Source organism: Cyprinodon tularosa, unplaced genomic scaffold (assembly GCF_016077235.1).
Source record: "Cyprinodon tularosa strain WSP-4 unplaced genomic scaffold, ASM1607723v1 ctg60, whole genome shotgun sequence".
Lineage (NCBI taxonomy): Eukaryota > Metazoa > Chordata > Actinopteri > Cyprinodontiformes > Cyprinodontidae > Cyprinodon > Cyprinodon tularosa.
The window spans coordinates 95,348-383,705 of NW_024039341.1; the positions used below are offsets into that span (position 1 = coordinate 95,348).

General features: G+C 37.2%; 17 protein-coding genes, 1 long non-coding RNA gene and 1 other non-coding gene across 23 annotated transcripts; 14 read left to right on the forward strand and 5 right to left on the reverse strand.

The window, feature by feature from the left end:
- Window positions 1-13,892: 13,892 nt before the first annotated feature.
- On the forward strand, window positions 13,893-22,788 carry LOC119797858 (endoribonuclease ZC3H12A). 2 transcript variants are annotated; one of them, XM_038307088.1, is made up of 6 exons: window positions 13,893-13,991; window positions 15,560-16,000; window positions 17,134-17,273; window positions 19,236-19,470; window positions 19,603-19,709; window positions 21,412-22,787. In XM_038307088.1, the coding sequence occupies exons 2-6, from the start codon at window positions 15,624-15,626 to the stop codon at window positions 22,410-22,412; spliced, it is 1,860 nt and encodes a 619-aa protein (XP_038163016.1). In that variant the 5' UTR covers window positions 13,893-13,991; window positions 15,560-15,623; the 3' UTR covers window positions 22,413-22,787. The 2 variants fall into 2 exon arrangements, with proteins under 2 accessions (XP_038163016.1, XP_038163017.1); XM_038307089.1 differs by having other exon boundaries at window positions 13,907-13,991; window positions 15,564-16,000; window positions 21,412-22,788.
- Window positions 22,789-27,242: 4,454 nt separating this feature from the next.
- On the reverse strand, window positions 27,243-34,550 carry LOC119797860. 2 transcript variants are annotated; one of them, XM_038307094.1, is made up of 9 exons: window positions 34,457-34,550; window positions 34,345-34,361; window positions 34,117-34,223; window positions 33,945-34,029; window positions 33,530-33,714; window positions 33,372-33,456; window positions 31,706-31,841; window positions 28,183-28,422; window positions 27,243-27,647 (listed from the first exon to the last, which is right to left on the reverse strand). In XM_038307094.1, exons 3-9 carry the CDS (start codon window positions 34,189-34,191, stop codon window positions 27,590-27,592), a joined length of 864 nt encoding a protein of 287 aa, XP_038163022.1. In that variant the 5' UTR covers window positions 34,192-34,223; window positions 34,345-34,361; window positions 34,457-34,550; the 3' UTR covers window positions 27,243-27,589. The 2 variants fall into 2 exon arrangements, with proteins under 2 accessions (XP_038163022.1, XP_038163021.1); XM_038307093.1 differs by having other exon boundaries at window positions 34,117-34,218; window positions 34,345-34,515.
- Window positions 34,551-42,915: 8,365 nt separating this feature from the next.
- On the forward strand, window positions 42,916-50,676 carry LOC119797903 (flocculation protein FLO11). 2 transcript variants are annotated; one of them, XM_038307163.1, is made up of 9 exons: window positions 42,916-43,075; window positions 44,474-44,543; window positions 46,021-46,317; window positions 48,179-48,225; window positions 48,320-48,415; window positions 48,541-48,697; window positions 48,852-48,910; window positions 49,094-49,195; window positions 50,227-50,676. In XM_038307163.1, the coding sequence occupies exons 1-9, from the start codon at window positions 43,058-43,060 to the stop codon at window positions 50,473-50,475; spliced, it is 1,095 nt and encodes a 364-aa protein (XP_038163091.1). In that variant the 5' UTR covers window positions 42,916-43,057; the 3' UTR covers window positions 50,476-50,676. The 2 variants fall into 2 exon arrangements, with proteins under 2 accessions (XP_038163091.1, XP_038163089.1); XM_038307161.1 differs by having other exon boundaries at window positions 42,918-43,075; window positions 46,021-46,578.
- Window positions 50,677-60,869: 10,193 nt separating this feature from the next.
- LOC119797879 lies at window positions 60,870-61,370 on the forward strand. The gene is made up of 4 exons (XR_005282635.1): window positions 60,870-60,979; window positions 61,067-61,108; window positions 61,187-61,261; window positions 61,333-61,370. It is a non-coding gene; the product is annotated as an uncharacterized LOC119797879 (long non-coding RNA).
- Window positions 61,371-61,551: 181 nt separating this feature from the next.
- On the forward strand, window positions 61,552-63,764 carry LOC119797885. The gene is made up of 7 exons (XM_038307140.1): window positions 61,552-61,631; window positions 61,722-61,827; window positions 61,896-62,004; window positions 62,461-62,531; window positions 62,619-62,688; window positions 63,369-63,475; window positions 63,582-63,764. The coding sequence occupies exons 1-7, from the start codon at window positions 61,552-61,554 to the stop codon at window positions 63,762-63,764; spliced, it is 726 nt and encodes a 241-aa protein (XP_038163068.1).
- inpp5b (inositol polyphosphate-5-phosphatase B) lies at window positions 63,496-84,594 on the forward strand. The gene is made up of 23 exons (XM_038307133.1): window positions 63,496-63,911; window positions 64,420-64,499; window positions 64,632-64,729; window positions 66,419-66,448; window positions 66,560-66,670; window positions 67,086-67,229; window positions 72,736-72,826; window positions 73,733-73,894; window positions 78,073-78,174; window positions 78,425-78,539; window positions 79,103-79,219; window positions 79,706-79,893; window positions 80,083-80,194; window positions 80,295-80,404; window positions 80,925-81,060; window positions 81,796-81,906; window positions 82,034-82,199; window positions 82,317-82,552; window positions 82,655-82,762; window positions 83,337-83,421; window positions 83,678-83,805; window positions 83,878-83,989; window positions 84,232-84,594. Exons 1-23 carry the CDS (start codon window positions 63,855-63,857, stop codon window positions 84,327-84,329), a joined length of 2,697 nt encoding a protein of 898 aa, XP_038163061.1. The 5' UTR covers window positions 63,496-63,854; the 3' UTR covers window positions 84,330-84,594.
- A 1,369-nt stretch (window positions 84,595-85,963) lies between these two features.
- On the forward strand, window positions 85,964-105,959 carry mtf1 (metal-regulatory transcription factor 1). The gene is made up of 11 exons (XM_038307108.1): window positions 85,964-86,072; window positions 90,587-91,106; window positions 95,836-96,074; window positions 98,268-98,399; window positions 98,616-98,689; window positions 100,091-100,224; window positions 100,811-100,888; window positions 102,205-102,307; window positions 102,390-103,000; window positions 103,217-103,286; window positions 103,714-105,959. The coding sequence occupies exons 2-11, from the start codon at window positions 90,651-90,653 to the stop codon at window positions 104,184-104,186; spliced, it is 2,370 nt and encodes a 789-aa protein (XP_038163036.1). The 5' UTR covers window positions 85,964-86,072; window positions 90,587-90,650; the 3' UTR covers window positions 104,187-105,959.
- A 4,747-nt stretch (window positions 105,960-110,706) lies between these two features.
- On the forward strand, window positions 110,707-118,473 carry yrdc (yrdC N(6)-threonylcarbamoyltransferase domain containing). The gene is made up of 7 exons (XM_038307141.1): window positions 110,707-110,742; window positions 111,280-111,481; window positions 114,447-114,642; window positions 114,765-114,879; window positions 114,970-115,089; window positions 115,169-115,299; window positions 117,739-118,473. Exons 1-7 carry the CDS (start codon window positions 110,707-110,709, stop codon window positions 117,806-117,808), a joined length of 870 nt encoding a protein of 289 aa, XP_038163069.1. The 3' UTR covers window positions 117,809-118,473.
- A 4,875-nt stretch (window positions 118,474-123,348) lies between these two features.
- LOC119797865 (glycoprotein endo-alpha-1,2-mannosidase-like protein) lies at window positions 123,349-136,120 on the reverse strand. Its single transcript, XM_038307102.1, has 4 exons — window positions 135,237-136,120; window positions 133,105-133,214; window positions 124,763-124,839; window positions 123,349-124,233 (listed from the first exon to the last, which is right to left on the reverse strand). Exons 1-4 carry the CDS (start codon window positions 135,748-135,750, stop codon window positions 123,597-123,599), a joined length of 1,338 nt encoding a protein of 445 aa, XP_038163030.1. The 5' UTR covers window positions 135,751-136,120; the 3' UTR covers window positions 123,349-123,596.
- A 5,499-nt stretch (window positions 136,121-141,619) lies between these two features.
- On the forward strand, window positions 141,620-158,444 carry si:ch1073-284b18.2 (protein lin-28 homolog A). Of its 2 annotated transcripts, none has more exons than XM_038307151.1 (4): window positions 141,620-141,774; window positions 142,614-142,786; window positions 150,621-150,805; window positions 156,774-158,444. In XM_038307151.1, exons 1-4 carry the CDS (start codon window positions 141,765-141,767, stop codon window positions 156,991-156,993), a joined length of 588 nt encoding a protein of 195 aa, XP_038163079.1. In that variant the 5' UTR covers window positions 141,620-141,764; the 3' UTR covers window positions 156,994-158,444. The 2 variants fall into 2 exon arrangements, with proteins under 2 accessions (XP_038163079.1, XP_038163077.1); XM_038307149.1 differs by lacking the exon at window positions 141,620-141,774 and adding an exon at window positions 142,044-142,202.
- A 6,618-nt stretch (window positions 158,445-165,062) lies between these two features.
- On the forward strand, window positions 165,063-169,476 carry mecr (mitochondrial trans-2-enoyl-CoA reductase). The gene is made up of 10 exons (XM_038307104.1): window positions 165,063-165,372; window positions 166,574-166,671; window positions 166,787-166,918; window positions 167,009-167,152; window positions 167,274-167,376; window positions 167,555-167,657; window positions 167,747-167,820; window positions 167,927-167,987; window positions 168,992-169,064; window positions 169,170-169,476. Exons 1-10 carry the CDS (start codon window positions 165,098-165,100, stop codon window positions 169,331-169,333), a joined length of 1,227 nt encoding a protein of 408 aa, XP_038163032.1. The 5' UTR covers window positions 165,063-165,097; the 3' UTR covers window positions 169,334-169,476.
- A 191-nt stretch (window positions 169,477-169,667) lies between these two features.
- On the reverse strand, window positions 169,668-174,516 carry smpdl3b (sphingomyelin phosphodiesterase acid like 3B). The gene is made up of 8 exons (XM_038307103.1): window positions 174,178-174,516; window positions 173,860-174,073; window positions 173,109-173,206; window positions 172,842-172,985; window positions 172,589-172,758; window positions 171,094-171,274; window positions 170,887-171,020; window positions 169,668-170,748 (listed from the first exon to the last, which is right to left on the reverse strand). The coding sequence occupies exons 1-8, from the start codon at window positions 174,236-174,238 to the stop codon at window positions 170,386-170,388; spliced, it is 1,365 nt and encodes a 454-aa protein (XP_038163031.1). The 5' UTR covers window positions 174,239-174,516; the 3' UTR covers window positions 169,668-170,385.
- A 1,487-nt stretch (window positions 174,517-176,003) lies between these two features.
- rpa2 (replication protein A2) lies at window positions 176,004-182,797 on the forward strand. Its single transcript, XM_038307105.1, has 9 exons — window positions 176,004-176,162; window positions 176,358-176,452; window positions 176,717-176,818; window positions 176,963-177,076; window positions 177,909-177,983; window positions 178,182-178,298; window positions 181,399-181,536; window positions 181,719-181,813; window positions 182,337-182,797. The coding sequence occupies exons 1-9, from the start codon at window positions 176,150-176,152 to the stop codon at window positions 182,422-182,424; spliced, it is 837 nt and encodes a 278-aa protein (XP_038163033.1). The 5' UTR covers window positions 176,004-176,149; the 3' UTR covers window positions 182,425-182,797.
- A 2,280-nt stretch (window positions 182,798-185,077) lies between these two features.
- On the reverse strand, window positions 185,078-191,052 carry themis2 (thymocyte selection associated family member 2). Its single transcript, XM_038307107.1, has 6 exons — window positions 190,936-191,052; window positions 190,472-190,612; window positions 189,959-190,384; window positions 187,056-188,269; window positions 186,775-186,892; window positions 185,078-185,730 (listed from the first exon to the last, which is right to left on the reverse strand). The coding sequence occupies exons 1-6, from the start codon at window positions 191,036-191,038 to the stop codon at window positions 185,618-185,620; spliced, it is 2,115 nt and encodes a 704-aa protein (XP_038163035.1). The 5' UTR covers window positions 191,039-191,052; the 3' UTR covers window positions 185,078-185,617.
- A 2,143-nt stretch (window positions 191,053-193,195) lies between these two features.
- Window positions 193,196-200,838, forward strand: ppp1r8b (protein phosphatase 1, regulatory subunit 8b). Its single transcript, XM_038307160.1, has 7 exons — window positions 193,196-193,281; window positions 193,658-193,718; window positions 194,003-194,156; window positions 197,781-197,998; window positions 198,767-198,911; window positions 200,213-200,277; window positions 200,409-200,838. Exons 1-7 carry the CDS (start codon window positions 193,232-193,234, stop codon window positions 200,763-200,765), a joined length of 1,050 nt encoding a protein of 349 aa, XP_038163088.1. The 5' UTR covers window positions 193,196-193,231; the 3' UTR covers window positions 200,766-200,838.
- LOC119797907 lies at window positions 193,771-193,925 on the forward strand. The gene has a single exon (XR_005282638.1).
- Window positions 200,839-206,327: 5,489 nt separating the features above from the next.
- LOC119797906 (cytochrome P450 4B1) lies at window positions 206,328-218,079 on the reverse strand. Its single transcript, XM_038307165.1, has 12 exons — window positions 217,819-218,079; window positions 217,004-217,148; window positions 216,877-216,921; window positions 216,670-216,797; window positions 213,206-213,330; window positions 212,950-213,104; window positions 212,743-212,849; window positions 209,716-209,906; window positions 209,453-209,586; window positions 208,842-208,906; window positions 207,416-207,498; window positions 206,328-207,098 (listed from the first exon to the last, which is right to left on the reverse strand). The coding sequence occupies exons 1-12, from the start codon at window positions 218,008-218,010 to the stop codon at window positions 206,921-206,923; spliced, it is 1,548 nt and encodes a 515-aa protein (XP_038163093.1). The 5' UTR covers window positions 218,011-218,079; the 3' UTR covers window positions 206,328-206,920.
- An 8,779-nt stretch (window positions 218,080-226,858) lies between these two features.
- On the forward strand, window positions 226,859-230,116 carry med18 (mediator of RNA polymerase II transcription, subunit 18 homolog (yeast)). The gene is made up of 3 exons (XM_038307086.1): window positions 226,859-227,205; window positions 227,428-227,513; window positions 228,982-230,116. The coding sequence occupies exons 2-3, from the start codon at window positions 227,441-227,443 to the stop codon at window positions 229,536-229,538; spliced, it is 630 nt and encodes a 209-aa protein (XP_038163014.1). The 5' UTR covers window positions 226,859-227,205; window positions 227,428-227,440; the 3' UTR covers window positions 229,539-230,116.
- Window positions 230,117-238,204: 8,088 nt separating this feature from the next.
- On the forward strand, window positions 238,205-276,228 carry LOC119797880 (forkhead box protein O4-like). Its single transcript, XM_038307134.1, has 4 exons — window positions 238,205-238,529; window positions 238,648-238,734; window positions 238,844-239,738; window positions 272,468-276,228. Exons 3-4 carry the CDS (start codon window positions 239,250-239,252, stop codon window positions 274,136-274,138), a joined length of 2,160 nt encoding a protein of 719 aa, XP_038163062.1. The 5' UTR covers window positions 238,205-238,529; window positions 238,648-238,734; window positions 238,844-239,249; the 3' UTR covers window positions 274,139-276,228.
- Window positions 276,229-288,358: the final 12,130 nt, after the last annotated feature.

Sequence of the window (288,358 nt, forward strand, 5' to 3'; positions counted from 1 at the left end):
AATTTATGTGAGGCAAATCAGCAGACATACAGTTTTTCAGTCATTTTTAACAACCAAAATAATGACAAAATCTTCTATAGAAATTTGTAGAACATTGAATTATCTATTTTTCTCTTTGGAATTAATAAATTATTTGGTTTTTAAAATAAAAAATAAGATTACCACAAAAGATTCTATAAGTTGTGTTGTGTAAAGTATGACCAAGGATCAGAAGTTAGTGTTGGAAGGGCATAAAAAAACATAATGAATAAGAGTGGAGCACTTACAAGAAGGCACAGTGAAACACTAATGATACAGACAGTGTCAGAGGCACAACAATAAAGAATGCGATTGAAGCATCCAGTTTAAGGCAATTGAGTAAATTAGTTTGTTTACTGAGAAGAATACATTGTAGGCAGATGTGTTGCAATCAGATATGTGTTGCAATCAGACCAAGAAAATATATAGAACACAAATTAAATCAACAGATGATCTAAGAAAAAGAAGATCAAACAACAAAAAACACAAGGCTTTTCTTTTAAACTAATACAGAAAGAACAGATAGAACAAATAGCCAACCACATAGACACTGGTATGGGCAGGGTGGAATAGCCAAGTAACCTGACATATGATTTTTTTTGGACCGTGGAAGAAAGCAAAAGCACCCCCAAAAAAAAAATGCAGCGAGAAAACATTAAGATTCTATGAAGAAAAGTTTCTAACCATACTTGAACCTTGGGCCCTCTTTTTTGTAAGGCATCAATTAAAAAAAAAAAACCTGCACCATTCCATCTTTGTGTCAGCCACTTCACTGTCCCCACCAAGAGTGAAATGCTTACCCAATAGTAAATCCTGGATTACCAGTGAACTGAAGGAACTGCTAAACTAAAACAAAGGGACAGTTTGAAAGGGATACACGGTATTAATGAGGAGTATACAGAGGCAACTGTAGGTCAAGAAAAGAGAACGCTAGGAAGAAAACAGGAAGAAGCTATAAAGCAACCTCTAACAGAACTATATCAGATATATGTGCTGAGGGATGAAAGAGATCACAGGCTTCAAGCAGAAAATGAATAAGACAGATGGAAGTTTGGACAGAACCAAATAATTGAACATCTTCGATATTCAATTGTGGATATAAAAGTCCAGTGGATATAAAACTTGGTTTCCAAGATTTGAAGATGTTTCGCCACCTCTCCAGGAAGCTTTCTCAATTTAAATGTCTGGATCCGCAGAGAGTTTGAGACTTATATTGCTTGGAAACATGCAAATGGTAACCGATGAGTGGGTCGTTTGGTTCCAACGAAACGTCTTCAAATCTTGGAAACCAAGTCCAGTGGATATTTTTTGAACTTTTAGGGAATGATTATCACCTGGATGACTTAGAATCTTCATCAGCATCTTCTTCGATAGCTTTATTTCAGGAACAAGCTCAGCATCCATCTCTTCTGCCCACAAATGGACATACCCGCCCTTCTTTGACCTGAAGCTTCTCTGTCACACCTCAAATGTTTCATGTTCGAACTCTGCCGTAGACCCTGCTGCTTCTATGCATTTGTTCTAAACCAAATCAGGATATGGATCTTCTTCCTCCACCTTTCACCTGTCTGTCTCTTAAAGTTAAGTAACATCTGGAGTGACTGAATGGCAGTAAGTCACCAGGTCTAGGTGGTGTCATCCCCCAAATCTGAAAGCCTGTGTAGAACACTTCTTTTGGATTCTACTGCACCTCTTTAAACTTAGCCTGTCTCAGGGGATGGATCTAGTGTTGTGAAGGACCTCTGAACTTGTTGCAGTGCCAAAGAAAACTCAGTCAACAGTCATCAGTGATCATAGACCTATTACCCCGACATCCCACACCAAGAAGGTCCAAGAAAGACTACAGTTGGTTCACCAGAAAGCAGCAGTCAGGACCTCTTTTCTGTAATTTACACAAGGCAGATATCACTGTTAGAATCATGTTCTTTGATTTATCCATTGCATTTAATTGAGCTTGACTTACTTTGTCAGAGACTCCAGAAGACCCAGGTGGAAATATGAGCAATTGGCTGGATCAAAGACTTCTCAACACACAGATCACAGTTTCTTAGACTAAATAGTCAATTCTCTGATCAAGAAGTCAGTAGCACAGTAGCACCACAGGGGATGGTATTCTCGCCATTCTTTTTTACTACGTACACCTGAGTTCCAGTACAAGGCAGTGTCCTGTCATCTCAGATAATCAGAAATACTTGGATGAATCTGCAGTTGTTGAGTGCATCAGAGATGGACAAGAAACCGACTAAAGGCAGCTGGTGAACGGCTTTGTGGCATTGTGTGGAAACGATAATTTTGACGTCATTTACGGCCAAAAGATGTATACATTTGGTTGAAAAGTGAAAGGTAAAAAGCCATGATTTTCAGATCATTAAAAACCCAGTTTAGAACGTCTCTCCAACATCTATTATTGGAATTAAGTGGGACAAAATCAGACCGACCAAACATAGCCCAATTTTCAACAACTATCTGAAAATTACGGCTGAACCTCATCCTTTCTTTTAATTGCCCAACACCATGTGTGACCTAATCTGGTTCCTAAAACCTTCTTCTGAAAAGTACTTGACACGTTCCCACACTAGTCCTAATGAAAAAACACATTACTTCAGCCCTTGTGTGTCCCCTCTTCTTGGAATTTTCTTGGAAACCTATCTTCTCGTCAGTCAAGAAGATCCCAAGGGGATGCGTTTAATGCAATACTGTACGTGTGATGTATAGTGACAATAAAAAAAAAATACAAAATGCTGGACCTACAATTCCAACCTTTGGACATCTGAAAGACCACTGCTTAATCCACTGTCTGAAAATAGAAAGAGTATGGCACCAAGTCACTCATGACTGCCCACTTAAAAGTACCATTAGTGAGATATATGTAGCTCAGGTTGGATTTGATCCTCTATTTGCTGTGCAAAGCCCAAATCTGACCTTCATTGCTAAAGAAAGGCCATTGCTTGAACAAAACTTGTTGCCCAAGTCATGTAGGGGAGGAAGGTTTGCTGGTCAGATAAGAACAAAACTAAGCTATCCTAATCTTGCTTGCAAATTGGATCTTGCGGAATTATGAGAACACAAACACACAAGAATCCATCCTTTACCACTCCAGCTTAAATTTTTCAGAGTTTGATCAAAAATTGGTTGGCCATTCCTGATGCAGTATTAAAGGTGGGACATACAGTATAGCTGTGACAAAAGCAAGAGCTGCTGAGCCAACGGCCAAAGCAAAATAAACATGGCAGTGCAGAAGGATGCTCACAGCTGCGAAAATGACATCTGTTTGTTAGAAATAATTATTTCATCTTTGAAAGAGGAACAGCAAGAATGTAGACAACTAAGTTACTGTGGTTTCTAACGGAGTTTAATGTTATTTAATTTGTTACCATGACTAAACAAAATCTAAGTTTTTGCCCTTATCTGCCCGAATAGATTCATGCGACAATGCTACATAGGATCAATCCAGCTTGCCAGGTTAAAGTGATCTGGCCTACATGCTAAAACATATGTGTGAAAATATCATCCCTACTGTGAAGTGTAATAGTGGGACCAACATGTTGGATTTGTTCATTCCACAACAGTTTCTCCCCCACTGCCATTAGACTGCTGAATGTTTTGTAGAATGGGTTATTGTATTGTATTTCATTATTATATTTTATCATTATATATATATATATATATACATATATACATATATATATTTTATTGTTAGAACTGTAAATTTACTGTCATTTTTACTATTTTTCAAGGCTGCACTTTTAAAAGATGAAATTGTCCAATGAGCTGTTTCCAAACGAAATGTATTTTTGTTTTACACTTGTGTAAACAAAATGACAAAATCTGTCTATAGTCTAAAAGTCTAAAGTCTCAGAATTGACAGGGAAGCTGGTCAATGTTGAAGGAAAATGAATGGAGCTATATAGAGGACGACCGTGGAAGAGAACATGTCAGCTAAAGAAGCTGCAAAAGATTTAAGATGGGGAATTCACCTTCACCAGGACAAGGACAATAAAACACACAGCCAGAGCTAAGGAGGAACTACTGACCATTATATTAGAAATATAAAGCATTCTTATATGTTTAAATAACCCAGCGAAACTCAACAGCACAGAAATATATGACACTTTTCATCTGCTTGAACTGAGCTTGAGCTAGTTTGCAAATAAAAATGGGCAGGAAAAAAATCCCTTGCTCGATGGTAGCCACATAACAAAAGGCAAACAGCCGTAGCTGTAATGAAAAATCGCTCTACAACATATTTTTCCAGAAGTGATGAATAAAGTATCAGTTCTTGTGAAATATTTGGAAGGGTATGTATCCTTCCCTTCTAACAAGAGGCATTGTTGGAAACCCTCATGAGAAGGACAACACAGCTTCCACGTCTTTTTGTGGCTCTGCAGAAATGTCTGAAAAAATTACCATAATGTGTTTTTGCCTGCTTCAGAGTCTCGTTTAGAATTTGGAAGATCTGTATCATGTAAAATCAGGCTACTGGTTGCATCATTACTTCTTTAAAAGGGTTATAAACCTACTCCATTCTTTTTTATTTGTTATCAAGATAAACAAAACCAAATAATGAATTATATGCTTGACAGCTCTACCTCCTCTGCCTGCAGTCTCAGATGGTTCTTCCTTTTAGAATATGATGCAGTGCTCAACCAAAATACAGATTAGGGCTGTTTGTGACATTTCAACCTGCTTCACTGATTTAGATTTTGTTTTTTTTGAGCAAATATTTAGTCATCCTCTATGTGAAGCACAGGTAGCTATAATTTAATACATTTTCATTTAATAAAAAAAGGTTAAAATACCAGAAACCAGGTCAAGTTCCATAACACTATATAAATTATATTTTGGTCTGGTTCAATCTGTGAGGGAATTTTTTCTTTAATAGCCGCTACAAAAGCCTCAATAAGTCCTGCAGATTGTGCAGAGGTAAACACAGAGAACACCCCAATGCCGGAGAGCTGCACTCACAAAGCTCAGCACTATCTCCAGCATTCAGCATATCCACCAATCCAAATCAAGTTAATATTACCAGTACCACAATTCTGAGCATTGTCAGCAAGAACAGGAGCCCCGAGGTGAATAAACATCAAAGCAATCACTCAGAGAATGAAAGAATAGAGTAGCTGTCACACCATGTAACTGCGTTACCATTTTTATTCAGCACAAAGAGAAAATTCTCATAAATAAAACCCTTACATGCTCCGTTGCTGTTTATTTTGCCTCTGCAACAGTGATAAAGCAAACATCATGATGCAGTGTGTTGTCTCTTCTCCCACAGGCCACAGCCTATTTGATTGATAAAGACTGGTTGGAGTCAAAAGCTGGGAATGGAGAAACAACAGAACTGCATACCCGACAAGGCTCTAAGCAAATAGGCATCGGGTTAATCCATCTTCAGCAGCAACAGTGGCACACTGTGGAAGAGTGCGAGACCGTTACGATTTTCTATTTTGATGCAGTTATTCTTCAGCGTTGCTCAATAGCAAAGATTTTGATTCACCGCAACATGAGTGGAGCACTTCAGCAGAAACTCAAGTTTTTTTTTCTTCTACATCCCAGCAGAGAGTGCATTAATCATCGCAGTCTCACCCTCCTAAGTGAAGACAGAGAGCAACAGCTGGGGGAGAGGAGCTCGACTTTAAGCAGTACAGACTGCAGGAGGTTCAGCCATCACTTCTTGTTGTGGATTCTGACATCAATAGTAATGAATACCTTGGAGCGTTGCCTGACTGCCTGAGCATGAATTGCTAGAACACTGGAAAGGTTTTTTTTTTGTTTGTGCATCTTTGTGTGCTGGAGTCCTGCACCTTTGTTTGCCTGTGTGTCTACATGCATCAGTGCATGCACATGTATTTTGGGGAGGGCAGGTATGAGTAATACTCAGAGAATCACACAGGAGTAAATGGCCTTGAATGACAAGAACAATTAATCAGAACTTTTGCCGGTGCTCCTGGATGAGGTTTCATGCTGAGGTTACACCTGCACAGCCCCAAGTTGCTCTGGAATCCAGAACACATATCCAAAATAATCTTTAAATGATCTATAGTTGCCTGTGGCTCATTTATCTCAAAGGGTAAAAAGGGACTTTGCATTACTTTTAGGGTTTGGCTATAAAACGCATATTTTCATTAGGGAAACCTGCTTACAATCCCTCCCTTGAGCATTTTAGGTTTATTTTGGATTTTCTGACAACACGGATTAAAATAGAAACATGCCTTAACTGATTTATACCACAAGGAGGCAGAATAAGCAAACTGCAAATGTTATAGTTTACAGCTGAGACTCACACATGAAGATGTGACCACCTTTTGATTGATAGAATCTGTCATCTGGCCAAATAAGAGAGAGAATATTAGTGCACATAAATGATTTTAGCAATTGCAAGATTCATAATAAAAAATCAAATAATCAAAAATGTTCAGGTATTACCACAAGTTATCCATAGAATTTGATCTAATATTCTTTAAACCATTCCAAATGTTAGACATAACCCTGCTGAAAGGTAAACCAGAATACCAGTAGCAAGTTTTTAATATCATTCTCTCCATCTTCCCATCAATGATTTCCAACTTCTGGACTTTAAGAATGATTTAAGGAAATAATCCTTAAATCATGATGCTACTGCCGTTGTAGGGTTATAGTGTTAGTTTTCTGATACACACTGTTTTGAAAATCCCTTCTCTTTACATGCCGTGCACTTTGCTTAAAGATAAACAGCATTAAGGACTTTTTATGGCTTTCTTTCATTAATATCCTTTTGTATTAGTGGCTTAAATGTGGAAATAGAAACTTTCAAAGTTATTATATATTAAGTTATTATTTTATAATCTAATTATAAAACAACTCTGTCCCTGACCACTCTGACAAATTTCTTGGTCCTTTGTTGTGTTATTTGCACTAGTGCTGAAACAATTAATCAGATTAGTTGTGATTAATCAATTATTGAAATAATTGTCAGCAAATTTAGTAAACAATTAATCGAACTGTAGTATAGAGACTCTAAAATGTGCCTTTAGGTGACAGAGCAACCCACCTTGAGCAGCAATTAGTTATACCAAAATTTTAAACAAAAATATTTAAATATTTTGCATTTAGGAAAAGAAATCTTTTTAGACGGTCAATATGCTCTATCAGAAGTCCTCAAGAGGAAAAGCTTTATTTTCACTTGGTTTAATTTTGTTAAAATTCTTCTATAAGGAACAGTTTGCTACCCAATTATTAATCGATTCATCTAGAAAAAATAATCAACAGATTAATCGATTTGCAAAATAATCGTTAGTTGCAGCCTTAATTTGCACTCTGATGTTCAACAAACATCTGAGGTGTTCACATAACAACTGTACTTCTGACATTGCACTCCAAACTCGAGGAGCAATAATAATAGGATTTTACTTGATTTCTTTTAAGGGTCTCAAGATTAAATTGGGTAACTACAAAAACATAACAAACCTATTAGCTTTTTACCTTTAATGAAGAAAAATACGAAAGCAAAATACTGTATATCCTCTCACATTTATTTTACATGCATGTATTACTTCTCAAGAGATAAATATCCCCAAAGACTTAATCCTCTTTGAATGCAGCTATTTAGAGCCACAGTTCTAGTTATCTGTGGTTTATAATACACCTTTCTGCTTATTGAGTTATTTTATTTTCGTTACTTTGTTTTTCATACTGCTATGATAAGAGCCAGCAGTATAAAACATACCTAAATTAACTTAATAAACCTTTTTTGTTAAGTCTATCATACTGAATTGGCAGAATTGAATGATAATCTAAGTCAGTAATTAATCTCTGACCAACTGCGTGGTTAAGTCATGTCTGGAATTTGAATAAAAAAATTTAATTATTTCTGAGTTTCTATCCTCATCTTATCAGGTGTCCATGAAGTATTTTCTACACTATAACTGTCTGCTTTCATGCCACCCAGGGATTTAGTTGTCACTAATCAAAGCAAATCTAATTAATCACAGAGTCAAAACCTTTCCTTCTCACTTCCATTGCTCTTTTTTCTAATTTACCTTCAGAACTGTAGTTACTAAGTCAGAAGAAAAGCCTTGCTTTTTCTGCACTTACACAGAGTTGCAGGAGGTCTTTGCTTGCAGTTCTATGTAGGAAAGTAATATGCTGTCTTTGGTAATAAATGAGTAAGATGAATGTGGGGGATATGTTCATTTGAAAGCCCTTGTCACTGAGAGTTTGTCGTCCGGCAGCACAAAGGGTATAACCGTCCTGCCTGATTTACTTTAAATTCCAACTGCGGCTAAATTGAAAAGCGTGACTCACTCTGACACTATTGGTGCAAGATGGATTACTTTAGTTAAAGGCTGCCTTTCTTTACTTAAGATCTTTTTAAGAAATCATACAAAAATTTATTTTTATGACAGATGGCTGACCTGGGCAGGAGTTAAAAAGAAAAGCAAAGGGACTCCAGCACCGACGAACTACAAAGCAGCTTCTTTATATCACCATGGCGCTATCCCAGCCGCATCCAAAAAGCTCTCAGCAGCACAATGGGCCTGGCTGAATATTTGATCAACTGTCTCAGGTTTAACAAGCCTTGCCAAACAACACCTGCCTGGGAGGAAAAGATATGCATTTGAGCAGGGCACTGCTTCCCCAAAGATGTTAAGGAAAAGTGTTTAATGTTCACAAAGCCCAGTCTGTGCTGAGCTCATCCAATTTTAGCCTCTTGGATTCTGAGCAAGGTTCAAGATTTGCATTTCTGGACAATAGTTTGATGAAAGCCAATAATGCCTTCCAATGTAATCTGGACATAAATTACAAAACAATGCACTCAACCAAATGTCGCTGTGATCTAAGCAGTCCTTTTAGAGATTGAATTGAATAAATGGCAAATAGGTTTCCTTCCCATCAAATGTCACATAGCAGATGTTTCTTCATACTATAATGCTTTTGGAGGATTTCCCACATGTAAAGTCACATGCAATAAATTTCTTCTAAAGAGAGTATTTATGCCTTCTTTTCTTATGCTTTTGGCTGGATAATTTTGTTAATACATTTAAGGTTAGGATGAACCTTTTTATCAATGTCTCTCAGTGGTTATGATTAGGTTAAGCCTAAGCAGAGTTTAAGTCGATGTTGTTTTTCCTTTATAGGTGATGGAAACCCGTCTGTCTAAATGTGCGTTTGTGTAAGCTCCAATTCGTAGTTGCTGTCTGCAGCTCATTGCCCCGTGGTAATATCAGACCCTGCAGACACCTGGGACCAGCGGTTTGAGGCCCCAGGGAAAGCAACAGCCTGGCAACTGGCCCTGATTACTTTCTCCACTCTCCGGAACTCAACTCAGTGTGTGCAATTAACCAGCTCCACGGCCTGTGAGTTCAACTCGACCATGCCATTAAATCTGCACACAATGGGTGGTTTACAGAACATACACACACTCATTTGATGAGCAGAGAACTTCACGATTTATCTAGCAGCCTTTGATATTCTTAGCTGCAAGCACAGCAAGCCAGAGTGGTTTATTATTTTAAAAGTGACAGCATATAGATTGTAGAGCAATTCCATGAAGCAAGGCTGACATCTAGTGCCCGTTTCATGCAATAAATGATTAAAAGGGTAATTTATTATAGAAAATAGAATAGAAAAACTTTACTGCATCAGCAATACGTTGGTGCATTTTTCACATCACTATTAATATCTGTACAACAGTCACTTTAACTTCTACAACATTTATCATGTCATTTGTATACATCATAGTGGCATTTTTTTTCTTCCCATTCCTTTCAATAAATTAAAAATGCTTTTGAAAATACATCAATTTCTCTCATAAAACTTTACATAGCATTAGCTTATGTCATGTGAGTCAAAATTAATTATACCCTAAATACTCATTCCATTTAAAACTAATAGTCATTGTGGGACAATAAAGGGATTTCATTGCTTGAGTCTTTAGATACAAAATGTTAAAATTGTTGGCAGAATGACAGGGGTCTGACTGGAGACCATCTGAACAAACATGTCAGTGTTTAAAGTAATAGTGAGTTTTCACCACTAACACAGTGGTGGTATATCTTCCTCCCTGCTCACTGCTCCTAAGACCCTTAAAGGTGTTCTTCTCCTCTCTGAGGTGGACAGCCCACGATCTGCATTTAAATACCCAAAATGGCCCTGCTAGGGGCCATAGATGCAGCATCTGATGACATCATAGCACATTCCTTGATGCCAGAGGTGGGCAGTAACTAGTTATACTTAAACAGTTTTGAAAATTAGCTCTTTAAGTAGTAATTGGTCCGTTCTGTACCTCTTACTTTTACTTGAGTAAAGTTCATGTAAAGTATTCAATTCAATTAAATTTTCTGGCTACCTCGTCCACTCAGAGGGATTAAGCTATTCAAGGATCAGCGGAATATGCAGAAAAAAGTCAATATTAGTGGAAGTTCTTTACCCTGCTCTAGTCATAATTTTGGTGTTAAAAAAAACATAAATTAGAAAAAGTATTTCTTCTATAGTAACTTATTTTGTAATTATGTCATTTGTTTGTATTTGTTTGTATTTTTGTCTTTAAAATACAAGATACTGCACAATGAGTCAGTCTGACTGCATCATTTAGTACTCTGTAATTACATAGCTTTCTTACCATATAGTTTTTGACTCTTATTGAGTAATTTCTTGGATGACTACCTTTTATTTTACTTAAGTAAACAAAATGTTGAAATACTGCTACTCTAACTCGAGTACAATTTTTGGATGCTCTATCCACCTCTACTCCTACTATTGCCACAGTGCGATAAATTATATTCTATGTTATGAAAATAAAACCAGATGTCAGAAAGGAACATCTGGATGTGACTTACAGCACTATGTACTGTATGTTGTAAGTTAATCTCTAATATGTATTGCAATATTGTTTACAGTTGTATACAGCCTTACCGAAGGTAGTTACATTTTATCTTGAACATTTACACACATTGTTTGAAAATGTGCCTTATATTCTGATAACTCTACACACAATTAAATAAACACATGCAATCAATCCTTCTGCAAAATCCAACTTTACTTTCAACACAATCAGATTGTTATTTTGTTTCCAAATGAGAAACACAAACCTTCAAATGAATAAACTTTTTGAAGAACCATTTACAGTTTTCTCAGTTTTTTTAAAACACACAAAAACTGGTACTTGAGGCACAATGACTAGAATATGTAGGTGTTATGAACTATCCTATTGAACGAATTGAGCTTAACACAACAATAACCCATGCTATTCTCTTTAGATACAGTTCTAAAACATAATTTTCTCAAAAAGCTTCAGACATTTTCCATGCATTAAGTGCAATTATAATGTGCAAGATGTCATGTGTTCACAAGGAGCAACTTTTTTTTGCAACTTTTCACATCGCTCATAATATTAGTAAACAACTTCCACAGATTTCTGCAGTTTGAACAGAAAAGGGCCACATGTCAGACCTTCTGTTTTCGTTTTATGTGTTTCACCATGTTTAACCTTGGGTAACTATGATTACATTATGATTACATATCAAAGACTTTACAGTTTATAAGATATTCTGTGTAGTTTTCTCCAAGTTAAGGATAACAACATAATGTAAATTTTTTTACAACACATTTATGTTCAATCAGCAGCAAGCATAGCAGTGAAGAAAAAAATGTCCATTTATTATTGCCTTTTACACTGAGCTCATCAGTGTTTTATTTGTTTCTATAAATGTTTATTCATTTGATGGCTTATGTGAGACATTTGCAAGCACAGTTTTATTTAGAATTATTTGATTTCGCAGGACAACTGATGGGTTTTGAAGACTGTGGGGTTTTTTATTGTGTGTAGAGTTTTAAGAACATGAGGAATATTTTCTGAGAACGGGTTTGAAAATTAGAGAAAAACTCAATGTAAAACACTATGATGAATAAAAAATCACAACTTATGACCTTTGTTTCTCTTCTGTGTTACACTTCCTGATATATACATAAGTATATATTATATTTCCCTGCAAAAAATATACATCCAACCATCACTAACACAGTGTTACTCATAAAATAGAAGTTTTGTGGCAGCCTAGAGGTTAGGGCATAGAGCTTGGAATCTAGAGGTTCTTATTTTGAGCCCCACTCCCAGGATTGCCACTCTGGGTCCCTGAGCAAGACCCTTAAATTGCATAATGACAGCCTACTGCTTCCCAAGGGGACACACTAAAACTATGCTGTATCTTTTCATGCGTTCCAATGTTTGCCTCCATTGCACAAAAACAGAAACTTTCACCCTTGGCCCCTTTTCTGTTCAAGCTCTGATGCTAACTGTAAAAACATTGTAAAACACAATCATGAGGACAGATTTTATTGAAAGTTTCATATGTAAGGAAACCTATTTGAATGCATCGAGTCACCGACTTGGAGGATTTGCTCCATCAGGGGAAAATCATGCAAGTTTATTGTCTTCATGGAATACGAAATAAATATTATTTAATATGATAAATCTAAACCATTTAGCAAAAGATAAATGTTAAAAGGGGCAATATCTTTATATTTAAAGCTTTTATACTTCCCGTTCTTCTTAGAAATATTTGTATTCTTATCCTAAAATACTTTGTATAATGACTCATTTTATTCTTAACTCTGCCTTTGGGTTTTTTTTTTTTGTCTTTTCGTCTCTCGATCACTAGGTGGTACAATTTATCCATTTAAGACATTATTTAACAGGACAGACACTTTTATTTCACAAGTTGAGATAACTTTTACAAAATGTTGCTCAGAAATATTAGGTGGATTCATTCGATTTAATTTGGTCAATTCACAACATAAAATCATTTTAAAATTAAGTGCAGTAAATCAAGCAAATTGGGTTTTATCTGCCTACCCCTTTAAAAGATTTAGCAGTCTAATAAAGAAAGATTATCTGTCTGTGGACAAAGATATACATTTACATGTAGATTTACATGTAAATACATACACTGATTGTTTAGATACTTAATAGGTATAATAACTAACACCAATGGCGTAACGACACAACAATAGGCAAGTGAGCAACATTATCTGAGTGGTCCCCATATGAAGTACAACACCCACTCTTGATTACCCATAATTCCAAGTCATGTTATTAAAAAAAAATACTCAAATATATCCTTCTTTGAAGATATTTATTGCGGTTTGAAACATATTATATGAGTGTATTTTTCACCAACTGTCTAATAAACCATAGTAAATAAAAGTACCACTGTCTGCTTTGCTATTGGTGTCATCCTGTTGAAGTCTTGCATGTGTTGGCGTATAAATAGGGACCGATATATATAAGTAATTTCAGGTGGAATTAAGATGCATTTTTCGCACCATTACATTGCATAGGGAGCCTATTGGGTGTCAGTAACAGGGCCCCGAAGAGGTCGGGGGCCCCTAAGCAACTGCAGTCTCTGCTTACCAATAGTTACGCCATTGACTAACACTGTTCAATAGTTTAACATGTTCAGGCTCCACCGAAGCACAAAAAAGCATATGACTTGAAGTCATCAATTCATTCCATATTTTCACACCAAAAACTGAAAAACATCTAGATTTTATGTTTCTACCTTTAGATTTTTAGATTTCATTTATCATAATGATTTAGCAAATGTTCCAGTTAAAACTCTGATTTTTTATTTATTTATTAATTTTTTTTATTCATGCATGTAGCCAACTTAACTTGCAGAAGCAGAGTTCATTTCTGTTTCCCTGTTTATCAACAGGAAAAAACGTAAAAATCCAGGAAAATAAACCTGGAAAAATAAACTTCCCAGACTAAACATTCCAGTGTAACTGATACATAGGAACAAGGGTTTTTTTCTTCCTTTCTTATATGCAAATATCTACTTCCTGACTCAGCGTGCCTTAACTTCGAAGTGAAGGTGGGGAGGGAGGTGGGCGGAGCCATACACAGTGTCAAACTTGACTATACTCCAACACACACAGCAGGATCCAGGTAAAATTCCTAAATGGAGCACGAAGACACAAAACAAACAGGACAGGTAAGGAACTGTTTTCCTATTCTCTATGATCATTAAGCTGTAGCCTCTGTCTAGTATATGCTGAAAACCTCCTTATGTTGCTTTGTCGTCACCTGTGTTTTGCAAAGTCACACACCCAATGTGACCCTTTGAAAGGAGAGCTTTGTTACACAAAATCTAAAAAGCATATTTAGTGCTAAATATTGACTTTTCCTTCTAACATGTTAGATTTTCATGTTGATGTTCCCATTTTGTCAAAGGGGCATTGTAACTGAATAGCCTGCTGCTTGGTGAATGAGCAAAACTATCCTGTTTATCAAATCAGAAGGCAAATATTAACACGTGTAACAGAAAATGAACTTATGTTTACATTCAGGACCAGCTCGCCTTTGTACACTTATCCATTTTTCAAAGTTGCTAAAATCTCTAAACATATATTTTTTTATTCAATTAAACCATCCAGATGTTATAGAAAATAGCAAAATATTTTCTTTAAACTGTAAGAACTCCAAGGTTTATTTTGCTAAATCTATTACTGAAAATTTACTTAACAGGATTGGTTTAGAATTTGACAAAACATTCTGACTTTTCACCTTGAAATGTGGGTTTAAGCAGCTGTTATCTAACAATAGCCCATCAAGAGGCATGTTAAAAAAATATACTTTTATTTACTAAAAAAACTATTAAGTGAAGGCTAGCAGGCATTTAAACCTATTTCAGTTAAAATATTTTTCATTCTTATTAAGTATAAAAACTAGAAATGCACAATATAAGGATAATATGGTGATTCTAGTGCTGGAACTATAGGCTATTGGTTGCAAATATTTAACATTTTCTGAATATATTTCTTCTTTTCCATTATCAAATCAGCCTCCCTTTTCTCAGGCAGCTTTTAAATTGCAGCCAGTAGATAATACTAATCAAGAATATGCATCAAGGGCAGGTACGATCCATTCAGGTGGTTGAATATATCATAATGTAAAATCTCAGTGCAATACAATGGAGATTATATATAATCTGTTGTGTTTTAGAAATTGAAAACTGAAAGACCAATGCTGTCTGAAGCAAACACATATTATCTTTATTGTCAGTTTATACTTGAAATAAATCTGATTAGTTATGTTTCACAATGGCTGCAATAAATGTTGAGACTTAATGTCAACCTTCCTCTTAACTAAAGATACTGGATCAAGATTTTATCCTAATGCCTGTTTTAAGAAACCCATCTTCTGGCATTATGAACCCTAATTTGCATAACAGAAATAAAACACATTATATATTTAAATTTCATGTTTCAATCTAATGGATTTATTAATTATAAATAGGTTTATTGTTGTGATTTTACCTAAAATGAATGGTTAGCAGTTTATCATTTGAGAAGTATTTTGTGACCTCAGAATTTTTATTTTTTTATTTTGCTTTAGGGGTTTTTTGGAGTGGGAGAGGGTTATTATTACAAGGTATCCTGGAGTTTCATTGAACAATTAAATCTAAATCATTCCAGAGTATCTGACAGTATTTACTTCATTGTGTTAATTTTAAGGCTCAGAGTTGATTATTAACCAACAGATGGTGTTCTATCTTTTCAGTCAGTTAAAGAATATCACACTGAAGGAGCTGTAATTCATCTTGTATCCTGCTAAAACGGGCCCCATGGAGTTCAGGATGGACCAGCTGCTCCCCGGTGAATTTTTCGACTCAGATCTCCAGGAACAAGAAAATGAGGAACTCCAGCTTAGAGTGGACTTCTTCAGGAAACTGGGGTATTCCACAGCAGAGGTGAAAGCTGCTTTGAGAAAGCTGGGCCTAAGTACAGACACCAATGCAGTGCTTGGGGAGCTCGTAAGAAACAGAACCACCAAGACATCACCCTGTGCTTCAGACAATGATGAGACGCATCCCAAAGACCCCCTGCTGCCTCGAAGCTGGGACACTGGGACCTACAAAATCCCACCACAACTCAGTGACAAAAAGACTGAAGATTCAGAGCTGAGGCCGATTGTTATTGATGGCAGCAATGTTGCCCTGAGGTAATATAAATGATATTATCTTAGAGTAAATCTTCACAAGTGGTTTTATTAGGTGCATCTTGCCAGTCTGCGGTTACAACAACTTAATAAATTTTTGGTGGCTCAGAATCAACAAGCTGTCAGAAACATTCCTTAGAAATTTTGGTTCAAACTGACACCAAAGCATCACGTAGTTGCTGAAAATTTTTCAACCTGTTCTAACAAATTAAAAAGTCTCTTAATTAGGCAGAGTTATTTCATTACAGTAGATTCCTTTTTTTAGATTCAAGATACTAGTTTTAGATTGTCGGAGCTTTGTGACAGTGTGAGTTACCTGCTGGAGGTCAAATGATGGGTACACAATGGTCAAAAGGAGATAAACATGGTCAGTAATACTTGGATAGGCTGTGGCATTTATACAATGTTCAGTTTATGCTAAGGTGCCTAAAGATTGGGGAAAAATTAACTGTACACATTCAGCAAGGTGTTTTCGTTCACGTAGCTGTCCCTTTTTTTCCTAAAAAAAAATCCAAAACAATTCTTTAGTCAACAAAAAGATTTCTGAATGAAAATCCTACAAGATCCAAAGTTTCTGGAATACTCAGATAGATGTCTCTGGCATTAGTCAATTTAATCCCCTATTTATTTCTTTATGATGATAAGTTTGAACTTTAAAATACCTATATAAAGTGTTCGGTGAATTTAGACCATTTGCTAAAATCCTAATTAATCATAAGCATGATGCTTTAATGTCATTTGTAGTGTCTTTTGTAATAACTGTGAAACCATCCTTGCAAGAAATCCATTTAGATATTTTGCAGGTAGAGTACAAAAAAAAAGCACCCAGCTCTGAGCTAATTACATAGATTTGCAGAGTTTTAAGTTACTTGACTCTAAATGTGAGTTAAACTGCCTGAGCTTGTTTTGCCAACAAGCCACAGCTATAACATGCAAATTCAGGAGCCTCACCCTTCTACAGATTTGAAGCACAAATGTAGCACACAATTTCCTTCAGTGGCGTCATTTAAAGGCATGTAGTGCTGGAACAGATACACTAAACCTTAACTACTTCCTTTAAGATTTTTTCCACTGAAATTCCTTTAACTGATGCCCCCTTCCCACACAAACCCTCTCTGTTTTTTTTTCTTTTACAGTCATGGAAACAAGGAAGTGTTCTCATGTCGGGGCATAGAGTTGGCAGTGGATTTCTTCCTGGACAGAGGACATGATAATATTACTGTGTTTGTTCCCTCTTGGCGCAAAGAGCTGCCCCGAGCTGAGGCCCCTATAACAGGTGAGAAGCTGGTTTCTGTAAGAGGAACCAGATTAAACATTTTCTAACAAATAAAAGTTTTTAAATGAGCCAAAAGTCTAGTTTCTGCAGCCCATGTTAGTCGGTGTAGCTGGATTAAACAAAAAAAGATATTACATATTTCTACAGCATATCCTATAACCTAAATGTAAGATTGGTGTATGGATAACATTCATCTTTCTACTGAAATAAAAATAAAAAGATATTTAAAAGATTTATATTTAAAAAAAAAAATAAAAGTGCATTTCTTTTCTTTTAATAAAACAATAAATTTGAACTTTAGCCGTGGCAGTAACAACTCAACATCTTTAAACAAGAGTTTTTTTTTTTGCTTGCTGGGATCATGTGAGATATGCTGTAAGACAAAGAAAAGGTCAGGGCATTGTCTTCCCTCTTTGGTTTTGATTTCAAGTTTTATTCAAGACAAGAAGAGAACAGCGAGTAGGTGCTTCATAAAGTAAAAAAGAAATGAGAAGCAAACGGTAGCTGTTATTAAACACGGTTCTTTCTATCTAACTGTTTAACTATGGCTTTCACCACAGTGTGTTTCTTTACTGTGGCTGTGGACATTGCATAATTCTTTATCAGTGAGTCAGTGATTCATGTTTACATCATCTTTGAGTTATTTTGGAGAGAAAAAATAGACACAGCTTAGTATAGATAAAACAGAAAATAGGATTTGATGATAAGAACAGGTTTGGTTACTTGTAAGGAATGATTTTAAAATACATAGTGTTACACATTCATATACAACTTTAAATCTCTTAATAGTGCCTCATTAAACTCTTTGGGTCTCATTATATAACAGATTGATTTTATATCACTGAGTTCCATAAAGCTGAACCAGCCTTTTAATGTTATTGCTTCTTCTTAAGGCTCTCGTGTTTTCACTATCTGTTAATCCTTGGGTGGAGTAACCAAAGGTTTATTTCAGAGTGTGCATAAGGAAGTAAAAATAAGGCCTCAACCACCACTTGGAAAGTCCCATCAGGAACCTTTGTATGTTTTTTTTTTTTTTTCCGTTTTGTTTTTTTCCCACACCTACTGTAGTTTGTTTGCATAGTACCAACAACCATCCACTGCAATAAGTCAAATGAAAACAATCACTCAGGACAACAAAAGCACCTGTATGAAAAATATGCTCCTGACTAAACATCAATGGTTTAGTTTCTTTGTTTGTTTCTTATGAACATGGGTCATTTCAGATTCTGTATCTGTATTACTTTTTAATTTGCCTACCTTACATGTCAAGAAGTAAGATGTATTATAAAAGTCATAGCGGCTCTATTTTGTTCTGTTTATTTAATAGTGACTATAATATGTCATATTTCATTTGATTTCTATAAATCACGGCATCTTTGTGAAGTGCTTACTGCATTTTCTTAAGGCTATATCTATATCTTTTGTTGTATCCTATTTAAGGTATAGAACATAATGTGGGCTATTATATTATATTAACTAGTAATATGTGTTGCAGCATTTAATTTACTTAAGTTCTACTTTTCTGAACATTTTGAAGACAGTTTACCCTTAATCACAAATTTTTTAAGGTTCATTTGTCATAACTAAAGTACGCTTTTAAATGCATTACAGCAAACAGTATTATTCTATACATGCAGTGCGGGTTTTTAAAGCATTCTTTACAGCAAACTTCAATAAATCAAAAACAGAATTTAGTCGAAAAGTTAGAATATAATACAATCAAAGCATGGTCAAAATGATGCTCTATTGCTCTACATTTTCTGCTTCTCAAGAAACTGGTCAACTGTCCATCTAAGAGTAGGACTTAATCTTCTTAATGCTTGCAAAAATCGTTTATAGTTTGTTTCCAACTTACAAAAAGACTTTCAGCCCAAATATTTGCTTCATATTTGGATCTGTATCTATAAATTATAACATTTATTTATCTACTTTTGGCTGACTTGTTTCCGTTGCTCATTTCAGATCAACACATCCTGCTAGAGCTTGAAAAACAGAAAATACTGGCCTTCACCCCGTCACGCCGCGTTGGTGGCAAGCGAGTGGTTTGTTACGATGACCGCTTCATTGTCAAATTGGCGTATGAGTCAGATGGAGTGATTGTGTCCAACGACATCTACCGTGATCTTCAAGGAGAAAAACCTGAGTGGAAGAAATGCATTGAGGAGAGGCTCCTCATGTACTCATTTGTGAATGATAAGTAAGGAGAACATGCTGCATCTTGTTTCCAGTAATACTGTTAAATGAGCTGCTGCTTTTGTTAGACCACCTGAGTTAGTAGAGTTGATGAAGAACCTGCAACTTTCTGATTTTTATTTTTCTCTTTTTTTAGGTTCATGCCTCCAGATGATCCTTTGGGTCGACATGGACCTAACCTGGACAACTTTCTTAGAAAAAAGCCCCTGCCTGTGGAGCAAAAGAAAGTACCCTGTCCTTATGGTAAGGGATGTTTAGTACACAGAGATTAGAAATTTAAGACATAAGGTTATTCTGTCGTGAATTGGTTGATTCACACATTTATTTATAATTAGATCACAGCCCAGTAATGAGGTATTACTGAGCTAAATTTAGGGAGTGCACTGATGCAGAAAAAAACTCATTCAGATTTGTTTTTTGGGCTGTTTGGGTCGATGAAATCACAAAAAGGTGCAGCTGAGTTGATTAGCTGGCATTAGAACACAACATTATGGTAGACAAAACCATTTCTGACAGATTTTAATGCAGATTCAGAATAACAGCCTCTTGCATTAAATTTGTAATGGCTTACTCTATGTGTTTGGGTACCTAAGCAATGTTGGACATTGCCATGGAAGCCAGAGGTTATGGTGACAGTTGTCCTGCGTGTACAGCATGTATATAAGGCGTGGCTTTCAGCTCCTTCTGGAGGGGAGGGGGATTGAGTGCTTGGAAATAAAAGGTAAAAGTTTTCAAAACCTTCCCTTCCTCTGCTGGTTTAAGAAAAATAACAGACTACAGCTTTGAATAAGTTTCTAGTAACTGGTACTGTTTGTACTGTTTGCACTCAGTGCTTATACCTGTGCTAACCTGTACAACTTCTGTACTTTTGATGGCTGCGTAATGAAATGTCTTTGTTTCCTTTGATGTTGCCGGGAATCTTTACTGTAATATCCTACAGTTCTGCAGGGAATTCAGTCATGTCCTGATAACTGCTTTATTTAAAAGTACAGATTGGTCTATGCAGTTTACCCATTTATAGCTTAAAGGTATTGTGGAGGATCTTTTTAATACAACCGCCTCTGCAATAAAAAAAAATATGCATGTGTAAGAGCATGCATGAGCATGCACGACCTGTTTAAAATGTGTTGTTCTCATAGCTCATACAAGCTTACTGTGTGCACATACAGTGGGGACTATATAGTGGATTTTATAGCAAAATCAGTTAACCGACTGTTTGGACAGATGATCACTACTTTTTGCTCCGTTGGTCACGTAACTCCTTTTCCATGCCATGCCTGTGCCATCCTTGGTATTAGATGTTGCTGTAGGGTAGCAACGGCCTATGGCAACAGATGGCTTTTGTGACAGCAAATCCCATAGTGCTTTGTGAGGAGAACTCTCTGCGCAAAGCATTCTAGGATATATCTGCCTCTTCTAAGGGCTTTTTTTTTCAATCTCATATACTTTGTAGACACTTTTTCTCTTACAACCCTTGGCCATTTTCAAAGAACCGTAGTGAGAAAGGTGAGCTTCAATGACGGTCTGAAACCATAGCTCACTACAGATATATGCCTAAAGGTCTACAAGCACACAAGAAAACAGCTAACGGAAGGAGCACATATGACTAATGATTGACAATTTGGAGGACCACTTATTTAGATGATCCACCCAGAAATAAAAGATTGTCCTCTATACTTTTAATTAGTTGGACCCAGTTCAACAAAACACAAGTACATTTTTCAAGGAATATTTTAGAAACCATAAATAAAACACAAAAATGGAAAGAAATTTTCAAATTAACATATTTATTAAGCATATTTATTTCTACTGCAAGTAAGATTGATTTCACAAGTTTCCAGCTTGTAGCTTTAACTACAACTTTATTTGGTTCTGCAGATAGAACTTTCTTGCACAGACATATGTTGTCAATGAAATAATTAGGTTATATATTTATATCTTTCAGATAAAAAGTGCACTTATGGCATCAAGTGTAAGTACTTCCATCCTGAGCGGGCAAATCACTCCTACCTGTCCCTGGCTGATGAACTTAGAGAGAAAGCTCAGATTTCTTCTGGAAAAGAGGAGAGAAAGGCAAGATCCTCAGTCAACTATCTTCAAACTGACCCTGAGCCTTCTCATCCTAGACAAACCTATCAAAAGATTCAGGATCAAAAGAGTTCCTCTGTTTCTGATCACATTATTGAAAACAAACCACTGCATTGGGAAGACTTAAGAAAAAGCCCCAACCAAATGCTGTCTTCAGTAAATGGGGGGAAGTGTCAGAAAGAATATCTTGGGCTGCACTTCATGCCAAATCATTATCATCCAAATATATCTCAGGAATATTTAGATTCTGGGTTTGGCTCCTTTGAGAGCCATTACTCTGACATGCATCCATCCCTCAGCTGTAACCACACATTTGGACCTCAGCATCAGAGCCCATTTGTGGCATCCCAGCATGCCTCACTTCATGTGGAAAAGAAAAGCTATCACTGTGGCGGATGTTGTTCCCATCCTCAACACCAGAGCAACATTGACTGCAGTCAGCCTCTCTACAACACTTACCATCCAAATATGTTCCAACACTGTGTACATCAGCAAAGGAGTCTGCCCGCTCATTTCCATAACAGTGGAGCACCCTCCCTCCATCATAATTACTGGTCAGATCCCTTTCTGTGTGCCCCCCAAGCCAGAGCATCATGCCCCATCCCGTCTTTGTCCTATCCTTCATGTTGCCATAACGCCTGCTCTTCCTACAAGAATCCTCAATACCAAACCTGGGGCCAACAACAACCACCACCTTCTGCTGCATTCAGTCAACAGAGATCAGAGATGCGCAAGAAGCTGCATGCCATCTTCAACCCTCTTCAAGTGGATCAGGTCATGGAGATGTTTCCACACCTGATGGATGCAGAAAAGCTGGCTGCAGAGATCCTGAACATGAAAGCACAGGGGATTATCTGATGGGTTCTCTTCAACCTGAAATCTCAAGAATAATTGGGATAATCTCATTAAGAACCTAAAATCTTAATAGTGTATAGAACCACATTAATATTGTTTTTATAACAGCAGTTCAGATCATGAGTGTCAATTCTTGCTATTAATGCATATTTCTAACCGGGCTCATTTAAGTGTGTGAAGACAGAAAAGGTTAACTGATTACTGTCATTGTTTTTTGTTTTTTTTCGAGAAACAGTATTTCTCCAGAAAAAGCAAATTATACAAGGCCCAACTACACCATTGTGGAGTGCTAAAATTAGGATTATATATAAGGTTCAATGTAAGTTATTGCATTCACATCTGATGAATGTTATTGATAAATTGTACTGTAATGTTTAGGTAAATAAAAAAAATAAAAACAGCTTAGGAGGACCAGTCATGATGCAAGAACTACAACACTAGAGCTACCATCAAATTCATCGGCTTAATAATGGACTATTTCACTGCATTTAAACATATTTACTATATATCAAATTATGAGTTTTCTAGACCAATATTATTCAATTGAGCAGATCTTCAGTGCTTAAAACCTTTTACTTTGTTTTACTCTGTTTGTGTAAATATTAAGACTTACTCTCTCTCTCTCTTTCTTTTTATATATATATATATATATATATATATATATATATGTATGTGTATGTATATATATATATATATATATATATATGTATGTATATATATATATATATATATGTGTGTGTGTATATATATATATATATATATATATATATATATATATATATATATATATATATATATATATATATATATATATATATATATAGTTGTCTTTGGTATTGTATCTCCAAACTTCTGTTTGAGAGGTCATTGTTTTAGTTAAATATGATGGTCTTATTTAAGGTTTAACTTTTTAAATTGTACTTATATTACAAACACAGGATGGATCAGTCACAGTTTTTGTCAGGCAATTCACTGGCAAGCTATTACAACAATTTGCAGTGCTCCCTACTATGGCAGTGAAATGTGCCCAAATTGTTTAGAAACATTAGCTAGTGCATAGTTATGTGTACAACATTTCTGTTCAGTGTAACCCTGCCATTCATATTTGGGATAAAATGTGCCTCTAGATATACTGTACTGCATTACAGGACTTTTGACAGTTGATGCATATTGTGTCCAATGCTATTTTAGGTTATCAAACTGCATGTTTTTATTCTTCTGGTTTCATTTTTGTTCTCTGGATCAGTCTGCTCATTCAGTATTATCTTTGATCTAACCATACTTCTAATCTGACAAGGAAACTGAACTAAGATAACTAATAAAAGCACTACATCCAAATTAGAGGAATGTACAAAGTGTGTCCTCTCCCTTTTACTGTAAATGTTTGTTTCCATGAAACATGCTGGTAAAAGTAAATTATATAAGAGTTTAAGTTACTTTTTAATGAAAATGGAAATAGAAATTGGAAATGAGTTCTCTTTAGCACAAATCTGAGTTATGATTGTTACTGTTGTGGAGAAAACCTGGTAGAGGACAGCCCTCTACAGATCTGACTTTTCAGCTTTCTCCAAGCTCCTTGTCCCTTTCAGGACTTACTTTAAGCTACAACAGTCTTGTACCCCTTGCAGTATAACTATTATTTTTCAAAGTATGAATTCTTTAATCACCTTAAAGTATTATGCTCTCAGTTTGTCTGGAATATGTGAAACTATATCTTGTCATTTTATAATATAAATGTTAAAATTTGTATGGTTTTCAAATAAACCAAGATTGGTTTTCTTTTAATACAGTTTAAAGTATTAAACTCTGAAAGTGTGTCTTGTCCTTTTTTTCTGCCAAATTCCTTGAATATTGTGAATGTGAAACCATTTCAGTCTGAAATCAGTGCTATTGCCATTTTATCCACAAGCTGGTTCTCATTTTTATCATACTCTTGATCTTGTTTAAAGAAAAAGGCAAAAAAAACAAAAGCATACTTTTATAAATTGCCTGGCTAGAATAATGTATTGAACCATTTGATGTTCAAAGTTTGCATCTGATTGGCTGATCAGACCAAACTGATGCCTATTTTTAATCGATTTTGTTCGTATACTGCACTGCGACAGACTGCCTGTCCAGGCATTGTGTACCCTGCCTCTCACCCATACACTGCCACAGATAGGCAACGGCCCCACCGCAACCCTGACAGAATAAGCAGGAGAAGACGGATGGATTTCACTATCACACAGTATATTTACACACTTAGTTGGTAACATAGATGGTCAAATGCTAAATATTTATTTCTTGAAAGTTAACACACATGATGGTACACTTGTATTATCATCATTGAGTCCATTCTCTCCGCCTTCATCACTACCTGATTTGCTGATGCCACCATCAGGAACAAGCGCAGGGTGCAGTATATGATTTGCCCTGTAGACACCGAAGCTGGCTGCAGTCTTTCTTCTCTTCAGAAACTGTACGGTTCCAGGACCCTGAGGCAAGTATGTAAGATTATAGCTTAACCCTCCCACCCTGGACACAGGGACTTTCAGATTATGTTCAGCCATCAGGACCAAAACCTCCCGACGCAAATCAGTTCAAACTGGCACCATTTGGCTAAATACATTTTAATAGTAGATAGAAAAGCATTTAAATCCTTCTAACTCAACATAATTTGAACATGAGCTAGCATGTCTACCATGCTAGAAGAGATTTAAAGGAATAGATTGGATTATTTTTTTATCTGTTAAAATCTTACCAAATTTCCTCTCAGCTTTAGGAAACAGATACTAGCTTTGTTCAGAACAGGGTGTCTCTGTTATCTTGAAGCAACTCCAAACTGGGAAAAAAAATCTGTATTGCTTCATGCAAATTCTGTTTCATGCAAATTTTAACTCTGAGAAATGAACATGTTATCCAATGAGAGTAAGTCTGACGTACAAGGGTTCAATGACGAAGTCTGGTGCTATGACCAAGTACGATAAACAGGTTTTCTTTGACATCAATATTAATAATATTGCATTTGCTAAATATATGTTGGTCTAACAGTAAAATCTTGGTATTAAAACCAAAATTTGATACCCTTCTTTTAGAGTTGTGGCTTTTTGCAGCAACCCTTTGATCTTCTACCATAGTGTTCCTCAATGCTTCCTGCCCAACATATAAGCAAGATACCCTAAATGCACAGATTGAATCTCTCCCCCATAGCACTAGTGTTGAAATAGTAGCCCACTTAAGCAAAACTAAACAATAAATGCTGTGTGCATTATACAAGTATCAATATTTTTATGTATGTGTCCATTTCTTTTTTTTTTCCTGTCGTATTCTGCATTATTGCAACAGAACTGGAATCTGAGTGCCATGCTCTGCCCAACACTTTTGCTTTGCCAAGGGAGGCTTGTTAGGATGAACCTGCCCCCCCATCCCACCCCCCTTGATCATCCAATTGCAACTGGATTATTATTCATTCAAGATTTATTATTATTAAAGAACTAGTCATGCCAAACATGACTGGTTGACAGGGGAAGAGAAAGAAAAAAGATAGGAAAGAAAGTAAAGAAAAAATTAAAATCAACTGCTGTATCTGTAGAACACAAAATGTCTACAAACCCAAGGGAAAACCTGTAGAAGCAACTGCAAACAGACACTAGGAAGAGTCACATGCAACCAAAAAAAAAAAAAAAAACATGCATTTCTGAAAACTTTGAGCCTGTGTTTAACATGGAGTATGCAAAGCATGAGGTAATAATTGGACCATTTAAATGCCTTTGTCTTAGAGTGATCAGTTTGTGCGTTCCTTGTTGCTCTTTATTAATGTAGATTTATTTTTATTTTAACTGCGATAGGCATTGCGTTTTTTTGTTTTTTTTTTATTCCAGAATCACTTACTGACTGCTTAATTAGGGTACAACATAAATGTAAACAGTTAATATTTATTTATTTATTTTGTCATTTTGAACAGTATTTTAATAGTGTGACTTTTTAAAGACATTTAGTTGGGTTTAGAATGCCTTTTAATAACACAACAATATCATGTAATTGAATACTGATATTTTCAAGCTTCCTGCCTACTTTTCAACAGTGAGCTGCTGGTGTGCTCCCCTGGAGACACATACCACCAGGATGAGTTTGTTCTCTGGAGGAAACCCTGTGTTTATTTGACCGAAATTCCTTATTATCACGTCAATCTGACAAGTTATCAGGCTGATCTTATCATCGAAACTGACAGAGCAACAAAGCTAAAAGTCCTTTAAATGATTTGCTGTATTCAAATGATTCTGTCTATGGTACTCTGAGAAATGCTTCAATATGCAAATACCTTTGGTACAAATCCTTTGGTACAACCTGTTCTCTTGAACAATTACTTCCTTTGTGGTAATTTCGTTGCATATTCTGAGGCCCTTTTCTGTTACAATTTTTCACTTCTGACAGCGTCATATCTGTTTTGGCTATTTCAGAGATTTGAAATATGCACATCTCCCGGAGGGTTCCACAGTGGGGTGTGTATATTTCCAGTGTAAAATCTTACTGGTGTAACAGCACTGCCCGGAGGTGAATAATGTACTCATATCATTTTAATACAAGTTCATTGGCAACAATGAAGTTTTAATGTCATAGTCACAATGGTTCATGAAGAGAGAATAATGTACCTACGTATTTGATTAATAAATGGTAACCTGTCAGCTTGTCACAGTTTTCCAGCATCAACTGACAATGAAGCTTCATTTCTCTTTGTTTTCATACAAAATACAGTAATTAAAAAAAAAAAAATAAGCTTGGTTTAATACATTTAAAGTTGCTTCATAGTTAAACATAAAGAGATTAATGTGTGTAGAAAAAAAAACAGAACAGTTACTTTGTGAATGGTAACTTTATTTTTTATTTCAACCTTAACATATTGCCTTAAAATCATATACCTCTAAAGAACTTTTGCTTTACACAATTATTTCATTTCTCCTGGTCCTGATTTTGCAGCAGGAAGGTTCTAGGTTTGATTCCTGGCCCGGGGTCTTTCTGCATGGAGTTTGCATGTTCTCCCTGTGCTTGCGTGGGTTCTCTTCTGGTATTCCGGCTTCCTCCCACAGTCCAAAAACATCATGGTTAGGTGAATTGGCTGAACTTTATATGACATTTACTACCATGTCTGCATAACCGGGTTATGACTAATGTCTAATGCTGACGCTGATAGTGACATTCTTTCATTCCCAGGCCATCAGCAGCTTGTGGAATGGTACAAAGGCACCATGTCCTGGTTTGCTGCCAAGAAATGGAAATAAAATTTAGATTCTGGACAGGATGTTTACATAAAAGAAAAAATCCATGCAGGTCATATATAGGCTACACCTTCACAGTTTTTTTTATTATTTCAACAAATATCTTTTTTCAAATCAGACAAGAATATGAATCATCTTTTTACTCATGTGATCTGAAGCATGTAAGCATCCTTAAAAATTTGGTGTGGGAAGTTAGTTGCTTTATTTTTTGTGGTTTTACTTAAGTCATATTTCTATTCAAAGATCTACAGGTATGTGAATAAATCATATACAACGAATTAACAACTTAAGATGAATTAAACAGAGACACATTTATCTAAAAGGTGGTCATTTACTTAGAAAGTTGTGGCATAGTATAAATAGACTATATGAGAAACCTCTAAGGAAAATAAGATTTTAAGGGCCAAATTTATATTCTTAAATAAAAGAATAAAAGAATAGAATAAAAAAGAAAAGAATAAAATTGTAGAAAATCCATAAGGTGGTTAATGTTTTGGAGGCAAATTAAAATGAGTTACCATTCAAAGTAGGCCTGTCCATTGTGACTGCCATCACACAGTGATGCATCGTGACTCTGCAGCTCCACACCAAGGTGGAACCCTGCTTCCCCCTGCAGGTGCCCCAAGAAACGAATAGTTCCTGTGCTTATCCGGCCAGATGGCAGCATGATCCTAACCCGGTGACCCAGCTGCAAGTCCATGGGCGAGTGTGGGACAAAAACTCTATGAGGGCCGTGAGACGATTTCCAGGATCGCACACTTCAGAAAGAAAGAAACAAGTTAGCACTACAGCCATGATAGAGGGGTTCTTTTTTTATTTGTTTCCTTTTTTTTCTAAGTTATAGTTTGATTAATTCATGATTTCCTTCTTCTTCTTTTTTTTTTCTTTTTTTGGTTAAGAAAAACAGGGCTTAGAAAAGGCTACTGCATTGACTGTAAAGAAATGTTTGGAAACTTTGTTAAGGGAAATAGTTTTTCTATGTTGTATCTACAATTTGTTTGCCGGAAAAAAACAGCAGTTGCTTTTGTTGTCTTAGGACAAAATCTAAAAAGCACATGTTAAATTTAAGTTCTAAAACTTAAAACAATCACTTAGGCAATATGTAAATTCTATTGTTTTATTACAGCAAGTAAAGTAACATCTTCCTAGAATCAGATTGGATATATTTGTATTGTTTATGACAAAGATTCAACAAGGGGACATAAACATTTATCTGATATTTTGATCTAGATGCTAGAATTGCTGCCCATTTGTCAGCTAGACATCAAGGTTCCCTAACTCCCTTTCCACCTCATCCCAAAGATGCTCTGTTGGGCTGAGGTCTGCTGGGTGTTGATCTCATTAGAATCCTGTATATTATTTTCATGTGAAGAAAACTGTGATAGATTATTTGAGCATTTTGGAAAGATGATAAGGAATTAAATGGGTATGTTGTGGTGAAAAGGAATGGACATGCTTTAAAACAATATTAAGGCCTACTAAGGTGTTTCAACACTTCTCAGCTAGTATTAGGTGAAAATTAATCAAGTAAAAAAAAGTTTTGAATTAACAAACTTTGGTGAAATTGCTGCCATGTGATTGTGAGAGTCCCTTTTTTTCTGCTTCCAGGCAATTTAAGAAGTGTACCTAAGGTCCATTTTTGACAAGGGCATAACCTTTTAAAGGTTTAGAGAAAATATACATGGTTAACTGGTGTTAATTGAACTAAAATCATTCATTAATAGAAGAAGTCCTGATACCATTAGTTTACTTTAAAAATATAACCCAAAATGGATGTGATGTAGATTAATTCAAACATGCCAACATAAGTTGTTAAAGTTCATGGATTTCTGTTTTTACCACAAACATCTTAGAAGGTTGGTGGTAACTATGCATGAGTCCAAGTTCCGTTCTCATTTATTGGCAAGTGCAAATACTTTATTAGCACAGTTACTGGTATATTTTAAATGCATGGCAGCCATATTGGATTTTTGGCTCTAGGTTGTAGACAAAAAATGTCCATGAGCCATTTGCACAAACCCATTCAAGCCTTTTCTCTGTTTTATGAAAGGACCGATGGGAGAAAGCTTCTCTCTGGGGAATCCCTGAATAACCAAGTGAAGTAGACGCAGGTCAACATCTATGACTTGTTTGAGGGCAAGCCAGCTTTGCAGGAGAGTGTTTTGCAGGGATTATGTGTGGCTTGGTCAACCAGCAAGCACCAACATTGCATAAGTAAGAAGAAGACTTAGAAATAATTTCCAACAAGAAAGCTGAGAAGGTAAGATATCGATTTTAAATGTGAAGCATCTGCTTGGCCAAAAGCAGGGTTGCTTCACCGTGTGAATATTACTTATGCAGATTTGGTTATTGCTGCATACTGCCTTAGGGAGCTCAGAGGCTGCTCATCAGATTTTATTATGAGAATGTTTTGTGAAATATTTTGTGTCTTTTTGTGTCATTTTCAGTCTTTGAAGTGAATCTTTCTGTTTATTAACCCAACTTCAAACTTGGTTATTAGCACAAAATAAAAATGTAAAGCACAATTTAATCACATCCTTTAGCAAAATATTATGTTTAAATGGATAAGAGCCTAAGGTATTGCCCCAGGGAAAAAACACACACAAGAAAAAAAAACTAGAAAAACTGGAAAAAATAAGTAGGCCTATATATTATATATGTTTTTTTTTTTTTTTTTTTTTTTTATGCCTTTCAATAGCTACATTCAACCATTTCTGATATCTAGTACTTGTATCATATTGCCGCCATTTGGGCAAAGTGAGATGATGCAATTTGAATTGGAGCAAATGCAACCTTGGGGTTTTGGGACAATAAAAAGATAAAATTTGCCAATAGATGTATTTACCTACCTTAAATTGCTTGGATATTATGTGGGAAAATATAAATAATTCAAAGATGTCTTTTCTCGTTGATGGTTGAATAACTCAGTAGTAGAGTTAAAAAATTGTCACAGCTTTCTTCCACCATTGCATCTACAGTAATAGGTAAACAGTCACAGTTGGGGTTCTAAACTTTTATATTCAGAGATGTATAAAAATAGTACTGGATTTTAAAAAGCATTTCCTATCATTTGTTCATTACTTTTATTGCAGTTGTTTTCTTAATCAAATCACAAGTCTTTCTTCTTTCAAAAATATTCCCATAATTAATTTTTAGACAATTTACATTAATCAATGTGCGTTTTCTGGCTTTTTATACCAACAGGTTTATTTGATGGAGGGCTTTTTTTATTTCTGTTTAGGTAAATTTAGTTATTTCTGAAATAGTTGTTTGGTTTGGTTGTTGTTAACTAGTCTCTTTTTGTGTGTATTTGGTTGATTCATTTATTGTCAAAATTGTCTGTTTAAATTCTCTTTTATTCATTCACACAAATAAGGGGAAATGAATGAATGAATGAATGAATGAATGAATGAATGAATGAATGAATGAATTAATTAATTAATTTTCATTTAGACCTTTACACTGATAAGAGTGAATGAATAAATAACAGTGCCTTGTTAAAAAAACAAACCATGAGGATTATTTTCCTCATTAGTAAAAAAAAAAAAGAAAAGAAAAGAAAAAGTTATTACATATGTGATTTATGAAGCGGCCTCACTGTATTCACAAAGAATATTAGGTAAGACTAAATCACCTGAAAATTTTACATAGCCATTATATATTTCCAGACCTGAATTGTAGGTCTTCTTGCTGAAACTGTTTATTCATCCTTTCCTCATAATTTTTTTCTGACATTCAATGTACTGATTTTTGGCACTACTTGAGAAATTTTCTCACACTAAAACTTGCAAAATATATCTGTTCTTTTTTTTTTTTTTATGTTTACATGCATTTTTAGGCAGTGGAAAGAATCAATGGGGGAACCTGAAAATGCTTGTATTTTACTTCTTTATTCATTATACAAACTTCTTATAAATTTAAGTAATGCTATTCTAAATAGAGGAAAATAAATTAAATTAACTTAATATTTGCAACACATGCAGTTTGATTACTAAGGTTTTTTTTTACTTACATGCTGACCTACCCATTTAATGACTGTACCTTGAGGCTGAAGATAAAGAGGAAGGAGATCTTGAGCTCAGTGCAGTTGATAAGGATTCCTGGCTCCCTGACGAACTGCATAAGTGGCTTTCGCTTCTTGATGACACTTTGGATCTTTTACGTTGAGAAAAACCACCTGTTCATCAGATACAGCTGTGGATATCTTTGCCAAATAATATTTGTCTCAGTTGTACAGTACCTTGCTTATTTATTTGCCCCCCTTTAACTTTTTGACCTTGAGGAACATTACAAGCTTTAAACTTAACAATATAAAATTACATTCTTTTTGTTAAGAATCAACAAGTGGGATACAGTCATGAAGTCGAGGAAAATTTATTAGATATTTTAAACTTTAACAATTAAAAAAGTTGAAAAATTGATCTATATTATTCAGCCCTCTTGAGTTAATACTTTGTAGCGCCACCTTTTTGCACAGAATACAGCTGCAAGTCACATTTCAGTCTCACATTGAGAGACTGAAATGTTTGCCCATTTTTCCAGAAAAACAGCTTAAGCTCAGTGAGGTTGGATGGAGAAGGCTTAAGAACAGCAATTTTCAGTTCTTTCCCCACATTCTCTTTTGGATTCAGGTGTGAAAAATTACTTGACCATTCTAACATTAGTGCTGATCCATTCCATTGAAGATTTTGCTTTATGTTTTGGATCATTGTCTTGTTGGAAGATAAATCTTCCTCCAAGTCTCAGGTCTTTCAGACTTAAAAAGGTTTTCTTCCACAATGGTCCTGTATTTGTCTCCATCCATCTTCCCATTAATTTTAACAATCTTCCTTGTCTTTGCTTAAGAAAAGTAGGCCCAAACCAGGATGCTGCCACCACCATGTTTGACAGTTGGGATGATGTGTTCATTGTGATGAGCTGTGTTGCTTTTATGCCAAAAATAACATTTTGCGTTGTTACCAAAATGTTTGATTTTGGTTTCATCCTACCAGACCACCATCTTCCACATGTTTGTTTCTCCCAGGTGGCTAGTGGCAAACTTTAAACAAGATTTTGGGGGACATCATTAGGAAATGGCTTCCTTCCATAAATGCCTGATTTATGCAGGAAAAAACTGGTTGTTGTCCTATGGGCAGTCTCCTACTTCAGCTGTAGATCTCTTCAGTTCATCCAGAGTGATCATTGGTCTCTTGGCTGCATCTCTGATCAGTCTTCTGCTTTTTTTATTGTTTAAAGCTTGGGAAATATTTTTGTACCCAAATCCAGCTTTAAACTTCTCCACAATTGTATCTCAGGCCTGCCTGGTGTGTTCCTTGTTCTTCATTATGCTCTCTGCTCTTTAAACAGACCTAAGAGACTATCACAGAGCAGGTGCATTTGTACAGCGACTTCATTACACGCAGATAGATTCTATTTATCATTATCAACTCATTTAGGTCAACATTTGATCATTAAGTGTTCCTCAGGGAGTCTGGACAGAGTTTGCTGCACTGAAAGTAAAAGGGCCCAACAACTTTGCATGCCACCCTCTTTAATTTTTTTTATTGTTAAAAAAGTTTCAAATATATGATAGTGTACCATCTGTTCTTGATTCTTCACATAAATTTTTAGTTTTATGTTTGAAGCCTGAAATGTGGCAAAAGGTCAAAACGTTCAAGGGGGCCGAATGTTTTCTCAAGGCTCTGTATATATGATTGCTCTGATATACTTGACTGCTCATCCAGATTGTCCCCGTAGTCTCTCTGCTCCTCATAAGTTCCCACCTTTAGCAGTATATCAGCCTCAGAGAAAACCTGGGTGAAACAAGGTTAATCTGAGTCATCGCCACACACTCAACAGGAACAGCAAACATTTTAGCTAGCGCACCTGATTACGCAGCTCTTCATGTTGTCTTTGCAGCTCTGAAAATCTCTTCTCCCAGGACGCTCTCTCACAGGCGATCTTGGTTTTAATCGAAAGGATATCTCTCTCAGTTTTGGTCACTCGTTTGTGGAGCGCGTTAACGCGGTCCGGGCTCCCTGGGATGGCAGCTGTCACTTTGCTTCCACAAGCTGTTACATGACATTAAATAATATCACATAGTAGTTCTATTTGCCTGAAATACATATGAGTTTTACAGATTAAAGGTGATTTTTTTAGCAAAATAAAAACTTTTAAGTTTATTTTTAAAGTTTATTTTAGAACCCCATTTGGGCTTTAAACCTTGTTTAGCATTTTAAAATATATAACATTAACATTTGTACTTCTAAGTTAGTCAAAAGTGTTTGGTTTCTATTCTTACCGACATGTCTTGTCACCTGTCTGCTTTTCTCCTCTGTGATGCACTTTTGTCTTGGTAGGAATTTGATTGCATTGTAAGGACATATCTGCATAATAAATGAATACCACTCATTACACAGGAGTCCTAACAAGCTATACTCAAGTGAATTAAAAAACATGAACATCAGACTCACCCACAGAAACCTGCAGGTGCAGAGGATCCCCTTGTATGTCCATGTAAATAATGTCTGTAGGATGTATGCTGTCATTGTTTAACATGGTCCTCTCAAGTCATGCTATTCTAATAAAACAAGGAACAAAACAACTATTTGTACTTGTTGTTTATACCATAACGATAACTAGAAACTGTTGATTTTATGATACTCACAAATTTACATTTTCTAAATGTGTGTAATACTGACCTTTTCCAGAGTCTTCTCTGTAAGAAAACAGTCCAGAGTGAATTAACAGGTAAATACCCCCTTTTTTGATCAGTTCTGTTGAATGTTAATGTGATCCATAAGGCTCGCTAACCTGTTGCTATGCACCCGGTTTGCGTGAGCAGCACTTGACGACTGCTGGGTAGGTAAATCTTGCCTAATCTTCTTAGCAATTATACAGTCCGGTTGCAGCCTGGCTTCTTAATTTGGTCTGCTGAGCCTTGTGTATATAAACAATGAAAAGAAACCATGCAGTGCAACTAGAGTCTGTGTCCATCTGCTTTGTCTGGTCTTGGAAATATAGAGCATCGAGCTGTAGATGCAAAACTTGTTTTGTTTCTTTTTTTACAGCCTGAAAATGTTAATGATCTAATACAGTATAAATAATGACACTGCATTGATTACAAGTTGATCTGTCCAGAATGTCATATTGTGAAAAATTATTGTTTATTTAGCTTGATTTAAATGAGATTTTTTATAAACATTTACAATACATATATATTTCCATAGCTTTGAAAAAAAAACTAGAAAAACTACATGTTTGAAAATGATTGAAAAGAAGTTTGCAATTTTCTATACTCCCACTTCTTTACACATCCAGTCAATTTTTGTTGTAAAGCAATATAGATAGAAAACCCATATATATAAATGTATTGAAATATGAACTAACATGGATATACATATTCACTGTTACATATCAGCATATATATTTTCATGATATCACTATTAAGAAGAATATTTTTATGCATTTTTTTTTTATATATTCATTGTTCCAAAAAGTCAATCCACAGCTTGATACACAACGGCTTGCACATGCTGCTGTAAGCCTATCAGCCCTGCGCATGCCTTCGCCATGACCAATCATCATCTAAGACTCTGCTTTAAATGACTGTGTTCAGCCAGCAGTTTTCTGCTCTATCGAGCTGCAACCCTCCTCCACCATTTTCACTATTTTCATCTGGCTCCTCTTCTCCTGCAGCCTCCGTTCCACTACCATTGTCAGTCCCCTGGTGGGATATCTAATATCCTAATTCAGCTGCTTTATCATAACATGTTAATTATGTAATCTTATGGCTTCCACTGAGGCCTGAGTGCAAAGCTAATATTTCTCATTTTAATAAAACTCTCTAATTGTTGCTTGTGTTCTGTGTGAGTCTTCCCAGGTTGAATTGGTAGTAGGTCGAGTTAGGCCAGTAGATTATCTGTCATTTTCTTTCTAACCCAATCCTGAAGTTTGTTTAACGGTAAAGAAATTATTAGTAATTTTCAATCCAGCTAATAACTCATACTTCCAGAAATTTTGTTTGTGTATTTTTGATTATTAGTTTGACATTAGGTTCTGTTTTATGCCTTTCAAAAAGTATGATCTTTGTTGTTCTGATAATTTATTTCTGTCAAACAATGGATTTATTTTTCTCATCTTTATTTTAATGAGTTCCTACATTTTATAGAAAATTATATGAAAGCAAAAAAAATTGGTGTCAACAAACAACAAAAATGTGGTTTTGATACTTTATAGATATTATTGATGTAAATTATTTATCATAAATGATTTCATCCCTAATATTGAACTCTGTGATCCACAATGATTTGTATCTATTTGTTTCCTCGAGCTGTTTTCTGTTCATGAAGTACCAATTAAGCCAGCTCAACCCAAGCACTCTTCCATCATATTTTTCAACTTTTACCAAAAACTATTTGTATCAAAAAGGAAAAAAATGCCTTTTTAATAAGAAGAACACAAAAAGTGCTATTCTATTATTATCTATGCAATCTGTTATTTTTTCTATTGGTGCAAGAGAAGTTACGCTGTTTAAGCTGAATCCATATTGACTCCAGGTAACTAAATAATGTATTTCAATAAATTTGTCAAACTGTCAGTTAATACTTCTTCCAGTATTTTTGCATAATGAGAAAAATAAAGAAATGGACCTGTTATTTGTAAAAAAGTCTGCAGTTTCAAAAAGTGCAACCATATAGTAAATTTCTATTTTGTATTGATTGATTGAATGAATGATAGACTGATAGAATGGTTGATTGATTGACTTTATTATTCTTACAGTGTAGAAATTTATTTGATACATCAGCTCAAACAGTCAAAGAAGAAGAATGTCAAAGAAGAGGAATGTGCCAAAGGAAGAAAAGGTGCATGGGATATATATACAGTGCGTCCACATATGACAGCTTTTTTTTTTTTTTTTTGAGGAGCTGGACATTTGCCTCAGTATGAGGTATGCTCCTTTTGACAGTAGCACGATCAGAATTAATTTTACTTGGCTTTGTTGTTGCTGAACATATAATGCACATATAATTTCAAAGACAAACTATTGGTTAAAAAAAATACAGAAAAAACGAAATAGCTGTGTTTAATACTCAATAACTAAAAAAAAGGAGGGTGTAGATCAGAGAGGGTATTACAATTTTCTTTGTTAGTAATTTCTATATGGGGATATAATAACGTTTTTCATTTCTGTTTTGTTTAGTTACCAAGCATCACGTATATAACTAGTATGGTTTATCAAGATATTATTATAATATTTTTAAGTTCTGTATCTACTTTCAATTTCAGAATCACAGATACTCTGTGCAATAACCTCTTCCTCTATTTGACACCCAGTGCAATACATATAAATATACATATAAATATCCATCTATATAAATACCTATGTAAACACTAGTTAATCTAACAAGCTAAATTATTACATGCTAACATTTTTTATATGTCTGTACATTTGCCTCAAATTTGAAAATTTAAGGTGACAACATTAGAACAGAATTGAAAACTTTTTTTTTTTTTTGGGGGGGGGGGGGGGGGGGGTTTAGGGTTGCACTGGTTTGAATAAAACCTAATCAGAGTGTTCTGTACACATATATCTAACAAATTCTAGGCACTCTCAACAAACTCAATACCTTTGTTGTTTTGTTTTATATTTTTTTCTGAATAATATCTTGTTTTATTTCTTTTTTTTTTTTTTTTTTAGAAAAGTCCTTAAATGACCTTTCCACAATATTTAAATGATTTAAGTCACCTTTGGTACACAACCAATTAATCTCAGAAATAGCTTATTCCTAATTTAGAATTTTTGACCAGTGATCCTTATAACATATATTTGTTTACATTTCTTCAATTTACTGTGGAAACTTTGGTTGGGTCATTGATGAATGTCTGTTTATGTTTGAATCGATGTGTCACAGGGCTCATTCTTTGCAAATATAAAAGATGACCTTTTTTCCTGTCTTTAGACAACAAAGGTTCCCTTTGGTTTCAGACCAAAAGCCCTGCATTCAGTGTAATGTGAGCCTAATGGCTACGTATGCATGGTTAAATACTGAGCATGAATAGGTGTAGGATTTATGAAATTTAAGCTTTCATTGATGGACAAAGAAAAGCACTCACCTTATGCATGCAAAAGCGTGCTGTCCTCATGTATGCATACAATCAAGCACAAATTATGACCAAACAAGCAAACACCAACACCTGTTCATGGCTTTGCAATATGACAATATGGGCAAAGCTTATCACAGGTACTGCGGCTGTGAGTGTGACTGCATAGCTTCTGGCAATCACATGATGATGTGAAATAATTACTGGTAGTATGTTCAGAGAAATTCCTTATAGCTCTCCTCGATTACTTTATATGTGCATAATGATTAATAATTTTTTATGATGATTGATTTTCTTTAAAAACATTTTAAAAAAAGACTGTGTGTACAACAATAATAAGAATAGCTCAGGAACTGCCTCGGAGCGATACACAAAAATATCATGTGCGTTTGGCATGAAAGGAAGTTAATCACTGTAGCGTTGATAACAGTAAAACCAAACGTATTTAAGGTGAATTTCACTGTTGAATTAACAAGTAAAGAGTTTAAAGTTAAAAACATCTTTATTAAGTACTTGATCTCGCACAATCAAACCATTCCTCTTGTGTTTGTCATAGACTGCAGGAAACATAGAAGAACTATAGGAGTTTAGAAATCTGGCAGCTTTGCAATGGGTTTAGACCTCTGGATTTAGTGAAGGTAATTCTCTCGAGTTCTATCACATCATACATATTGGGGAAGCAAGTGTTAAATTGTACATCTGTGTAGGTTCCCAGTCATCAAGGTCATGGTCAAACTTGAAAAGTTGAGTCTAGGGAACTGGAAGTGAAGTTTTCTAGAAGATGTTTTGCCTCTATATTGTATTAATTTCTACAGTATATTAATCTCAGTGCTCCCCACCACTAGTTAGAGCTTAAGAAGCCTCTTGGATGAGAGGCAAAATATCTTCTAGAAAACTTCACGTCCAGTTGCCTAAACTGAACTAAAGTGGCACGGATGTTCGACTGTCAGAAGGCCTAGTGTTTCAGTTGGTATTTTAAAAAGGTTGAATCTACTGGAATTTGAAAACACATTTTTCCCCATTGTGAAATTATAATCTCTGAGAAAGTTAATTCAAAGGGTCACAGTAATGTGGGGGGAAAAAAGGTATTTTTGATGTCAGAGGTCATGATCTTTGACATCTGCAGAGAAGGAGAGATGATGGCATGATTAGCTTCAATAATTACTAGTTAAAATACCATCTCTAAGCACACATGCAACCTTTAATCAGATGAACAAAAGCAACATGTCACAGCAGGTGTTCCTGCCTTCAGCAAATAACAAGACGGTGAGATGACAGCTGCTACTAGCTTCCATTAAATCAGACAAAAGCAGATTGGAAAAAACGGTGACTGGTTCAGATGGGGGTTTAAACTCCAACATTCAGATGTTTGATTTAGGAATAGAATGAAACAACAGATCCATGCTAACATTTGTTCCAGAACATGACCATCCCTTCATAACCGCAATTAGCACATCCTCTAATGCAGTGTTTCCAAACCATTTTTGACTTGTGTACATTGATGATTGTCCTAACATGAAACATGAAACATACAATAACTGATTATAAAAGAAAAACTGTTTAACTCAAACTTTCCATCTAAAATAAAAAAAAAACAGAAATATGTTCCCTGGAAGTTATTTGGAATTGAAATGAATACAAAATAAAATCATGTTTTAAGCCTGTATTTATAAAATTGGAGCTCCTCAGTTACTCCCTTAAAATCACATTTAAACTTGATAAATTGGGAACAAAATACAGAACAAAAATTATACACAGACTGACTTAATTAGTTTTACTTTGTTTTCATCAAAACACCTGAACTGCTTTAATGAGCTCCAAGCTGTAAAAAAACAGCTGATTCCAGGCTGTTCTATACATCCAGTCTGTTCCTCTGCTTGGTTCGGATGTGTGTCACAGCTGAAGGTGAACTCAAACTTATAGGAAAACTTACTTTTTGGTTCATAAAAGTTTGTTTAATTTTTCAATTGGGTCCTTGGAAAGCAAAACAGATCATAGCCCTATTCTATTTTACTACCTAAAAAGTAAAATATTTTCATGTACCCCCAGCAAAGCACTTGCGTACCTTTAGGGGTATGCATACCACCATTTCAGAATCACTGCTCTAGTACCCCTAACCAGTAAGAGAGTGCATAGGTTACCAGATCATAACCCAACAGAACAACTTTGTGAAGTTATAGAAATTAGAGATTTGACAAAACTTTTTAGGATGACATGTACAAGTCTATAAACCAGATCTTTTAGGACAGGCATCCCCAAACTCGGTCCTCTAGGCCCGCTGTCCTGCAGGTTTTAGAGGTTTCCCTGCTTTAGCACAGCCGATTATAATGATTGCAGTTGAGCAAAAGCCGGTTAATCAGCTTTCAATTAAAATCAGCTGTGCTGGAGCAAGGAAGCCTCTAAAACCTGCAGGACAGCGGCCCTCGAGGACCGAGTTTGGGGATGCCTGTTTTAGGTAATCTCAAAGGATGTAACCTTCACATTACTCTGTATCTTTCCAGGTGGATGACAAGGACAGGCCAAATAACGTCTTTTAAATGCTCTTCTTACAGCAGTCCTGAAATGCATTACAATTAAATGGAAGCAATTAGAGTTGCCTTCTTACACATCATGGGTCCAAATAATAAAGGAATTACACCAAATTGAAAAGATAGCATACTTATTAAGACTTCAAAAATCCTCTTTTAGCCAACCCTGGGACTCAGTGGAAGATCTACTCAGATAAACAAATTCTTCATCTTAGGCTTTTGGATTATGATAGTTATACCTCCCACCCAAGGAGGCCTCTTGTGTTGGTTTATGTGGTGATGCTGAGACCACAATTATGATGCTGAAATCGTAAAATGTCCCATTGAGATGTTAAAAATAAGGTATAATCTCACATTGTTAAAACTGATAGTTATTGCTGTTGTATAGTTGTATAATTGCTTTGATTCAAAAATCAATAAATATGTAAGATCTGGAAAAAAGAAAGGAGAGATTTATATCATGTGTGCAGCACACAAATCTGCTGCAGTTGTAATCATATTAATATGGAGCAAAATTGTAGGCTAGAGCTGTTAAAGTATTGCTCAAACACAAACAATGAATGCAGTTCTAAAGAGTAAAAGGTGCAAGCAAAAAACTATGTAAAAAAACATTGTGAACCGGAAAAAGATGCAAACGTTTTTGGCATTTGCTTAATTATATTTAGTTACTTTAACACAACTGGTTCATGTCAGCAGGGTAGGACATAAGTAAGTAAATATGATTAAATGAATGCCAAAAGTGGTTGCTTTATTTTCTTCAGTGTGTATACTGTTAAAGTGTTTATGTCAAACTTTAAAACAGATCCCTGCCACACCCAACTGTTGTTCCGAGTTTTTCCAGCTTTATTACAACTGATAATAAGTGGTCCACTGTAAAAAAGGTTTTATTTTTCCTGGGCTTTTTTGTACCTTACAAGCATAATAAACAAGTTCTTTTAGAGGTCTTTGTTAGTCCAACACTTCTGAGCAAGTTAACACAATGCTCCCTGGTTTCCTTTATTGTAAACAGCTCTGTATTAATGCAGGAACTAAAACTCTTAAGAGGCAATTTGAATGTTTTGTGGGTAACATAAACAGCTGTTTTTCTCTAATATTTCCAGGAAGCTTGTAAAAACCCCTGGATAAACATAATCAGAGATAATTAAATGTTAATACTTCCCTGTTCTCTAGATAAAGAAGAGAATAAAAAAACTTCTCAAGCAGAGTCTTTGTTAATTTAGTTAAGTAGTGCTGCTTTATTTCAATTTAACTCTTTAGATAAGTGCAGCTCCTAATGATCCAACTGCATTGTTAAAAATATTTTGAAGAAATGCCTGACTAAAGAGGATTTTTGTAATGTTATTTTGTGCACCTAGTTCATAATTTACTGCAAAAATGTTTTATAGCCTGAAATGTTTGTATAGAAAATACCGTAGCCTAAATGGCATTCATGTGATGCTTCTATTATATCATAGCACATAAAGTTTAATAAATTCTTTTTAGGTTTATTTTAATTGGACAGTTTTAAATCTTAAGTTTCACAAATATACCAATGCACAAATGATCCCATAATTCCACTTTTTATGAAAGGGAAAATCCTACACTGTCAAAAATCAGACAATCATTAAGTTTCTGCTGTTATAAAACAAGTTTGGCCATATAAATGTTGCTTTATTACTATTTTTAGACTGTTACGTTAGCACCTTCTTGGCTGAAATTAGACCTGTATGGGTTCAAGATAAATCACAAATTAAAAAAACATTTTCTCTCAGTTCTAGATTTTCAAATTCAATTAAATATTTTTGTATGATCATTAAAATTTGCAAAACTCCTGTTAAAAGAACTCCTGAAACCCTCAAATTGATTTTACACTTCTTACAAGGACTGCATATTTTTTATATGTGTGTTACAGAAGCCTAAAAATAAAACTATGATTAGAATTCAGACCAAGTTCCAAAATTAAATTAAAATTTCTGGAATAATTCGTCAACCCTTTGCTCTTTTTATGGAATAACTTCTCTATCGTGTATCGCAAAGTTTTGATGAAAGGAGGAAGCACTTCTGTCATCTGAACCAGACAAGTTCTTCTAGTGTTGTGCCCAAGAATTCTATGTTCTTTAGGCCACAAAGAGGTATTTGTTGTGAACAGGGGCTTTATGGTTCACAGGGAGAGAGGGGTCTAATTTCACATTGTGTTCGACAGAAACCAGTAGACTCCCTATACAATCACGCCGCAGGGCTCTGAAATCTCACCTGAACTCTCATGGACTTGCAAAGACCTAATCCACTGAGTTATTTTTGTAAAACTTTAATTGCTAGCTACAGGGCGTCAGAGTACGGTAATCATAGCAACCTAACACTGTAAACGACTGTTATGCTATCTTCTTTTATGATGCCTTTTCTTGAAAAAGTAGTTGGAAATTTTGATGAGAGATAGAGAGCAATTCCTGCTTTGTAAAGGGTTTTCTTTTTGCATCTGCTCTAAAGAAGTGTTTAAATGAGGCATTTAAAGTCAGCTCTAATATTAACCAGATTAGGGTCATAATCTGAACTATAGTTAAAAGAAAATTATCTATATTTTTAAGTACTTTGGAAATCCCCCCCTACCAGTGCTCATTGCAGCATCATCTTAAGACCCTCCCAGCAAGAGCTGCAGGCTTCCAGTCCCCTCCTCTGACATGGTGCAGGTGAGAGTTTCCACTTGTTACGCTATTCAAATGGGCGGAGGAGGAGGTAACTGAGAGAAACAGGGCACTCCAGAGAGAGAAAGCTCATTTTCTTCGACTTATGTTGAGATAAAAGCATGATTTTTAAACCACAGGTAAGTGGATTTTATTCATTGTTGTCTATAGAATGTTAAAGTATATTTTGTTCTAGTTAAATAATGATGGTTAGGCCAAAAGAAAACAACAAAGTGAATTTCGGGAAAGTGGCGAGATCATGTAACAGGAAAAAGGATGATTTGGCAAGCATCTGTTATTTATCTATATTTTTGTAAACGGTTCAGAAATAACATGATTAATATGTGTAAATACCTTTGTACCAATCATGTTTCTTTACCTGTGAAATATCTTATACAAGCTTCTGCTTCACAGATGTGTGAGATGTGTTTAAAACTAGCTTTCAAAACTAGCTGATGTCAATGATGAGATTTCCAAAGTTATAAAATGTAAAAAGGTTCAAGTGTCAGAGTTGGGTCTTGTTCATTTTACTCTGAGTTAAGCAACTGTAGACTCACTGATGTTGTAACTTTCACCACAATAAAATTTGACTTTCTTGTATAATTTTCTAAGCAAATGTTACATCAACATTTTAGAGATATATTAACTTCTTACTTTATTTTTTAAATTTAATTAAGTGTGCCAAGAATTTTAAATATATTATCAATTTTTGTTGTAAAATGACGAGTTTCACAACAGTTTAAGACATTTAAACTTGAACTTCCTTTCAAACACAATGTTTTGGGATTCCTTGTTGAGGTGGAAGCTGAAGTGACCAATGTTGTCATCGGTTTCCAGGGTGTAGCACCCACAGGAGCTCAAGCTGGGATCCAGGGGAGAAAGGAACAAAACAAGCCATATAGAAGCAGTCCTATAGGGATTGATCAAGGAACAAACACATTTTAATTGCGCTCAATGATAAACCAAACCAAACTGAGACACTTAAGGTATAATTGCATGACCCAATGCTGCACTAATTTTTGCAGAAGTTTCTTAATGGAGGGGGCAGACGTGCAATTAACAACATAGAAGACGTACAATGGTTTGAACATGTATTGTTTTCAGATTTTTTTTAAAAGATCATCATCAATATACTTCATTTTAACCCTAATCTTATAAAATATTAGTGAGGTGAATTATTTAAAGATCATGTTTAGAAATTTATTATGCTAACAATTATGAGATTGTTTACTTCAGAATAAAAAGAGGATTGTTAACAGAGACGGTTGCACATCAAAAGAACAGACCAGGTGGCTTACAATGAATGAGAAGGGCTGTTATTCAGAAAGATTTACAATCGGTAAACAGTCTGGATTGAAGCCACACTCTCACCTGTCACACAAACCTTTTGTCATCACCTTATTGCGCTGATTATTGTTTAGATAATTCCACTGACAGACATTCTCATTTGTCATGTGACTTTCGTTGACATTTTAACAGCAATAACTAATGACTGGTTTTACTATAGAAGTTCAATTTGATATATATATGTTTTATAGGTTGGGCCCAGAGCTGTCTCTTCTTCATCCAGTCGCATTATGTCTCCAGTCTGTTTTATGAAGGACACAGGTATGAGTCTATTCCTGTTTATGTGAGACCTTCGGTAAATATGCTCCATTCTTCCGTCTAAAATCACTCATTCATGTCCAATGCATTTGTTTGTAAATTCAATCCATAGGTTTTCTGAATACTTAAAAAGTACAGAAAGGTATTCCTATTGCCTTCTCCTAAAAAGGGAGAGAAAGTCTAAGAAATTTAAATAAATTCCTTAAAGAATCAGAGAGGGGGAAGGAAGTAAATTGGTTGATTTAATTATGGGTAAAAGAAAAAGTGAGATGACACGGGTAAATAAATATTGTACCATAGCCTGAAAAATATCTCACATCATGATGCCCCTAACTCCCTACTGTACGGATGATGTGACATTTTTAAAGTACCATGCAGCTCCACTTCTCCTTAAAACATTTCATTTGACCATGTTACATTCACCTATCATCTCTTTTCATTTCCACGCAGTAAAACTTACATTCATCATACTTCTTACTAAGTTTTATTCACGTTTGCATGATGGCTAGTGCATTTGGCCGCATAGCGTATCTTGTCCTCATGGAAAAACCGTTCCTGCAACTGTTTAATCTGGATCAATCTGAAATTTTTAATATCATCATAATCATGACAAGTAAATAGAAAGAAATATACTTTATGACGCCTACCTACTAAAAATATCTCATGGTCAAGGAGTCACGATGAAAATAAAAAAACGGCTTTTCAGACCTATATGCCATACTCATTCTGTTAACATTAAGAGCTTTATTATATATCATTTTAGACATAATTTAGTGTGATTTTATCTACTAAAGTAAAAAAAAAACCTGCATATGTTTGTTTCACCAGCATTTTACTGTAGAAAAATGGGGACATAAACAGGTAATCCTTTCCAAGTTATTACTGCATTATTTATCAGATTAATATCAATTATTAAAACTCATCCAACAGGGAGTATAAATATGAGTACCTTTGTTAAATGTAACTTATAAAATTGTCCATAAGATATTTTAGAAAAAGGCCAAATGGGAAACTTAAACCAGAGGTCAGAAAAATACCCGACAAATAGATATTCTACATGTCAGCAGCTGCTTAAATATTAAACTCTGATGAAGAGGAGGGCTATTATTACACCTAAAGCCTTTTTAGAAGTGCATGAAAGCTTTTTATTAGCATTTAATAAAGTCAATGGTAATCACTTGTTAAGAATTGTAAAACAATTTATTTTTACCACATTGGTGTGCTCAGACCCTTAAGGCTTACTTCAACAGTGGGGAGGCAACTAGTACACCTTTGGATCGTAAAAGCTTTGCAAAAAGTTTAATATAAAATTTCATTAAACCTTGGGTATCCATTGTTGTAGGAAACATGCTATTTTTTTTACATAAAAACTACTGGCTGAGCTAGTTTCAATCTTCTTTTGACCCTAACACACTTTCCCAACTTTGTTTTTCTCTTCCACAATGTTTTTTTTTTTTTTTTTTTTTTTTTTTTTGTGCAGGTATTTTATGCCTGTTCCTATCAGGACTCCTGCTGCTTCCAGCATTTGTGTCTGGGGTCACAACAGAAATGAGCACCACTTCTTCTGCCACTGATTCAGTCACAGTGTCAGAAGCCTCTACCACCACTATGCTCCAAGTTTCAACCATGGAACAAACCACAACCGAAGCAAATCCCCAAATCTCTTCTTCCACTGTGTCCAAAACAGCAAAAGACACCTCCACCCAGTCCAGTACTATGGTTTCTGGCAGTTCAACAGTCAACCCTACTCAGAGCATCATGTCCATCACTTATGGAGGTACTGCAACGTCCACTGCAGCCCCGTCTCCCACAACTACCTTAAGCTCTAAAGGCCAAACATCAGTCAGCACTCTCTCTGCCTCACCCACCCTGGCTTCATCCAGCACCCACTCTGCCTCACCCACCTTGGCTCCATCCAGCACTCACTCTGCCTCACCCACCTCCGGAGGCTCCTCACCATTCAGCACCCACTCCCCTCCAACCACCTCCGGAGGCTCAGCATTGCACAGCACCCTCTCTGTCTCAAGCACCTTACAAGGCACAGTATCCACCTGCTCCCAAATGCAGAGGTTTTGTAGGCTAGGCTAAATACAGGTAGACAAGCAGGGCACCAACCTTCCTCATCTTATAAGTAAACTCATATTAAGTTCATTAGCCCACTTTCTTTTTAACAGTAAACAATTTCCAAGTAGAACTTTGCATAATTTTAACCATAATCTTTTTGTAAAAAGAAAAGACGTCAGAGGAAGCACGACAGCTGTAAGAAGGCCTCAAAAGGTCCACAGTATGTCATATGATTGTCAGTCAGTTGTTTGGCAAGGCTGTTACAAAATAGAGCAAGACTTTGCGCAGGAAACTCACCGTGAACCCACTTTATAAGATTCCAAAAGGCCTAAATATTTTACCACATAGAACATAGCATTGGAGCAACAGTATAAGGTTTTATTATTAAACATCAGGTATGAGAGTTAAGCTTGACAGTCTGTATCGGTGTTCGAAAGTCTTTTTTAACAGTAAGGCAAAGATGGTCCTTAGCTGTTGTCCAATGTTGCAAGAATATTAGCATATAAATAGATAGTGTGGTTGCATTTAATGAAAAAAATAATATACTAAAGAAGCCTCACAACTTTTAATATGTTTATATGTCCTCTTGGACAGTATAAAAAGGTATTCTAACTATATAACAGAGTGACTAGCTGTAAGCTGCTGATGATGCTAAAACAGAGTTTGACATTAATCAACTTTTTATTATATTTGGTGGAATTTTCAATGCTTTTTTTTCTTAGCAGTAGAACCACCTTAGTATTAGGCAGAAGAAAATATGAGCTACACACACTTGGATTAAGTTTCCTGCACTGATTCTAGATTCATTACAACACTGACTATAATCTATGACAACGTTTCTCTGGAAAGGTTGAAAACAGAAATATTGGACTCCTAGTCTTCCCAAAATTATAATCAATATCTTAAGTTTTCTTGTTCTTTTGCATAAAGTTTATCCTTTCATGAGAGGGATGCATTGTTACACTTTTGCAGTCTCAATGATACCTCCTAAAGCAGGTAACATTGCAATGAGTGGCCACACCCACTTCAAACCTTTGTCTAACAATTGTGTGGGCATGTCAGTGGACAAAACATGGCCTGGAAAGAGTGTCAAGAAAAAAAATCAAGATAATGTCTAGTTAATCTGGAGTATTTAGTGGCCTTTTACCCAAGACTCAGAATTTATATGTGTGGTTAGTAATGCTAACGATGCAACTACGACAGTAGTTTTAGTGACTGGCAACACATATGCATGGTGGGACTTTAGCTTGGCTCTTAAATTAAATATGTAATAGCCACTAACTGGAAGACATATAGACCCAACGAGTTTAAAAGTTTAGTTTTTAAAGATAAATCAGAATTAGCTGAAATGTTTGCTACACCTCAAAGCTTTTCAAACTCTATGTTGGTTATCAGCCACAGATTTCTGATGAAAGCATTTCTTCTTGGAACTGGAAAAACTAGAAAAAAATTACATTTCCTGCCAATTCTCTTTAGGATTTGTTAAAGAGGATAAAATTGCGGGATTTGGGGGGGAATCTTAATAGTATGTTTCCAAATGTCTTCCCAAATATGACATAATTTCTCTGTTTTAGACGGAATGACTGCAAAAAACTCCACATCAAATTCTTCAATGGATATGGCAAGTCAATCTTCTAAAAAAATAACAATGTCACCTGTTTTTGTTTGTTCCTTTTTTATCCTAATCATGTGCCCCTCATTGTATTCTAACACAGATATATTGCCCTTCCTTCTCCTGCAACTACTCCGACTGCTACTCCATGTACAACAGTCAGAATGCCTCTGCTTGTGCTTCTGGAGAATCATGTCAGGTAACGAACCAAATGAGGCCCTATATACTTCTTTGTAAAAAAAAAAAAAAAAAAAAAAAAAAAAAAAAAGAGAATGAAAAGATAATGAAAAACAATCATATTTGTATAATTTTTCACTGGATCAGCTGTTGAGATCAATGGACATTTGGTACAATGTGAGCTGCAGTGCTTCTTGTGCTGAAAGTTGCAGCAACACCACTCAGACCACCTGTGCTGTGAACTGCTGTAACTCCACTGGCTGCCTTAGTGGCAATTTTGCATCCATGATGATGACAACCACAGGTAAAAAAACAGAAGATGCATTCACATAATTTACATTATCTTACTTGTATTTATTGTAAGGCATTTTTGTTTCTGTTCTGTTACCATGTTATATTGTATGTATTATATGATGTTACCATCTTATATTGTGTATGCTTATCTTGCATGATTTCAGTGGCTGCAACCACCACAACAGCCTCCCCGACAACAACAACCTCAACAACCGCAAACAATGTAAAGACCAAGACCTCCATTTGGAAATGTCATTAGCGTTTTTTGTTTTGTTTTTTTTGTCCCTAATTATTTATATATGTTAGGCTATTATCTGTGTTATGGGGTGAAGTTCAAAAAAGGTTCCATGACTTAAATTTTCTTGCATTTTCATTCTTTTTCTTGTTTTTTTTTTGTTTTTTTCAGGGTAACAAATGTCAGAAGGGTATGTGTAATGGTGAAAATTGTTACCAAATTTTCAAAAATGGAATGCCTGAAACCTGTTCCTCCATGGAGCCACACTGTGAGGTATGACGTATGAAGGTTTTTTTTTTTTGATAGCTGGGTTTTTTGGCCATTCAGTTGACTATGCGAATGCATTAAACTTTAACTTTAATGGTTGCTGCAATGCTTAAGCAGTAAAATATGCAGATAAAATAAGACCTGTTATACATCTTTAATTGGATTGCCGATAAGGTGGAAGTTATTAAGAAATTGTCACGTGATGACTGACGAAAGTGCTGCCTTCAATTGCACTGCCGTTTAAGTAAAACATTATTATATTATATATTACACTATTACAATAAAGCGATAAGAATAGTTTACAAAGTAGGATTTAAAGATCACACAAAAGTATTAATTTTATATTCTCATACTTTGATATTTCTTAATATGGTTAACTATGAAACTACAAAGATAATATTAATCAAGATAAAAAAATTAAACTGAAAAAGATCATTTAAGACATTTTCATATTTAAAATGATAGTAAGTAAAATGATATGCAGCATATAGTATGTGTGTGTGTCTAGCTGTGGAGTGCCTGTGGAATTAAAAGACTATAGACATAAAGCATAATGCTTAAACTTAAATATATTTGAAAAAAGGTATAAAAACATACTTTTGAGTACCGTATTTATAGAGGAGGGCAGGGAAAGACTATGTACTTGTATGTGTATAGTTGCATGTGTTTTTGTGGATGTATCTATGGTTCGTCTACACTGTTTTCACATATATAAAATTAATTTAATATATGTCACAAAACAAAAAAAGGACTAAGGGTATAAAGCCCATTTTGAAACTTGCATCTAATTGATTTGAATATGTTATGCATGATTACAATTTATGTAATATGTTTAATATACTATTATTTTGTTTGTTGAAAATAAATGTTATTAATGCATTCTTACATACTGTAAATTGCCAGTGTATCCAGACTTAAAGTATGCAGCACTTCAACCGTAACAAATTATTTACAAATAAATCTGATAAAACAATTATTTATATACAACAAATATATCCTTGTTTTAATTCAATTTCTTTTAAATTGTCTTTCCTCAGTTGAAAAAGAAGTACTCTGGCTCCGATGTTGTTTGGGAAGCAGGGTGCAGCAATTGCACTGTTCATACTGCCTGTAGGGGATCTTCAACCACCTCATGTCACCTGGAGTGCTGCACTGCCACCACCACCTCCTGCCTGATGCTGAACGGCACGCTGAATGTCCCTTCTTTCGCCACTAGAGGTCCCCATCTTCACATAGAGTTAATTACTTCCTTGCTATCTCTGCTTGCTCTCAGTCTGCTTCTCTGAGTTAAGGAGCATACCTGCAGTCATCAGTGTCTGTATATGTATCTTGATGGGAGTTAATCTGTTATTATAGAAGTACAAACTTATGAAAAGCATCAGCTGATTGCTATGCTCTGTCTCTCCTTTCCATTTCACAATTATTTCTGTTTAAAGACGATCAACAGGGCTTTAAAATCACATTTTATTAAAGAGCATTAAACAAGAGAAAAAAAGTCATCAACTGAGTCCTTACATATGTTCACGTTTTAATATTATTTATATGAATATGAAGTGTATGTTAAACAAAAATGTAAGTAAATGATGAATATTTTAGAGAAGATCTTGATTCATTTGCACTGCCTCACATCAGCTGTGAATGGGAGAAATCGGAGCCTAAAACAGCTCCGGCACAGATCATTTATCATATAAAAAGTAATTTTTTGAAATGATGAAGCTTTAACCTTATTTGCACTTTAAACAATTCCAAATGTTAAGCTGTTACAGGAAGTTGTGAAGGCTGGTTGCAGCATTTTTTTCTTTTTCTTTTAGATGTAACTTTCTGAAAGTGTGCAATTCAATATGTAGCTACTTGCATTTTAGTTTTCTTGAATGCTGACTTGTGGGGTCTACTAAGTTAATATTTCATTTTCAAAGGGTGATATATAAATTCTAAATGAAATCAGAAATGTACATTTATTATAGCTTTGTATACAATATGAAGTGCAAAAACTGTGCTTTAAGTTGAATAAATCTAATCTTTATCTGTGAGAAGTCTAAATCTTCACATTTTTATGACCATTTTATTGACATGTTTAAGAGCTTTGTGCTGATTATATTTCGTATTTTCTAAATGTTTACTAATCTATTAGTAAATGATTGCCACCAAAGGGAGGTATAATGCTTTGCTGTGGCCCAGCTTTGGTGACACAAAAAAGTTAAAATCCACAAAGGCCACAGATGCACCATGGACTAATTTTACGCAGGCAAAAGAAAATGTTCCAAGTAACCTCCTTTAGTTTTTTCAGTTTTTTTTTTCCTCAGGCAAGCAAACAAAAAAGACAAACTTTCCTCCATGTTCCTCTTGCGCTGGTAAAAAAAAACAAAACCATAAGCCCACCCAGATGCCTGCTGGTCCTACCATTGACTGCCTATTTATAAAAAATAATTCACCTAAATTAATCATAACAAACCATAAACAAAGGAACACGACTAAATAACCAAAAAACATAATCTCATAACAGATATCAAACAATAAAGTAAAATAAACTTAGCTAGATTATGCACAAAAACAAAAAATATTTTTAATTATTAACAAAAGAAAATGGCTCCTACATGTTCATTTATACTGAACTTAATGAAATTCCTTACTGTATCTCAATATACACATTCATAAAGACTATTGCTTCCTCACTAACTGCTACGTACCTGAACAGTTAGTGAAGCAGTCACACTCAGTATTAGGATTCTTACTCAAGTATAATAGCTGGACTCTCCAAATCATCTAAGCTGTAACATCCCTGAAAATATCTTCAAAGTTTATTTTGGATCATAGAAGGTATAATTATAAATGATGAAGCACAACATTTGTCATAACTGCTGACCTCTTTGACCCACAATGAATCATGTAAAATATAGGGATGTTGGATGTTTTCAGGGGAGATATATGACTTAGACAACTTTCATTGTCATTTTGTATACACTGAGTGTAAACAAAACGAAATTTCATTTTGTACAGCTCTCATGACATTTCCATTTCTTAAAGAGCAGCAGTGGTCAAATGTAAACAATGTGGGAGAAAAAAACGATGGAAAAAACGTTCAGAGGGAGTTCAGAGCATTGAATATATATGGTGCAAAAATGCAGTGTTTAGATTTGGTGTTGTCAGCGTGATGCAGAATGTCACATGATTTAGAGTTTTCTCAACAGTTCAGCGGTCCGATGGCGGTGGAGAAGAAGCTGTTTCGGACTCTGCTGGACCTGCATATGTTTCATTAAGCTCAAATATCTGCTTGGATGGTCAATATTTCAAGGACTGGAGAAAAAAAAGAGCTCCACTGTTATCCCTAAGACCTACACAGTTTTTTCTTTAGGCCTTTATAACTTTTTATACGAAATCTGAGACCCGAGAATTTTATAAAATGTACGCCTTATATAAGAGCAATTTTAGAATGAGAATTTTTTTATACATTCTTTAACTTTCGAACGGTTGGCTTACCTAGACTTAGACTTAGGCAAGCTTTAGTGTCATTATATACACACAGAGTGTATACAAAACCAAAAGTTGATGTTTACAACTTTAAACAGTGCATGAGCATCTCAGAACAGTGAAATTAACATTTCAATTTGTAAAGTGCAGCAGTGATCAGAATGTAAACAGTGTAGAAGTATATTATCCATCCATCCATCCATCCATCCATCCATCCATCCATCCATCCATCCATCCATCCATCCATCCATCCATCCATCTTCATCAGTCTATGGGCAAAAGGTACACCTTGGAAAGGTCCCCTGCAAACTATTTTCCTCAAATATAGTAGGAAAATAGTTTATATTTTTTATAGTCTCAAATGTAATAATAAATATTTAGGAAAATACTGAATTATGCAAAATATACTATGTATACGTTTTCAAAAACATCTGACAATTTGATTTATGCTTGGCATCAAAGCTGATATTTTAAAGAAGAAAAAATGGTTTGTTGTTGATGTATCTCAACATCTACGAACTTAACTGAAGTACAGTACACTCCTTTCAATTACTATTTGTAATTTACCGTATTTTCACGACCATAAGGCGCACCATACTAAAAGGCGCAGTCTCAGTTATGTGTGCCATTTTTGTATTTAACACACACATAAGGCGCACCGGACTATAGGGCGCGTTTTTTATATACAGGTACATGTCCTCTACTACCTTTAAATAGCTCTACTGCGTATTTAAAAATACAGCGGGCTCAAAACTGAGTATGACTGTGCTTTATTCATGTATTTATTACAAAGTATTAATCAAACCTGCGAGCTGGCCATGAGACAGACACATCGCAGTTGACACAGCGCTGTGATTACTCCTAAATTAACTTAAAATCCTGAAACCTGCCGACGGAATATGTTCGCTTTTATTGCCGGTATCCTGGTGCCTGCAGTTTAAATTATTTAGATGAAAAACACCTGCCAGCCGCCGCAGTGAGGCTGCTGTTGAACGGATTTCTACTGTCGGCGCACCGCTGGTATGTGGGGGTCTGAGCGCCTCCGACAGAAATAGATAATCAGGTGGCCTTTCTCACTTAAAAACATATTAAAACTACTTTATTCCCACTGATCACAGCAAATATAGCTGCAAGATTTAGATTATTTAGATGAAAAAACACCTGCCAGCCGCCGCGGTGAAGAGGAGGAGACCCGGCCCAGAGGCTGCTGTTGAATTAAGTTTTCAGGTAGAAAAATAGAGCGGGGGCAAAACTGAGTATGATTGTGCTTTATTCATGTATTTATTACAAAGTATTCATCAAACCCATCATCCTCTGTTTCTGAATTAAACAGCTGCGCTAAATCAGACATGCCAATTTCCCCTTCTTCGCTGTCAGAGTCACTTTCCGTGCAGCGCGGCTCCTCAGAAATAATGCCTGCTTTTGCGAAAGCTTGAACAACAGAGCCAGCAGACACGTTAGTCCAAGCATCAACAATCCATCCTCAAACGGTGGCGTAACTTGCCCGGCGCTGCCTTCCACTTATCCTGAAACTGTGGTCTCCGTCTGTCATCCATCGCTCCCACACCGCTCGCAGCCTTACTTTGAACGGCCGCTTCACACTGATGTCGAGCGGTTGAAGTTCCTTTGTCAGACCCCCGGGATAACAGCAAGCACAGCGTTCATTTGATTCACCTTTTTTTTTTCACATCGGCTGTGAGATGGGCACGCAGCGATGGTGATGCGTGGAAAAAAGCACCTGGTCTCCTCACATACACCTGCCTTTCATCATCTCCTCATCCATCCAGCCTTTTTCATTTAATATCATATGTCATCAGAGCGCTGTCTGTCTCGCTGTCAGCTCCCAGATCAGCTTCTCTGATTGGTTGATGCGGCGCGTCCAGCAGCAAAACTTTAATTTTTCCATCTCGAGCAGCAGCGCGTTGGCGGTGCGTCAGATACTTAAACGCTCCCGAGGCGCTGCGCCTGCTGTTCAAAACGCGCTGCGGGACCTTTTGCTGCACCTATACGCGCGTCAACCATTGACTTTGCATGTAAACTCGCTGCTTCTGCTGCACCTGCTGGGTCCGGTTCACACCGATGTCGAGCGGTTGAACAGCGAGCACAGCGTTAATTTGTTTCCCCATGTTTTTCACATCAGCTGTGAGATGGGCACGCATGGAGTTACATATTAACAGCGATGGTGATGAGTGGAAAAAAAACACCTGGTCTCCTTACATTCAGCCACTCTTTCATCATCTCCTCAATGAGGTGGTCTCAAAAGTCGCAGTTACAACACACATAGGGCGCACCGCACCAAAGAGCGCACCGCACATTTTGAGGGGAAAAAAAGACGTTTAAGGCCGCCTTATAGTCGTGAAAATACGGTACTCTGTATATGGAGGGTGTTAGCATAACAATATTAAATAAAATAATAATAAAAAAAAACTTGAACTTTATTGATCTCACATTTGAGAAATTTACCTCTGCATTTAACCCATCCCCTTCGGGAGCAGTGGGCTGCCATCATGGAGCGCCTGGGGAGCAATCAGGGGTTAAGCGTCTTGCTCAGAGACACAGAGTGGCAGTCTGTGGGAGTGGGTTTTGAACTAACTCCCACAGAACTGTTTTTTTTTTTTATAATTGAACTTCATTGATCTCACATTGCAGAATATTATTTATATACAATCAGTAAACAGGACTTAAGTCACAATCATAAGAATTTAAAAAGTGTAAAATATATATTTCTGTGTAATAAACCCATATATACATGAGCTTTCCTTTTTAAAGAATACAGTACTAAACAAACACATTTTTGATATTCTTAATACTTTTAAGAGCCAATGTCAATAAAAAACTAATAAAATATAATAATAGTTAATAACTATTAATATAGTTATTATCATTGTTAGTAGTAGTAGTAGCAAAAGTCGCAAATATCCTGTTGGGTGAGTTAGTTCCTTAATTAGAGAGCGACAGTTACGAATGTTCTATTTTTCAATGTCCTTCCCCTATATGTTGAAATCAGATTTTCCACATGAACATTTCTTCAGTTCCACATCACAACTAAAACAGTTTTGTTTGAGTTATGGACAGAGGCAAAGCCAGAAATTTTTTATAAGGGAGGCCAGGCAACAACCAATTGATAGGCACCAGAACCTCAGGGTCAATCTACAGCAGGAAAGTTAATGGGCACAACATCCATATTTTCTAAATAAAGACTAACTATACCGGTACTTTTCTACAACCTTTGCTGACAAACAGACACATAAATATTTAAACATGTGTGCTTTCTAGATAAAAGATATAGTGGATACAATTCTGAGATTGCATGTTCTCCCTGAGCATTCGTGGGTTCTCTCCGGGTACTCCGGCATCCTCCCGCAGTCCAAAAACATGACTGTTAGGTTAATTGGCTTCTCTAAATTCTCCTTAGTTGTGAGTGTGTGTGTGTGAATGGTTGTTTGTCCTGTTTTCTCTCTGTGTTGCCCTCCAATGGACTGACGACCTGTCCAAGGCGTACCCTGCCTCTCACCCATTGACAGCTGGAGATAGGCACCAGCAACCCCCGCGACCCCACTTGAGAGTAAGCGTGTTAGAAAATGGATGGATGGATACAATTCTTTGAGGTTTGAGTTTTGGGCCAACATCTTTTCCATCGTCATTACTTACTCAATAATCATTCTGCATAAAATGTATATTTACAAGTACTAATATCTACATAAATTGATTATTTAATACATTTTTATAAAAAATAGCTATTTATCAATAATTAGACTGAAGACTCTTAGATGACTTGCAGAGACATAATTTTCTCTTTACCTCACATAACATAAAATCTAGTTTTGAAAGAAAGCATGAACTCTGCACTTATCATCTATAATGTTAGTGTATTTTTGTGCAGAATTAACCACAGTGGTTTGTTCTCAAGTAATTGTTATTATATGAAAAAATGTAATTGTTTTAAATATTCCACTTGAGATTATTACTGTTGCCACCATCTGTGTTAGAGGGGAAAAAATGGTAGGGGTGATTGACCAAGGGCGGTGTTCTATCAGATAGCCATACATGTCAGAATAGCATACATATGGTAAGAGCGCATGCGCACGCATGCGCATTCTGCAGGAGGTCCGCGATATTGAGAGGAGTCGTCAGCTTGTCATACGCGAGAAGAGACACAATAAAAAGTAAGTAAATAAATTAAATTTAATGCTGCTGCAGCTGCTGCAGCTGCTGCAGCAGCTGCTGCAGCTGCAGTAAACTACAAAACACGCCCTGTTTAAATTCACGTCCCCCAGTTCCTTAATATTTTTGGGTTGGATAACATGTCTGCTAACTTGGATAGCATGTCGTGTATGTGATATGTTAACCTGAAAAGCCTTCATGTTCAGGAGTAAGACAGGGAAGTATACTGTCCTCTCACCTTTTTAACATCTACATAGATGAACTTAATGTTGGCATCCACCGTTACCAACATTAAATGAATCAGACGTATGAAAATGCAATTTTTACCCACACTGAAACTGGGGCAAAACCAGTGTTTCACTTTTGAAACAAATCCTTATCTTCATTAATGTATATGAAAAGCGTTCATGTTAATTTTGTTTTTATATGTGCTTTACATTTACACATATTTAGTTTATGCAAATTGAGGTTGTTTTTGGAACATGAAGGCTTTTCAGGTTAACAGATCACATACACGAGTACAGCCACCTGGGTTATGTATTAGTCACTGTCAGTGTGACTTTTGCCTCAATTAATAAAAGACAGGAGATGTTCTTGAGTCACTTGAAGTCCCTGTGTTCACCAGGCGTTGCCAGGAAGGACATGGCATCCACCAGTGTTGTCAATAAAAAATTGGGATCTCTCAATTGCATTTAAACTCGCTGTTGTGTTTTCTGCAGTATTTCAAGAATTGCATTGTTGGATGCACATGCATAAATATGTTGATTACAAGGTTTTTTTGTATTAAATCGGAATAAGAAAGGATGGATATGAAGAAGCTTTCACTACAAACTTTTTGTTATTTATCTTAATTTTGTATTTCTTGTCCTAAGAGCTGATATTTCACAGAAATGTCATATTATTGCAGCACCAGTTGGCGTGTTTAGTAGCAGGAGTAGGTGTGTTTTGTTGTGTACGCAGCTGCAGCAGGGTATTATTATATATTTGAACAATTTGCAGTGTCTAATGAATTGTCTTGTTTAAATGCTTGTTGATGCAATTTACATGTTTTCTTGTGTCATTTATAGCAAACATGGAGTGCAAATGGAATTTCTGAAGGCTCCTACCCATTGACACTCAGCAGAGGGCAGAGGCAAACTTTAAGAAAGTATGCCGAAAAATTTACCATCCATGGTAGGGTTTTTATATCTTAAATAAACATAACATCTTTAACTACAATATTGACATAATATGGTCATTGTTTTAATACAGCTGGTGACCTATTCTACGGAGCCTTACCTGAAAGAAGGGCCATACGGTCCAAAGAAGAGGCCTGGAACCTCTTCAAGGAGTTTCATGCATCCCCCATGGGAGGACACACTGGCATTGTCAAAACACGCATTGCCATGTGTTCCCGATTCTATTGGCCTGGTATGACAGCAGACATTGAGAAATGGGTATGTAACAACATAGTTAGCTAAATCTTTATGGTCCAAAATGTCGTAAAACCTATAAACTGTAATGTTGTAAAGGTGTCTCAATGTGACCGGTGCCAAAGAGTTGGACCTCCCCTCCAAGTTGTCAGAGAACTTCAGTGCATAAAGGTAACCATCCACAGCAATTCATGAAGTTTACCACCTCTAGGACATTGTTGCTGATAACATTGTTGTCATCCCCAACAGGTGTCAGGGGTGTGGGAGCTGATCGGAATTGATCTGACAGGTCCCATGCCCCTGACATCTTGTGGCAATCAGTATATCCTGACAGCTGCAGATTACTTCTCTAAATGGGTGGAGGCTTTCCCTCTCAAGACTAAGACCGCTGAGGAAGTCTGCCAAAAATTATGTTCTATATTTTACCGGCACGGCTGTCCTCAGCGTATTCTCACTGACCAGGGGCGAGAATTTGTGAACACAGTAAGCCACATTTAATACTACATATATTTTTGTGAAGCCTCTGTATATGTAAAAGGTTATAATAATGTGCTTCGTTGTTGTTTTAGATGAACAGTAGACTCTGTAATCTACTTTCAATTCAAAGAAACATAACTGCCGCCTATCATCCTCAAACCAACGGCTTGGATGAAAAGACAAATGACAACATTAAGCGGTAAGAAAGTTATTAGAAAACTTACATGTTTTTTTGTTTTGTGTTATATCTCTTAATAGTTTCTTTTCATTGCAACATCTTTCTGTAGACTTGTATCAATATACAGCTTCTTATAGCTATGATATACCATAAAAAATGCAACACATAAGCAACTTTTACAAATTGGAGTATGTTCTTAGAACATGTATGAAACTGTTCTTCTAGGGCACTGAGAAAACTAGTCAACGACAAGCAAGATGACTGGGACATGTTCCTTGAGGCCACTTTGTTTTCCTTAAGGTCGAAAACCCACACCACCACGAAATACTCGCCATTTTTTCTGATGTATGGCAGAGAGGCTAGGTTTCCTTCTGAAGTTCCTGTTGACATGCCGGTACGATTCTGTTACATTACATGGGTTTGTACTGTTTTTGCATAGAAATCCGAGTTAAAATTTCAGTACTTCCTCAAAAACATACCTGCATTAGCCAACACAAACACTACAGTCTTCCAGATTAGTAGGAATGAGTAATCTGAAAATAACAGGTGAGACTGAGTTTCTTTTAATTTCAGTTTTTTAACTTAACACAATTTTTATAACTACAGAGGCATTGGTGATTTTGGCTGGTAATTGCACTGTGTACCCGGATAATACTTAATTCCTCCTCTACATCAGACATTCTGAACTTTCTTAATACAAAGTTTGATGTCTTGTTAGTTATATTTTGAATGTAAATGTGTTTGTGTTTTTACAATACAGTTGTCTTCTGTAGTCCTACCAGAGGACTACAGCCAAATTATTAAAGACAGAGACAGCAGACAGCGGGACACAAAGATCCAGGTGGAAGAGAATGTCGAACTGGCTCAAAAAAAAATGAAAAAAGCTTTTGCAAACCGGGCACAAAAAAAATTCAAAAATTTCAAGTTCACAGAAGGGGAGGAAGTTCTTCTATTCAACATAAGAAAAAGGGGTAGGAAAGGTGCCAGGATGGAGGCAGACTACTCTGGACCTTATTTTATCCATAAAGTGATAGGGAGCACTGTGATGTTGAAAACAATGGCCGGAAAAGTCCTCAAGACAAAGCATAGCATGAGTCGTCTGAAGCCATATAACAGAGGCAATGAGGGACAAAATGCAGGTGAGGGTTTCATCTCAGGTGAGAAGTTGAATGAAAGGGAGACAGTGATTAGGTACGCAGGCAAAGCAGAAACCCCACTGCAGACAAAGACAGACGGTCAGGTCCATGGCAAGGTCATCCAGTGCTTTTCCCTGTTGTCTCCCTCTCGTCCTCAATCTCCCCCTGCCAAGTTCTCTCGGTTGTCTCCCCCTAACCCTCCAGTGAAGTCTCCCCCTCCAGTGACCTCTCCCTCTCCCCCTCCAGTGAAGTCTCCCCCTCCAGTGACCTCTCCCTCTCCCCCTCCAGTGAAGTCTCCCCCTCCAGTGACCTCTCCCTCTCCCCCTCCAGTGAAGTCTCCCCCTCCAGTGAAGTCTCCCCCTCCAGTGACCTCTCCCCCTCCAGTGAAGTCTCCCCCTCCAGTGACCTCTCCCTCTCCCCCTCCAGTGACCTCTCCCCCTCCAGTGAAGTCTCCCCCTCCAGTGACCTCTCCCCCTCCAGTGAAGTCTCCCCCTCCAGTGACCTCTCCCTCTCCCCCTCCAGTGAAGTCTCCCCCTCCAGTGACCTCTCCCTCTCCCCCTCCAGTGACCTCTCCCTCTAACCCTACCAAGTTGTCTCAGTTGTTTCCCTCAGCTCATTCTATGATGTGTCAGAGTCCTATTCAGCAGCAAGGTGCAGTAGTCACAAAGTTTTCTAGTTTTCTGTTCTGGCCTGTTGGTCATGGGTTCTGATCGGTAGATCAATTTTTGCATGTTGGTTCAATGACCTGTTCCTGGTCTTGTCTGCAAAACTTCCTCTGAAGTTGTGTTGCTTTTTTCAGATGTATAAGTTTTTAAAAGAGCAATTTCTGTTTTTGTTGCAGTAGTAACTTTGGTCTTTGAAAGACTCAGGGCAAGTTGAAGCCCTTGTTGGCCCATATAAATTGTATGACACATCTTTTAGAACACTCTGTGGACATGGCTGGCTGTCAGATGAAGTAAGACTCCATGTTCTGGGAAGTTTATATTTTCACAAGGCAGTCCATCCAGAAATTTATGTTTTTTTTTTTTTTTTTGTCAAACAGGTTATAGATGCATATTTGTATGTGACACTTCAGAAGACCAAGGTACAACATGTTTTAAGGTTAAATTTAATCCACTCTTTGTAGTTTCACATATTTCTTTGAAATTATATTACATTTCAGATACCTGTATACAGAATGGATGCAGTAATTGCATCTTCTGTATTTCATCTTGGGCAATATCGGGCTGTTCAAAAGGTAATTATTCACTTTTAAATCATCTTAAGAGAATGAATGCAAATTAATCTTATTATTTGCAATTTCAAAAGATGGTTTTACCTGAAGACTCCATTTGGATGTGCCCTGAAAATGTGGGAGGTCACTGGCTTTTGGTGGTATGTAAAATTTATTTATTTAACTTTATTTACACATGATTATGTCTATGTGTCACAATCGGATGTTCCCTGGGCAGCATGGGAGGGTGACAGAGGTTGTCTGTCTGTCTGTCTGTCTTATCTATCTTCCAAACATTCCAACAGATTGTCGTGATGAATCACCAAGAGCTAGTAGTTATAGACCATATGGGGAACGAAACAATGTATGACAGAAAGCTTCTCCGTAACTGGAGGTGATCTGATTCATGTCTTTATCATGCATTCATTATGTATTTTGTTATTGTTACAATGTCCTATAATTAAATATTTCTGCAAATGCACAGAAACTTCCTAAAAGCAAAAGGTGCTGGCCGGAGAAGCTGGAGTGTCCGCCATATGCCGCATATGCTGCAGAAGGACTCCAGCAGTTGTGGGGTCTTGGTTTTGAAGGTACAAAGAACAGATGGAATGTTTTGAAATCCATGGAATTATTACATTAAAAGGCATAATTTTTTCAGTTTGCAGAAACATATGTTCAAATGGGAGGGCTGCAGGCAGTGCAAACAGGACCCAAAGACATATCCCAAGCCAGACTGCACATCGCTACCACACTGTATCAACATCGAGGTGAAAGAACAATTACAAAGAAGTCTGGTTTTCCAGTTTGCTGGCTGAATGTTCAGAGATTTATAGCTTTGGACAGCTATGATTCTAAGAATTTTTTGGTCAGAACACATGAAATTTTATTAATGTTGGGTATTAAGAACCAGTTCCACTGTTCTGGGAACTGTGGAAGTCTGTGTGAAACCTGTTGATCTGTTTTGTTAATATTCTAACAATCAAAAACACAAGATGGCTTAGGAGCATATCAACGAATTTTTCATTCCAAACGGAACAAATTTTCCCTTAGGCTAACCGGAACAGTCCAAAGCATTAAAAAAATCCAAAGATATATGACATACTAAATTGCAGTATTTTCTGTTATGTACTAGTATAACATGATGGCTTGTCAACAGAATATAAAGAGGTAGTACTTGACTATTTTTGGTAAAGTACACTCTAAATGCCTTTATTTGTTCCCAGACAAGGTGGAAGAGTACTGTGTGGAATGCAATATGCTTCACTGTAATGCTTCAGAGAACATCATTGACATGGTAAACAACTAAACTGTACAACTTAACGCTTCAAACACATTACACTTACTTACTCATAACTGTTTTCTTTTTCTGTCCACTTCACAGATACAGTGTGACTGCTGCTCAAGGTGGACACACAAAGAATGTGCCACAGACATGGGTGACATGTTCATATGTAAAAAGTGTAACTTAAATTAAACAGTTTTACCCCACCAGGGACAGTGTGGATTATTAAAAATACAGAAGTAAAATGTTCTACATTAAATATAGTACATCATACAACTGATGTCATTGGTATTAATCAGGAAGTCATACAGTGGCTAATAAAGTGTTATTACATTAGCAGCTTTATGACGATCTAACACCGTTTTAATAAAGATGATTAAATATAAAATATGGTGAAATTGCCGTTGTTCTGTCAGATAGCCATACGCTGTCAGGATAGCACACATGCAGTCAGTACGCATGCCCGCGCATGCGCATTAAGAAGTCCGACCGTCAGTGGAGTTGTCAGTTCAGCATACGCAACAAGTTATGACGAAAATAAGTCATTAAATTGTTTATAATATGACATAATATGATAACTACATAAATATACATGCGTTGTCATGGTTTCAAAGTGTATTTAAAGCAGGTCTGGCTGCAGCTGCAGTCAATTACAACACAGGCCCGTGTAAAACTCATGAACCTACTTAACCGCTAAGTCAGGATGCCATATAACTGTTAATAACAAAGTGTATGATGATCTACGTCATGATTCTATGTTGCTGATTAAATAAAATCATATGGTAATGACAACGTATACATGTCTGAGCTAAGCGTATGACTATCTGACAACGTATGCTGATCTGACAGATATAGCCATCAGTTTGTCATACGCGTATGACGATCTGACAACGCATGGCTATCTGACAGAACAGCGGCCATGGTCAACCCTGGCCCCCCATCTAGCTCCGCCCCTAGTTATAGAGAGTTTTCTTTCCATTGGGTTCACTGCCTAACTTGAAGGTTAATCCAAACCAGTCTGAGCCTAAACCCTTCCTCTCTCTCCGATTGTGCTGATGACAGCCTAGATGTGACGTCAAGGCTGATCCTGAAGAGTGCGTGGCAGTCTGTGGGCGCGCGCCCTCGGGGTTTCGGGCTGAACCAGCAGAGGAAAATATCTGGACGATAAAGAAGTTTAAGATGTCTGTCCGCGCTGGCCTGCTGGGCCGTGTCTCTTTCTGCAAGCTGCTCAGAAAGGAGGAATAACCGGGTCACTGGGAGCTGTTACTCCTCCGCAGATTCTCGGTGGAGGAAAAAAAAAAAAACGTTCTACCGAAGTTCTGCCGGTTCTTCACCATGGACCAGTCCGTCGCAATTCAGGAAACTTTGGCGAAAGAAGAAAACTGCATTGTAGTATCCTTTGAACGGCGCGTGGCTTCTATTCAATCCAAGGATCGCGTGCTTTAAACTCACTAACTGGACCGACAGATTGCGGTGACACGACCGAGGCTGAGGCCTGTAGGATTTGGATTTGTCTCTGGTGAAATTATATTGTATCTTAGTCAGTTGGTTTGCGACTTCGAAAAGGGGTCAGTTTCAGTAGTTCGCACAGTTTGCAGAAGAAAAACGTGTTTGGTCAGCTCAAAACAGATTCCCCAAAATAGCACAGGCCTGTAGTTACACATGTCATCCACAAGATGGCATCTTTGCATCATTAGCTCATACTGTTGTTGTTGGGAGTAGTGAGAAGGAGTTGTTAGACATGAAGCAATTGACACAATAAAATTTAAATGAAGGATGTTGTTCTTACCATGCAGATTTCAAATATTTAAATATAGTTTTTTTCTTTCCTGCCAGAATGTTTTTTTTTTATAAACATAGTAAAATAAAAAAATTAGTTTCCTTAACTAAACTTGATCATGCTGCACAATGTGAAATCCTGCTTGAAGATTTTTCAGAAAGCAGATTGCTGGGACTGGTAGAGTGCTCCAAAGAGCATGCGTAAGTTTAAAAAAAATTAATTGGGCTTTTTGTTGTATTGTTCAGTGAACAAATAAAAGGGGTCGTTTTGCCAGAATCCAACACTAAAATGCACAGTTTTTTCTTCTAAATATCTTAAAAAATGTTTTGCAGCATCTTCATTTACAGCCATCGTAGAATGGCCATAACAGCTGACGATGTGTCACTTGAAGACATTGTACCCATCTCCCTGGACTTTGCTGTTGTTGAAGGTAAATTCCTTATACACAAAATAGTTATAAAAACTATTTGTATACCGGTATATATTTATATAATATGCAGTAGTACATTTGTGAATGTGTAGAGCCAAGGGTTGCTGTGTAGCTGAGAGGTGAACTTCCACCCTAGTGTTAAGTGTCTTGCAGCCTCTAACTTTTTTTTTTTTTATATGGGTTGCCCTGTATTTTTACATCAACCTGCCTGCCCCTCTTGAGGAAAAGCATCCTAACAGCATTCGAATTGATGTGCATTTCATTTCTTTCCCCAAAGGATTTTGCATATATTCAAAAGGATTCAGATTTGGTCATGTGAAAAACACACCTTCTCCCACCTGTTTGCTTTCTCCTCTTTATGGCTTCTTCTTGCCACTGTTCTATAAAGTGCATCACTAATGGATACCCGGTGACAATCAGGGGGTTTTCCCACCTGAGATGTTGATCTTTGAAGCTCCTGCATAGCCTGGCCAGTAAAGAGCTGAATTTCAAAGGCAGGACTAACAGGGTGTCAGTGTCATCAGGTTAGAAGCACTTGGATAACTACGGATCTGGATAGAAAACTCCAAGCAACCCACTCTATTTTTATAATTTTGTTGTCCATGAAACATGTCATGGCAATAATAGAAAATACATCCTTTTTAAGAAGAACTTGACACTAAAGCTCTGTTGTCGAGGTTTTAAAGTTAGATTAATCTCCCTTAGCACATCAAACGGGCATCATTAAAACATTGCTTCATTGTGGGTACCATCAACAGAAAAGTAGAAAGGTGCAGAGAGTGATGCATTCCACGTCCTGCACTTTGATTGGTCCAGATATCTGGCTGGAGTCAACGGTGGTCCACTCTGGTTAACCTTTGCCTGGCAAGGTCATCATAGACATCTTACTTCCTCTCTGTTCAATGCTCTTCCTGCCCTGTCGGCCATCATTGTCAAGGCGGTTGCTTAAACATCACTCAGTGAGAGTTTGGAAACTTGGAATGTGGTTTTATATCCCACGCCTACATTAGAATAGATGTAGTGTGAACTTCATTCCTGATCTATTAAATCTGTTTGCATATAACAATGTAGACATAGATGTTCTCTATGTATAAAGGTTACCTCTCTTAAAAAATTGGCTGCACCAGACTTTTTTAGGAATATTATACTAGGTATATGGGGCTCTGGATGCCTTTATGTCGGTCCTGGGCTCTGCGGGGCCAGTCTGGGTCCACTCACACCTGCTATTGAGCATATTCTCATTCAGAAGCAGCCTTGTAAACCCATTATACACGAACATACTATGCAAATATACCACAAGCATTTGGGTAAGGGTGTCCACAGATAAACACTAACACTCTAATATTATGCTGCAACTAAAGGTATATAGCTATGAAAGACATTGTATAATTATCAAATGTTTTGGTTCATATTTACATGTATTGACCGGGTGTCTATGGGATGCTTGCTCTTTTTGTGGCTAGTATGAAGTTATTTTTTTGTTGTTATTTTGTTCATTGTTTTCTTTCCCTCTCTAAGGGACCTAGTATTTCTAAAATTTCAAGAGGTTTAGGATACTTCTGCTAAACAAAATGTATCTTACTTGTACTTTTAATGGTTTTATTGGAGGTTTTAAAGCTGTAAAACAAAGACGGCACATTTACGTCCTTTAAGCACCCTGACATATCTCTTATGCTGCTTCCTTCATAGTTTCTTCAGCCGAACAGCTTGTGGTTGTGGGTGAGTTGCCCTAGTTTATTTGAAACCTCAGACATATCAGACACGACAGATCTAGCATGGAAGACATTTTGCAATATTCTTCTCTCTGCTGTCCTCTGTATCTGATTGTAGGCGCCGACACCAGAGTGAGAATGAGCTACAAGGATGAAGAGCTAGAGCTCACGCTTCCTTTTGGGTCCCAATCGCGCCTCTTCCTCTGTGAAGTCAACAAGGCGTGGAGCGGTAGGTCGAACTACGATTACACAATTGTCTGCATTTAAAAAAAAAAAAAAACTTTATAGGCTTTGAAACATTTTAGGTAGCAAAAAAATAATTGAATCCTATAATGTTTTTGATAGGGAAATAGCACAGATACTATGTGCTATGTGACAAAAACATACTATGAACAATGATGTTGGAATTAGGCAGGCCTTTATTTGAAAGGGATTCTCTGTTTGCAGGGATGTGTCACATTCAGCATAAGCTCCTTACTTTAACAGTGGAAGCATCACATGAACAATACATGAGAGAGAGTTTGCTGCACTCATAGTAGGGCTGCAAATGCCTTCCTGGGAAAGATATCAGCATGTAAGGAGCATTTTGTATTTTTTTTTTCCTAATATATATTTATCCTTTTGCCACCTCCTGTTTTTCTTAGATGTTTGCAGGTCCCCCGCACAGGTTCCCAAGTTTGAGTGGATCAACAAGTACAAGAAGGCTATCAAAAGCCAGGAATCTGTGAAGCAAGTCATTGCACCCCTGGAGGAGTTTTCCAATAAAGTCAACCAGCACCAGGAAATGGGTTTGTCATCTCCATTCTATTTGTTAAGAGCAGAAGGTTGTGAAAATCTTCAAACTCCTGACTCATCTCTTAGCTTAAATGCAGATAGGAATGACACACAAGTTTCTGTTTCTTTGGCTTTCAGCTTTGTGCTTTGAAGGCTAGGATAATAGAAACTGTTGATATCAAAAATACCACTTCCTTTGTATGAAGCTGCTTTGACCTTCATGAGGTTTTGTACATGGTCACGTTGCAGGTGAAGAGACACAGACATATTAAGCAACAACCACTAAGGGAGACACATTTATTGGCAGCCCTGGTTTAAAAAAAAAAAAAGCTTGGACATAACCTGGAGTCTTTTAATATTGTATGATTATTCATACTTTGAGCTAAAACAAAAAAAAAATGCTTCTGATTTTGTAAATAATTGTTTTATTTTATTTATCTTTTTGTCCAATTTGTAGATTTTAGCTTCACATATAGTTGGCATACAGTCCCAGTTAAAAGTAGGGTAGCACATTGTAAGAAAGCCTTATGAATGGATAAATTTGGAAATTCCATTATTATTATTATCATCCCATTAAGTGCCATTTAATGTTTCAGTTGTAATATGAGACTACTTTCTTCTTTCCTCTCTGTGCTTCCAATGCTATGTGATATTTAGCATTTTCCACAATGCTATTTATATCCAGTTTGAGGATGTGCAGCCATGCGACATCCAGCTGGCTAAATATTATGTTAGCATGTAAAATGCAACTTTATAGCATGAAACAACTACTTACTTAAAATGTCTTGCATGTTTACTTTTGTATTGGTTGGGTGTAAAAAGCTTTTTCGAGCATTGCCTTGATACAGATTGGTATTTTTACCCCCTCATGACCATCCTGGTCAGAGAGCATGGAGAAAGAGATAAATACGGGTCCCTGTTGACCTTGTGGCCAGTTTTTAAACTAAAGGTGCGTCTATTTACACATTACAGAAACAGATAAACATCTTTTAGTAACTACTAGTTCTAGACTCTGATCATATTATAAATGTGTTATATAATAAACATGCTCGACTCAAAGTATCTAAAGTATTGCGTGAGATAATGAGTCTGCAATAAGATAGGGTTTTGAACCTTTTTATTTAGGGCTAAGAATGATTCATTTTTAGTGCATCAGTTCAGGTGACCCATGAGAAGGGTTTCAGTGAAACATAATCAAATGCCTTATTTAGACACTGTTGCATGTTAAGTTTTTTATTTAAACAGAGAAGCTTGCAGCTATCTGTGTGCAGAGCTTGATTGATTGCAGATATGCATACATGGGCGTTTGCATGCAGCGCTTGACCCACATGCAAAACAAAATCGAATTGAAAAAAACACTCAGAGGCAGACCTGTGCAGAAAAAAAAAACATTTGTGGCCAAATCATCTACTTTATGCTTTTTATTTCCTTGATTTCTTGTAGTATTCAAATTTGAATACCTCATTTGTAATTATTGACGCAAAGCCCTCCACAGTTTACTTTTTGCAGCTTGTTCGGTATGCTGCTTTTTTTTTTTTTAGCAGGGAAATGTTAAACCCCTCCTCCTCCTGTTACCACAGCCATAGCATGGGCAGGTCTGAAACACAATGTACGTTGATCAGCTACACAGAATGTGTGGGATCGTCACAAGGACATGTCTGGGATGACGAGAGACTCTGGTATGAAAATGAAATCCGTAGTATTGTTAATTGATTCTGAGGAGGGGAGACAAAACGCATGAGAGCTCCCAGGCAGCTGAGATTGGCTAAAGCTAATGCTAAAGCTAGCAAACAGTCATTTAGAAAAGCTAAGTTTAGACTGTTGGGGCTTTGCAAGATACATTTTGCGGAACTTTGCCGCTTGTTTTACATCATTTTATTCTTATTGCGCCAATGTTTTCCAACTTTACAATTTTGTTTTATTTATGTATTTTTTTTTTTTTTTTACTAATATTTCGTAAACGTAAACACGTAGCAATATGCTAGCGGTATCGCCTGTTGCACCTGTTCTGGCTGATGTTGCTAAACGTGTTTTAGTGATTAATATTCACGTCCTTTCACACATTTGAATAGCTTTAGCTTCTTTTATTATTTCCTGTCTTTTTTTGGTTTCTGTCCAGCCCTCTTTTATCTCCTTCCTCCTCTCCCCCGCTCACCTTAAAGCTGTTACCTGTAAACTTTGTTCAGATCAGAGCGAATCTATGTTGGAAAGATATGTTTTGATCAGCTTTTTTTGTTGTTGTTTCTTTTTTAGCTGTAGCCGATTAAAAAGAACCAGGTTGTTTCATTATAGGTTCTTTATTTTTGTAGGTAAAGCGTGGATGAGGGGGGAAGTTGTGTAATTTTGAACTTTGAGCACTTGTTGGGACAAAAGGCCGTTAATGTTTTAATACGGAAGAGAATGAGAGCTGTACGGAAGAGGATTAGGGCCACTGACAAAATAAAAAAACTAAGTTAAATGATTTTTGATTATTATTTCAGTTTAATATGGGGGGAAAAGTCACAATTCTAACCTTACTCTCAGAATTCGGACTTTTTTTTATCATAATTCTGACTTTAATATCATAATTTGGACTTTAATCTTAGAATTCTTAATCTCAGAATTCTGAGACAAAAGACAGAATTCTGGGACAAAAGACAGAATTCTGACATTAATCTCAGAATTCTGACTTTAGTCTCAGATTTCTGACTTTAGTCTCAGAATTCTGTCTCAGAATTCTGAAATTAATCTCAGAATTCTGTCTTTAATTTTAGAATTCTTAATCTCAGAATTCTGACATTAATCACAGAGTTCTGTCTTTTGTCTCAGAAGTCTGTGTCTTGTCTCAGAATTCTGACTTTAAGCTCAGAATTTTGGATCTTACTGAAGGAAGAGATGTGGGAGCACTCTAGCCTGATTAAATCAGACTAAATGTGAGATTAAATGTGTAATTTAGTCTGGCCCTGATTAATGAGACATCAGAAGATTGTTGATGAGAACAATACTTTCTTTTTCAAACCATGTCTGTGCCTATTGGCCAACGCTCTGACCAATGAGCACAACGGACTGTGACATAGAAAGCACAACAGAAAGCTGGTGGGGGATTGTCAACAAACAGCCTGTCGGTAAAACGGCGTATTACATCCTTCTTAAAAATGAATGTGCGTAGAGCCTCTTCCTGCTCACGTTTCAACAAAAACGAAAATAAAGTCTTATCCTTCGAAAACTGATTTCAAAGCTGAGTCAAATGAGAACTGTTCAATAGTTGTTGTCATCTTCCTTGTGCTTTCTCCAGCATTGCGCAGCTTTGCGGTCTCGCCCTCAAAATCCCGCCCACTTTGCATCCAGAAATTTAAAACATATCTCTACGTTGTTATTGGCCAGCCAGTTCTAGGGCCTGGGGCCTAGACTAAAGTCAGAACTCTGAGATTAAGAATTCTGAGATTAAAGACAGAATTCCGAGATTAATGTCAGAATTCTGATTTTTTTTTTGCCATATTATACTGAAATAGAATTTAAGAATCAGGTAACTTTTATATTTTTTCAGTGGCCCTAATCCTCTTCTGTAGAGCTGATCATACGGCCTGACATTTCGATGACAGATCGAACCGCTGATAAGGCTACATGATAAAACTGTAAATTTGCACTTTCTTTCAGATATCAAACATGGCTCATCATCTTTAGACATCCCCCCTCCCGAACTGCCAAAGATTTTTTGAGATTGTAAAATAATCTTCATCAACTGGGATTGTTGCGGAGCAGTATAACTTTAACATGCAGAAAGCTGTTGATATAACGGATTATTGCGATCATAAACTCCTCATTGGACATGTAAAACTGTTAAGCCTTACTTACAGTTGTGACACAATTTATAAGCGTTTGCTTCATTTTTTTTTTCTTGCCAGGCAACAAAGCTGTTGTGTATTCCTAGTGATTCATTTAGTAGCTGTTGTTAAAGCTGCATATTAGCTAGTATAGAGCAGCCACAGGTTACATTTCAAGTAGCAATAATTAAAGCTATACTTTAATGTTATTATTAAAGTTATTTGATTCATTTGGGCTCATTGGTAATAAAGTAGTGTCCCTTCACATCCTCTTGCTGCACACTGCCTGTCAGCTAACTTATTTTGTAGAGCTACTTATTCTCCTCACTATTTAAAAAGATGAATTTGGTTATTGCTAAAAGCTCACTATGTGACATACCAGATAAGTCTCTCAACTAAATTATATCTAACTGTGACTTTAAAAACGGTTGAAGTTAGTCGGGATATCCGTTCAGTTAGAGTGTGGGGTCAGCTAACACGCTCTAATAATGATACTATTACAGTGGTAGTATATGATCCTTTTGCTTCTATCCAATGAGTCATGGTTTTTCATGACTAGAAATATTTTTGTACCTATATTATCATCCCTGTTACAATTAAAGAAGAAGTTTAGTGGCATTGTTGTAGCCTGCTGAGCCACAGTGCACAGCAACTGGTGGAGCAAATCCATTACTCCCATTTTCAGGGATTCATACAATTGATTTGCAGGCCTACAATTACAAAAAATACTTAGTGAAAATATTCATCCTGAATTATTATTTTTTGCTTGTTTATTATTATTAATGATACTGCTAATAAAGGTGTATAAACGAATATTTTAGAATGTTTCAAAGTGTTGTATTTTTGTTTTTTGTTGATTTTTCGTAGTGGTCGTGGCTCTTGAGTTTTTTTGTTAAAGACACATGTCTGCACTGAGAATGCAGATATTAGTGAGACATTTATTGTGTTACAACACAATTGCCCAATAAAATTATTGCAATTAGTCAATTTTCTTTATAAACTGCAAAGTAACTGTAAAAAATTAAACCAGGATTTGATAATTGCTTTTTTTTTCTTCACTTATTAGGTGATCAAATCTGTGCAATTTGGAGTCAATAAGAACTTCATGCCCCACTGCCAACTAATGCTGTTAGAAGGAGCTACTTCCAGCTATATTATCCTTTATCTCAACAATATGAATAAATGCCATTCTCAGAATAAACATTTCATATGAGCATAGTTGAGATTTTACTCATCAGATATTTTTAATTAGATTAAAAATGTTTGTAAAAATTTGTTTCTAGAGTTTTTACTCTTTATTTTTTTTAACACAAATCACTTTTTTTTTTTGTCCTTCAGGTATATTATGTGTTGCTGCTGGTATAATGCATTCCTAATGTATCCTGCTGATGACATTTAGTTTAATTTCCTCCTCAAAGTGCTTGGCTTTCCCTCTCTGTCTTCTGTGCCAAGCTGCAGGAGACAGGGCCCATGCTGTCTCATACTTCACACTCAGCCATTAAATCCAGCTACTTAGGATGCAGTAACCGTAACTGACTGCAAAACATAGTCTGGGCCATCAGCTAAGCCTAGACTTAACGATTCACATGATTATTTTCCGGATTACAATCTCGGTCGTTTTATTTTTGAGATCTTGCAGCTGAAACACAATCTTTCCAAACAGTAGCAGGTGAAAATACTAACATTTAATTTTGTCTTTTCTCTTCTTGACTCACAGAGAAAGTGTCGGACAAAAAGGGATCTTTAGAAAAGGTGAAGACTTCTAACAGTGTCACACAAAAGCCCAAAGGGAATTCCAGCCAAGAGAAGTAAGATTTTTTTTTTTTTTTTTTTTTCACTATCTTCTACTATTAGTTTATTATAAAATCCTGGTTAAAGTTTTATGAAATGTCCCTCCTGTAATAAACTAAACAATAAATATATTTCAGTAATTAGAATAATACTAGGATTGTTTAATTAAGTAATTCAATTTGATAAGGAAGACATGACTTATGTTACTTAATTCTACCTAATTTTCTGGTTTCCTTAATCTAAGCTAATCCTGAAAACATAATAATGTTGATTGCAATCTGGTCGTAAAAACAGAAAAGGGAAAACAGTAAAGTAGTTTCTGCTGTGTGTCATGTTTTAAACAACAGGAGGAACCTTTTCTGAACTGCTGCACAGGTGTGCCGCAGTCCTTTATTTAAAGCCCAAACAGTTCATCCTCACAGTGCTGCATTAAATTGATCAAAGGGCAGCCATGACTGTAGAGCTCCTCAGCAGCCCTTTGTCTGCAGCTTTACTTAATCTAGTTTAGCTTTGAGTTTTTGTTTATTTTTTTATTGCTTATAAGTTTGTCAGCTCCTGTAAAACAATATTTTTTGTGCTCTTTAATAAAACGTATATCGGAGTTTAGAATAATGCTTCGTTCTTTGCTGCCAAAGCTGGGAGTTTTATATTGGAGCATGAAATGTAGTGTTTGTTAACAGTAAATTCCTGGAAGACTACATAGTCCTGCAGTGCATTTCATTTCCTCCCATCAGCTTAATTTAATATTACTGCATATTTAGAACAACTAAATGGCTTTTGAAGCCAGACAATGGGATGTGGTTACTAAGAATAGAAACCCTTTAAATGCAATTGAGCCTTTTCTATACAGAATAACCATTAATCAGTGTAAGAAACACTTCTGTCTTGTCTCTAACTGTTTGCTTGTACATTGTGTGATGCAGCCAGAGTCGAGAGGAACGGGATGACCTGGTTCGCTCGTCCAGCCATACTACATCAAACAAAGCTCAGATTCTGGCCATGCCGCAGTTCGGGCTGCGCGACAATCTTATCAAGTGTGAGCTGCTGAAAAATGAAGACCTGTACACTTATCTGGAGAATTTCAGGTATGATATTTACTGATTTTAATCATATCCTACCATTTTTTTCCCCAGTCAAAAGGATTATGAAATGTATTACTTAGATAAATTCAAACATTTATTTGATTTCCTAACTCCTATATATCTACATTTATTTTCTAACTTAAAAATAATCATTTTGAGGGCCTTATTGTCTGGGAGAAATTGTCCTGTGTCAAGAAAGATCTGGTCTGCTTTAATTCCATAAGGACATGTTGGATTATTTTGGCTTGATATCCTGTTGTGGGGTGGGGGGGTGTCGAACCCCAGAGCAAGTAACATTCCATAAACATCCTAGAATATTCTCTCTTCATTATGAGGGTTGCAATGAGCAGCTATGCTTTTATCTGCACCAGAACCGTTCATGGGTCCGATTTTTCAAACCTGTAAAAACCTGCACATGTAAAACTCAGAGCCGAGACAAGAACCGTTTTACGGACGACTATCCTTATTTAAAATCCCGCCTGGATCTGTGCTTAATACAGCACAACCAGACCTGTGATCACATTGTACACATCACTTCACCCATCACTTTTATGAAGCTTTTTAGTCCAAAAAAAGCTTCATTTTTTAAGGCTTTGGTGTAGTACTGTCTTAACAACAGAGGCCCAGTCTCTTTGCATGATGCTCACATGCGCACAGCGCTCCCAGATGACCGGTGGTAAACGAGCTGAATGCCCAAGGGCCTTTTTTTCTCTCACAAAGGCAAATACACACTCCCAATTGCATAAACACTACACATCAATCAAAAAAGCCTCTTTTGAAACAACTGTTTGATTTTACATTGAATTAACCAAAGACCAAACTATTTCAGGAGCATTTAATGCAGGCTGCAAAAATACATCAGAGCTCAAAATAATGTTTTCCAACTATGTTGTTTACTCACTGACATGTAGGCCCGATCTTAGGTTTGCTGTGCAGAACAAGAATAGTGTCCTTAGCCACCAGTGGCGTTGAGATGCTTTCTCCTTTTCTCAATGACAAACCCATAAGATGAAAAGTCTCTATTGCTAGCTGTGCTTAATGCCAGGATGATAAACAAATGATCAGTTATCAGTGGGGGCATCAGGAGCTTTCAGTGAAGGCTGCCTGATTGCATGCTTTAAAGAAAACTCATATCCGATAAACATTATTATTAATTTGTATAGTTAATAAATAGTAAATTACATTCAATAACTTTTATTCAGGTCATAACTGTTTTAACCCTTTATTTGCACAAACATCAAATCCCACTGAGGAATGTATGCATCTGTAGAGGCTGGGCAATTATTCCCATCTGACTGCTAAATGTTCGAAGTGATGTCACCTTGTGTATAAGGGGATTCACTTTAGCGTAGCTGGAGAGAACATCAAAACTGCTGTATTCATCGTTTATTGTATTGATTTTTTTTTTTTAGCGTTTTGCTGTGTTTCTAAGTTTATAAAATTCCTTGCCAATTTTGAAATCTTGCTGCGTGTGAACCACCCTTTAGGCTCAAGTTGATGTGGTGAATTAGGATATTTTTACACTTCAGTGAAATCGAAAACAAGCCCAGCTTGTGTAGTGTGTCGCTTCAACATATAGAAGAGTTATAAAAGAATGAGTCAGCATCAGTGGGTTTTTAAAGCTGGGTACCAAGTAGAACAAGGCTTTCATACAAAATCCTAGCTGTTGTGTTGCTGTTCCATTGCTCAGTGTGCAGCACCGGCTCTGCTTCAATAAAAAGAATTAGGAACTTCTTTCCTGTGCATAATAATTATTTTTTAAAACTCTGCACATAGATTTATAATCTAGCCATTCTGCCACCTTATGGTAGGACTGTGTAACTGTACAATGTGGAACACTGACAATGAGCCTGTTGACAGCTTTAGGACAATTTGAAGTGAATTATATAATAAATAGGACTATTATAAATAGCCAGGTAAGGCTATCTATATCAACTTAAACATCACCAAAAAAAGTTTTTCTAAAATTAAATATTGAAACTCATCCTCAATATATCCAGAGCACCTTTATTTATATATTTTGTTCTCTTAATATTGACAGTAGAAAAATCTTAGAAAAGCCTAAGAAAACTGAACTAATAGAGAAGAGAAACGGAAAAGGTTTGTTTGTTGTTTTTTTTTGTTTTGTTTTTTTTTTAATGCAGAAGTGTTATGTTTTGGTCATATTGTGGTGTCCACAATCATGGGGAAGACTGCTGACCTGGCAGTCGTCCAGAACACAGTCGAGACTGTGAAGGAGGAAAAGTCACAAAAGTGAAACGCTTTTTCTGGCTGTTTGGACTCCTGGATACTGTGGAACAAGGGTGTTAGAAAAAGTTGCATTAGGTCAGGAATGGCAGCTGAAGGGCTACAAAATCAGTGATGATTGGCCAGCTTGGTCATCTGTTCAGTTAGTGCAGCAAATTACCAGCAAATCTTGGAGCACTTTGCATTATTTTCTGCTGTCAAAGTTTATGCCTACTTCAATTTGCCCTTTGAATTTGGCTACTGCCAACACTCTAGAAATGAAAATAAAGCTAGTTTCACACTGGATGGACAGCAAACTGGCCTGATATAAAGTCTGATGGGGTCGAGCTGACAGGCGTTTTTATAGAGGTCTCCTTAACATCTTAGCAGAACCACAGACTGAGGGTCTACATGACTGGCCTCATTAATGCAGTAAATAATAGAAAATTACCCCCATATACTGTATGTGTAGTACAGCACATCGAAAGAGGTTTCAGTTAGCTTCCTTTTTTAGATGAACATCTTTTTCTCACTTTTCTCATACAAAATATTCAAGTTTGTCTTTAGGAAAAAAATGGGGGATAATTAGATTCTAGCTATTAACTAAAGAGAAACCAAACAGAAATGAATGCTTGAAATATATCACTCTGTGGCCGAAAGATTGGTTTAATTTCATTCATTAGTTTCTAAATGAAATCAACTTTTTATTGATATCCTGGTGTATAACGAATCACCTTTATATCTGATGGATTTTAGCTCTGAAACGTTTACATCTCTGTCCGTTATTTATGCTGTATGGATTGAAAGCTGTCTTGTTCAGGACAGTTTAATAATAGTCAGAAAAGTTAACGAAAGATATCAGCATTTTGAAAATCAGCTCTAAATTAATTTCAATACACTTTAAAAGCTCATTCTACCAAAAAAGATAAGCATTTAGACATCTAAATGTATGATATTGTGTGATTTAAATTTAGTAAACATGCTAATTAGTGTGAACAGTTCCTGTTTTTAGTAGATTAAGTATTTAACTCTTGAAGTCTAATCCTTGGGAGCAATTATTATGTAATTTTACTTTCAGCAGTTCTGCAGTATATGTGCTGAAAAAACCCACCTGGCAGAAACTCATTTTAGTAAAAACATAAAGTTATCTTTGTAAGTTCAGGATACAGAGGGTTGGAATGGCACTAAACAGGGTCTATGTTCCATTCTAAACAAAATGCTGATGAAAACAATTACTGTGTGAAGGTCAAACGGGATTATTGAATGGAAGGAAACCTTTTTTTTTTCCTGACCTGTAGAGCAAATCTCTGAGGGGATCTAAATGGAAAGAGCGTTTCTCCGTGTGTCACAATGGAAGTGTCCTTCATGGGCAATCTCAAAACCCAGTGGGGATGTCAGTAGATGGTGTTGTTTCCTCAATGTATAACCTGACAGCTCGTCCAGTGTGAGGGGTTTCTGTTTTTCTTCTATTTTGAAGTTTCAGGTTGCACAGATGTTTTTATTTTGAGGTTTAACACTTTTGCTGTGTCGGATGTTGAAGAACATGTACGCTGACCTGAAAAACACTCTAAAGTTGTCGCAGGGTTGTTCCAAAACCTGCTTTTTTAAACATCTGATAATATTAGCTTGTATGTGGTTTATAAAAGGAGCTGTTAATAGTGACATCAGAAAAAAAATTTTTTATTGGTTTAACATAAATACATTAAGATGTTCCTTTCATACATCCTATTGCTTCATAGAACTAGGAGGAAAGTTTTCCCATTGTTTCCCTCTGCACTGCAAACATTCTGGTTAATAGAATCTAAATTCATTTAATGGTTATTATTTCACCATTTTGGTTCCCAAACTTGGCTCCAACGACAAATTTTTTTCATGTTAGATATTTAAACTATTCATCAGGTGGATGAGACTAGATAGTAGTTCTTATTCTGCCCTGTTTTCCTGTTTGGTTTCAGCTTTTTTCTCGGCACCTACAATGTGAACGGACAGACGCCGAAGGAAAGCCTCCGTCCATGGCTGAGCTGCACTCTCAAACCTCCTGACATTTACTGTTTGGGGTAGGTCTTTCATGCTGCTCAATAGGATCTGTGTTAATCCCATTATGAAGACAGATGTTACCTGCCTAATCCTTTGACAGATACTATTGAGCCTGTTTAAGAAAAGACCCCACTCTCACACATGCTGACATTTGTTCCTACTGATTCTTGCCCACAATCTGTTTATCTGCTCTGTTGTGAAGGTGTGAAAACTTTTGTTGAACAGAACATCATTTTTCTTTTTATTAACCCTGTAGTTTCTGTTCTGTAGTTTCCAGGAACTGGATCTCAGTAAAGAGGCCTTTTTCTTTAATGACACCCCCAAAGAGCTGGAGTGGACAAAGGCTGTGTCTGACGCTTTGCATGCAGAAGCCCAGTACGCCTTGGTGAGTAGGTTTCTCTTTTCATGCCATGAATAATGAGCTGTCTTTATCTACTGAGAAGGTTTAGCTGTTTAAATGTCAGAGCCAGTTTTGGTTCTGACAATTGTGTGTGGGGATGTGGAGTTGGCAGAGCTGAGACATAAGTTTAGATATTTTCGTTATTCTCTTTGCCCGTTTCCTCTTTCTCAGAGTGCTGACTCTGTCTCGTTAGCTTCCTCATTTGTTTGCGGCGCTTCTTTATTCATCTTCACAATTTACAGGACGTGCTTTAGAGCTAAGGAGACATCATAATGAGGTGTCATTTCTCCTTCCACACTTGTCTTATCTGCTGCTGACACAGTAAACTAGAAAACACATCTATTTGTTGTTGCCGATTTATGTTGGGCTTATTTAGACAACTATTAGGCTATGTGCTTCTGTTTCTTTTTATTCTCACTGCTTCGTATTTAATGTTCTATTCTGCCCATCATTTTCTTGAAATGAGAAGCTGATAAGACTAAATGTGTTAGTAATTTTAAGTTTTTCTCTGCTCATCTGTATTCGGTCAACATGTCCCTCTGCTTCAGGTGAAGTTGGTTCGTCTCGTTGGCATCATGCTGATCTTCTATGTGAAGAAGGAGCACGCAGAGTTCATCTCTGATGTGGAGACGGATTATGTGGGCACAGGCATAATGGGAAGGATGGTAAGGAAGAGCTTTGCATTGCCCTGTTTGTTTAAAAGGCTTGTAATATCATGGTCTATATTGCAGGTAATTCAAATTGAGTAAAACAGTTTGGTCATTAAAACCAGCTTCCTCTTGCTCTTTTACGCTGTTAAAACTTTTTGCTAATTTATTTTTTTCTAGGTTAAAACTAGCTGCCCCAATCATATGTTTGTTTTCCGGTCTTATATTTGGTCATTCTTACTAGAAATGCTCCAGTCCAGGTTTTTGGGATCCAGTCCACATAAGCAAATTTTAGATAATGTTTTTTCCTGACTTTTTTCAAAAGTGCTGTTTAATCTTAGTGGACTGAACGTGTTTTCTTTTTTTTTCTTTTTTTTCAAAAGCTGAAAGCCATTCTGACATTTTTTTTTTTTTTTTTTAGATGGTTCTTCTGTATAAAGCACTTTGAATTGTCTTTGCACTGAAATGTGTTACATAAATAAACTTGCCTTTTGTTCTTTGCAGGGAAATAAAGGGGCGGTGGCAATCCGTTTTCGCTTCCACAACTCTGACATCTGCGTTGTCAACTCCCACCTCGCTGCACACGTCGAAGAATACGAGAGGCGTAATCAGGACTTCAAGGACATTTGCAGTCGTCTCCAGTTTCGGCAGCTCGATCCTACGCAGCCGCCGCTCACCATCATGAAGCACGAGTGTGTGACTCCTTAGACATACTCTGTTGTTATGCTTAAGACAAATCTTATGATTAAGACAAATGTAGATTTAAAATTTTTTTGCATGTCATTTTGTTATTTATGTGCATCAAACTGATCACTGTTAAAAAAGGATGTATTGTATTGTGAGTGTAAATAAGTTATGTTTGTGACTTCTTCCTTGATCAGTGTTGTTTTATGGATTGGTGACCTCAACTACAGAATCAGTGATCTGGACGTGGACAAAGTGAAAGATCTGATCACCAAGAATGATTTTGAGACGCTTCACTCATACGACCAGGTGATTATCATCCTTATGATAAGTCTTTTTTCTAAATGGACTGCATCTTGAAATGTGTGTTTCTGAGCGGTGACATTTATCTCCTCCATATGATCCTCAGCTTAAGAGGCAGATCGATGAGGAAGCCGTGTTTGTTGGGTTTGAGGAAGGAGAAATTGATTTCCAGCCCACCTACAAATATGACACGGGCTCTGATAAATGGGATACAAGGTATTTCTAATTACTTATAGAAGCATTTATTTTCTCTCTCTTAAGAGTGTTGGTTTGCAGAGCATAGTGTCAAACTTTAAGGACTTGCAGAGACTAGTAAAACACAAAGAACATTTCAGTTTATCCTGAAACATGCCTCCCTTGGATGAGATTATTTCAATCTTCTGAATTATTTATTCATCAGAGGCATTCTGAGTCCTCTTTGCTTACTCAGGATCTCCCCTCAGTTTTATTGGAATATTATTAAAAAACGATCCACAAGAAGCTTGTTAAATGTACACAGTGTTGTTACTTTAGGGCTTTGGATGCTTTAAAGGGATCCATGTTGCTCTTTCTCTGGGGAATATGCCTTGAAGTTGCTTTAACATCATGTTAAATTTTGGTTTCTGCTCACAAATTCCTTCAGCCATTCATTGCTGGATTAATATGTTTTTTACAGATGAGTTCTAAAACTGAATTCCTGCTTTGTGTGTTTTTATTCCAAATAATACTTGGATTTAATGTATTTCTCTGTGTTCAGTGAAAAATGTCGCATCCCTGCATGGTGTGACCGTATCTTGTGGAAAGGGAAGAACATCCAGCAGGAACATTACCAGAGCCATATGGCAGTAAGGACCAGTGACCACAAGCCTGTCAGCTCCTTGTTCATCATCGGGGTAAATGCTTCAGTCTTCAGCTACCTTCATGTTTAATTCATTTTCTAGGTTCACCTTAATAATTAACATGAATGTTACATTGGTCAAAATCTGTACTTATGTAAAACTGCACTATCTCCCCATTTCTCTGTCAGTGCAGTATCTCCAAAGAGCATACTGTATGTATTCATTTCTAGAGCTTTACTTTTAGTCACATTCATTGATATAGGTTTGGATATTTTCATCCTTGTTTCCTAAGCGGAGAAATATGAAAGAGGAGAAAAAAGCTTTCTGATTATCCTGCTGTTCACACTAATAAAGCCTTAGAAAATAAAAAAAATTGTCCAGTTCCAGCAGCAGTCCAGTCATTTCTAAAACCATTTTTCTGACTCTGATTGACAACAGTGTGGTGGGAGTTCAGTCCTTTTGTGTTGGATATAAAGTGAGCCGCGGGTGCCTCAGATAATTCTATTAAAAATGTTAAGACCATTTATTTGGCAGCAAAAGCGTTTTGTTTAAACAAGATTTTTTTTCTCAATTATCTACGGTATGTTGTAATGCAGTTGCAACAATTATGATTTCATTATAGAAAGATCCATATAAGAAATTTGGCTTTTCAAAGTACACATAGGTTGGAAAAACACTTAGATGTACTGAGGTTTCTTTTTTCTTTTGATAAAATTAAATTTGCAATTTAAAACCTCTATCCCTGGTTTGATTGTTTTGCCTCTAATTCGCTTTGTCTTGTATCTACAGATCAAGAGAGTAAATGGTGAAGCCTACAAGAAGACTTTTGAAGAGATAGTACGCAATATAGACAAAATGGAGAATGAATGTATTCCATCTTTAAGCTTGTCCAAGAGAGAGGTAAGGCTGTTCCTATTTATACAGCTCTTCAATTAGATATTCCTTCATAGTGTTGTTTGACCATACCTTGTAGAAACTAGCTAAGGATTTAATATTTTATTTTTTGTTTGTGTTTTTTCCCATTCAGTTCCACTTTAAGGATGTGAAGTACATGCAACACCAGGCAGAGGCCTTGAGTCTTTTCAATGATGGGCAGGTCCCGTGTCAGTTTGAGTTTATCCAGAAGCCGAATGAGTCCACATACTCTAAGCCCTGGCTCACAGCCAACCCGTCCAAAGGCTTCATTCCTCAGGGTGAGACACATGAACGTTGGAAAGATCATTTCATCCCAGTAGTTATAACCATTACATCATCCCTTTTACGTTATGACCTGTGTTGCTAAACTCTTAAACTTGTTTTTTTTTTTTAAGGTGGTTCCATGGTCATTGAGCTGGAGGTTTTTGTAAATCGCTCCACAGCACCAGATCTAAACTGTGGTAAGCAGGAGATTGAAGATATTCTGGTACTACACCTAGAGCGAGGCAAAGACTATTTCATCTCCGTCACTGGAAACTATTTGCCAAGCTGCTTCGGTACTTCGATCTATTCGCTATGTCACATGAGGGAACCTGTTCAAGACATGCCCATACAGACCCTTCTTAAGCTGGTTAGCACCCTCTTCAAATACTTGCTCATTTGTTGCAATCTTCTTTTTTAAGCATTTAACAAATATACATCGTTTATTTTATTTATTTTTTTTGACCATCAGGCTGAAATGTCTCCAAATGATGATTCATCCACCGCTGAGAAGCCTCTTGACATTCCGAAAGAACTTTGGATGATGGTGGATCATTTATTCCGCAATGCTGTCAATCAGGTGGGATTTCGTTGATTGGAAATTCAAAATCTCTGTTTACATGGACACTAAATTATAAGATCCGATCGTGACATATGTATACGCGTACCAAGCATTCGATCAGATTAATCATTTAAGCATGCGTGGATGGTCCACATGGGCAGGGGAGGTTATTTTACTCCAAAGATCCAAATGGGTGTTTAAATGGAGGCCAGTGGGAATGGTTATCAGCAAAACCACCTCTCTCCTACAAAATGAAATTTATTTCTGATTGGATTAGAATCCTCAGTTTATGTTTATATGAAACACTTTTGATCTGTTCAGGCCTATAAACGTAGCCCGTCTCTGTGTCTTTGCTTCAGGAGTTCTTTGTTCCGGTAATGAAGTGCATTAGTTCAGCAATGCAGTTAAGATATTTTTTGCATGTATGTTTTTTTTAGTTACATTCTACTACCGGTGGAAATGGAAACCAAAGTAAAATTTGAAATTTGCTGCTGTGCGCACAAACTTGACCAACACAGTGGACCCTGATTCAGCATTGCATCATTTATATGTATATACTTCAGTAAATAAATATTTGTGTTTCCATTTACAGGAAGATTTATTTCAGCAACCTGGACTTCGAACTGAATTTGAGGAAATAAGAGATTGTCTGGATTCAGGGATGCCAGACTCGCTTCGTATCCTTAAAAAAAATAGAAAAAAAACAAACAAAATCCTGATAGATTTGAGGAGGCTGTGGTGTAGTCTATAAATTTAAATTCCTCATATCTTTATTTGGCTTAATCATAACATTTAAAACTGTTTTAATCTATTTGGGGTGCATGGAGCTCACTGTCATCACATGTCATCACTGCTGCTCAGAATTGTTCTACTATAACAAGTTTACGGTATATAATGCAACAAAAAAGCTTCCTTGACTCTGGTGTCCTGCAGCGGGTAGCAACCATTCAGTGGCAGAAGCCCTTCTTCTCTTCTTAGATGCCCTACCAGAGCCTGTGATTCCCTTCTCTTTTTATCAACAGTGCCTTGAATGCTGCTCTAGTGGGGCCCAGTGTGAGAAAGTAAGCAAAACATAGCAATCTGTTCTATGATCTGTCAATATTTTCTTTTAATTGTTTTTCCTTCCTATTCAGATTGTTTCCATGCTACCTCAGTGCCATAAAAATGTGTTCAGCTATTTAGCTGCCTTCCTTCGTGAGCTCCTGAAAAATTCTGCAAGCAATGGATTAGATATTTCTATTTTGGGTAAGTAAAATAACTAATAATAGCTTAATTCTTGCCTCACCATGTTGTCGAATACATCTCATTCAAAGGGAAGACTACCAAACCATGAAACCAAATTTGGTCTAGGATTCTGTTCATAACAATCTTTGCTTTTAATAAAAAGTCAATTTCATTTTAAAACATACTGAGACTGCAAAAACATCTTTAATTTTTAGCAGGAATAATTTTATGCATTTTGAATAATTAATTCTCTTTCTGCACAGTCACCATTTTCGCCTCCTTGCTCCTGAAGTCGCCTAAGAAGCAGGACTTAGCAGAAAAGACGAAACCCCAGGAGTTCTTTCAGCATTTCCTGAACTAACATTCCTTCTCTACACAAAATTAATCTATTTTGCTGAAGTGGAACACTAAAAAAAGTCCAGTATTTGAAATTAACTGTAATGATTTATTTTCCAACATTTGTGTATAGAAAAATAGTGTATTTACATTAAAGAGGCTATGATATTAATTTCAAACAATTTTGTGATCCAATTATCATGATTATTGTAGATGTTTTAAATGTATATTTTATTTAAAGAATGTGTATTTTAATGTTTTTATATATATATAAAAGTGTTTAAAAAATGTCTCTTTTTCTTCATTTTATATTTTAATTGAATAATCAGAAAATGCATTGGGGTATTTTTCTTTTATTTGGATAAATATGATTTATGTAAAAGTCCATCCATCCATTTTCTGTCATGCTTATCCCAGTGGGGTTGCGAGGGATGCTGGTGCCTATCTCCAGCTTATGTAAAAATGATCTTTATCATTAGATGAGGCAGGAACATGTACAAGTATTGATATGTATACAAACTTTTGTGTGCATGTGTGAATATATCCATTTTTATTGTATATGTTTTTCTGACATTCACTTTGTCCAAATGGAATACATATATTTTTTCAAATATTTTGAGTTTCGGTTTGAGGTTGCTGTTAAAAAAAAATAATAATTTAAGCAAATATTTTTTAGTGGGGGGGGGGGCAAAAGGCATTTAATGTAAAAAAAAAAAAAAAATAGGATGGAAAGTTTTTGGGAATGGCACTGATGTACCATTAAATATAAAGAAAATGTACATGATTCATTTTGCAATCAGTACAAATGACTAGCATAACTAAACACTAATAACGATGCATTACAATAATAGAAACCAGAATCAGAAATACTTTAATAATCCCAGAGGGAAATTACTTTTGTTACATGCTCAAGTTACAGTATTATGTATATCTATATATACACACACACATCCAACTACACAAGATAAAAATAAAAAAGATAAAAATATATACACATATAGCTCTTCTATATATCTATATATGTATGCATATATATGCAATGTATGTAAAGCTAAATCCAAGTAAAGTGATAATCCAAGTAAAGTGATACGTGGCATGCAAAAATAGTGCATAGATGTCAATTACAGAGGGGAGGTGTCTGAATCACTTGAGGGCGTTATAGAAACGTTGCAGAAACAATATACATACAAGGGAGTTTTTCCTCTCCACTGTCGCTACAAGCATGCTTAGTGTGAGGGATTGCATCAGAATCAATGAGTCATGCAATCAACTGGTTTTCCTTAGATTGAAAACTTTGACTTAATTTCACTGTAAAGTGCCTTGAGATGAAATGTGCTGTGGATTGGCGCTATATAAATAAACTACTGAATTGAACATAAAAGAGAAGATTAAGTATGTTGTGTTTCCTTATAGTTGGTAGCCATAGTCTAAATGCTGACTATCTGACAGTGAAGTACTACTGCCATCTGGGCAAGTAAGAAAAAATAACAGTAAAGATGTCCTGATTTAGTCAAATCGTTTTTTTTGTTTTTTTGTTTTTATAGAGTTTAGTTGTGTATTTAGTTTTGTCATATATGTCAGAAGGGTTGTATGGCTTATTTTATCCTGCTTTTTGCGAATACTTTTATGTTCCATTTAAATGTTTAGTTTCCCATAATTCATCACAAATGGCCGATCGGTGACGTCGTTTGGCATCCCCCTGTTGGGAGGAGATTGGAAGAATTGCTCACCATCCTGAGCTTAGGGATAGGAGTCACGTTTGAGAAAGGTAAATGTATATATTTTTTGTCAGTTCATTGCACCCTGTTAACTTTGTCAATGGTATGTCATATTGTTGATTTCCATAGGATTAAACACGTTATCCCTGTGGTACAGTTGGTACGTGATGTAAACTGTCGACATTAGCAGTGCTAGCTGACACTTTAGCCTAGCCGTTAGCTAAAGAGTTCCTAGCACATCTATGCCTGATGTAAAATATGTAGTTGACACAGCTTGCGCAATGCTAACAAACTAGCATGCATTTGAACACTTTGAACTCACAAGTTATCGAGAAAAAAAATCATCTATTTTTCCTGTAGTGTAGGTGTTAATCGCTATAATTGTATACGCGGTTAATGTGGTTATAAAGCGGAATAATGTTGTAAATAAATTGAGATATCGATCTTGGCTAACTAACGGTGTTTGGCTAGCAACCTTGGTTTGATGACATTTGGACAACTCCACGAAAATGCTTTGTCAGACAAAACTTTGCTACATACAAAGTTGTGTTTATGAAATTCGCAAATATGTGTGTTTAAGTGATTTTTCGCGTCTTTTTTAAGTTTCTAAAATAGAAAAGTTGTTTCTGGTGGTCAAAAGACGTTGGCATCTCATCGAAGGTTAAAAAATAATAGCAGTTAGTGAATGCTAATAGTGGCTGTAGCGGTACAAAAATCAATCAGATCATTTTAAGTTCAACCCCTCTTCGTATTGTTACACAACTGGCTTTAGAAATTTCTAGACTTTTAGTTGCTCCAGTCAGGGTTTCCTCCAGAAAAGAACCTTAGCCTCAGTGCGTGACATTAAAAGCTACCAGCTTTACGTTGCCCTTAATATATCTCCTTCCTTACAAGATTCTTCATTTTTTTTTCAACAAATTGTATTACTAGACACGTAGTTACTCAGCTTTCTGATAAGTTTATTATAAATTGAGAGTGAAAAGGCTTCCTATGAAAGCGAAAATAAGTACCCCCTGCTTGAATCAGCTGTTCATCCACATTCTTGTAAAGCTGAGATTAATCTCTCTATCAATAAACAGCCCTGATTGATTTCTTAGCCCTGGTCTTTACCTTGCAAAACTATCTGAAAATGAGTAAATATTTCTTAAAATAAGTGTTGGCCCTTAATCTTAGGTAAATAAAATGAAATGAATTAGTATGTTTGCCCTTTAAGTAAGACTGTTATCAAAAAGATGATGTACTTGAAATAAGAGAATGCAGATTTTGAATGTAGACTGTCATTCATTTGGGGAAGTGTCTCAATTATTTGCTTGATTCCAGGAAATAATACATTTATTTTAAGAAAAATTGACTTGGATTTCATTTTTTTCAGTGTACGATTCAGTGTCCTGCATGTTCTTTTATTTCTTATCTTTGTTAATGATGATCACGATGGTGATAATCAAAAATAATATGTACTCTAGGAAAATATTCTTTCATTCATTACTTTTTAAAAAGTATGAATTCTTCTACATTGTCTATAAACCTAAATGTATATTTGAATAACATCATACTAATCTTCAAGCCTGGTTATTCTAAAATAAACAAAACCAAAAAATATTTTGGAGAGCCTCTTCCAAATTTGGACTTAATTGAACTCAACTTCTCTTGCATGATTTTTTTTTTTTCTTTCTATTTTTTGGTCAATATGCCCCAAAAATCCTCTTTGTGTGGCTTAATGAAACCAACTCTTCAAAGATCAGTAGCCAAATTTAAGTTATCTTTTTAGTTGGATTGGTTATTATTTAATGAAGTCATAATTTCAGTGTTACTTTTTACATTTAATTATATTAATCTAATATGAAAACTATAAGATGATTGGAAAGATTTAAGTGTGCGGAAAAATGAAGATGAGAGCAGAAGAAATCGGGAAGGATGCAAAAATGTTTTCACAGGGTGATTGATTCTATCCGCAGGTGCATACCTTCTGTTTTTAAAATTTAGTTACTTTTTGATCATTGAAAAGGCTTTAAATCTCCCCAAAGCAACTTTTATCTCCACACTGATAAAAAAATATATTTTAGCCATCTTTCAGGCCACTGCATGAAATCAATAACGATTAAAAGCATGGACGCCTAATTAATGAGTTCAGACTTAATGCTGTAAAACGTCTGCCAGTTTAGATTGCTCATAAGCCACAGATTTAATATTGCCAGCTGACAATATAGATTTCTGTGCTTGCTGAGATGTTAAGACCGTAATAGCACAATTTGTTGCAGTACTGACACTTGATTACTGTGTTTTTGTTTTCTATGTACTGTTTTTAGTTCAAGAAACACTGAAAATTATATTTAGGGCATACTTCAGTATGTCTGTTTTTAACATCAAGCACACTTTTAATAATAGATTTTAATAATAATAGATTTTATTTGTAACGCACCTTATATTTCAAAGAAATCTCAAAGTGCTACAGAGATTAAAAGAAGAAGAAAAAAAATATAGATAAAAAAATAATAATAGTAATAATAAAAAAAATAAAGAATAAATTGTAGGGCTTACAATAATACATCTTACACCGAGTGCTATCAAAAACTAGCAATTGAAACTAACAATTAAAACTACAATTTAATCTCAAAGTGCTACAGAGATTAAAAAAAAAAAAAAAAAAAAAAAGATAAAAATAATAATAATAGTAATAATAAAAATAAAGAATAAATTGTAGGGCTTACAGTAATACATCTTGCACCAAGTGGTACCAAAACTAACAATTGAAACTAACAATTAAAACTACAATTTAAAACAAAACTTACAGTTCTAAAAAGGCCTGTTTAAAAAGGTGAGTCTTAAGACCTTTTTTAAAGGCCTCCACACCTTGTGGGGCTCTCAGGGACTCTGGAAGGGCATTCCAGAGCCGTGGAGCTACTGCCTGAAAAGCCCTATCCCCCATAGTGGCAAGTTTGGTCTCAGGTTGATGCAGGCAGTAAAAGGAGGTGGAGGAACTTTTAAGTTGACATCAGTTCTATCTATAAACTTAGACTGTACCTTGAGAGGTTGACTTTGCAAAAACACAAAGGTAGGGATAGTCACTCTTCCAAAAAAGCCTTCCTGAAAAAAGAAGCCTGGCCCTCATTTTAGAATTGGTTGGCCGATGATTTATTACATGATTTTGAAGTTAGATTCATGTCAGATGATTCTATTTCAACAAGCCTTTTCATAACATCACATAGGGCTGGACAATTTAGCAAAAAAATCAAAATTGTTGCAGGACTTTACTCAGGGTTTCCTCGGGTCATTAAAAACCATTAAAAGTCATTACATTATTTTTTAAATTAAAGGCCTGAATTGGCATTGGAATTCATTAAATGTGATTATTGTGGCATTTGAAATGCTTTATTTAAAAAAAAAAAAAAATTATAAAAACTATTTCGTCAGATATATCGTGATATATTTGTGGGGAACGTAATACCATATGTTCGGGAAAAGATGCTTGAAGCTTGGAAAATGACTAGAAAACGAGGAATTCGGGACATGGCTGCAGCGTGTCTACGGTAAAGATGGAGAAGGATTTTGCCGTGTTATACGTGAGTCATAAGTACTTGATGGCATTAAAATTATTGCTAAGAGCATTAAAAGGCATTAAATTAGAGTTACTCATTCCTGTATAAACCCTTTTACTGTAACTTTTGTATAAAAAAGTGCATACTTGTACTCGTACACGTGAATCTGCGTGCTTGCTCCGATTCTTTCTTCCCTTTTGTGTAACTGCAAACCCAGTTTTCGTGAATTCCTGCCACCTAAAGAGGTGGAGTGAAAAGTTAAGTTATGACTGTTGTTGGATATAATATGACCAAAAATAAGCATCTCTGCGATTTGCAAATTTTGTTCAATTGTGGTTGTATTGTAAAAGCAATTAATTGACCAGGATTGTGTGTGTGTATTTAAAAATGGTTCTAAAAAAACTAAATTGTTTGGCAATTGATGCTCTTATAATGAGATGTTTGAAATTTTGAAAAAAAAACAAAAAAACATTTGTATTTGTTTTTAAATGCATAAAATATCGAGATTTAATGTTGCATTTTCATCGTAAGAATGACTGCCTTGTAATCAACCTGTAATTTTCTCTCATACATTCCTCAACATAAAATGTAGAATATGATCAAACAAAAAAATCTTCAGCTTGGGTTTATTTCTATATCAGTTTTAATTTTTCTTATTTGGGCTAATTCAGCATATGCTTATTGATCAAATGTTGGTATATAGCTGTTTAAAAACATTGACAAACTGACTGGCTGATTTGAAGAGTTTCACTCCTTAATCACTCCTAATCACTGAGTGTGATTACATTATGATTATTATTATTATTAGTTCTCGAAATTGCAACTCACAATAGCAAATTATTGGCTACTTTTGAGCAGATAAATAAGTCAAGTAGCATAGTCACCATTCCAGCAACTCCAATTGCCATCTGTAGACTAATAAATTTGATTTAGTGCACTATTTACCTTTACAAAGACTTCCATTGTCGCTAAGCAAATTATAATCACCTAGAAGTGAGGCCAAATGTAATCTAGGTCTTATTTTTCAGGTAACACATTGAACTTTGCCAGCGTTTGGTCCTTCTGGCAAAGGAAGGGAAGGCATCTGGGACCATGAGTGAGAATGGCCCTCGAACAGAGGTGCCAATGTACTTTGAGGTGGAGGTGGATCACCTGGGGCGGGAAGATGAAGAGGAGGAAGACAAGGTCCACGATGACGAACTGATCGCGGACCCTTCGTCCTCATCTGGTCGTGTGTACGACCGCACCACAGTGCTCATTGAGCGAGACCCCATCCGACTGGATGAGGAAGGCGAAGAGGAGGGCCATTGTGGTGGCGACGAAGATGGAGTCACCTTTTTAACTGAAGGGGAGGGGGATGCAGATGAGGAAGGATCTCTGGCCTTCATGGCTGACCCTGATGGGATGTCGCAGGGCTACGTGCATCACACGATTTCTCCCAATCAGATCCAGTTCACTATAAATCCAGGCTCCACCCCAATGCCACGCAACATAGAGGGCGCTACGCTCACCTTGCACTCCGAGTGCCCAGAGACCAAGCAGAGGGAGGTAAGCCCTGACAGATGTGTTTACTATAGTGTGAAGGAAGTATCACTATGGTTTCTGTGTGATACGTGTTTGTTGAGATAGAGCCTGTCATCGATTGTTAGTGGTACACTTTCTGCTAAAGTAACAGCTTTGCCTTATTCAGCAATTACAGCTAATTGGTCAACTAGAGAGCATTATAGATTTTTCTGACAGTTTTAATTCTCTTCCAAATGAGAACTGAAGGAGGAAAAAAAGCATATTGTATAGCAGTGTCTCCCACTTGTACCCTAGCAGGTGGTCTGAGTATGTAGGAGAAGGCTCTTTTTTCAGCTCCTGGGTTTTTTAATGATTTCACAAAAGAAGAGTTTGAAACAAACAGGAAAACAGAAACTAACCTGGTTGCTCATTTACCCTGTAAATCTCCCCACGGTTTTGGCTCAGATCTCAAAGGAAATGACTCAGGCATAAAAACATTATATAAGCCTAATTAACAAACTACAAGCTGCATAGCTGGTAGTGGGAATACTCTAACAATAGCCTAAGCAAATGCACTCACTGTACTCATCCTCTCAGGTATTTATTAAAAAAGGAAAAAAAATTTAAATCCCTTAATTGTCACAAAATGGGGAAATTCATTCTCTGCATTTAACCCATCCCCTTGGGGAGCAGTGGGCTGCCACCGTGGGGTGCCTGGGGAGCAATCAGGGGTTAAGGGTTTTGCTCAGGAGCCCAGAGTGCAGGCTGTGGCGATCCAACCAGGCCCTTTCAACCTTCCTAGAGCACAAGCACACTGCTCTAAACCACTAGGCAACTCTCTAGATCCATCTCAGTGACCCTGATATCTTGCAGACACGCCACGTGCTGCCGAAGTTCTCGCGAGTCCAAGAATAGGCTTCCCCTTGCGCTTTGGCAGGAAACTGCTGTGCATCCCTAGAAATTCCAGACAGACAGTGCAGAAGCATATCACCAAAACTGGGTCGCGACCAGACCCAAGCGATGTTTGATGTGTGCGGTTGCAGAAGTATAATTTGCCCTTTAGTCCACATAGGAGATGCACACAATCTAGATCTGGGTTGGATTTCAAATTAAATCAAAGAATTAATTTGTTATACCATATATTTGGTTGAGCTGTGATCTACAGTTACATAAAACATAAAATACATTTTATGTAATAAGGAACCATAGACTAACATGGCTGAATCAGCATCCTGGTTCTCCAAATACGATTCGGTTATGATTCCAGTATCTATTAGTCAAGCCTGTTTTCCACTTAATGCTGACACAAACTGTGATGAACCCTTATGTTATTGTTTAACTTCTTTTTAAAATTACTTTGCCTGTTTTTAATTTAACAAAGAAAGACGAGTGATGGTATTTGGTGGACAACAGAGGAGCACTGTTTGGACCTGGGGTCTCTTGGTCTTTCTTAACTGCCAAACCATTTTAGATTCCACTAGTAAGATCTTTTATTCGCTTAGATGTCTTTAATCGCCTTGCCCTGCTTTACATTTCAGAGCCTTATGTGCCGCCTTGTTCTCTAAGGTCAGCTGACCTTTTGCTTAAGCTCAGGGAGTGGGGGGGGGGGGGTTCTAAACTCTGCTACTCTATAAAAGGCAGGTGGATTTCTCCCTGGTCAATTTTTAAGCTTTTTTTTTTTTTTTTTTTAACAAATATATTTCTTTCCGGCTTTTAACTCTTAGCAGGGATCTGATTTTATGTTATTACGATATTTTATGTTAGCCCCATCTTAATGTATTTTCTCTACTGATATTATCTATACTTGGCTTTTATCTGTGCAGCACTTTGCCCTTAAAGTGCTTTGATAATTCAGTTGGATTTATAGAGATAATCTGTCCCCCAAACTGTGTAGAGTCTGTTTTGTATTTCACTATGCAGTAATTTGTAGCGGTGTTCCTTTTGAAGGTTTTAAACTTTCCTATTTCAACCACAAATCTAAACATGTTAATTAGAGAGGGGACTTAATAAAGAGGGGAAAGTAATAAAGAAAATATAAAGGGAAAGAATACATCACTTTTAAATGTTACTACAAATAGAAATTTGAAAACTGTATATAAATTTGTATTCAACAGTATTTACTCTGAGAACCTCACATTTAGCCTGAAACAATGAATCATGATTAAATGATTATTGAAATAATTGTCAAGTAATCGATTGCCTCGTTAACTGGAGTATAGAGATTGTAAAACATGTCTTTAGCTGCCAGAGCAACCCAAAATTATATAAAAAAAAATAAATATTTTGCATTTAAGATATAAAAAACATTTTCGTCTGTCAATAGGCTCTATCCAGAACTCCTCGTGTGGACAAGTTTTAGTTTCAACTGGTTTAATTTCGTAAAAGTCTTCTGTAAGGAACCCTTGGTGATCCGATTATTAATAGAAAAAATAATCAACAGATTAATTAGTTTGCAAATAATCGCAACTTGGAACATCACTTAACTAGTGGGGGATTTTCTACCTGTAATTTATTTAATCTTAAAATGAATACAACTATCCTGTGACAGCTTTATAGATTTTTTTAGAGCACACAAATAAAAAAAAAACAGCATAGCAAAAAGCAAGGAACACGACAGGAAGATCAGGGAGTTTGAAGCAGGTATAAGTCAGACAATATCTCACATTTAGGAAGGTTTCAGAAAACATTTCAGTCCATCATCTATAATAAAGAGTAGAGAGGAAATCTACAAATAAAGGCTACTACCTAACTTTACTGAGAGCATTTATCAGAGGAGAAGCTCTGAATATACACAGCTTAGGTGGGAGGTTGTTGATAGTTTTGTTAAATATACTTTTAACTCTTAAATACAATGTTGACAGGACTTTTCTAGAACCCATTTAGGAGCCAAGAAAGTCCATTGCCTTGCATTAATTCTCTTGTGTATGTTTTGTAAAACTTGCTTTGTTTTTTTAAGAGGTGCTTAAGTCAGCTCTATAAGCCTTAGTCAGGTTCCAATACTTTATTTGCATAGATATTTGCTTAACAAATACGAGTCCTATATTACTTAGAGCTAACATTGGCAACAACACGCTTACTAATGCTACACATTAATAATTGCAATTTGGTTGTGTTTTTATACATAAATAATTGACATGCTACCATCTGTTGTGTGTGGAATAGTACACCTCAGGATTGATAAGAAAAACATTATCGGTTTAAACTTTAGATGATTAAACTTTATGACTTCAGAACTGACAGAGGGTTTACTTTCTTATGGCAGTGTGTATGGTGTATGTTTGATGTGCTGTAGCAGTGAGGATACGGGCCACCTTAGGATGTAGGTTTTCTTTCTGCACATTAAACATTCAGCAACCTGACTAGCCCTGCTTCCATGGTAATTAGGCTGTAGTTATGTTTTAGTTCTTGGAAAATTCTAAGAGAAAATGCTGTCTAAGTAGGGTTGGGAATTGAAAAGATTTTCACGATTCCGATTCCCTTTTCGATTCTATGAAATGATTCGATTCTTTATCGATTCTTTTTTCGATTCCAATTTGGGGGAAAAAGGAGAACAAACAGTTTGATTATCAGCATCAACTTTGTTTACTTAACTATTGCACAATCTTACAAACTCAACAAGATCAAGATGTCCACAGGAAATGTGAAACTGGAGTAACATCTGTGTTTAAATGAAAAATAAATATACAAGAACAAACTTAATAACCAACAATGTCTAATAACAAATGATGGGATAATAACCTATTTTAAATAACAAAAAATACTAATTATAAAAGAGTAGTAGGGAAAATTAACAGTTATTTTGCAGAAAGATGAGCATATCTGCTTTTTCTGGAAGGATACAGGATCTTTCAGGGCTTAAGGTGTCTCCAGCCGTGGAGAACACCCTCTCAGATGGGGTGGAGGAAGCCTGCACACAGAGGTAGTTTTCAGCCAGTCAGATAGCAAGGGCAGCGTATCTTGCTTGTTCCACCACCACAGTGTGGCGCTATCCCTGCAGGGGATGGAGGGCAAGCTTTTATAGAGCTGGATTTCCTGATCTACCCTCTGGGCTAAGGAAAGACGGGGCTTTGATTCACAAAGTGACCGCAGCTCGTTGTCTTCCTCCTCGAATAGTTCTTCCAACTTGCGTAACTTGCGTAACTTGCGTAACTTACGTAACTTACGTAAAAAACGTGACGTAAGTCGTGCTCCCCAGAGCCGGCGCTCTAGGCTCTGGTGCTGCGGGAATCGAAAAAAGAATCGTTCAGTGAGCTGCCAAACGATGCCATGGAATCGGAAAATACGGAACCGGTTCTTAACAGGAACCGGTTTTCGATTCCCATCCCTATGTCTAAGGTAGAGTTTCTACTGGCTTTGTTAAAACAAGGGTTTGGTTGGGTTTTTTCCCTGAAAGGTGAATGGAGCGTTATTGTTTTTGCTGCCCTGGGGTGGTTGTTTGAAACCACCACACTGCAGTGGGCATTGTGCTGTAAAACAATATTGAATGGAGAGCATTAGAGGTTACTCATCGTTGCTGTCATTTCTGCTCAACCACTTTAAAAACTGACATGTGGCTGAATCATTTAGTTCATGTCCCCTCTGAAAGGTCACACTGTCACAGATTGTCACTTCATTTATCATGGTCTGTTATTTTTGAGCTGAATCAACAAACTATTTACTAATTTAAGTTTTTTTTTTTTTGTAAAGCAAATAGTAGTAATCAACCATTTATGAGGATATTATTTCATTAGACCTGATTATTGTTGTTCCTATTTTTTTTCGTCCCATTCATCAGGTAAAACGCTATCAGTGCACTTTTGAAGGCTGCACTCGGACCTACAGCACTGCGGGAAACTTGCGGACACACCAGAAAACGCACCGAGGCGAGTACACGTTTGTGTGCAATCAGCAGGGATGCGGAAAGGCCTTCCTCACCTCCTACAGTCTCAAAATCCATGTCCGTGTTCACACAAAAGAGAAGCCTTTTGAGTGCGACGTGCAGGGCTGTGAAAAGGCCTTTAACACGCTATACAGGTGAGCTTACACACAGCCGGACCGTGCCAGGTTTACACTTTATGTTGCAGTTGATACAGTGCTGGCACACGTTCCCGTCTCATTCAGTCGCAAACTCCATCACATTAAAGCCCAAAGCAGGTGGCTGTAATGATGACATTATGGTGTAAATCATTCATTTGGTCTGCTCTACAAAAGATGTTTGTTTCTAGATAAATAAATATTTATTTGACATCCACAATCTAATAAATATCCTCATTAGTTATCTGATCTTCAGTGCCTTTTATACCTGTTGGAACTTTTTCATTTTTTACCATGTAACAATGAGCAACTTTATTAGATTTTATTTAGGGATCCACCGATTTCAGGTCTCTGGCAGATGACCAATTTTTTAAAAGCCTGTCATGCCGGATACAAATTATTATTATTATTATTATTACTATTTTTTCTTTTTTTCAGTAGTCAGTTATTAGATCACAAGACACCTTTAACATTTCTATCGTATTTTGCTGAGAGACATTAATCAGTATCTGTGAAACAATAGAAGCTTCTGAAATAATTATTCTCAAAATATACATCAAAGTTTGGAGCATTGTCAGTGAGGTATTTTCATACCTTTGCTGAAGTAGATATGATCAATGGAAAACATCTAAATATTGACCAATTAGTCAGTGCTTTCATTTTTTAAACAGATTATAGAATAAGCATTAAACATCTTATTGTCCACGGTTTAATTTCTCATCTGAAAATGGACTCGGAGTTAGCAGACTACATTTATCTGAACTGAAAATATTTAGTATGGATTCAGTTTTCAGTTCCTACTTGTGTAAAGCTTGTCTTATAATTATGAGCCTTCTTAATATTCATTATTTTGTGTTTTTGTCTTTCACTGTTGCTGATACGTTGCAGATTTCCCCAACTAGTAGTACAACTAGAAGTTGAATGTTCTAACAAAAGTCTATAGTCGTTTCAGAAAGTAAAGGTCATAACAAATATTCATTGCACAATGAACCATGTCCTTGTTTTTAGCCGTTTGGATAATAAAACAAAACAAAATTCTGTTTGTCTGTAACAATTAAAATGATACATGTTCATTTTAATGCTTTCGATGCTGAGTTGTGCCTCCTTTAAGCGTGTAGTCTCTGTACGAGGTGGCATGGAGGCGTTGAGCCTGTGGTTCTGCTGAGCTGTAATGGAAGTTGAGGCCAGTTTGCCTGCCAACCAGGCTCTGTGACACTGTGGTCATTGAACCAGCTCTCAGCAGAGTGGCCAGGTGCCAAGTCCTGTTGTAAAATGAAATCAGCAGAAGAAAGCATGAACACCTGAGTAACACTTTAGCTTCTCAGACATTCCTGGCTCTGGTTTAGAAGTGACTCGAGGGTCTAATGCTACTTTTGAGGTCCATTTGTCTCTGGGTTGTGGATTGTAATCTGTGTACTCCAGCCTCTGTTACCTCATTGTGAAACTTCCCAAAATCTTTGAATGAATTTAGTTTCCCAATCCTCCTTAGGCCATGATGATCATTGTTCTCTGCCACCTTATCTGCTTGAAGATATTATTCTGTGAAACCTTGGATTTTTCTTTTCTGTGGTGGATGTTAATGATTATATTATTGGACGTTTGGCAAGTCAACAATCTGCCAAATAATTGTGTTGGAAAATATTTCTTAATTGTCAAATTACATAAACTAAATTCAGTGTCTGTATAATAATCCAAATAACTAGAAACAAATGCGTAGAATATCTCTGATGAATCTAGGTAATTGAGTTCTTAAAATGAGTGAATAACTTTTGGATTCAATTCTAGTTTTTGAACCAATTTTTCAAAAACATGTTACCCGTTTAAGTTTTGTTTTGCACATCACAGCCTTTTTGCTTCTTTAGCTAATCTAATAGTCAGTCTTTCTGTCAATGTGGCTTCAGCTTCTTTGTGTCACAAGATTTTACCTGAGAAATCCATTCAATGCAACATAGATGGATTCTCTGACTTCTCTACCTTTTTTACCCTGCCCACTTTTTGTCACTGAGATGCTGTATTAGTGTTGTCAGTGGGTTTGGACATTGCTCTGTTGAGTTTTCCTCTGTGCCAAATTTAAACATTAAGATTTAAATGCTTCATAGATATTTGAAATGAACTGAACTGTATAAGATTATGTGTTTCAGTCTCTTGAGCTCTCCTATTATGGGTTAGAAACCAACTTGTCTGTTTTTGCAGGCTGAAGGCACATCAGAGACTTCACACAGGCAAGACATTCAACTGTGAATCGGAGGGATGCACCAAGTACTTTACCACACTGAGTGATCTGAGGAAGCACATCCGCACTCACACTGGGGAAAAGCCATTTCGGTAAAAATTTCCATCAAAACCAAACTTTTTTATTTCTTTTCTGTGTAAAATTTAAAAAACAAAACCTTTTAATTTTTAAAGGCAGCGGAAATGTAATTTGCTTTAGGATGTAATGTTTTTTTATGTTTACACGTGGTCAGCGTGGTCTGGGCTTTATTATAGATGATCAATAGTTCATCGTGAGGTGTCGGGTCAATTCTATGCTATTGTTTACAGTTGTGATCACGATGGATGTGGGAAAGCCTTTGCTGCGAGTCATCATCTAAAAACACACGTACGGACCCACACAGGTATGTATTTGCCTTGTTAGTGATACCTTTACAATTGTTTGAACGTAGTAATGTGACAGTCTAAGAAATACATAACCTTACAAAAATCCTCCTATCCTTTCATCTTTCCCACATTTGTCTAAGTAAACATTGATGCTAACAATAAAATCTAGTGCTGCCAGATAGCAACGGTTAGGTGAACACAGTCTGTGTGAGTGATTTGATTGCATTATAAACACAGCTTGTTGGCTGAGGCCTGGATTTTGAATATGGATGAACTTTGGACAAGTGAGTTTAGAGCAGGTTGAAGTAGTTAAACAATACATATCTTCCAAAAAAGTAAAAAAAAAAAAAAAAAAAAAAAAACAACAAATGGCCTTTGTTTTCTAAGTTTGAAGATGTTTCGCTTCCCATCCCTGAGAATCCTCACCTGCATACAAAATAATAGATAAAGCTTTTTGGAACTTTTTCAAGCCAAAACTGCTGACCCATATAGACATTACAACCCTCCAAAACTCACCGGCTCGGTGGAGACTGTGTTGTAATGAATGGTTGAAAACTAAATCTTATTTGGTAGCATTATGGTCTTGGAATCCTTTTAAATTAGCAGAGAAAAGGAATCCATTAATATCCAGATAATATTAAAATGTCAAAACATCAGAAATCTTGGTGCTGTTTAGCTATGACATCAGGGTTCAGGATAACTTTACGCCACTGGAAATCTCCCACTCAGTCCACGTTTAAGGAGTGGATACAGGTTCTAAGTTCAATGGCCAGCTATGAATGGGTCACCTATAGGGTGGCTGGGAGGGAAGACATATTCAATGAGGTGTGGCGCCCATTCCTAGCTCAGTTGCTGAACATATAAGGATGTCTCCCTCTACTTACATTTAATTAGATACAGGAACAGGATTGCTATAATAGGCTTTCTAGGGTGTTTTAGTGTTGTCTTGTTTTGTGATTTATGTTATATGTTGTAGGTCTGGCTTGCTATTGACATTGTTGCTGGACTGCTTTTTCTTTTTTTTTAATACTCTTATTATTTGTTATTATTATTATCGCCTTGTTTTATGGTTATTTGTGTAGAGAAGACAAAAAACTGGACAGTTGCTAAGTGCACACAGGATGTTTTTCTGATTCATGTTACTGTAACAAGATAATGGTTGCTCTTCTGTATCTGTCTGCCAAAAAAAAAAAAAAGAAATCAGTTAACAGGAATAAATGGAGATAAAAGAAAAATGGTTAGAAACCTGAGGGGTTTCTAAAAGCAATGATCCTGATCAAATGTTAACCCAGAGCTCCGGTTGACTAGTTAGTTGAAATGTATGGAAGTTTAAAGCCTTTTTCAAGGCTCTGCTGGGTCTTTACTAACTACTGAACACATAATCAGACTGTCTGTGTTTCACATTCACTTCTTTTTAGGGGAGAAGCCATTTAACTGTCCTAGTGATGGCTGTGAGAAGACGTTTAGCAGCCAGTACAGTTTGAAAAGTCACATCCGGGGCCACGACAAAGGACGGCCCTTCACCGTCACCATCACCCACCCACACTCTGAAGTGAGTCATTGCACAGCAGCCTCTTGGAATATGAAACATCTATTAGCAGTTTGTTGCTGTCTTGGTTTAAAAGTGTGGGCTGTGTTTAAGAAAATGGACTCTGAACATGGTTATTTCTATGTGCACTACTACAGACAACATATGAATCAGGGACTGAATGTAAAATTCATTCAGTCCCTGAAAGCAGTGAATCTTTAAATCCTGTATCTTCTCAGTCACTTACCCTTATTCAAATTCAGATTGATAGTATTTTCTTGTGGTAATTAATATAGAATAGGTCAGTGTAAAGCCCTCATAGCTGGTTCCAGAACGTGGAGAAAAGAGCTAACATAACATTTGTGCCTCTTTCTAAAAGCACAGAAAGAAAATAAACTAGTCAGAGCATAGGTGGATTTTAAAAACAAAATAAAGGAACAAGATGAAGTATGCAACAACTTAAAAATACTTCTGTATTCAACTTTTGTATGACACTGATAGTGTTTCCTGGGTGAAACCCAGTTTTTATGTTTAACAGTAGAGGTACTAGTTTGGAAATATTTTCTTTTGTTTTTCTTCCCACTGATCCATTCCTGTTTCATAATTTCAGGATGCAAATCACTCGCTGTGCCTCAGTGACTTGAGTCTCATCTCTACAGACTCGGAGCTACGAGAGAACATCAATAATGTAAGTTTTGCTCTTGCCTATGTTTTTGTTGAATGTGGTTTAGATTAGATTAGATGATTAAGAAATTAATTTAGTGTGTAGACGGTTATTCTAGTAACCAGTGACAGGATGTAGCTGGAACAGAAACAGGTCAGTGCATGAGCCTTTTTCATCTTCAATGGGTGACTTTCCTGTGATATGGTGTGTGTATAACTATATAGTTATGTTTGTTGTACTGGGTGGATCGTTGTCGCGATCACAGAAGTAATGGTTCCATGTGATTGGTGACCTTTCCTGGATATTTTTAGAGTTTGTTATTACTGGTTTTCATATTTCATTATTGGGATTTTTGAACACTGATATTCAGGCTTTGGAGTGTTTCTGATAAATTGGAACATATGCGAGGTCCTCATTTAAAACAATGCCAGTAGGAAGGAAACTGTAAAAAGGCAGGTACTGCGTGAAGAGAATGATGAGGGAGAAATAATCACCTAACTAAATGAGCTTTTCTTCTACTGTATCAGCTTTTAGCTTCAAATAATTAACAAGTATTTAATCAATTACATGTTTAAAAACATGATGGGATGCGTAATGAATTAATGTGTGTTCTTATGTTTTAAGATATACCTACATTAAATTCTTCAGTTTTCTCTATACAGATGGAGTGTACTAAAAAAGTGTAACTGATATTAATGAGTTTTTGTCCAGAAGAATAAGACTAAAAATAGAATGGCTGCAAAAAACACTCCTCATATTTAGGGGGTGCTATTCAGTTCAGTTAATTTATATAGACCAATTCACAAAACATGGCATCTCAAGGCACAGTACAGAGATAATCCAATCAAAACTTTTAGACAGATTGGTTAAAAATGTTCAAAAGAAAACCAGCAGTACTTAAACACATCTAATAGCCTGGAGTCTTTTTATTTATTTACTTAAATTAGCTTAATAAATATAGTCCTGTCAATATAAGATTTCCTTTAATTTCCAGTGAGAAAAAAATCAAAAAAATCTTGAATATTACATAAAACCAGAAGCAGGCTGATCAGTGCTATTTCCAAGCATATAATAGAAAGAAGAAAAACTTGGAGAAATTCTTAGTTAATTATGAGAAGTTAAAGTTTTCACAGTCAATAAAGATCAAGGTTCAGTTGATAATTTGTGTTGCAATCAGAATATTCTGAGTTTTGTCAGCAGGAATAAGAGTTGATTGAATTTGTCTGTAATAGATTTTACTCACAAAAACACCTAATTACCAATTTGTTGAGATGCACCAGCGTGTTATCTGTAATCAGTGCTGTTGAGTCATGTTAGCTGTTTTTTTCTTACATTTACAGGCTCAAAACTCGGACCTTAACAATGCGACTCCCATAAAAATATTTGAACTCATGTTCCAGAGTCCTGAAAACAGCATCAGCCAAGATGATCCCCATTCCATCAGTAAGGCCTTTGAAATAAAAATCCTGTACTTAAAGTGTGACAAATAAGTAATGAAAGTTTGTGATTCTTCTTTTCCTCCCAGGTGAAACCTTCTGTATAGAAACCTCTGCCCAACCAGGAGGGACTGATGTCTCACCTGTAATCTCCTTTTCTATCAATCCTACCTCCTCATCATCCAACAATGTTGCTGTCGTGGAGGCCTCTTCCCAACGCATTCAAAGCCCATCCTCTCAGACACACACTCCTGCTCCTGTCACTGTTGGTGTCAGCGCAACACAAAACCCCTCTTTCATCCAACTAAGTGGAGCTCAGCCGATTCCAGATGTGCCTCAGGCTTCTGTCCAAGCATCGAACCAACACTATGTGGCGCTGCCTCCCACATTCCTGCAGTCAGAAAGCGCTACTCAGACTTCTCCTCCACCGCAGCCCATCTCTGCTCACCCTCCAGCTCTGACGTCCACAGCTCCAGCTTCTACAGCCACAGCAGCTGATGGTCTGCCAGCTGCGGCTCAACCTGTGCCTTTGGCCGGCTGTGATGTCACCAACACTGCTCCCGGTCAGGCTGCAGCTCCTGCCACCATCACCATAGCATCAACACCCAACATGCTGCAGCCTGGCCTTGTCATGTCGGACCAGAACCTTCAGTGGATCCTCAGCAGCGCTGCCAACAGCCAGCAGAACCCTGAGCAAGCAGTAAGTAGAGGGAAATACCCAGGGCGTTTTTAATGTTATCATTGAGGATTAGCTCCAAGACGGGAGAGATGCTAGCTAGGCTTCTGTTACAATTTTCACCCCTGAGATTTTTTTTATTTCTAAATCATAATTATTTGCCTTCTGCTTTTTTTGTTTTCTTTATGGTTTTACAAATCAAATTTGTTGTCAAATCCCTGATTTGATGTTTATTCACAGTCTCATCAAGGAGCTCCAAAGGTGGAAAAGGTTTTCTTTACTACAGCCATACCAGTTGGGGGAAATGCTGGTAAGCTATTTTATGTTCTGTTTTTAGGCTACAGTCATCTGCCAAAATTTATGAGATTAAATGAAGAACATATATTTTTTGCATTTCAACAGAAAATTACACTGATGTAGTTTTGGTGGGCTTTTTACAATTCTAATGTTTTATGAGCTAGTAACATTAAAATGGATTGACATGAATTACCTTGATGCAAATCAGAAATAATGGTTTTGATTTTATTTTTAATAACCATAATGGATAAATATTCCAAATATACTCTTAATATATCGAAGTTCCAAATGGTTGGTGATTGACAAAGAACAAGTATCAGAGCATCATAATCAAGCTTAAGCCAGTTATCTTATTAGCTTTATGTCTCCTTTACTGTCAGCATCAAATGCCTATTCATATCAGCATCCGGAAGTCTGAGTTTAAGCCATTTCTTTTCCAGGTAACTCTGTCCAGCAAATCGGCCTCAGCCTGCCCGTCATCATCATCAAACAGGAAGAGTCCTGCCAGTGCCAGTGTGCCTGCAGAGACTCTGTGAAAGAAAAGACTGCAAAGAGTGCCTCCTCCAACATCTCAGCTTCCTCACAGCAGCAAACTGCAGAGCCCACTCCCCAGCTGTCATCTGAGCCTTCACTCCATTCAACCACTTCATCTTCCTCGTGCTGCCTCCCCAAGTCTTCCTCCAAGGTGGGTGAGCCGAGGCCAGAGGCCCCCTCTTCTTCCTCCGCTGCTGCAGCTCAGAGTTTCCCCCCTGTTGTGGGCAACACTGCCACCAACCCACCCCCACCTGATGGGTTGGCCAATATGGACGTCTCAGACTTCCTGTCCATGCAGAGCCCTGAGACTGCCGCCAACTTCGAAGCTCTGCTGCTGGTTGCGGAAGATTTTAATATAACCACTGACAACGGCCATTGAGTCAGGCACATCATTTTCCTATTCCACTCGCAGCTGAGAGGCCTCATCTATCAACCTGTATAGTTTGTGCATGCTAAACCCTCTGTCTGTGCAGTGCATTCTGTACTGTGTGGCATATAAGCAAATGTTTCTGATTTATTCTCAATGCAGTAAGTTGTTAGTTTGCTTAGAGATTTAGCAGCCTTTAGGCTAATTCATTCTGATAGGCAGTTGATCCTTTGTGGAAAACAATAGTTGTATATATTATATTTATCTATTAAAAAGATGATGGAATAACTGTTGTCAAAGCACTGAAAATGTAAATGGCTCAGGTTATAACTGAGCGGTAAGGAAAAATGATCTGTATATCTTGGTACTGTACCTTAGGTCCTATCAGACGCTTCAAACTAGTATGCAACTGACCAGAATGCACTGTATATTGGAGGAATTTGCTCTTTTTTTGATTTAAAGCATCATTTAGCTTGTATGAAGTGGTTCCCTTAGAATGTAGTGTTGAAAAACGTATGTAATCAGGATACTAATTAAGAGAAGAACCTATAATCATCTCTGCCTGTTTTTTAATGGCATTAAGTCAGTTGCCTCCAACTTTAACTTAACTTGTGTATTTTAATTTATTTAAATGATTTTGTTTACTGAAAAGAACTTAAAAGTAATCTAGTAATTTATTTCAATCAGGTCTGCTTTCAAGTTTAGCTTATTTTGTCAGTGATATACTGAATGAGTTCTAGTTTAACGTACGGTGAAGCAAACCATCGCCTGCAAGATACGACCACACCTAAACTACTGTCACCATCCCATGTTTTTAGGGTTGTTACCCTCTCAGGGATGCATGAAGTCAAAACTGATCCTGGTCCCCCCCCCCCCAGTTCATTAGACATATTTCCTTTCACCAAAAGGCTCACACCTGCAGTAGCCCTATGTTTTGCTGCACTATTCCCTGTTTTTTGCACAATTTTCAGAATAATTTCACAGCTTGTTGGCTGAGAGGCGACACCACTAGAAACGTTTTGTATACAACTGCTGTAAAGTAGCAATTAAACCTGGTGTCTGGAGACATTTTAAATAGAGTACATTTTAGTGTAATCTTTGAAAACCTCATAGAATTCAGGATTTGTATTTTTGTATAGAATTCTGAGCTAAGAGTTTGAAGCTAATGTATCCTGCATCTTTCCACCCCAGTCACATGTAGTTTTTGTTTTTTGCTGTTTATTTGAAATGTTCTGGGCTTCTGTATAGACACCCTTTGTATCAAAATATGTAACTATACCCTGTTAATAAGAATATAATTGAACAGTATTGTTTCACATGGGACACAATGCAATGACAGCTTAGTTCATCTCCTGCAGGTTTTTGTATGGAAGCTCCTTGGCCTTACAAACCATTCTGTAAGCCTCTTTGCCTTGACCATTTCTCCTTTAGATGCCAAAATGTTCAGTTCACCTCTGATCTTCCTGAGCAGATTATTTTGGCCAAAAAGTTCAGGTTTACTCAGATTTTTATTAAACATTTGTTTAGTTGAACAGACATGGAAAAAAAAAGTAATGAACTGTTATATGATGGATCAGCAAACTGTTCATATGTCAAAATTAGCAAATCAGACCTTCAGTCTTTGAGAAGCAGAATTTTCAGATGAGTCCTGAGTCATTCAACTCTGTGCTGGTCTCCTTTAGAAAAACTGTAGTGCTGAAGAAATTGAAAGCCACCACCTCTTTAAAAGGAAACATTATTGATGCTTTAGGGTTAAGAATTTTTTTTTTTCAAAATCCCAATCCTTGAAAAGCATCAATTACCCTTTTTTTTTTTTTTTTTTTGCCATTTTTAGGCTCATCTCTTGACCCAACTGTTTTGGTTTTCAGAACACCTAAAAATGTAAGGAATGCAGATCAAGCTAAGCTGTTAAGGCTAGAGACGGTAAGAAAAGCAATAGGTTCTCTTTTCTTAAATCTCTTTGGGACTTTAAGAATAGCACATTTTTGCCTTCAACCCAGTTTGTCCCTATATAGAAACAAATAGGTTAAAGGTTTTATTTCCTTTTCCATAAAACCTGAAATTAAAGTCTTTGCATCACTTTAAGTGTCACCTTAGGGTGTTGAACAGTGGGCTGCCGCTGTGCGACAGGGGAGCAGTGTGGAAACCTAACTAATGGTTTGTTTGAGCAAACAAAGGTTCAGCTCTTTCAAAGCAATAAACAAATGAGTGGCTTACAATTTACAAATTGTACTGCAATGTTTAAAGACTCCTCACATGTGCTTGACACTCCCAGCTTATAAAACTAAGAATCTAAAAAAAAAAAATAGAAGCGAGCCAAGCACCCAGTCAGTTCATTAGCATATGTACTGTTAATGTACAGTACTAAGCTATGGAATTTAAGGTGGCATTTAGAGTTTAAAAACTGACTTAAGACCTTTTTTAAACAGTTATCTGCAGGCTTATGCTCAAAGAGAAAAAAACTAACCTTGAATCTGGACTTGAAAGACTTAAGGAACTGTGCCCACAACTAATTTAAATTCTGTTTTAAGAATTTCAAAACTTCCTCATTTAAAAATGTGTTTTTGACTTGCTCCTTTTCCCACATCCAATTATTTTTCAGCATTCATCTTGAAAATATTTAAATTTCTTGCTGAGTTTACATGGTTTCAAAGTCCAAGTTTGTCTACCTGAAAGTGAAAGATGGTGACATTGACCTAGAAGCAGGAAGATGCACATGTGTTTGTACCCCCCCCCCCCCTCCCCTAGAGCAGTTAACATAGAAAACCATAACTTCTAAAGGAATGTGGTCCACCCAAAGAGTGATCTATTAATGTGTATTTTTCAGAGAATGTATAATGTGAAATTGTTTGCTTTTGCTTGTTTCTTACAAATTGATAAATACCTATGAACCAAGAGCAATATAGTAATAAAACCTTATTCATGTCAGACATATTCAGTTTGTTTGCTTCCATATTAACAGGATTGACAGCTTTTTATTCAGTTTGATTTCATAACTTTTTGGGGAGTGTGTCTTCTGTTTCTTTCTGTGGCTTCAAGTTTAGATTCTGAAGAGATTTTCTCTGCAAAAAGAGACTTGATTAGATAGCATACAAGGCAGGAATGCAAAAATAGTAAAGTACTCACCTCTAAGACTTTATTTAAAGCCTTCAAGTCATCCAGAACAGCTGTGCACACAGCCATGCTCTCTGACAGGGTGGCTAGCCTGACATCAATTTTCTCTCTGTCCTGAAGAGTCAAATTACAGTTAAAATAGTCCCATTAACTCCATTCAACGTGAAAATGTCAGATAACAGCTTTAAATTTAGTCAAAAAAACAAAATTAAGAGACTTAAAATCAGCTTTATCCTTTGGGATTACTCCTTCAATGAAATTCTGGCTCCAGTAGCTTATATAGAGTACAAAGGGCAGAGTTAAAGCAAGATTCCCATTTTGGAACGTTTAGTCTTGGTTTTACATACACCACCATGGGGAAGGCTTCAAATCAGTGCAGAAGGTAAAGATGTTGCAGAAAGAACAGTTTAATGGATCGTCAATCAAAGCAGGTTCAAGAAACGTATTGCTGCTATAGTGGACAAAAGTGATTCCCAGAATCCACAAAGCGAAGTTTGAGGAGAGCATGCGTGAATATATAAGAATTATGCTCCAATTTATAATTACCAATCCATCATTACTATATTCTAATTTGACAGACAGGATCTTCAACAATTTTTTACCTGTTTGGTGAGATTGCAATTATAGATCTTATTTTGAAGGTGACGGACGGAGAAGACGGACGTGGACGGAGAGTTGCGCAGGGGCGGAGCTTGATGGGGGGCCAGGGGTGGACATGGCCACCCTTAGCCAATCATTGGCCACCCCTCTAATACAGATGGTGGCAGCAGTAATACTCTCAAGTGGAATATTCAAAACATTTTATTTTTTGTGGTTAATTATGCACATCAGCATAATAACATTAAAGATAAGTATAGAATTCATGCTCTTCTCAGAACTAGATTTTGTGTCATTTGGAGTAAAGAGAAAATTATGCATCTCTGCAAGTCATCTAGGAGTCTTCAATGAAATAATTTTAATAAAAACTTATCAAATAATCAATGTAGATATTAGAGCTACTAAATATATTTATGCGGAATGTTTATTGATACTAGTAGGTAAATAATGACAATGGAAAAGATTTACACCCTAGAACTCAAAACGAAGTTTTATCCACTATACCTTTTATCTAGAAATTACAGATGTTTAAATATGTGTCTATTTGTTAGCAAAGGCTGTAGGGAAGTATAGTTAGTCTTTATTTAGAAAGTATGGATCTTTTGCTTGTTAATTTTCCTGTTGGAACAGTGTAAATTGACCCTGAGGTTCTGGTGCCTATCCACTTTCGGCCAGCCCTCAGTGTACATTGGTTATGTTCTGGCTACGCCTCTGGACATGCGGAAGAGTAGCAAAGGATGTGGAACAGCTCTTATTACCATTACAGACAAGTCCTCCACACGACGTGCGTCAGCAGAGCGGAGCGTTGACGGAATATGAGGGTGAGAGTCAGTCAGCAGCGCACAATGCATCTTAACGACTGAGCTCAACTGTAAAGTTTTCAGATGGTGAAGAATTGAGTCATGTAATATGTTGGTCAACTCAATTGTCAAACCCAAAATCGACACTTTTTTTTACCAACACTTTTTTCCTGCCTTAGACCGAAATGCTTAGTAAGAGATGCCAATTTCATTTTAAAAGTGGGACACAGCCAGGGGCGGAGCTAGATGGGGGGCCAGGGATGGTGGGGTCACAAATGGTGGCAACAGTACTACTCTCAAGTTGAAAATTCAAAGCATTTTAATTTTTCATATGTTAACAATTACTTAACACTAGTTAATTATGCACATCAATATACTAACATTAAAAATGATAAGTACAGAGTTCAAGCAGAAATTGATTTTGTGTTTTATGGGGTAAAGAGAAAATGATGTCTCTGCCAGTCATCTAGGAGTCTTCAGTAAAATCCTAGATAAATAACTATTTTAATAAAAACTTATAAAAAAAATAAATTTATGTAGATATTAGTACTTGTAAATATCTATTTTATGCAGAATAATTACGGTACTGATAAAAGTAGGTAAGTAATGACAATGGAAAAGATGTTCACCCGAAACTCAAACCTGAAAGAATTTTTCCACTATAACTTTTATTTTGAAAGCACGGATGTTTGAATATATCTGTCTATTTGTTAGCAAAGGCTGTGGATAAGTATAATTTGTCTTTATTTAGAAAATATGGATGTTTTGCTTATGAATTTTCCTGTTGGAACAGTGTAGAATGACCGTTAGGTTTTGGTGCCTATCTACTTTCGGCCAGCCCTCAGTTTACATTGGTTATTGCCTGGCCACCGTTATGAAAAATGTCTGGCTACGCCTCTGGACACTGCCAAAAGTACAAAAAACAAAACAAAAAAACTAACAACTATGACGTCACGTTGCTGGCTACCAAACTCTGATCCCCACAGAGGACTGCGCACAAACTCCAGTTCTCAAGGGTCTGTTTTCTGAATATTTTAGTTATCTCCCTGTTCAAATTTCTGCAGGAAGGAATGCAAGACAGCAGATGTGCTACAGGCTGCCATTATAGGAACCTAGGTTTCCTTAATACTGCAGTAAAGCTGAAACTCATGTAAATGAGACAACCAGTGTATAGAGTGTACAGCACAAGGATAAGCTTTTACATATGAATACCTTTCTGTATCATCTTTCTATAGGGGCATGTAGTGCTGTTAAATATTGCAACTATGTTAATATGTATCTGATTGTTCCATCTATTCAAGCACCATGATTTTCCCTCTTCTTAAGCATTATTAGGTGCAGGCAAAGAGAGAAGCAAAACAGTTTGACCAAGCAGCTATTATAGTATTAAAGTATAGTATTAAAGTCAAAATTCTCAGAATTTTTTTTTTTTTTTTTTTTTTTTTTTTTAAGATTAACAGAAATAAACCAACAAAAAGAAAAAAAAGTGCAATTTTTTAAAACCAAATCACCTAACTTGTATTCACCAGTAAATAATTCAACTGCACCTATAGTCCAGACACATTTGTTTGGACAGATTTGTAAATAATCAGTTAATGTAGAAGCCAACCTGTTGCAACAACACCAGGGCCTCAGCAGTGGCCGTTGCTTTGACCTCTAATCCTTCTGTTAAAGAGAAAACACATAAAATGAAGAATTATTTAAGCTAATAAATGTGTGTTTTAATTTTTAGTGGGAGGAAAAGAATGTTTTTTACCTGTTTCTGAGGCCATGTTTACTGAGATACCTCCTTGTTTTCAGTGTTTTAAAGCTAGTCCCTTGGTATATATCAAAGCTGTTCAAGGTGTTTCACATTTTCCTAATTGCTGCTAAGGATATTTTTGATAATGATAATTCTTTGTTCATTTTTTTCATCAGTTGTATATATGTTCAATGTTTAAATATTACTGCTTCAATCATTAATATGTATTCATTTAAGTGTAGTCATATTTAAGTAATTTTGGATCCGATAATGAATCACGATGCTTTGGCCCTTTAAAGAGATCTTGGGTCGATCAGTGGGTGGAGCTTACACTGCTACTGTTTGATGTGATTGGTCTACAATCTAATTATGCATCTGACATTATTTTGTGGTTTCTATCAACTGCAAATAATTCAGTATATGTTTTTAAAAAAGCTAAATAATTACTTGTTTTTATTAACTAAAAATAAATTTTCCAATTTAAGTTATCCTTATTTAATTGTTTGCTTCGTAATATTTTATATATCATATTTATCATATCATATTTATATGTATATCATATATATCATATTTTAAAATCAGATACATCAAGCTGTTTACTTATTTCCAGGGAAAATTATCACATATATCCAGAGAATTAAATATATATGTTTACATAGTTTATTTAAATTGTATTTCCTGTAAGATAAAAAAAAAAAAAAGAAAGAAATCAGAGAGGTAGTTTTACTAACCATCGTTCGTATTTCGTTGTTTTTGGCCTAAATCGGCACTTATACCTTTAAAGCGTCATCAGTTATCGGCGCAACCCGGAAGTGTTCTCTCAATGCGTCAGGCAACAACATGCTTCTGATAGGGGGGAAATCACTCCCGTGTTTCAGCTGAGTTTGATTTTATGAGTTTGTTTGGGTTTGTCGCTGGGTTGATCAAATTCAGAGGATCTCATAGTTCAGCTCGTCTTCTCGGAACCGACATGTGTAAAGAACCAAAGACCAGACTTTTCCGTTTGTCGCCGCCAAACTCCAACGGGGCTTCGGTTCATCAGGAGACCCAGACAGGTACCGGTCACAGCATGTAAACCAGAATCAGTCCTGGTCGGTGTATGGACACAGGTAGCTGTGGGTGCGCTTCCTAAAACACACTGTAGCTCTTTAGAAGTTAAACACTCATTTCTCTTATAATGACCAGTGTTTTCAATCATGCATAGAAATTATACCAAGAGATGAACTGTAGTGTAGATCATTAGTGTTTCTGTAGACACCCGATGTCTCCATACTTTTTCATTTTCAAACCGATATTGCAGCTTTGGTGCAATATCATACAGTTGTATTACTTATTTATAGTGTGGAATGATAGAAAATGTTTGAACAATTGATATTTCTCCAAAAGAGAACAATAGTGAACAGGTATGAGAACAACAAACCCATCTCTAATTGCCAAAGAGATACAAGATACATAAACTTTAAATAAAAGCAGATGGATGCAGTGTTTTTTTGCAGATACTCACTTTTTGGCTGATTTTCGATATCAGTCTCAGTTCTGTGCATCCCTAGTGTTTAGACTTATGTGCACTTCTCGTTAAAAAAAAAAAAAAAAAACTGCTCCACATAATATGCACTTGGTTGGATATCTGATCCAGCTAATTAGTCAACATAAGAGCTGATATCCGTTCCAGGTATTGGATCGGTGCAGCTCTGCTCACTACCATCAGTACAAATAGGATGGATCCTTGCTTTTATGTTGTCCTGACTCCAGATTTGGTGCTTACCATTTGAATCTTGCTGCTAAGATTCACATTCATTATTTGGTTTAAACATTTTCCAACATGCGGTTGGATAGTTTTGCTCTATGTTTAAACAAGTAGTGGCCCCAACTGTAGATTGTTGCTGCTTTGACCTTTCTTCATTTGCTTCGACATCTTGTGTAGAGATGGTATTCTGCATGCTTTGGTTGATCATGTCAAACCAGGAGGCCCCCTGACCTCTGTTATTATCAAGGCCTTTGTCGGCTTAATAACAAGTACATTCAGTACCTGCTTAAAGGGGGTTATTTTCAAAAGGTACTTCTGATAAAACACTTCAATGGAACACACAAATTCCAAGAAACATTTCATCTTAAAAGGATACGAAATGCTGTTGTTAATCACATTACAGGGGTTTCTACATTGAGTTGTAGATGTTAATGGCTGTAGGCATGAAGGATCTCCTGTAGCAGTTTCTTACAGCAATTTTGGAGAAGCATCTGACTGAAGACTATTGTTTCTCAACAGTCAGAGGAAGAGATGGGGGATCTGGAGTTATTGCGTCATCTCTATAGCCCCATTTACACTACCCTCTTAAAAACGATCCGTGACAAGCTTGGCTCCTTATGATACTTTACACACCACGCTAGCACGGTTCCTCGTCTCCTAGTGATGATCTTCAGTACTACTGCTCTCTAGAGGTAAACAAGCAAATCAACATGGCGGCACCCGTAACATTCAGGAAGTTTGGTTATAATTGTGATATTTCGTTGTTCGCCGAGAGTCAGGCGAAGAAGACAGCCTTTGCTGAATTTTCTTGACAGATTTGGCTTTTGGGAAGTGGATACGACAAACAATAGTCTAATCAGGACTTACAGATGCAGGAAACAATGACAGACGTTGAGGTTCATCACACTGCTAAGCAGAATCATCACTGGAAATCATGTGGCACGGTCGGGAAGCTAGTATTTTTATGAATGTCTGAAATTACATCATTACAGAGGCTGACTGCAAGGAGATGACGCGGTCTGCTTGTGCACTCTTTGTTATTTAAGAACCGAGCCAGAACTGAACTGCGCAGAGCACTACTGATTAACTAGTACCAGTTTAGCACGGTTCGGTTGCGTCAGGCGCAGTCCAGTTCGGTTTTGCGTGGCATTTACACTCAACATTTATCTCGGTTACTGTGCTCGGGTCGATCTCTGCACTGTTTCAAAAAGGTAGTGTAATTGGGGTTTATGTCATGTATTTATTCCACCCAGCCCCTGAAAGCAGGTGAGCCTAATCTGCACAGTGAATTAACCTTTGCATATTGAACTACCCTGGTTCAGTGGCTGGGCAGATCAAATACAAAACTTAAAGAATACTTGCTGACTTCAGATCCCCCATCTCTGATGGGATGTCCTCAGTAATGTCCATAATGACCTTCATTTTATGAAGAATTCTCCATACGCTCTTCCAGAACAGAGCCTTCTTTATCAGCCAGTTAGATGTGTCTCCACAGCAGACCTGTGGTAGATAAGCACCATTTTGCTGCAAAAACCTGAGCTTCCAGTCTCCTCTGTCTTTTCTTGTAGACGGCTTCACAGTTGCATCTCAAACAAAAAGCAGAGTAGAGCTCAGCTCTTACTTAGAAATATCTATCATTTAAAAATGTTACTTTCTTGGTGATAAGGAAACCTAAATAATTGAAGTTTTAATTCGAGATGCACCGATCCAGTCTGATACCGATACATGGTCTAAGCGTTTTGGCCGATATCTGACACAATGCGATACTACTGTTGAATGAAATACCCGTATACCTTTTGATGTTAGTAAAGGCACCAGTCTTGACATAAAGTTTTTTGTACAAAAAAGGTAAGAAATGAAAATAGACAAAAACAGTCACTGCTGTGATTGCACTGCGTGAAGTGATCAGCATTGCAATCATGAAATTGAATTCAACAGATCACTGTTACTGTATTGCTGTGTATGATATTATGATATAAAAGAATTAAAATGACTGGATCAGAAAGGCTCGGGATATTTCATCCGCTATCTGATCCATCTACTGGAGCTGATATCCGATCAGAGTATGTCAATATATTGAGTAATTTCTTATTACATTCTATAAAACATTGTTGGGGTGTATTCATCTGTTGTTGTTTTTTTATGGTCATTCGATCATACAGAAAGAACATAAAAAATTCACCTGCAAAAGCCCCACATTTGCAACCTTTTCACCAGAACTATACATCCTATTAATTTTGCGTGTTTTCAATATTTTTTCCCTCAATCCTCAGATAATTCGGAAATCCTGAGCTGCACAGTGAAGGCTTTAAAGGATGGTCACGTTGTCGCCGTGCCCACAGACACCATTTACGGCCTGGCATGCTTGGCCCAAAACTCTGAGGCTGTCAAAAAAATCTATGAAATCAAAGAAAGGAACGGACAGAAGCCGCTGGCGATTTGTGTGGGAGAAATTCAGGAGATCTATCAGTGAGTGTGCTTTCATTAGACTTTGTTGCTTTGTGTTCTGCTTTTTTACAGATGAAGTCACTCTGTGATCAGTTCAGTCTTTAAATTTGTAGAGAATCCTGAATGTCTCGTTTCCTGAGCAGGTACTGTAAGGTGAAGGTGAAAGAGGAGCTTCTGAGGGATCTGCTGCCTGGCCCCGTCACTCTGGTGTTGGAAAGGTCTGAAGAGCTGAACAGAAACCTCAATCCTTTCACATCAGTACGTTTCCTTCTTTAATTGGACAATTTCAACCAAATCAAAAGTCCTGTCTCTTTATAGGCAGTCAGCTGTTTTTATTTTTTCCTGTAGCTCGTAGGCGTTCGTATCCCTGATCATCCCTTTATGAGGAGCCTTTGCCAGATGTGTGAGGAACCTTTGGCTCTGACCAGCGCCAACATCAGCTCCCAGACAAGCACACTGGTGGTACAGGTAAGTCTCAGAACCAAAGTGGGGATCTAAACACAGTGTAATGTTTGCTAAGCAGAATGTGTGTGTTTCCCTGATAAAGGAGTTTGAGGAGCTCTGGTCTAAGCTAGCTGTGGTGGTGGACGGAGGACCAATAAGAGACCAGAGCCGGCAGGGGTCAACAGTGGTCGACCTGTCAGTGCTTGGTAAATACCGGGTCATCAGACCGGGCTGGTAAGTTTCAATCAGGTGCTGATGTTTGGTGGGATTTTCATACAGGGATGCATCTAAAGGCGTGACTTTTCTTGTAATCCTTCTTAAATGTTGCAGACGGACAGATGTGTTATCAGATTTATTAGCCTACCCACTTTAGCCTCCTTTTACCAAGAAGGCAGCTCTCTCCATGAATGTTAACCTCCTCTAATCCCCATCACAGCCCCTAAGCGTAACCTAGAATATCTGTGGTGGGCTTGAAGAGACAACCTCTACTAGACGTCTGCAACATTTACAGTCCGAAGAGCCGTTTTTGACCTCAGTCCAGCTTATAAAACTTGTTATGAGCCGCAAACATCAATGGCCTTTTCAAAAAGAAGTAAAAAATCCATTATATTTAAAAAATATCTTCCACAAGAGATTAGTCCTTTGTTAAATTACCACTGTCTGAATTCAATAAATATATTTTCAGTAGGTAGCTGAAATTTGTGAAAAAAATGTCCCCCCCTTAAAAATATCTAAAATATATATTTCTGTTATGCTTAAATTCAATTTATTTTGGAAATTCAATACAATAATTCAATGCAAAAAGTGCTAAACCCAGCATTTGTTATGTTAACTATATAAGCGAATTGTTATTGCCCAGTGTCTAAAGAGGCACAGGTTGCAGATGCCTGATTTAAACTGAATAAAGCACTTGATCAGGCAGTCTGGGGTCCTGAGATCCACTTTAGAAATTCAACTAAACAATAACTATTACATTTAACATGCTTAAAGAAAAAAAAACAGCTTCACTTAAAAATAAACAAAACTGGAAACTATACTTATTGATGATCAAACCTAAGTTAAACTGATTTTGAAGAAATTAGGGATGCACGATATTGGGATTTTGGCCGATATCAGATATGCCGATATTTTAAAACTCATGTAGCCAATAACCGATACCGATACCGATGTTAAAGCTGGACAAAAATAAGTAGTCATTGAAAATAGCAGTTTTGTTATCCATTTCTGACACTTAATAATATACTCAAATATATAAAAATAATATACTCAAATATATTTTCATATGCTGATATAAAATAGATTTTAAAAAACGCTGTATCGATCTATTTTACTTTCAAAATCTCGTGAAATTTCATCGTTCTGTTACAAACTCTCGTGAGATTTTGCAAATTCTTGTGAGATTTTGTTAGTAAAATAGATCAATACCGCATCAATATATCAACATATAAAAATATGGCAAAATTTCGTGAATTTTCGGGGGATTTCGTAGCAAAACGATGACATATAGCAACATTTCATTAGTAAAAGAGATTGATATGGTGTTTTTAAATGGCAATATATCAGCATATGAACATATTGTGATATTTTAATGTATCAATATTTTGTCTTTAGAAATTTTTAAGTCTGTAAAAAAGAAGTTTTTGAGGAAGAAGAAGAAGTAATATTTTTAATTTTTTTTTTTAGACTTTAGAAACTCAGAAGCTGATCAAATATCGGGTAAATATCGGTGGGGTGGCCGATGTCCGATATTCAGTTTTAAGGCCGATACAGGCCGATACCGATAGGGGGCCGATTGTATCGTGCATCCCTAGAAGAAATGTTTGTATACTAAGCCAATAGTTTGGGTCATGAACTTTAGTACCATTTTGTGGGTGAAATGCTGAAATGTTTTGGAACCTCTGGAATAAAGAGCCTCTATATACTGGAACTTTAGGAAATGTTTTAGGGGAAGGTTAGCTGCTTTCCTGCTGCCAAAAGTTTAGGGATTCTAATAATTCTGCCACTGGATATGATGTATTTTTTATTGTTTTTTTTAGTAAATTCTTCAAATTAAAGGTTGATATTTTCAGTTTCATTCGTGCGAGAACTTACTACTGCTATATTTGACTGTACTGGGATGGTTATAAATGTCCACAGGGCTGCTAATTATAGAATAACCAGGAATTGTGTTATTCTAGGTAATGACTATTTTGAATGTTTAGAAAATTTACTTCTGAGGGCATGAGCAAAGCTTCAGAATTGTAAAACAAATGTTTTAAGCAAAAAAAAACTTTTTTTTTTAAAAGTGTTTATTTTTATACAATAATAAGACTTTGCAGTGGAACTTATTCTACTTTTTTATAAGCATCCACCTGCTGTGGATCACTATTATATGCTCCTTAAAATAAACAGGCTCTGATTCTGATTATCTCAATAAACGTTAAAAAGAAATATTATAATCGGCAGTTTTGCATTAATTTTGTCATATGAACCCAGCCTCAATTTTCGACAGGCTTCCAAAAAAAAGCCTGCCAGCTGGGATTAAATACCACAGAGTCAGCTCGTCACATTGCGTTTGTTTTTGCCTCCCTGACTGAGCTCCAGCCCCGTCCCCCTTCTACCCCAAACCTCCAATGTTCCTTCTGAAATAGACTCGGTGTGTTAAACCAGAAATGACCCTAATTCTGTTTTCAGTGCCCTTTCTGCAACGGTTGACGTGTTGAAGCACAAATATGGACTGTCAGACTACTCGGGGGAGGAATGACCTTTAAACCCCACGCACTCCAAACGCACACTAAGACGCACGGTCAGCTCTAACCCAGAGATATTCAGGAAGGCAAGAAGGGAAGAACTGGACATTCCCGTGGAAAAACATACTAAAGACAGAAACACAGAAGGAAAAGTGCTGTCAGAATCTTCTCATACTTCTGTTTCTTTGTGAGGTAACTTTTATATTATTTTGCTGTAATTTTATTCAAGGGATTGATCAGAGGTTCAGGCTGTTTTTGTTCAGTCAATTCAGACATAGCATAAACAAGCCGAGTTTGTAATATTTTGTTTTTAAAGCTCTTTGTGTTTATAATGTGCCTGAATTATCCTTTATAACAATGCAAAGGGTTAAACTTTAATAAACTGTATTTTGTTACCTAGCATCAGTTATTTTCTTTATACTGTAAAGTTTGAGACTTCTGCTGCATCTCATTATTTGAATTAGAAATAAAAGGTCCTAATATAAATAAATATATATACATATCCATCTGCATTCTTGCATTTTCAATAAGAGCTGTTTTTTTTTCTCCTTTATCTTAAATCTGTGATCTATCTCTGCTTAATGTACTATAATAAATTTTATTTTTACATTTACGTTTTGTATTAAAGACGTTCTGAGGCTTTCTCACTCTCAATAAAAAAACAAAACAAAAAAAAAAACACAGCTGGTAATAAGGTGTGGATTTCCACTGCAGGTTTTCACAAAATACAATGTTTTATTTAGGCCTCCTTCCATTGAAATTCCAAGAATCAAACCAAATAACATTCAGCAGATTTCAATATTGATTATGTATATACACTGCTCAAGCAAAAGTATAAAGGGAACATGTAAACAGGACAATATAACTTAATTTAAATCAAACTTATGGGAAATCAAACTGTCCATTTAAAAAGTAATCAATTTCACAGGCTGTCGTGAAAATGGAATAGACAACAGGTGGAAATTATTGGCGATTGGCAAAGCACACTAAATAAAGGAGGGGTTCTGCAGATGGGGACCACAGACCACCAGTCAGTACCTATGCTTCCTGGCTGACTTTTTTTCGTCACTTTTGAATGTTGATGGTGCTTTGACACTTGTGGTAGTATGAGACTGACTCTACAACCCACAAGTAGTAGTGCTGCTCCTCTGGGATGGTACATCATTGTCAGTTTAGTGTCCAGAGGGTGGAGGCGCTACCAGGAGACTGGCCAGTACACCAGCAGATATGGAGGAGGCAGTAGGAGGGCAACATCCTAGCAGCATGACCTCTACCTCCACCTATGTGCAAGGAGGAGCACTGCCAGAGCCCTGCAAAATGTCCAGCAGGCCACAAATGTTTCTGCACAAACTGTTAGAAACGGACTCCATGAGGATGTATGAGGGCCTGACATCCACAGATGAGGATTGTGCTCACAGCCATTACTGTGCAGGAGACTTGGCATTTGCTGCAGAACACCATGATTGGCAAAGTTGCCACTGGTGCCCTGTGCTCTTCACAGATAATAGTTTCATACTGAGTAAATGTGACGCTGGCGACACCGTGGAGAGCTATCTGCTGCCTGCAACATCCTTCAACGTGACCAGTTTGGTTCAGTAATGGTGTGAGGTGGCATTTCTTTAGAGGGCCACACAGCCCTCCATGTGCTCACCAGAGATAGCATGACATCCAATAGGTACAGAGATGAGATCCACAGACCCCTTGTGAAACCATACACTGGTGTGGTTGGCCTTGGGTTCCTCCTGATGCAGGAAAATACTAGACCTCATGTGACTGGAGTGTGTCAGCTGTTGCTGCAAGATGAAGTAATTGCAGCTACGGACTGGACCGCCCGTCCCCCAGACCTGAATACGATTGAGTACATCTGGGACAACATGTCTTGATCCATCCACCAACCTCATGTTCTACCACAGACTGTCTAGTAGTTGGCAGATGCTTTTTTTTCAGGTCTAGGAGGAGATCTAAGACCTGGAATCATCCGGTGCATGCCCAGATTTTGTATACATAGAAGAATGTGGAGGCCACACACAATACTGACCCTCATTTATCCCTGCTCTAAGGACATTACAATAAAGTAGAATCGGTCTTTAGAGTGTTTCCAATTTAATTTTGCATCTGACCGAAATCCAGGCATCCATTGGTTAATACATTTGATTTCTATTGATGATTGTTGTGTGATTTTGTTGTCAGCACATTCAACTTTGTACAGAGCAAAGTATTCAATAAGAATATTTCGTTCATTCGGATCTGGGATGCGTTATTTGAGTGTTCCCTTTATTTTTTTGCAAAAGGTTCAAAGCTTTTGTTTCTGGGCCAAAAGCTTGATTCTGATGCTCGCTGCCATAACAGAATCTGGCAGGAATGGTGAGACTGCAGCAAATGGGGACAAAGACAACACCCAGCTTCAGAACATTTTAACTGTTATACACAAGTTCATATTACAGTTTGCAGCCAATCCCAATCCTTCTCTGCATTGATCATTGGTCAAATTAAATGCAGACGTATTCTGCTTAATGCACTTTAAATGTGTTCTTCCAGCAGATCAAGGTAGATCACATACATGATACCTTTCCGTGCTGCTTTTCTCTGACTGCTGAATAATATGGTTTATTTGATAACTGTTCCCACCAGATGTTAGTGATACCGATGCTCCTCTGCAGGTGCATCATGTTGGGCCAAACTAGTAGGAGAGGGATCATTATTTAAGCCTTTCTGTATATAGATTATATAGATGGGAGAAGACTAACACATCAATCTAGCCTTATTTTTTTAATGATGAAAATTTTTATTGAAATTGTTGGGTAGTAAATTCTAACCAAATGAATGTTTACATTATTTATTTGGGATAATAACTAAAAGGCACTGTAGTAGCTGTTTTCAGGAAACGGCTCAGAAATCCAGTAAAGGACTGAAAAGGAAAAACCTGAGAGTCCTTCTCTAGCCCAGCGGTCCCCAACCTTTTTTGCACCACGGACCGCTATATGTCAGACAATATTTTCACGGACAGGCCGGGGGGTTGGGGGGGATAAAATGATACGACTGGCATTAAATCAAATACAAACAGCATAAAAATAAAACAACATCTAGGCTTAATCGGAGAAAATGAGAGAAGAAGTGTGCTCCTGATGTCCAGTCTGCTCTGTAGCTTTGTTTTGGTCGTAACCGCAGAAAATTCGACTTCACAAAGATGGGATGTTATAAATGAGTCTTGAACTGAATTAACCTGTGTCAAGAGGCACAGATTCACCGACTGATGTAATTGGGAGAGAATACCGCAATTTTTTATATTTTTCAAAATAAAACATTACTCAGACTCTGATCATTGTTAAATTATATGATCATCGATAAATTATATATATATATATATATATATATATATATATATATATATATATATATATACATACATACATATATACATACTTTTTTCTGTGCGGCCCGGTACCAGTCCGTGGCCCGGTGGTTGGGGACCGCTGCTCTAGCTGATCATCTGCTTTCCTGAACCATGATACAAATACTGGTGATCCTGTAGGCCACCATGATAATGTTGTTAATGGTGAAATGGAACAATTTAACTGTGATGTGGAGAAACACTAGATTTTCTAAAAGATGAGTTTTTCAGCAAAACATTTTTAAGGAACTCCAAGGTGTCCCTAAAGTAAGCAGCCAATGGACATAAAGATCCACATAAACAGTAAATACTGTAGGAATTGCTTATTCCTATTGTAACACATGTTCATCATACAAAATATAAACCATCATTTCCTACAGTTCAGAAGGTATTTGTCAGGTATAATTTTTTTTTCTGTACTAATAAAATTTAAACAACTTAAAACTAGAAGACTTATCCCAGCATCACCTGGATTCAATCACCTCAGCATGTGGTTCTGCTCCAGTCAATCCCTGTCAGATCCTCATTTCTCTTCAGCCAACCGTACTATAAGGAACTGCTTAAAGTTCTCCATTCACCAAAGGTCTGATCTTCAGCTGGGCTTCAGCTCTCCTCCATCATGCTCTCAGTCTCCTTCTGGTTTCCTTCTCTGGCCTGTACTCCACCACCAGTGTCTACATTCCGGAAGAAGACATATCTAAACCTAATCTCACAATGATCATGCAAGATCATCGTTCATAGCTTCCATGTCTTCCACTTTTCCACTTTTCCTGTGCGCGAGTCTCTCCAAGCTGAATTGTATGTGCAACCAAAAACAAAGTCAGATTGGATTTGATTTGAAAGGAGAGTCTCATTAAAGGTTCATTGGAGGTACCCTGTCACGTCCAGGAAGGTTCTGGGAGTTTTTTAACCGAACAGTTTATTTTCATTTATATATTTTTACCAGCTTAATAACCTGGAAAGGTTTATATATATATATATATATATATATATATATATGTATATATATATATATATATATATATATATATATATATATATATATATATATATATATATATATATATATATATATATATATAATATAAAGAAATGAGTTGTAGCTGTGTAGAGGGATTTTTTTAATCATTGAACTGCATCGTAACATGGAGTTCACGTTTACCTCATTGTAATTGAGATCTAGTTCATATTTTCTTTTTCTATTTTTTTAGGCTAGAAAAATATATTTATGTTCTCTGTAGTAAAAATGGGACATGAATAATTTCTTTAAACACGCTGTATTTTGACAAATTTAATGAATTGATTAACCTCTTACTTTTTTTTAACCATCAGTTTGAGATGAAGTGAAATATTGTTCACGAAATCATATATTGCGTCTTAAATTCTTGTTTCAAAGGAGTTCATATTCTTTGTGAAAATCTAAACTTTTTCTGTATTTTCTTGAAAAGAAATAGTGGAGGATGTTCTTTTTCCAGCTGGATCATCAAAATTAGTGGTTCCTCTAATTGTCAATCATTCTGGTGATATGTTTACGTAAGGTCATCCTACGTGCTCGTCCCCATTTTCACTTACCAGTGGTGAGTCTGACATAGTGGAAAAATAGCCAATCTACTTTTGGAAAGTAAGCTTGTATGAGCGACGCAAACAGCAACTTTTAAACAGAGTGTGCACAAGGAGAAATGGGCTCATGCACACTCTTACACACATTTAATAGAATTTCCCTCTCAGGAGCAGGTACAGGGTTGTGCATGTGTAATTCTTTTTTTAAGTGGAGAGGGAAGATCTTTTCAAACATTCACGAAAATCTTCCACTATACCTTTAAGTGGTAATCTGGTTTAACTTTCTACTCTGGCTGGCCCTATATGTACTATGTTTGGGAAAGTAGACGTTATCTACTAGCATCAGCTGAGCAACCTTGGATGAGGCTTCATAGTCAGGTTGGTACCAGGAAACAAACATATGTGTAGATTTCAGGCTATATGTATAATTTTGATCCTGTGTGAAATAACATAACCTAAGCTCAATCTAAACATGTCCCTGATTCTTGTATTCAATCAGTTTAAATCTTTTGTAGGTGTATTTTGTTCTCTGTATTTTATAATAGAAATTATTAAAATCTGATCATGCAAAAAAAAAGGAAATAATTTCTTTCTCGGCTTTTTAACACACCTGTATTGTCATTGATGAAGGGAAAAATGCCATGGCTATCGATAATTGAATGGATCTTTTTCTTGTAAATAAACTTGAAATCTTGGGTTTGAGAACAGGCAGGAGAACAAATCAGGTCCATGTAGTATGTCAGAGTGTTAGGCCATTTAGCAATAAAATATGCTCTGTTTTAGTCACTAGAAGGAGCATTTGCTGTCATTTTGAAAACACTACTAGTGAAAGCTGTTTGAAATAAGTTGGCTTACATCAGCCACTGCTGCTTCTCTTTATTGAACTGCTCAGCCCAGCGGCGGGTCAGTTCCAGATAGTGTTCCGGTCCATGTGGCTGATAGTCTAAGTACACACGGGTCACAGTTCTCTTAGGCATGGCCCTCTCTATCTGCGTCCCTTCATGCCATTCGTTAAAAGACGTGATGGTGACCATCTCCGGCCTCACGCTGAGCGCTGCCTGCAGGGCCGTCTCGTAGTAACGGCCATTTACCCTGTTGCGAGTGTTGTGATTGTTCCAAGGTCGAATGCTGGTGTCGATGTAACCAGGTCCAACGCTGGGGATGAAAAGAAGGTTGTTTCCGTCGCAGAAGGCCTTGATGGCCTTCCAGTTTTGGTGAGAGGAGCCAAAGGAGAAGCCGTTGGAAGCGAAGTAAGTGTACATGCCGTCGAAGCCGCCCGCGAGAATGTCATGCTTGTGCCGCTCCTCAACGATCAAAGCAATGAAAATAGAGTCATAGGCAGAGCCACGAACACTGTGGGAGCCTGTGGGAGTCAAAAATTCAGACCAGGACTCCGCTGGAGTCAGATAGGAGTCATAAATGTAGAAGAGCGGAAGGCTCTTCCCAGTGCTGGAGGTGAATCTGTAGAAAGCCCCATGGTCCCCATACCTTTAGAAACAAATAGGAGAAAAACAGAAACACTAAGTACTGAACTTATATATTATATTATATTAAATATCTGGCCTTTTTCAATTCTTTATTTTCCCAATTATTGTATAAATATAACCTTAAGCTCAGAATTAATAACAGTTTAATAACTAACCATGTACTGATTATTTCTGTGCAAAGGATTCATGCGCAAATATGTTTTCTCATGGTATGCAATATCTTCAGTACAGCATGCAGATTTTTTTACATCTAATATTTATAAGCATTTGCTTTCAGTTTGGGGCTTTTAAGTGTTTACTTATCGAGAACATTCCTTCATACCTTCTTTGATGCTAAAAGATTGAAAGGAAAAACTGCTTCCACATCAAAGTCCCATCTATAAGTCATGAATCTGGTCTTATATAATCTAAAAATGCAACCTAAAAGTCTTTCTGTGTTTTGGCCTCAGTTCCCTTAGTCATGCATGCAAACCTGATGGGTTTCTGTTTGAGTTGCATCAGAAAAGAGGAACATCCAGACGAGCGCCTACCTGTCGATGATGTACTTGATGTTGTCATGCACAGTCTGGTCATTTCTCCCTCTGTAGGGCTGGATGTGAAATGCAACCTGGGAAAAAAAAAACCCAAAACATAATGAAAGATGTGGTTTCTTAACTTTAACGCATGTCAAGGTATAAAGTATTGGATCTGTTCTTTTTTATTAAAGCCCTAATGTATTGTTCCTCCCTGAGGTCAGGCTTCTATATGGACCATAAATAACTCAAGAAAAGCTGCATTTTGTTGCTGTTAATCAGAGTAATTATTTGATCACTGCTGATTTTTTCAATTTTGTCACAGTAGGCCTCAGAATAAGACGCATCTGTTTTACCAGACAATAATCATAAAAAGAAAAAAAAAGCTAATGAACATCTTGTTATATTTAAAGGAGAAGTTCACTTTTTAACACTTTAAGCCCATTTTCTGTAGTGTCCAGGATGAAATCGAATGATCGACACCAAAGTTTTGACAATTGGTCCTGTCTCTGCTTTTTGGCTCATTTAGAATCACCCCCTGGCTGCTTTAGAATGGCTTCCATAGAGCATGTACGATAATGTCCTTAAAACAACCTTAAACGTTCTTTTTTTAAAATATGCTACTCACCGGGTCGTCAGCGCTGTTCAATGACGTTCCAAAAAAAGTTTCGTGAAGAAAAACCGTTCCTGTAGTGTTTTATTTAGCATTTTGTAAATCCCATTGAGTTCTGTTGGAATAGTCAATATTCCCCTGCCACCGGAAACGGAAATGGGGCCTGTTTACACAGTTGTAGTCTTTTCGCTTCACTCTGTGTACTCCGACGTCGAGGTGCTAACGTCTCTGTTAAACACTTTAAAAAACTCTGAAAATGGAATACGAAAGGTGGATTCTTGATTCTCGACGTCGGAGTACACAGAGTGAAGCGAAAAGACTACAACTGTGTAAACAGGCCCCATTTCCGTTTCCGGTGGCAGCGGAAAATTGACTATTCCAACAGAACTCAATGGGATTTACAAAATGCAAAATAAAACACTACAGGGACGTTTTTTCTTCACGAAACTTTTTTTGGAACTTCATTGAACAGCGCTGACGACCCGGTGAGTAGCATATTTTAAAAAAAGAACGTTTAAGGTTGTTTTAAGGACATTATCGGACATGCTCTATGCTAGCCATTCTAAAGCAGCCAGGGGTGGATTCTAAATGAGCCAAAAAGCAGAGACAGGACCAATTGTCAAAACTTTGGTGTTGATCATTTGATTTCATCCTGGACACTACAGAAAATGGGCTTAAAGTGTTAAAAAGTGAACTTCTCCTTTAAAATACTGTTATTTTCATCTAAGACTTTGTTTTGGGAGGGGGAGCAGTTGCAATTTTACAGGAGACCTGAGTGGTTTGCACATAAAAGTTGCTTAAAATAAATATTTTAAAGGAAAGATAGAAAATTCACAGTCGATGATGCATAATTTAATGTAAAACAAGACTTTAAAATCAGTGAAAACCCGCAGAGAACAATGTAAGAAAAAAACAGATTTATTTTGAAGTGAAAAAAAAGTTGCTAAGGTTATTTATTTAGCAAAGCTTTAAGTTCCAGGGGTCATATGGTACATCATTCATTTATAACATATGTCATCTTGGCTGGATTTTGTTGCACTTTATTGTTATTTGACACGGAAGGAGCAAGTTTTACAGATACAGAGCTCAGCAGGAAACTCCTATCAACATGTATTAGCTTCAAGTTGCTGCTTAATGCGTACGAAGCAGATTCATACAGTTCCTGGCAAAATAACCTTTCACACAAAAATGATTCACAGTTTTCTAAATTGCTTTACCGATAGAAATATGACAAATTTTCATTCAGTCGTTTTACCACCCCCAGAAAAAAGTCTGGTGCAAACAATTCCCTTAAGTAGGCACTTGAATTAGTCCACCTGTGTATTATTTTATCTCAGTAAAAAATAAATCTGTTCTCTAACGCGTCTGAGGTTCCAAACAGCATTAAACCTTTTAATGAGACATCTAAACCAGGGTTAAGCTTTGAAAATCTCATGGAGAAGCTGTTCAATTATTTATGTAAAAATGGACACAGACCTGTAAAGACATTACATACACCTACGGTATCTAGAAAAATGTTTACCCTTGACAGATTTCTTCTGTTATGTGATTTTTTTTTTTTTTTTGCCTGCTCAAGTGTTTCTAATCATTCATAAAAAGCTATAAGTTTAAACAAGCCAACCATGCTTAAAACCCCAAAATGTCTCTGAATTTAATAGATGTAAAAACTGCCCGTCATCCCACATCTCTGATTCTACTTCGGGTTCTTGTGTTCACAATAGAAATACAACTTGTCTGACTTTTTCGGTAAAATCTATTATATCATTTACACTTCACTTACCATTTTACACCAGTTTGTGTTGGAATATCATATGAAATCCCAGTACAATACAAAACATTTACATATTTTTACATCAATGTTAAAAACTACACGGAATATAAGTACTTTTGTAGACCCCATAAATAACCTGCCTGGATGTGGGCAACACAACTGTTGTTTCAATTTCTCTGTAACTGCAGATCTTTTGTTTTGAATCCATAATTTATGGAGCCATAATTTTCTGATGTGTAGTGCTGCTGAGAAGCCGATGTGCATCAAGATATAAAGCCACATGATCATCACCCACAGGGGAGACACAAAGCTGTTTTACTGCAGCTCACTGCAGACCCACTATAGCACTAATTCTCAATACACTCTATCAATAACTCTGCTGTAAATTTGAAGTAAATGAGTTTAAGCATCACCATATTTCATAAACACTTACAGTATGACCCTGAATGAACTGCAGAATGATTTATGCTGAGCAGAGAGGAATTTAATGTCATCTTATGCAGAAAGCACAAATGGAGGGATGTTGGCAAGCAAAAAAAAAAGAAAGAAAAGAAACTGATCTTTGCAGTGCTTAGATCATTTGCAACTAAGATTGGGACATTTTTGTAATTCAGATTGTCAGTAAAAGACACAACAACAGAGGGTCACAAAAAATAAAGTTTGGTCGATCACATGGGTCATTTTCCCCTGTGCATTTGACATGGCCTACTTACGTGACAGAACTTTTGCAACCCCTGAGGGTGCAGATTGTTCAGAGGCAAAAACTGACTCATGGGACTTTGATGCTCATTCCTCATTTCCTCCTCCACCAAGCTCCCAGGGTACCCCCACCACCCTGTCCCCACCAAACCACCCACACACACACCCTTGGGCAGAAGGCCTATTTCGGCTCCAGTTGAAGCTGAGGTCACCAAGCAGCAGCAGTAGCAGTGCTTTTGAGGCTCCATGTGATGAGCTCTCCAACTCTGCTGTGCAGAACTTGCAAGCTGTGTGTGGGAGCTGCTGAAAATACCTTTCACCTTATATAATGAAAACGCCATTGGTTTCTTTAGTAGTGTTACCCAAAGGTAGGTGATGGAGGATTTGTTGGCTGTAAGGTTTAGGATTGTTAGAATTGTTTGATTTCAGAAGTGTAAAAATTATAGGTCAGTTTCTTTCTATTTATGTTGATGTTAGGAAACAAAAAAGTACACCTCTTGTTTTTTTGTTTTAGAAAAACGAATATCCACTTGTTATTTAGGATTACCCTAATCTACTAATAATCTGATTTAAACACACAAGGTAAACTATATGGCTTCAGGCTGATTTGGCCTTTGCTAGTTAGTACCTTTCATGCCAATGTCTTACCCATGGATTAAAACCATTATGTAATGATTTAGTTTCTTTTGTAGTCTAAATTTTACTGAATTATAAAAATATGTTAAATGGTATTATAGTTATACATTTATTTTAATCTTAAAATTGTGTTTTTTATCTATTCAGTCTGGTTAGATATAATTTTTTTTGGTGTAATATCTTTATTAGCCTTTATGGCAGGTTACTTAAAATTATTTGAAATCGAAGATTCTCAAAACTAGTATGAAATATCCCTCTTGTGGGAACGAAATGATGGAAATGATGAAACCTTCCATGGTAGACAGCAACATTTGAAATCCCAAAAGGTGAGGTATGAAATAACCCAAAATACAGAAAAACTTATTTATTTATTTTTTCATCATTGTTCTTTAAGGGTACAACAAAAGTTTTAGAAGCTCAATGCAATATAAAACAAAACAGTGCAGGCAAATAGTGCAATAAAAAGCAAATAAATATAAAAAAAAGTTTCTAGTCATGGTGAGAACATCCATTTTGTTCAAATTTCAAACTTTTGCTGTTGATTTGTGAAAAACTAAGAATTTCAAACATTTTAGCGTTCATGATCACAACCATTTTTTGCAGCTCAACAGTTAGGCCGCAGGAAAACAGACCCTGGGCTTAATGGTACCATCTCCATGTTTGGCAATTACAGCAGTGGCTTTATGCTTAAAAAGATTTTACTTGACTTCTCATAGTATTTTTTTCCAAAACGCGATCTTGGTCTCTTCTGATTATAAAACGTAATATTATTAAAGAGAAATAAAATGTCTTTAGGGTGTTAAAACAGAACAATAAAACCCCAACAATTAAGTCTGGAGCTATAATTTGGACTGTGTGCCATTTACAGAAAATCCACCATAAATCTTAATTTGTGCACCAAATTCTCTTTCTTATATATTTCAATCACTGAAGTCTGTTTGGATTTGTAACATTTTGATTTCAGTTTAAAATATAATGATTAAAATGCAACTTCAAAGACCTAATTTATTATTACATTTCTCATAAAAACAGTCAAATTTTTAAAACTTTCAATTGCAAATTTTGTATAACTCCTTTTATCTTTTATTAGTGTTGTAGCTTACAACAGCTAGAAGACAAAGTTGGAAAGTGGTTCTATATTTTTTAAATTAAGTTATGATTCTGGTTCTGAATCCTTCAGGGCAGTTTTAGTGGCTTTCACTTATATGGTGCTTTATCAAGTTAGAAGACTTGACCAAGCGCTTTAAATTACATTCAGCCATTCACCCATTCACAGACTAATAGTGGCAAGCTACATATTAGCCACAGCTGCCCTGGGGATCAGTGACTGAAGCGAGGCTGCCGTATCATTGGTGTCACCAGGTGCTACCATCAGCAATGTGGTCGAAGTGAAAACGACACTGAAACCCAGAGCCAGGGTTTGAACCGACAATCCTTCAGTTGCAGAAACTCCTCAGTGGCAAACTCCTCCACCAGACACCACTGTCGCCCCATCAAAAGTGGCTTCGCATTTATGCTATTATTATTATTATCAGTAATTATTATTATTGTGATAATAACAGCATTATTAGTGTTATTTTAATCAGGAAAATGTTCTGATCCACAGTTCTGTTCCTCTGAAATCTAAGAGTGAACAAAAAGAAGGAATCTAAAAATACACGTTCTTCTCTGCAGAAGAAGTAAAAGGAGCTAGGTAGGAGGATGCTTAGAAAAATCTGCACTCAGATTTTATATATATTCAAAAGCATACAGTAACTCCCAGAAGATACAAGAAGATCTTGTATTTCAATGAGATGCTGACATGCTGCAGAATGAAAATGATTTGAAGCATGTCACTTTTCATTTTCTGTGTGCATTTAATGAAAAAAGACCTACTGTTCAGAGGAGAGATGACACCAAATCGGACAATAAACTCAGTCTGTTCGTTTTACTCCTGACAGCATTATATGTAAATCATTCGCAGACCCACAGTTGCATGTATTCCCTGCTAGTTCTTGTCTTGTCGCTCCAGATATATTTTATTTATTAGCCTTCAGCCAGTTTACTGAAGAGATAAATGTGATATAATATCTGACAGTGCAACTCCACAGAGTTGTTTATAAAGAGGACAGTGCCTCTGTTTGTCTGATGCACTGAAAAATGAACTATCAGAATTTTCAAATAATACAAACTCCATTCCAATAAATAGCCCTAATTATTTGCATGATAAGAATAGATAATCAACTTAAGAAAATACTCACATTTTTGTGTCAATGCCAAAATATTCATACCCTTGTTAACCATTTTGTCATGTTTAAACAGCTAAATAAAGTAAGGCAGCAGACAATCATAAGCACAGCATCTTTGGATGTCAAGCATGGAGGAGGGCAGGGAACATAGCAGAGCTGAATGAGACTTTGAGAAAATGTTGACAGCTAATGATGCTCTTTTTAAACTGAGAAGCTCTCCCCTGCATAATAAAAATATGAATCTGAATATGACATTTGCAATCTTATGTAAGAAATTCTGTAAGATTAAAAATGACTCTAAGCGTCATATTCACAGCTCTAGCAACTGGAGTTTGTCACCTACAGTTCCACTCAGACACAGTTTACAGCTGGTTCCTGGTTGTTTATGTTGCATAAACCTGATTTCCAACCATGAGCCTTTACACAACGTACTGCAAGTGGGAACAAATACTTAGTCATCAGGCACATTATTAAGTCACAGATTTTCCATTCTGTCCTGGACAAACTCATTTTCAGTCTGCAGGAAGTTTTGGTCCATCAGGACCAAAACCTCCTGCTCTCCAGAAATGGTTGTTGATTTTGTAAATTTTCAATATCTGCAACATTGCTCTTTTCCAGCTAAAAGTTGTTCTATTTTCCTCTATTCCTATACAACTTTCATTGTTTATTTCACAATTTAATAATTCCAAATTTATTTATTTGCTTAATATGTTTGCATCCTACACTGAAGCAAAATCATATGTGAATGATATACTTGGTAATGAGGTTTTTTTCTAACTCTGACGCTTAAACATAAAGCTGGAAATGAAACTCATTCAAATTTATATCGATTGTCATTTTAAAGGTGAAATTCATCCATCCATCTATTTTCTACCCTGCTGTGGTTGCAAAGGGTGCTCTGTCAATGGGCAAGAGTCAAGGTGCATCCTGGACAGGTTGCCAGTCTATTGCAGGGCAACACAGAGACAACCGTCGGAACCTTCTTGCTGCAAGGCAGCAGTGCTACCCACTCTCCCACTGTGCAGCCCAGTTTAAATTCAATAACTATGAAAATATCATTTAAAAGAGTTAATACAAAGTCAATTGCAATCAGCAAATATGAATAAAACAAAATGTCTCTAGGATTCCATATGTGATCTTTGTGTTTATCCATTTCTTTTAATGGGAAACAAGTAAAGCAAAAGTGTCCAGAATTTTTAGGGAACAGAATATGGTTATCATCCAGGGCCCTTTTTTGTGAAACCAACATAAGAAGTTAAGTCTGTATTTTCTGAATACCCGGATGTCAGTTTCACAAAAGCAGTAGCACATACTGTAAATTACCATGGTGATCTATTCTCTGCAGCTGGCCTGTGCCTGACCAGGCTAACAGCCAAGCTCCTTCTCCTTCTTCTTTGGATCATTGACAGGTAGTGGCATTACTGGCATCTAGTGTGGATGGACCGTGGATCAGAGTATCTGATTAACCAGTTATACATTGCTTTATTAAGTTTATAATTTAGAGCCATATTTGGGGCTATTTAATTAAGTTTTTCCTGCTAGATGACTTCCATGAAGTACTCCGGATTTGATGTGTGTCCTGCATTGAAGGCAAAAACCAGCTACTATGCTGCAGAGATTAAATATGAACCCATAAAAGGGTCTCACAGGTTTGCCCTCTTAAAAGAATAACAAAACAAAAAAAAAACATAGAATATTCTTACTTTTTATTCATCATCTATATCTAGTTGTTCTTGTTGGTCTATTTTCATTAATAAGAACACGATGACTCACTCTAGCTTTATTTAGCAATGTTTGATAAATGGGTAAATACGCCCAACACTGCTTTTCAGTATTAAACAAAGGGTTAGTTAGAGGTGAATTTCACAATTTCAAGAAGTGTTAATTTGTCTGTGCATCTTTTTTAGTAGGCCAATGTAAAAAACAACAACTGGACTTATTTTCTGTTCTGCTGGTTAGTCGCAGGTAAGATTTAGATTTTTTTCAAACTGTCACAAACTGTGCAAGAAATTACATTATTACTTTATTGAAGTCTAATAAATTTACATCATACTATAAATGCAACTAAATACTTTTCGTTGTGTTGGTCATTTGGAAGTTCTTTTCCACTTGAAGTGTGGGAAATAAGATCTCTTTTATTTGAAGGTGTTTTCTCTTTGGAAACTTCTATCAAACTTCTGAGCTGCATTAATGATGAAACATGACTACGCTGAAGTTGAGTTTAAATAGAACAGATCAATAAAGACATCAGACTTCCATACTTGCCACAAGGTAGGGTACATATCCAGAGGAAAAAACATAGCAGAATGTCATGCTTTAGAGGACATTGGATTCATTAACTCCTCTCTGAGCATTTCGTCCACCAGCTTTTAGAACTCTATCCACGTTTACAAAATGTGCTGATGCATTTTACCTTCAGGTTGTGTCTGTATGCAGCATCCAGTACAGCTGGCACCAAATCCTCAGCTGGTTCCCCGTGGTCGTCAGCAAGGCCAGGAGGATACCAAGACAGCACCAGAACCCCTGAAAACAGAAAAGGACATCAGGATGGAAATCTGCATTTTTCTTTTTAGGGTCTCATTCTTCTCATCTCTTGGATGTTGTGGTATTTACATTGACACGTCTGGATTTCTCATCACAAGCTGTCATGTTTGTTTAAGAGGATATGCCTTAACACAATTTGGGGCTTTGACAGCTATGAACTTAAAATGACTTTGATGATGATGGTGATTATATCTAAAAAAAAAAAAAAAAAGTCACTGATTTTATCTAGTTACAAGTTTTTCTTTTTTCTTATTTAATATGACTGTAAAAAGCATCAAACTTACTTTGTATTCAGCCCCATTTACAGGTTAGTTAATAAGTTGATGGAGCTCTTCTGTGTGAAATTTAATCTCAGCATGAACCAGACTGTTCTGTAAAATCCTCCGACTCAGAACAGACAAAGAGTATATAAATCAGAGAAGCAGCCAAGAGGCTAAATGGCAATTGTTTAAGGGCTGTAGAGATTTACAGCTTAAGTTGAAGAATCTGATGTTAAAACAACCATTGGTCAGCCACACTACACATCTGGCCTTGTATCTCAGTGAGGCAAAAGGTAAAAAGAGCAATTCTGAGAGAAAGGAATAGCCAAAAATCCTAATTGATTAGCCTTTAAAGAAAAAAAAATACCGTAAGGAAAAAAGTTCTAAAAACCTATTTATATTTTTGTCTTCTACATTTAGTGTTATGTGCATCTTATAGTCGATCAATTTCATAAACTAATCTAAGATTTAACAAGACAAAATATTTTTATAAGGCACTATATATCACCTGCATTAGTCGCTGGCTGCAGAAGGAAACTGGCATACCAGATATGCAAATGAAATCCATTAAAGTTATTAAACTGCAATACTTACTCATATCTATGTGTATAAACAATGAGACTATCCTTATTAATTACTGCGTGTGACAAAGATGAGACAGAAAGTCACTTATCATCTCCACTGATAGCTTGGTTTGGCTGTTCATTGTCTCTAATTAATTGGGTTGTTTTAACTAAGCCATAAGAGCCAGCCCTCCCATGGTCCATCTGTTAAAGCGTTGAGCTTTCAGAGGATTGTATGGTCTGCTCATCAGTCCGGATGGTGTACAATAACCCAGGAGGCCGTAGAAGAGAAACATAAGTCACGTGTATTCTAACACGAGTCTGTTACTTGACACCCTGCAGCAGACCTCAGATGTCTTTAGAGCCGGAGAAGGTTTTGGAAAGGCAACAGCATGTACGCATTTATAATGGATGATATTTTTCAAGAACTACTTGAAGGCCACCAATGAGGACATAGAAGCATTCATTAGTAGTTAGCCTCCTGGGTCAATATTGTGTATTATAAACTTTCACCAGGATAAGAGATTTAAACTATTTAGAGTTTATCTAAACAATTTCCACAAAATCAGTTGGGTTCATGTCTAAACTTTGATTGTGTCAATTGTTGTCCTGTTGGAAGGTGAAACCCGCACAGTATTAAGTCTTTTGAACCTTGTTTTAATATTTCAAAAGCCAGAGAAACATTGTCTTGTTTTCTTTAACCAGTGAAAGTTTGAGCTGCATCATTTTTACCACTAGTGAGCGAGTAACCAATGTCTGTCGTATTTCTAAATCAATCAACTAGAATTTTCCCCCCACTTTTCTGCTATGTCTATGGTATGGCTCTCTGTTAATAGTAGTTTCTGTCAATATTCTATAAAGACCAGATTCATGAAGTGTTGCTGTCAGCACAATTCTTTCCTGGGTGGATTTAATTTATGGTCACATAAGTGCTTTAATGTAGAATAAACAAAACAATATAAACACATTTAGGAGTTTTTCGTTACATGACAAAAAACATGAAGGATTTTGTTTTCTTTTTCATCCCTCAGAAGTGCTGGACAGCTCCACCTGCTCAGGGAGCTGTCCAGCTGATAGAGGTGCTGAAAGCGTCCAGCTGCCTGATCAGCTGTTTGCTGTAAAAACACTCTCAGCTGTTTTAGTCCCCAGAGGAACCAGTGCCTCTCAGAGCTCCATACCTGCTGCGGAGGTTCCGATCTGCTCCATGTGGGATTCCAACACATCCGGATCCCGGGAGCTGTACGGATTCAGCTCCGGATAAAAACTGGAGGCGATGTCTTCGGGCGGCATGTGTCTTCCTCTCGGGTAGCTAGATGCCACCTTGGGGTCCCAGTGTGGAACCAGGATGTGATCCCAGTGGATATATTTCCCGTCCATGTGCGGGCTGCCGTACCAAGTGTAATAAAAGATGTGAACGTCATAGAAAATGGTCCCATACGGACCGGAGAAGGACAGAGCCGCTTTAGAGTTGTCCCCGTGCGGGTGAGCTTGAACGGGGGACGCAGAGGCTTTTCGGGACATCCTCCCTCCTAAGATCGGAAGGAGCTCCAAGCCAGGAGCCAAGTCCGAGAAGCCATCAGTGGGCTTCAGGGTCCTCAGTCCCATCAAAGTCCCAAAGATGAAGAGGGTGAAAAGGAACAGGGCAACGCAAGCCTTCCTCCGCAGCCTCGCCATTGTTGCTAAAGGTTGCATGGGATGAAAACGATGCAAGTATCAAGATGAGACTCAACTGAGAACCTGCAGGGAACTCTGTGAGTATCCTGAGAAGATTCAGCCCAACTATGCATGACTGCTGTCCGATCGCAGCAGACAGGCTGGCGCAGCAGAGATATTCAACTTTATCTTTCTCCACGGGTCTCTCATTTTGATGAGTTAAGAAACATACTAACGCGATTAAAACATTAGAAAGGGGGGAAAAGTCACTCTCTAAAAACAAAACTGAGCTGTCGTTTTCTCTTTGCTCCACTCCACTACCATCCAACACATGACCGGCGTCCCACAGCAGAAGTGATGCTCTACAGTGTCGGTGTTTGACAGCCCCCGTGGTTGGCTGGCTTCTGCTTCCACAGTTTCTATTTTGGACACAAAAGAGGCGGAACCCAAAGCCTCGTCATCTAATAGACTGAAGTCTGCATGGCTGCACAGCCGGAACACGACGCCCTCTTCATTATGAGGCAAAAACTTCTTAGAGTATATATACTTTCTCGAGTAAGAAGATTTAAAAGAAAAAAAAAAAAGATCAAATTTTCCTGGGTTAAAACACAGGTGGTTGCTTTTCCAAAACTGACTCATTTCTATTACTGCCATCTTGTGGTTTATTTATGAAACAAGCGTGTTCCTATGAAAAGATGGAACTGACTGAGCATGTTTATATATATATATATATATATATATATATATATATATATATATATATATATATATATATATATATATATATATATATATATATATATATATATATATATATATATATATATATATATATATATATATATATATATATATATATATATATATATATATATATATAGTAGAGATGGAATATGATTACCTAAGCAGTAACTGAGCAGCTTCTTTGGATCCTAAACCTAAAAAGGATTAGTTATGTAGAAGCAGTAACTGAGTACCCTTTAATGAGTCTTTCATTTCAGTGCAAAGATTATAGTTTTAAAAGTAGATTATGTCATCTATCTTCTTGTTAGAATCATGGCATCATAAAACATAAAAAGGATACAGTATTGTTAAAATATATATATATACATATTTGTGGTAGATGAATGATGAAATGTTTGCTTCTTCCAGTTATCCGTCATGGTGGCGGTGTGGCTGGTGCATATCTCCAGCAAACTGGGGGGAAAAGGCAGGGTACATGATGCTGGACAGGTTGCCAGTTTGTTGTAGGGCAACACAGGAGACATATAACCATGCCTACAAACCTTAAGGAAAATTTAGAGATGCCACTTAACCAAACAGTCGTGTTTTTGGAAAGTGGGAGGAAGTCAGAGTACCCAGAAAGAATCAAGGCATTAACATAGAGAACATGCAAACTCCATGCAGAAAGATCCTAGGCCAGGTATTGAACCAAAAGACCTTCTTCCTGCAAGGCAATGGTGCTATAAACTGTTCCACCGTACAGAAAATAATAATTTACATAAAGTGAATATTATTTCTTTAAACTCTTCTATATTTGCTGAATGGTAGAAGTCAGAAGGACCACAAACTGAACATTTTTAAGGAAGCACACAGACGTAGACTGGATATTTTTATCCAATATCTGCATTTACTTTCTGATTGTTCTTTTCTCTTTCTTTTTTTAAAGCAGAAAAAAACTTTTATATATATATATATATATATATATATATATATATATATATATATATATATATATATATATATAGTAGAGATGGAATATGATTACCTAAGCAGTAACTGAGCAGCTTCTTTGGATCCTAAACCTAAAAAGGATTAGTGATGTAGAAGCAGTAACTGAGTACCCTTTAATGAGTCTTTCATTTCAGTGCAAAGATTATAGTTTTAAAAGTAGATTATGTCATCTATCTTCTTGTTAGAATCATGGCATCATAAAACATAAAAAGGATACAGTATTGTTAAAATATATATATATACATATTTGTGGTAGATGAATGATGAAATGTTTGCTTCTTCCAGTTATCCGTCATGGTGGCGGTGTGGCTGGTGCATATCTCCAGCAAACTGGGGGGAAAAGGCAGGGTACATGATGCTGGACAGGTTGCCAGTTTGTTGTAGGGCAACACAGGAGACATATAACCATGCCTACAAACCTTAAGGAAAATTTAGAGATGCCACTTAACCAAACAGTCGTGTTTTTGGAAAGTGGGAGGAAGTCAGAGTACCCAGAAAGAATCAAGGCATTAACATAGAGAACATGCAAACTCCATGCAGAAAGATCCTAGGCCAGGTATTGAACCAAAAGACCTTCTTCCTGCAAGGCAATGGTGCTATAAACTGTTCCACCGTACAGAAAATAATAATTTACATAAAGTGAATATTATTTCTTTAAACTCTTCTATATTTGCTGAATGGTAGAAGTCAGAAGGACCACAAACTGAACATTTTTAAGGAAGCACACAGACGTAGACTGGATATTTTTATCCAATATCTGCATTTACTTTCTGATTGTTCTTTTCTCTTTCTTTTTTTAAAGCAGAAAAAAACTTTTGCTTTCAAAGCTTTTGACTCAGAGGATTGATTTTTATTGGAATTAAACATCCCCATAAGAGGTATGCATAAGGGGGGCATAAAATTTCCCACTGTATAAATTGATGTTATAAATTTCCTCCTAACATCCCCAAAGAAGTTATGACAGCTTGCTGTATTAAATTCAGTTGTGCAGTCCAGGAAGATTTGGATTATGGCCCAGGCATTAAAGCATATTTTAGAGGCACTGACCTCAACAACATGAACCCTCTGTCTTAGTGATATGCTATTATATTATTGTTCTTATCCAATAAAAGGTTTTGTCTAAATGAAAACCATGGAGGCTTTATCTCTGCATTGTAACCATCATCCAATTTCACTGTCTTCTCAAATAATGAAATTAGGAAATATAAAAATCATTATCAAAGTTGACAGCAGAAGAGCATATGGCATTTATTTTTTTCTAGCATGAATACTAAAACCTATCATCTTAATTATGTGAATTCAGCACCAGTTTTTAGGACAAACAGTGTCAGAAAACAATGAGGATTTATGAAATATTGATTTCTTATCTTAATATTCTCTGACAGTCTCTGCTCCAACAGCATCAACATGCATATATCAACAAACAGTTTTATAAGTAGTATCCCAAGTGTTAAACAACCTACATGGCTTTGTTGAATGCATTATCCAACGAGAGAAAGTGTATAGCAAAACTGTAATTCTAGCAGGATTCAATTGTTCACCTGGACTGAATGGCAGGAGAAAACAGATTTAATCCATGAAGCAGTGAAAATATTGATTATACAGTTGTGGGAAAAATAGTGCGTGTCCCTAGTACAAGAAAAGCAAAAATCCACAATGATCACAGACATAACTTGAATCTGACATAAGAAATAATGAATAAAAGATTCTAGGAAAATGAACAAATGAAAGTCAGACATCGCTTTTCAACCATTTTCAACAGAATTGTTTTAAAAGTAAACTCAGGAAATAATCCTGAACATGAACATGATTTGATGATGATGAAAATAATGTGACCAAAGGGACATTTTCAATCAAAGTGTGTCCACTAATTGCCATCAGGTGTCACCAATCATGTGTGGGCCAATATATGGAGCTAACGGTAGTCACTGTGCTGCTTGGTGACATGGCGTGTACCACACTCAACATGGACCAGAGGAAGTTAATGCCCTCACATTGAAAATCCCCACTGGATTATTAAACATGCATTTCTTCACCATATTGTGTATGTTTGCCATTATTGCTTTTAGACCTTTTCTCCCACACCTTTTCCTTCCACTGAACGTTCTGTGTATACATAAATGCTGTTAACGTTCAGCTTCTTCAACAACTTCTTTTTCCAGCATATACTGTTTTTAGAGGGTGTCCTGGGCTATCTGCCAAACAACTACAAAGCCAGGAGTCTTGATCCTGATTGTATTAGCCATTACATGACAAGGTTAATTTTTTCATTTACTCTAACATTAAAATTGTCTGGTGAAAAAGGAACCTTCAATGGTTTAAAGCCATAGTTAACAAGAGTGCATGAATAAAAGCCACTTATACCATGAATGAGCTTATTAATTGGTTTGACTCCATATTCTCTTTTAGTCTCTTATAATTTTTTATCACGTTCAGATAGAAACAACCAATCGTTTTTCAAACTCCTATTTTGTGTATCATCTGTTTGCAACATGGATGTAATTGGGGCTTTTATTTTTTTGTGTGTATCCAATGTCATGCTTTTTAGGGGGGGCCACAAGGGGTCGTTGTGGCTGCATTGAAGAAATGTATTGACAGGCTCCTCTGCACATCCATCCTGGCGTCACAATGATACAAAAACTTCTATTTATACTAACTGTAAAATTCTAATAAAGTTTTCTATGCAATGCTGGTTTGTATAACATATGTCATGATTAATCTTCTTTGTAATCTTCACATATAAAATATTTTAAAAGCCTTTAACAGAGTTGGGAGATTAATATTACATTTCTGCCTCTGACAGCGTTTCAGTAATTACAGTAAATTCATAGTTTAAGTTTAATTGTTTCTTTCCTTTTCGTTTGATGTCGATAAAAAAGACAAAACTCAATAAATAAATAAAATATAAATAGAGAAATATACAAATGCATTAATTTCCCTTCTCTTATTTTGCTCCTTTTGACATATTAAAAAAAATACATTCCGTTTTAAAATCTGTTCATTTTGATTTTAACTCTTTTGTTTTGAAGTTCTTTTTAGATTTTTTTTTTCCTTTTTTAAGGCGTCGACCACTCAACAAAAGAGGAGAGTCCACATCTTAACCTTCTGTGATCAATCACTATTGATCCATGAATACGTTTGCTTGTTTAATCAGCGTCATGTTGATGTAAAACGAGTCAGGCTTGCATATTTGTTTGCTGTGTTGGTTTTTGCATTGTAACAAAAACGTAAGAAAGAATGTTTTCTTTTTTGCAAATGATTCAAATTTTATTTAAACTGCAATCAACTGTAACAAAAAAGTTCAAGGACCACTACTACTTTATCGAATCTCCTTGTTCTTATTATTGAGAAAAGAAAAATAAGAATGGAAGACTGCAAAAACAATCCAGAAATAAGTAAACATTTCTTAAACCAAGTGTATTTACCCTTAATTTTAGTAAACAAGATGATTTGCCAATTGAATGAGTATTTCTACTCTTAAAATAAGATAATTAGATAATATTGGCTTGTTTTTTCTTATTTTAAATGTAAATTGTCTTGTCCCATAGGCAAACTCTTTCACTTACCTCCTCCATTCAAAACAAAATGCACTTATTATAAGAAAAAAATACTTATTTAGATTTCCGTTTTTTTTTTTTTTTTTTTTTTTTTTGTGGTGAAGGCTTTAAAACAGTCTAAACTCATAAGCAAAAAGTAAAGAGAAACAGCTAATTGTATGCCTTGAACTATTGTAACTTTCTGAGTTTTGTCTCTTTTAAACCAAAAAACTCAGAAGGAAATAAAATAAAATACTAATAGCCTACTATTAATAAATACATATTTGATTTCTAGTTTAAAATGAGTCAAATACGTTTAATTTGTCACCTAAGAATACAAGTTTTTAAGATCTCAGGTCATGATTCTATGTCATTCTGCCCATTTGTAACTTCTTATGCAAACCTTTAGAATAAAATAGAAAGGTATAAGTAATCAGAAACTATTCTATTCTGATTTTGCAGGAAATGGCACCTTTATTTGAAAGTAAAATACTGTGGACCACTGATACCGCAGTTCACCACATCAGCCACCTCACTGCTGCACAGTCCAGCTCTGAGCAGAACATCAATTCATTCATTTTGTGTTGATTGGTCCTTCCATCACACAATGCATAGGCGTCCTTGGGGACTGTAATCGTGAATCACGTGGACATGACCGAGAGATTGCGTGGGGGGGTTGTTGGTTAAGAAATTGTCATTTGTATTGACCAACAGTGCTGACCACTGCAGAGGAGCTGGAAGCAGGGATCCAGGAGAGAACTGGGACCAAACTGGCCCACAGGCATGGCAGAAGGTAGGTTTGAACGTCTGGATGCTTTTTTTTTTATTATTATTATATATATGTTTTTCCAAAGCCTTGTCTGTGTATCTTATGGAGGGGAAGGGCTTGTGGCATTGTTTAGGATGTTATTGGGGTGTGAGGTAGTGGAAGTGGAGGTGGTGGGGATTCTTCTGCAAAAACTCTCCCCCTCCCCTCCCCTCATTGTTGATGGGGGGTTAGGTTGCCAGCCCCCTTTTGTTTACCTCCCGCTTTCCCTCTCGCTGCGCAGCTTCTGCGTTTCGTTGCATTTTGAATGAAAGTGGCAATCTGTGCGGATTACCCAGTTTGAGAGCTGCAAATTAGAAAAAAAAAAAAAGAGGATATTGTATCTTGGGTGCTAATTTTTTGACTCAAAGCTGAGGGAGACGACATGGGTTCCGTTTCTAACCAGGAGTTCCCAGGTGGAGTAAAAACTTTTTGAGCAGCACGTTGATGTTGTGAGAGTTAATGAAGCTGTTTTCTGATCCACCGATTGGAGAGGAGCGCTTTGAGCCATTGTTCAGTTAGTGTGATAAGCACTGGGTTTAACTTTTACCATTTCATTTGGTTATTATTATTTAATTTATTTCTTTACTTTTCAGATATTTAAATGCCAGTTTTGTCCATGTTGCTGATTGTGCAATCACCGGTTTTTAAATGGAAATGTATCACACTAAAACAGGAGCATGGCGTGCCCAGTCATTGATTTGTATTGATTAGTTGCTGATTTGCAAAAAACAATCATATGTGGAAATTAACAATTTAATAAAGTTGGGATATATATATAATCTTTATATCTGCATCAAAAAGCGAATAAGGTGATTGTTTTGCAGGAGTGTGTAAGACGGAGGGAGATGAGGGACCCAGCACAGAGGAGGACGCGCAGTCTTTCCATGGGGTTGGGGTCTGCAAGTGGTTCAACGTCCGCATGGGCTTCGGGTTCCTGTCCATGACCAACAGGGAGGGAGTGCCGCTGGAAGAACCGGTTGATGTATTTGTCCATCAGGTAGGTCCGGCTCTTCCTACCTAAACAAAGAAATAAGAAATTCCACATATTCTTCTCTCATTTTTTATTATTTATGTTTTATTCATGTTGATGAATTTCGTTTCACTCACCTGTTTCTAATTCAACCTAATTAGTCTAAGTTCCTTCATTATTTTCTTTCATTCCATGGAAGAAAAAAAAATTGAGATTCATGTTGGCTGGGTGGTGAGCTTTTTTCCCCTCTTCTTTAGGAAAATACCTTTTGTAATTGGAGATCAATGGGCCTACTTTTTTTTTTTTTTTTTTTTTTTTTTTTTTAGCAGGAAGACAAAATAGATGAAGCTCTCTCTCACAGAGGCAGCTTTAAGAGGAGATGGATTCCTGGGCTACTGTCAGTTTTGAAAACCACACAAGTTTCTGTTCAGTTTATTTGTAATATAGTCCAGGTTACAATTATTGTCACCTGAAAGCACTTCAAAAAAACAGCAGATTAACTGCATATGAATGAATATGATTAAGAATATGTCTAATACAATGCAGTCACACAAAAAAAGCTATTGTATAGTTTTTCATAACATTTTTTGGCATCTAACTAGTTATATCTAGTTACTTCAAAACAACTTTCTTTTGTCATATTGCGCTAACATAAAAGAAATGTCTTAAAGTGCCAAAAATGCCAAAAACAGATGCATATTTCTTTCAGTATAGAGCCAATTCTTAAATGTTTCTTCAAAAGACCAGGCACCATATAAAACCCAGACCAGAGACACAAAATTTAATTATGATAAACTTCTCTTTGAATGCTCAGTCCTCCCTCTATATGCACTTTATTTTAGCCTTTACATAAGAGACTCATCGTTAATCTTTATGAGATATTAACCATAGTTTCCAGTAATAATTTGTGCCAGCAGTAAACAAAAAATCTGGAAAAACACAACTTTTGGAGTGAACTTTATGAAAAACTATATTAAAGGTATTTAAGGACAAGCCAAAAATTTTATGGTCTGGATGGAAAATATTAGCATTAAACACAGATCTATGCCATTCACTGACATGCGTAAATGCTTTAACTGGTGATATAAAGGCAGTCAGAGGTAAGATAGAAGTGTGCTTTTGTTATTTGGGTTTTAATCTAACTTTTATGAGATAATGTTGTGCAATGTTTTATCTACATATTTTAAAACAATATTTATGGGATTAGGATTATCAAAAATACAAGCAGCTGGTTCTAAGTAAAATATGAAACCACTTAATTGCAGATGTAACTGCACAGCGCTCTAAACACAGCAAGGTGAAACAGGATGATGGCAGCATCACGTTGAGGGGGTCCTTTTCTTAAAAAACAAAGGATTTGAGTTGATAAGATTTCAGTTGGACTAAATGCAGGGTGATCATCTGAGGAAACTTACTGTAGGCTGCAAACGATTTGAGACTGGGGAAGGACGGCAACCCTTAAAATCATCACAGTGGTGTTTAACAGGGTGGTTTAAATCGAAGCATGTGTTTCATATTGCGTGGTTAATATCCTATTTGATCCTAATTGTAATAGCACAGCCGAAATCAAACATCACTGATTATGAAAGCTTATTCCAGCCATATTCAGATCGTTAGGGCCAGCTGTGGACAGGAAAATAAAAGATTATGGCGATGGGGTGAAATGCTCATGATCCAGTTAAAGCTGGCAGCTATATCTTTCTGTGGTGGAGAGGGTTTAGATTTGTGTTTGTAACTACAAAGTTTTGGTTACTTGTTATATCTGCATAATTCAAGGGGGGCACATGGAAACTTATAAAATATGTCTACATGAAATCTATTTATTTCAAATGTTATATTTTGAGGTTCCGAAACCTTCTGCCCCAGTGAGCTCTTGCTTAAAGGAAAACTCACCCCATGTAAAAAGATAACCCCGCCCCTTTTAGCATTAGTACAGCCGTGGTCAGTGCTAATGGCCCAACAGAGCAACGATGAAGCTGGGTCTGAGTTATTACAAAATGCTTCTTGGTCGGTTAGTGGTTTCATCACAAGGCAGGCACTAAACCGAATACATATGAAACCAGCTCCATAGTTTGAAGCATCTCCATAGTTACACCACGGAGAGATCTGTTGAGGTGGGGCATATTTTACCCCCCCATCAGCAGCAGAAGTGGAGGGAGTCTTTGCGAAAGAAGCTTACCAGTTTTAGCCTCGTGGTTTAATTTGCTAGCATTGCAATGTGCTAGGCTAGTGCTACAATCACCGAAGGATAGGAGAACTCGATATGAAGTTGTGTCTGAGTTGTATATAAATCTGAACTGGGGCTACTCTGATAAAAGGACATACTGCATGTTCCACTTGAACCTATAGAAAAATTCAACAGCAATAGCCACCATTCAACCACTTGGGGCAGCACAAAAAAAAAAACGATTTTAAGATAAATATTACAGAACTGAAAAATCTGTGAAAATGTAACATGAAAAAAGATCCCCATTTACCCAGTTTATATTGTTTGATCTGTGTAAAAGAAAAGAAGTTAATTTCGGGTTTATACACTGTCTAAGTCTGGGTTTATGCATCTTAAAGGATTTAAAGCAAAGGCCCTTGTAGCTGCATGAATATAAACAGATCAAGAAAAATAGTTTATTATCCTCCTTTAGATGTGCACATACATTTATGGTAAAAAAGCAAAACGTAATCTTTTTTTAATATAGTTTAACGCAGTGCCCTTCTTCTAGATTGAGTAAGATTTTGCTGATCATGCTTCTTATCCATTAAAATGGCTAAACTATTAATTTTCATTCCTTTTTATTTATGCACTTTTCTATTAGATGACAAATGAAAAATTAAGATAATTTAGAACCCATCATTGTAAGATTGTAAGTGTTTGGTAGTTAGTAAGGTGGGTACATGTTCTCCCTTGTCTCATGTGTGAGCAAAGACCTTCCACCTCTGATAAGATAACGGTTTAGCATGTGAATGAGAGGAATCTCTACTAGCTGCTCATTCACCTCAGAGTTCCTGTCATAAAGTGATTAAAGGCTCTCTCCTGTCTGTTGAACCTCACCAACCCCCTCTGCCTGTTTGTGCAGTATAGAGGTACATCATGTTTTACAGCTAAATTCTTTGAAAAGGATCAGTTAAGATATATTTCCTTGTCAGCACACGACCAATCTCCTGACTTGGGCTAGGAAGAGGTTTGACTATTTGCATAAAGTTTGCATGATCACAAATGCAGCTCTTGTTTCTCGCTGTTCCTTCGGCTCAGGATGAAGCATACAGATACTTGATTACGAATTTAGTTAAGGATAGAAATCTGCAGCTCATATATTTGGTATAAAAGGGTTCAGCTTAAACAAATGTTAAGTGTTATTCTCCTGAACCGCCCCTTGCTCTCATATAATCTTGTTTTAGTTTTTAATGCCTTGAGATTTCTGAATTTATATTTTACTCAACTCAACTCAACTCAACTTTATTTATAAAGCGCTTTCAGTCAGACAAAGCTAAAATCAAAGCGCTGTACAGGTCATTTGAGCAGATTATAAAACACAATTATCACCACAACACAGGACAAACTCAAAGATTAAAAAAAAAAAAAACCAGTAAGAGCAGAAAAAAAGTCGAAGTCTCACTCAAAGGCCTGAGAGAAAAAGTGGGTCTTTAAAAGGGTTTTAAAAGAGCTGAGTGTAGGGGCCTGTCTGATAGAAAGGGGGAGGGCATTCCACAGTTTGGGAGCTGCCACAGAGAATGCTCGGTCCCCTCTGAGCTTCCGCTTTGCTCTAGGTGCTTTTAGAAGGAGCTGATCAGCTGATCTAAGGGACCTAGCGGGGCAGTAATTCTGTAGTAGCTCAGAGAGGTATGGTGGAGCTAGGCCATTTATTGACTTATAAGAAAATAAAAGAATTTTAAAATGAATTCTAAAATGGACAGGGAGCCAATGAAGTGAGGCCAGGATTGGTGTTATGTGTTCCCTCTTCTTTGTCCCAGTTAAAAGTCGTGCTGCAGCGTTCTGTACGCGCTGCAAGCGAGAGAGGGAAGACTGGCTGACTCCTGTATACAGAGCATTACAGTAGTCCAGCCGCGATGTAATAAAGGCGTGGACCACTGTTTCCAAGTCTCTGTGGGTTAAAAAGGGTTTGATCTTTTCCAGCCGTCTTAGGTGAAAGAAGCTTGACTTAACCACTGCACTGATTTGCTCCTCCAGCTTAAAATCATCATCCATTTTAAAACCTAAGTTGGTGACTACTGGCTTTCTGTAATTTGTCAAGTGCCCCAGATCAACACCTGGCGGCTGACGGGAGGCACCTGGACCAAAGACAATAATCTCGGTTTTGTCATCATTTAACTTCAAAAAATTATGTGACATCCAAGCTTTGATTTCATGAAGACAGTTGTAAAGGGAAGACAAAGACAGGGCCCCATTCTGATTTACTGGAATGTATACTTGTAGGTCATCAGCATAGCAATGAAAGGAAATGCCATACTTCCTCAGGATGGAACCCAGTGGGAGTAGATAGAGGGAGAAGAGCAGTGGCCCCAGTATTGACCCTTGTGGGACTCCATATTGTAGAGAAGCAGAGGAGGACTGAGAGCAGCCAAAGTCAACACAGAATGTTCTGTCTGCTAAATAATAACGGAGCCATTCCAGCGCTGAGCCGCGGATGCGGCTCAGCGCTTTTAACCCATTTAGATAAAATACATATCAGTGTTAAATTTGAACATCTTCAAATCTATACAGCCTTGTATTTAGTTTTTTTTTTTTTTTTATAAATAAAAAAAAAATGTTTGTTTTTTCCAATCATCGGTTTCTTTTTCATAATCAGTGCATTTGGATTTTATTAGTGTGTGCATATTGTATCACACCCCAGCCAAAAGGATATAGATTGGCCTCTTTTTAAGAGTATTGCCTGACACCAAATAATACAAATTTAAGAAAAACATTATACACCAGTATATAGAAATATATAGAAAATTATACGCCAATATCACACATGCACACACTTTTGGGATGGTGTTGGCAGAAAAAAAAAACATATATATATATTATTTTATTTAGATGAGAATCTTTCTATTGTTACCTATAAACATCCCTAAATAAAGACATGCAACGCCATTAAAAGTTGCTATTTGAGGTATCCAGGACTTAGGATTTAGGTTTTGGAAGATGACTTTATTGGACAGGTAGTGATTTCCGAAATCTTGTTATTAAAACTGATGCATTTGGTGTAATTAAGTAAATGAATTTAGAAATGCAAGCTGATGTCCAATGAATGTTTTTCCAGGCTTGTTCCTTTACCCAGGTGGGCTTTTTCTAACTGTACCACAACATATCAGATCAGTTTCAGATCATTTGCTTGGTCTTTTACTTTACTATAAATACACAAAAAAAAAAAACCTTGTCTATTATTAAATAAAAGTGATGGAGTCTTATGGACCCCTGAAATCTACCTAAATAAGTTGATAGTCACAAGTGCTACACACGCATTCTCTCTATCATCCTATAAAGTATCTCAAAGCTGAGGTGTAGAAACTCATCGGGTTAGGACATGTGCCCTATTTGATCAACTTAACTTAATTCTGGCTTAGAGTTCATCTGCTATTAACCTTTTACTTTTCTCTCACTTAAAAAGTTCTCCTGTTTCAGTGCGTCTGTGTACATTTTCGGTGCGCTGTCTCAAATCCCTAGTTCATCATGCCAGAAGGCCTTTCACACTGAGCCTGTGTCTACTAGAGGTTTGTTTCTTGTACGCTCAGGGGTTCAGAACTATGTAAGGGTCTCTCCACTGTCACCACATCCTCATCCAGGAGAGTCAAATATTACAGGTTTGCCATCATAATGTTAATAAGACAGAAATAGAAAGGGTAAACTGCTGAGATACATTTATGTGAGTTGTTTAAAACTGAAGCACTGGATTTTTTTTTTTTTTTTTTTGAAAACGTAACGATGGACTCATAGCGAATCTGGAAAATAGAAAAGCCCTCCCATCCTAAAATTAGCAGCCACGCGTCAAGGAAAAATTATGTCCCACGGTTCGCTGGCCTTTGTGCCGGTTGACAATGGAGCCATGCATCCGAATCAAGCACCCCTCAGCCGTGCCCCAAGCCCCTCTTTGTCCTGGCAGAAGTCCCTCTATTGTCCCTCTCCACTCTGATGTCTTTCTTTGCCTCCCTTCGCTTCCAGACACATTCGAATGTAGTTTACTCTAGACCCCACAAATGGCACCTCCACATCAGGTCCTTGAAGGATAAAAAGAAAAGGAATCCCCTCCCCACCCCAATGCTTTACCTGTGTGAGAGTAGCCATGTGGTAGGTGAGGGTGACTTATGGGGGTGGGGATGGTAGAATGTTGAAGAGAGGAAGTGGATTAACAGTAATGTGAGCAGAGGTGTCTGCTACTGGGAAGTCCATGTAACAGAACATGCTTCTTTTTGAAACCGGTATCTTTTTTTTATAGTCCACAGTGATGCCTGATTGTGTTTTTCACAACCGTGTTCTAAGGCGATGTTCGTGTGATTTAATCCTTGTTTTCTTAGAGATTCAGTCTTGTTTTGTTAGAAAAAGCCCTCTCCAAAATAACTCCCCATGTGCATGTTTTGTCGGGCTTCCTATGGGTTTTCACAAACAAAGAATCCAGACGTTTACTCAGAAGACACAAGAAGGATAAAGCTCCGCTCCACATCAAAATCAAAGAAATGGGATTATCGTTTTATCAAAAAAGATTTGGCAAATTAATGGACGGCTGTTCTTGTGTCAACAGTTTGCGCCCTGCGTGACAGTTAAATCTAACAATCCCACCCAAGGATTTTTTTGAATTAAGGGGTTTCCCTTGAAGCGTTAACCAGTCTGAGGTATTTATTTCCATACCTGTGCTACACCTATTCTCCCTTTAACTTTCTCACATTTGTTTTGGAGGTGGAAATGCTTTTTGCACATGTTAAGAAGAATAAGAAGACTTCTTTTCTCTTCAGGTGAATCAATAAAAAGGCAGTTAAACATTCAAGCCTGCAGGTCCATTGTTTATTAAACAAGCAGATCCATCTAATGTCATCAAACCTGTAACAAAGTGAAGGTATCAGCTTCTGGCAACAAAAAAAGATCTTGTTGTGATAACATCACTATCAAGGTGAGGTATTGGTCATTTGAGCTCCTCGTCAGTTTATATCTTTTTTCACATCTTTCTGCCAAACAACTATCTTAGGAATGTCACCCTGACCCCCCACCCCACCAACCTTCATAGAGAGATGCCTTGGTTGCCCTGTCACCCCACCCCCAACACCAGCACCAAGCCCCGCATCCTGTAGTTTAGGGTTAGTGGTGGTGGTCAGTGTGTTAGTGGAGCTTTGTGATGTGGGTGGGAAAAAGGTTGGGGGTGGGGGCCGTAGTGTGGAATGCTGTTCCTCTGGTGAGGTTGGGGGATGCGGGAGAGAGGGGGGTTGATTAAAGGTTATCCTTGTCAGGTTTTTCTCCTAAATGCAGTAAAATAAGGAGAAGCAAATGCAGCAATTTGTCACCATCCCTTGATCCTAGAATTAGTTGTAGAGTAGGTGTGCTAAGCTTTGTTTGGCTTGTTGATTAGCGGACAGGCATACAATACCAGATACTTGATAAAAGCTGTTGGTACTGATTGTATACTGATTATATCAAGCAGGAATTAAAGTTCAGGGGTCAGAGACTCCTAAGGGCATGTGGTGAAATTAATCTGGTATATATGGGTACTTTTAAACATCAAATTCATCCTATTTGTATTCTGCAAACAAGTTACAGAGAAATCAATCATCTCTCAGTCAGACGTGCTGATATATAAATAATTTTATATAAATTACATAAATCTTTTTTTTTTTTTTTCAAAATCACAAGAACCGCTGCTTGGTTTTCTTTTAGAGCAAGCTGCACATGGAAGGATTCCGCAGCCTGAAGGAAGGCGAGGCGGTGGAGTTCACCTTCAAGAAGTCATCGAAGGGCCTGGAGTCGCAACGGGTTACTGGACCCGGTGGCATCCACTGTGTCGGCAGCGAGCGGAGGCCCAAGGGCAAAAAAGTCCAAAAGCGTCGTTCAAAGGGAGACAGGTAAGAAAAGCAAACTAAGAGGAAGTATAAAAGATATTTTAACAACTTAACAACAAGGTTTTGAATAAGAAATCCAAGAAATAGATGCTCTGAAATAAACCTTGAACACCATAGAAACAAGATCAATATGTTTCAACAAAGGCTGTGTAATGTTCAGTTATATTCATATTTGGGATACTTTTCCTTGAAATTTTTATGATGATTTTGATCACAATTAAAATACTTATTTTCTTACACTACTCTTTCAATAACACTTCTATCCCAAATGCTTTCTATGACTATATTAAGTGTTTTATGTTGCTACATACATGTTCAATTTGCAGAAACTGAATACATTTCTGTCCAATTAGTTATTTACAATTTCAGTATTTAGATCATAATGCCAGAACAAAACGAAAAGAAAAAAAAAAGTAAATATCTTGTGCTGCTCAAGCTTAACACTTTGAAGCCTGAAACCCCTATTATTCAGAACTTGTCTATATTTTATCAGCCGAGTTGCACATTTAGTGCTTTTAATGAAACAAAGTATTTTTTTTTTTTCAACTAAGGGTGATTTTAATTACTTTGGACAAAAAAAATTTATATTTATGAAATGTATTCTGTCAGAGGCACCAGATAAGAAATTAGGATCCTCTGGAGAGAATAGCCTTAAAAGTTACTTCACAATTTAAAGACGGATAAGTTAAATCGACACAAAAGGCCATTTCTTTGATGCATTTCAGGGATAAAAATATATTTTTGAAATGGTAGCAAATACTGCAAATAATTTCACCTCAGCTTTTTTGTGAACAATTTTTTAAGAACACAGGAGACAATTAAAGTAATTGAAACTGAATGTTTTGGAAGAAATTACCAATCAAAATGATATACATCTTAGAAATATTTGCATAAAAAAAGGATACGTTTCAATATTAATATTCCTTTTTTTTTTTTTTTTTAGTAAACCTGAAATTGTGACCAAAATAAATCCTGTAAGCTCAGACACTTGCTGGCAGAAATATGGTGCACATGTTTTGAATCATATCCCTATTATTTTTAGTGGACCTACAAAATGCAAGGCCTTTCTGGTATGATGTGCGTGCAAGCATTAGCCTTATTTGGAGCAAACCCTCAAGACCTTGTTGGAAATAGCAAACTATATCTGTTTAGTATAGCTGTTAAATACATCACCATCGAAATTAACCTGAGCAAATCACTTAACCAAGAGGGACATTTTTTTTTGATTGACTAATAATGGGAATAGGTTATAGAACAGCAAAAATAAATGCAACCATATCTTTGTGCACATTCAGCACATCAAAGTGTGTGATTTGTTAAATAGGCCCCTTTTTCTGTTTTATTTTTTATCGTTCTCCATCATAGTATTTGGACCTGTGAAATTACAGTCTAACTTGTCATAACTTCTTATTTCATTTATTAAATGTAAAAAAAGAAATTTAGCCAAAAGAAGGGATTTACGGTACCGTATTTATTATGTTCTGTTTTGGTTTCATTAGTCAATTAGTACAATTAAACAATCAGCGAATGCAGAATCATAAACTGTTTAGATATGTTTTTTTAATGATGCATGTCCAAATATTGGCTAATAGGAAGTAAGTCGGTAAAGAACATGTGATGGTTTGGCTTTAAAACTTTAAATCAGTTGTTTTGTGGGAAAGATTGCGTGACTGTTGGCTGCATGTGAGTGCTAGTTGGATCAAATATAAAATCATGTCATAGATTCTCTTTTTTGTGTGCTTTTTCCCTGGATCCCAACCCCCCACTTTGGGCTTCCATGAGGGTCACATCAGCAGGGCCTGACGTGTGACCTGGATCAATAACTGTTTAAATCTGCTGGTCCCTGGTGAATTCAGATCTGCTCACTTTTTCTCCTTTTCCTACAAACCCTCTTCAAAGAAAGACGTTTTACTTTAAACCCCTCAAAAATACTTTAAAGACAGATGTAAATTCTCCTTAATTTTTTTTTTTCTAATTATGCAAGTTGCAAAGTTAGTCTAGGAATTTCTTTAGGGGGAATTTGAAATTTTTGCAGGCATCCATGTATCGAAACATTTACCAAATAACCTTTGGATAATGACTTGATCTAGATCCATGTCTCAAAAGTGTTTAAAAAAATCTAACCTAAGTAAGATTTGGTCTAAAATCTAATTGCTCTAAAATCATGATGTTTATATAAAAAAAGATTATTCTAAAATTACGAATTTGAATGTTAAGTCACCTTAAGATCCAAAAGAATGTGGTACAAGGTAGCAATGTGGTTCTTTTCCAAAGAGAAATAAGCGAAAGATATCAGGGTTGGCAGATCATTCCGGGTGTCAGTATGATGCAAGGTTAGATCATGTATCAACTTCGCCACATGTCAGCTGTGATTACAACCAGAGCGAAGGAAGTGTGAGAACAGCGATCATTACACCCTCAAAGAGTCCTGGGAGGCCGCTGTGGTTCAATACTTGTCCTCAGACTGTTTTTATTCATGGATAAGATGTTTTCTCCTTATTCCGCTTTATATTATGCAACACATGATTGTGCTCTGGTTGCATATATATATATATATATATATATATATATATATATATATATATATATATATAATTATAATTGGAACAATCCCTGCTATTCTGCTACTGTTTTAGTTTGGTTCAAATCCCTGCTAAACTCACAGATCACTATCTATATCACTTTAGAGAAGAAAAAAGTTCCTGTCCATTTAATTGATAACAGATGCAGAAGCCCAGGCATAGGGCGTTAAGGGTCATAGTTGTCATAGCAACTGTGTATGAATAAAAGGAAGAGGGCTGGGGGCTTGGATGGGATTGAAGGGAGGTTGGAGGTCAGGGTTCAGAGGTCATTACTGCAGCTTTTTTAGACAAAGGGACCACTTCCACTTTCCCCCTGATGGATGCTGATGTGGGGAGTCTCCACGATGGTGACGGTATAGACCTTGACACCACTGAAACACCCAGAGCCACAAAGCCAAACCGACCCTGTACAAACTTCATCTGCTAACACAAAGGGGTCCGGGGGGGTCCAATGAGGAACCCAATAACTGCCCCACTCCCACTACCCATCTGTCTTCCACCCCTATACGCGTGGCTATTCTATTGACGATGTCCTAACAGTGGTGGCCGATGGCTGCCTGATGCCTCAAACTGACCCCACAGGCACTGAAGTCTTTCTAAAGTTCAATGGTGATGACACGAGTGCCACGCTTTGAATTAACCGACCCCAACTGGAAGGTCCTCTCTGCGACACATGACAAATGTCACAAATTGACCACAACTCTTAAGAAAAACCTCTGGTAACTTTACTAAACTACTAGTCAAAATATTTAATCTTTGATAATATTCTGTGATTAGTGTCTTAATTCAAAAGGTTTAACAGGAGAAACATTGCCCTCTAGTGGCAAAAAATAATTCTCTTTCCATTCATAGACTATATATATATATATATATATATATATATATATATATATATATATATATATATATATATATATATATATATATATATATATATATATATATATATATATATATATATACAGGTGCTGGTCATAAAATTAGAATATCATGAAAAAGTAGATTGATTTCAGTAATTCCATTTAAAAAGTGAAACTTGTATATTATATTCATACATTACATACAAACTCATATATTTCAGATGTTTATTTTGTTTAATTTTGATTATTACAAATGACAACAAATGAAAATCTCAAATTCATCATATCAGAAAATTAGAATATTACTGAAGACCAATAAAAACAAAGGATTTATAGAAATGTTGGCCAACTGAAAAGTATGAACATGAAAAGTATGAGCATGTACAGCACTCAGTATTTAGTTGGGCCTCCTTTGGCCTGTATTACTGCAGCAATGCGGCGTGGCATGGAGTCGATCAGTCTGTGGCACTGCTCAGGTGTTATGATAGCCCAGGTTGCTCTAATAGTGGCTTTTAGCTCTTCTGAATTGTTGGGTCTGGTGTATTGCATCTTCTTCTTCACAATACCCCATAGATTTTCTATGGGGTTAAGGTCAGGAGAGTTTGCTGGCCAATTAAGAACAGGGATACCATGGTCCTTCAACCAGGTACTGGTAGCTTTGGCACTGTGTGCAGGTGCCAAGTCCTGTTGGAAAATGAAATCTGCATCTCCAAAAAGTTGGTCAGCTGCAGGAAGCATGAAGTGCTCTAAAACTTCCTGGTATGTGGCTGCGTTGACCCTGGACCTCAGAAAACACAATGGACCAACACCAGCAGATGACATGGCACCCCAAACCATCACTGACTGTGGAAACTTTACACTGGACTTCAAGCAACGTGGATGAAGTGCCTCTCTTCTTTTCCTCCAGACTCTGGGACCTTGATTTCCAAAGGAAATGCAAAATTTACTTTCATCAGAGAACATGACTTTGGACCACTCACCAGCAGTCCAGTCCTGTTTCTCTTTAGCCCAGGCAAGACGCTTCTGACGCTGTCTGTGGTTCAAGAGTGGCTTGACACAAGGAATGCGACAGCAGAAACCCATGTCTTTCATACGTCTGTGTGTGGTGGTTCTTGAAGCACTCACTCCAGCTGCAGTCCACTCTTTGTGAATCTCCCCCACATTTTTGAATGGGTTTTGTTTCACAATCCTCTCCAGGGTGCGGTTATCTCTCTTGCTTGTACACTTTTTTCGACCACATCTTTTCCTTCCCTTCGCCTCTCTATTAATGTGCTTGGACACTGAGCTCTGTGAACAGCCAGCCTCTTTAGCGATGACCTTTTGTGTCTTGCCCTCCTTGTGCAAGGTGTCGATGGTCGTCTTTTGGACAACTGTCAAGTCAGCAGTCTTCCCCATGATTGTGTAGCCTATAGAAGTAGACTGAAAGACCATTTAAAGGCTTTTGCAGGTGGTTTGAGTTAATTAGCTGATTAGAGTGTGGCACCAGGGGCCATCAATTTTGAACCTTTTCACAATATTCTAATTTTCTGATATGATGAATTTGAGATTTTCATTTGTTGTCATTTGTAATCATCAAAATTAAACAAAATAAACATCTGAAATATATGAGTTTGTATGTAATGTATGAATATAATATACAAGTTTCACTTTTTAAATGGAATTACTGAAATCAATCCACTTTTTCATGATATTCTAATTTTATGACCAGCACCTGTATATATATGTGTGTGTGTGTGTGTATATGTTGTTGTTGTTTAACCAAATGAGTCCTAAACGTGACACATGTCCAACAACTGATCCTCTTTTCCTTTGATATCCCTAAATAAAAACCCACACACTCAGAATTCACTTACTTTATAAGAAATGTACCTAAGAATAATTTAGTCTCAGCTGTTCTGCAAAGGGGGCTGCTCAATGAAGCCGTGGGTAGCGCTGCTGCCTTGCAACAAGAAGATTTCGGGATGCCGGCTCATTCCCAGCCTGTGGTCTTTCTGCATGGAGTTTGCATGTTCTCCCTGAGCATGCGATGGTTCTCTCCGGGTACTCCGGCTTCCTCCCACAGTCCAAAAACATGACTGTTAGGTTAATTGGCTTCTCTAAATTCTCCTTAGGTGTGTGTGTGAATGGTTGTTTATCCTCTTTGTCTCTTTGTTGCCCTGCGATGGACTGGCGAAATGTCCAGGGTGTACCCCGCCTCTCGCCGTAGACAGCTGGAGAAGGGCACCAGCACCTCTGGCAACCCCAACTGGGATTATGACAGAAAAATGGATGTTCTGCAAAGGCTTTAGGGGTTTGTTAGATAATATTTGCAAACAAATGGCATCTTGAAGAAGCACAGCAGACAGTTATAACATGGTGGGGTTCACAGCAGCGTTGGGCTAAAATATTCCAACCTCTGAGCATTTTCACCCTTCAACCGATGGTCAACACTGTGGTCAACCATTTCACTTGTTAGCAGGGCAGTCAGAATTTTTTATTTTTTCCAGTGGTTTATGTTATGCTAACAGCTTTATGTGCATTCTCTCATAGATGTTATAACTGTGGAGGCCTAGATCACCACGCCAAAGAGTGCAAGTTACCACCCCAGCCCAAGAGGTGCCACTTCTGCCTGAGCATCGACCACATGGTCGCCAGCTGCCCAGTGAAACAACAGCAGTCCTCGCCGGCTTCTCAGGGAAAACCGTCGCCCTTGAAGGGAGACGAAGGGGAGCACAGCCAACCGGCGGCACCTCCTGAGACCTCTGATTAAACAGGAGGCCGAGCCTTGCCGAAGCACAAGAGCCAATCAAACTGCTTTGACGGTTGAGGAGGGAGACAAAAATCCCCTTCTCACCCATTGAAGCTGCTTTTGGAATTACCTCAGGTTAAAAAAAAAAACACTCATGAAGAATGTTTTGTTTTATTGTTTTAATTTGGTGTAACACTCAGGAATACAGCTTGAATTTTGCACTCAGGAAGTTCAAATAGTGTAATAACTGCTACCAGTGTAGCTGCTGCTACGTGTCGAGTTTAGAGATAAAAACACAAACAGCTACGGATTATTTTCAGTTGGCTATATTTTCATTGGGAGATTTATCAGTTGTTGTTTTTTTTTGTGTGTGTGTGTGTTTTTTGCATTATGCTCAATTGGTTTAGAATAGTCCTAAACTTTTGCTGCCTTATCATTCACTCTCCTTCCTGACTGTTACACCTTACTGTCGACAAAGCAGAGATATACCGGACAGTGTCTCTGTGATGAATGTTAGCTTCCAGATCATGTAGGGGAAGGATTGGGGGGGTAAAAAAAAAAACACAAAACGGGTTTTAAGGGTATTGGTGTCGGCAAAGCACTGTAGTGACATTTGCCAGTGTTGCTGTTGACCATCCAGATTCCTGGGGCCAAATGAATGTCAGACCAAAAGAGGTGTTATCTGGGTTTTGGTCCGTTATTTTATTTTATTTCATTTTTTTATACTCAGCATTTTGCTGGTAGGTTTGGTCTACCTCACTAGTGCATGTTTGGTCTAATATTTATAGATATCTGATTTTTAGTTGAGATTAAATCAAATCCTTTTTGCACTACAGAATGTATGCAGGATGAAAGTCATCCATCATTTACCACCTTAAAGAGTAACTCGGCAACCGGACTTGCAGCAGTTCCACAATGTACTGCACTGTACGGGTGAGATCTGAGAAACTAAAACCACTCTGTGGTTGATGGGTAGAGTTACAAGGTCAGTAGATTTCTGAAGAATGCTTTTCATTTCAGTCAAATCTGAAGGCAAAGAAAACCAATGATCACACCTCAGTGGCTCTTTTGCTTCTTTTCATGAAACGATGTCCAAATGTCAGAAGTTGGCAGGAAGCTCTCCGATGTGCCGACTGCGATGTCAGTGTTTCAAGTTATGAGATTACTAGGTTTAAACTTCCCATGTTAAGCTATGCACACTCCGTCTGGTTCTGTGATACAAAACTTCCCACTGTGAAGTATGAATGCATATTATCCAGCCCTACAGATGAACTACAATTTATTAGAACATCATTAAAAAGTTTTTTGCTAAAATTAAAACTAGAATGTGAACATGAAGCCTGTTCATTAGATTCATTAAACACAGAGTGATTTAATATCATTTGATTTTCATCAACTTGGAAAATTGAAATATTGCACAAGACAAATTTGAAAAAAAAAAAAGAAGTTTAATGCAGAAATGCCTACCTGAATGCATGCCTATGGTGTACAGGTTATGCACTCAATAAGTGAGCCCAGCCTCCTATTGCATAAATTATTGTATTATAGCTCCAGTGACTAAAATAAAAACGCTGTGGCTAAACAGGAAATGACATGGCTTCCAAATCAACAAATGGATTTAAAAAAAGAAATGTATGCTTTTAACACCATTACTGATGTCAGATTGTTGCAACGCTTCTGTTCTGTGCTTAGTGCTCCTAATAGCACAGACTCCAGCCTCAATCTACATCTTTAAAAATCTCCACCAAACCCAAAAATTCGCTTTGCTATCGCTATATTTTGTGCACTTTGTTTACAACATCCCTTCCACTCAACTTTCCATTCAAGCGCTTGAATACTGCACTCTGTGCACAGCCAGGTTCTTTTAGCAATTCTCCTCTTTGCAGATTATTTTGAAGGACATCAGTAATCCTACTGGAACCATTAAAGTGGGCTGTCTTCCCTAGAAGTGTGTTGGCCATGAAAACCTCCATAATAAAAGTATTTCTCTTTTTTAATGGATTATATAATATGGTGATATCCATAGATGTAGTCTGTTGGGCTTTCATTGGACAAAGAAACCCTTATAAGTATACCCCTCTGTGTTTAATGAAGCTATCTAATAAGTCTAACTTCTATGTAAACACTGAAACAGGCTTTCGGCTATTTTCAAGCTTGTTGAAATAAATGCAACTTATCTTACTAGCAAGTCAAAGAAGTTATGCTAAAGCCTTGCCTACAGAGGGCACATAAATGCTGCTTTTTGACTTGACGTAAAAAGTCCTAATTTCTGTATTTTCTTTGGCATTCTCCCACTTTTGGCTGATCTGTAAAACACATTTTTTTTAATCAACTTTAACTTGCATTGACTTGGATTATACTAATATTTTTATTATATTTAACATTACATTATACAGATAACATAAATACTCGACCTTACAATGAGTTACTGAGGGGTCCAGCAAGCTGGATGCTTAAAATAAATGAATGAAAATGAGGTAGAATCAGACTTTTCTTCAGAGAGGGTTGCTGTTGTTGTTTTATGTCCTATTTGATCTTTTTTTAGGTAGATATTTAAGACACAGTGTAGGCTTTTAGCTCAGGAAAACCCAGCCTGCAAGGAGGAGCATGTAGACCTAGCTAGTCAATCAGCATTTTACTCCCGTTTTACAGGAGATGTTGACTGATAATTTAACACCCAATTAATATATATGTAAAATTATTCTAAAGCCTTTTTTTTTTAAGAAATACAAAAAAAAAGTTATTTATTTTCATCTGAAAAAAAGCACCACATCTTCTCCCTGTGCTCCTTTTGAAGCCTATCAGCAATGAATGTTTGAATAGAGATCATCATACATTATAAAACCCAAATAGGTCAATGAAAGCTGGAAAGATATCTGGTTTTTACTAACTAAACATCACGGTACTCTTACTGCTGTGTACATTTGTGCTTGAAAGATCATTCCCTTAATTTAATTTGGCCTGAATGCAAGGTAACAGTAATATATTGCTCCATAAGAGTATAAATATGCAATACATACTGTACAAGTATGTAGAATAATGAAGACTGATCTAAACTGTGAGGATTTATTTAGCCTTTTATATTTCTTTTTTTTTTTTTTTAGTATATTATTTTTCGTGGTCATTTAGCCTTTTTTTTTTTTTTTTTTTTTTTTTTTAAGAAAAGCTCCTTGTTATTCACATCTATACCAAAACCAATGCAATTCCATTTATCATGTGTAAAATGCATTGATATCTTCTCTTTATTTTCATTTTTGTTGTGTTTGAGTATATGCTGTAGTTTTACATGATGGCAGAAATACCTCATCTCCTGGGCTCATCCCAGGAGGAATACAGAACGGGAAAACTCAGGGATGGCTTTCAACTGAATTCAAGTAGTTTATGTTCCTTTAAAATAAGCAAGGGTTGAGCTCTTTTACATAATGTGAAAAAAATATAACAAAGATGCGAAAATGAAAGTGGCTCAGAGAATTTTTGTTTGCTTTACACATTGGGAATGTATTTGGTCAGGAAAGCAGTTTATTCCTAACCTCATATGTCGAACAATAGTATGGGTGCTTTACCATGACGTCCTCTTTTGCCTAATATGAAGACAGTGTTCCAATGTTGTTGTATTCTTTCCTCTGTAATCGTAGACGGGGATAAAAGTAGAATATTTAAAAGGGACTGGGGCTAGTAGTATATAATCGTCTCATCTTAACACGTCGATAATTGGTGTTTCAGACTATCATTGCTTATGACAAAAAGAATGTGCCACGAATCCACAAGAAGTGAAATAATTTTAAGGTTCAATTTAGATACTTGAATCATTCCACTCAGGATGCCTAATATAATAATCTAAGTCCTGATATTAAGTGAAGCTTTGTTTTTTTTCTTCTTTTGCATTCTTTTTCCATTGTATTTTTATTTTGAACTCAGTGTTTACAGCCACAGTGCTTTGAGATTTGACATCTTATAAACTGACTGAAAACATTCATTCTCAAGTTAGAATGGAATACAAGTGTTGTAATGGGCAAGGGGTTAATCAGTTGTGCTTTATATGAAATTATATCTTTAAAAAAAATCATAATTCTGTTTCATTCTTATATTTTTATTCATAGGTGCTCAATATTTTCCTTTTTTTTCCCTAATCTAACAAATTGTATGTTTAGCTCAGGGTAACATTTAAAGCAGACCAAGGCATTGTAATTATTTTTCTTTCTTTTTGTACTTGCATTGTTTTTGACCATCAGCCAATGTATTTGTGGCATTACTGTATGTTATCAGGCAAAAATATTAGAGCTACTTCTGAAAAATGTGCATTTACTATTAATGAATGTATTAGTATTTACTGCCATAAAACCTACATTATCTTGAACTCAGGTATTTTAATGACCGTAGTCTGTAAGCGATGAGCAGCATGTGAGATTTTAAAGTATTATTGTGATTTTTATGTAAAATTTTTGCTCCATTTCATAATAAACATCAATATTAACCTTTTTTCAGGTTTTTATTCTAATATCGATTCTGTTTCTTCTAAAGGGTCATTTTAGCTGTTTAATTACTATAAATGCAATGAATTAATCTCTTTTACACATTTGTAATCTAAATGCTTTGATCAGAAAGTCTTTTGTTAAAAAGGGAAATATTTTACTTCAAAAAAATAGAGATAAGGTCCTCTGAGAACATGCCCCCCCTTTTTTTTATTTTTATTTTTTTTTATGTTACTAATTAAACTTTACAAAAATACCCGAGAAGATTTTAATATCATTCAACAGATAGATATTCAAATCATTCAGTCGGGGGGGGTTAACCGTTGAAGGCTTCAATATGAGACCCTTGCAACTTTTAACTAGAGCAGGTTATATGAATATACAGGTGCTGGTCATAAAATTAGAATATCATGAAAAAGTAGATTGATTTCAGTAATTCCATTTAAAAAGTGAAACTTGTATATTATATTCATACATTACATACAAACTCATATATTTCAGATGTTTATTTTGTTTAATTTTGATGATTACAAATGACAACAAATGAAAATCTCAAATTCATCATATCAGAAAATTAGAATATTACTGAAGACCAATAAAAACAAAGGATTTATAGAAATGTTGGCCAGCTGAAAAGTATGAACATGAAAAGTATGAGCATGTACAGCACTCAGTATTTAGTTGGGCCTCCTTTGGCCTGTATTACTGCAGCAATGCGGCGTGGCATGGAGTCGATCAGTCTGTGGCACTGCTCAGGTGTTATGATAGCCCAGGTTGCTCTAATAGTGGCTTTTAGCTCTTCTGAATTGTTGGGTCTGGTGTATTGCATCTTCTTCTTCACAATACCCCATAGATTTTCTATGGGGTTAAGGTCAGGAGAGTTTGCTGGCCAATTAAGAACAGGGATACCATGGTCCTTCAACCAGGTACTGGTAGCTTTGGCACTGTGTGCAGGTGCCAAGTCCTGTTGGAAAATGAAATCTGCATCTCCAAAAAGTTGGTCAGCTGCAGGAAGCATGAAGTGCTCTAAAACTTCCTGGTATGTGGCTGCGTTGACCCTGGACCTCAGAAAACACAATGGACCAACACCAGCAGATGACATGGCACCCCAAACCATCACTGACTGTGGAAACTTTACACTGGACTTCAAGCAACGTGGATGAAGTGCCTCTCTTCTTTTCCTCCAGACTCTGGGACCTTGATTTCCAAAGGAAATGCAAAATTTACTTTCATCAGAGAACATGACTTTGGACCACTCACCAGCAGTCCAGTCCTGTTTCTCTTTAGCCCAGGCAAGACGCTTCTGACGCTGTCTGTGGTTCAAGAGTGGCTTGACACAAGGAATGCGACAGCAGAAACCCATGTCTTTCATACGTCTGTGTGTGGTGGTTCTTGAAGCACTCACTCCAGCTGCAGTCCACTCTTTGTGAATCTCCCCCACATTTTTGAATGGGTTTTGTTTCACAATCCTCTCCAGGGTGCGGTTATCTCTCTTGCTTGTACACTTTTTTCGACCACATCTTTTCCTTCCCTTCGCCTCTCTATTAATGTGCTTGGACACTGAGCTCTGTGAACAGCCAGCCTCTTTAGCGATGACCTTTTGTGTCTTGCCCTCCTTGTGCAAGGTGTCGATGGTCGTCTTTTGGACAACTGTCAAGTCAGCAGTCTTCCCCATGATTGTGTAGCCTATAGAACTAGACTGAAAGACCATTTAAAGGCTTTTGCAGGTGGTTTGAGTTAATTAGCTGATTAGAGTGTGGCACCAGGGGCCATCAATTTTGAACCTTTTCACAATATTCTAATTTTCTGATATGATGAATTTGAGATTTTCATTTGTTGTCATTTGTAATCATCAAAATTAAACAAAATAAACATCTGAAATATATGAGTTTGTATGTAATGTATGAATATAATATACAAGTTTCACTTTTTAAATGGAATTACTGAAATCAATCTACTTTTTCATGATATTCTAATTTTATGACCAGCACCTGTATATAAGCGTCTGTGGTTTTGATGAAGATGCATCAGAAGAAATCCAACCATTGCAACATTGATAAAGCATGTTCTAGAGTTTTAAGAGTTGTATAAATTCACCAATATAATTTGAGTATTGTGGACATGCAGGAACATAGAAGTAACATAACTAAGTCTTGCATCAGCTCTACAAGGCAATACTTTGATTCTACAGCAGCTCTATCTTATTTTTAGAGATTTGTTTTTATATCTGTTTATATTTGTTGTTCTATCTATCTATATTTACTCTGCCTCCAAAACACAAGAAGTAATAAAAGATAGGAACATCAAGAACTCAATTTGAGGTTAGAATAGCGCATGGGTTATTTTATATCAAACTCGAAGACATGTTAAAAAAATCACTTTGTTCCTAAAATAAAAGTGGGATTAGAAAATAGAACAATAAATGCTGATCCAGGTGTGGATGCTGTTTCCTCAGCATGATAAAAAGAAAAATAATATTTTTTAACTGAATATATAAAGTGAACAAAAGTGGCCTGAAATGTTCTTCCTAGAGTCTTTAGTTTTGGTTTAGGCTCCAATGTTTCCAAAGATTATGAGGTCAATGATAAAAGCCTGAGGGTTTCCTTCCAGGGTTTTTGACCAAATATGCAAAACCATGACTGGAAAAGTTTTGAAATCTGCTGTTTTTGGTAGTGCTAGAAAAAAACTTTTGACATTGCATCTTACTTCTTCGCTTTCTTTCTTTCTCTGATAATCTTAGAATAGAGTGAAACTATTCTGGCATTCAGAACATGCTGATACTTGTCAAAAATATTTTCACATCATACAGTTTTAAAAACATACTATACTTAGATTCAACTTCTTTCTCTTTGACACGTTTCCTGCTTTCTAATGCAGAACGACCCACAGGTACTACTAACATCGTCTTAAAATAAATAAAATAAATACTTTTCATGTATTTATATAACTACAAGTAGCGAGATTTGATATGTATATATATATATATATATGTATATATATATATACATAGCAATTTTTTGATTTTGTCCCTTAACTTTACATTTTCAGGTGGAGTGATGCATTATTTTGTGTGGAGTAGGGGAAGGGCAAAAGAACATGACTCTTTATCTGTTTAAGTGCTTCTGTTCTCCAAAATCAAATGCTGGAGACCACGGGACACGTAAATAATAATAGTGTCCCTCTCCTCAGCAAGGGAGGCCAGCTTCCAGTTGATTCCCTACCATCAATAAAAGCACTGGACATTTTTTCATGACACAGCTGGAAGATAAATTCCATTTTAATATCTGGTACATAGGCTTCCCCAGCCTATATGGATAGTCCGGCCCTGGCCAACTATCCATATAGACCGCTGTAAAGATTGCCACTGCTGACATAAAATGTAAGTACTTTCTTGAGTAATTTAAATATCTATCATGCAGCTTTAAGGTTTGGATTATTACAGTGCGTGTTTTTTTTTTTTACCCACTGTATTTCATTGCTATATATGTAGGAAATAGACAGTAGTGTAAGGATTTGTGGCAACAAATATTATATTTGTCAACTGTAGTACAGCGTTAATCCACCAGGGGCACTGTCCTCGCTATCTCCAGTGACAACAAAAACTTCATACTAAACAAACATGGCCGCCGCCATCACGCTGAACTTGCTTTCTTATGCTACTTTGTAGCTATATTACAGCTACAATTAAAAATAATTCATTATTTTTTAAATTTAACGTCGTCTTCTGTGTCAAGATGTGGTTTCCAGTACTTTCGGTGGGTTTGAGAAAGCGAGTAGTCGCTAAAAGTGGCTGTGTCGTGGCTTTGTTAAAGTGTTCAAAGCACAGAGAGGCTAACGTTAACCACTTCAGTCATTCAGCTGGACGCAGCGCCCAGACTTGTCAAGCTCTGATCTACTGCAAAAACGGAGACCCTTCTCAAGTCGTTCAGTAAGAATATGTGTCTTAACAAGCTTCAAATATATTATTATATTAATAAAGACATATATTTTGCATCGTTCAGAAAACATTTTCTTTTGGAATCCCCTCTCGAATACTTTGTCAAATGAAACTAAAGCCTCATCAGAAGCACCTGCTGCAAACCGGAAATATCTCACCCCTCTGTGGTTTTTGTTTTCTTTCATCACTCGGCTGTCTCACTTGTCCACCGAGGTTCTCATACGGGAAACCCCTGAGGAAGCACCGGTTGTGGTGAATGTTTTTCCCCCAGTGATAAAACCGTTTTGCGGGCCGGTCATGGGCAGATGCCGGCCTACTTACTGACTCCCACATTAGCCTCGTGATTGTCAAAATTATCAAAATAAACGGAAAACATTTCATCTGTTATATGAACATTTATATAATTTGTTCATCCTTTAAACCTGACTGCAAAATCATTTAACAAGTCTGTTTGATCATTGTCTGTCTTGTGTTTACTTTACCCATTGTTTCAATTGAGTCCATTCAGTTGGATTTATTATATTAAACTCCTGTCTCAATGTATTTTGAAAATGACTGCAATGAATCCATCTTTGCTCTTTCCAATTTCACTTTACAGACTATTTTATTTTGAGTGTAAAAGAAAGACTGCATTTGTTTAACTTATGTTCTCCTTCTAAGGCCATGGGGGCAGTAAATAGTAAGCGTAGGTCAAAACTAAACCCCAGAAAGCAATAGATACCATTGTGTTCAACTGTTTCCTCTTTCATTCCTATAGAAAGTAACATTGATTCAGTGCTGTGTTTGTCCTGTAGGGAGCTATTACAGTCATGAACTGACTGTATTCTTTATTTGTTTACTAGAGAAAGCTCTAGGTGAAGTCACTGACGGATATCATGGCCTTTAACCTCCTATGTTCTTAATCTTTGCTGTAGAAAGTTCCCCTTTACTTATTATTTGAGTTTTCCCTTGTAAGAGTTGTACCAAAGACTTTCTTTTCAGTAACGTTTAAAAAAAAAAAAAAAAAAAAAGGTTTCTTTTTTTTTTTACAAAGGATACATGCGGTTAAGATTTTTTTTTAAATATATATAGCTTTCTTGATTATCCTGTTATTCTCTTTAAAATGAAATAAGATCTGCACCGTTATTTGTGTTTTTCTTTCTTGGTTTCCATTTGAATGATGTTTCAAATATATGTATATTTCATTCATCAGGTTGGAGCATGTACCCGTCCCCCAAACAGGTGCAAAGGAAGTTCTGGTTAAACTCCTGGCATCTCCAATTAATCCATCTGACATTAACATGATTCAGGGTAATTTTGCTTTGTTGGTTTTAATCCACATAATGCATCAACAAAAATATACTATACCTAATTTCTGACTACAAAAACAAAGAAATATTATTTTTGTGGGTTTCTGTGGTTTTAGGTACATATGCAATCCTGCCAGACCTTCCTGCTGTTGGGGGCAATGAGGGCGTGGGCCAGGTCATAGAAGTGGGCAGTCAGGTGAAGTCTCTTAAAGCAGGGGACTGGGTCATCCCCAGAGATGCAGGGCTCGGTAAATTAAACCATACGAATGTCTTTATTTAAAAGAAAACTTTTTCATTCTACATTGTCCTTTCAACGTGGTTTTGCTTTATGTGAGCAGGGACATGGAGGACAGAGGCAGTGTTAGCTGAAGAGGATGTTATCTCAGTGCCAAACAACATTCCTCTGCTCTCTGCTGCCACACTGGGAGTGAATCCCTGTACTGCCTTCAGAATGCTCTCTGACTTTGAAGATCTTAGACCAGGCAAGCTTTGCCACACAGTCAAAATGTTTTTACTTTACTAAACGTTTAAGCCTTAAGTTGAACTATCAAACATGCGCTTACGATAAAACAGGCTTTAGAGGAGTCCTTGCTTCCCTTATAGGTGACTCTGTGATTCAGAATGCAGCCAACAGTGGAGTTGGACAGGCTGTCATACAGATTGCTGCAGCAAGAGGAATAAACACTATAAATGTTATTCGAGACAGGTGAGCTCAGTCAACTGTGATAAACTCTTTATTTTACTCTGTGAGAAATGCTAAATCTGAATGCATAACATGCCTCTTAAGAACCCTAATGAGATTCCAAACAACATTATCACCTTTATGAATTTTTTTTCTTTTTTTAACCTTATTTTTTCTCTTCTGTCCATCATCCTCTTTAAAGACCAGATTTCACACAGCTTAGTGACAGGCTGAAGGATATGGGGGCCAGTTATGTCATCAAAGAAGAGAGTCTTAGGCGACCTGAGATGAGGGAACTTTTTAAGGTGTTGCCCTGAAGATAAGCAAAAGATAAAGATATGTGGCCATGTGATTTGCCCTACTGTTTACAGGTTTGTTTGGGTTTTTTTCACAGACATGTTCAAAGCCTAAATTGGCTTTAAATGGAGTTGGAGGGAAGAGTGCAACAGAACTGCTGCGTCATCTACAGTGAGCTTTTTAAACAGCTTTTTTTTTTTTTTATTTTGCATAACATTTTAAGGTTTGTAAAAGAACCTTTTATTTCCCCTTTCTCTATGACTGTTACTGTTTCTAGAGTAGGAGGATCTATGGTGACATATGGTGGAATGTCTAAACAGCCAGTGACTGTCCCTGTGGTAAGAAAACAAATAAATGTTCCTTGCAAAAAGTATTAATACCTCTTAAACATTTTCACATTTTGTCACCTTGTATTTTATCTGAATATTTTGTGATAGTGGATAATATTAAAAAGGAATTAAATATAAACAAAATCTGAAATTTGTAGAACGCTTTCTATCCACCAAAATGGCTAACGATCAGTCTGAGTAAATGATTGGGGGTCCTTAAATACTTGTTTTTACAGGTTTTGTGACAGATAATCTATTTGCATGAGTTTGGACATTAACAGAGCCATCTAAAACAACCTTCAGTCTAAACCGTTGCTCTTCAAGCCTGGCTGTGTTTAGGATCCTTATCCTGGTAAAAGTGAACCTCACAACCTCCTCTTGTAAAATTAGCTTCCTGTAAATGCTTTCCAGCCTTTCTGTCCTTGACACTCTCAATCCCCTGTTTCATTATGGGAATGCTGTGTTCAGGGGGATGTGCAATGTTAGTTTCAAGCCACCTTCTCCCACATATTTGTCATTTCATCCATACTGTCCGTGTTAAACCGCCACCAGGACTTCACAGTTGTCCATAAAGCTGCCGTAGGACCCTTGGCTGAATGTTTTATTGGTAATGCTATCCTTTGCCAGTTTTGGTGGATAGTTTTCACGTGGTTGGTTAGCAATTTTATAAAATGCTGTTTACTACAGGATTTTATTTTTTCACAGAAACTGTAAATTTATACATGGAGTAAATCAAACACAGATGGACTCTCCTTAATAATGAAGTGATCTAAATAGCCTGTAGTTGCATTGGATAACAGATTATTATAGCATATCCTTTTCAAACTTCTTGTTCTATCAAATCCCACTAGAATAGATCAATGCTTGTTGCTTTTAGGTGACAGACTGTGTAAAGGTTGAGGGGCACAGATACTTTAAACACGTAGCTGTCTGTAATCCAGTAGTTATAGCTGTTGATTGAATATTTGAGAGATTACTTCCATGTTTTAACTAACTAAATGTGGTGTCTCCAGAGTGCTCTTATTTTCAAGGACGTCAAAGTGTGTGGTTTTTGGGTTACGCAGTGGAAGAAAGATCACGCTCATGGTGAGCAGGCGTGTTAACTGATGTGTAAAGTGATAATAAAGCATCACGATTGTTTAAAAAAGAACAAGTTTAGAGATGCTGTTTTTTGTTTTTGTTTCCCCTTAGATGGGAGGCCGTTTAGAGCCATGCTGGATGAACTTTGCTCTCTTATCCAGCAGGGGAAGCTAAGAGCTCCTTCCTGCTCAGAGGTGCATCTACAAGACTATCAGAAGGCTCTGGAAGCAGCCATGCAGCCTTTTGCTTCCAGTAAACAAGTCCTAATTATGTGAAAATTTTGCTCTCATCATTCAGTCACCACATTGTGGTGTCATCTTTGTGTAAACGCAAGTGAAACCTAAGACACATGATGCTTTATCGTTGTTATGTAAACCAGTTATGAGCTCAATAAAAGTGCGTTCTCGTCAGGCTCAAAGTTTGCTGTCTGTCATTCTATGTCACAATCATATACTTTGTTGTCTCGCTTACAAGCAGTAATGAAGAGTCCATTAAACCTTTATTTGAACATAAAAGATAAGAGTAGGTAAGAAACCTAGATTACATTTTATCTGTACTGCTCAGCAACAGATTCTGGTTTTAAAAAAATTCAACTCATGACGTTGCAACTCAATCAACAGAATGTATTTTTAATTTATGCACAAGTAACAGTATTTACTTGGTTTCTCTTATTTTTTCTTTCATCCAAATGAAGTTCAAAGGTTTTTGGGGAGAAAACATCATAAGGTTTTGCAAAAGAGTTTTGTACCAATTAATCCTAGTGAAAAGAGAGGTTTTTATTTAAAAACTCAATAAATTACATTTATAGCTACAATATATTTAATAGATAGCAGAAAAAACTGAAACTAAACATTCATTCAACAAGACGTTTCACGTAAAACTTCTTTTACATTGTCCAGGCGCTGCAATCAAAATGTTTCCTAAAGCTACACTTTCCCAGTTCATGTTTTCATTTCACGTGAAGATTTATCTGCTCTAGTTCAAAACTTTCTTCCAGTAATGCATTTTACAGCCCATCTACCTAATACAGGAACATGGACATCATCATAAAAAACGTAGCTTCCCCCAGAACCATGGAATGATGTGGTTGAATACAGCGCATTGTGAACAACCATCTTCTTAAGCAATGACCTGATGTAACAGGACAATGACTGGGTTATTAGCAATAATCAAAATAATGAAAAGACACACCTGAGATGCATAGATAGATGGATTGATTTTTGGATTGAATAGTTAAAAACATGAGCTTTTTAATGATATATAAATTAAGTGGGATGAACTGTCTGTATGAAATGTTTTAGATAACCAACTTTGATGCTGATCATCTCTACCATCCAGCTAGCATTCCTGTTGCTGCCATAGAAATGACCAGCAGCAGCCCTCCATACATGGAGACGGCTCCTTCCTTCACCAGACATTGTTCATACCTCTCAAAGTCTACTTCCCTTGCTGCACATACATGGTCAACACGGCAGTCGCCGTCGCACTCTTTCAGATCATAGCTGACAGAGTTAAACTCGTAGTACTTTTGCAGGTAGCAGCTGTCGGTTGCCATGAGCTCCAGAACCTGGTGCATGGAGGCTGGAGAGGCGTCTGGTACCCTGAAGCTCTCTGTGAGGCGGTACTCTTTCTCCCAGCGCTCTGTTTCTGCATTGGCGTGTGTGAGGTTCAGATAATATGTCACCACATCCTGTTCACACATTGGGGTTGCAAGACAGTACAAAGCATAAAGACGTGAGCATGTGAAGTCTTTTCTGGAGAGCATATTACCCCTAAACATGTGCAAACAAAGACCCTTTGAAACTATTTTTGTGTGACTGTTACTTACTTTCACCAACAATGTTTCAGTGTCATACTCAAAGACTCGAATCCCAGGGTTGTTAGCGCCATCCACAACTCCAGGAAGTGTTGTTTCCCATGGTGTGACTCCCGGGCTGAGAAACATTGTACTAATGGGCTGACCTGGAGACACCGGGTTTCAATGAAACAATTATAAGGAAATACATTTGAGTTACAGATGAACGATGTTTCTCACCCTCTGTGCTGTAGAACATGCGAAAGCTATCAGTGTGATGATGGCCGAAGAACTGCCCAATTATGATGGAATGATGCTTCTGAATTACTTCCAAATATCTCTGGTTGAATTTTTCTGTGAACCAAGTTTTACTTCTTTTCTTCTCAAAGAAACCTGGAGGAACATGTCCAATGATGTAGACCTGAGAGAGAAAGCCAAGTCGCAGTGAGCTAACGGTAAACTCCCAACATGTAAACTTGATTTACTTATTTCTTTTTCATGATTGTATATAAAGGCCTAGCTTGGGAAGCCAGATGGATAATGTTAGACTCAGGTATAATTGTATAAATTATTAATCCGGGACTGCTTCTAACTAATCTGTTTTGGAAAAAGAGGGACATTCAGCAGAACCTTCCATGCTGATTGGACGGAGTGACATCTCGAGCTCGCCTTCTAAAGTTTGATTGTCAGGCAATCATGGTAACATTAAATTCTGCTTCATTCTATCTCTATTCTCCCACTCGTCAGTATTTGTTAGTTCAATCTCTAACACTATGCTCTCTGTGCTTTTCTTCATAGTATCTTCATCTGGTCTGTTCCTGTTTGGCTGTGACTCCATCCTGGAATTAAATATCAGCTGTGCTGCCGCCATTGACACCTTTGCTTATGGATGTTTGAGCTCAGCCTGTTTTTTTTCAGTGTAGTTCTGTTTCTCTGACTGTGACTGGCTGTATGAGCTCTCTTCACCCCCTGACATTGCAGCTGGCTCGGAGCTCGTCTGCCAGGTTGTGTGTTTCCCAGACGACGTCGTCTGTGGAGCTGGTAGAAAGTTAACTTTGGTATCTCTGCTTCTTTCTGTATGTCTGCTTCTGTCTCCTTGAACCCCAGTCGGCCTCAGCAGATGACCGCTCGCACTGAGCCTGGTTCTGCTGGAGGTTTCTTCCTGTTAAAAGGCAGTTTTTCTCTCCACTGTTGCTACAAGCATGCTTGGAGTAAGGGGATTGCCTTTGTGTCAATGAGTCGATGCAATCAACTGGTTTTCTTAGAAAACTTTTAATCAATTTGACTGTATGATCTAGTTGAATCGTCTCTGTAAAGTGCTTTGAGATGACATGTGTTGTGAATACAAGCTATATAAATAAACTGAATTTAATGAATAGCAACAGATACAATCAGAAATAAAGACTTCTGCTTGTAGCGCTCATGCCATCTCTTCGTCTCTCAAAAATTAGATCATGGATTCTGACAAACTGAGGTAATGGTAGAAACTATGCATACATCCTCTTTCACTGCCATATTTATCTGATTTGTCCAAACTTAAACTATAACACTGAAACATATTTGGTGGACCTGTTTTTGGTTGGTCTAACAGCATTGTGACCAGATGGATTCTTGTGTCTGTGAACGCACAAATCCTACGAGAATTCGGCTTTACGGCAAGTTTATATAAAGACTACCCCTCTATTAAATGAAGACATCCCCTATCTTTATGGAACTATAGTTTAAATTTCTATACCTTCTCTTTGTTTTTGGCTGCATCTGTAAGGGTCTGATCCAACCAGCTAAACTGGCTTGCTGGATCTTCATCGTTCAGGGTCACATTGTTCTGGTTGTAGTAGAGGTTGGTGTTGAGGACCAGTATCCTGTAACCTGCTCGGTTTAGGAGTTTTTCAGTGTAGTATCCACCTAGGCAAAAATATTACGTGTCTAATTTGTCAAGCAGATGTTGGTTAAAAAGATTTCAGTTCTTTGGAAAATGTGTGTGTCACCATTTTTAAAGGTTTCCTTGGAAGCTGGCTCCAGCCAGTTATGCCACATTTCTGCTATTTTGTTGTAGATGGAGTTTGGGCCTGGAGGAAGCTGACTCTTAGGGTGGTAGTCATGGTTCCCCAGTGCAGAATACACTTTAGTATCTAAAAAAAAACACAATAAAAAAGAATTGGCTGTTAAATTTATCAATTTTTATAGATAACTGCTGATTACCTCAATTGGCTTCTACTTAAGGCTCATTTTATGTCACTTGAAGTTGCACTTACGTGGAAACACCTGGCTTATGATCTGAGTGAGGTTTCCTATTATGTTGATCACAGCCTCTTCTCCTAGATCATCATTTGGGACATGTGGTGTGTCATCCCTGTAAGGTTTAAAAGTAACAAATTTTTAAAGGATTAAAAAGGGAAGTGGTTGTGTTATACAAAAGTGTTGTGATGGTTTTTGAAAATGGTTATAGGGTTTTCTGCCCTGGGCGACATGAAAGACGGATTTGCATTTATTTTTGTGTTGAGTTTTATTTTTCATTAAAGACTAGACTTTGAGCATTTGTATTTTAAAGTTTTATATTTTAGAACTGTTTAAAACTCAGCTGGAATATTATGCAAAATACCTAAAGTAGGGGGGATGCAAGTATTTTTTTTTATATAACTAACTTAAGCTTGTTTGACCATCCAATTGATATGATTCATCAATTTCATCATGATTAGATGGCGCATCAGATGTTTGTAAAGTGAGCTTCTCAGTAGTGACAGAAATGACTTCAATTTACACAAGAAAAGTCAGTGGACCAATCAGGAGCTTGTGGGCAATCTAAACGCAGGGAAGTGGACTTCAGCTAAAGCTGCGGATTTCTGCTTGGTGCAGGGGACAAAAACTATAAATAGTAACAGTTCTCCTAAATCATAACAGTTGCTGGACAAATTACTTTAAAGATTTGTTGTTTCCTTTTACTGTATTTGTGCTTTTATATGAAAGGAAAATTTATTTATGCTTTACGGAGGATATATAGCCTACCCTGTCCACACAATGAAGTCTGGATCTGGCAGAATCTTCTTCATGGCGTACACCGAGGAGTTGATCAGCTGCCATGGCGCATCACAAGCATAGTCTCCAAATTTACCAGCACCGAGCGCTGGTCGTTTACCACTGGATGCGCACACTGTCTCCGGATTATCCGTTAGTTTGTACGTCGGATCCCAGTGCAAATCCGTGATATGCCAAAAGCTCCCTGGATGAAAGCAACGCGTTATTACGCAAAGTAAGGCGTTATTTTAAGGTCACTCGAGACCGAAATGAATGCATAAAACTGAACAATGACTTTTTTTTTCTTACCTGACAACGCAAGAGCTTCACCAAAGAAGAGGCAGGAGAAGAGCAACCTTACGGACAACATGTTGGACTCTGTGAAAGGGAGAGCTTTGAGAGGAAAGTTCGTGAAGGCAAATAAGATAAGATATCTGCAGCAATTATTGACGCCTCATTGCCTTGAAATGTGTTCACTAAATCTCTGCTGATAAATTCAGATGGTAAATAATCAGAGCCTTTCCTGCATTGCGCATACTTTGCGCATTTAAGAAGAAAATGCGCAATTAAGAAGAAAATAAACTGATGGTGTTGGGCTTTCTGATATTACAGACAGTATCAACAAATAGTTTGTTAAAGAACTCCAAATAATCATGGGGAGGGAGTAAAGCAGTCAACTCACTGCACATAACTATTTTTATATGGGCTAAAGATAAACCCAGTTGGGTGAGGTCATACATTCAACTTATGACCTTAAATGCAGGCCAGACATTCAACTTTTTAAAAATATAGTCTACTATGTAACATTTTTTTTTCCAGATATAGACACAATATAACCTATAAATAATAGCTCAGATATACTTTTATTCTTTTGAGCCTTTAACATTTTGATTATGACAATAAATGTATCAGGGGTGACTACTATTTTATTGAATTAAAAATTTAAAATGTACTGACATTCTTGAAAATTCCAGCATTTCGCTCTTTTCTATCCATTCTTGAAATATTTAATGGTAAATTCCTTCCCACCTTTTATTTACACTATTTACTGTATTAGATAAAATCCTTTACTGGCATCACGGCAATGAAACTTATCAGGGATAACACCTGGCGCAACCTACAGATCTATTTATGGAAAGAAAAGAAAAGATAAGCAGTATTTTAACTTTTAAGTAACAAAAACTAAAGTTTCATGGTTACAACAGTTTCACCCTTGACATGAACTTAAGTCAAACCTACCAAGTTATTTGTTGCTCCAATATGGATGTAATTCACCACATCTGGAATAAGAAGTTCTCCTCTAAACAAGAGGTTGGTAGTGATACTGTTAAAACACTTTACAGCACAGTATTTTATTGTTTATCTTTAACTCTTCACTATTATGTTATCCTTATACATTTTTGTAAGGTCCATATTTGTGTGACCATTTTTTTTCCTATAATCTTTTTCCTGCTGTAAATTTCTCCATTGTGGGACAATAAAGAGATTTTCTATTCTATTCTATACCATCATTCGAAATGTCCTAACATTCTAGTATATTAACATAAACAAACAATAGCAAAAATACAAGAATTAAATAATCACAATATAATAAGGACTAATAGAGAATTCATACCCTTTTAAGAATTTGTGTTTATGTTTTATAGGGGTCTATTAAGAACAGCTGCTCAACCCATTTAAAGTATATCCAATACAGAGCCATGAATCTATTTAAATAGCACTCATGTATAAATATTTGTGAGCTTTATCAGCAAGGGTTTCATGAATATCTATCTATCTATCTATCTATCTATCTATCTATCTATCTATCTATCTATCTATCTATCTATCTATCTATCTATCTATCTATCATCTAGTGTGTGAATGTGTAGTTTAGGCTTGGTATTTACAATATGCATAAGTTCTCGCAGTCTAATATTGTTATTTTTGCCCTGATTAATGTCTTCCAGGTTCATTATGCGTAAGGATTCTGTTTACTTTCTGCAGTAGAAACGCACTGAATAAGCCTTACATTGAACACATCTCAGTAGTTATGTCCCTGAACTGTTTGTCTTAGAATGTATATATTGTAGCTGTGGTTCTGACAAACAATGATCAGGGCAAAATCGAACCCACATTTGCCTGTTTCGCGGGATTTAGTCTGTGCGCATGCGCCTTACATTGAGTTAAGCGCGGGACTGCAGAAGAAGGATAACAATTGCTATCCGCAGCCCTCGACCCCGTTTATCAAAGTTAATAACATTTACGTTTATTTTTAATAACTTATATCCATAGTGTCGGTATGTGGAATCAGGGTGAGTTCACTTCCCATATTGTTGAGTATTTTGAAAGCGTCTGTTTTGCAGTTGTTACCCTAACTGTCGTCAACGTTAGCTTGAACTCGGCGTGCACCTTTGATGTTAGCTGAGCTACTATTGGTTAAAATGTTCTCTTTTTTATAAATATAGCATGCAAACTAATGAAAAACGCCAACGTGTTTGTATTTTCAGGGGGATACACTGACTCTGCGATGGTCGGGGGTTATACTCAATCTCCTGGAGGTTTTGCATCCCCAGCATTGTCCCAGGGAGTAGAGAAGAAAGGGGTCAGTTATTATTATTATTATGTTGAAGAGTTTAACACTACAGAAAACACTAGAGATGACCTCTTAAACTAAGAAGGCTGAGCTACTGTAATGTAGGGTAATTAACCACCTTATGCTGCTGTTCCCATGTGTATAAGCCTTTCTCATATGTGAGTGTGTTTATAAATATTTGTGTTTTCGTGGCGTTATGTCTGAAAGAATGGACTACAATCTCTTTTTATAGGGCATTAAATTTGATATAATCTTTTTCATTTGTCAAATTAGAGGACCCGTGCTACACAAATCATCCCCTGCACTGTGTCCCAGCTGATGTCTGCCTCTCAGACAGAAGAGACCTTCAGAGTGGGAGAAGTGGAAGTGACGCAGGTACGTTGATCCAGAGGAGTGCGTGGATCCACAGCATGCACCCCACAGCTGCTATAACTTGATAGATTACTTTTGGGGTTGTCGTTATTTTTACATTGAATACTTATAACCATGAACACACGATGATGAACGTTTTTTTTCTAGGTCACCATTGTGGGCATCATAAGAAGCACAGATAAATCTATGACCAACATCCAGTACAAGGTGGACGACATGACAGGTGCTCCTATGGACGTGAAGCAGTGGGTAGACACCGAGGTATGTGGTTGTTTTCTACAGTTTTGGTGAGACACTTACTTGTGCTTATCATCAACATGAACATTTTTGGGTTTTACAAGTTTTAAAAGTTGTGCATTGCTGTGGATTTTCTGAGGTCCTCATGCATTCAGCACATTTGTATGACCTGATGACAGATAATCTTACCTTTCTTGTTTTCAAAATACAAGCAAAAATTAAAAACTTTTTTTAAAATATTGGCTTCTTCACCTATTGTAAAACCATTGTTGGGTGTATTTAAGGATTTTTGTCCTGTTTGAACTATCAAGTTGTAAGTATCTGTCCTAAACCCAACTTCAAAAGGAAGTTGGGTTCATGGATGAACCAGAAAATGATAAAATATTCAGAGTGTTTCAGAAAGACATTTTACTCAATAAATTATTTGGCTCGTATTTATGTGTATTATTTGTGCTTTTATTTGAAACTTAGATCATATTACACATTAAGGGAAAACACACTACAAAGTCAAAGCTGTGTTTTAACAAAGTAGTCATAATTTTGGAAAATATATTTCTTGTATTATTATTTCCTCCTGAAAAAAAATTAAATGCTCCAAATTTCCATTAAGAGTCTATTTAGACTTCTCTGTAAAACTGGAGTCTATTTTAATAGACAGTGTTTATATTATCTTATGAGAGGTGCCAAATTATAATGGGTCATATTATTTCTTATATTTTTAAACTAAATGGGAATTACAAAAAAATAAATAAATAAATAAGGTATCATCTGCTTTCAAATTTCACTTGGTTAGACAACCTCATTAGAATACCTTTTTTTCCCTTGCTTTATTTATGTTTTTTTTTCTCCTTTCTAGGACCCTAGTGTTGACAGCACTGTGTTGCCCCCAGGAACATATGTCAAAGTATCAGGAAATCTGCGCTCCTTTCAGGTAAGTTGGACAAAATTAAGCCTCATTCAAAGTTAACCACATTTAACCTGCCAGATAAGAAGTTTCATCTGCATCAACAGACAGACATTTGTTTAATACTAGTAAAAGTATTTATGATGTTCGTTGACATGAGGAAACAGTTTATTTTATAGCCATGTTAATTATTCTAAGCTAAAGTTGTTTCTCTTCCTTTCCTAGAACCACAGATCTATTGTAGCATTCAGTGTCAGGCCGCTGGAGGACATGAATGAAATCACGTCACACATTCTTGAGGTTGTCCATGCTCACATGGCGCTCAGCAAACCTCAAACTGTGGTAAGAAATGGGATATTTACCCTTTAATAAGACTTAACTGTATTTAATACTCGAGAATGAGGAAGTACAGTTTAGTCCATAAGCATAGGCCCTCTGTGTTAGTTCCTCATTTAGCTGTATACTCAGAAACCCAGCAGAGACTCATGAGAGCTTTAGTGTATTTCATCTGGTGTAGTTAAGCGGAATCTCTGTAATTAGAAAGTAAGACTCTTTATCAGAAGCTGCTCAGTGTGGTGGGTTTTTCCTTCAGCCACAATGCAAAGAAAGACCTTTGCATTTAAACAAGCTGTGAGAGAAAAAGTGTTTTGGTCCCTGTAAATATTGTTGCCACGTTTAATTCAATTCAATTCAATTCAGTTTATTTATATAGCGCCAAATTCACAACACATGTCATCTCAAGGCACTTTACAGTTCAACCAGATCAAATTGATACAAAGTTTTCTATCTAAGGAAAACCAGTTGATTGCATTGACTCATTGACTCAAATACAATCCCCCACACTAAGCATGCTTGTAGCGACAGTGGAGAGGAAAAACTCCCTTTTAACAGGAAGAAACCTCCAGCAGAACCAGGCTCAGTGTGAGCGGCCATCTGCCGAGGCCGACTGGGGTTCAAGGAGACAGAAGCAGAGATACAAAAAGCAGCTGTAAAAGGCGGCCCCGTCCAGGAAACACACAGCCAGGCAGACGAGCTCCAAGGCAGCTCCCATGCCAGAGGACGAAGAAAGCACATCCACTCAGTCACGGTCAGAGAAACAGGACCACACTGGAAAACAGGCCGATCTCCAACATCTATAAACAAGGGTGTTGATAGAAGCAGCACAGCTGATGTTTCTTTCCAGGATGACGTCACAGCCAAACAGGAACAGACGAGGCAAAGCTACTCTGAGGAAAAGCAGAGAGAGCAGAAGGTTAGAGATTGAACTAACAGATTCTGCAGAATAGGAGAACAGAGAGAGAATGAAGCAGAATGATGAAATGGGGGTCCCTATGTCCTCCAAAAGTCTAAGCCTATAGCAGCATAACTATAGAGATAGCTCAGGATAACCTGAGCCACTCTAACTATAAGCTTTATCAAAAAGGAAAGTTTTAAGCCTAGCCTTAAAAGTAGACAGGGTGTCTGCCTCACGGACTAAAACTGGTAGTTGGTTCCACAGGAGAGGAGCCTGATAACTAAAAGATCTGCCTCCCATTCTACTTTTAGAAATTCTAGGAACCACTAGTAAACCTGCAGATTGAGAGCGAAGTGCTCTGTTAGGAACATAAGGAACAATCAGATCTCTGATATAAGATGGAGCTTGGCCATTTAAGGCTTTATATGTGAGAAGGAGGATTTTAAATTCTATTCTTGATTTAACAGGAAGCCAATGAAGAGAAGCCAGGATAGGCGAGATATGATCTCTCTTTTTAATTTTCATTAGAACTCTGGCTGCAGCATTTTGGATCAGCTGAAGGCTTTTAACTACAGTTTGTGGACTTCCTGATAGTAAAGAATTACAATAGTCCAGCCTTGAAGTAACAAATGCATGGACTAGTTTCTCAGCATCACCCCTGGACAGGATATTTCTAATTTTTGCAATGTTCCTCAGATGAAAGAAGGAAATTCTAGAAACCTCCTTGATATGGGACCTAAATGACAGGTCCTGATCAAAAACAACACCAAGATTTTTTACTTTATTATCTGAAATCAGTTTAATCCCATCCAAATGAAGTGACTGGCTAATCAGTTTCTTTTTCAGAGACTCTGGTCCAAAGACTATAACTTCTGTTTTGTCTGCATTCAGAAGCAGAAAGTTAAGAGTCATCCAGGTTTTTATGTCTTCAAGACATGCCTGTAATCTATGTAATGGGTTAGCTTCATCTGGATTTATAGACAGATATAGCTGGGTATCATCAGCATAACAGTGGAAATTAATCCCATGCTGTCTAATAATTCTACCAATTGGGAGCATGTATAAAGTAAAGAGAATTGGTCCTAGCACTGATCCCTGTGGTACTCCACAGCTAACCTTTGAGCGTGTTGAAGATCTATCATTAACATGAACAAACTGAATTCGATCAGATAGATAAGATTTAAACCAGTCTAGTGCTGTTCCTTTAATTCCAACAAAATATTCAAGTCTTTCTAAAAGAATATTATGGTCAACTGTATCAAATGCAGCACTAAGATCCAACAGGACGAGCACAGATACAAGTCCATTATCTGAGGCCATGAGAATATCATTAGTGACTTTCACCAGAGCTGTTTCAGTGCTATGATGAGCTCTAAAGCCAGACTGAAACTCTTCAAAAAGTTCATTATGGTGGAAGTGATCGCAAACTTGTTTGGCAACTACTTTCTCAAGAATTTTGGATAAGAAAGGAAGATTGGATATAGGTCTATAATTGACCAAGTCATCTGGGTCAAGAGACGGTTTCTTAAGCAGAGGTTTAATTACAGCAACCTTAAAAGCTTTAGGTACATATCCCTGTAACAGAGATAGATTAATCACATCTAAAATGGAGGAGGAGATCAAAGGGAATACCTCCTTAAATAACCTGGTTGGAACTGGATCTAACATACAAGTTGAAGGCTTAGATGAAGACAATAATTTTGCTAATTCAGAGAGTTCAACTGGATCAAAGCAGTCTAAACCCAGTTCAGATTCCATGACTACCTCAGGTACAATCGCGGATAGAGGAGTGCTTATGATCTTATTTTTAATAAGATCAATCTTATTTATAAAGAATCCCATAAAGTCATTGCTGCTAAGAGCAGGTGGAATGGACGGTTCAAAACGCATCTATCACAGGGACTTCCAAAAGTCGTTAGATATGCCCCTAAACTTCTTATTTTTCTTTTCATTTTTATTAGTTAACATTTAACATTTTAATGCTGTCTGCCTGGTTCTAAATTGAGACTGAAGTTACATTTCATCTGTGGTAGTAAAATTAAAAAACTTCCTCAAATTGTCTTGTTAGAATTAATTAACAAGTTTTATTGTTGTGAACTCTTCCTCTAATATAAGCTTTGCCAGCTTTATATGTTGTGTTTTCCCACGGACTGTGGGAAGAAGGTATTTAGTCATATAATCCCCGTTTATGGTCGGTTCTTCCTACAGCCAGGTATCGGTGGAGGAATGGGGGCCAACAGTACACCAATGCTTCACCAAGGCCCGGGGATGACCGGAGGGAGCTACGAAGGTGCCAATGAGAGCCCACTAATGGTCATCAATGGGTTAAATGCAAATCAGAACCAGGTTAGTCTAAATAACAATGAACTGGCAATATTCTTAGTCTTCCAAGCTTTGATACCGTATTCATTCTTTAACCGTCCTTTGCACAGCTCTGAAAACCAAGATGTATTATTGTTAGATTGAAACTATGAGTAGTTCATAATTGCTTTATCTTTTTTTTTTCTTCTTCTTCTTTCTCTCACAAGGTGTTGAGTTTGATAAAAGGCTGTCCGGACCCACAAGGCATCAGCATTCAGGATCTGAAGCAAAGACTCAGTGGCATAAGTCTTGCTGTAATCAAGTAAGAGAACTTCTGCTTTTAGTTTAATAATGAGAATACAAAGAGGTACATTTTTATTTCATAACATCAAAATGAATGTTGAATCACTTTCAGAAGATTTTAGACAAATCTAGTTTTTTTTAGTGATCATGAATACATTTAAAATGGAGAGAAAACCCCATAAATGTAGAAATATTTTTAGCTCTATTTGAAGGAAATACAAGTTGAAAAGTCGGTTTTATGAAATATGCTCCTAATTTGGTATGCACTGGGGAAAGAAGCTCATATTAAAACTGAAATCTTGCACAGATGCAGAAATCTTTTTCTCGCCAAACATCTTCCAAACAAAAAACAAATTGAACAAATATCTGTGCATATTTTGTATTGTATACAAAACTTTATATTTGAAACTGTTAGTTTAAAAATGTTTTGCTTTATACTTTTCTTTTTGCTTTAGATTAAGCGCTTTTATTCTAAACTAGTTTTTCATTGCTAATCTAGACATGCCGATCATTGCTTGTTATTTGTTTCTTTCATCTACCAGGCAAGCAGTGGAATTCCTGAGTAACGAAGGCCACATCTTTTCGACCATAGACGAAGATCACTACAAATCAACAGACAATGATGACTAACCCGCTTCATCTTTGCAGCACTCATTGGGTTTCTTGTTTGAATTTAAGCTGTCACCTTTGTTAGTAAAGAGTTAAATTAATCTGTGATCGTCGGCCTTTTTACCACCGAAGCGCTAAAATCTGGTTGCCTCGTATCTCTGGTCGATGCTGAAGAACACAGGCTTTGAGGAAACTTGTTTTTCACATCCTGTATTCCCCGAGCTCACTTCTGCATCTGTTCAAGTCAGAATAGCTTGGTTGTCCCTTAAGACCACACCACCTCCTCCCCCTGTATAACAGTTTGTACTTTTAAAGACTTACAACATTTGTATTTCTTTATTTTGCCTGTAAAATTCCCTTTTGCTATTATTAAAGATTATACAAAAAGCCTCTACTTTTTTCCCTTTTCTTTTAAGGCAGCTTTAGTAATGACACGACAAATATTGTACTTTGTACCATTTTATTGCATGAAAGGTTCAGCTTGGTTTCATGACATTTGTGCAAATTTATAACATTTTATGATACGTTTCATGCATATTTTATTACTTTAGCCTTAACCACAAGCATTAATTTGAATCTCAGGATTGCATGTTTCGCAGGACGCAAACATGCACAAAGGGTTTTGATGAAGCATAAATGGGCTTTGTAGCACTTGAAGAAATTATACCATATAGTTTGAATATATTTAGTCAAAAAAAAAAAAACATGTATTCATAGATCAATGTGGTTGGAGGGCAAGTTTAAATAGGTTTAGTTTCTCCTCTGACTTAGTTTAGTTTGCCTAGCCACTGTAGCCAAGTCAAAATAGACGCCTTTTTAGGGAAATGCAGTCCTTCCCCAAACCAAGTGACAGTAGCGCGCCTTTTAAAAGAAGTCATATTTTCTTTATATCATTGTGCAGTTGCTATGACCCTAAACATATATACACTAGGTAACTCCCTAGTATTGCACAATATAGAAACTGTAAACTACGAAAAACAGCCTTTGCGATATATACACCATATAGTTAATTCAACATCCTCAAAGGATAATATTTCTAGGTTTGATTGTAGTAGCCTGGCTACTAATACAAGCCTTCTTCACAGCAGACTGACTTGTAAAGAAAAGGAAAAAAAGTATTCCAAGTATTAAAAAGCTGAGGTACCCTTTAGAAGTGAAGAGTGACTGTATTTATCTTTTTTTTTTTTTTATCATGTGAAAACATGTCGATAAGCATCCTTTTTTAAGGTCAAGGTTTTAAAATTGGTCCACCCGAATTTAGCGTCTTGAACCTCTCTTTGGCTCAGTCCATTTCATCATCACCTACCCCCTACTATTAATTTTTCACACAGACGTCTTCAAGCAGCTCTTCAACTACAAAGACTTGTGGTTTAAAGGTTGTCTGTTCCATTAGACTCTACCCTGGAGAGTTTCTTTGCAGGATGTGGTTTAACTACAAATTTCCTATGTATTCAAAATACAGAATATTCAAGCTTCTGGTATATATAAAAAAAAAAAAATCAAAAAGGTCTTCCACACTGTACTAAGGGTCTTGTTCAGATTACCGGAGTGGCATACAGTGGGTTTTGACCCACATTCTTGAAGCCCTCTTCAGAACACATGCCTCCCACTCCAACCTTTGAGCTAAACCCAAAACTTGCAGGAAGCATGAAAAGAAAACAGGTGCCATGAAATGTAATTTAAATTATACATACTCTATGAATTCTGTAACTCTGCTTACAAACCAAGCAGTTATAAAAACGCTAGCTGCAAAACCCCTGAGGTTTTGATGTCGGTTCAAACCCTAGCAGGATAAGGACCCACAAATTAAAGCCTATTAAAAGTCCTATGTAGGTCAGAACATATTTTATCTCGAACTGAAATTAAAAACAAATGCTCACGTTTTGCATAAATAATAATATTTTACAAAAGACCTGAAAGCAGTCTTCAGAGAATAATAGACATGTCCCTGATAAGCTGTTAGACATACTCCTGCAGCTGTAACTGCAAAGAAATTAGGATTTTTTTAAGGCAGCAGTGCCTAAACCACTTTGGTTTATAAGGTATCCATTTTAACAGTTAAACAAAGGAAAAGCCAATGACAGTTCATTAAACAAAAACATCAAAATAAACCACAATCTCCTTTAAATCAAAAAGCAACCACCTATATACCCTAATTGTAATTATGTTAGGTTTAACTGTTTATTTTATCGTTCAATTTGTTGAGAACACTTTCAAAATGGAAAATCTATTCAATTAATTTCCAACACACCCCTGGCAAGTACACTGCGCCCCCTCAGACTGCTTGTCTACACCTGGAACCAGCCTCTATGTTTTAAGATATTAATGCAAGGCGTAAATTCAGATGCATACTACACCCTTTCAATTCTTTTTTGCAAATAACCGTTTAATTTTCCAGCTTTAAGATGAAGCTGTCTTTTGTGTTGGCCACATAAAGCCTACAATGTACTTGTGTTTAGAGGTTATAATGTGACACATTATATTAAAAAACTATGAAAGATACCAATGCACATGTGCCAGTATTTGCTCCTTTATGTATTAATCAGCTTTGGTGCCAGCTGGACATTAATGAACATATATAGATGCGGTTTAGCCCTTTTGAACTCTATCAGATCCTTTCTTTCACCCTATTCTCTTCCTGCTTTCACCGCATTGACACTGCTTACCACTTTGTTTGCTGCCTGGTATCCCCCACCCCTTTATCAGGCAACAGGTGCAAATGATGAAGAGATATTCAGTGTTTTTGAGTTCAGCTGTCAGTGGTATTGCTAGTTTGCATTATTGGTGTAGCAGCTAAGCTAAAGTCGCACTTAAAAAAAAAAAGACTTGGCAACTCGAATCCATCCGCCGGCGCTTTCTGTGCTTTTTTTAAATAAAAACATCTGCCGTGAAAAATAAAAAAGCTTTTCAATGATGGAGCACAGAGGAAATTGAAGAAGTAGCATTGACAACCTCGACAGACAAATAATTGAAGTACAAGTACTTTCTAACAATACTAGTCACCATAGTAACAGTACATTTTTTTTCTGTGCTAATGTTTTACTAAAGCCTCAGGAGTTTGAGCACAATGTAAATATTTATAGACAGTTTGTTTCTTCTAAACTAGACTCTACGGTTCTAATTTAGCTTCTTCTGATTTCAGCACTCCGTGCCCACATTCAAGATAATATTGTTAGATTAAACTCACATTAAAGTTACAAAATGGCTTTTCCTGTTAATAGAACATCACACTTTCTTGTGCAGTTTTAACCATAGTTACTAAAGTCTCATCCAAAGTTTCGTAGTCATGGTCACTTTCCACGTCTGCAGGCACGTCATCCAGGTGCTCTGAGAAGGACAAGAAAAAACAATATGAAATTATATTACAAGTATTTGCTCTGTCTTTGAAACTAAAAAATATATTTTCCTTAAGTGATTTTCCTAATTTGTTATAATCTAAACTATTGTGTTATATTTTAAGAAATAACTTTATAGTATGAAAGGAAAACTAATAGGACGACAGTGACTTTCTAAGGTCTGGGATGCTTGTGTATTTTAGTGATATTGAATAATATTATGCTGATTAGTTATTTAAAACGTTTGTCCACCTTTTACATCGTATATATTGTGATGAATTCAAGTAAGAGATGTGTTTCAAGAAAACAAGTAAGAAAAGCTGCAACGATCTGGTTGCTCAACTGCCCACAACCTTAGAGTTATGCTGTTAAACCACATTTTTAACATTTTAATGTTCAGTCTCCTTGACTTTACATCTGCCAAAAAATGTATTTTTGATTAATCTGAAATTAACTCCAGCTGACCAAGGGTTCCCCTAACATATTGCCAATTTGTATTCCTTCACATAGTTTACAGAGAAAATATATTACAATATATATTTATAATTCAGGAGAAAGTTAGAATAAGATCTACAGCATTACATATTTGCAGTGAAGGCAGCCGTACTTCCGCTTAAAACAGAAGAAGAGACTGAAACAGGCCAGAGTGACTTTGAAGAATTACCAGCGTTATTTTCTGTCAGATACTTCTTGTGTTATAATGAATAAAAGAATACATGCTATTCTGGGACTGAGGAACTTTTCCAGATGTCTTCATCTAAGAAGGTTCCTAACAGTATCATTACATTCTAATAGATAGAGACTTTTTACGACATTAAGTGATCACATAAAGTCACTTCAGGTGGCCAATATGTTATAATAGCCTCATAATATTATTGACTCAGTGCAGAAGCTAAATGAGATGGTGCTTCAAGTGTGTTTTTAATTTAGGGCAATGCTGAGAAGAAATGTAAATCTGCATTAATAAACTGTTTAATTAGGAGAGAATATGTTTAAATCTAATCTTAGAATGGCAAAGCAAAAAGAAGATCCTCACCCTTTACTATGGTTTGATGTATCTTTACATAAGTGTTTGGAAGGGCCTTGCTTGTTTTATCTGCAGTTGAGCACTTTCTTGGTACAACAGGAGGAGGGAGGTCATCGTTTAGGACCTCCTACAGCAGAAGAGGAAATTGTCATTATAGCAGAAATTGGCAAAGACACTTCAGCAAGACAGAAGGAAAAAAAAGCTTCTCTTTTTGACTATTATCAAGACTTTTTCTAAGAAAAGTTATACTGCACTAATCTTTACAATGAAACATGCTGAACAGTACTCACTGGAGGCGGGGGAGCTGGAGGCCTTTTCTTTTGATTCAGTGTTAAATCGTTCAACTTCTCTGTTGGGATGGTTTTATCCTTCTTTTTCTTTGGATTTGCAGATTTTTTGGTAGATTTAGCTGTTTTTTTGACCAAGTTTGACGATGACAAATCTCGTTTTGGTGGTCGAGGGGGAGGAGCCTCGTCCGAGTTATCCTTTTTGCGAAAATCATAAAAGAATGTGTCTGTCACCTCACTAACCTTTTCTATGAAACACTTTGGGCAATTGTCCTGAGCCCATGGTAGGGGCTCCTGTGTGAAAGAGACAGACATAGAAAGCCACTGGGGCAGGATGTGGAAACAGTGGTCCGGTCGATCTTGAAAGCTTGCCTGGATACTGGGCTCCAACATTGCCCCCTCGATTCTTAGACAAGAAGATCCGAATAGTGGATCCGTCTCTAGATCAGTGTCTCGACTCACCACTTTGACGTCCAGTGGCAAACTGAACTCCTTTCTCAAATCCCTGAGTTTATACTTTTTGTTTTCGCTGAGAATCTCTACAAAGTGACCCTGCATGTAAAGAGGCAGTAAGACCTCCTCTTTTTCCTCCTCCTGTTTTTCCTTTTGTGTATTCTCTTCCTCCTCATCCTCATCCTCATCTTCTGGCTCTTGGAGACGATGACACAAAAGAGCCTCCACAGACTGCCTCTGCCCTTTGATGTTTTCACCAGGTAACTCCATTCTGGTGCAGCTCACAATCTTAAGCTTATCCCCAACGCTGAGGTCTGGCATACCCTCCTCCTCCACTTCTTCACAGTTCCTTGTCACACTCACCGTGAGTCCCTGTGTCTGGGTTGAAGCAACATACAGCTCGTAAACTGAGTTGAACTCTCTTGGACGCCTTCGAAACTTTCCACCATATTGCTGGGAAACAAGGAAGTACTGCTGATTCTTCCGGCCCTTCAAGCTGGACATCAGGACCATAGGTGTAGTTCCTTTGTTGTGCAAGACCAAGTTGGTGCTCTTGACAAGCCCTGGTAGCCAGGCACACTTAAAGAAAGAACGGCTCTGAGGCTCTTCCAATATCTCTGCCACTACAGGGAATGAATTGTCCGGCTGCGACAGGACCTCTGTCAGGCTTAGAGGGGTCACGAAGTTTACGTCTTTACACACATCAGTGACATCAACAACATCCACCTCTAGGCTGGACGGAAACCTCAACACGTTCTTTCTCACTGTGAAGACAAAAGTAAATAAGATGGAAACAGTGACATAAACTAGGAGAAAGAGACAATGTCATTTTTTCTGGTTAAGTATCTGATGTGAACCCTCTTCTGAAGTAAAAAAACAGCATCACAGTTAGTTAAATATTACTTTGCGAATACACCAGACTAAACCTTTCCTGTTTAAGGTCAGTTAACCATGACCAGAGAAATTTGTTTAGTGACAACATTTTTTTATGATTTACTATCTTAGAGGTGTTTTATTGCTTTCTTTTTATTCTGTGTTTTTACATGCATTGAGATTATCGTGTCAACCTATGGATGATGATGCTCTGGCTTTTTGAAGTTCTGATAATTCAAATCATTTAAACAAATTTGAGGCACACCAGTGATTAAGGGAATGCATCAGATGCATAATTTCCTTGTATCGCAACATGGGGAAATCATTCAGCTGTTAAATCTATGCTTTTCTTTACCACGTCTATGAATTTCCTCTAGAGGTTTGCTTTTTTTGCTTTAAAATCTTTGCTGTCACTCTTCAAGCTACATCTCTAACTTGAATCACTCCTGATTATGGTCTCTATCCAATCCACCCTGCCTGGACCATCTCCTAGCCTGAACTCTGCCATCTCTTCTCACTCAAGCTTTCCATCTTCCATGCCCTCATTAACATACATATTTTCCCTCCAAATTACTCTTTACTCTCTTGCTACTTTTAACAGATAAAGCAATGTCATCTGCAGACATCATGTACACAGGAGCTCCTGTCTGACCTCGTCTATCTCTTACCATTACAAACAAGGAGCAATTGTGAGCAATTTTTGATGTTACTCTACACTTTCCTTAAACCATCACTGATTTCAAATTGACACCTTACCTCTTACTGTCTTCATGCATGCCCTGTATCATCCTTCATAATTATCTTCCACCCCTTACTTCCTCATGCAGTTTGACAGTTCCTCTTTGAGTACTGTATCATATCTTTGTCTAGATGTGGTTTATGCTAAATAGCCTGTATTTGAATAGCACTTTATCAAGTCTGAGGTCCCCAAAGACGTTTTCACTAAATTAACACACATTCACACAGGACGAAGCAGGGCTGCCATAAACAGATGCCACCGGGTCCTCTGATCACCATCAGCCCACTATGCTGTGAAGCGTGTTGTCCAAAGGCACAACGGCTAAGATGGATGGACCAGGGGTTCGAAACAGGGACCCTTTGCACTTTCTCTGCATAAATTTTGAACATCTGCAAACTCCTCCTTCAGTGTCCAGACTAGGTTTTCATTAAACAAGCCAGTAAAAAACTCAACTGCCCTCTCTTCTATACGTACCTAAATATTACTGTCATTCGGACCAACTGCCTTTTCGTACCTCAAGCTCTTCAAAGCTCCCCATAATCCATCCTGTTTGAATTACTTTTTTTCATGTAAAATGAGTCTCCAAAATGGAAAAAAATTGTTGTATGCTAAACATATAATGCACACTCTACAACTAATCGGAGCAGGGGCAGTTATAGCTGCACCCTGGTAGGCCCCTCCTTTGATCTAAATATGTACAAATTATTGCTTTCCCATTTTTGGGGTACCAACATATTTTGATATTAATATATAGCTACAATTGTGGTCAAAACCTTAGAATATAAATCTTTTTAAAGCTGAGATTTGAGAAGTTACTAATTTTATAGACCGCTATACTTACAGTTCATGATGGCCTGGACCTGGTAGATTGGACTGAAGACAAGGATTCGCTCACACTTGGTGGTCTTAACGAAGCGAAATCTTCGAATGCGAAGGCAAGGTGAAGACATGATCTCCTTAAGAGTGTAGCATTCCTCACTCTCGCATTCGTAAAACTCCCCTCGAGACGACAGAGGAATGCAGACTTCGGCCGAGGCCTCCGTTTCCCCTCTTACATGGCAACGCACCATATCCTCTTTGCCCTCATGCCTCTGGATGGAGAGCACAGTCAGGGCTTTGCCTGCCCCCAACGTGAGACTGCCGAAGGTCATCTTGGTATGGCTGGTGAAGGTAAAAGGAAGGGAGTCATCGAGGCCGACGGGCCTCAGGCTTAACATCTCCTCAACAGAAGAGTATGGCATCTGCTTGGGGACCACTTTGAAGAGTCCTAGAAAAAACAGAAGTGCTTTAGCGAACGACAAATAAAACAAAACAGAAAAAACGTCATTTTTGCAAATATGTAATTCCAACAAACCTGTGTGAGTGATCGGCAACTCAAACGTTTCATTTTTAATGACGTCTTCACAGGAAACAGACTGCAGTTCAATGCCAATGACCTTTACGAGATCCCCAGTCGAAAAACACACTTCACTTCCAGAAATTTCATATATCGAACCTTATCATAAGTAATAAACCAGAAAAGGGACAAAAAGTTACATTTTTCATTAAAGATCCTGTATATATTCATTATTTTGTTATATTGCAGTATCAAATACAGCAACAAATGCTTGGCTCTCTTTGGATACTGAAACATCTAACCAATAGTTAACAGATTGAGTTATATAACCATAAAGGTTTGAAAAAGATACACACTCATTTTTTAACACCCAGACACAGTTTAATCCAATCTTGTGTGATTAATTCTATTTTCTTCACCCCTGTTACCATATAGTCTCAGATTTTAATTTCCCACATTTTAAAAAAAAGAGGAAGGCTTACCTTGAAAATAAACTCCAGAACAAACTTGCAAAATTTTTGGCAAGCTGGCATTGTCCAGTGAGGCAATGAATTCTTGAAGCGGCAAAGCAATGGTGCCTGCCATTGCTGTTCACTGGGCTGCAAATCAGAAATAATGGCAGAGTGTAAATGACGAGTGCAGTAAAAAGAGGAGTTACACTCACAGCTGAAAACCACAAAAGCAAATGAGGAAGTGACAGGAGCTGAGTTTTTCTTTGCACAAGTTTTTTTTTTTCTTCATTTAAAATGGGAAATGCTCATTTTTGGACATTGTTTTATTGCAAAGATTTGGGAAAATTGGCTTTAATGTTTAATTTGATCTACTTCACTTTTACACTGAGTGCCAACAGACCGCAACAATGGGAAGAACAATATAGGAAGGACATTTTTCTAAAACAAAACAATAAAATCTTTTTGTCGCATTTTAAAGTAGCTGTTTTAGGTAAAACACTAACATTTTACACTACACAATGTCTGCTTGAAAATAGCATCTTAAAACAGAGGCTGTAACTTAAAACACTAACCAGAAAATAACATAATCACCATCCTATATTTAAACTTCCATTAAAATTCAGCATTTTTTAAAATAATTTTGCTTTCTGATACGTCTTCATGGTGGGAGCTTCACCTTACTCTAACTTACTTACTCTAACACATACAAGGATAAGTCAGCACCCTCACTTCCTTATGCTGCAGGGAGAGAGACTACAACACACAAAGCATGCTTCTGTCTTTGTTACGAGGCGTACAGCCTAAACCCACAGTTTTGAAACGAGGCACACACAAAAAACAACCTCAAACAACAGCCTGATCTGTTGGTTTGATCCCCCTCCCCCCACAACATCACACAAAAGCTGCTACGTCCTTTCAGTCAATATAATACTGTGTGAGTTGTGTGGTGTTGATCTACTCAAACTATTATTAAATCTTTCTTTCAGTTGCACTTTATACTTAGGTGTTATAAGTGAGAAGTTGGAGACCTCTGCTGCTTCTTTTTAGAATTTAGATTTTTTTTGGAGATGTTTCATTCAAGCTAAGATCAATTAAAAATGTTCAAAAGCAAAAACAGGCTAATTATTTATTCACTACTCAGTTCAATCACAGAAACTGGTATCTTTTATTTTTTTACTGCCACTTATTGTCTCTTTTCTTCTACATGTTTAGTCTGAAGCATTTAAAGCTAAGGTGAAAGAATCTCCTTGTAGGAAAAACATAAAATGTGAGCTCCACAGATCTTGCACTTATGGAGGAGCTGCAACTGATCGTCTCCCTGAAGACACTATCCCCACAGAAAGACATGCTAGTGACAGCGTCATGCTGGGGGAATGCTTTTCTATGGCAGCTTGCAAGAGTTAAAGAGAAATAGAGCATAATACCAGAAGAAAAAATATTTTAGAGGCTGTAAAGAACTTTTGGACTCTGACTGGGACAGAGGCTAATGTTTCAGAGGGGAAATGATCCAAAACATACAATCAGGTGTTTAACAGCTTTTTAGCCAATGGGAAGGGAGTCAAATGCCGATTGTTAGCAAGTCGACTCGTTTTACCTTTGTCAGTTTGCTGCTGGTGCACCTGTTTTCCCCACTGAGCTACAATAAAGGATCATTTTATTTTTTATCTACTCTACTCAGTTTAAATCATACTAAGTAATAGAGATGTCCACTCAAATTTCAGCCCAAGTCTTAAAAAAATGTATTGGCTTAAACCTAGATTGATGTCCATCTAATTTGATTGAGCCTCACTGTTTAAAAAAATAGCTAGGCCTATATATTTCTATCCTTAGTTGTGCAAACCTTTTAGATACTGTAAAATACTCATACATTAATTGGAGCAAACACTGGCTCTACAAAGTCTGGACCCAATTAGACTGGGGAAAAAATGCATTGATTTTAGATTTATTTTTGTTTGTTTGTTTTAAATGTTTTGAAATTACCTCTTATTTTCCTCCCATTTATCAGTTATTCTCAAACAGAACAATATGTCACGTTTTTAAAGAATAAATTGAAACATAAAATATTTTTATTTTGCTCTTTAATTCTCTTTGACTTCTAGGTTTTTTCTTTAGATACTTGCTGTTTAAAGGTTTTTTAATTTGTGTTTTTTTTTATTAAAAATACTTACCTCAGAAGGTAAAATTAAACTGTCTACATCATTTTCCAACTATATTTCCTTTACTAAAAGCGTGATTTTACGCGTTAATGGGATTACAACTACAAGCCCCATAAGCCCACAGCAAATTTCTCCCAGAATGCACCTCGGCTTTTATGCGCTGAAGCAAGATGGCGACTAAAACAGTGAAAGACGGTCCTCCTTTTGATTGCCCATCATGGTGAGACAAATGCACACGCTAAAGTAGCCTCGCGCTGTTTCTAACACCGTACTTGTTGCAGATGAACACAATGAAAAACTTAAATTTAAATATGAACGTTTTTATCACAGATAAAGCTCGCCATCCCTGTTGCTAGCATTAGCATCATGTTAGGCTAGCTGGCTAACCCGTCAATGATGTTGGCAGTGAATTAGCCAAAATGACCAATGCATAGAGTTCTGGATGAGATGAATCCTTTTTCCAATTGAAGAAACAATTGTGGGCAAGATAGGAAATACTTTGTTTGCAGAGTTTCTCCTAGTCTTGATAAACATGACTTCTGCAGCCTGTTGACTGAATCAATCTTTATAGGGTGTCTAACCTTTTATGCTTGCAGGGCAGGGAAACCGCCCACAGGTCTCCATTTGGACGTGATGAAAGGAGACAAGTTGATAGAGGTAACTAAATCTTTTCTAGATCTACCTTTTCAATGCATGTAGTTATAAAGCTGTGCACCAGATACGAGCTTGACAGTCTGTCGTGTCCCATATGAGGGGTTACTCTGTGGCTGCTCAGCTTCAAACGGTGCTAGAGCAACATCAGCCATGAGATTTAAGCCCCTCAGTGAAAGCAACACCGAGGAGTTATAACTCAGAGGCACAGATGCTGCATGCTTTGCTGATTTTATGTGTTTTCAGGGATTTATTCACACAGGTTGTTTCTTTTTTTCCCCTCCCCGTAGAAACTGATCATAGATGAAAAGAAGTTTTACCTGTTTGGAAGGAACCCTGACTGGTGTGACTTCACCATTGACCATCAGTCCTGCTCACGGGTTCATGCAGCGTTAGTCTACCACAAACACCTAAAAAGAGTCTTCCTCATTGACCTAAACAGCAGTAAGACATCACACATAATCACACTTTTTTTTTTTTTTGCAAAATTTTTTTTGTTTTGGATAATGTGCGGCTAAATTGTAGAGAAAAAAGATCTAAAACCTGATCTAAAATATGTTTTCTTAGTACACTTTGAATTCAGGTCAGCTCTAAGAAGTAATGTCTGAAATTAAAGTAATATATCTTTTTTTTTCTTAAAGTAGATTAAAAAGAATTGATCAATTGCATTTAGTACAAGAAAAGTACAAGAAAAGTTTTTTTTCCCACATCTAGTAACCCTCAGCCATAGCTCTGACCAAAGGGAATTAAAAATAAACAATAGAAAGCTGTGATTTATTTCTCTGTTGATTTTTTAAATTATTTATATATGCATTGTAACTAGAGCCTCCCTGCAATGAACCATTATTTATTTATCAGGAACAAATGCACTTAAGTATCTAGCAAACTATAACCAATAAGCTGTGTTTTACTTTTATTTAATATAATGATTTTAAAAAGCAAAAGAAACTAGGCACGCATCCAGGGTCCAAAATTAACTTTTTGACTTATGGGCCAAGTGAATCCAAAGATAAATTAATTAGGGCTGTTGTAAACGAATGTTTTAGTAATCGAGTAATCTATCGATTATTCTTACGATTAATCGAGTAATCGGATAAATAATATTATTAATAATATTATTAAGTTGGAATCTGCACTGACAGCTCATCTCCCATGATAGCAGCTTTAGTTTCAGTTTTATTTTATTTATGGATTTAAGGCCTTCATTTATGTGTGAGTTTTGAGGATGCTTTAATTAAAAGCATTATTTTTAACCATCACAGAAAAATCTAAATGCAGTGAAATGTTTTTTTATGTATTGGAAAACAGAATGTAATCTATATGTTAGGAAAAAAATAAACTTACTCAAAATGTAAAGGTTTGAGTTTGTACAGAGTTCTGCAGCCTTAACTAGTCATGATAAAATGCAAAAATGTTGCTATTTTTATTAAAACGATGCTTAGGTATAAACAAATATAGAATTACTACAAAAAATATTAATCAAAAATTTCTAATTCATACATAACAGTAGCGAGAAGAAAAGACTAACTTTTCAGGATGGAAAGACACCAATAAATAAATGCTTTTCAGCTTATGCCTGTAATCTGTTGCTGCGTATTTTTATTAACAAACTTACATTAAGTCCTGCATAATTTCTCTCAGTTCCACCCTCACATACAATTTACACTACACCCGGTTAAGTAACCGCTATGTTTAGATGTAACGTTAGCAAAATAATGTGCCTCAATTTACATCTATAACATGGCAGATTATCACACAACGTAGTTAGCAAAGAGAACATAAACGTTACCTGTTGGCAACCGTGTACGAGTTGGATGCATGTAGCGGGTGTTTTCTCTTCAGATGCTGCAACATTGATGTCGTGCTGTTGTGGTACGCCAATTCTGCTTTGCAGTGGATGCATTGCGCTGTGTTGTCCTTTCTGTTTAGCCTAAAATGTTCCCAAACTTTTGACATTTTTGTTGCTTTCGGGGTTCTCCTTCTGAGCATTCTCCGGTTCCCTCCAAAGCTACAAACTTAGCACAAGCGCTCCAGGCGCTAACGGAAGTGGTAGCGTTGTGCAACACAAAAACCCTCCGGCTAGACCAGTGTGCTGCGTATTTAACAGCATTGCTTATTACAATACAATAAATTTAGCGAAGCTTCGAGGCAGATAAATTTCCTCGAGGATTTTTTGTAATCGAGTTACTCGATGAATCGTTTCAGCCCTAAAATTAATTACTGGCCAAGCATGTTTTTACCCGACAGGGAAAAAAATAAAATAAAAATTGCTCTCATATTCTTGAGGAACATCTTATTTCACCAAGGCAGTATGTTAAATGCAAACAAAGTTACAGTGGGATATTTATAGGACAGGGGCAGTGTGCATTAAAAAGCATTCCTACAAATGCACCAGAATTAGCCAATTCACATTATACATTATGTTATTCTTATACATTTATCTAAGGTCCACATTTTTGTGACATTTCTTTCTATAATCCCTTTGCTGCTGTAAACACCAGAATTTCCCCATTGTGGGACAATAAAGGGATTTTCTATTTATTGTCATTACACTGTCACAAGTACAAAGCAACAAAATGTAGTTTGCATCTATCCAGAAGTGCTATACAGGATATAAATATTTATTTACATCTATACAGAAACTGTTTATGTATGGACTATAAATGGTATATATAAACAGAGAGTAATTGTGAGAGTATAAAATAAATAAATATAGAAGCTATATACAGATTATACAGAAAGGTTTGAACATGGATTATATATATTCGTGGGGTTATAATATAGGGAAGGTATTGTAACATCATCATCTGCCATCATCACTGACAGAAAATGTCATGTACTTTTATTAAATAAAGTTATTTAGAATTCCATAAAAAAAAATGCAAATGCAAAATATTTTTGATTAAGTTGCCACAAATAAAAACATTCAAAAACGGAGCCTGAGACATGGACACCCATGAACGTAGCATTTACTGCGCATGTGTTCACGGATGCTCTCCAGTTTTATAGATTGACAACTGCTAATAATTTCGTCCTTTTCTTGCGTGTATTTGCTGCACAGTGAGCAGTTCATTTGTTTAGCATCTTTGTCATAAATCAAAGTGTCGGGCGAATAAGGACATGACTGAAGCACAAGTTTGGTCCAAACGTTTACTCACCTTGCAGCGAATGATGCTCTAGCATTAACTCGACCAATGAAAAATCTAAGTTGCATTTGGCGAGTAGCATCACCACATCGTATCACCTTTTCCAAAACATGCATAACATCACCTTTTCCACTAATGTTATAATATAGCCTCGTTCTGAAATTTATTAAATACAACTTTAATGCACACAATATCCCATAATGACAGTGTCTTACCCTCTTCTTAAGATTTGAAGCTGCATTAAAAAGTAAGAAATGCAAAAACCATAAACAAAAAACATGTACATATTTACTGACAGCTTACTTTGATTTAATAGTCTGGTTTATTATCAGTGATAAAAGATAAAACAGAGCCTGGCTGCAGTATGTTCAGCATTATCCTGGCATGCTATGTCTGGTTCTCTTGTGTGCCCTTTATGAATAACCAGCATATACGGGTAGAGTTTGCTTTCTAGATGCAGATTACTTATCAGAGAGAAGGAATGGGGAAGCATAAATCTTATTTTTATCACAATATTTCACTACTAAAGCTGTCATCACATGATAGTTCTCATATTTTACAGCTCTGTAATATTGAAGAGAATAGAGTTTCCTCCCTGCTGCACCAAACAGTGTTTTCTATGGGATGTTCACTGTTGGAAAAAGTGGATTTTACTTTGTGGCTCTAATTTTATATGTTTAGTTGTGTCCCATCAGGGCTGATCAAACTGAAAACTGCAGTTTCTTGCATCTCTTGAAAGCTGACAAACTTGGTTGACATTCTTCCAAAATAGTAAATGAGCTGAATGCAAGATCTTATAATAATGTTAGAATGCAGTCTTAGGAGACATTAAGATGGATCTCATTTATTTATGTGTAATCTAATGTCAACATTTTTTTCATCAGATTTCAGGTTTTCCTAACATTCGATATCTTAATTTCAGCACATGGTACTTTCCTTGGGCATATTCGCCTTGAACCCCACAAGCCTCAGCAGGTTCCTATAGACTCTACGATATCTTTTGGAGCATCAACAAGGACCTACACTATAAGAGAGAAGCCCCAGACCCAAGGCACTGCTGGCACAGGAGACAGTAAGACGGGGGATGAAGAAGAGCTCAAAGGACTGCTTGGACTTCCAGAGGAGGAGACGGAGCTAGAGGTGGGTTATTATTTAGTAGTGGTATAAAGTAGGTAGTTAACTCTACTGGGGTCATTGGGCTGAATACTTAAAGTTCCTTGCTAACTTGTTGGTTATCTTTTGCCATACAATATTTTTTTTTTTCTTTTGGAGTCTTATAAGTAGGCATGGGCTGGTATGAAATTCTGATGGTCTGATAACCTTAAGCAAAAAAATCATGGTTTCACTGTTTTTTTTTTATTTTATTTATTTTAGTTATATTTCTGATGTGTGAATTAAAAAACAGAAAGGAAAAATAAAACTTTTTGATTTTTGGACTGATCTTCAGCATAAATATTACAGAATAGTTTTTATGGCATCAACTCTTAATTTATTTATTTATTTTTTTACCTAAATTTCCCTTTATTCCACTGCAATGCTGAATATGTTTTACTTTTATTTGTTTGTAGTTTCTTTAAAGCGCTTTGCAACTCAGCTATGCTCAAGTGTGTTCTTTCCCATCTTTAATTCTTCTCAAGTGTTAAAGATGATGACAACCTCTTAAACACCTGCATGTATATGTGATCCACCGAAGTAATGATTTCAGATCGTTCAAAGGCAACAAAAAATATTTTAAGTGGAAATACATCTTTGAATAAACTGTAACTTATAATGGACATTCAGCTTGGAGTTTTTTTTCCCCATTTCCTTATTTATAAAGTACTTTGTATTTTCATCCAGCCCAGTCACAGAATGGTGGTATAATGGTCAGTTAACGTTTTTTTGTGTGTGATTTCTTTGGTCATCCAGAACCTTACAGAATTTAATACAGCCCACAACAAACGTATCTCCCTCCTGACAATCGAAGAAGGCAACTTGGAAATCCAGAGGCCAAAGAGGAAACGCAAGAACTCCAGAGTTACTTTCAGTGAAGAGGACTCCGTCATTAATCCAGGTCAATATAACACCACATTTAAGTACAAATGAATGCTTTTGTTAGGATAGTTCAACTCTTATTTTTTAATAAGGAAATATGAAAAGAGATCTAAACTTTAGGTAAATATTAGTATATAAGTAATATTGGTTTTTCACTTGGTGTCTTTAACATCATAGTTCCCGCGGGTCCTTAAAAAGCCTTAAAACTAAGGCCTTAACTGGTATTAAAATGTCTTAAATCCGTCTTTCGTAGGTCTTAATTTTTAAAACATCATAAATAGGATTATTTTTAGCATGATTTATTTTTGTAATCTAAATAAAACATTAAAATTTACCTTTTTTTTTTTTATTTAAAAAAAAATAACAGCTCGCCATTATTGGTTCCGTCCCGATAGCGGAACCAATAAAAGCGTTGTTGCGGCCGGGACGTTTGGGAGATGTATCATTTACTTTTTGTCTGGAAAATATGAGCAAGTGTAAATGTAACAAAAATTGATTATCCAGCCAAGAGTTTTCTCCATGGCTAAAACCGGGGAACATACATGAGGCTCAGTGGATTTTGTGCAAGAAGCGATTCAAGCTCGGAACGATGGGAATTAAGGCAGTGGAGTCACGCATGCGAAGCGTGAAACACAAAGCGTCAAAATCAAGTTACAGAGAAACAGCCGGTATTTATCAGTTTTGTTCCACCCTTGTCTCTGCAACGCCTCCACTTATCACCAAATCAAACATACTAAGAAAACGATACAAAGAAAAATAGCTGCAAAAAAGGTTATGTTGTGCCTTTAAAACTGATTTGTTTTGTTCCATGCTAAAACAAAATTTGTGAATTCAGTTAAATAATTGTTAAAATATATCTGTCATTTGTGTGTTTTTAGCTTTCTTCCTGTATGGGAAGCATTTCAAAATTTGAAACATTGCAGTGGTTTATGTTAAAATAAACCTTTGGGTAAAGTTCTCGCAAGCAGGTTTTTCTTTTGTTTCCTGTGAATTTGGTCTTAAATTTTTATTTCAAGTGGCATTAAAAAGTCTTAAAAAGTCTTGAATTTAACTTGCCTTATGCAGTAGGAACCCTGAACATGGTTCCTGACTGTGACCAAATGAAACTAAATATCAGCAGATGGCAAGAGTAAATTAGTTTTTTGAGGAATCATATTTTGGAACATAAAGATCGGATTGGAATAGACTGCCCATCTCTGCTGGATTGAACTCTTATTATAACATGGATCTTGCACATTAGCCCACAGTTTAACTCTTCTAATAAGTTAGACTAATGTTCTGTGCAGTAAAGTGTAATCATTGTTTTTTCTGTACTTACAGAAGATATAGACCCCTCGGTTGGACGCTTTAGAAATATGGTGCAGACAGCAGTCATCCCCATGAAGGTATTTATTCTCTTTACATTTAACACGATCCACTCAGCTGACAGATTAAATTGAGCCTTCTATGTAGAGTGAATACATTGGTAGTCATGTATATGGCTTGTGAAGTCTTTGTTCCATCTTCCGTCTTTCAGAAACGAAGATTTGATAGTCAGAACACACTGGGTCTGGATGACTTTGCATCAAAGCGCATTCATGCCTACAGTTTAGGTGGAGGCCTTTACGGGGACTTACCTCCTACCAGCCATGAGAACAAGCCCACAGGAGCTCCAGGAGGGGCTGCCATGCAGGGTGGGCTTCCTCTACCTTTCCCCAACCCAGCACCAGAGGTAGATCTGGCCCCAGAGGCTCCCCAGCCCCCCATCACCCTCAACCCCACACCGGTCACAGCTCCGTACCTCCCAGAGACCACCCTCAACGAGCCACGGAAAAAGAAATACGCAAAAGAGGCCTGGCCGGGGAAGAAACCAACCCCTTCACTTCTCATTTAACCCGTTTTTTAACACTGCTGACTCCCAGGTTCCCAGCAGAAACACCAGGGACTGTGACCTGCCTGAGGTGGTGTTGTTATACAAAAGTGCAAAAATACACCACAGAGAACTGTTTAGTTTTATGTTTTTATTTACAGCTCAATACTGGCAATGGTATGAACTAGAGTGGCTCTTATAGGCTATAACAATTGAGTTATGTGTTAAATACCTTTTGAATTGATGTGAAGTTGTATTTTTTACATGTTCCAACATTTTTCAGTCTTTCAGAATATTGTTAAAACTATTAAAAAAGGTCTGCAAAAAGTTGTTTTATTGATATCTTACTGTGAGAAATCAGGTCAGCCCTCAGACTTTAAAAGTGAGAAGAACCTTTGTTGATAAAGAGCTGCATTGGATTTTATAAAACATGTTAATAGAATGGGACTAGGTTCTGTAATGTTATTCAACTTATATGTCAGCTGAGATGTCTTGTATTTCGCCTAAACGCCACTAGGTGGCGACACAAGCAAACGGTCCGTTATCAATCAGATGCTGCTACTTAAAGCCATGCCTTTTTTACTTTACACGTTTCTGTGAAATTCGGTTTTGAATAATTTATTTACATATTTTCAGAACAAATGAATTGTAAATACAATCCGTTTTACAATTTTTTTTCTATTTGCTACTTACGTGGAGTTTTACAAAGTACAATTATATCAGATTGGACACTAGCACAATAACCAATGAGTATCATATAAAGGTTACTAATAGCAGAATGTTCAGATTTAGACTGTTGCAATGCATAACATCATTTGTATAACGTCGTTCTTAGCTAACCTTAAGCAGCTGATATAAAAAAATAACCTCCCAACTCAACCTGAGTGTTACATTTTAAAAAGTGAATTAATGTACTAAACACACACACAAATGTGTAAGGGGCCCAGATAGAAAATGATTAATAAAACTGTAGTTGTGCTTTGCAGAATTTATCCTTTAAAATAAGCTAAACTTCAAGAATCAACAGCTTTCAGAACAATTTGTAGTATTTACATTATCCTGTAAAATTTCAACTGGCCTCTGCAACATGTAAACAAACAGATAATTTTCTTGGATCTTTGGGTGCAGCTGATAATTTATTCCTCCCCCAAAATAAAACTAGACTTGATTCATTTTTATAAACCGCAGCAGTGACTTTCCATTTCATTGTTTGTGTGGATTTTGTAAAATGACTGTAAATAAAATCAGAAACTACTTTTGACTCATGAGCTTGTCTGTTTCATTTGAAGAGTAAAACCGTTGACCTACATTGTGACGGGGTGATCCCACTTTAACAGTGCTGTGTGAAAATCTAGATAACCCTGCTACCATTTTATTACCTCAGCAACATTACTTTATTGCCTTCCTCTTGAATCCGTAGAAGTCCTGTTGGCAGTTTTGGAAAGCAAACAGTAGCAGGTGTTCTGGTGTTGTCAGACCTCTGGCTTTGCCTACATGTAGAACGCTGATAATTCAAAGCTTGGAGCACATCATCATCATCATAATGGTAGCAGTATCGTGCAGGGAATGCCCTTCAGGATGGACAAGGAAACTTGTCAGATTTGATGCAAAGATGGATTACGATAAATCCAGGGCTATAATGAAATAACATGTTTGAGTTCAGAGGAAGAAGTTCAGAACAACAGCCCTAAAGATACAATCAGAGCTACAGCGTTAAGAATAAAGCAGTCATGTGTTCGACATTCAGCTGAGAATCAGGGAAAAGGCTTGAAAATAGAATGTAACATATTCATATTCATCCAATCAGACTAAGCTTCAGTTTTTCTGCAAAGAAGAATGGCCAGAAACTTCACTCCTTGTAAGGCAAGACCATTTTATATGTATAGCACAATCAAAAGTGCTTTACATGTATTAGATAGTAAAATAGAAGAGACATAAAAAAAAAACAGATAAAGCCAAAAACATTGTTAAAACCCATAAAATAATTGGATCACAAAAAAAGCAGAATAAAAGTAAGGAAAAAAAAGGTGGTCAACAGACAATCAGGAAGACTTCTACCTGTAATTTCAGCAAAACCTCTATGAAATGTCCTATTACCTATTTACCTATTTTAAAAAGTGCACAAAATGTTCCTTCTGCTGCACAAATACACTCTGATTTGTGTTGATTTATGGCATAAAATCCCAATAAAATATTAGGTTTGTGCTAATGTGTCAAAATAATTAAGTTCAAGGTGTGAAAATTCAGCGGATTTCCAAAGTGAACACACCACAGTAAAATAACCGGGATATATGATTAGTAAAGGTCCACTGTAAAGTTGAACAAATTCATGATATGTGCACTGTATATTTCAAAAGGAAAAATATAGAGACTAAAAAGGGCCAATTTGGTAAAAAAGATAATTTGCAATAATATGATTGTAAAAATGTCCATAGGGTGACAACGTTTTATTTTATTTTTTTTACATATTAAGATCCCATTTCAGCAGTCAGTCTATGCCTCACCTTAGACATGACCTACATGCCACATGTTCCAGTTCTCAGGTATTATTAAAAGTCCTCCATACCCTCCAATGTGGGCTGTTTAGTTTTGTAATGATTGTGTAATAACTTGAGATTAAACAATGTGAATAACTTCAGGCTTCCTGTCACTAAGACTGTCTCATGTAGTTAAACATTCACACCTGACCTCATTTAAATGAGGAAATGTGAGACATTTAACCACTTTGATGATGGGTCACACACAGTCAGTTAACTTGCAGCTGTGGGATGGGTAGAAATTGTAAATACAAAAGGTGACACAGTCTGTAACAAAGTAACAGACTTTAAGTTAAACCTTTTAAGTTATTTAGCTGTCTGCACTGAGTGTCAACATGAGAGAATAGAGTGTGAACCATTGCAACTGAAGATTGTGGTTTACGCTTTTAAAACAGTCCGTTTTGAAGTGTTTCCACAACCAGATTTAAATGCAGTTGTGAATCTCAAGGTTAATTCTCACTCACACAAAGATAATGGTGACAAGAACCCCCAGGGCCTGTTATGCTACGTTCAGACCGCACGCGCTACAGGCAGCAGAAGCAGCTAGTTTACATGCAAAGTCAATGGTTGATGTGCATCAAGGCGCAGCAAAAGTTCTTGCAGCGCGTTTTGAGCAGCACCTCAGTAGCTTTTGAGCATCTGACGAGCGCACGCTGCAAAAGCAGTAGCTGCTGGAGTTGGAAAATTGAACTTCTGCTGCTCGAGGCGCCACATCAACCAATCAGAGATGCTGATCTGGGAGGTGGCAGGGAGACAGACACAGGGCTGTTGATGCAGACCGCTATGATCACTCCCCACAGTTTATTAACGCCTAAATTAACTTGAAATGTTGAAACATGCCGGATACATATGCCTGAGGTTTGGATTATATATGTGAAAAATGCATTCCAGCCGCTGCAAACAATAGAGGAAAACGTTAAGCAGGCGACCCGGCCAGAGGCTGCCATTGAACGGGATTTCCAGACACAGATCACCACCATACAGTCGCTCAGTGTACGGGGATGTGAGCGGCTCAGACAGCGAAATAATATTTGAAGGCAGGATCATAATCTTGATGAACTGACTGCACAGATGCAATTTTCCCCCCTAAAAACATTTTAAAAACGACTTTTTACCCACTTTTAACAGCAAATATAGCAGAGCTGCTCTCGCCCTCTGAACACAGGAGCAGCATAAGCATGAGTCACATCTGGACACACTTTACTGGACATCTGACCTTAATGTGCACAAGCATCAAAAATTAAGCAGCAGAAGCTTTTTTTCTGCTTCCAGTACTTGTGGTCTGAAAGTAGCATTTGCCTAGGCTAAGGGCCTTTAATGTAAAATGTGTGCATGGGATGTATGGGATAGATTATTGATTTAAAAATCACCATTATGATTTTTCTCTGTGGTTTTCATTTTCTTTTTGTATGTTAGTTTGAACTTTCTCCTGATCCTGTTTTGTGATCTTCTCAGAGCTCATTAAGTGCTTGGAGTTTTCCTTATAAGTCCACCTGTATCATGTCCATCATTCTCACTGACATACCTCTTTAGTTATCTTCATCCCAAACTGGATTAATCTGCTGTGTATATGCAAAGCCTCTTCATATCCATGCCAGCTTGGTTTACCTTATGCTAAACTTGACATGTTTTGTGTTTTATTAATTAGATGTAGACTCATAGTGCTGCTTCTGCCTGCCTGCATTTGGATCCATTATAAATGTCAAAAAGGATGGTATGATTTAACAAATGCTTAGTTAGATTTACATCATTCCGTAAAAATTCAAAAAATATCCACTGGACTTGGTTTCCAAGATTTGAAGACGTTTCGCCACCTCTCCAGGAAGCTTTCTCAATTCAAATGTCTGGATCCGCAGTGAGTTTGAGTCTTATATAGACAAAGCCTTGTGTCGCTTGGAAACATGCAAATGGTAACCGATGAATTGGTCTTTTGGTTCCATCGTTAGCCTGTAATATCTGAAACCTGTCTATGATTCTGAGGGTCGGTCGTTAAAGGCGGGGGATTGTCTCCTGTAATACCTGATAATACCTGGAGATTTTTTTTAATTTTTACGGAATGACTATGACCTGGATGACTGAGAATCTTCATCAGCATTTACATCATTACGATATTCATACCTATTTGTTAAACATTATGTTTCTGTTGGTTATTTCTTATTGGGGAATTCCTATAGCTACTCTTAAAAAAGTATAGACATAGGTACATATAACTTAGATAATCCAGAGAGCTACTACCTACAGTGCAGAAAAGTAATATCTAAATAAGTATTTTTTTCTTAAAATAAGTGCATTTTTTCTTGAATTGAGGAGGAAAGTGAGACATTTAAAATGAGAAAAAAATTGCATTGTTTTATTTCAAGTGTATATTATCTAACTCTGATTTTAGAAGCAAAAATATTAATCGCATTAGGAAACCATCTCATTTACCTACTCAAATTAACGGTAAATACACTTAATTTAAGAAAGTTTGACTTAATTCTAGATTGTTTCACCAGTGTAAACCTGGCAGCAATGATAGTAACAGCCTAATTAAATGTAAAACATTTTAAACTATGTTGATATGTATCATAAGGCTGAGCAATTCAACCAGTCCGATGCAAAGTAATAGTTACAATGTCTTTATCTGCATAAAATATTTTTTTTCCGGTTTATTTCAAAGATTTAAGCTGCTAACATCTTTCTGGGGTCGGGGTCTGAAAGGTTCAGTTGAATTTTTTCCTTCTTCTACAGTGCCATGTTGATCTTAACAGCTCTGCAGATCATGTTATTGGGTCACACCTCTGAGATGTAGAAGGGTACGTTTTTACCTTTTTTCTTTTTACTAGGTAGAGATTCCTGCTTGCCTGGACTGGAGCATGCAGATCGGGGAACTTGAGCAGATCTCTTTACCACTTTCTGTAATGTTGCCTTAAAAGCCCTGCAATCTCTTGCTTACTTTCAATGTTAATTAGGGTTGAATGATTGACTTTGTTAATTTGCCCTGTTAAAAGACACACCTAGCTGTAAAAAACATAAAAAAAAAACAAAAACAAAAAAACAGTCAGTCAAGTCTTGGACATTAAAGTATGATAAAATTTTATTAAAAACAAACTAAGAAAGAGGTTATTAGCTGCACGATGATTTGGAATCTCATCCTAGTCCGGGGGGATTCCATAGTGTATAGATCTCACTTCCTAATTTTCTTTTTAAAAATATTTTTCTGTCAAAGTCATAACAGATAAATTACTATGTATTTCCTTTCTAATTATTTTTTCATCTGTTTTATCTAGAACTATAGAAATATAATATATATTTCTTTCTGTTTATGAATTGTGTGAAATATAGTATGTAAATAAACTGTTTTAGTGACATATTCACAGTATTACAGCAGTCTGGTTTAGCATAATCACATATTTGTGCTTCAAAATAAAGCTAATCTCAAAATATCGTATGAGTTTATTTTTCACATGTGCAGTGAAAAATAAACTATTCTGCAGAAGAAAGTGTCCAAACATTTCCACTAAATTGATCAATATCAAGTTCTAATTCTGGTATAAAGTACAACAAATTGTAAGATCAATTCAAAATTTACTTCCGTTTTTCACAAATTAAATTATCCCAAATGATTTGTTTCCCTTTAAATCCAACAGTGGATTCTTTCCATCATTCTTCCTGCTCCACAGGTTTGATCTTGATGTGGATACCATTGAGTGAGCGGAGAACCAATCTTGGAATAATCTTGGGTTCATATTCGGGGTCCTTTATTAGCTGATACCGCTTTAACGTCATGGCTGTCACCACCTTCATTTCATTCATAGCAAAATTCTGGCCGATGCAGTTTCTGAAGGAACACAACATTAAAAAAAGAGTAAAATAATATGATTAGTTGAATAAATTTAGAGGAAATCAACCTGCTCATGTAAACCAGGAAGGTCACAGATCAAAACAACCTTTAGCAGATCAAGAATCTGATCATTCACTTCACCTTTCCCCTGCTTTACTCTAGCCCATAACAACAAAACTTTTATTTTACCTATAAAACTAGGTGTGGGCGCTACATTACACATTCACAAACTGTAGACTGATGTCTGAAAAGAGCTGACAAAGAGAATGCTTGTTAACTGAGATCTTTCAAACAAATTGTGGGTGTTTCCAAACCTTGGTCCAGCGGAGAAAGGGACAAATGCATGAGGCGACCGCTTGGAAACATTTTCTGGGAGGAAACGCAGCGGGTCAAAGACCTATAAGGTTAAAAAAGAAACAAAAATCAGAGGTTACTGCAGGCATAAGGAAGAAGAGTTATAAGTACTGGGCCATAACAGAAATTTAAAATTAATTTAAACCATATTTTTGGTGCACAAAACAACAGAGTACATTATTACTTAAAAAGATGAAGTCATGCAAAAAAAAACATTGCTTACATTTCAGTACTGAAAACAAAAGCTTACATAACTACTTTTGGTAGCAATACATTGAAGTATTATATTTTTTGTATTTTAGAATGGCTTCGCCAACTTTTTCTCTTACCATGGGAGAACTTTGTCCAAACCTAATCTGTTAGTTGGCTTCTAATTTAACTCTAGAATATGTTTTTATACAGAGGAGTTCAGGCTCCAGTCCATAAATGCAGGGATCTATGGAACAATCCCACACCAACATTCCCCCACCGTGCTTTACTGCTTTTGTGCAATGTTTGCACTGATAAGGTGTGTTGGATTCTCTCATAACAACCTTCTGCACATATTGGAAGAAAAAGAAACATCTTAACTTTGTCTCAATGGTCCATTGTCAAAAAAAAAGACCTTAATTGTGCTAACATTTTCCTATGTGTGTTTTCACTATTCACTCCCTGAGGGAGCATTATGACTAATCAGGCCTTTGGATCAAAACTGGCCTCCTACACCAATATATATGTTGTTTGATTTAGCGGAGCCTCCTCATGGCATACTATGTGTAGTGTATGATGTATTTAGCAGATAATTAGGTAGAGATAGTAAACGCATGCTTGGATGGAACCAAATATCAATGGCAGCTAATATCATTAGATGCCATTTTGATAGGCAACTAAAGCTGCCTGTTTAAAGGCCACTGGTAAAATATTTCCTTTAACAGAGGTGTTCATCCATGAAATAAGTGTTTCACTAGTAGCACCTGTGTTGCTACAAGAGAAGAAAAAACTAACTAAACTAGTTTTTTTATATTGAATTTAAGATCAGATTTCTTTTGTTACACCATGAAACATAAAACCGTATGCTTCAGGGGGAAGTTTGGAAGCTGAATAACCAGTTTACTGTAGTTTTTCATACAACTATGCATCAGCTATCAATTGACTGTATGGTCAGACATTAGAATCTGCTTAATCCAGTTTGAGTGGCTGTTATTATTCTCTTATCAAAGGACAAAAACATATATTTGACTTTTTTCTATTGATTAAATGTATCAAACCATGAATTTCTAGTACTACTGGATCAAAACTGTAGAAAATAGTCATGAAATAAAAAATGGTGTACAAAGTATAGTTTTGATCGAGTAATTATCTAGGTTTTTCCACTTCCAAATCTAGATATGGTCATAATAAACTTACATTAGGATTTTCCCAGACTGTTGCATTTCTGTGGGTTGCAAACACACTCACTCCAATGTGAGAGCCTTTAAAATGGAGGAGAAGAATAATCAGTTAGGACAGTCAATAAAACGTGTACATGGGAGTGGAGGCCATGCAGAGGTCGTCGGTTCAGCTGAAACACAACAGGACAGATTTTCCCCACTGTGTGCCTTTTTATTTTCTATCTTTTTATTTCCCCCCTTCTACAAACCTGCTTTAAAGTAAACCCCTAATACATCAGTGCAAAGCTGCAGGCAATGAGTTAACAACCCTGTTTGGATCAGTTTATGGATGTGAACATTGCCCCATAGTTCTTTATAGAAATCTGTATGAAACAACGCACAGAATGTCTGAAATGTAAAAAAATCTTTAAAAAAGTTTTCTTGGAACTAAACATCACAGAAACAGAGAATATGCAGCGCTGTAGCATGCAAGAAACAAATGTTCATATAATAACTTTCATTATATAACTTGTTAATGTGTGCAGCTTTATGTTAAGCTTATTTTGTAAAAGAAAAACTGGCTGCAGGGGTCAGAAAGTTAATACTTGATGAAAGCATAATGCATCATGTATGCAGCAAGTCACTGACCTGCTGGCAACGTTCTTCCGTCAAAGAAGGTAATGGGTTTGGTGACCTGCCTGGATATTCCTGGCACCGGAGGATAAAGGCGAAGGGATTCTTTGATGCACATTGTTGTGTATGGTATTTTGGAGAGATCTTCCCTAAATATCAGACAGAGACTTATTTTAATCACAGAAACCTAATAAACAGCAAATAGTTGGTATATAACCAATAATCTGGCATGGTAGAAGCCTAATTTAATAAGGGACATTTTTCTGGAGTGTGCGTACCACTCCATGGTGTCTTTGCCTTGCAAAGCCTGACAAACCTCCTCCCTGCAGAGCTTCTGGTGCTCTGGGTGGCAGGCCAGGCAGTAGAGGATGAAGGAAAGTCCGCTGGCTGTGGTGTCGTGCCCCTCAAACATGAAGGTGTCCACCTCTGCTCGTAAATCTTCATCAGAGAGTCCTTGCTGCTTTTCATCCTAATGTTGGAATAATGGGGGAAAAAAAGCTTGTTTTCTGCTTATCCTTTATATCAAGCCATTAACCCGAGCATTATAATAGAGATGAAAGATACTACATCGAAAATAACCTTTTTACTGTTATATCAAACATCTAATTTTGTCATGACCTTGGCGCTGATGACTGTCCGATTACTAATTTCCTTCACCTGTCTAGCTCCGCCCAGTTTCTCATTACCGTTCATCTAATCCACCTGCTTTAGCCTCCATTTAACCATCCTTCAACGAGTCATCAGTGCCAGATTATTTTAGCCTTTGGTGAGAGTACTCTAGCATACCTGAGTGTTACTGATTGCCTGATCCTGGCCCGTTCTGCCTATGGACCTGTAAGCCCGCCTGTTCCCGTTCTGATTTGCCTGACCTGTCTTCAGACTCCTGCCAGATTCTGCCTGTTTACTGATCCTGGAACTGATTCCTGACACTGTCCTGAATTTCCCTTCGGTACCTCTTCGTATCTCTGATTTTCTGGCCTGGACTTCTGAGCACGTCCTCCGTATTAGCTTTGGCTTTGACCTCTGAATTATGCTGCCTTCCTTCTTCTGCTCTGTTCTGATCTCCTGTCTCTTCTACAACCTATTGGACTTCAGCACGTGGAACTTTCTGGGTGAAGCCCACCGCATCTTGTTGGAAGCTGACCGACTAGAACCAACCTCGTTCTCTGGACACGGACTCAACTATAAGACGAGGTTAGTGACTCTCACGTTCATCCTCTGCCAGATTGAAGTGGTCACTAACCTGTGTTCTCTCTCTGCAGACGCCCTCGTTGTTCACTGCAGATCGCCTTTCAAAATAAACGTTTTTGAGAAATCTAACTATATGTCTTCCTCGAACACTGGTTCCTCTGTTTTGACCCTTGACTAATTTTTTAATAACTGTGACACAAAACACGCTTTTAAAACCATACCTGAAGGTTAATCGCACCAGTTGTGCCATTTGTTTTGTTTTATGACTCTGTGGTAAAAGCTCTCCAGTCTATGGGGTCATTGTCCCCATATCTCCTTTATACCACTGAGCTTCAGCTGGCAGAAAGCAATCTCGTTAATCTGAAAGATATCTTTATGGTAGGAGTCGTTAAAAGACACTAGAAACGTTGTAAAGGGAACTTTTGTACAGAAATGACTATTATTTTTCCACCAGATTTTTTTTTTTTTTTGCATTGGGAGACAAATAAGTAGCTGAAAACTGCTTTAGCAGAGGACATTACTGTGCTGGACGGGGTTAGTTAGTAAATTCTGGCTGCCTTAAACACTGTGACCTGGTGTTACCTAATATCTGATCTGTTATCAGCTTTACGTAACTCTTTTTTCATTGTTATTTGTTTATACAGTGTGGGCCACATTGATTGGCATCCTGGTAGTAAAATGTAGAAAGTGAATTTATCCTTATTTTTTTTGCAAAGGCATAATTTTAATGAAAAGGAATCCAGCATTCTTTACATTATATATTTAGATTCTCTTCTCTTCTCCCCATTTTTGCTTATATTTCTTGCAGCACTAGTAGGTATACTCAGATACTGGTGAACCATTTCTGTGGTCATTTGGTCACATGATTTGAATCACTGTCCAATGAACAGACCCAATGCCCTTCCATTTTTAGCTTAGTGGTAAAGGTAAGCAGTTTTTATTTAAATACTCCTAGACTTCAAACAGTACTTTAAATATATTCACCTGAGAGACCGACAGCATCACAGATCCCTCATGTAGCTTAAACACAGTATTACATGCTTGAAATGTAGATAGTATATAATGGTTGTTTCAATAATAAGTGTCTGAGATTTTTTTCTAACTTCTATTATAATGTTCTGGGGGTGAAAGCAAGATGGTTTCCGATCAGGCAAAGGGGATCAGGAACCATCTTATGACACAAACTGAGAATATCAGAACTAATTTATTGCTTGTTGGAAGTCAGTGGACGCCCTGATCAATTTGAAGATTATGGTATTACAGTAATAAAAATAAAGGTCAGTTTGGCTTCATAATAAAAAATTACGATAGGTATTGTATTATTCCATGACCCTTCGGTAAAAATTAAAAAAATATCCACTGGACTTGGTTTCCAAGATTTGAAGACGTTTCGCCACCTCTCCAGGAAGCTTTCTCAATTTTTACGGAATGACTATGACCTGGATGACTGAGAACCTTCATCAGCATATTATTCCATAAGTTTTGGTTTTCCGTTTATTATATAAGTGCACTATATAAAAGTATGTAAGATAAAAAATAGATTTATCCTTTTTTGTATTTTTCTGTGAGAGATTTAACAACTACAAGGATTCTAACATTTTTCAATTTTGAAAAAAATATATTTGTTTTACACCTTTACCGCTGAGTGCCTTTCAAATGTGGAGGGTTTTTTATGCATCTCAAATCCTATTTTATATCTCTCTGAGAAGTTTGTAAAATATTAACATTACCACAATAACATCACTCATCATTAAGGTTCCTAGAAGGTCAGAGTGACGGAAATAAATAGTAAAATGCTTTAGATTTTAATATGAAACCATTTCTTTTCTGGGAACCAAAACTGAGCATAAGGTGATTTAGTACGGGACAGTTTTGATGTGGGACTTTTTTCCAAGAGATTAAATAGTTTAAGGTCTTTTACTAGAATGGACAATAGATTTGCCCTAACTTGATGCCTGCGGTATTGGTTTATGTAGTTTTTATTCATATCTTTGAACACCTTATAACTGAAGTGGAGAGTTTGCCAGCCCTCAGAAAGCTTAACAGCCAACAATTAAAAGCTAGACTTGTTTCTCTTTTTCAAATAAAAAAAAAAGTGAGATAATGTCACATACTCGTGCAAAGAGAAGAATGTCCAGAAAGTCCAAGTATCTCTTGGTCTGTATGCGGCTGAGCTCCGTCTCTGCCTTTAATACTTCTTTTCTCTTTTTGATAACCTCGTCTGGAAAAGAAAAAAGATGTTTTTTAGTCTATAAATTGGCAAATTATACAAAAAAAAGATGGCAGTTATTTGTTTTAAACTAAACCAAGTTAGATCCTACTTGTATGACTGTGAGCCACCTTGCGTGCTCTTCTGTATCTAAAACCATGTGGGCTGAGGCGGAAAATGAGGTCACTGTGGTATGGAAACGTCCTCAAACGGAGGTTAATAAGATTGCTGAGTTCATACACTGCTTTGATGTAGGCATTTGTTCCCCTGACACACAAAAGCAGGATCAGGTGAAAGGTGAAATCTGCTTTGGACTGAAACAGCTGGACTGAACTGAAGCTGATGTTTTGAAGTTTAAGTAGACTTACCCTTCTGTTTGACAGTTACTGTTGGAGCTAAAGGCACACTTCAGGATGCTGTCAAGTGTCATAAGGCTGACATGCTCAAACAATTCAAAGGTCTCATTGGTGTTTGCATACTTTTCCCATTTGTCCTGGAAAAAAAAAGACAAAGTATGTCAGTTTTCCCAAAATGCAAAGGGAAAACTTTGATACAAGCATAGATTTGAACAGTCGAGGCTTAAAACTGCAGCTCCAGTTTGAAGTTTAACTCATCATCAGCTTTCCATATTGATTTGGAGCTTTAGTTGATTTATTTATTTGTCCTTTTTCAAAAGTCTGATGATGACAAACCCTTAAGAAATTTTAAGGAATAATGTAGGTTTACTATTGTAAAACTGTTCAGCTTTTTCTCTAATCCATAAACATAAATACAGACTCAAACACAGGGGCGAATCTACAGGGGGGGCAAGGGGGAACTGCCCCCTGCTGTGGAGCCATGTCCCCCCAGCTGCCCCTTACAAACTTTAAATTAAACCTTTTAAAGACATATACTATATACTGTAATATATATTTTATGTTATACACAATATAAAGTCATTTGTTTCTGACAAAATGAAATAAAATTGACAAGAAAATTTTTGAGGTGTTTATGTTTTGTTGATTCCATTTACATATTAGAGATCTCTAACATCTTTAATGAAAGCTCCAGCTTTACCACTCTGCTAAGACATTCTGTGTCTCCTTTGCCCCCACCCCGGTGACATTTGCTAGCTCCACCTCCGCACAAACATATTGACATCCACCAAAAATGATTTTTTTTAGGGATGCACGATATAATCGGCCCCCTATCGGTATCGGCCTGTATCGGCCTTAAAACTGAATATCGGACATCGGCCACCCCACCGATATTTAACCCGATATTTGATCAGCTTCTGAGTTTCTAAAGTCTAAAAAAAAAATATATATATACTACCTCTTCTTCTTCCTCAAAAACTTCTTTTTTACAGACTTAAAAACTTCTAAAGACGAGGGAAAAAATATTGATACATTAAAATATCACAATATCTTCATATGCTGATATATTGCCATTTAAAAACACCATATCAATCTCTTTTACTAATGAAATATTGCTATATGTCATCGTTATGCTACGAAATCCCCCGAAAATTCACAAAATTTTGCCATATTTTTATATGTTGATATATTGACGCGGTATCTATCTATTTTACTAACAAAATCTCACAAGAATTTGCTAAATATCACGAGAGTTTGTAACAGAACGATGAAATTTCACGAGATTTTGAAAGTAAAATAGATCGATACCGCGTTTTTAAAAATCAATTTGATATCAGCATATGAAAATATATTTGAGTATATTATTTTTCAAAGTGTCAGAAACGGATAACAAAACTGCTATTTTCAATGACTACTTATTTTTGTCCAGCTTTAACATCGGTATCGATATCGGTTATCGGCTACATGAGTTTTTGAAATATCGGCATATCGGATATCGGCCAAAATCCCAATATCGTGCATCCCTATTTTTTTTATTTATTATTTGTTAGTTAAAGTGAACATATTTTGCCACCATCAGAAAGAGTTAACATTCACTCTAAACATTTGACCATAAATCAATCTAAATTGTTCGATTCCTAGCACAGTCCTTCGGTTTTCCACAGCATTAAGTTAAAGATTAGTGAAGGTCATTTGAAATGCTTAACGTTGGTTTGCAAAATCCTCACCCAAAACCAGCTTTGTTGTGTATTTGCAATCATTGACTAATTAGAACACAAAATTGTCTCCGTTTTAACCATCTGACTTAAACTGTCTCCCTGAAAGAAGAAGCAGAGAGAATATTGATTCAGATGCTCAAGAATAATCCAGAAACCATCTTCCAAAGAGATGTGGAGCACTCTGGGATGCCAGCCTTCTTATTCACAGAAAATAAAGTTGAACCTTACAGAAGAGCATAAAGGATGCTGAACATGGCACAAAAATGTACTTTTGAAGAAAAATGTTAATGGTCAGAAGGAAGAAAGGTTGATAGGGTTGACCAGGAAAAAAAAAGAAAGAAAAACTCCAAATCAGGAGCACCTTGGCTGAAATGTATACATAAAAATTGGATAATAATATCAAATACTTCAAATCTTGTTTTAGTTTGGATGGGGAGGTGAATATCAGTTCATTAGTGTGTCTAAAGTGCAATTTAGCAGATTTCAGTGATTTCTTAATTCCAGGTTTTTAATCTAATTTTAATCATTATCTAGTGCAAAACTTGGAAATCTGTCAACAACTGGAACTTCTGTTTTTTTTTTTCTTAGATATTTTGCTTTGCTTTGTTTTTTTATTCTGCTTGCCATAGGTGTGATTGGACTTAATCCTAATTTAATTTGCTGACATATCATATCATGTATTTAATTATTTTGTTGTCCTGTCAATCTGCCTAAGGATATGGATGGAAATGCACCAAATGGTTTAATCTGTGTTTAATTTAGTTTAATATAGAACAAATGCATCAGAATAATTCATGTTAGAAGCTTATGAACATGTTTAGGTAATTTCTCCACAACTTTGTAGGCGACATTTATCTTATAGTTATTGCCCTAAAAAATATATAATAAAAAGTTTACACATTCCTATGGAAATGTAAAGCTTCTGTAATGTACACAAATTACAGAGGGTTAAATCTTATGAAACCTTTTTCCATCTTTAGTTCAAAAAACATCCTGCATTATTCTACAGACAAACAAATGAATCCAGTAGAGAAATATGGAACAACCTGGTTGCATTGGTTTGAACACTGTTAAGTAAAAGATTTTTACAAAAACTTCTTATTTAATTCCAGCAAAGAGCGTCTTTAATAACATAATTTGCAAGATGTATGCTAATCCTTCAACTAATGATGAAGGATTACTTTTCAAAATTTTGCAGTGTTAAAGTCACACTTTAAGAGTGCATTTGGTCCCACACTAATTCCCAGTGGGACCAAATGCACTCTTAAAATTTTACTTTAACACTGCAACATTTACTGTAATGGAACTTAGGGATTTTGCATGAATAAAATAGTGAATCAATAAGTTTTACACACATAAATACATACTGCCAAGTCAGAATGTGGTATGCTTATAGACTATATATAATAAATAATGAAAATGAATCAAAAGGCAGTTTAACTAAGTGTTGTTTTCAGCGCGTGCAAATTTATGAAAATAGATTTTTTAAAACTGTTTATTAAATTAACTATTTTTTTTCTTTTGACTTGTTTCACTCATTATTACACAATTTCCTGGGGTTTTCAACATGATAAATGATATATACAGACGGTTTGTATAGTTTAAAGCATGCATGAAAAAAACTGCATTCAAAATAAATGTAAACTTTTGAATCATAATCAGGATTTTTTAGTAGTTGTAACTTTGTACTATTAGGGTTGTGCATTGCCTCATTTACAACAGGCTTAATTAGCCTACTACAATTAATAAATGACATACCAGCATTGTTTGAGCAGACTCTGACATCAGGTTCACGTATGGTTTTAAAACATCGTAATGGAAAGCTGGTGTCAGGAGCCGTCTGTGGCGAAACCATTTCTGACCATTTGACACCAGCAAGCCGTTTCCTAGAGAAAAAGAGAGACAGGATTATTAATCCTGCACTGAGACAAAACTAACAAGTATGAGAAAGTAAAGAGCTCTCACCAATCCAAGACTCAATGAACCTATATGCAAAATCATCCTTTGGCTCTATTAGGAAAAGAAACAAAGCTTAGTTAGATCCAGCTTTACATGGTTACAGCACTGTAAAAATAGAGAAATATCCTCCTACCTGTTGATGACAGTACAGTTTTAACATAATCCGGGTGATGGATGTTGAGAAGACAAACACTTGGACCAAACCACAGAGGGAAAGCATAGGGATATTGCTCTGCCCACTTTAATGCCCGGAACAGGTCAGTACCATCTTGTTTAAACTGAAGGACAAATAAAAACTCAATTTGCATGAGAAAAATAAACAAACATGCATGCAACAATATACTGAACAAGTTGACATGTTTATGAACATGGGTTCTCTTTTTATATTAATTGGAACAGCAATATGAGACCAAATATTTGAAATATGTATTTTTTTTTTTACATATTAACTCATTACTAGTCAAAAAATAAAAATCACACTCACAGTAATAACCAAGGAAGCCTTGGTTATTACTTCTTAATTACTTTACAGTAAACACTTCATCTTCAATCTTCTGATCTTTATCCTACTTTTCTTCAAAATGTGAGGATAATTTGATATATGTAAAGAATGTGCAACAATGGAATAGCTTTAAACAAATTTTATTATTCTACTATAATTATTATTGCTATCACTAGTAGGTGTAATAGTTATTCATCCTGTTTCCATTCCATTATTTCATTTCATATTTAAAATAAAAGGCTTTGATCAAACTCTAAGCTTTCTGCATCTCTCCCTGCAGAAGTTCGTTTGTTTGCGTGCTCTGCATTGTACAATAAATCGAATATAAAGGGAAGTACTGCAAAAAGTAAAAACAAAAATGCTCCAAATAAACTTTGATACTTTGATTCATAATAACACGTTACATAAGGATGCAGCTGCTGCCTCTATGGGCGCCTTAAGGTTACCTCTAAAACATTTCCAAACAGAAAGTGTGCCGGAGGTCCTGGAAAGGCTTCGAAGCTCCGAAGAATAGCTTTTCTTTCCAGGACGATGTTGGTCAGTTTATACACGGCGGCGACGAGGCACAGAACAGCGATGAAGTAATGCATGTGAGGCCAAGCCGCCTGGTATTTGAGGAAAGCCTCCGTCAGCTCCATGCTGAAGATGATGTCCTTGTTGAGTAACAGGGAGATGAGCGGCGCAGGTCTGCAGACTGAGCGCCTGAGGCGGAGGGAGGCGCTCAGTCTGCATGTCAGGGCGGGTTCTGCGCTTCACGGATATTTAAAGAGACTTCAGCCCTAAAATACCTGTTTCCGATTATTACCAAACCGTGTTTATATGGAGAACACATTCCTCAAAATTTAACCGCGTTACTTAAAATATTTAAATTCAGTCCCTTCTGTGTAGATTTAACAAAACAGAAAATTGCTTTATGGAAACTCCTTCTACATTAAAAACAAACAAAAAAACAACAACTGGTTTTTACTTAAAAACGGTTTACTTTCCTTAAAAAAAAAAAAAAAAAAAAAAAATGGAGCCTAGGAGGAAGTTCAACTGAAGTAACTCATTGCTCTACTACATCTAAAGTTTATCTTAAAAAGCCTCCAATATGCACCTCTCTGCTCCTTTGCGCAGGCGGCGGATCCGCTGTGACTTCATTCAGATGACACCGTTCAACCCACCTCCAGCCCCACGCCTCCACCTTCGTAGCTAAATCTTCATCAGTGTCATTCCTCCTGGACTCTTACTGTGTTCCCTGTCTCATCTCAGCCAGTCCCCAGAAGGCCGCCATGTTGAGCCTGGTTCTGCCAGAGGTTTCTTCCCAACAGGGAGTTTTTCCTCTCCACTGTCGCCTCATGCTTGCTCATCATGGACAGGTTCTCTCAACCTGTGTTATCCAACTGGACTTCCGTCTTCTAGGTCCCTGAGTGAAGCTCTAGTATTAGCTCACACAGCCCACTGGATCTCCCCATAAAGCTCAGCATACCGTCTCAATAACCAGCAGTCTACAGACTGACCAACTTCATCTATCACCACTCCACCACCAGTTTCAGGCCTGGGGGGAAACAGCCCTATTCTTTGCTGCTGTTCATGCATATATATCAAAATTAAGCGCTATGCTTCCTGCCGAGGTCTGTGACTAAAGTAATTGTATCAATAAATTTCTCCTAATTGTCTTTTCTCTTCATGTGAGTTTTTCAGATTGAAAAAGGATATTCCCCCATTATGTGTTTTGCATGACTGTATATTAAAAAAATAAAAACGCACAAAATATTTTCTTATAAAATCTGAATATTCATCAATTTAACAGGAACAGGATTTCTAATCAACAGCAAAGTTATTTTAGGGCATTTTTAGGGCTGCATAATCATGGAGACTAAGCAGACACTAATAAGGAGGGTAAACCATAAAAAAAATATTCTTATAAAGATTCTCATATTTTGTAGAAAAGTCACGCTGATTCTAAAGTTTAGAGAATCAGAGGTTAAGACAGCAGTTTAGATTCACACGTAAGATACAACTGTCACATTTCTTGTTTTAATGAAGCCCCTTATTAACTGCAGAGAATAGAGCGGACTACTGTTCTGTGTCATTTCGGTTTGAAATCAAAACCCTAAAGTTTGCAGGAAGAGTGGGGAGAAACTACAAAGAAGTAATTACAATTCAGAGCGAAATTAGAACAGTCTGATGATGATTTATAAAGATTTTTTTAAAACAGGTTCTAAGTCAGTGGAAATGTCTACCAGGATTTATTTAGAGCATTTTAAACGAGTTATCAGTTTTAGGAATGAATAAGGTAAGCTAAGATTTTACATGCAGAGAAAACACATTCAAAACTGCAATGAAGAAGACTGCCTGTGTCCAAGGAGTGCGGTGTTGTCGTGGTTTGTGTCAGACTCTTATTTGCACATGGACTGCTCTCAAATTGTGTTTATTGTTGCATTAATTGTACCCCAGTCGGTCTCGGCAGAGGGCAGCTCACACTGAGCCTGGTTCTGCTGGAGGTTTCTTCCTGTTAAAACGAAGTTTTTCCTCTCCACTGTCGCTACAAAAAGTGAGGGATTGCATTTGAGTCAACAAGTTGATGCAATCAACTGGTTTTCCTTAGATAGAAAACTTTGAATCAATTTGACTGGATGATCTGGTGAACTGTAAAGTGCCTTGAGATGACATGTGTTGTGAATTGGCACTATATAAATAAACTAAAGTGAATTGAATACCTATTGTGTCTTTGGGATGTTCCAGATACAACATTTTTGCTGCTATCACCAGGATTCTCAGAGAAAATGTAGGTCATCCATAGGCAAATATTAATCACTTTTTCAGATACAGTCTATATGTTAGAGTCACATACTTGTAAAGCAGAAGTGGGGATTTCCAAACACTATGATCAAGGTTTGTTTTCTGTAATTCCTATAAAGATTTTCCAACCAGTTACGTAAATTGCTGTTAAAAAGTTTGTATATCCCATTTTATGACTATAGAAAACAACTAAGATTTTTAAAAAAATGTTTTAGTTAGTATTTCTGGTATGTTGTTTATTATTTGTACACTGTCCACATAAATAAATGAAAATCATCTTAAATCTAAATATGGAGGATGGATAAATGTTAATGTAAAAACAAAGACACTAATGCTTAATGCTCTGTGTGTTCATTGTATTTATTTCCCTGGACATAAATTTACCTCAGCAGAGAATTTAGGTCCATTAAATAGTAAATGGTCTGTACTTATATAGCTCTTTTTCAAGTCAGGAGATTTGACCAAAGCACTTTACACTACATTCAGTCATTCACCCATTTACGTGCACAATCACAGACTGAGGGTGGCAAGCTACATTGCAGCCACAGCTGCCCTGGTGCACGCTGACAGAAGCAAGGCTGCCGGACCCTCTGACCACCATCATTAGACAATGCAGGTGAAGGGTCTTGCCCAAGGACACAACAACACGTAAAGCTGGACAACCCTGCTTTTTTAATCTAAATTTATATTCTTTGTTGATTTATTTTATGCCAAGGAACAAAGTTTTATATAAAGGATATTTCTTTTCTTATTTATGCTTTTTTTCTACTGCTTCTGGACGATTGAATCTTACAATGGAAAAAAAAAAAATCTATGATCGGGGAAAATTTCAAAAGGCAAATCATAAACAATCTAAACGTTTCTGGGTAAACCCTACTGGTGTGACTCATGTCTGTTTTCATGGCACCCATAGTGTGCAAAGGTTTCCACTGTTGGTCCATTGTTCGAGCATACCTTTAGCAATTAGTGCTAAGCAAGGGCATGGCTTGGAGTTTATCATCATATAACAGCTTTTAACTGTTAACGCTCCAGTTCAGCCCAAACTTGGCTTTTACAGGGAAGTCACTGTTTATTTAAAAACAGTGACTCCCCCCCCCCAAAAAAAAGTGTAATCTTCAAGTCTTAATCAAGCTTGTTTCTGATGCACATTCTGAATCTTGACACCTAGCTGATGCAGAAAGGGAAATGTAAGACAGAGAGATATAAATGTGTGGGCGAGAGCTTTCTTAAATTTCCTATGCAGTGCTGCTGGACCACTTCCTATGTGTCAGCCTCAGTTTAATTATGACAGAACCAAACTAAAAGCTTGTGATGATGCGCAGACTTTCTGAGCTATGATTTGATGGGCTGTAAGGATGATGTTACCACAGGGGGAGTCTTTCTGATTTGCTTGAATCTGCTTTCATCTTTGTAGAGACATGACTTCACTGCCTCAAAACGCCTGCATTTATATGATTTTTCTGGTTTACTGCTTTCGTCCAGGAAATGGTAAGTACCTGATAAAATCACTGTTATGTTGATGTATTTTCAAAGCAGCATTTTGAAACTAGCTGTCATCTTTATGACTAACAGAAAACTGATACTTTAGCAGCACTTGAGCTTCGTTCCTGGCTGGGATGTAGGCTTCTCATACCTTGTGATGATAATGGCATCGCTGGCTCAGACTCTTTCAAATGGTTTTACAAAAAGGATAAACGGAGCGAGGAAATCCAGCTTTTCTTTCAGAAAAAGAGTGGATTAAAACTCTATCATCCCAATCTTCCAAAAATAGAGACTATGCCAAATCGCTCGCTGATCATCAATAGGTTTGCTGACAAAGATCAGGGCTTGTATGGGTGTGAAAACTGTTTTCAAGAGCTCTGCAGGAATGAACCTTCGAACTTCATCGAAGTTCAGAAAGGTTTGAGCTGTAAATCTTTGTGATTTATTCCTTTTAATCTATATTTCTGCATCTTAAACCATCCCTGTTTTCTTTTTTTTCTTTTTGTTTTTAGAAATTGTCCATGAAATTCAAAAGACAGTTTACCTCTTTTCAGGCAGCAGTTTTAATCAGACATGCCCAGGTGAACTTTTACGTTTTAAATGGACTTTTGAAGCCAGTAGTGGAACCAAAAGGACATTAGAACAAAGATCAGAAACGGTTACTATTACCAACAGCAAGACCTTACATGTCGGACCTGTCAGAAATACAAACGCTGGGAAATACACCTGCTGGGGGAGTCGCTGTGGGGAGCCAAATGAGAGACTGCTCACAATCAACTTATGTGTGATCACAGGTGAGGAACGGATATATTTCTCTAAATTCTTTCATGGACTGAAATTGTTTATCTTACTCTATTTGATTTTTGACAGTTTACAGTGATGCATATGCTTTACTTTCTTGTAATTTGACGTGTGATGTGGGCATCAATTATCTGAAAGATAATTCAAGTCTTCTGATGAGCAATCGTAGCATATCGGTGCACGTAGATCCAGCAGGGTTCTTAATCTGCAATTCAAGCCAGATCTTGGATGAGAACAATACATCTACCAGTCACGACACATCATCAACATCAGGTGGGTATTGAGCTGGTTTATTGGTGCCATAAAAAGCCCTTGATAAAACAATTCTTTTTGCAATAACGACAGAAAAAAAATCTAATTTTGAATTTTAAACTTTTTAAAATAAATAATTGTTTTAAAGAAAATATAATTTTTGCACGGTTGTTTGTGCAAAAATTACCTTAAATTATGTTAGAATAACTGCAATTAAGGTTTTTTTTTAAGAAGTTGATATTTTACTTTTGTGTTTAGTAATCCAATTATTATGTCCTTCTGAAATTTGTTTCAGTTCATGTTGTTCTCTTTAGTTTTGTGTCATGTTTTTCTGTCAATTCTTATGTTTTTCATCCCTGATTAGTTTACTCATTTTCTATTTTATGATTGGTTCCCGTCCCTGGGTTCACCTTTGATAATTTTTTATCACTTTTTCACCTCATAATCATTTAAGCCTTTTCACTGCAATCATCCTCATCTGTATTTAAACTCACTTGCAAAATAATTCCTTGTCCATTTTTTTATTTGCATAATTCTAGCAATAACACTCCCTAATGAAGCCATGGGTCTATTTCTTTCTCTTTTTTTTTTATTTTTTTAGCTAAATTTGGGCAGAGTGATAATATAAACAGTTACCTAAAAGCAAAGGGCAACTTGACTGTTAGGAAACTGTAAAGACTGATATTTTGGGATCACTATGTCTGTATAATAACCATTAGTTAGTCGCTGGACTCCAGGACACTGTTTGAGAGGCATGAAAGAAAAAAAAATACACTTGTTGCCTTACAATTGGAGATACAACCTTGAGGAGCTTGCTCAGTTCTATTGGGATTTTAACCCAAATATGTTTGTCTGAATGAGATCGATCTTTTAAGCCACAGTCACTCAAGCCGACGTAAAAATATATGAATGTATTGGCTGTGGGTCTGTTTCTTGTTTGAAGACAGTATGATCCTTGTTGCGGGTGCATGGCATCAGAAACCTTTGGAATTAGCATGACTTTTTTTGTTTTTATAAGCAATTGGATGAATATAAACGATTGACACAGTCAAAATGCTAGGGACTATTCTAAAGGAGTTGTACCGTAAACATTTTAGTTTTATGGCATATCATTTTGTTAAAAACATATATCTCTAAACATGGATTGAATTAATAAAATGTTTTTATCTTTCAGTGTGAGACAATGTTACTACAGTTAATTTAATAGTTTTGTCGTATGTAATGCACTTCTAGAAAATATGCCCATATCTATATGTTTTTGCTTTTGGTGTCTACTTAATCATATTTAGTTACTTTAACACAGTTATTGTATGTCCTACCATGCTAACATGAAAAAAAAATGTGTTAAAATTAATTAAATATGATTAAGTAAATGCAAGAAAAAGTTGCTTTATTTTTTTAGTGTATCTTTAATTTTGAAAAAATGACTTGCTAATGTGCTTTTGTTTTTATTTTCAGATGTAACTAAGAAGAGTAAACCATTTATTCCAGTTATTTATGCACTATTGGTCTCCTTCACATTCTTAATTTTACTTGCAGTAATAAGATTCTGTTTGAAATCAAGAATACAGGCAGGTAAGTTTGCAAATATCATTTTTTTTTTCAGACTTCCTGTGTTATTTACCCTGTGGTTTGCCGTATTGAAATTCACGAGACCCCCAGTTCTCATTCTGCTTCTGTCTTTCCTAAGCGCTTCCTTTTCATCTTTTATGCTGTGGCTTCACTGGTGAGGTAAGGCTGCAGCCCTACAGCCAGAGGCTGGGTTGACACGAACTTTGTACCAACTTCAAAAACAAGTAGAAATGCCATCTGTGCAGTTTTGTTCATACTGTGAAACTTCTTACTGTATGCAGGCAGAAGAGGAGACTGCAGTAATTTATTCATCTGTGATCATCAGAACATTGCCGAAAACAAGAGACCAACATTCAGATGAAAGCCACTGTGTTTACAGCGAGTTAAATGTGCGATGAAATACCCAAAGTTTAAATATTTACTAAATGAAATATGGATAATTTTTCACATTGTCAGTAGTTCTGAAACAAATTCCACAGCAATAAACAATGTTTATTATAATGGTGTTTGAATGACACTGCCCTGAGGTGTGTTTCTTTTATCTACCAGTCCTAAATGATTAATAATATAAATATACATTTCTAAGCAATGTGAATAAATTGTGCTCACAATGACTGTAATGAAATGATAAAAGTACATTGAAGACAAGTAAAAAGGTTAGTAAGTAACAACAGCTGAGAAAAATAGAAGTGCTGAGGAGGTTTATTTAAGATTTTATACTTATCCTGAATTGAGAAAAAAAAATTCTTACCATGGTGAACATCCTGAATAGTTTTTCACAATAGAGTTATATGTTCCATAATGTGGCATTAGTTTTGTTAATGCCATCCTCTTGTAGTTGATCAATTTCTTTAAATGATCTTCATTGTATTAATAAGAAAAAAGCATCAATTATTGCAATACCCCATAGCTGTCTGAGAACGAAACATCTTCAAACTTGAAAAAAAAAAAGTCCAGTGGATTTTTTCTAACTTTTTTGGAATGACTATGACCTGGATGGCAAATAATCTTCACCAGCATATTTACTTGATTCATAAAAAATTTAGACTTAAAGTTGTTTACTTAAGCATGGAAAAGTACTCATTCATGTTACTTAGATTTTTATAATTATAAATATCATTATTATTATTACAGTTTGAGAGTTATTTGGATTTTTTGGTAACTTTTTTGCACTTATGCACAATGCACAGAGTTGATTTTTTTGTTCTTAAAAAGGCCCCCATGCTTGACAATATTGCAGCATTTATTTTATTTTATTTTTTGAAGCTTCTTAATAAAGACATCTCCTATTACTAAATATTTAAAGTGGCCATAAATCAAAATCTATGTACCTGCAAATTGAAACTAAAGGAAGAAAATATTGAAATAAAGACTTACTGAAAAAAAAAGACTGTGTGATGAGGCTGAGTTGGAAACTAAATTTTAAAAAGTTATCAATTGACAGCAGGCCATACTAAATATTAACAGGGCTCATATGAGTTCAGCATGTATGTATGATTTATGGAGAAGGAGAAAAATCACACTTCAAATTGCAGATAAATGACAAAAGGCTTTAAGATTGTGGGCTGGAGCAAATAAAACCACTCCCTGTTTAGTTGAGACAACAGTAACGCCTTTAGAAACAAGGGGCATTAAAGTATGTTTAACTTACTGGATAAAACTTAAAAGTAACAAAGAATAAATCCTGTTAGAAATACTTCAAGTATAAAGGTAATGGCTTTGGGTGGAAATTAATGGGCAGAAAAGGTATGAGTTTCATAAGAAGAAGCACTCTAATGATAATAATAAGGAATAAAAGAGGACTTGAATACTCTTGAAATGAAAGTGACTAGAAATATAATAAGCTAGGGCTAAAAAAAGCATATAACACTGGCATTATTATTATAATTTGCTAGATATACACAAATGGCCCCAAAAACACAAAGGCGCTTGTAGAAAAGCTGATATTCATTCTAGAAATAAAAAAAATGCATATTTAAATAATATTGTGATAAACTGTCTGTGTTGAGAGCAGAGATTGTTGGAATAATCAGTTTACAGCAACAGGTGGAGAAAGAGTAACAGATTCAAAGGCTGTCATTAAAAGCATTCAATCTAAAAGAAACAATAGAAACACTTTTTTTTGTTTGTCTCAGGGGTTTGTAAAACAATTCATTTTGCTTGCAATAAAGAATCTGTGATATAAAAGAAATTTGGACGTGGAAGAAAAGGTGTAAATTGATGAGAAAATCGATGAAAAAATTAGTAGTATATTAACTTTTACTTTTATTTTTTTTTACTTACACATGAGAATGATAACTGATGTGAGGAGTGTGGAGAAAAAGAAATTGGAGCACGTTTTGATAGATATGCAGCTGAAAGAGTGGAGATAATGGGGGCAATTAAAGGAAAGGGGGAACGAATAGAGTTCAAATGGAATATTATGAAACGAGGGGGGGATGGGAATGAAATAAAATTTATGAATAAAACACAGATGTTATTTTCACTCAATAAAAAAAATATAACAAAGGATATAGTAGGTGGGGGAAACAGAGTTTAACACTCCTGTACAGTAGGTGGCGGTATGAGATCAGCTAATTATAAAATAGTCGACGAAGAAGAATGGAAGCCTCAGCGACGAAGAAGAAGAAGAAGCTGTGTGTTTATTTCAGGCTGCAGCTATACCTCTGATATGCTTAATTTATTTACAACATAACTGAATGTTTTGGGGCTAACTGGCTAATTCTTTTTTCGGTATTTTATATAGTTTTCTTATAATTTGGTCAAAGATTTGAAAGACTGAGTTATTGCGTGTGTGTGTTTACAATTAGCAAACTAGCTCTCTGCTAGCTACCAGCCTAGTAATAAATGGGCTAACGTTGAGGTCTACAGAGAAGATAAAGAGTAAAACTTCTTCAGATTTCTTCACTAAGCCGGGAGACGCGTTTTGGCTTTTTCTTCGGGTAAAAAGAAACTTTATGTTTTTTTTTTTTTTTTTCCAAAAGTGCATATCATTTGGCTTTCCCTGCTAGCAGGAAATGATCAGTAACGCTCTTGCTGAAAAACAGGTTACACCAAATAACACCTTTTCCCCCCCTAGGAAAATAGCTCCAAGCAATCCTATGTATACCGGTAAGTTTAAAATTAATAGAGCATTCAATATATTTTCTCCTTTAAATTTCTAGACATCTGAGGAAGATGGAGGCTCCTCCTGTCACTGTGATGCCCATCACCAGCGGCACCATCAACATGATGGAGTATTTGCTGCAAGGTGAGCTATATACACATGAAAAAACTTATATGCAGATGTACGTATTGAATCATATTTTTTGCATTTTATACAAACTAATTAATCCTTAAATAAAGAGCCCTGAAGGAATTCACCTTAAAGTGTATGGAGGTGGATCTTTTCTTTGTTTTCTTTTCCATAACTACAGTATAGAATGTTTTGATTTATCGATCAATTGATTAATTTATTGGCTTTATCGATCTCACACTGCAGAAATGTACTCTGCTCAATAGTCAAAAAGAAGAAAGTGCCAAAAGAAGGATGGGGTATATACAGTAGATACAGTGCATACACATATATACAAAACAGCTGAAGTCTCTTATTTAGCAACATGATTATTATACAGGGTTATTGCACAGGGTATTAAATGGGTATTAATTTAGATGGGTGTTTATATATATATAGTTATTGCATTGGGTATCAAATATAAAAACAGGTTATTGTACAGGGTATTAAATAGTAATTATGCACAAGTATTGCTTTAATAGTGTCGCTTTGTAGAGTCTAATGGCACCAAGTATGAATGACCTGCAGTAGTGCTCCCAAACAGGGTGTGAGAGTTGTTCACTAAAAGAGCTGCAGGTACTGAAGTACTGAAGGGAAAGTCACTGCCCTTTTGGTGTCTTTTTTTCTAAATTCAAGGTTTAAAACTCATGGTTTTTAAAATTGAACTGTTTAAGTGAATCCTGCTCTTCGTCTTAAATTTCATTTGTTCATAACATCAGTCAGTACCTCAGACTCTGAACATGTTGCTCACAGTGCTCCCTTTAATTTGTGATGCCACTGCTGTGGCTACCAGGCATCTCCTTTTTAACTCTCCACCTCAGTCACTAATTTCTTCCTTAGTTGAACTGCGATTATGGCTCTCTTCTATGCGTTTTCCATTGTTAACCACATTGTTGTAGGTTAACAATGGCAGAAAAAAAGACCTGCCCTCTCCGCTTTTAATATAAAAATGCACATGCTTACCCTGTACCCGATCCTGAGAGGGAACGCCTATTAAATGCATGCGAGAGCATGCATGAGCCCATTTCTTTGAGCCCATGCTCTGTTTAAAAGTTGCTGTTTGCAGCGCTCATAGAAGCTTATTTTCCAAAGGAAGATTTGTAATTTTTCCACTATGCCAAACTCGCCACTGGTAAGTTAAAACCAGAATGATTGACAGTTAGGAGGACCACTTTTTGTGATCATCCTACTGGAAAACTCCACTATACCCTTAACCCTACGCTAACATTAATCAGTTGGCCAATTAAATTCATGTTGATTCTAAAAGTGCTTTGCATGGACCATTTATTGTTGAATGTGGATTTCTTCTCTTAAAGTTTAGTGTTTGGCTTTTATACCCAACTGTCAGGTCTTTACTTACTGCTTTTTGCACATAGAAAGTGTACATTTGTTAAATTAAGCAACGCTTTTTGAATTTCAATCTTTATTTCCCATTTTATTTTAGGCAGTGTGTTAGATTCGTCTCTGGAAAGCCTGTTACATCGCCTGCGTGGTCTGTGTGACAACATGGAGCCGGAGACTTTTACAGACCACGAGCTTGTGTACCTTTTGAAAGGCCAGCAGGGGAATCCTTTCATTCTGCGTGCCCGGCGATCCCTCTCCCATCCTACTGCCCCATGGCACCTGCGCTATTTGGGCCAACCTGAAGTAGGAGACAAGAGCCGCCACGCCCTGGTGCGTAACTGTGTGGACGTGGCTTGTTCTCACAGCCTTCCAGACTTCCTTAATGAAATGGGCTTCCGTATGGACCACGAGTTTGTCACCAGCGGCCACATATTTCGCAAGGGAGCTATGAAAGTCGTAGTGTGCAACGTGTCCCGCGTGCTTGTGCCTGGGAACACAGAGAACACGGAGCGAATGTCCCTTTCACATTTGGTGGAACTGAGTGTATTGGCTCCTGCTGGCCAGGACACTGTGTCTGAAGACATGCGGAGCTTTGCAGAGCAGCTTAAACCTCTGATTCATTTGGAGAAAATTGACCCAAGCAAGCAAAGACACTGAAATTGTTCTAAAGTGAGGTTCTGTTAAAAGCTTCTGCTATCCATGAGCTTGGTAATTAAACTCATTGGGTTCTTTAATTGGGATACATTTAAAACAGTCGGTCCTTGTAGACCGAACATAATCATTAGTCCAAGATGGAACAATAAAGTAGTAAAGCATTGCTGTCTTAAGACTTCCATTTATTTTGTTGTTTTGTTTTAAAACGCATCAAACCGCAATTGAATATATCTTCTCCAGATCCAGATTTATGTCAAAAACAGCTTTAAGATGGTAGATGTTCTCTCAGGTTAGTTATTAACCTCAATCTCCCAGAAGCTAATCTGGATTCACGCTAATTCAAGACACCTACAGATCTATTTACTGTTGGTGATACCTACCCTGAACTTATCTACGTAGTTCACGTAGTTAGTCATGTTTCTGTAGGTTTCTACTTCCACCAGTACCTGCTTTTAACAGAACTTCACTTAAAAAGTCCGACTGAGGCATTTGTTTTGTCTTAGTCTTGTTTTGCAAATATTGTTGTCAATGTTTTACTTTTATACTTTTGTTACAGTAAATAAAATAAATTGCAACTCTGAGCTGCTATATTTCTGGTTTGTATGTGTTGCAAGCTAAATAAGTAGGTCAGGGTCGGTCAAGGTTTAATGATGCAACTTTTCTAAGAAATTCACTTATTTTCTTTTTTTACAGTATAAACTCCTGTTTTAATAAGTTGTATTTTTTCCAGCTGTTTATTAGTCTGTTCCTTATAACTAGGTCCACAACTGCTGCGCAGCTGGGTGAAAGAAACTTGCTTCACACTCCCCTTTGCTTAGAAGAAAAATGAGGCTCCTCCATAATTATTGGAATACTCATTAATTATTTCCAAAGGAAGCGATTGGAAAATGAAGTAGCGCCAACTGTAAGTTTCTCTGAGGTGTGGCCATTTTACAGGTACATTTGGGTAACTGTCAAGTGCTCATATTAACCATCTACCATTTATAGTTGTAACTTTTTAAGAGTAAAATGGTGAAAAGGTATAATTTGTGATTTAACAATTGCTTCTAAACTCAGCAGATCCTTCTATATGCCTGCTTAAGTCTGCATTACCAAAGTACCTATATGACTAATATTTGATAAAGTATTTTTGTAGCTTACGAATAGGAATGTTGCTCTGCTGCTTTAGGTAATTGAGTCATGTTCACTTTTTAGTTTTAATCTTTAACGTCAATGATTTAAAGCTGAAGCTTCTTCCTCGTGGTTTTATCTCATTCTGGCCCATGCTGTCATTGCATTATTTTGACTAAATCTCGTTATCTGATACAACAATCTTACCCTTAAAGTGACATACAGATATTCTACTTGGGGCAAAACTTTTTTCTTTTGTCAAAAAAAAAAAAAAAAATCCCTTTTTAAAAGAAAGGTTTTTATTAACCCACCAGGGGGCGCTCATTCTCTGTTTTCAGCCTTGATCGGAGCAGAATGAATGCCACATCTCCTCTACAGGAGCTCTGGTTGCCATGGAAATAATTAGCTGCAAGATCCGCACATCTTTTACCCTACTCTAATTAGCTTTCTCAATTGCTTAATGATACATAGACCTGTGAAAGCTGTTCTTTCTTCCTTTCAACAAATGCATTGATTTTCACTCTTCCCATCTCATTTCCACTGTTAACCCATTAGTTCCCCTCCTTTTCGTGGGAACTTAAGCTGGAAGTGTTAGACACCTAAGCCCTATAGCAGCCTCAGGTTCTTCCTTGTCCACGTTGAAACCAACAAAAGGACTGTTCACTGGTACGTCAACATTAGGGCTAATTTCCAGCAGAAGACGGAAGTAACTAATGCACATCCTGTCGGTTATGATAATGATGTTGGCAAAAAGATGTGAGTGCTTCTAATAATACGCTTGCAGGAAGATGCATTTGCTGGAGTTCAGATGCAAAGTAACCGCGTGCATGTCTGAGAGGAGAGCTCCAGGGCCTGATGGCTGTCTGTGCATGTTGACCTACCTGCACGTCAGAGCTGATGATGACAAGCTCTTTCACTGAGGTGGAAAGGTGAGGTGACTGTGCCTCCCTGTGCATATAGGGCACTTCAAAAGCCATACGTCTGAACATAGGCGGGGGGAAATAATTATTTTAAAGCTTTTTTTTAATCGGCTTTAAAGACAAATTCATCTATTTTTAGTTGCATCTAATTTTATATGAAACCACTTGTGAGGCTTAAGTGTTGTCTTGGTAAGACTGAACTACAGGAAAAGGGAGTTTAATGTTCCAACAACACCAAGTATACTATTGGCCCTACGGACTAAAGCATGATTTTCCAGCTCCGAGTGAATTATGTATTAAAGAGACAGATGCCTCCTTGCCTAAGGCTCTATGTGTCCAGCATGGATATGCTACAGTTTTCTGGCTTTTTTCCACTTAAAGTTGTGTTAAACATACTGGTCTTTGGTGATGAGCTGGTCTCCCGCTGCATAATAACTGGAGAGCTGAGGCATAGCAGGGCTAATCAGAAGTTTGGCATCAGGCCTACATGCCTATTGTAAATATTACCAAGCCTTAGAAAAGGCTTGATAAAGTGATATTACTAAAACAGAGAACAATAGTCAACAACATTCAGTATGAGAAGAACTTACCCATGTTATATTTAATGTTATTTTAACTAATGGGTTAAACAGAAGAAGAGAGTTTCTACCAGCATGCCAATATTACAGGTATTAGATGCTGGCAGCTATAATCCAATGTTAGTTTTTTTCTTAATATCAGACTGATATTTATAGTCATTATTATTACACATTGTTACAAAGCAACTACAACTGAGTTTTGGGTTACTTTGTATTTTATTTAGATTTTATGTAACACACCAAAGTATTTAATTAAAAAAAAGCTCAATGTTGCTCCTATTTGTATTCAAACCTCCAAGTCAATCTGCACCACCTTTTGCTTCAGTTAGGGCTGCAAGAGGCATGTTTATTTGCAATTATTTGAAGTTTAACTTCAATTTTGCTACAGATTATGAACTGAACTGAGTTCTAGACTTTGATTGGGACATATTTTGATCTAATCCATTTTATTAGGACTGGCTGTATGTTGAGAGTTATTTTGCTGCCACTAGAATAGCTCTGTATTAGAGGTATCTTTCTTTCTAAATAAATATCTATCCCTGCAAAACAAAAGCACCCTAACAGCACAGAAACTATCTTGTAAAGCAAAGGGGGAAGAAACGTTTTGGAAAACTGGTTTTTAGGGGGAAAACACTTTCTGCTCAAAATATACCCTTTTTTTTGTAAAATCTGGCTAAGATGCCCTGTTTGAAATGCTTCCTATCCTCTGTGATTTAAAATTTCTTGGTGCATCAAAGAAAAGGGGGTGGAATATTAATCACTGCAAGAAGTACAAATGTACAACAACGCACTGCTTTGTGTAATATTACATCAATTCTAAATTGGTCTTGGTTGTTATGTTCGAAAATATAGAAATAAATGAAATGGGAATGAAAACTTAGAAATAATTTTATATCAGATGAGCCAGGGAGCACTATGATCCTGCTGCATGCTACCCATGAGTTGTTTTACTTCTCTCCATGCTTCTATTCATATTCTGCCCGGATCATCTAGCACATTTTAGAACATATCATACATTATGCCATCTAATGCGGTTGTTTGTCTTTTGCATGTAGTACTTATACATTTTCTGCCCAAACTTAGAGATATTTAAATAAAAATAACTAAGAGAACATCCAATCGCAACATCATGATAAATAGATATAAAAACAAGATTCATCTACACGAACAGTTGTGAAGAAATTCTGGTTGATTTGCTGCCTGTTTTATTCATTGACTTAGTTAAAAATATTCCAGCTCTTAAACACAGTCTATAAATATATTTAGCTTTGCTTCCTTAAGTGAAACATCTTACAGATTGGCCAATTTTTCAATCTGATTTATCTGTTTTTTAAATCCTTGTACATGTCTGCTCTAAATACATACACTATATATATATATATATATATATATATATACATAAACATTTCTAACAATATGCCGTTGATTTGGGATTGAAATCATTACCTGCTCATCCCTAAAAAACCCTTTCCATTTTGTAATACAGACCCTTTTCTGGCACCAATTTTCTTTACAAACATGATAATCAGTGCTGAGATGAAGATGCCAAAATGTTGCAGAGAGATGGCAATTTCTCCAATCAGGACATCTTTAGCTCAGCCTACCTTGTGTTGTTTTTAGTGCTAACTTGAAACACCCTCTTTTTAATATCAGGGAATCTGTATGCTTGTTAGTGAGAATGCAGGGCTGTTTCCTAAGAGGACAGGAGACAAGATGAGGAGCTTTCCAAGACAGACATCCATCTCCCAGGGGGGGGTTCTTTGGATGCTGCACATACATCTTGTCCAGACCCCGCTAGGTAAAATGGGGTGCAGGGACTGACATGCATAAAGCTCTGACATGTTGTTCATGTGATGCTCTGCCTCTCCAGGGGCTCTCGGAGGTTATTACTACCAAGCAGAACACGCTGTTCCAGGGTCAGCTACTCAGATCTTTAGGGCAGTCTTGCTACCTCTGGAATGTCTGGTATGAGGAAAGACCCAGAGGGGACGAAACATGCTTACTTTGTAAAAGAAACTGCTGCCTATCTAAAGAGCATTACAAAATGGTCTGTATCCTGCATAAATTGTTCAGGTCTCAACCAGAAATTATATGAGATTTTTAAAAAATCCAGTCAGACTTTATTGTCTCTATTTATTGCAGCTATGTTGATAAACTGAATTGAAATTTAATTTTATGTCACTGAACAAAACAAAGTATAACATTAATGGGAAGTGGCAGGAAATAATCTGAAATATATGTTATTATTAAAACCTTTCTACATAAATTCTCTAACATAAATTCTGTTTGATTTAGATGTGAACTTTCAATTGGCCATTTTAATAAATGTGTCCATTGATAAGCTTCCGTTTCTCAGCTGTTTGTTTAGCATCATGGTCCCACTGCCACACTCATGTGTTGTGTAGCCTCCAAAATGGTTTTCTTTATTCTTTATCAGCGGACCAATGATTTATATGTACCGGTATACTTAAAACAGGCTCTGTGTGGTAAAGATGGCAAAAAGAAATTAACTGCCATTTCAGGCACATGGCAGTGGCAGAAATATGTTCATATCCCAGTTAAAGACAGTATCGTCACAGCATGATTCTACCACCACCTTGTTTGTTATTCATGTGCAGTGTTAGCATCACGTTTCCCTTTAAATGTGGTCCAAAGAGTACAGCTTCTGTCTCAGGTGATCAGAGCACCATTTTTCACATGTCTGCTCCCCCTTATATGATTTGTAGATAATTGATGATTTCATATAACTTTCCTTTAACAACAGCTTTATTTTTTACTGTTTTGTAAAATCCAGATTTGAGGAGGTAACAAGGAATAGCTGTCTGTTAAGAGAACTTCCTAATTCATGTATGGATCACTGATTAAATTGCCTACCTGCTCAGTCTGTCGCTTTAGGTTGGCATCAGTGGGGTTTTACCTTATACTCTTTGCTTACTGGGTGAAAACCTGCATCTTTCTATATGAGTTCTCATAAATACGGATGTGATTTTATAACATATCCGTAGTTATGACATGTTATAAAATTTCTAGAATTTTACTTTTCACAGAGCAGGTTTAATTTATCCTGGGATTAGATTACAGACAGGATGACTTGATTTGTGAATTTGGTGAAAAGCAATTGGTTGCACTTGTTTTTGTTTCGATGTATAGGAGAAAATAAGCTCTAAACGTATGGATTCCACACTTAGCTTTTATTTATAAAATGATTTTAAAACCTTTTGACATTTTTTCCTTTCAGTTCAACAGTATACACTATTTACTATTGGGTAATCAGACAATCCCAATAAATACATTGAATGATGTTGTTGTAACGTGACAAAATGTGAGAAAAGTTCACAAGAGTGCACACTTTTCTAAGGCACTTTAACCCACCTCCCTTTTTCTGTCTGGGCTCTGCTTCCTGAGGTCTTTGTCTCCCTCAAGATCCAGTCCTGCTGTGAGCCTCTGAATATGGTTGTTTGCCTTCTTGATAGTCATTTGGTTTTCTTTCACTTCCTGTGTAATCAAGGCACATTGTGTAATCTCAAGTGTCACCAAAATTATGGCTTTCATAAGTGCTACTTGAGAAGCATCTCAAACAAAACCTTGTGTTAAAGTGTAGAAGCTGTAAAAAAGAAAAAGAAAAAAAAGCCTTGTCTGTGTTCACCACAGGTCTCCTTGTTATTCTTGGCACGTAAGAATGGAAATATAATAAATCATTCAAAGCAATCATGTCTTTAATGAGCAATTTTCCTCACATTTTTAAAAATAATAAACTATTAGCAAGATGGCATTTTAATCATGTGATCCCACTGCTGCTCAACAATAAGTCATACTATGAGACATCACATGACACATCCTCCTGCATTTTAAAAGCCTGCTATTTCTGACAAATTTCTCAACATCAGTCATGTCTGAGTGCACAGTGTGGCCTTGTTATGCAACTTTTAATTACAGGTTTCTTTCATGCACACTAGAAGGCATCAAAGAGAGAGGTGTTCATTCGAGCTACCTTGATGCACAAGAGGTTGTATTTTTTTCTTTTTCTTTTTGAGTTTGATTTGAGAGGAGAATGAGAGAGGTTTTCTCTAATAAGGTTGTTGAATCCTTGGTAGGGACTTGACCAACCATGGGCAGTTTTATTATTTCAAGGAACTGCATAGTACCTAACTACAGACATGGTTCTATTTGTAGGCAGTATTTGTAAAAATGTGTAGAAAAGATTTAAATTCATAAGCTCACACAGAAAATTTTAACCCAACATTCCATTTAAGAAAGGAAAAAACTCCCAAGTGTTTAGAAACCAGTGTCTCCAATAAAATCCTTGTATTGTGAACTTTCAAGTAGGGCAGATGTGTGTTCTGGAATAGACTACCGTGAATGATTACTGTCTAAACCGGCCCTTTGAGAGTTTAAACAACATTTAAAAAGTTGAAAACAACTCCAAGAGTTCAAAACAAAATCACTGAAGTTTGATTTGGCACCACAGAGGAAGGTAAGTGAGATAAAGAAAATAGATGACAGCAAAAAGCAGCATCTTCAGGTTTCCATAACAACCATTAGATGCTATCTGCAAAATCAAACCCGTTGTTTTGAGAGGGATATGACCAAAAGGCATTTTCTGTTTTTACCATCAGAAATGCTAATTAGTCGCATTCCCCAAAACTGTGCTGGGAAGTTAACTGAACGTCTGTGTGTAGGAAAATTTGAATAAGATAAAAAATCTCTGCAGGATCGAGTGGAAAACAGTTAGGAAAAGCGCCTGATGCCCAGGCACTATTCTGTACTGATGTTGGTCTATTTCTAGTCCACATGCCCTGAGAAGCCTGTTAGAGTGTATCACATTTTAAAATTTTGAAAAACGAGGGCATTTTAGATCAATTTAGACTTATAGATACAAAACCGTTTTGCTAAATTAACACAGAAGTGATTCGCCACGGAATTAAACTCCCTCTAATGCCATCTCATCCCTCTGATTTTAATCTGAGAGAAAACCTGTGGGGTGAGCTGAGGACAAGAGGACCAGGACTCTGAATGATCTAGACAAGTTTTCAAAGAGCAACGGTAAAATATTCTTGTAATATGTTCCAACTTTGTAAATTATAATAAACAAAACTGAAGGTTTTCTTAAATAAACCATTTATTCTTATTGCTTGATATCCCCAGATTTAATGAATTCATGAAAAAAGTGGTATGATTTTCTAAAATATTTTGTATAACAAATTACAGCAAAAATCTATTTTAAGCCAGATGTTTTCCAAGGTTTATATTATCCAGAACTTCATGTTAAATAGCTTCATAGAATAGGATATCTAAAGCTGATATAGTAATTAGTAAAAGGCAATACTTTCACAGAGGAAATCTGAAAGTGCATCAATATTTCTGTCAATGACTGAAAAGGTGAGGCTGTTTGTAGCATTTCTCCACCCAGGCTGCTTAAAGGGGCGCTGAAACCGGGAACCAATCAGATAAAAGCACCTGTGCCTCCATCCAGGATGCTGGTTGAAAAGAGCCCACTGGTTGTGACCACTCCTCCGCTCCCCCTCCCCACCTTCTCCTCTCAGTCATGAAATAGTGCCAAACCGCAAAAATACGCACGCAAGTCCGACATACAGTCTGCAAAGCCTATGTGATGTTTACATTTTTTTTTTTACACTTAGTGTGAGTCTGGAATATTTTCTCTTCCTTCTCTCTCCTTTTCACTATGACCTCTGAAAAACCCCACTTCAACCCACTCCTCCCGGGATTAAGAATCTAGGGTTACCTAATCCCCGTTAATCTGAACTAAATCTGTCTAATCGGCAGAGAAAATTACGCTCACTGAGGTATTGCTCGCAAATAATCAGCGGAGGTGAAACCGCCAAGTTCTCCCTGGAGGGCATTTGGACATCTCACCGCGCGCACTGGGCAATTCGTCACGCGCGCGTGTTCTGTTTCCAATATTTCATAAAGGAAACCAAAAAAAAAAAAGATTAGAGTGAAGCAATAGGCTACTTCATGCTTTTTATTTTTTATTTTTATTATTTTTGTATTTGAATCCCGTCGCAGATAAACTGGCGCACAAAGAATGTGGAGTTGAGCTTAAAGATTTCGCAACAGAAATGGTGGTTATGAGACAGACGCACAGAGAGAAAGAAGGTTAGAGAGGAATAGAGAAAGAGAGGGAGAGAGAGAGAGAGTCGGGGATTTCGCTGTAATCATGTTCGAAGAGTATTGATTCCGTGAGCGCACTCCAATTGGCAGCATCTCTACTATAGAGTACAGCGCCGGCGCGTCATCCTCGGCTCACATCGACTGAAGCGAGTTGTAAGCAAATGAGAACATGTGTGGCATCTGAGAGAAAGTGAGAGGAAGGAGCAAGAAGGAGGAGTGAGAAAAGCCAATTTTCTCATCCCTGACAACTGGATGTGAGATTTGATTGCCGGGTTATTTTTTTTTTCTTTTATATATATATTTTTTTTTCTTCTCGCATCCAAGGAAATGATCGATTCGTCACATGCGCACGCCTCTTCATTATAATTGCAGACAGTTGGGGTGCTGTTCAGGCTGAATGGACTTGAATATGTCGCTGCCAGCGTAATCCGTGCAGACTGGAAGATTTAATAATTCACGGTAATCACGCATTATCGCCTCACTGGATGCTCTCTACACAACCCTGTTTTTTTTTTTTTTTTAACCCCTCCTCATCTTCTTCTTTCCTGATTTTCACGTTGTCTTCTAGAGGATTTATCGACGGCTGCCTTTGCTCCCTTATCTGAAATATCATCTGTTGCTGCAACTGGAATGAAAAGCCCCCATGACTGGCTGAGGAAGGCTGGAGACTTAGTGTAATAGGATGAAAAGGATTGAATAAGACAGATTGTTTTCAACATTATTGCGCTGTAGTTAAAATGGACAAGAAATTGCTGTTATTTTTATTACTCCTCTTATCTCTACAAACAAGGTTGTGATTTTTTTTTTTTTTGGGATTGATGATGATGGTGCTACTCCAGTGAAATCCCTCTGATTGAATCTGACTGAGCTTAATAGCTGTATTACAAGCAGATTCCAACGTGAAGTGTCGCTAAAGACAGTTTTGTCCCATCCTTTTGTTTTTTATTTGAATATATTTCCCATTAAAGGGATAAATGTTGATGATGGAGGACGACGAATTGGACGCTCATCAGGTTGATCCGGATTTCGAGCCGCAGAGCCGGCCTCGCTCGTGCACCTGGCCCCTGCAATGCCCCGAGGATTTCCCCGGCGGACCAGAGGTGAGCGGGGGTCTCCCGCTGGCCGGCATCAAGGTGGAGCCGGAGGACGTCCCGGCGTGCAGAGCCGGGCTCGTTGGAGGCAATCCGGCGGAGCTGCAGCACCCGACCGGCGCCCCGGCACCGACTGGCGCGACTCACCCGTGCCTGGCCGGCGCGGCGCTCGACGTGACCGGGTCTCTGCGCAAAGCCAAGTCGTCTCGTCGGAACGCGTGGGGGAACCAGTCCTACGCGGATCTCATTACCCGCGCCATTGAGAGCACCCCGGAGAAGAGACTCACTCTGTCACAGATCTACGACTGGATGGTCCGTTATGTTCCCTATTTCAAGGATAAAGGCGACAGCAACAGCTCAGCTGGCTGGAAGGTAAGAGGTGGCGAGCCAGCGTGGCGGGGTTACGCGTGTTAATCAGTGTTAATAGTTTATTGATTCCTTATTCGCTGATCTATTAGTGCCCCCCCCCCCCCCCCCCCCCCAACATTTAAGTGCCTTGTACACATGTTAGTGTGGGATTCTGAGTCAGTTACGCATGAATAGTGCCATGTCTTATCTTGTCTTAGTTCATTACTACCTTCTGTCATTCTAATATATCGCCAAGACGGAATGTAACAGGCAGAGGCTTTCCTCCATCCAACAGAAAGCAGAAATGTCCTCAGGGTTAAAAGCAAAAATCATCTTTGTACTGTGGTGCAGTACAAAAAGTATTCATGCCTCACAGTTTTCTTTTGATATGAATACATTTTGTTACTTACCGGTAAACTGAATCAGAAAGTAAGCCTAGTAGAACCTGCCTGACAACTTGAAGTAGGCTACAAGATTTCTAAAAACAGCATGCAAGAAATTCATATTTTTTTTCTTAACATCTATCTGTCTGAGAAAGGTTAAAATACAATCTAATGAGGCTCTGAGAGGTCAGCAATCTGCAGTGTGAGCAATTACCATGAAGAAAACAAGGGCTGCAAGGGCTCACACATGACTTTATGAAAGAATACAAGACAGCATCTATAGTACCATCCAACACCAAGTAAAATATAAAGATTGGGCCAAAATTTGCTTTTATTAGAGCATCCCTGGTATAAACCAAAAGTAACACTAGAATTTAATATATCACAGAAAAGCATTTTTTTTTATGTGTGACTTTTAGGTAAAAAAAAATTTAAAAAATGAATGGACTGACAACTTTTTGGAGGGCATGATTTCTGCTACTTATAGTTTAAAACTAAACTCAGTATATCATGTGGATAGTCAAACATGGTTGTAGTGTGAGGGTCTGAATTGGTCAGCTGATTTAGGACCAGCATAACACATTAGTGGATTCTGCTCTGTTACAAAAAATCTTGAAAGAGTATATCTGATCATCGGTTTGTGACGATAAGCTCACACACACCTATGTTATGCTTTAGGACAACAATCCAAAGCATTGTTCACTTCTCCATGAATGGAGTTAAGAAGATTTCATAGTGGCCTAGTCAAAGTCTACTTAAATCTGATTGAGATGTTGCAATGCTGCAATTATTGCCATAAAAATCATCCAACATAAATAAATTGAAACAACTCTGCAGTGAAGAAAGGAACAAAGAACCTTCAAAGTAATATGAAAGACTTTTTTACTCGTTATCAAGGATGCTAGATGGCAGTTGTTGCCACCGGCAACTTATTAAGATTCAAGGAGGATTACTTTTTTTTTTTTTTTTTTTTTTTTTACTAAGGTTTAGGTGAATTGTATTAGTTGATAAATAAAATGATCATGTAAAAACTACACTTTACGCTTCGACGCATGAATAACATTGTTTGTTGACCTGAAACAAACAACACAATCTGTATTATGGGGTAAATACACTTTCACAGCTCTTGTAGATGTCAGAAGAAAATATGCATCTTTTTATTCAAGTTGCCAGTTGACATTCTTTCTTTTATCCAGCTTTTTGAAACCATCATGGATCAGTAAGTCAACAGTGTGACCCTTGTGGGAGACCACAGGTCAGCTGTCCACAATGTAAATATTCCCCACTGACCACAGTTCAGCAGAGCTGCCTGGCTTGTTGGCTGAGAGCCTAACCTCCTGGACATCTGCCCATGTTATCAGCCTCTGCTACTGGTCTCATCTTGTTTCTATTCATTACTGCCTTCTGAGGACAGCCAGAGGAGGGCAGCGAGAGCAGCGGTGCTTCTCCTGATGGTGATACTTTAAACCAAACCTTTAGAATAGATATTTAAGATATGCTTTAAAAAAAAAAAAAAAAAAAAAAAAAAAAAAAAAAAAAATATATATATATATATATATATATATATATATATATATATATATATATATATATATATATATAAAAATGTGTCCTTAATGTAGTTAAGATAGTGGATGACATTGATGTTATTTTTACCCTCTAGGACGAACAAAGGTGGGTTTTTTCATAAAAAAAGATACAAGAGAAGTAATGATTGCCTCCTTCTACATAAGGTGTTTCCTGCTTTTGACAGTTTAGCAGAGAATCTCCTTCAGCTATCCCTATAAATCCACCCCTTTTTTGCCTAATTCACAGCTGAGGTGTGTCTCCAGGTAGGTTTTGCTTCATGTTGCTATGCATTCACATCAGCAGCCTTCCACTACAGGGCCTCTGCACCCAAAGCGCTCAGGTCCCTGCCTGCTATTTATGAAACTGCAAATTAGGGGGATTGGACAGTGGCAGTCTGAGGTTCTCGGCTATTTCAGTCCACAGGCGAGACATTGACTATTCCAGGTAATGACAGGGATTAGGAAAGTCATTTAAAGCAGGCATTGCTAATGTGAGTAACAGGCCTGACCCGGTTTTGGTCAGAGACATAGTGGTAGTGTTAACATACGTTATGATGGCCCATGTGTGAACCTTGCAGCAAAAAGAACGTATCAAAAGTTTGCCCTGTAATTTTTTTATGGGGGGAACCAAACCTTTTGACAATATATATTTTTTTCTTATTGATAAAAATTTTTTTTTAAATTTTAACGTTTGCAGAAATGTAAAATAAATCCTATACGTAGCATAAAGTTAAGCAGATATCCAGTTCTGTTCGCCTTTACTCCCACTTCACCACAAAAGCTGGGGGCCAAATCCTACATATAATTTTGCAATATTATTAAGCAGTTTTATTTGACAGCAATGTTCACAATTTGATAAACACCACCTCTGTCGTCTATTATGTTTTAATCTCAGCAATATTGTGTTGGAGGAAATGTGTTTGATGTGAAGCCTTCTTTTTTTTGTTACGCCACAAAAAGAAGGGGTATGTTGTTGGTTGCTGCTGATGAAATAAAATGAAATTAGGAGGCACAGCTTTGTAGCTTGACTCCTGAGTTTAAAGGGTGGGGGTGGAATTGAGGGCAATGGATTAAAGGAAAAGACAAAATTCAAGCTCCATTAAGACCTAAATCAGAACCAAGTGAGAGGGTTCTAGAAAAATCGGCACTGGTGAACCTTCTCACCTAGGCAATACGGTTAACCTTCTATAAATATCTAATGCCTACTGACTTCTTGGAAGATTGTAGTATCCTGAGGTCACAGCCTTTTAATCAGCTCTTCTCTGGAGGGAGAATACCTAGAAATCTGTTCTTGTGTACCTGTTACACTTTCCACTTGGATTGTTGCGTTATTTTCCAGTGGTAAATAAACTGACACGTTAAACAAAATCAAGACATTATGGGGATTTTGAATGAAAATTAATTACCGGTAATGTCACAAAATCACCTTTGATCAGCGTTGAACTGTTTAGTCCGGGTTTTACCCACAAATTAAGAAACACACCAATGAGTTTAGATGCATTTATGCTGGGATGTGTGTAAGCCATTTGCAACAAAGCATCAGAGCTTGGTAGTCTGTGTCTTTGTGGGGACTATAGCAGGGGGAGGGGCTGTCTACAAGCATAGGCGTCCGTGTTTTAACCCAGTGATTTGTCTGACAGCATGTCACTCCAGTGAATGCTATATGTAGTCTCCCTCTTGACTTCATAATGCCTTTAATGATGGAGTAGCACTTGGTGTTGGGATTGCCTCGCAGGTGTCTGGAAGTTCATTAACTTTGAGGGGGTTAGATGATGCCATTGTTATAGTATGGCCCAGTTTTATTGTATATGCCAGCATGTGTGGCTCTGGGCTACAAAAGTCCATAATTGACTAATGCTTTGCAAGTATTAGGTAGAAAGATATGAGAATGATTTCTTGAATATCAATGCATTTATTTATTTATGTCTGCATTTTAATACTTTACATTCATATATTTCTTCTATGTTGTTTCAGTGCCAGGGCTGTTTCAGGCGCCTCCACTGGTCAGATCCCAGTGGATTGTGCAGCAGGTTGTGGAGAGTGCCAGGCAGTCACTCAGACGCTCTAATCCAAAGCGACTAGACTGTTATTTATAAAACAACGTAAGGGTTGAGGCTGGTGTGGGGCCAGCAGGGCAAAGGTCATTGGAGCTTCCTTTATTGACAAAAATCAGCCCGAGCAGAAAAAAAATGACAAGCTGTGTAGAAACCAGAGGGGGAAGATGACACGCTGAGAATGTAGTGAGGAAATCTCAAAGAATTGTTGTTATATTTTGTTATAGTTTTAATAGAAAATTTTGATATTAGATAAGACCAATTAAAAAAGATTTTTAATGAAGAAATGTTATGGCCCCACTCAATTATGGTGAATGCTCCTGACTTTTCAGGACACAGTCAGTAGCTGTGTTTCCATTAAACATGAAATTTCACAAATTGTAATTATGAAAATAAGTTAGCAAAATGGAAACTCTGTAATTTTGTGAAAATAAAATGACACTGAACAGTCTTTACAAATCAATGAGTTGGTTTTTCGGTAGAATCAAAATTCGTATATTTTGCAAAACTGCAATGGAAACTGTATTTTCGCATAGCATAAGTCACAAGGTCTTCAGTTCATAGCTATAGCTTGACATTTTTTTGGAATAAAGAAACATGTATTTGATGTCATTAATGTCATATCCAACATTATTTGAGAAATTCTGAGAAATGAATTATTTTGAAGTATATCACCATAAGAATTTCATGTTTGACTTGAATCAATGCAAACAATTTAAAATGCTAACTGGTAAATGGCCTGTACTTATATAAAGCTTTTTCAAGTTAGGAGACTTGACCAAAGCGTTTTACACTATATTCAGTCATTCACCCATTCATGCACACACTGATGGTGGCAAGCTACATTGTAGCCACAGCTGCCCTGGGGCTCACTGACAGAAGCGGGGCTGCCGTACATTGGCGCCACTGGGCCCTCTGACCACCATCACTAGACAATGCAGGTGAAGTGTCTTGCCCAAGGACACAACGACAATGAAAGTCAGAGCCGGGGCTTGAACCGTCAATCCTTTCAGGGCAAACTCCTACATCTGACGCCACTGTCGCCCCTATTTAAAGACTTTGCCTATTTTTTTTTCATCTATTTTTATTTTAATACCCTAATTTTCACATCCAGAAGTATTTACAACAAGACCAGATCATAAAGTTAATCTTACTGATTTTTAATGTAGAGACAGACTCTTGTAATCCTTCCCCCGACTCAGAAGCTTCAGTCAACAGAGCATTATAATAGAAAACATGACTGAAAAGGCTTGGAACTTTCAGAGTGTTTAAGGTCACACGCTTAATCTGTTGTATGAGCATGTACTAATATACTTTATGCTTGCTCACTTAATGATGGAAGAGAGGGGCCGGGGGGTTACAAGCCTTCAGCTGACTCAGTTTATCCTCCGTCTTGGCTCAGAGGAGCTAACTTATTTGGGATGAGACAGAAGCATGCACATGCTTGCACTCACTCAAAATGAGAGCATATCATCCATGCTGGACAGATTAATGGTGCATGATTTTGGGCACCTTACATCTCTCCTCTACCTGGAGCCAATTCTTGCAGTATATTTAGTTTGAATCAAGTAACTGATGCCAAGAAGCCCATTTTCACTGCCACCCTCTCCCACAGCAGCCTTCAGGCAGCGGTGACAGTTTATTTCTCACTGAAATGATTAATGTACATGCAAATTACCAAGGCATGGGCATGCATTCAAATATGGGAGACAGCAATCAGGAGAGAGTAAAATGAAAAACAATATTCCTTTGCCTTTGATATTATTTTGCAGCCACTTATCACAATATATACCAGACAGCCTTTTATCTCCCCATTTATCTTTCAGTGTTCTTCGTATGTTCGGTCTTTCTACCCGTTAAACATTCTATACATTCTTTCTGTCTCAGTGGTTTTAGGTATAAGGGCCAAGTGAGGTGAGGAGTCTCTCCCAAGGGAATTGCGGCGTCAGGGTTTTGAGCTTTAGCCATGAGACAGATTGCCTCAAGCAGTGCACCTCCTCTTGTTTGAATGGAATCTCATATCTGGCATTATCACCAAGATAATTGGATAACCTGAATTTTACCCTGATCAGATAGCAGCTGGATTTTTTTTTTTTTAGGAGATTGTGATATTCTCATTTTACCATATTTGGGCTCATTTCTATGTCCTGTTGGGTTGAACTCAAGTTGTTTTTTAGCCAGTCTCTGATAATTTGATGACATTTTCAAAGGATTGGTTTAACAGTTTTGAAGCGAGGTTTTGATAAATTGTTAAGGGCAAAAAGTCAAAATACAACCATTTATCTATCTATCCATTGACCTACAGTTAGTTTATTTGCTGGTCCAAGGCGTATATATCTTTAAACTATTTCAATGAGAAGCCCAAAGCCTCTGATCAAACAACTCACTGTTTTAGTCTGTTCAGAATAGTTGAATCTGGTAAATCCCATGTGGGTTAATGTACCAATTATGCAAAAAAGGTAATGTGAGGTGTTATTTTCTATCAGCATTTAATATCTTCCAGGAAATAGGTAAATGTCTTTGTGTCCTCATTTAGTATTAATCCAGATTATCTGGTACCAGTGGCTGAATCTTAGTCTTAGAGGGCCTGGAATCAAAGTGGACTCCTGCCATCTTAAAACTACTCAAAATCAATATAAGAATCATTTCTTGTGCACAAACAAGAAATCTGACTTTGCTCAATCTAGTCACTAAAGCCTCATAGGAATTTATGCAAACTCCATTTCATAAACCTTTAATGCACTATCATGTTTGCATTGGGTCTTTGTTTGAACAGAAGTCAGTGATTATTTACACAAGAAATAGAGGTTTGTGTTTTCTACAGCAAGATCAGTGGTGGTACACTGCTTCTAAACTCCATTTTTGGGTGTAAATACTCATACATTTTGGTCAAATACCCCCCACCCCCACACCAACTGCAAATATGAGAGTGACTTGAATGATGAGATGTAGGAAGTTTTTGGATTATGAGGTTGGATTTGTTTTAAGAGGGTAAAGACCTGCTCTCTCAGACTAGCAGTTAGCTTTGGCCTTCTACAACTAGTCTGGATTTGTAGTAAATGAAGACCCAAGAATACTGTGTCATCTAGTGCATGTAAGATATTAACTACTTACCGTATGATCTTTTAACAGATCCTCATCCAACTCATCCAACTACGCATTTAATCCTGGTTTCGCTTTCCTTGGCACAGTAAAACCTTTTGTCCACAATTTTCTGTTCCCATTGCACTTTTTAGCGGGTTGATTTCTAGTATACCCGCAGGCTCACAAACACATATTTGCAGAAAACAGACAACTATATTTCTTCTTCAAACCACTCTGGTTGGAACACCCTGTTCTTCAGCTGTGAATCTTTTTCTTCGACTGTTTGTGGAATCACATTTTGTCTGTTATTTTTATTTTTTGGGCTCATATTTGTTTGAATGTTTTGCAACCTGTCTGACCTTTTTTTTTTTTAAATGCCACATTAAGAGGGTGTGGCTGGGTTTAGTGTGCTCTTTGGGGTTTCGGACAAAGCCACTCTTAGCTACAGGGACAGAATGTAGTGTTCATCTCTTTTTGAGGCCATGTTTGGTTTGATGCCATGGAGATCTAATTGGCCAAGAGAGGCCTTAGGAGTTACACCACTGGAGTGTGATGAGGATATCTCTCTTGTTTTTCCGTTGGGCCAACCTCTTAAAAAAACTACAAAAATGAAATGTGGTGACATTGCTATTGGTTGGCATTTGCATATAAAATACTCAAATTTTACAGAACTGGAAAAAGTAGATGATTTGTTTAAAAAAATATGGGAAGATTCACAGATCTTTGTAAATGGAGAGACAGTAATAATCTCGAAAAATGATTCTTAAATAATATTTTCCTGAAATTGTTTACAGAATTAACATTGAATCTCTCCCCATGAAAATAAAGTCTTAAAAAATATGTTTGAATACTGTTCTCAATATAATAAAATTTATAATAAATATATCTGAGTAGTATATTCAAAGTTAATATGTATTCGAGGTTACATTAAGAATGGTACACTGGATATTGACTGTCTTGGTCTAAAACCAAGATAGAGTTGTCTGATTTAAGAGAAATAGTGTGGCTCAATTGCCAGAAAGCGCCTCAGATCTTCACCTGAATGTGTTGGCCTTTGCTGTGGTTGAAATTTTGGACGCTGTGTGTAGAGGCACGCTTGTTGCTTATCTGTGTCAGTATGCACGACGAGTGATTGCTGTAGTGTAGAGAGATGTGAATGCGTCCCTCTCTCCTTTATGAGTGCGTCTGTGTGTGCATGTGGGTGTGTTGTGTTGGAGGTGGTGGTGGTGTGGGGGGCTGATGGGCTCAGTGGGAGCCCAGGTCCCGGGGGAACAGCTCTCGTTAATAATTCAGACGAGGCTCATTATCAAGGCAGCGCAGATTTCTCCCTGATTCCACCTTAATTGCAGGCAGGCTGCTCCACTCAGCCAGGCAGTAGTCACGCTGGGTTGACTCTCTCTTGTCTTTTTTTCCCCCCCCTCCACCAATACAGCGCCCGCTCAGCTCTGCCCCGTCTCCGGGACTCACCTCTGTCACAGTGAGACAGCCTCTGGCTAGTTTGCTTCATGTTAACGTGCGCCTTAATAGAGTAAGGTACAGCAAAATGGTCTATTTTTACTTGTAATTAAAGATATGCTTCATGCATTTTCCATTAAATGGAGACCATACCTTGCTTGTGCATTGCCATGAAATGTTTTAACACCATAGCCTGTAGGATGGTACAGAAAGTCCCATAATGAATGAATTAAAAATCTTAACTAATATTCACAAAAGTCCACAATTCATTATTGGAAGAATCCATTTTTATGAAAAAGTAGACAATAACTATTCTCGTCTTTCTTTTGTATTACTGGTGAAGATTCTCAGTCATTCAGGTCATAGTCATTCCAAAAAACTAAAAAAAAAAACGAACCACTGGACTTTGTTTTCCAAGTTTGAAGACATTTCGCTTTCGACATTATTTGTTATCGCTTAGAAACATGCAAATTAAACCTTAAAACAGGTCCACCCCTTCATAATGGGGAGTTGTTGAGGTCGTTGTTGGCTTGCAATACCGATACTGGCCTATGCCTCTATCAGGTTTTGCAGTATTACACAAGTGTAACAGGAATTACACTTTTATATTGTGTGTCTTTAATAGACATGCACTCGTCAGGGCTTCGGGAGCTGATTGCAAAAATCTGTATATGCTAATATAAATTCTTCAACTGCTCGCTCATGTACATGGACAGCGCATTATCAGGTATCAAAATTATAAGAGATGAGTAAGTATTGTGAACTGATCACTGTTTTAGTTAAGGAGGCAATGGAGACAAGCGTTTATAAATCAAATATAAGGAAAATAATATTAACAAAGGATGATAAGGCATGCTCTTAAGAGGTTTGTAGGTAGCATTTAAAAAAGCAGTTTTAATTTTGTCCTAGACTGACTGTTTCCTTATCCTACCTCCAGCATAGACTCCGCCCAGCAGTCGTATTCTCTTCCTTCTCCACCCTGCTTTTCACAGGCTCCTCTGAACCCCCACTGTCATTCTTCCACCTCCAGCAGTTACTGTAGCCTCGGCTATCCATAGCCTCTCGCTGCTCATTCTCCTTGGCTGGCTTCTCCAAAATACTCTGATTTCCTGCTGCTCCTGTCTGAGCTCAGGAATGCCGTCTCACCTCATCTCTGTTTTACGGGTGATTTGTCCCCCTCTTTTGTGCACCCTGACAAAAATAAAATAGAATAAAACAGAACAGAACAAGCGTAGGAGAAAGATGTATGTCAGCTGAGAAAAAAACAACACAACTGGCACTTAAAATTGGTCTTCATAATGACTGGCCGATCATGGCCATTCACATGAAAATGATCGATATCCCATATTCACTGATTAAATGGTGCAAATCTAGTTTTTAATTCTTTAAATCTTGCATCTTCATTATGAAACAAATCTAAAAATGAGTCATAATACCTTATAAAGCACAGAAAATGTCTAATAGGTTTTCCTTTAATTATGAGCTTTGTGAAATATTATAATGGTGGGTTTATCCTTGAAATCGCCCATGGCATATTATCATACTGATGACATTGTAGAACGTGATTGATATCACACTACAATAATACCCCTCTTCATGCCCATCTATAAGCTTATGTAATGTGTCTTGTCTTCATACTGTAATTTACACTGACTGATGGCTTTCCATCCAGTCCATTTAGTGAAGCCCTGCAGAGAGATCAGCATAATGGGCCTGATCTTGTCATACATGTATATGAATATTTCAAATCATGCCATTGTAACTAGATGGGGGGACCTTTAGATAAACAACACAGATGCTTCTTCCCTCTTTGCCCGCGCTTGAAGATGAAGTGCACTCCAAGCTGTATTTTCTCTCCCTGCCTCAAAACTGGCTTTCCACAAATCACGGTGCCCATATTTCCTAATTCAATTTTTCTCCCTGTCTGATATCTCTTCCTGTATGCAAGCAATTGATGGCTTTGCGCTTGTGCGTGTGTGCGTGTTTAAGGGCGTGCACGCCGCTGCTTCTGTCCCTGAGAAAGAGATGATGTACACCGACGTAAACGATGTATTTCACAACACTCCATCTCCAGACCCTTCCTGGCAGCCATGTGCTGGGTCGCTCGCTTCTCTGAGCTTGTCCATCAAGCGTCCCTCCCAACCCTCCTGTCACGGGCCAAAGAATTGTGGGAGGAGAAAGTGGAGCGTGTAAGGGGCCGCCGATCAGTTTACCTGAGCTTGGCGGTCCAGACGAGTGATGGAGGGAGCCGTGGCATAAAGGGAAATGTAGTTAATGCCTACTGATTGGAGCAGGTGGATGGGGGGGAAATAGAGGGATGGTATTTGAAAGGAGAGGTAGCAAGAGTTATGCCCAGGAAATATGCTTGTTATGCTAATGGTGGCTATGCTGCAGCTGAACCACGTGTTCAGGACTGATGGATAGAGCCGCAGAGGTCACATTAGGTGGCTAAGAGTTGAGCTCCCTGCTGAGTGTTAATGTCAGCTCATTTCTGCTCAGAGGCCAAAAGCATTAGAAAAAAATTTGATCACATTTGGGAATCTTGTAAAGTAGTTTGCAATAGTATTCACACACCTGAAATCTTTTAGAATTAATTTCTCAAATTGTACTGAATCATGTCCTGTTCTGGACTTTGCAGCTATTGTTAAATGAGTGCCTTGCAGATATTTATTAAGGACACTCAATGTTTATGTTGGTGAAGCAACTCATGCATGAACAAATGAGCATGGGAGAGGCGTCATGTGTGTGAGGAGGTGACTGGATTTGTGGGAGGTTATGGGGTGACTGTAAGAACAGCTGGGATAGAAAGGGTGGAGTTGGGGGGGGCAGGCTTATTGATATTTTACGGTCATGTAGGGGGTTGAAATTCTTCAGATCAGTATGTGAGTTGCATAAATCTGGGTCAGGACACTGGCTCCTGTGTTTAGTATGCTGACCGTGTGAGGTCTGGATTTTTAGTCTACTTGTAGCCCTGAATGAACTGAGCACGTCTGCCTTGCTCTGTCTCCAGACTGTCTCCTCTACCTTCCCGTCTTTCTCGTGGACTCATTTTTCAGCTTCTTTTTTCGTCTGAGGCTCTTTCCCCTCTACTTCTTAGTTTTTTGTTTTTTTCTCAGAGCCAAGAGCATTCTTCCAAACCCTTTTCTGTCTCTGTGCCTTTTTTCTTCCCGTACTTTAGGCTCTTTTTTTTCTCTCGACTACACTTCTCTTTTTTACTGTCAGTCACTCACAGCTTTCCCTTCTTTCCTCTCTTGTTCTATTTCACACACACACAGTCCTCCCCACAAAGTAGCCTTTTTATCACTCATTTCCCTCTTCCCTTGCTTATTTCTCCTGCTCCTTTCATGTGCTTTTGAAATTCCCTTTTCATCTTTAGCAGTTTTCCTCTCTTGCTCACACACACTGAACACACACAGTCACACGCACACAGGCCCATTCAGTCATTCTTTTATTATTCCAAAACTAAAGTGATAAATGGCTCTCTTTCTTCTCCCTAAATGTCACTCGGGGAATTGTCTCTGCTCACTGATTGACTGAAGTAGAGGGTTGGCCACACATGCACATGTGCCAGTCATGTGCACTTGCGAAGTCAGGGTAAAGACTGAAGAGGGAGGCGAGACAGAGAGGTAATATCTTCTTAAAAATATTGACATCCAGCAGGGTAACTGCAACTTTAAGCATAACAACATAAGCATCATCAAATGCGATCTCATAGTGAAGAAGCTGGTGGCAAATACTGTTATACTTTTTTTACTGCAAGACTGTACTGTAAGCTGATTTTAGCCAGAACAACTAAACAAAGGCCAGCAGCAAGGTTCTCATAGATAAGAGAAAAATCTTTTTTGATTCAAGTCAAAAAACAAAATTTAGACTTATAATATTAGGATCTAATACCTAGTATTACAATTATGACCATAATTAAACATTTTAAAAGAAAAAAATGTGTATCTAAAAAAGTATATTAATGTTTCAGAGCTTATATTCAAGTTTGTACACTAACTTCCTATAGTTGAAATCCTTCAAACATAGACCAACTCCTTGTACTTCTGGTACTCCCAAAGGTCTTTCCTGGGCCCTCTTTTATGTGTTATACATTTCCTCCAATTTATATATATTTTTTCAAACTTTACTCCTTAACCTCTCTCTTTTCCCATTTGTGTTAATGGTACCATTCTCAAACAGCATCTTTAAATTAAATAGATGTGAAAGTGAAATAATCCATATTGGTCCTAAATCCATTTCATCAAATCTTACAATTCATTAAATCTTATTTTCTTTTAAGACCCCCTATGTAAGGTTATAGAATATTCACAAACTGAGATAATTTCATTATACAATTATCAAAGGCCAGAAAGACTTAACATAATGCGGGAAAATATGTGTGGTAGTAAGTAGGGTTAATAATGCTCAGTCATCTTTCTAATGTCTCACTCACCCAGCCTCAGGTGCTGGAGTCTGAAAAAGGTCAAGACGACTGGTGGTTACATGTCGTATTCCCTTATTTCATCCTCTTCACTTCACTCAAAAGGAACCAAGAGGAAAAAGGGAGTCGTGAGCCCAGCCAGCCAGGATACTACTCTGTGTCATCTTTACTTTGCAAACCAGTGAAAAGACATTTAACAGGGAGGCCGTTGGAAGGCAGACAGAGAAGACTCGTGCATGCAATGAAGAAAGGATGAACATTTTAATTGATTGAGACAGAGAGAAAAAGATGGGAAAATAAGTGGGGAAATGGAGAAATAGAATAGTAGAGAGTAGATTATAGAGCTTCTATGCAGGACTGGAAGTTAGACTTGGCTGCACTTCAGCTGCACTCTGCACACTTCAGCTCAAGTGTGGCTCCATTAGTGCAGTCCCACTGCACTGAGAATGCCATGCACTCTAAGATGTAACACACACATATGCACACATACATGCACAGACGGTGAATTTCAGTTCCAATGTTGCTGCTAGTCCATGCAAAGCCCCACAGACATACTGTACAGTTAATTTACAGCAGCACTGTAAATGCACTCAGATGTACATTTACCCAAAAAGCTACACTGACCTTGTACTGCTCTCCGTTCACCTATTCCTTCTGTCCCACGCTCGCATACATACATACATACACACACGCATTGAAGTCTCTTCACTATCCACCGGATTGCTTCCCATCAAAATAAATAATTAAATGGGTGCAATAACAGCCTTTGAAAAAAAAAAAGATCCTTCAATTAGTGCAAAATGGGTAAATGGTGCGGGGTAGGGGTAGTGAGAGGGGGAGGAGAGGTATCACTGTAGACACGCACACATATATGTGCTGTTACATAAGGCAAATCATGACCCATGACATTTTTTACACAGTTGTGCAATGGTAATTTTCCCCTCCCTTCCAATCAGCTTAGAGAAGCTTTCTCTCCTTGAAGCCTTGCAAGTGATCATACAAGAGGCCATGGGGGGGAGATTGGTATTAGTGGCAAAGAGGTGACAAAAGAGCAGCTGAGGGGATGCTTCTTGGGTCAGGGCTTTATCCATGTGTATGAATGTGTTGATCTAGGAGAATAAAATTCAGGGAAATACTTTTGATGGAATTTTCCAAACAGGAATAGGATGCAGTTATTTAAATTATAGATTTTTTTCTGCTATGCTTCTTTGTCACAATTAGACATTTCAGATCCTCAAACTACCTTTGTCATAAAAAAACTAGATAGTTAATGAAAAATACAGCCTTTAAATTATAATTTTCTCTGTTAAGGGAGAAAGCCCATTCAAACAACACTAGCCATGTCACCCAATTTCCTTTGCAGGAAATCTTTAAAAAAAAACTGGCGGTGAAACTTTACTTTACATTGCTGTAAAGGAATGGTGATCCACTTTCCTTTACGGCAACTTGAATTCTTTGGTTTTGAAATAGGACCAGGTGTAGGCCTTTCTGATGTGCTTTAGATCAGGATTTCTTAACCCTGATTCACCAGCCCTACTGTCCTACGTTAGGTGATTAACTGCCCCCACACACCACACATAAATGAACAAGTCATCAACAGGATTTTTGAGAATTTAATGGCCGCTGATGAGGTAATGCGAATCTTACAGTGGGCCTTGAAGACCAGGGTTAAGAAACCCTGCTTTAGATCAGTGTTTCCCAGTCCTGGTCCTCAAGTACCCCTGTCCTGCAAGTTTTAGGTATCTCCTTGGTGCTACACACCTGACTTATATGAAGGGATCATTAACAGGTTTCTGCAGCACCTCATGGATGCTGAGATCATGCAATCATTGGGAATGGGTGTGTGTCAACAGAGAGACATCCAAAACACGAAGAATAAAGGTACTTAATGACCAGGATGCTTTAGATCATTGTCCTGCATAATGTACTTCAGGGTAAAGTCGCAAACTGATGCAAGCATTTTAAGCATCAACTCAACCCCATACATTATAATACCACCACTATCATGTATACTGTTAGTTAGATGCTTATTTAGCTTTACAACAACTGTCACCACATGCACACGTTACATAAGAGTCTATATGTTTCTTCTCAGTCCACGGTGCATCTCACAAAGGTTTTCAGGTTTATCAAGGTTTTGTTTTGTGAAATTAATGGCCCTTCACGTTTTTTTCCCTTTCTTTGGAACTTGTCAATGAAAACAGTCTTCAACAGCTATTAACATAAAGATTAAACTTACTCTGGAATTTATTTATTTTTTTCAGATAAACAGTGCTTATACCTAAATGTTACTTTGCTATTTTTCATGTGAACTTGTGTGGTTTTACAAAATGTGTCAGGTAACATTCTTGGTGCTGCTCTTATAGAGTTGAACGATGGCTATTGTATTTGAATTTTCATCAAATAGTGCATGCTGGTATAGGTTTTTGTCACTGGTACATCGTTTTTTCATCATAGTCCTACGTAGAATGTCAAACTCAAACTCGACCATGGGTTTAAAAATGTTCAAGCTCAAAAGATCTTCCCATTGCATACAGTACTAGCAGCATCGCTTTGCTCACTCTTCATGCTTCAATATGGCTGAGCTAAGCTTAATAGGCTGTTATTGTCCCTTGTCCTCACCACACCCCTGCTTAACCCCCACCACTCAACTCCACACTTAGCCCTGTCCCTCAAGGTCTCTTGGCGCTGTCCACTTTGTTGGCATTTTTCAAAATTTGTCTGGGGGCAGGGTTATGTTTTTACATTGGGTTAGTTCTTCAACTGATGCAAGAAAAGCTTGTCATGAAAAATCCAAAGCCCGGCTTGGTTCTTTCGTGTTCAATCAGAGCAATTTATGTTTTCCTCCCTCGGCTGGGAAAGCCTTAAAGGTGTACAAACTCAAATAAAATCTGTTAAACATAAACCCTGTTTCTTCAGGTAAATTAAACAGGTAAATCACATAGAAACAAATTTAGATCTTTAAGGGGGCATACAGTTTTAGAGTGTAAAGGATTCCATTTCCAACCATAAAAAATAATTATGCATGTCTATATAAGACTATAGTAACATTCCTATGGGTTTTCACTGTAGCCTGCTTCAGTCAGTTAGTGACTTGCTTATAGTGCAATCAGTAGTTTCCTATTTTTATATCTGTTTCAGAGCATCCAAAACCTATCAGTGTTTCAGATGAGCAGGCATCTGTCCAGGTTGCATTGCACAACCTCATGATATTGCTGTCCTGCTGTCATCAGCTGGGTTGTAGCGCTTAACTGCATCCACAGCTGGTGCCAACACCAAGCTCACTGATGTTTTACTGGGACAAGTGTATTATGGAATCAGCCTTAATCTGTCTGTGATAAATGCTCTGACGGTAATGCAAACAGATGGATCCCTGAGCCATAGAAAGTTATGGAGCTAAGCGGAACCACTGTGGGCAAATTAGCCCTTTTGCTAACAGAGCTACTCTTCTGCAGGCTGCTCTGTTTACTTAAAACATCTCACGTGTTGATTGTGGTATTTGCTTTGCTAACCAGGTCAAAAGAACTGAGGGAATATAATTGAAGTTAAAGAGATTGTTCTATAAAAGGTTTGTGAAACAAGGCTATAAATGTACAGTTTTAAGGAACAGAAACACATAGCTGCAAAGTAATCATAAAGGATAGATGGCTTTTGATAATTTTTACAAATCAAAATGGAACATGGGTTAGAATCACCAAATAATTTTTTCCCCCAGCTTTTTAATGTCATTCCACTGTCACAAGTACAGAGCAACGAAATGAACTCTCTGCATTTAACCCATCCCCTAGGGGAGCAGTGGGCTTCCATTGTGCAGCGCCCGGGGAGCAGTGTGGAGTTAAGGGTCTTTTGCTCAGGGACCCAGAGTGGCAGTCTATGGGAGTGGGGCTTAAATCAGAACCTCTGGATTCCAAGCTCTATGCCCTAACTAGTGTTGCGTCGATGCCATTTTTTGACCCCGATACCCATACCTGATACCTGGCTGTGCAATATTGGCAGATACTAATACCATACCGATACCATCTGTTTGAAATTGTGTGTGTGTGTGTATATATGAAGAACTGCATGCTACTTGGATGTAAAATAATTGCCATCATGGCTTTGTCAAGCTGCTGCCTACCTTTGTGAAGCAGGAAAAAGACTAATACAAAGTGAATCCAGTAGAACTTTTTATTGCCTACCTGGAATGGGTGACAATAGTTGAATAAACTTTTGGCTCCATAAAAATGGTATCGGTGCCCTATTTGTTGGTACTTGCTGAAAAATGAAAAAAAAAACAATAACAAAAAAGCAAATCAGCTCATGCCTCAGATGTGTAGAATGCTTGTTCCACCTTACTTCATTCAAGAGCAGGTCAAGTAGCAATGATGCTCAGTCCAAGGAGATCAGCTGGGTTAAAGAATGTGAGTGAAAATAAAAGCAGGAGACTGGAAAGATCTTAACTAGTAAAGATAAAACATAAAGTGGATAAATGAGGAGGAGGGGGGAAAGCTGTGACATGTGGAGCTTTGAGAGCATACATTGACACTGGAAGGGACAGAAAGGGTTCAGAAGAGATTAAGGGGGAAACAGGTTAAGATGGGTGGAGGCAGCGAGAGTGACAAAAGGGGAGACGATGACAGAGGAGGGTACTGTGATGGGCCCTCTGAGGTGGGGTGATTGCGTGACTGAGAGCAAAGTGCATTGCCGTGTGTGTAATACTCTCAAGACGGATATTAAGACGTGCTGCCCGACTCATGCAGTCACTGCCCGCTCTCTCTTTTTTTTCTCGCATGCTCTCCTCCCTTCTGCTCCCTCCGTCTCCACTAATGATCCTCGCGTACTGCCACACTGCAGGGCTGAGTGATGCCCACTGACAGCCGCGCTCAGGCGGAAACACTGCAGCCCCCCTTCCAGGAGTGCCAGGACACACAGACCCACACACACACAAAGAACATATAGAAGTGTAGCACCCCTAACATATGTGTCTTAGTCCATTCAGTACTTCTGACAGATGTGTATTTACATTTATGGGACCTTGACAGTTTGTGCACAATAACTGAACCTCCCAGTGTTGCTTACAGCCATGCACTTATTGTAAATGTGCCTCCATCCATCCTCCTCTGTCTTCAGGTGTTTGTGATGGATAGCTGTGGGCCATCAGAGTAATCACTGGGTACAGCTTGCTGGGGAATGATGCCACCAGCAAATCTTTTGCCCTGTAAGTTTGTTGGGGAATGTGTTTTTAAAAGGAGACTTTGTGAAAATGTGTGGACAGTAACGATGCTCAAAGTGGAGCAGGATTGAAATTGCCCTGCAAAGATGCAAGATAGTCCACTTTGAAATACAAAGCATCTTCTATTTGTCACTTTTTGTGAACTGCATATGGGTTTGTAGAAAAAATCATGTATACGGTACCTTATTTTGACCTCGAGATATACAATCAGAGTTCTGTGGTTGATTTCTGATTTATCTTCGAACTCTCATTACTGTACCAACTTAAGCTGATTCAAATTTCTCTTTAAAAAGTATAAGCAATGCTATATGCAATTGCTATTATTTGGTAACCTTTTTGTTTTAGGATTGTTTGCATCAAAAATAAGGATGATCCCTGTGAGAGAGAAACTCCTGAAGGAGTTCACAATTAAAATTGTATTTTTTATTAGCAGTAAGCATGGTTAGAGATGCTACAAATACTCAAACAACTGTCTGTCTGTATTTAATAGAAAATATGCAACAAAGTTGGACTACCTGTATTGTCCCAGTGGGAAATTCAGGATCCTATATTTAGACCAAGATTTCCCAATGGCTTCTAAATCCAGGCTGATTCATCCCAGACTAAGGTTGAAAGCTTGAAAACATACAGCTGAATGGTTTAGCTCTAACAAACTAAGCCTTCCTAGTATCCCTCATTCTCCCCTTCAGTAACAGTCAGTAATAACTATGCAGTTGCTCTGATTTTCCGAGTTCCCAGTTTAAATAATGAAAATAATACTTTATTTTGTTGGAGTTCCAACTGGGGAAAGTTAGATCTTGCAAAGAGGCTCTAGGCTTTGTATCCAATATTGTTTCTGCACATTTTGGATAAAGTGAAATTTTGTAGGTATAACAGTTCATCAGCACTTCTGGTCTGTGTATTTCATTAAACTAGGTTTAAAAAATGTAAATTAACTTGTTGCAATACCATGAAATTACAACATAAAGAGAAAAAAAGCTCTTATTGCTAACAGAAGTTATCATCAAATGAGATTAGAAACCTGACTGGGTTCTGACTAAAACTGGATTACTTCCAACCTGCTTGTGACTTTCAATGCAAATTGATGCAGCATTACTGCTCTAATGCTTCAAAATAAAATTTAGTTTTCATTGAAATGTCTTCCTGCAGCGTTTGTGCTTCATAGCATTTAATTGTCAACACCTTACTGCTAATTCCTGACTTTGAATCCTCTGTCATAACAGGTTGAATATAATTCAGGGTTTTTAAGGATGATCACAAAAAATAATCAAATTAATCTACCAAAACCTGGCCATTTTCAGGGATTGATTTTTTTCTGTGCATTAACTGTAGTGCTGAATATATTAGCAATATTTAGTAGTTGTAGGAATGTCGGTGCTTCTATAGAGAAAAAAAGTAGATCATGCTTTATAATTCTGTAAAAAAACTAAATGTGTTGATAAATGGAAAGTGGCACTTAAGGTTATCGTGTGAAAGTCAAAGACTACTCCATGCGTTCCACCATGCTAATGTGACTGAGGCATATATGTAAGATATTAGGCTTTATTTGACATAAGCAAATGGATTCTAGTCCATATATTCTTCATCACCGATGACTAATTTCAGCCCCCTTAAAAAAATGCTTTAACTATTAACAGATGAAGGTTTTTTTTAAATGCCCGATTTCCCAAATGTTGAGAGGTTTTGTCATATCCCTTTAAAATGTATGTTTTAACAACTTTACGTTCATTGTTCTTTCAAGCATAAAAACTCTTTGTTTCTGCTGGTTTCAAAGTGCATGTGTCAGTAATTAAAAATGCCTCCATGTATGGCTTTGTTTGTATATTTATAGGATCATTTTGTGTGCTCCTTGGATGTGATGAGGCTGCAGTACCCTTTTGGTGTTAAAGAAGCCCACATTTCTTTTTTCACAATATTGGATCTGATATTCCCATTTTCCTCTTGACAATAAGAGGTTTAGGTTCGGTCAGTTTGCTTGCCTATCAAACACTGTGGTACAGTGTTCATGAAACCTTTTATTGGTACTTTTGGCATTATTTACAGTGTCAATTTCTCCTGCCATAAAATATAATCAGCATGCTTACAATTGCTGTTAAGTAGAACGATGATGGATGCTCTTCACATGTCCCATATCCTTCTACCAAAATGTTTTCCTTTAACATGCATAGATACAGCATTGTATAAATGGCACACCATTTTTGTGATGACCTGTTATGGGTGAACCTCTTGTTACTCTCTGGTTACACTCTTCTGCACGATATAAGTCTGTAGTTTTCCCTCATTTTGCTACTGTCTAGATGAAGACAGTCCAAGTCATGAGGAGCAGGGTCCGTTGGTATTAGAACGGATCAAAAGAGGAATTTTTGAAAGACGATACTTACAGTATTGATCATGATCTCTGATAATCGTGTGTTTACACAACAGAGGAAGTTGCACTGATAAGTTGAGAACATATCATTAGATATTCCTTCAGCAGCTTCTTCCACTCAACTTTCTGTTTTTGGCCTGAATATGATATATTTAGTTCCATACTCTATGAGAAGTTCTATATGACTTTTCAAATCAGTAGTTTTCTCTCATACTTACCATATCTTTGAGATCGCATAGCGTTTCTTTTGTAATATTGTGATATTATAAGACACACAATACAGATTTTTCACTAAGCTTAAAGCCATAATTATCAAACTTAATAACAATAAACCCTAACAAAAAAAAACAAAAAACATTTTAGGTGTAAAAAATCAATATGTTTGACTACCAGAATTGGAATTCTTGAAATAAATAGATTTTCTTGAAGATATTCCAGATTATAAAACGCACCTTTTCTTGTCTGTTTAAAGTCTTTTCTATCTCCCCATCTGAATCCAAAGCGATACCGGACCCAGGCCATTACAGATAGATTCGGAATTAGGTCACAGCATCTCCCTTTAATTAGATGCAGTGAGAGCATTCATGTTTTGACACATGGCTGTAGGTCTGTATAGACCGGGTGCTTCTAATCCGTCACTGGCCTCTATGGTAATGAAGAGTCATTGTAAGACATGTTAACCTGCATTTCTGTTTTTATTCAGAAAGACGACTCTGGCATTGCTGCTTGAAATGTGATGAAGTAATGACAATAGAAACGATGCTTATAAATTATCAGCAGGGTGAGGGAAAGGTCAGGTTCAGCTATCAATATTGCATGTTAAACATTAACATTCGATGTGGAACAAGCTCCAATGGAGAGGACCCTTTGGCCCCCAGTACATGCTCTGTTTTGCAAGATTATATCAGTCCATTTGTGAGATGTAACTCCTATTTCCCTGCAGAAGTGGCTGCTGCTTGAGATGAAGCAACTCTTTACCTTCCTCTTGTAAGTTTAGTCTTTTCTCTTCCTGAGGTGTATCTACATAGGGGGTGAAAAAAACATAACCTGCTCCTGCAGTTTTAATGGCTCTTTGTTTTTCTTTTTTTATTTGTAACTTCACATCGTTGTGTGCATGCCTTAACATGACTAATAAAGCGGAATGTTTGTTAAAGACGAATAGAATTCTTTGAAGTTTTATCCCTAGAAAATAATTTTACATCAGCTCTGCAGGGTGTATGTGCTGAAGGAAACGGGGTAAATGATCAGCATACACTTGGAGGAGGGAAAACAAGGCTGAGGGGATTGTGTATGCGTGCAGGCTTATGAAACCACGTGTAGAAGAGGATGTAAAAAGGAAGAAAGAGTAGCACAGGGCTAGCCTTAATTAAGTTTTCAGGAACCTCTTAAAAGGTCATGGCATGCCTGTGCAACCTTTCACCACTTCTACCGGCAGGCCCTGCCGAAATTTCACTTTCACCACTTCCCCGCTTTCCTTGTCTCCCAGCCTTAACACCCCGTTGCGATCTATCCAGTCATCAGCCCCCCATCTGTGCACATTAGCCATTCATGAACACACTCATTAGGGTGGGAGTTTGAAGCGATTGTGTTCTCTAGTCTGCGGCTGGAGCGTGGCGATTAATATTTCAGTGTCTCCTGCCGAGGAGCTGAGAGCAAGTTTGGCCCTCTTAGGCTGGGAATGGGAGAACCCCCCCACCTCCACACACACACATACCACCCCCTCCCATACACACAGAGGCCCGCCAAACCCACCTCCTCCTCCTCTTCTGCCTTTTTCAGACAGTCTGACAACTTACAGTACGTTGCCCCTCTGTTTCCCTTTATTGCCTGCACACTCATGGTCTGAATACACATTTTGTTCACGCACACACAAATGACCCTAACTCAAACTGACTTAATTGGGCGCTTTTTGTTTTAGGAAACAGAGACAACGGGAGGAGGGGTGCTGAATTCTGCCTCCTCTTGTCCCCCCTTCCTTCCCCCATCTTTCTCATTCCTCCTAGTCAAAGAGGAATGTCCTCTTTTCAACCATACTTGATTTTGTTTTCCAATGAGCTTGAGTTCAATTGGCCCAAACGTGTTCAATTTGCCCAGAGGTGTGTGTGTGTGTGTAGAGGCGGGGGAGTTGGGCAATGGGATTGGTGGCATTCTTCTGTAGACAGGGTGAGATAAGTTTGAGTTCATTCAGTATTCAGTCATTAAACCTCATTTTAAAGAACTCTCACATTTAAAATTTGAGTCTGTCGAGCTTCAGAGGTTATCAGACTAAAAACATTTTAAGCACCCCCGCTTCATAGAGAAGTCATCCTAATACTGCTTGCCCTCTTTTCTTTGAATTCAAAGACTTTTTGTTTCTTCACACTTTTAACAGAATGGAATATTTTGTTGAAATATTTTGGAGCCATTTTCCACAATTTTGGTTCCAGTTTGTGTGCAAACTGTTGATCTGTGTATTCATAGGAAACCAAATGCTCTCAAATTTTAAAACTTTTATTTCTTACAACTTTCATAGCATCATTTGTGTGAATCACTTTATTACTTTTCATCATTAAAACAGTTGGCAGCTGTTGAATGAATGCCTTGTTGAAAAAGTTCCCACACACACATGTACCACACATGTGTGTGGTACATGTATATATATATATATATATATATATATATATATATATATATATATATATATATATATATATATATATATATATATATATATATATATATTTTTTTTTTTTTTTTTTTTTTTTTTTCTAGATATTTTTTTATATTTCAGCTTAGAGAAAATTCAACTCTGATTCCAGTTACTTCTTAACAAATGACGTCAAGATTTATTATTTCAGTATATAAATGCAATGTTTATGAATTTCATAATCTTTTAACTAGAAAAGCACTGCAAGAGCGCAGACCTCCACTCAGTAGTTCATTTCCTCTGACTCCTTCTGACTTTCACATATGTTAATACCTGTAATCACGAAATCTTTAAAAAAATTCCTGGATCCAGATGGTGATCCTGATCATCACCAAAATGTAATAATTTTTTGCCTATCACAATACCTTCGTAAAAATCCATCCATGACTTTTTTTTTGTTATTTTGATAACAGGCAAACAAACAGCAATGAAGACATAATCTCTTTGGTGGAGGCAATAATTGGTGTTTCAGCAGCGCTTAGGAAACCTAACCACAGTATTTTAAAGCAAAACCTAAGCAGCCAACACATAGTTGTTTTTTTTTTTTTTGTGTACATCATGTAAGTGGGAAAGAGACCTTTATTGAAGGAAAACTCTGATTTATATTTATCTGACCAACGAAATAATATGTTTGGTCTTTTGGAAGTGATCCCCTGAAAAATGGAACATGGAGTTAATATATGTGGCGATTTAATGCTGGGAATCGGGAATTGAGTTAAACCACTAAACTAATACTGTTTTCGGGAGATTGCTTGAACTAAGCCATTTATCAGCTCAGGTGTGTCTTCAAGCAATAGGGGATTTTACCAAGATTTTGAAACACGACTGTATTGTGTAATATTAAGGTTCACAGTGGTTTTATTGAGTGTGGAGATCTTCTCTGTTGTTGCCAAGTATAGAGCTGAAGGTTAATGCTGCTCCATAGGGAATGCATTTACACAGGCAACTGTCCTAGTAATGCTTTAAAAAAACGAAGCCTCAGAAATTTAGATCCCTACAACTCTCTCCAAGCAAGTCCCATTGCTTAAGATCCTTCTTTTGTCATTCACCCACCTCTACTCTCTCAACCTCTCCCATGTGCAGATAAACTAAGCTTTCCATTCTAAATATGCCGCCCCTTTTTCATTCTTTTCCTCTATATAGGTGTATGAATAGGTGGGGGTCCATGGTCTCTGCGTGGGTAAGTGGAAGTCTGCGTGCTGAAGTGCAGCATGTGAGTAGGCATTCATGGGGCGCATTGGTGGGTGCAGTGCACACTGATGGCTAATGAAGTTCCCCTGCACCTCATAGCCCTATTAAACTGCTGCCCCCTACCTCTACCCACTTCACCCCCCACCTCTTGCCTCTTTTTTTTCTCCCTAAGGGAGAGAGTTGGCAGGGAGAGAGCTGGCTGCTATAGCAACAACAAGGAATCCTCCCTCTCCCACAGGTCTCCTTAGCAACTGGTAGCTTGGCATTGCAGTAATGAGCGTGCCCAGTGTGCCAGGCTTTGTGTCATGTTTTCCTTTATGTGTTTGAAAGACGGTATAAATTTCTGCACAGGTGTGTGTGTGTCTGAGAATGATTATGTGGCTTCTGGGTACAGCATTCTATGAAGGTTAAAACGTATTATGACAAAGCTGGACATGATTTTCGCCCTCAAAATTGCCAATCTGATTTGATTGAAAAATGAGCAAACCTAGCCGCTGACTTTCCTTGACAGACTATTTGTCTTTTCTGGATGTTTGTGCCCTCTGCAGATGTGCCCCCGTGATCCATATTTGTGTATTTCTCTTCCTCTCTGTAATTGTGGTCATTCTTCTCTATACTGTGAAATTGAAGCAATTAAAGGGACAATCTGATGAATTTTGCATGCCATGTGCATGGCTGCCTATGAGTTTCCTGCCTTGTTGAAATTAAATTAAACGCTGAGAATGATTTTTATTAAAGTGTGATCTGAGGTGTGCACTGACCTTTAGAATGTAGGAAATGAGATTCTTATTGTTATGAATGAGATTATGTGTAGCCTGAGTGTGAAAAAAACCCCTTGGTCTGCATCGATTCTGTTGTTGGCTGACAGTTTCTTTGTATATAGCACTGGGAGATTTCAGCATAATCAAATCCACACTATGGCTGTCGGCTTTTAAACGGCCTGATACAAAAATATTGACACACATGCTCTCATAAATGCAGATTGACTTGGGCACGCTTGCACACACACATATTTTGCAGATCTTGTAAAAAGAGCTGTAAAAGTCTCTCCAGAAACGTGTTGGTCTTTAACAAGAGGATGGCGAGCCCAGTGGAAAATGTTAGTTTGCTCCCCAGTCGAGGTGTGAAGTGCGAGCAGGCGGCCGGCCCCACAGGTGGCCCAGCCCAAACACCTGTTGTGTGAATCCTCTGTGGGAGGGTGTGAGGTCTGCCTACCTTGCAGGCCCCTGTGGAAAAAAAAACCACACCCATGCTGTACTGTTGCACGTGCTCCTTCATGTGCACTCAACAACTCCAGGCTCCCCCGTTCTTTGTGTGGGCGTCAGACGCAATGCCCAGATTGTGTCCTCTTTGCGCCCACCGGAAACTCTTGGCTCTCCCTGGCATCGGTAGAGCGGATTTTCCGATCCCCCATCAGGGTCTCAGATGCTACTCTAATCTGTCAGCATCTATTTTTAACCACAAAAGCTGCGGCAGCCCTTCTCTATCCCACACCCTGCTGCCCCAATGCCAACCCTTCCCTTGGCGCCAGGGTGGGCACAGATGATGGGTTGCCAACCATTGGCTGCAATTAGTGCACAGTCAGGCAGGAATCCCCCACCAACTCCATTACACCCCTCTCCACAGCCACTTCCTGATCTGAGGCTACCAGACACACTACCACACACTTGCTTTCCATTTTAAGCCTTTTTATAAATGGCTCTCCTGCAGTGTTACGGAATAATGGGGTCGAATTCAGAGCACCTTTCAACTATACAGTCAAGTGGAGCTGAAGCCAAATGTCCACCATGAACATTTAACTTACATTTGTTTAGATTTGGGTTAAAGATAAGATTGAGATTGCCTCCTGATGATTCTCTGATTTGACATAACTTTGACATAATGAGACACGTCTAAAATTACACAGACATAGATCTCTTTAACATAAGTGAAAACAATGACATATTTTTTATATATGGATAAGTAGAAAATGTAACTATCTTGTAAAAAAAAACTGTTTAAATCCTTTTTTTAAACTTAATTGTGATATGCACCCTATTACAAGATATTTCCTTTTCTTCTGAAGATTATCTTCAAGTTTAGGATGTGTTTAACTTAATATTTTAAAGGATTTTACTGTGATGATTTCTACTGATAATAATTCATTTTTATTATTGTAACTGTTCATGAGGCTTTAGCAGGCTTTACAGTTAATCTTTTACAATTATATTGTTTACAAAGGTGATGTCACACTGTTTGAAAGACAGAAGTCTTGTGGACCCCAGGAAGACTAGCTGTTTGCCACGGCAACAGCTAATGGGGATCCTTAATAAAATTATTAATTATTATAAAGTCAATATTTCCCTGCTTCGTCTTATTGATAATTTTGACAAAATATTCATTTTTGATGTTTTATGTCTCTTTAGCGTGTTTTAATAACAATCATCATATTTAGCACTGTTAGTTAGGTTGGCATTATGGACAAAAATTCAATGTAAGTATTTTTTGTAGTTAGTAGACCATGACCATAAAGGGATAATTTGGATATGTGAGTGAGGGTACTTTAAAGTATAAGAATTGGTTGCTTTCTTAGCTGTAGTGTGCATATGTCATATTATAATTACTTGTTAGAATCTTATAAATCCTGAGATCCACAGTTATGACACAGCACTTCACTCAACAGTGGAGTAGTGATGAATTTTATAGTTAGTATGTTTCTTGCTTTTCTTGGTTTAATTGATGTTTGGAAATTATTTCCCAAAAAAACAACAATCAGTAGCAAAATTCTGACAAATTTTAGAAACACTGGTACAGTGTTAATTTAGTTGTTTAATAATCAGTAATCTGTCACTTTATTGCTTAGATATGATTTCTATTTTGCTTTTTAAATCACTAAAATCCACTGTAACAAAACTGCTAAACTTCAAAAATCTCAAACTACTTCTTTAAAAATGTACTTTTCTTTACACATGTTGAGGTATGACTTCTGTTGATAAGATGTAAGAACTACAGTATTACGGAAAATAACTTTGCAGAACTTTGAGACATGCAAATTATGACTTTTTTCTGGGAAATTTCCATGACAGACAATATTGTTTCAACTATGTTTATGTTTTGTGCATTAAATGATTTTATAAAGAACTAATGTTTCTGACATTTGTTAGTTTTGATCAAACCTATTGTCCAATTCCATTCACTAGTCTGATTCTTGCTACAGCTCTATGTAAAATTATACCAACATAACCCTATTTTCTTTTTTTTTTTTAAACAGCTTTGGTCAAAAAAAAAAAAAAAAAAAAAAAAAAAACAGTGCTGCAACCATTGATCAGTATTACAACAGTAATGTGCTGAGTTCTTAATCTCAGGTTTGTCTCTTTCCCAATGCGGGATACAATGTGTCTTGCATGCCAATGCAGTCGTGACCACTGCTGTGGAGGCGATGATGGCATGTGGCAGAGAAGTAACTGTTTCTCACCTCCTAATAAAAGAGACTCCTTTTTAATCTTTTCAATTTGATTGCGTTCCAAAACAGGCCTGTCTACCCATCTGTCTCTCTTAAAGAAGCCTCCTAAAGGGATTTTAATCATCTGGCTCTGGGCTTCTCAGGCAAATAACTACATCTCTCTCTTTTCCTCTTTCACACACTCACTCGCATGTACATACACACAGTCATTTGCCAATTTTATTTTCTGTACTCTCTGTCAAAGTTTTACTTGTCTTTCCTCTTTGATACATTGTGTCGTTGTACCACTTCTATGTCGCCATTGAGGCCCTACAGTCAATTTTTAAGTCCCTCCTCAGACATATAGAAGTCCCTAACTCTGTCCCTCTTAACTCACATGGCTCCAAATTCTTTATTTTCCTTCAAAGGGACAACTGAAGCCGTAACATCAATCACGGAAAGCGAATATTTAGCTGGCGCTAATTTCCACCAATAGCCTGGAGACAGGCTTAGCTGACAAAACTCATTCCTGTGCTGAACAAAACTGCTTGTGTTGAAATCTCCCCTCCCCCTGATCCCTTCTGCCTTCTGCACGGGCAAAAACAGCATCACAATAAACACAGTTAGTGCTTCTGTTACTCCCCGTTGAATTAGGCTTATCAAATGAATGTGCACCATGGAGGGATACCCTTTGACAATACATAATGGACCCATTCTGCATGAAATGGTTTGGTAATACCAGTCGAGTGTGGCAAACGGCTTTACCCGGTGCCACTACAAGAACAGCTGCTGTGTTCTTAGCTGGGCAAGCGCACCACACTGCTTCACCCTTGAGGTTGTTTGAATCGGGTGAGTGGTTTCTTTTTGCCCGTTCCCAGACTCCATTCACACTTCTTGGTTTCTCACTAGGTTCTTTTTGAATGAATGCACATTTGCCACAAGTTGAATCTTCTAAACCATTTGACCCGTTTCTATGCCCTGCTGTGTGTGAGCGGGAAAGCCCAGAGTGGATAGTGATGGAGGCCTAATGAAGGTGGATGGGCATTTTTTAGGGCACTCTTTTGTGTAGTTTGGAGGAGGCCCCTTGTGCTACCGCTTATTCCCACCCCTTTATGCACAGCGACCTTGACCATAGCTGAACCTATGCCAGTCAATCAAACTGCTTTGTGCAAATTAATGGGCACTATAACAAACCCTGGCCCAACTCCCCATCCTCGCCCTGTCTACTCACATCTTCTCCAAACTCACACTTGGAATAGCAAAAGAGGGGTGTTCGTGTTGGGCAATATGCCAAAGTGGCCAAGTGGGCACAGTCAGTTAACAGACAAGATGTTGACGGGTAAGAATTCATTCAGTAAGGTTTATTGAGGAACCCCACTGCCTTCATAATGCCAGTGGATTGTGTTGTCTTTGATGTTTGCTAAGCTTCAGCACTGTTAGCAGTTAAACTTCATTGATTCTCATTGCTAAACTCCTGTGCCTGAATTGAACTGACTACATGTTTAAGAAGAGAAGGATAATTCAGGAGCAGTTGATTGATGCTGCATGATTTTAAAGGGCCAGAGGAAGACATCTTAAAGAAGTTGCCAAAGATAAATATTCTGAGTTTATATACAATTTTCAGAAGCTGTAATAAATATGTAGTCTGATCATACTACTTTAAAGCCTAGGTAGGAAAATTTACAGACTTATTTCCCCAAATACACAGATGTAGATTAAAGTTTTGCATCTCTCCATACATTGTGGTGAACTTTTCCATAGACACATTAACTAGTGAAACTATTGACATAAGACTGAAAATATGACTCTGGAAAATTAGGGCAAGACTTAACATATCTGAAGCCTTTAAATATCTGAACCTGATTTATAAGCAATGAGCTGTAGAATAAATTGTAATCTTACATATCTAATATATTTTATGTATGTATTTACCCTTGGCTTCTCTTTTTCCAAGACTGTTTCTTTATCACAAGTGACAACAGCCCTTCTACCATCTCTTGGTACCTGCCGTTGTGGATAAGTGTTGCCAGATTTGTTTATAAAGAGCCTAAGCTTTTAATCTGAAGACAACGAATCCTATCTCCTTATTTGGTATCTATAATCTAAATATCTAAATCAGCTATCTGGGTTTTAAAACCTTAATGAGAGTTGGACCCAATTCGACTCTGCTTCATCCTTGAAACCCTTGTTTACCTTAATTGGCTTTGATTGGCCTGTAAACCATTACCCTTTACCTCTTTTGCTTTATTACGTTAGTTGTGATTGAGCTCTGATGAGGATGGATGATTGAAGGGAAACAAAAAAAAAAAAACAGAAAAGTATCAGAACAACTTATGACTCCATCTGTTCTCTCCAGTATTAGGGGACCAAGCAGTGCATCTTTCTGCCTAAGCTTTGCCACTGGTTCATTCATTATTTAGAGCTCTCTCCAACAGGCCCATTGTATTAAAGGGGTATGATTTGAATAGGAAGTAGCTTCCTGGGCCCAGGCGTGTGATGTGTGTGTTCTTCTGTCATTGTATGTTTCTCTGGGCTTCATTCGTCTGCCTCAGCAAGCCAGGGGGCTGAAAAAGAATTTCCATTTTATGAATATTTAATACATAATAAAGTTTTCAATTTTATTCTGTTCAAGCTTTAGGGGTATAAAAAAAAATACTTGACAAAGCCAACCCTCAAGGACAGAGCACAGAATAAAGGTGGTTGATTTGATGGAAGCATCAAAAAAATGGTTAACACCGTCTCACAGTTTTGTCATCTACTATAATACACACTAACATTAGTACCACCTTAGTTTTACATCCTATAGGGGTTTTATATCATAATTTCTCTACACTTTATGCACTCTTTCTATGCTGCATTACTATAGGATCATAGTACACCAAGCCTGTCTGTTGCCTCTGAGTTGACCTGGCATAGCTGTGTGAGACACCCAGCTGGGAGTGCCTCTGAATCAACTTGGGATTAGCCCAGGATTGTCTGGGATTACTCAGAGATGGAGGGGGATTAGCAGTGACTGCCTGTTTCGGGGGCGTGAGGGCTGCAGGCTGGCCAAATTGCCTCTGACTCAGAGAGCAGGAGGTGAATGAAAACACACCCAGTGTAGAACCACTGTCAACCTGAGATGTTTTTAGATTTCTGAACATTAGCACACACAAAACGGGGTTGGTGGGTAAAGAAATGTGTCAGACTTTTTATAACAGAAGCCTGGCGGCGAGTTATGATCATGGTGTTGATGCCATGGCTGGCCACCATCCGACATCTCTCAAATCTCTCTAGCAGGTGGATTCATCAGATAAAGAGGGTTTGGAATGACAAATCCCTTCAAGTTCAGTGGGGCTGCTCTTCTTTTACAGGGGGGATAAATCGAGATTTGAATCGGACAGGTCACACAGAGTGTCAATGTGAAGTGGTTCAGTTATCTGAAAGATGTCCCATTTACAATCAGCTTACATATGTTTTAATTTAGGCATGCATGGGGCTTGGTGGGGGGATGATTTGGAGTGGTATGATAGGTGCATGATCCAGAGATTGAGACAGGGAGCTGGCGAGGCACGTAGAGGAGCCGTCAGATGCAGGGAGCGGGCATCCCCTGCGGACCTGCACTGCCAAGATGAAAGGCTGCTTAGTGTTGGAGCAGCATCATCAAACAGCCGCCTCCTCTTGCATCCTTTCCCCATCCCCCCTGGTTTCCCTCCATTTCTCTCTCTCTTGACTCTCAACACAATATGATATAGTTACGCCACTTCACGTGTATCAGGTTGCCATGGTTACCCAATGCCGGAGGTGTCAAAGCAAGATAACCCAAGGAGGCATTCACAGATCACCTGAATTCAGCTTGCCTCCTGTTTATGTGTTTTTCCTCACAGCAATTTGATTTATTTGTTTCCCTGACGAGCAGTACCATTTGAATACAAATAATCTTCAACGTAATAGAGATAGCAAAGAGCTAGAACCTCTCAATTGGAAATAATCCATTCCACAAGTATATTCTCAAACAAAAGATGCTTATGGTTTGATAGTCTAAATGACCCATACCAAACAAGGAGCAGAACTGTAAGAAAAACAGTAGTCTTTAAGATGTAAATGATAATTAAAAAAAATACACTTGATTTTATGAATTACTGAACCATTGACTGTACTTGCAGGCGTAAAGGATAATGGGAAAGTAATTGGTGGCACACTGTCTAATTGAAAGGATGGAGATTGAACGCAGAGGTGGAAAATGACTTATGTTCAAAGAAGTGTGTAAAATAAGAAAAAGGAAAATCTAGACAAGCTGAAATATGTAGCACTCAGTAACAAAAGAGAAAGCAAGCCTCTGAAAGGTTGCGATAAAGACAGAACAAGGGAGGGGTAGAGAGATAGGCATTGAAGGTTGATGTCAGAGGGTTGGATACATCCATTAGCCTTCCTTGCTCCTGGCTCAGTCTTGCAATTCACCCTCTCTCTCTTCCCAATTCAAGCTAGGAGAGCAAAAGAGACAGCTGGCACAAAGCCAGACTGGCACCAACTTCAAACATAGAGTATGCTCAACCTCAGTGGCTTACATCAGCCCAGCCTAGGGAAGAAATAGAAAAAGACAGACAGATTGATGGGAATGAATGTGGGGATTGATGTGCAGATAGGGATTCTCTCAAGACGGATTCTAAGGTCACCATAGATTGGATAAGCCTGACATGAGTCTTACCCCATGCTGTAGTTTCTGACCCCTGAACCTAGCACTTTTCAAATGGCTCTTATGAATTAGCATGTTTATTACAACAGTTCATTATAAAATATGACTTCTACACATATTTTAAACGTTTGTGTTGATTTAAGAACAATTTGAGCTACATTGGACAATTAGATTTAAATATTTAACTATTTATTTGGTGATTTTAGTAACCGCTTGTTTTTATGTCTTTGCAGAACTCCATTCGACACAACCTTTCTCTCCACACTCGATTTATCCGGGTCCAAAATGAAGGGACAGGGAAGAGTTCCTGGTGGATGCTAAACCCAGATGGGGGAAAGATGGGCAAAGCCCCAAGAAGACGAGCAGTTTCCATGGACAATAGCACTAAATACCTTAAAAGTAAAGGCAGGATCAGGGGCAAGAGGGTAGGTCGTCCTGGAATTGGAGGAGGATCTGCTGTAAGGGGGCTTCAAAGCTCCCCTGACCATGGCAGTCCCTCACGTAAAACCCTACCAGGACCCGGCAATGCATCTGGAACAGATGGAGAGTTTGACGCTTGGACTGATCTTCATTCTAGGGCTAGTTCATCAGCTTCCACCTTAAGTGGGCGTCTCTCACCTATCCTTGCAGAGGGAGAACCAGAGGAACCAGAGGAAGGTGGCCTCTCTTGTTCTGCCTCCCCTCACCTTTATCCGTCCCCGACCAGTGCTCGCTCCCCATCTATGGGAGCGGGAAATCATTGTCCTCCACTTGAGCAGCTGCCTCAACTGGCTAACTTAGCCGGTGCCATAAGTTTGGATGAGCAGATGATGGAGGATGGCTATCAACATCATTGTCCACAGCAACATCAACAACATCCTCCTGTTGGAAGGAATAAGCACCAGACTCCTGTGTATCACTACAACTCTGGAATGAAGGGACAGGTCTCCTATGGAGGAGGAGTTTACAATACATCAGGGATGGGTATACTCCGTCATCACTCACCATTGCAGACCATTCAGGAAAACAAGGCTACCACTTTTTCTGGAACCATGCGGGCATACTCAAGTACAAACGCACTGCAAAGTCTACTGACAGGAGGTTCTGCTGTGCAGCAGTACTTTTCTAAAGACCTTATGTTGGGGCAGGAGAGGGAAGGCCATCCTATGATGGGTCAGACGAGTAATGGAGTAGGATCCAACCACCACAGCCACCATCCTGTGCACAATAGTGGAATTCATAACCATAACAGAACTCACAATCACACTCCTGGTCACAATCACAATAGTGTAAGCAACCACAATCAACCTCACAGCCTTGCTCACAATGGTCACAGTCTCAGCCGGAGCCATACCAACACACCACCCCGAGCAGCAGCCCTGACCACATGTGGAAACAGTAACCAGTTACAGACTTACAATCACAAAGCTCCCTACCTGTACAGCCCACCATCCCATGCTCATCTTCCTGCTTCTACAACCCTCCCCCCAAACCCAGCAGGTATGCTTGGCATGCCTCAAGACTCCTGTCATGTGGCTTCCACCCCACACCCCCGTCATAATCATTACCCAGACTCACAACACCAAGGCTTGAACAATGGACCCTACCACCATGGCCAGGGGATGGGTAATGGCAGTGTTGGTAGTACCTACCATAGCTATCACCAACCCTATCCCCATGATAGATTACCAGCTGATTTAGACATTGATATGTTCCATGGTAGCTTGGACTGTGATGTGGAGTCCATCCTTCTACATGACATTATGGACTCAGGGGAGGAAATGGATTTTAACTTTGACTGCTCCCTCGCCCAGGGGGTTGGAATTGGCATGGGAATGGGAATGGGTGTGACTATGGGCATGGGAATGAGTGGTCTGGCTGGTCCACAGCAGGCCCACAGCAACCAGAGCTGGGTCCCTGGCTGAATTCCAGAACAACATCTCCAGGACTGCAACCCAACTTATGAAGCACTGTGCTCAATTATGACATTCCTGACTCTGAACAAAGCCTACAGGACCAAGCCCCCCCATGTCTTATTTGTTGTCTTGACAATTGCTCTATCACCCCTGCTCTTTTTATCCCCTTCTTACTGAGAGATCTAGTTCATGTCAGATTAATTTTTTTCTTGAATCAGTTGTACTGTGATGACAATCTCTCAGCTGTGCTTGGCCGGCATCGCTTCTCATTTACCATGAGAACTGAACTCTGAATGCACTTTATCGCAAGTGGGTCACATCTCACGGTGCAGTGCCTTCACAGAGCAGCTCAGGCAGAGCTTGACTTGTTTTCTGAGGTGGTTGCAGCATTTGACAGGAACAAACAAGAAACACAACTAATAAAAGCGTCAGAGGTAGGAACCAATAACTAAATTTTTTCAGTTGTGGCAGAGACCAATCGAAAACACCTTTAGGCATGTTGATTTGACGTTGGTTGCCCTGATTCTGTTTTAGGTTTGAACATGCTCACCCCTAAAATATTGTTTTTCTTTTACTAAATTTAAATGATTATTTCAACCAAAAATACTTTTTTGGAATATTTGTAATATAGTTAGGCTATATTTTGAATTAGTTTTCAGTTAAATCATTCAAAATAAATGTGTAATACATTTGCATATTCTTAGCTTCCATCTGACTATTTTGCTGCAGCCATATTATTTTAACTTCCCACAGATTCTTGGGGGTTACATTTTCTCAAATGTAACATGTAAAGACCTCATTATCATCTGTTACAAAAGACCGTCCTAATGTCATTACATGCATGCCATCGTTAGTGGCAAGCATGCAATTTGGCAAATTAAAAATCTCATATCACCTTGCTTCACCTGGGTTTTTTGCTCCAGCATGCCCCCGCCCCTGTCTGGTGGTGCAGACTAAGTGACCATTTCTCACATCAAGCCATTAATGTGGCTTGATTGAAACTCAGCATCTTGCTTTTAATCTCCAAAGTGATGCAGAGGCAATGTGTCATTATTGAGAATTTAACATGTTGTCCTTCCTTGCTAACCCCTGGCTGTCTTTTAGCATAATGCACCAGGAGCTTTGAGACAAAACAGTGATTAACTTTATGTCACTCTGCCTGCTGTCCTGCTCTGAGAAGAGCCAATGTCACTGTCCGCTTTCCCACTCAAAGAGGGTACATAATAGAGAGGAAAAAGCCTCTTGTTGCAGTGGGATCAGTCAGTCTCAGATTTTATGCTCTTTAGATCAATGTGTGTGCTAAAGAGTAGTGTACTCACGTCATAAATCATCCCCATAATTTGTGCTTTGCTCCTATGTTTACAAATCTAATAACCTGATATTCAAGTTCAGGTGCAAAGGGATTTTTTTAACGGGATAGGTGAGAATTTTTTTAAGTGAGGTTCTGTTAAAATGGTGAATTACTATTATACATTCAGAATGTTGCTTTGTTTGCATTTTAATTTTGAATAAATCAAGTTTTGATTCCAAAGGCTAAATTTTAAGCCCAAAGGGGACTTTTGATTTAAAAAGCACTTCTTTCTCAAAAATGCCATACTGGTTTATGCACAAGCTGTTTTATGAGCCTTTAAACAGTCGTCAAATTGGGATAGGTCAATTATTTATACAATTGCTGATGGTGTTTTTAAGGTAAATGATAGTGGGAAGCAGTATGCCATCAATGATCTTCTGTGTAAAACAAAAGGAATGGAATTGTGAAATTTTTGTTTTTGTCATATTAGCTAATCTAATAGGCTTGGTAAAAAAAAAAAAAATTATTTTTGCTTTTTACACCTTTCTTAATTTTAATATATTATTGATATCAGATCTTTCTGAATAGGTTACACTGGATAAGGGTCCAGCTGATGGCCCAAAGGTCGATAAAAGTAGACGATAGTGTCACCTTCCCAGATCAGTTAATCAGAATTATTACTAATCAAAGACCCAGTAAATGTTGTGCTGGCAAGACAGGAACTGAATACAGAAGTATAACAGAACCACACTTCTAAAATCTTGAACCACCTTAAAAAAAAAAGCAGGTAATCGGAATACTTAAACCATAAAATGAGGTTGAAATCCCAAACATTTATCCATGTCTAATTTTTGAGTGTTTATTCTGCTGTCTTGTAGTTGTTGTATTCTTTGAAACCTAAGGGGGAGAAAATAACAGGACTTGAACTATCATACTATAAGAATTGAATCCATTGGTGAAAGAATGATGGTGTAGTATGATCTTCATGAGATTCAATGCCATGCACCCCTCTCATGTCCTCTGCTCAGTCATTTTGTTGGTGAGGAGGTGTTTCTGCAGCTTATTTGCCTTCGGCCTTGGGAGAGCATAAGAGGAAACTCTTATTCTCTACATCCCTCAAGAAGATTCCCCACTCTTTGCTCCATACAGTCATAAAAAAGAAATAAACTAAACAAAAGATTGTAGGAGATTGGAGGGAGTAGGGGTTATTTTTACAGCCAAAGGTCAAGCATGGCACAGACTATCAGACCCATTATTGAGGTAAATTACATTTATTTCAGGCTTTTTAGTTGCCCTGGTTCCAGTTAATCTCTGTGGATAATGCGTGGAATTTTATAAGTTCTGTGACCTCAAGAAGCAGTTCTTTTCTATCCTATGCTACAGATGGTTAGCAATTCCCTGCTATTGGAAAGAAAGCTATATATGATGTCTAATTTTCTGATATTTATTTATGAAACAGATCTGTCTTTGTCATTCCTAACTGTGATAGTTGTACAAGTCCCATGTCGTCTTTTTTATTTTCTTTTTTTTTAATGACCCTGTCCTTTTGCCAGTTTGACTGATTTTTATTTTGTAAAATCTCTCTCTGTCTATATATATATACATATATATATATATATAAAAAATGTACATTAGTTTTTAAAAATCTCAAAAGAATTATCAGTTTGCTGTCTATTTCTTTTTTAAAAGAATGTATCTCATCATTTGGTGACTGTTAAATAAATGAAATTTAAAGAAAAGTTTTGCCATTTTCTTATCTCTTATTTGATGTCTTATTTGCGCTAGTTATTTTGTCCTTGTATTATTTCAGCCACATGTTTTTTAATTTAAAATATACCATAAAAGTTAATTTATATCAGATATTGAATTTCGAAAATAAGCAAGTAATCTGAAATGGGACTTGGGAGGCCTACGTAATAGTTGTTTTCTTCTCCTTTGAAAAAAGGAAGATGCTTCTGATGTGGTTTCTTGTTCAGTTTTTGAATGGAATTGGCATCATAATCGTCTCAAGCCTGCAATAGTTCCTGCTTCATTTGCACATTTTCTACCACACTTCTACCTTCCACACAACTTTAAATTGGATACATCACTGTGTAATCATATTTATTTTCAATAACTATTACAAGGCTTACTCTCATTCTGCAGTTTGTCAGTAACTCTCAGCCAGATAACAAGTCAGCACTTCTCTCCCATGATTGTATAAGCCATATCATACGCAAAAAAACAAAAACAAAATGGGTATTATAAATTCAGTCAACCTATTTTACTCTAAATAGAGTATTTACAACTATACTGAGTGTAAATCTGTTCCAGTGTTTGAGTCAATAGTGAAAAAATTGACAGCCATGTAGTGTAAGTTTTACTCTTTATGGTGTAAATTGCCAGCTAGTCTCTAGAGGTCTTCCTGATTTTGACACTGAAATTAGTAAAATTAACTTAGAAAAACTGACTCTAGCTATAGAGTAAATTGTACACTAATTTGGAGTGGGATCAAATGTTATCTTAAACAGTGTTATATTCAACTCCGCTAAAGGCGTTAAAATAACACTTGTTTTTTTTTTACTTTCTACAACTTGTATTTTTAATATTTTTTGTATGGTTGTATGTAATTTTCAAATCCCCACCCCCAAAAAAGTATAAAATCATACTCATCAGGGGTATGAATCATTGTTTTTATAGACTTATTCTATATAAGCTTATTTACTGGAATTAACATTTTAAGGATATTCTAATTTCTGAATTAATGATGTGAGATAATGTAAAATATATTCGTTTTTTTTGTTCTTCATTTTTGACACATTAAGCATCTCACAGATATAACGACCCTTATTTAAAGTTGTACTTAAAGCATAATGTTTAATTATGAAGGTAGCTGTTAGAAAAATAATAATAATGACAAAACAGAAGGGATGAAAGTTCTGTTGCATGAATTGTGGGAAGCATCTCTTAATTGAAAAATAACTGGAAATTGCGCATGATTAGGATAGACATACGGACATAGAAACAAAAAGCAGAACCAGATTTGGCTGGATTAGAGGGGTGTAAGTATCATAAGGCTTGTTATTTCCAACAAATCAGTATAGGTTGGCCACAGCTGTCCGGGTCCCATTGGAGGTGTTTTCACAGGAGGAGTCTGGAGCGCAACAGCGCCATACTGCCAGGCCCCAGGGGAGTCTTCGCCTCCATGCACACACATGAACACGCAGAGATGCAGACGCCACACCAAATGTTTGCGCACATGCATTTGAAAATATCACAAATTCACACATTTGCACAAAGAAGTGCACAGCTCCGTTATAAGACCCAACACACTCACTCAAACAGATATTTCTCACTTATATGTACACTTTTAATTGACTCCACTTGGCAAATCTTCTCTGTAGGGAAAAACAAGTGAGAAATAGAGAGAAAGAGAACAACAAAGGTGCCAGGAAAAGGCACCAGGCAGCGTTTATTTAAAGCTAAAGATGCCTGACAAAAAAACAATTAAACCGTTTTGCGTGGTTCTAGGAGGTGTGATGTCTTCAGACATGGTTCAGAGACTTTATGAGATGTTGTGTGATTTCATGATTAGACCAGACTTTGTGTGGCTGAGTGGAACCCAAGACTCAGAGCCTGGCAGGAGGCCAGGGTCTTGCTTCTCTCTGTCTGTCTCCTGAGAGCCAGAGTTTGGGGCAGACAGTAAGGCACTTCAGTCCAGGTGCGGTGCCTCAGGGACGTTCTGCTCCTCTTTTCCTCATTATGAGAGCCAGAGAGAAACTGCATTACTGTGTCATTATTCATCCACTCAAGCATCTGGAAACAGGTACTTCCTCAGTTGGTGTAGTCCTGCTGTTGCAGAGACCGCCCTTGGAGCTAAGGGCTGGCAGGGGACATTGCTAACTGCAAACAGACAGAGCCACCCAGGCAAGACTCTGGGGTACACATGTCCTTGAGTACTTATGAGGAATCATCTCTTCTTACTTTCCAGGTGAGCTCTTATGTCAAGAACTTATTTTTTTCTTTCATATGACAAGTATATAAATACATTAAAATGATATGAATAATATAAATATGTAGCAAATGTTTTATTTTATGAAACATAAAACCAGATATATGCCCTCTTCATAAATGGCTATCTGAATACAGGAAAATATGAAATGTAAAGTTTTCCATGGGATTCTGGTAGTTTTGGACTGCACAACAGACAGGTTCACATAGGAGAGAATTGTGGCTGGCTGAAGTGGTAAACTGTGAGTATTGTGTCTTTGAATGTTAATAAAAATGATCACATGTTTTTGCAAATGGGAACCGAAACACAGCATTTGTAATGTTTTCTTTTTTAATTGATAAAGCTATTTCAGATAAAGTCAGTAGAGACTGTTCAGGGCTCCTCTCAGCTTGACCTTGGCTTGTCAAGGTGGGGCATACATTTACTATATTGAGCAGTCCCTACTCCCTAAGTAAATACTCATTAGAACCACATTTTGCTTTTAGTATAACTATTTCCAAATTCCAGAGAGTGTAAACATCTTCTAGAGGGTGACATTTAGCCTTTTTCTCTTTGTAATATCTACCCAAATTCAGTTAGACTGAACAGAGATGGTTTGTAATTGTTATTGTTCGAGTTTTGCCAAATATTCTTAAGTGGATTTAATTCTTGACTTTTACTAGGTCATTTGAGCACATGAGTACAGTGTACGCCTAACCATTTCCCTGTAGCATTAGCTGTAGATGTTGTCCAACTGGAAGGTATATTTGTGCTCCAAACATCTCCATCATCTTACAGGTTTTCCTATCTGGATTTTCCTGTACGTGACTCAATTTATCTGTCGAAGAAAGAATCCCCACAGCATAATGCTGCCACCCCCATTATTCAATGGGAGGAGGATGCATTCAGAGTGATGTGCATGGTTATTTTTTTTTTTTTTTTACACATGGTATTTCTCTTGTCACCCAATTTTGGACTCATCTGCCCAGAACATCTTCCGACTTATGTTTGTTGAGTCCTTTATAGGACTTGTGACAAATTATGATTTTTCTTCATCTTTCTTGCTTTCTTCTCTTCAATGTTCTTTAAGATACCTGATTTATGGAGTGCAGAAGACAGTTTCTGACAGTTTTCAGTGCAACATTTCCCCTGAACTGTGTCATGCTCACCTTAACTGCACCACAGTTTTATGCCTGCTCGGTGTTAATCTTGGTCTTTACAGCACTATTTGTTAATCAATTCTCATAAAAAAAGTGTACTTTTTGTTGGTCTTTCATGTTCAATCCCCATAAAACACAATAATGTCTTTGGTTGTAATTTGATCAGTTGTAAAAAATGACTATTACTAATTTGGAAAAAAAACTGTAAAAATGATGACAACCTCCTACGCTACAAGCAGTAACAACTGTCGGCTAAAGGAAAAATATGGTATTAGGTTAAAAAAAAAAAACCCATATAATTTTGCTTTAAAGCCTCTAGTCAGAGTTTGGTAAATGTCACAGTTCAACACTTTAGAAATTTAGAACCACATCCGGGATGAAGAACACATAAGTTAACTGTTTGGAAATCACCGAAAACATTATTCTTCAACCACAGCAAACAAGACTGCCTCATTTCAGTCATACTCTGAGCCAGATTTTATCTGACTATCAATTTGTACCAGTTTGTAATGGTCTTATAAGTAAGTTGGAAAACAAGGCAAGTGTTTGTCTGAAAATGTGCATTATGTGCCATCTATAGGGCATTTGGATTGGGGCAACATGCAACAAGTTATTAAATCAGATGATTTGTTAAAGACAGAAGGGATAAAACATGCAAGTTTTGTTAGCTCATAGCATTAATATATACAGTGGTTCAAGTAAAAAAAAAAACATTTATCTATTATTTATACAGTGGATAGAAATTTCTTAAAATATTGTTGCCTACTTTTTAAGCTAAAGACTATTTGAAACAAAAGTAAAGAAATTTGTTTTACCCAGTTCCTTTTTCACCTCTTTTACTGCTTTACATAACTTTACATAGTAAGCAAATTTACCTTATGCTCTAGTTGGCATAAAATCTATGGCCTTGGCTTATGATGCTTCTAATTTATATGGCTAGTATTTTAGCTCATGAACCTGATAACAAGATTATAGACAAACAAACAAAAAACACCCCAAAATACATTTTTAAGTGTCAGAAGCAGCAACAGGATCAAGAATATTGTCAAAGAAGGTGTTGAAAACCCTTCTCGGAGTAGAGCAAAGCTGAGAGGTAGTGGTGGAAGAGGTTGGCAGAAAAGCCTCTGAGAATTAGATGTTGAAAACAGGGTTGAAAGCTTTGGGACTCCACTGCACCTGGACAATAGTTAGAAAACAACATGTTAGAACTGAGATGATGGACAGACAGAAACCTTTTTTTTAAGACAACAATGACATCTTTCAGTTTGTTAAACCACTTAAATAAATACATAAAAACGCAAAAGCCATTACAGCATATAAACTGTTGTAGAATAATTTAAATCACCAACAAAAGACAGTAAAGGACAGAAAATTAACTGGAACTTCCCATAAACTGCATCGACAGAGAGTTATTTTTATTACTTCAGATAGCTTTAATTTTCCCCACCCTGATGTAAACAAACCTTATGGTGTCCGCAAACATTAATAACTACATCTCAGTTGTTGTTTAATGATAGTTCCTGTATGAAAGGAGATGCCAGTAAGTTTAGGAGTAGCAACAGCTTTAGCCCAGAAGTAAAGGGGATTTTTCTAGTAAAATCTAGTCTAGTCTTTTATAGCAAGAGTTTTTTTTTTTCATATTATTTACAGTAAGGAAAATAAGTATTTGAACACCCTGCCATTTTACAATCTCTCCCACTTAGAAATCATGGAGAGGTCTGGAAACTGTCATTGTAGGTGCATGTCCACTGTGAGAGACATAAAAATCCAAATATATATAAACACAATATATGATTTTTTAAAACTATTTATTTGTACAGTATGATATAGCTGCAAATAAGTATTTAAACATCCGTCTGTCAACTAAAATTCTGACCCTCAAAGACCGGTAAGTCTGCCTTCAAAATGTCCACCATCACTCGATTTATTATCCTAAATTAGATACACCTGTTTGAGGTCATTAGCTGGATAAAGACAACTGTCTACCCCATACATTTAGTAAGAATCCAACTACTAACATGGCCAAGACCAATAGCTATCCAAAGACACTAAAGACAAAATTGTACACCTCCACAAGATCGGAAAGGGCTAAGGGGAAATTGCCAATCGGCTTGGTGAAAAAAGGTCCACTGTTGGAGCAATCCTTAGAAAATGGAAGAAGCTAATCATGACTGTCAATCTCCCTCAGACTGGGGCTCCATGAAAGAACCAACCTTGAGGGATCTCAGTGATCCTAAGAAAGGTGAGAAATTGGCACAGAACCACACAGGAGAAGCTGGGCAATGACCTTAAAAGAGCTGGGATCATGTTTCCAAGGTTACTGTTGATAATACCCTAAGACGTCATGGTTTGAAATCATGCATGGCAGTGAAGGTCCCCCTGCTTAAACCAGCACGTCAACGTCTGACATAACATCTGAGGAGTCATGGGTGAAAGTCATATGTTCAGATGACACCAAAATAAAAATTTTTGGTCATGATTCCACTAACCGTGTTTGGAGAAAGAAGAATGATGAGTACCATCCCAAGAACACCCATCCCTACTGTGAAGCATCAAGGTGGTAGCATCATGATTTGGGGGTTTCTTTTTTAAAAGATATGAATACAAAAAATATAACCGTGGATATCTGGGGGACAGTGATTCGCCTACATGTTATGAATGCTGGCGTACCATAAAGAACAAATTTTGAACAGTTTAGTTTGTGCCTTAAAGTCGCTTGCCAATAGGAAGATGTTACTTGGATATAACCTAACTGAATATCTTCAGAACAACTCCAAATGACACAAAACTCATATGGGTGAGTAGAACCTTATGTAATAACGTAAAATCAAGGGCCCAAGGGCGTTCTCCTTTAAGGAGAGAATAACCGGGGCATGTATTGCGAGATTTTGGGGAAAAACCTCCTTCCCTCAGTTTGAGCATTGAAAATGGGTCGAGGCTGGGTCCTTCAACATAACAGTTACCTGAAGCACACAGCCAGGATAACCAAGAAGTGACTAAGAAGCATATCGAGGTTCTGCCATGGCCTAGCCAGTCTCCAGACCTAAACCAGATAGAGAATCTTCGGAGGGAGCACAAACTCTGTTTCTCAGCAACAGCCCAGAAACCTGACTGATCTAGAGAGGATCTGTGTGGAGGAGTGGGCCAAAATCCCTCATGCAGTGTGTGCAAACTTGGTGAGTAACTACAGGAAACGCTTGACCTCTGTAATGGCAAACAAAGGCTACTGTACCAAATATTAACATTGATTTTCTCAGGTGTTCAAATACAAATATCATAGAAATAAATTGTTAAAAAAATCTACATTGTGATTTCTGCATTTTTTTTTCTTTTTAGTTTATGTCTCTCACAGCACCTACGATGACAATTTCAGACCAGAACCCTCCATGACTTCTCAGTGCGAGAACATACAAAATAGCAGAGTGTTCAAATACTTATTTTCCTCACTGTATATCCCTTAAAACTTTTCACATTAAGTCACATTTCACCAAAAAACAATATGACTCTCTTCATAATTTAATAGAGTATTAAGTAGAGTATAATCTAAAAAAACTGGTAAGGTCTCAGACATTTATTACAGAGCATTTGTAAACTAAAAGGATTATGAGTTATGGAGAGGCTTAAAGCAGGTTTGGGATATAAAACATTTTTCCAAGCTATGGACTTATCACCAAAACATTGGCATCTGTCTAACCTGACACACCAAGCAAAGATTAGAAATAATTAGTGAAACAATCAAGATACTCTAGAACAGCTACAGAGATGAATGTTTTTGGTAGTAAGGGGCCAAACCTAAATCAAAACAAGAAAATGTGGCAAGGCTTAAAACGTGCAATTTAACTCTCCGTCTAGTCTGTCTTAACTCTCTCTCTCTCTCTCTCTCTCTCTCTCTCTCTCTCTCTCTCTCTCTCTCTCTCTCTCTCTCTCTCTCTCTCTCTCTCTCTCTCTCTCTCTCTCTCTCTCTCTCTCTCAAAGACAATTGGACAAGTATATTCTTTGATAAATGCACAGACCTGGTAGAGAAATACAACAGAGGTTTGTTGTAATCACAACAAAATGTAGCTCTTAACAGTTTAAGCTGTTGCTCCTTCCGTTTCCATCGTTGTGTCCCTGGAAAGGACACTTCATGCTGCCTAGATGGCAATTGAAAGCATTCCTTGGCATGCCTAAACATGGAGTCAGAAGACTGTGGTCACAGATTGGGTAGGGATGACTCCCTTGGAGTAATTAAATTTGCCATTTAGGCTGATGAGAACACAGTGCAAACTGAAAAGCTCAACTCCAAATCAAAAGGTAGTCAACAGCTGTCCAAGCTAATGGACACTCACACTTGTTGAGAAATTATTGAAAAGTTGAAAAACATTTACTTGACCATCCTTGACCACAATAGCTGCACCATTTCCAACCAAAGACATTGAAAGGAATGAACCAAAAAGCAACACGTTAGACTATGTGCAATTTTTAATTCTGAAAAGATAAGTAGTGACTTATTCTGTTTTTACTGTTCTTGTACTCATCTCATCGGGGACAAAGGAACAGAGATGGTGCTTTCTCCTGCATGACTTTATTAACATTCAAAGCCAACAACATAGCCAAGCCAATCTACTGGACAGACATTTGAGTGATTTGCCAACTAGTACTGCACAGGAAATGCTGTTGATTTAATCATATTTGGACTATGAGTCTGTAATAAATCTATCTATCAAACTTGTCTTTTTGTCCGTGCTAGACAAACAATTTGCGTCCTTATTATTGCTGTATGTAAATCATACTGGCCAAAAATAGTCTGTGATCTTTATTACCTGTTTTATTCTAAAGCAACATAAAAGGCAGATAAAACTGTGTGGTTAGAAAATGGTAACTAAAGGCACAGTAACTGACATTTTAAATAAAAGGGACAGGAAATGGAGTTGAAGGAACTGAATGATTATGGGTAAAGAAATCTTTTGAATGAGTAATTTTAATGAACTGATCATAGTGATTCACACAGAAAAGAATTGTTGCTCACATCACTAAGTTGTACCATCTTTATTATTCAAGATAGCTGTCATAACGTCTTGTGTTTTCTTACTGTTCCCCTTGCTCTTCTTTGGGTCCAGAATACATTAACTCTTTCCATGGTTGTGTCCCAATTCAAGTGCTGCATCCTTCCAAGGACCTGGCCAATGTGGAGCTTTCGAAAACCTCAAAAACAACAAAGGCTGGAATTGATCGGCTGTGGATTGGGACACTCTAGCCTTCATTAGCCATATAAAAGCTACAGTACACAAATATGGACTTAGATTTCATGATAATCAAGTTTGCAAAAACCCTTCCAGGTGTGTTCCAACTTTTAGGCTGGTGGTGTTGTAGGTCAAGCCCAATGTAGGTAAAATTTCTGGTCACCTATTTGATTTAACAACTCTTGGCCTAACCCATCTTGGTGAAGAATCTGCAATGAGACAAATATGTATTTTGTGGACAGATATGCATAATGCAAATGACAAATTAAGGTCAGGGCTATCTGTAACTAAATATTCATTTTATTTGAGATCTAGCTATATTACAAACCATTTTTAAATCTTACTCTTATCATAACCCTGCCTCAAGGGGTTTCATAGTCTATAGTTTCTGTCTAAAAGTACTTCCCATACAGTCATTTCATGTTTTTGGGCTTATGAAAGTAAGATTGATGGCATAAAGCTTAAAAACATCCCTCGGGCTGCAGTCATTTTTTTTTCTGATTATAAAAAATTGACCTTTCATGTCATCGACTTGGTCTTTCTCTTTATGTGTCATTAAACCAATCACTGTCCTTAATGACTTTCAACCCTCTAGCCCCCAACCCCCCCTTCTCGCATTACCCCATTTCACCTTCTTCTAGTGCAGACAGACAAGCCTGATCTAATCAGATATTTCTTTTCCATCTCTGTTATGAGCCACTCATCAGGAGTGGGAGATGAGGAGAAGTACGTGCAAAGGAGGAGGAAGGGTGGGGGTTGGGGGTGACCTAAAGCAGTGATGACATAATTAATGGCAAATTAATGCTCCACCTGAGCGCCAGCATCACCACATCTCTCTCTGGTATTTTTTTTTTCTCACTATCTCTTTCCCTCCAGCACAGACTGAGCTCCAGCACAGACTGGGCCCCTATCTAACCACATGTGGCCTAATCTCACATGTGGGGGAGCTCATCTCAGCAGCAGCTAACTTAGCTCACTGGCACACTGTACAGTGAGTGCTAATAGGGGCTGGGGGGAGGTAGGGAGGGGTAGCGGGGCAGGAGCCTAATTGCTGTCTCTAATTATGGCTTGATACTAAAGAGTAATTAATGAGTTTGTGGATGATGGTAGCAGCTTTGGAGCAGCACACAGCTTTGCAGGTAATAAGAACGGTTTCTGCTGAGGCTGTGTAAGGTCCCAGGGGATAGGCATATATATGCATTAACATCGTTATCCAGAGAGCATGGTGACAGTGTTTATTGCACAATTCTTTATCTGTTGATTTTCTTCACTAACACAGGAAGAAAAGCAAAAGTAAAATAAATGATTAGAAATACAATTTCCAATTTTGTAAAGTATTGATTAGGAATTATGACCACTTGACACTTAAGTTTGCACATCTGGCTGGTACAGACTTGGTCTCCATTTAGCCTTTAATTTGGATTCAACAACGGTTTGGGACCATTCTTGTGAATTTTTCAGCACTGACATAATAACATCATGCAGTTGTTGCTCATCAGTGGTCAATTGGCATCCAAAATGTTCCAAGAAAATCTCCCATACCATTATACCACTATCAACCACCATCAGCATTCTAAAATTGTTGGCAGAAGACCATGTGGATCCATCTCATGCTGTTTACACCCATCTATCTGAATGTCAAAGCTGTAATTTAGACTCTTAGATAACATTTTTCTAATATGTTTTTCAAATGTGTTAAGCCTTTTCAAACTTTAGCCTCAGTTTTTGTTCTTAGCTTAAAGGTGTTGACACTATGATCATCTATTGCCCATCAGCTTTAAGGTTCGGCATGCTTTACATTTAGAAATTTTGTTCCATATGCATTGGTTCTAATGTGTGGTTTTCTTCTAGCTTCTGTTGCTTTTTGTCATTTAAAATGTGTCTACCTGTTCTCATCTGATATTATTAAGGCCTTTTGCCCACATAAATACCCCTCTGTGGATATTTTCTTGAAAAATAGCTTTTCAGACCATTCCCTGTAAACCCTAGAGATACTCATGCATGATAATCGTGGTAAATCAGCAGTTTCTGAAATTCTCAGATAAACTTATCTGGTACCAGTAACAACCATACCCCACACAGAGTAACTGAAATTCCCTTTCTTCCCCACTCTGACACTTGGTTTCAACTTAATGAAACAACGTTCTGCTATGTGACTGACTAGTTTTATATTTGCATCTGATGCAAAGACTAGGTAAGCTTTTGATATTATTATTACATTTTAAAATCTTAATAATGTTTTTAAACAGCATTATTTGTTTGTACATGTAATTACCAAAGGTTATAAAGATTTGATAAAGTATTGTTATTTGATTTTGGTGGTCACAGTTTATTTTCTCTGGTTTTCTCTTGATATACAAGTTTTTTTTAGGAATTAGTAAGTTGTTTCAATTTTAACAGAAATCCATTTATTCTCCAAGCCCTTAGTTAAACCTGCCTCCATTTTATTCTTTGCAAAACTTACTCTGCTAAATGTTTAGTGTGGGGTTCCTTTACTTTTATAAGTCTCACAATAACCGTGAGTTCAAAACATCCACTCGTTCACAGTCAGGTGCACTAAACTTGGTGTCTTGCCTCTGAGTCGAA

Bases quoted from the DNA above. Each gene is read 5' to 3' on its own strand.
- rpa2 (XM_038307105.1), top strand. The intron at 178,299-181,398 runs GTAAGAAATGGG...TTCTTCCTACAG, and splicing joins TCAGCAAACCTCAAACTGTG to CCAGGTATCGGTGGAGGAAT. The intron at 181,537-181,718 runs GTTAGTCTAAAT...TTCTCTCACAAG, and splicing joins TAAATGCAAATCAGAACCAG to GTGTTGAGTTTGATAAAAGG.
- mtf1 (XM_038307108.1), top strand. From the start codon at position 90,651: ATGAGTGAGAATGGCCCTCGAACAGAGGTGCCAATGTACTTTGAGGTG. The intron at 91,107-95,835 runs GTAAGCCCTGAC...CCCATTCATCAG, and splicing joins CAGAGACCAAGCAGAGGGAG to GTAAAACGCTATCAGTGCAC. The intron at 100,225-100,810 runs GTGAGTCATTGC...TCATAATTTCAG, and splicing joins TCACCCACCCACACTCTGAA to GATGCAAATCACTCGCTGTG.
- si:ch1073-284b18.2 (XM_038307149.1), top strand. From the start codon at position 142,172: ATGGGTTCCGTTTCTAACCAGGAGTTCCCAG. The intron at 142,203-142,613 runs GTGGAGTAAAAA...ATTGTTTTGCAG, and splicing joins TTCTAACCAGGAGTTCCCAG to GAGTGTGTAAGACGGAGGGA. The intron at 142,787-150,620 runs GTAGGTCCGGCT...GTTTTCTTTTAG, and splicing joins TTGATGTATTTGTCCATCAG to AGCAAGCTGCACATGGAAGG.
- ppp1r8b (XM_038307160.1), top strand. From the start codon at position 193,232: ATGGCGACTAAAACAGTGAAAGACGGTCCTCCTTTTGATTGCCCATCA. The intron at 193,719-194,002 runs GTAACTAAATCT...CCCTCCCCGTAG, and splicing joins AAGGAGACAAGTTGATAGAG to AAACTGATCATAGATGAAAA. The intron at 198,912-200,212 runs GTCAATATAACA...CTGTACTTACAG, and splicing joins GGACTCCGTCATTAATCCAG to AAGATATAGACCCCTCGGTT.
- inpp5b (XM_038307133.1), top strand. From the start codon at position 63,855: ATGGACCAGTCCGTCGCAATTCAGGAAACTTTGGCGAAAGAAGAAAAC. The intron at 73,895-78,072 runs GTATGATATTTA...GTTTGGTTTCAG, and splicing joins ACTTATCTGGAGAATTTCAG to CTTTTTTCTCGGCACCTACA. The intron at 81,061-81,795 runs GTAAATGCTTCA...TTGTATCTACAG, and splicing joins GCTCCTTGTTCATCATCGGG to ATCAAGAGAGTAAATGGTGA.
- mecr (XM_038307104.1), top strand. From the start codon at position 165,098: ATGCTACTTTGTAGCTATATTACAGCTACAATTAAAAATAATTCATTA. The intron at 167,658-167,746 runs GTGTTGCCCTGA...TTTTTTTCACAG, and splicing joins AGATGAGGGAACTTTTTAAG to ACATGTTCAAAGCCTAAATT. The intron at 167,821-167,926 runs GTGAGCTTTTTA...TACTGTTTCTAG, and splicing joins GAACTGCTGCGTCATCTACA to AGTAGGAGGATCTATGGTGA.
- themis2 (XM_038307107.1), bottom strand. From the start codon at position 191,038: ATGGCAGGCACCATTGCTTTGCCGCTTCAAGAATTCATTGCCTCACTG. The intron at 190,613-190,935 runs GTAAGCCTTCCT...ACTTATGATAAG, and splicing joins TTCTGGAGTTTATTTTCAAG to GTTCGATATATGAAATTTCT. The intron at 185,731-186,774 runs GTGAGGATCTTC...TGTCCTTCTCAG, and splicing joins ACATCAAACCATAGTAAAGG to AGCACCTGGATGACGTGCCT.
- smpdl3b (XM_038307103.1), bottom strand. From the start codon at position 174,238: ATGTTGTCCGTAAGGTTGCTCTTCTCCTGCCTCTTCTTTGGTGAAGCT. The intron at 173,207-173,859 runs GTAGGCTATATA...TAAACCTTACAG, and splicing joins GACTTCATTGTGTGGACAGG to GGATGACACACCACATGTCC. The intron at 172,759-172,841 runs GTGACACACACA...ATTTTTGCCTAG, and splicing joins CAAGGAAACCTTTAAAAATG to GTGGATACTACACTGAAAAA.
- LOC119797880 (XM_038307134.1), top strand. From the start codon at position 239,250: ATGTTGATGATGGAGGACGACGAATTGGACGCTCATCAGGTTGATCCG. The intron at 239,739-272,467 runs GTAAGAGGTGGC...ATGTCTTTGCAG, and splicing joins ACAGCTCAGCTGGCTGGAAG to AACTCCATTCGACACAACCT.
- LOC119797860 (XM_038307094.1), bottom strand. From the start codon at position 34,191: ATGACAGCATACATCCTACAGACATTATTTACATGGACATACAAGGGG. The intron at 33,715-33,944 runs GTAAGAATAGAA...GTCATGTAACAG, and splicing joins ACAGGTGACAAGACATGTCG to CTTGTGGAAGCAAAGTGACA. The intron at 28,423-31,705 runs GTACAGTCATTA...TTCTTTCTGAAG, and splicing joins TCTTTATCTTCAGCCTCAAG to TGTGCGATCCTGGAAATCGT.
- LOC119797858 (XM_038307088.1), top strand. From the start codon at position 15,624: ATGGAGTTCAGGATGGACCAGCTGCTCCCCGGTGAATTTTTCGACTCA. The intron at 17,274-19,235 runs GTGAGAAGCTGG...TGCTCATTTCAG, and splicing joins AGCTGAGGCCCCTATAACAG to ATCAACACATCCTGCTAGAG. The intron at 19,471-19,602 runs GTAAGGAGAACA...CTCTTTTTTTAG, and splicing joins TACTCATTTGTGAATGATAA to GTTCATGCCTCCAGATGATC.
- LOC119797865 (XM_038307102.1), bottom strand. From the start codon at position 135,750: ATGCAACCTTTAGCAACAATGGCGAGGCTGCGGAGGAAGGCTTGCGTT. The intron at 133,215-135,236 runs GTATGGAGCTCT...TTCTGTTTTCAG, and splicing joins GATCGGAACCTCCGCAGCAG to GGGTTCTGGTGCTGTCTTGG. The intron at 124,840-133,104 runs GTAAAATGCATC...TTTTTTTCCCAG, and splicing joins CATACAGACACAACCTGAAG to GTTGCATTTCACATCCAGCC.
- LOC119797885 (XM_038307140.1), top strand. From the start codon at position 61,552: ATGAATCACCAAGAGCTAGTAGTTATAGACCATATGGGGAACGAAACA. The intron at 61,828-61,895 runs GTACAAAGAACA...TAATTTTTTCAG, and splicing joins GTGGGGTCTTGGTTTTGAAG to TTTGCAGAAACATATGTTCA. The intron at 62,005-62,460 runs GTGAAAGAACAA...ATTTGTTCCCAG, and splicing joins CACACTGTATCAACATCGAG to ACAAGGTGGAAGAGTACTGT.
- LOC119797903 (XM_038307161.1), top strand. The intron at 48,226-48,319 runs GCAAGTCAATCT...ATTCTAACACAG, and splicing joins CAAATTCTTCAATGGATATG to ATATATTGCCCTTCCTTCTC. The intron at 48,911-49,093 runs GTAAAGACCAAG...TGTTTTTTTCAG, and splicing joins CCTCAACAACCGCAAACAAT to GGTAACAAATGTCAGAAGGG.
- med18 (XM_038307086.1), top strand. From the start codon at position 227,441: ATGGAGGCTCCTCCTGTCACTGTGATGCCCATCACCAGCGGCACCATC. The intron at 227,514-228,981 runs GTGAGCTATATA...ATTTTATTTTAG, and splicing joins GATGGAGTATTTGCTGCAAG to GCAGTGTGTTAGATTCGTCT.
- LOC119797906 (XM_038307165.1), bottom strand. From the start codon at position 218,010: ATGGAGCTGACGGAGGCTTTCCTCAAATACCAGGCGGCTTGGCCTCAC. The intron at 212,850-212,949 runs GTAGGATCTAAC...TTTCTTTTCCAG, and splicing joins GGTGGCTCACAGTCATACAA to ACGAGGTTATCAAAAAGAGA. The intron at 209,907-212,742 runs GTATGTGACATT...TTCCAACATTAG, and splicing joins ACATTCTTCTCTTTGCACGA to GATGAAAAGCAGCAAGGACT.
- yrdc (XM_038307141.1), top strand. From the start codon at position 110,707: ATGCTTTGGCCCTTTAAAGAGATCTTGGGTCGATCA. The intron at 110,743-111,279 runs GTGGGTGGAGCT...TGCTTCTGATAG, and splicing joins AAGAGATCTTGGGTCGATCA to GGGGGAAATCACTCCCGTGT. The intron at 115,300-117,738 runs GTAAGTTTCAAT...TTCTGTTTTCAG, and splicing joins CGGGTCATCAGACCGGGCTG to TGCCCTTTCTGCAACGGTTG.